This window comes from Pelodiscus sinensis, chromosome 16 (genome assembly GCF_049634645.1).
Source record: "Pelodiscus sinensis isolate JC-2024 chromosome 16, ASM4963464v1, whole genome shotgun sequence".
NCBI lineage: Eukaryota > Metazoa > Chordata > Testudines > Trionychidae > Pelodiscus > Pelodiscus sinensis.
Window position 1 is genome coordinate 1,841,227 of NC_134726.1, and position 275,243 is coordinate 2,116,469.

Genomic DNA, 275,243 nt, shown 5'->3' on the forward strand with positions numbered 1-275,243 from the left:
GCGTTGTGCCAGTCACAGGGCACCAGCCACAGAATTGCACTGGGAACAATTCAGCCTTTCTTCTTCCATGGAGTTTAAAAGCAATGGCCTTTGGGGCTGCAGGAGAGCTCGGCTCCACACCCCCGTCTGTTGGGAGGTCACATCGCGGCGGAGTCCAAAGAGATGGTTCAGGTTCAACCCACTGCGTGCCTGGAAGAAGATGGCTCGTGTGTTAACACAGCATCTTTGGCAGGCAGAGTTCTTTTTCACCTCCAGGGCAGCCTGGCTGCGAGCAGTTCCCGTGTGTTGAGTGGGAGCAAGGCCTGCGTATCACACTACAGACAGCGCAGGGAGGGAGAAGTCAGGATTCCCAGCTTCTCTTCCCAGTTCTGAAAACTGACTTGCTGTGAGCAAGCCTCTTGCTGTCTCTGAGCCTGCTGGGGCTGTCCCAAGACACACAGTCACACCGCTTACCGGACATGCAGGAGCCAGGGGAGCAGACTGATCAAATACCTAAAGGCGAATAAGAACTCAGCCCCCCAGAACGTAACACAAGGAGTGGCTTAACCCCAGGGCAGGCAGTCCATCCGTTCTGTTTCCCTGACAGGAATTGGGAAGTTCTAGAAAATGTCCTCGTACCCAACAGGCATTTCCTGGCTCCATGTCACAGGCCCTGTGGCCTCGAGGTTCTGGAGGAGTCACACACCTGTCTCGGCGAGCACAGACACAGTTTTGCTCTATGGTTTTGGACAGCCAAGGCTTGTGCCTGGCAGGTGGCGCCACCCGACTTTCATGGCTTTGGACCTAGTCCCATGTGCATTTCCTAGATTATACCGTGGTCTTTTTTTAAAACTCATAAATGTCAGCAGCCTCCAGGTGCACTTCCCAGGCTTGTGCAACCGTTGTCTGCCAAGGAATGCTCTTGAACACAACTGCCATACAAAAACACAACTTGGTTGTAAGTAGAGTTCTGCCCCCTAGTGCCCCGTGAGAAAATCCCTTCCAATGATAAGTTTCATCCAGACAGCAAAGGTGGCCTTGCACCATCACTTCTCCTGCTAGGCTACTTATCCTCCAGCCCCCTTTACCTGAAACCTCCATCTAGCTCTTGGCATCAGACATCTATGACCAGAGCTCTGCTAAACAAAAAGCCCCATTCAGAAACAATCTCTAACTCCTTTCAGCCAAAACTTCGTCGGGGGTAATTGTAGTTTGCTCCCAAACCAGAATTTGAGAAGGTCTCACAATTCCCACTTAAGGCCTTGGTCAGCCAGCAAACCCACTGGAAACCGCACGTCAGCAAACTACAGTCCAAGAAGCAGCTGTGTCAAAGTGGGACCTTCTTGCTGCAGCCGTCCATCCCAAGTGTGTGCACAGTCTTATTCACTGACTGTGCTGGCTACCGGGCATGCGAACGACTTCTCATTCCTGTTGGCGCTGCAGAGTCTGCCCAGGGAAGAGGCAGCAAGCGGGGGTCCAGCTGGGCACGTGCATCACCAGAAGAATGGCCAGCAGAGTTCTGGTTGCTCCTGTCTTTAGTGGGACTGATGCACAAAGCAGGAAGAAGCCAGCGTGGCTCTCAGGGTGAGGGAGCAGGGCTAGCTGCTAGCAATACACTTGTTATACCTGCAGGAGGAGCAGACTTGCTGTGGGCCCCCACAATGGTGATCAATATGGAGCCCCCCCAAACAGTGTTGCCATGTCATGTGATTTATTGTGACTCTCATGATATTTTGTGGTTCTCTTAAAGACCCAGTTCCTGAAGTCACGGGCTGATGTGAGAATCTGACCTCTCCCTGTACACACACGTACACACACACACACACACACACACACTTTGAAGGCTCAGGCACGCACACACACACACACACACACACACACTTTGAAGGCGCAGGCACGCACACACACACACACACACACACACACACTTTGAAGGCTCAGGCACGCACACACACACACACACACACACACACACACACACACTTTGAAGGCTCAGGCACAAGAAGGCAAAGAAAAGGACTCTCACATTTATCAGTTTTACAACTCTCATGGTTTTTCAGCCTGCCCTGATGTTTAGCTAGGCCTGACTCATGGTTTGTGAATGTGCACAGTGGGCCAGACTGAACAGCCAACATGAGTCACTCTTTGGATTAGCACCATGCTTCACCACATGCCCCACCACAATAACAAACACATTTCTAATAAAAACTCAGCAGCAAACTGCTCTCCAGAGCAACTGGGCTGCGAGGTGAAACCCGGCCCCCTCAGGCCTCAAACCCACCTTCCCAGCCCAGGTGGCATGGCTCCTTCCCCACTCTGGCACAATAAATGCAGAAGTGGAGGCCAGCAATAGTACCCCAAAATCTTATCTACCAGGCTTTGTATAAAACTTCCCCCCAAAATCTTAACCTAGACTTTGGGGATAAAAAAAACTCTGCTGCCACCACTCAAGTATTGATAAGAAAATCAGGGGAGAGATCCCTTGGGAAATCTCACCCCCAGAGTACAAACCAGGACACAACCATTACCCAATACCAGGTTAATAAAAAGGAAAGAGAAAGAACTTTTATTATCACCACACTATTCCTGTTGCAAGCATAATGACTAGATGGAAAAGTAAAAAAGAAATACTCATGGGCTACGTCTACACTGCAGGCTTCTTGCGCAAGAACTGTTTTGCGCAAGAGTTCTTGTGCAAAAGGTCTTCCACAAGAGCACGTTCACACTGCCATGTGCTTTTGCACAAGAGCATCCATGGCCGTGTGGATGCTCTCTTGCGCAAGAAAGCTCTGATGGCCATTTTAGCTATAGGGCTTTCTTGTGCAAGAAATTCATGTTACCTGTCTACACTGCCTTCTTGTGGAAGAGCTCTTGCGCAAGAGGGCTTATTCCTCGTGGGCAGAGGAATAACTCTTCCGGAAGAAGCCCTGTTTTCCAACGCTGGCCTGTAAATTTACTTGCGCAACAACGCACATGCAGTGTAGACGCTCTGCAAATTTTTGCACAAGAACAGCTGTGTAGACGTAGCCATGGAGAAACTCCACCATGGGCCTAGAACTTAGTTACAAAGGGAAGCCAAAACATTTTTTAAAAGTGCACAGACATCAGATCCCATTTCCCAAACCATAAAACAGTAAAACCTAATGGACTGATCTAAACGTTACCCTACTCACAGAGGAGTGAAGAGTTGCTTCTTGGAGAGAGAGAGAGAGAGAGAGAGAGAGAGAGAGAGAGAGAGAGAGAGAGAGATGTCTGTCTCCCTCAGTAGCTGGAGGGAACCGCCCAGGGAAAAAGGAGGGAAAAAAACAAAAATTCTTTGTCCCAGTTTGAAAGTCCTACCTACATTCCTATTGGCTGCCTGCCACCTGGTTTAGGTAAGGGACATAGTTAACCCTTAGTCCCCAGGATGCTGGCTAACCCTCATGATCATGACACCAGGAAACAGCGCTCTTGAGAAAAGAGGTAGCTGATAGCTGGCTCAACTTCATGAGGCACAGAGATCAAGGGAGCTACAAATGCCCGGTTTTGGCAACAAAAACCTTCCACCTCCACTAGGGACTTTTGTCTCGTCTCCCTGCCCCTTACCAGAGTGTACTAAAGCAGGGGTTTTCCTGAGTTTACTGAACTCCAGCATGTATCCCGCAATGTCCGGTTCGCCAGTCTGGCCAGAGCTTTGAACTCTGCTGCTCTGCACAAGTAAACAGATGTGCCCCTCCCAGCTCCAAACCCTGGGAACTTTAAAATCCATTTCCTGGTGTCTGATTCCTTCTGCAGTGCTCCTCCTGGCGCCTTCCCCAAGACACAGAGGTGCTGTTGGGCCAGACTGGCAGCCCTGCACAGGGCTGGCAGAGCCACTGCTGATCCCAGGAGCTGCTACCACTTCTGAGGCCACTTTCAGTCCCAGGCAGGGCTGCCGGCTCCCCCACGCGGAGGCCTGGCAGGGCTGGAGCAGCCAGGGCTGCTCCCCAGGTATTGATTAAGTTACCTGGTAAGCATCACCTGTTAATGTGATGGTTACACATTCGCATCCCTACTCACTAGCACTTGGCACTCAGTGCTCTTCAGCCAGGTGAGCAGGAAAAGGCCTGGGAACTTCTCATTGTTCGTTTCCCGCTGGAGCAGCATGGAGAGCTCCCAGCGCGTGGGGCATGGCTAGGGTCACATGCCCCCCGCATGCAGCGGGCAGGAGACAGTGCATCCAATTGCTGGGGCCAGGGGGAGTTTGCTGAAATCTAGGCCAAGATGGCACCGGGCCTGGTGGACACAGGCAATGCCAGGGCCATGCCGTGCTGCCCTGCGGAGACCAAGCCTCTCAGATCTGTGGACGGAGCACAGGGCAAGGCAAGTTGTGAGCTGCAGACGCGCCCCCAGAACAAGGGTCCCCCCGGGCCCCACTAGGGACGCTGAAATGACCGGTCAGTGGGTCCCCGCAGAAAGTGGCAGAGGCAGCAGCACATGGGGGAGCTGCGTGTAACCCCGGCTAACTGGCTAACTCTTGACACTTCCACACTCGCAGTCCCGGCCCAGGACGGGATAGCTCCCCCAGCGACCACGGCCGGGGGCTAAGCTGAGCCCCGACACCCCCGGCCGGCTGACCCGCCCCAGCACATCACATGCTCAGCGTCCCGAGAACGAAAATCACCCTAACTAGGGAGCGCTGACCCGGCCTCGCCAATCCGGAGTCACTCCCCTACGTGCCTCATGTAGACGTGCCGGGGGCGGAGCCTTAGGCCCTGGCCCCGCCCGGCGGAGCGGCCCCGCGCAGCCGGGAAGGCGGGGCTGGCGGCGGCGGCAGTTTGCAGGAAGCCGAGTGTCCCGGCCCGCAGCATGCTGCCCGCCGGCCGGGCCTGCAGGTAGGGGCGAGCGCACCCCGTAGCCTGGTCCCGCTGCCGGCCCGGGGCAGCTGCGCGGGGAGGAGCTGGCCGGGGGTGCCCCGGGAGCGGTACAACAGGGTGGAGGTAGGGGGCTGGTAGGCGGGGGGGAGCTGGCCGGGGGTGCCCCGGGAGCGGTACAACGGGGTGGAGGTAGGGGGCTGGTAGGCAGGGGAGCTGGCCGGGGGTGCCCCGGGAGCAGTACAACGGGGTGGAGGTAGGGGGCTGGTAGGCGGGGGGGGGAGCTGGCCGGGGGTGCCCCGGGAGCGGTACAACAGGGTGGAGGTAGGGGGCTGGTAGGCGGGGGGGAGCTGGCCGGGGGTGCCCCGGGAGCAGTACAACGGGGTGGAGGTAGGGGGCTGGTAGGCGGGGGGGGAGCTGGCCAGGGGTGCCCCGGGAGCAGTACAACGGGGTGGAGGTAGGGGGCTGGTAGGCGGGGGGGGAGCTGGCCAGGGGTGCCCCGGGAGCAGTACAACGGGGTGGAGGTAGGGGGCTGGTAGGCGGGGGGGAGCTGGCCGGGGGTGCCCCGGGAGCAGTACAACGGGGTGGAGGTAGGGGGCTGGTAGGCAGGGGAGATGGCCAGTGGTGCCCCGGGAGCGGTACAACGGGATGGAGGTAGGGGGCTGGTAGGCAGGGGAGCTGGCCGGGGGTGCCCCGGGAGCAGTACAACGGGGTGGAGGTAGGGGGCTGGTAGGCAGGGGAGCTGGCCGGGGGTGCCCCGGGAGCGGTACAACAGGGTGGAGGTAGGGGGCTGGTAGGCGGGGGGGAGCTGGCCGGGGGTGCCCCGGGAGCAGTACAACGGGGTGGAGGTAGGGGGCTGGTAGGCAGGGGAGATGGCCGGGGGTGCCCCGGGAGCAGTACAACGGGGTGGAGGTAGGGGGCTGGTAGGCAGGGGAGCTGGCCGGGGGTGCCCCGGGAGCGGTACAACAGGGTGGAGGTAGGGGGCTGGTAGGCGGGGGGGAGCTGGCCGGGGGTGCCCCGGGAGCAGTACAACGGGGTGGAGGTAGGGGGCTGGTAGGCAGGGGAGCTGGCCGGGGGTGCCCCGGGAGCAGTACAACGGGGTGGAGGTAGGGGGCTGGTAGGCAGGGGAGCTGGCCGGGGGTGCCCCGGGAGCAGTACAACGGGGTGGAGGTAGGGGGCTGGTAGGCGGGGGGGGGAGCTGGCCGGGGGTGCCCCGGGAGCGGTACAACGGGGTGGAGGTAGGGGCTGGTAGGCAGGAGCAGCTGGCCGAGTCCCCAAGGGAGAGCGATGTGGAGGTGAACTGGGACTTGTTCCAGGGCTGGGCTAGTGTAGATTGGATCAGGCTGGGGAGGTATTGCAGCTGCCAAGGAAGGGGACCTGTACCCCCAAGTGGGGCTGGGGAGAGGAAGGGGCCCTTGATCACGGCACTTCTTGCTTTACTGCCTGGCAGGTGCTTGCAGGGGAGGCTCACGCCCGCTCCCCCCACACTGGAAGGCTCATGGCAAAGGCCTTGCTCTGGTCTCCCTCCTCGGGGGTGCTGTCCCCAAGTGCTTCAATCCACGAGCCAGGCCTCAAAATGTGACTTGGACGGTTGGGGGGGCTTCTGCTTTCCACGGCTGCCCTCGGTCACGTTCACATTCCTCTGTGCACGCCGGGGATTAGAGGCTGCTGGAGGAGGAAAGCCAAGTCCACTCCAGGGCCTCCCCAGAGAAGAGGGTGGCTAGGGCGGAGGGGCTGTATTCTGCATATGGTGCTGGGGAGTCCTTTGTACCCAAAGAAGTAACCAGTCGGGCATGCTGGCGGAGCCTAATGCTGCAGCCCTTCCTCCCCCCTGCCTACCAGCCCTGCCTACCACCAGTTTCCCTCCGTGGAACAACAGGGAGTGGAGTGGAGAAGGGCTGCCTGACAGAAGCCTTAGAGGCAGTGTGCCTAGTGGTTACAGCAGTCACAAGGGTTGTGAGCCAGGACTCCTAGATTTTATTCCTGCTCTTTGCAGGGCCCTGAGGGATTCAGTGAGGTGCCAGAGTTCACCCACTACCTGGGAGGTTGAATTCATACTCCTAGGCTGTGTCTAGACGACGGAGTTTTGTCAGAAAAACAGCCATTTTTCCCAACAAAACTTGAGTTACGTCCACACTGCAAGTGCGTTTTTTGACAGCAAATCGAAAGAACAGAGGCTTTTTGGACAATTGTAATCCTCCTTCCACGAGGAAGAAGCCATCTGGCGGAAGAGCTCTTTCACAAAAAGGCGTGTGTGGATGGGGAGAAGGAGTTCTTTGAGAAGAGGGAAAAGCACAGGTGCCCTGCGGGCCGCTCCGTCCGTAGCAATCACTGCTTACACGTGAGAGCGCGCCCAGGCAGTCTGGCCGCTATCTTTTGAAAAAGCGCATGGCTTTTCCAATGCGCCTTAGCGGTGTGGATATGCTCTTGCACAAGATGTTTTTTTGGAAGATCTCTTCCGAAAAAAGCTGCTTGTGCAAGGAGCCTGCAGTCTAGACATAGCCTTACAGTCCTCTGTGAGGAGCAAAGCACTGGTGTTGCAGTTACAGCAATTGGTGTTTGTGTTCAAGCCACCGAAAGAGCTGCCCGTCCATGGTTTCCCTGGGTGCCATCGCTGGGGTGGCTGCAGAGGGGTGAAAATCTAGCCCTGTTGGTATGGCAGTGTGCAAGCACAGAGGCAACTGAGCTTGTGCAGCAAAAGGAAAACTGGACTCGTTTCCTTTCCAGGCTGGTTTCCGTGCTCAGTCAGGCCCTGGAAGACTGTGCTGAGCAAAAGAAGATGCTAGAGGACAATCTAACCCTGTGCCGGGCCCTCCTTGGAGACTGGTGAGTGGTCAGTGGGTGGCAAAAGCCGTCTGAAATCCGCTAAAGACACCTGCGTGGCTGACCGGGTGGGAGGGAGCACAGCCAGCCGCTAAAACTCCGGAGCCGGGGTTTATCCCCAGCTCTGCCACTGACTTTGCAGTAACCCCGTAGAGACCAGAGCCACAGACTAGCTGGCAGACAGTAGCTGGGAGGTAACCAATTGGGCAGCAGAGATAAACTGCAAATCCTGTACCAGGCCTGTTTTGCATCTTCAAAGTAGACACATCTGTGTGGCCTGTTCCCCTCTGCCATGCTTGCAGGAGCAGTGTTGGGATCTGTGTTGCATGCTCCTCACTGGGAGGGGGCAAATGGTTTTCACCCCTTCCCTGGGTGAGAGGGGGCACACCATGAGCTCGGGGACAGCTCAGCTGCTACTGAAACCTGGCTTGGAGGGTCAGCTAGATGTGGAGCCCAAGCTGCTTTTCGGCGTCTCGGACAGCCTCCATCCCCCAGTGTCCATCCCTCAGAGCTTCTGCTGTCGTGTTTCACCAGTACAGAGCCTCTGTGGCCTCATGCTAATAGCTCTCCAGGTGCCCATGTGGGGGGGAGGGAAGTGGGCGCAAACCTACTTCTTTCCTTCGTGCCTGCCCTTCGGCGTCCAGCAGGGCGAGCGGGTGCAAGGCTTGTGCGCAGAAAGCCGGTGCCCTTGGGTCTGCCCTTCGGCGTCCGGCAGGGCGAGCGGGTGCAAGGCTTGTGCGTAGAAAGCCGGAGCCCTTGGGTCTGCCCTTCGGCGTCCGGCAGGGCGAGCGGGTGCAAGGCTTGTGCGCAGAAAGCCGGTGCCCTTGGGTCTGCCCTTCGGCGTCCGGCAGGGCGAGCGGGTGCAAGGCTTGTGCATAGAAAGCCGGTGCCCTTGGGTCTGCCCTTCGGCGTCCAGCAGGGCGAGCGGGTGCAAGGCTTGTGCGCAGAAAGCCGGTGCCCTTGGGTCTGCCCTTTGGCGTCCGGCAGGGCGAGTGGGTGCAAGGCTTGTGCGCAGAAAGCCGGTGCCCTTGGGTCTGCCCTTTGGCGTCCGGCAGGGCGAGCGGGTGCAAGGCTTGTGCGTAGAAAGCCGGTGCCCTTGGGTCTGCCCTTTGGCGTCCAGCAGGGCGAGCGGGTGCAAGGCTTGTGCGCAGAAAGCCGGAGCCCTTGGGTCTGCCCTTTGGCGTCCGGCAGGGCGAGCGGGTGCAAGGCTTGTGCGCAGAAAGCCGGTGCCCTTGGGTCTGCCCTTTGGCGTCCGGCAGGGCGAGCGGGTGCAAGGCTTGTGCGCAGAAAGCCGGTGCCCTTGGGTCTGCCCTTTGGCGTCCGGCAGGGCGAGCGGGTGCAAGGCTTGTGCGCAGAAAGCCGAAGCCCTTGGGTCTGCCCTTTGGCGTCCGGCAGGGCGAGCGGGTGCAAGGCTTGTGCGCAGAAAGCCGGTGCCCTTGGGTCTGCCCTTTGGCGTCCGGCAGGGCGAGCGGGTGCAAGGCTTGTGCGCAGAAAGCCGGTGCCCTTGGGTCTGCCCTTTGGCATCTGGCAGGGCGAGCGGGTGCAAGGCTTGTGCGCAGAAAGCCGGTGCCCTTGGGTCTGCCCTTTGGCGTCCGGCAGGGCGAGTGGGTGCAAGGCTTGTGCGCAGAAAGCCGGTGCCCTTGGGTCTGCCCTTTGGCATCTGGCAGGGCGAGCGGGTGCAAGGCTTGTGCGCAGAAAGCCGGTGCCCTTGGGTCTGCCCTTTGGCGTCCGGCAGGGCGAGCGGGTGCAAGGCTTGTGCGCAGAAAGCCGGTGCCCTTGGGTCTGCCCTTTGGCGTCCGGCAGGGCGAGTGGGTGCAAGGCTTGTGCGCAGAAAGCCGGTGCCCTTGGGTCTGCCCTTTGGCGTCCGGCAGGGCGAGCGGGTGCAAGGCTTGTGCGCAGAAAGCCGGAGCCCTTGGGTCTGCCCTTCGGCGTCCGGCAGGGCGAGTGGGTGCAAGGCTTGTGCGCAGAAAGCCGGTGCCCTTGGGTCTGCCCTTTGGCGTCCGGCAGGGCGAGCGGGTGCAAGGCTTGTGCGCAGAAAGCCGGTGCCCTTGGGTCTGCCCTTTGGCGTCCGGCAGGGCGAGCGGGTGCAAGGCTTGTGCGCAGAAAGCCGGTGCCCTTGGGTCTGCCCTTTGGCGTCCGGCAGGGCGAGCGGGTGCAAGGCTTGTGCGTAGAAAGCCGGTGCCCTTGGGTCTGCCCTTTGGCGTCCGGCAGGGCGAGCGGGTGCAAGACTTGTGCGCAGAAAGCCGGTGCCCTTGGGTCTGCCCTTTGGCGTCCGGCAGGGCGAGCGGGTGCAAGACTTGTGCGCAGAAAGCCGGTGCCCTTGGGTCTGCCCTTTGGCGTCCGGCAGGGCGAGCGGGTGCAAGGCTTGTGCGCAGAAAGCCGGAGCCCTTGGGTCTGCCCTTCGGCGTCCGGCAGGGCGAGCGGGTGCAAGGCTTGTGCGCAGAAAGCCGGTGCCCTTGGGTCTGCCCTTTGGCGTCCGGCAGGGCGAGCGGGTGCAAGGCTTGTGCGCAGAAAGCCGGTGCCCTTGGGTCTGCCCTTTGGCGTCTGGCAGGGCGAGCGGGTGCAAGGCTTGTGCGCAGAAAGCTGGTGCGCCTGGTCTGCTCTTTCACAAGCTGCTTTTTTTTATTCAAAAAAATCCCCGGGATCCAGTGCTGCTTCCTGGCGCTGTGATTTCCCGTGGCTGGGCCCCACAGCCATGCGCTCCTCAGGCAGCCAACCAGAAACGCCTTTGAGTTGCTCCAGTTCTGCGCAGTCCCTGCGCCGGGGCTGGGCTTGTCTGGTTCCATGCCTGTGCTTTTTGTGCTGCTGAAGTGGTTGGCGGGCCTTGCTGGCCTGGATGAAGCGTTAGGCAGACCTCTGCCTCCCAGTTCATGGCCTGCGTCTTCCCCACTCCCAGCTCTCCAGTGACAGCTGCCTTCCTGTGGGGGGGCAGAGAAGGGAGGGATTGACAAATGGGGTGTGCGTGTGCTGGGCTGTCGGGTGCCCCCTGAAATTGTGCTGGCCAGGCCCTGCTCCAGGGCCAGGGGACTGGGACGAGGTAGCGCTGTTCACTGTGGCTGTGAGAGTACTGTGATATCCTGCCTGTGTTCTGGTTTCCTCTCCCCAGGAAGGTGCAAGCTCCTGAGAATCCAGCGCCAGAGGGAGGCCCAAAGAACGCCCAAGGTGAGCCTTTCCTTCTTGCCATCTCTGTGCTGTGGCCTTGCTTGGTCCGGCCGGGGCAGACCTCACCTGCTTCCCAAGAATCCCCTCTCCCCTGCTAACGGGGCCCAATTCTCTTCTGAGCCTCACTGCCCTCCGTGGATTCCCGCCGGAGTCTCGCAGAACCTAGCCACAGGCTGAGCGGGAGGGTGGGTCACTGTGGAGAGAAGGAAGTCAGGAGACCCTGATGCGGCTGAGTCCAGGGAGAGCTACATTGCACAGGCAGAGACTGGAGCAGGGGCCTGAAAAGTCCCTTTGCTTCCTTGCTAGAGGCGAGGAATCCAGAGGAGCGAGCCAGTGTGGGAGGAAGGGGCTTGGGCAGTATGGCTTCCTCATGCACCGTCTGCTTTGCAGAGCATGAGCCCTCACCCAAGGAGCTCGAGGAGCTGGAGCTGCTGAACAGAGCCCTGGAGAAAGCGTTAAGAGTCCGGAAAAGCACCCTGCAAAGTCCCACAGAGGGCGTAGCTACTGCAAAAGGGGAAACGTTGGCAGTAAAGAAACCTGCCACCAGCACTGCTACCACGCCGCAGCCACCCTTGTCTAAAGAGAGTGGCCCTATGCCTGTCCCGGTGGCACCTGTGTGCAAGAAGGCTGCCTCCTCCAAAAAACCTTCGGCTCATATGCTGAGAGCTCCCTACAGGACTGACCCTGTGAGAGCACCAAGCAGCCGGAGCTCCAGGGCTCCCAAGGCGGCTGGGAAGAACTCCGCTAAAGGGGCTGCCCCCCACCACGTGAGGAAGACGGTATCAGCTGCCAGCGTGCGTCAGTCCGAGTGCTGTGCTGCCGCAAAGCTGTCTGGCGCGCCCAGACCCCCCCGGCCCCAGCAGCAGAGCGCTGCGTCCTTCGACGGCTCTGCTAATGGCCAGAACTTGGGAGCTGCCATCCAGCAGGGAGCTGATCCAGAGAATGATTGTCCTGGTTCCCCGGCAGAGACTCCAGTGGCACAGAGCCGTACGGCAGGAGAGGTCCCCGCAAGAAGCGCCATGGCCCGCACCTTTACCCTCCAGGAAAAGGGGTACGTTCGGGCAGCAGGCACCGGGAATGTGTGTGGTCAAACTCCGGCTCTCTTATCGACCCCTGCAGGGATGAGCTATTTCCCAGCAGTCACCGGGGCCTAGTTCTTTGTCTTTACTGCCTTTGTAGAATCCTAGAGCGCTAGAACCGAAAGAGACCTCGAGAGGTCATCGAGTCCAGTCCCCTGCCTTCACTGTGTCCTTGGTAATTATCGAGGAGGTCCCAACGTTTGGATGCTTAGAACGAGGCGTGGCAGGGGTCTGGGTTTGTAATTTGGATGGCTAATACCATCTCAAGCAGGATTTTTCCTACGTTGCCTAGCTGTACATTTCTGTTCCAGCTGGAAGCATTTTCCCATGGATTTGTGTCTATGGTGGAATTACCAGTATTGACATTTACTGATAAACAGCTAACCCATCCAAGCCTACCTATAACTTAACCAAACTGAATAAAAATAACTTATTGGAAAGATGTTTCTTAGCCCAGCTGTGACTATTTTGCAAAGTTTTTGCTTAGTAAAATTCCCTTGGATAAAACCTGTTTTATTTTAGAACCTCTCTTTTGTGACTGTTTTGAAAGCTTTTTTTTTTTTTTTTTTTTACTCCCCGCTCTCCCCCCAATGGCTGCTCACTTAGCACAGCTGACCTAGATTAAATCCCAATGATGACTGATTCTGTTGATGCATTGCAAAAACATATGGCTAATAAAGAGCACCCTGACCTGTCCAGAGGTGTTTCTCCTTGGAATATGTTAGTGACCCCTACACCTGGGGAGAGTCTACCTGGATTTAACATCATTTGCCCATTGATTTCCCTAGAGTTGGGTTTGGCATAAGTAAAAATTGAATTTAGTTGATGTTTAAGCTTTTCAAAAGTGCTTAAGTCCCATTGGAAGTCAGGTCACCTAGATGCTTTGGAAAACGTTGGCCAGTTAGAACACTGTCAAATAGCAGGTTGTCGTCACAACCAAATCAGAGCCCTGGTTTAATACAGTGATGCTCAGACTGAGGTTTGGGAGCTGCCGTTGGCTCTTTAATATGTCTCCTGCGGCTCTTCCCAGCATCTAATATTAAACACTGTGTGACTGTTCACTAATCCAAGTTAAGTCAGGGTGCTTTTACTAGGTTATCACCTAAGATTTGGTCAGTCATTTGCCTGTGATAGAGATATATGTATAAAAATAGTAAACGAAGCAATGAAGTCCCATGATTTTGGCTGTTTTAGGTAATGCTGATCGTAAGAACAGCCAGGCTGGGTCAGACAAAGGTCCATCTAGACCAGTGTCCTGTCTGCTGACAGCAGCCAATGCTGGGTGCCCCAGAGGGAGTGAACAAAACCGCTAATTATCAAGTGATCCATCCCCAGCTTCTTGCAGAGGCCAGACGCACCATCCCTGCTACTAGCCATCCATGGACCTAGCCATGAATGTATCCATTGTTCTTTGAACCCTGTCGTAGTCTTGGCCTTCACGGCATCCTCTGTCCACAGGGTGACTGCGTGTTGGGTGGGAAAATACTTCCCCCTTGTTTGTTTTTAAACCTGCTACCTAGTAATTTCATTTTGTGACCCCCCTAATTCTTGTGTTATGAGGAGAAAATAATACTATCTTCCCCACTTCCCCACACCAGTCATGGTTTCCTAGATCTGTCTTATCCCCCCCTTAGTGATCTCTTTTCCGTGCTGAAAAGTCCCAGTCTTACTCAGCTGTCCTTTTGGGGCAGCCATTCCGTACCCCTCATCGTTTGTATTGCCCTTTTCTGAAACTTTTCCAATTCCGATATCTTCTTTTAGATACAGTGACCACATCTGCGCGCAGTGTTCAATGCCTCTGTACAATGGGTTCATACAGAGGCAATGTCACGGTGGGGCGGGGGGGGGGGGGGAGAGTCTATTTCTTAACGATTCCCAAAATTCTGTTGTTGTTTTTTCTGGACTGTCACTGCACACTGAGTGGCTGCTTTCTCAGAGAGCTATTCACAATGACTCCAGGATCTCTTTAGTAATGGGTTCAGCTAAATTAGACCCTGCCGGTTTGTATGAATAGTTGTGGTTAGATTTTGCCATGTGCATTATTTCGCATTTATCAACATTGCATGTCATTGGCCATTTTGTTGCCCAGTCTCTCCCCCCTCCCCCCGCCCGTCGTCCCCTCGGCAGCGTGCCGGGTTCTCTGATCCTGGAACGTGTGTGGTCCATGTTGCTGGACCAGGGAGTCCCAGTTGACAGAGGTGCAACCTGTACTGAAGTTAGGCTCCCGGCTTGTAATTGCAGGGATTGTTTCTGGAGCAGTTAATTTGGCTTCTGAGCCCCAGAGGTGTGAGGATTGCTGCGGTAACACACGCCTGTACTGTTCCCGGGGCAGGGCCGCTCACACGGGACTGACGCCAGCTGGAAATGCGGAGTTGGGATTGCTGCTGCTGCCATAGCTTAGCTGCCCCTGTCTGCATGGAGGCCAGAGATAAGCCTGTTCACAGGGGACTGCAGTGTGCATAAGGAGACCTGATCACTGTTGCTGGGGGAACCAGAATTGGAATATGCCGATTAATGTAAATCTTCGTTACTGTGACACTGCAGCGCCTGCTGGGTGCGCGAGAGCTCAGAGAGCTGTAAACAGGCAGCCCAGGTTTTGCGAAGTAACTTGAGAGAGAAATTCAGCTCCCCATGAGGCAGGGGAGACACCGCGCCCCCATTTTCCTTCCACTTCCTGAGGTGTCCCTGAGGCTGCCTTGGAGCGGTGCCTTGGGGGCAGCTGGGATGCTGGTGGTTAGTGAGAGATTTCCCTGAGTCCATCCTGCATCAACCTGCCGTGGCCATCCCTTGAGCTGGGGCAGCCTTCCTCCTGCAGCTGCGGGTAAATGCGGCTTCCCCCCCTGTGCTCCCGCATGTGGGATGGGATCGCCCAGGGTTTGGACACACGCACAGAGCCTCTCCCCGTCAGCTGGCCACCCCGCCCCCCGACTCAGGGCCACAGACGGTCGTGGCTCGTCTTAGGCTGCTCAGTGCCCACTAGGGGCCCTCCTGGTCCCGTTCTGCCAGGCTCGCTGGAGGTGAGCGATGGGTCAAGTCGGGGTAGGCTGGTGCTGGCCAGCACGGTGTTGGGTTGATGCGTGGGGGGGCTCAGTCTCCAGCACTCAGCGCTACCCCATTGCAAATAGAGCATGGTTGCTGAGAACTGGGGGGCTGCTCCTTGGCACCTGTTACTCATGGCTCTCTTCTGTGCAGGTCTGTGCTGAGGCTCCCGCTTGCCTATCGGAAAGCCTACTCCAGGAATGGCAGGTAAAGCCATTGCGGCCGGCCTGCGCGGTGGTGGAGGGAGGGGCTGGGCTCTGCAGCGTTGGGGGGCATTGGCAGGACTGTGCGCAAAGCTGGGGGCTGCGAGTCAGACCCGAGGGACCATGGCAGAGCTGTGCCCAGGAGCTGGCACTGGCCTGCCTGTGGAATTCTAGCCACCGCCCCGGCCAAGGGCGCTAATGCTCACAAAATTCACCCCGACGTTTAAAAAATAAGAATTCCCGAAGAGCCCTGCGCTGTAGCCTGTGGAGACCTTTGCAGTGGCGCAAACGGGTTTGCAAATGCTCTGTGGTCGAAATTAGAGACCATCCCCAGCCAGACCAAGGGCGGATTTTCCACGTCCCGAACAGTGTGGCTGGGAGATCTCACCCAGTGGGCTCCGTTAACCGGTGGAACAGTCCAGGCTCAGCAGAAATCGGACTGGAAGCAGCAGAGTCCTGTCCCCTGTGAATCTATCATGCTCCATCTGAAAACTAGTGAGGCTGTTCCAGAACATCCCTCTGCGGGCGGCAGAACCCTTGTTATTTCCAGTCAGAATTCAGGGCCGGAGGACACGTGTCTGGTCCGGACACTGCGCCTCGTGAGAGATCTGTGCAGCGTCCCAAACAATTTCTCCTCTTCTCGGGAACTGGCACCTTCCAGATCTGTGGTGGGCAGCCTGTGGCTCGCGGCCTCTCTTGTGCCCTGGGCCCCCACGCTTCCTACATTCCCCGCCTCCCAACTCTGTCCCAGCACTTCCAGAGCCTGCAGATCCCTTGATTTCCTCCCTCCCTGCTCTTCCCCGAGCTGCAAATCAGCTGCTCGCGGCTGCTGGGCTCTGGGAGGGAGGGGAGAGATGGGCGGAGGGTGAATCGGCAGACCTGGGGTGCTCCAGAAGTGCAGGGCTCTGGTGTCCCAGCGCACGAGGTGAGGGGGAAGAGAGCCGCAGGTGGAACCCCAGGGGCCGCAGGCTGAATGGAAGAGCCCTCTTCCTGGCTCGGAAATCTTCCCTCTGAGGAGCTGGCGGCCCCAGGCGCTGGAATACTGTGGCGCAGGCGGGAAGCCGTGTTGCCTGTGGATCTGACTTTCCCTGTCTTGGCTTGGCAGGCTATGGGAGAAGTGTCATCTCAGCCAGAGTAGCCCCACCGCAGCTGCTGCGCAGAATGGCTTCCTAGAGCGAGTGCAGGCAACTGTATCCTTTCTGGCCTCTGCTGCCCCTCTCAGCTGGTGGCCTGCAGCCGGATGGGCAACCTCTGCCACACATTGGAGAGGCCCCCAGGAGCTGTGGCTGTGGCAGTCTCACCCGGGGATGCAAAATCCCATTTTATTGGTTAATGCTACATTTAACTGGTTAACCGATTAAAAGCCAGGAGGGCAGAGGGGACCACTCCTGCCAGGGGGCGGGCGGGGGGCTCTGACAGCCCTGCACAGGGGTCCGGCAGGGATGGAGCAGCCCTCTGTCTGCAGCATCACCCGCTAAGGGCGATGCTTACTGGGTGTCCACTACGGAGAAGTTCCACTCCAGCAGCACGTGGGGCTGGGAGTGCAGACAGACCGAGCCTATTTGTAAACAGCCAGTTTTCTCTCCCTCGTCGCCTCCAGGCTCTGCAGTGTCAGCTTCTGTGCTGCTTGCCCTGCGTGGCTGTCCGGGGTCCTTAGGACCCCAGCGCAGGGGGGAGGGTGGGGACCAGAGGAAGGGATTTAAAGGAAACCTCCTTAAGCTGCTGTAAGTTTTGTTCCTCTACACCAGCTCTGAGCCCTGCAGAGCTAGAAGAGGAGGTGACGGTCCTGCGCGATGCCCACTCTCTCCTGAGCCAGTCCCTGGAAGCTGAGAGCACAGGTAAGAAGTGCATGAACAGCAGCTCATGGTACTTCCCTGCCCGCCTGTGTCTTGCCAGGTGTACTCACCGCTGTGGGGTGATGGCCGGGCAGCTGACAGGTGCCTCTAGAGCAGGGCAGGGATCTGTTGCTGGCTGGCCTGGGGCGGGGAAGCGAATCGTGGATCACTGAATCGTGATATTTCTGCGGAACCTCCTGCCTCTGGGCCCACTCGCTTTTCCCGCTGCTTTTCCTCCAGGCCACTCGGCGTGGGAGCGGGAGTACGAATGTCTCCTGACCTTGGAAGGCCTGCAAGATGCAGCAGCCCAGTGCCTGCACAAGCTGCAGCTGCTGCGCACAGGTGAGGCCGAGATCTGCTGTGATGGGCAAGTGTCTAAACCGCCTGCCCTGCTGGAGCGAGTGCGCGGTGCTGGGGATTAGCCTGAGCCCCGTGGCGGTAAGAACGTTTCCAAGATGCAGCTGAGAGAGGGGAACTTATGGGGGGCGGTGTTAATGTTGCCAGTGGTTAAAGAGACTAGTCTAGCATTATGTATATGAGTTTGTTGCCATAAACTTGTGCATAATTCATGGCCAGGTCACAGTAAAAAGAGAATTTTGCGCTACAAAACTCGTCCTGCTGCAATGTGATCAGAAACCTCATTTATTAACACAAGCAGCCTTGCTTTTTAAGTTAGGCGAAGAGGAAGCTACATACCAAATGTGTGGGCCTGGCTCTTACCGTTGGGGCGCTCTTGAACAGACCGACGCACAGACGGACGCACCCTAAAATATTGACACATGGGCTAGTCCACGGAACCCTAAATTTGCCCAAAGTTCTGGAAGAGCGAGGGGAGCTTGCTGATTCTATTTGCACCTTCCCACCCCGACAGCTGCAGCCACCCAGATGGCTCTGCAGCCCGCAGCCTGTGGTTCTGGTGCGGGGCCCTCCCCTGCAGGCTGCATGCTGCTGCGAGGACGGAGGTGTGGGCAGATGGGCGTCCTAGCAAGGCCTCTCCTTTTCTACTCCACTGGCCGGGAGCTGAGGGACATGGCTGCCTTGAAACTGCGGGTAGCAATGCTGCGCCAGAAAATCAACATCCAGAAGGTAACTGGACAGAAAAAATGTGGGGTGGAGGGGCCAGCCGCAGAGTCAGTTCTAGCCTCGCTGGTCCCCAAGCCATGGGCTTTACTCTCCCACCCGTGTCCTGCCGCCCTCTCTCCTGTTTCCTGTTATCCTGGAGGTGCTGAGAGCAGTTCCCATAGGCGCCACGGGGGGGCAGCACAGCGCCAGGATTGGCATGGTCACACCAGCGCTAGCTTTGGTCGGGCAGCACCAGCAAACTTTTCAGGGGCTGCCCCAGCCCTCGTTCCCATGCCGGGGGGGCTGCCCCTCAGCAGCTGCTGTGTGTAGGGGTGTCCTGGGAGCCCACTAGGGCTGGAGGAGCATAACTGTTGACGTGGTTTTTAACCAATAAGCATCAGCATATTGGTGTCTGTTACGATTGGGAGCTGGCTTCCGCCCCGTGCTCCTGGCTCGGGATGAGTCTGCCGCGCAGGCACGTCTGGCTCCCTGGCCAGCGTGAGCTGGCTCCAGGTGTGCTCCGGCTCCTGGCTGGTAGCCCTGCTCCCTTATACCGCAGGGCCTGCCGCGGGGGTCCAGCTGACGGCTTAGACGGAACGGCTACGCGGCTGTTTCCCTGTCTGTGGCTCCGGGAGCCAGTCAAGTTTGAAATGAGTCTAGGGTGGGAAGCAGCTTCTGGGAGGCGCACGGACGCTGCCAGTTATGTTCCCTCCCCTGCCTCCCACCTGCTGTTTGCATGGCCTTGTCCGTGCCCTTTCCAGCGGCTCCAATGTTCCCAGCTGCCCCCCTGCTGCGGTGAGACAGAGGGGCAGGACTGGCCAGTACATTGTGGGGGTGTGGCAAGGGAGGAGGGCTGTGTGTTCCAGGCCCTAGCAGGTGTTGGGGGCAGCGGGAGCCGTGGGTTCCTGTCCAGCCCCTCTCCAAGGAACAGAGAATAGACACTTGGATAATGTTAAATCTGACCGAGGAACCTGCCCGTCAGCAGTGTGGCTGTCACCCCCCTTCCTTCCTGCCTGGAGTTTGCTGCACCAGATGGCCATGGGGCAGCCCTGGAACATACTCTGCCCTTCACTTGCTGCTCTGTTGTTGCTTCCACACAGGTCTCAAGAGCCGAGCTCCTCTCCATTCTGGAATCCCGGCGCCCAGGGGAACCGCCCCCCTCCCTTCTGTACCGTGCCGTGTACACCCAGCTCTGTGAAGGAGGTGAGCGGTTCCCTGTGCTGATGAGCGACGAGCTGCCGGAGTGACCCTGCACCCAGGCTGCCGGCCGGCTCCACCCGTATAGAAATCAACTTTTGTGATAACTTTTCCGTGGCCCCCTTGTCAAACCAAACCATTAAATGTCATGCTGGTTTGTAACTCCATTCCTCTGACGCCATCCCGTCCTCATCAGGGAGCTGAGGGCGCTGAAGCACCACACCATGGGCAAAGCCTTCCCAGGGCCTTCCTATGAACAGTGAACCTTTTGCCTAGCTCACCTGCAGCTGGGACCCTGGCTGAGCCACAGGGGTGCTTGGGTGGAAGTGTCCGGGCGCTGCTGAGATGGGTCACTAGATGGTGCTCTCACCCCCTGCCCCAGTCCTGGATGATGCTGGAGGAGCTGTCTCTTGGAGACCTACCGACCTATGGCTCTTGTTCTAGGATCGGCAGTTTTAACTCCTGGTGCCCAGGGCAAGTTCCAGCATGGGCATTGCAGTCAGCCTCCCTAGCTCCCCTGCATTTAGAATTGGGTACTGCGGTGGTTTCCGTTTCTGTCTCTAAACGTGGGGGGGGGGGGGGCTGCTGTGCTCGGAGTCAGTGCAACTCTCTAGAGAAGGGCGACACCTCCCCGGCTGTGAACGCTCTGTGATCCCACTGGACGAAAGGAGCTCGCATGTACAGTGTAGCACTGTCCTCACTTCCCAGACGGCCGTCCGGGCACACCCCAGCAGAATGCTCTCGTTGCTGTAGGGTGTCTTGCACTCCGAGAAGAATGACTGACTGCAGTGTCTTCTCTAGCACTGAAGAACTGTAGCAAAAATGAGCATATGGCGAATCAGTGGTTCTTAATACTGCTGTACCCATTGCTAGGCTACTCAAAGTTCACTCAAAATTAGGGTTGTTGATTAATTGCAGGTAAGTTTCTTGCAATTAATCCCATTTTAATTGCACTGTTAATCGACAGAATGCCAGTCGACACGTATGAAATGTTATAGGGTATTTTTCTGCATATATTGATTTCAGTTACCACACTATAGCGGGTATGTTGCTCACTATATTTTGATTGCAAATATTTGTACTGGGTGAACATAACAGTGTTTTCAGTTCACCTCATACAAGCACCATAGTGCAATTACTCTATCATGAAAGTGCAACTTACAAATTTCAATTATTTCTTGCTACGTCGCTGCACTCAAAACCAAAATGATGTCGAACTTTAGAGCCTACAAGCCCACGCTGTCCTATTTATTAGGCTAGTCACTGAGACAAACAAGTCTGTTGACATTTATGGGAGAAAATGCAGCCTGCTTGTTTACAGTGTCACCTGGAAGTGAGAACAGGCATTCGCATGGGACTCTTGTAGCTGGCGTTACAAGGCATTTACATGTCTGATATGCTAAACATTCATCTGTCCTTTCCTACTTCGGCCACATTCCAGGGGATGTGTTTCCATGCTGATGATGCTCATCAAAAAAGCGTGTTGAATATGTGACTGAACTGCGTGGAGAATTGTCTGTTTCCTACTGTTCTACCCGCATTCTGCCATCTCTGTCCTGTTGTAATGGCGTTGGATGATGACTCAGCACACGTGATTTAAGAACACCTTTGCTGCAGATTTGACAAAATGCCAAGAAGGTACCAATGGGAGATCCCTGAAGCTAGCTATAGCACTCAACCTTAGGGCCACCACAAAAAAAGAAAATCAACCATCTGCTGGCAGCCTCTGACTCAGATGATGAAAGCGAGTATGTATGGTTTGCATTGATTGGGATCATCATACAGCAGAACCCGTCAGTATGGACGCATGTCCTCGGGAATAGTGGCTGAAGCGTGAAGGGACGTATGAAAATTTTTTAGCGCATCCAGCACCTAAGTATCTTGCGATGCCAGCTATGCCAGCGCCACGTGAAGACTTGCTCTCACTGTCGCAGGGGCAGAACAAGAAGTGTGCAGCCTTGTATTTCAGATCTTACTGAAATGCATGCTCGCGGTCTACAATTTCTTTTAAAAGAAAGTTAACGTGGTTAAAAGATCACTGCACAGACAGATCTGAATAACATTCTTGGGTCCGTTTCAGAGCACAGCTGTTGAGCTGCTGATTCGTAACCATCCTTCCAGAGTCCCTTCAGTAGGCTAGAGTGCAGTAGGCAGGCCGGGGGTGGAGTCTGTTGAAATGTTTTCAGGAGAATTTGCAGAGATAATCCAGGCCGCCCTCGGAGACCAACTTCTGAGTTCAATTTCCCTTGATGAAGTGTAAACAGAGTGGGGTGGAAAGGTCCAGACTGAAAACTTCCTTACCAGTTCTCGAGCAGATTGATAGCCTCTTCGTAGCAGCAGAGACCTTCCCCCATGAAGGATAGGCACTGTATGTTGGTGCTTGGAAGTAAATCCCTATGCCCTAAGCACCCACTAGCCAATTGCGTTGATTAGAACAGGACCTGTAATTCAAGCCCTGCAAAGCTGCAGGTATGTGTAGCTGTGGATGTCAATGGGGAGAGCTGTGGATAATTTTTGTGGATGCGGATACAAATGTTGTAGCCGCACAGGGCTCTACATGTAACCAGTGAAATGGGTCATACATTGCCTTCTACAAACTGCAAAGAGATATAAAGCCCATGTGGCCCTGCAAGTTTTATCTCAATGTTCCTATTCCCTTTTGCTCTCTGAACCAACAGCCTGTAGCAATGAAACATTCCACGCGCACGGAACGCTAGCATCTACAAGCTAGCTCCATCACACTGTTAATCGTAACAAGATCCAGGTAAAGACCGGGGTGGGCAAAATACAGTCCATGGGTTTGATCCAGCCCTCCGCGCCTTAAGATCCAGCCTGTGCTTGCTGGGACCCTCAGTGCTGCAGCCTCCGACTGCTCAAAGCAGCTGGCTGCTGGGACACAGTACTTCAAGGATTGGGGTGGGGGTCGTACACAAAGTCTCCCCCCCCCCCCCGCCCCAGCATGTGGCACAGAGAGAGGCACGTGGCCCCAGCAGCTGGCTACTTTGAGTGGCCTGGGGCTATGGTGGGTAGGGAGCCTGCCTGGAGGGCTGCTGGCTGGAAGATGCCTAGGTAAGCGCCTCCCAGCCAGAGCCTTAATCTGCCCCTCCAGACCCTCCCCCAGCTCACCACCCAACCCACCTGCACCCCCTCTCCTGTTCTGCCCCGCATTACAACACCCTTCCTATATCCCTCCCCTAGGCCAGAATCCTCTCCAACACCCCTCAGACCCTACATCCCAATTCGCTGCCCCTGGCCAATGCTGATGTTCCCTCTAATCTTTTCCAGCCATGTGCAGAATAATTTTTTCTAGTGCACAGAGGCCTGTGTGAGTGCGCACCACCAACAGAAACAAAAATCTACCTGAGGGCCCTCTGCTAATTAGCTGGGAGCTATTTGAATCTCTCCTGTGTGGCCGCACGAGCACAGTTTACAGAGGACACTAGTCACAATCCCTTTCGTCAACCAAATTCCCTCTCAGACCCCATATCCTCTCCTGCACCCCACTACCCTACCCCAAGCGCCCTTCTGCACCCTCTCCTGCCCCAGGCCCTCAAACCTTGTCCCAACCGCCGTCCTTCATAGAAAAGTGCCACTCTTGAGCACTTACCAACATCCTGAAGTGGTTCCTCATCAAGACGAATTGCTCACCCCTGCAAGAGACAGACAAATACAGTTGGTATTGATTCTTAACCCCCTGCCAACACAGCTCTGCATTTCAAGGGCTTTACTTTATCTAATGCAGCTTTGCTAACTGTTTTCAAGGCATGACCCTGTTCCCATTTCAGTACTTCTGTGGGATTTCCTGAATGGTGGATTTGGAGTCACTTAGCCTGCTGGCTCCCCGGTGTCACATATTGTGTCCGTTTGTTTCAGGGTCCTGGCCTGTCCTGTCTGGTGGGTTTCTGAAAACAGAGCCGGTGGCCACGGAGGCCTTAGCCCAGCAGCTCCAGCCCCCTTGTTTGGCCGGGTCTCGTAGGGGCGCTAGCCAGTCTCCAAAGACTCCTGTCCCCCTTAGGCCCTTGTACCTGTGGCTCGAAGGGCTAGCTCCCTCGGGGTTGAAGTATCAGTGATGCCAGCCATCAAAGGCCTGGCAATCAGCTCTTTGGTGCTGCTCAGATGTTAGCAGCCTGATGTCTTGGTAACTTGATGGATGCAGCCTTTGAAAAGGCAGCGCTCGTTTCCCCTAAGGCCCAGGCCTTGTGCACGGGACTGGCCAGGGCGGAGACTTGGGCCCTGATCCTCAAAGCCAGTAAGGGCTCTAACTTGGTGAAATCAGTCACGGGTCTGGGCCAAGTCGCCTGCCCGCAGAGCACGTCTGCGCAATGCTGCTATGACTCAGGCTGAGCCTTTTAGCTGAAAAGACAAAAGCCTCCGGGAAGCTCAGCTTCCGTGGTGAGCATCCTCCAGATCTGTTCAATGCGGGGGGGTTCGTTATTTTGGTACAGGGGTGGGCCGGTGGCCCCGTGCTCTGCACTTGGCTTTTAATAGAAGGAAAGACGTAAGGAAATGCAAGTGGGAGCCTTGCAAGTCTTTACCACACAATGTTCCCTTCTCTGCCTTTGTCTAATTAGCTCCAGTTGCCTTTTTCAGATGCTCCAAGCGGCGCAGCATCCAGCCCCTTCCCTGCGGCTCCTCCACAGCCCAACATTGATTCTTTGCCCACCCGACGCCCCTTTCAAGGATCTCCAGGCGCTGTCCCCGCCTCTGCTACCAGGCACTGCGTATTTCGCGGATGGAAGAACGGGGCCTGGAGCAATTCAAGTGTTGCAGCAAGTCCGTGGATGAGCAGAGAGAGCCCCAATTGCCTGAGTCCCAGTGACACACTCCAACCGCTAGACCGTACTCCTGTGTGCCCAGGAGCTCTTCCTGCTGGGACCCACTCCAGGGCAGAGTGCTCAGCCTGATGGCTGTTTCCTGGGTGAAGCTCTGCCCCAGGGCAGGGACCCTGGGCTAGGCACAGCTGGCGGAGCACTGTCTAGATGAAGGTTTCTAACCACCCGGGAGGGAGGTTCTGGAATGGGCTCAAGGGGAGCAGCGGAAGCAACACAAGGGAAGGAAAAAGTTGTTAAAAAATGTAACGGCGTAACTGCTGAAAACCAGCGGCCAGCCATACCGCAGGCTCTGCAGTAGGGCGTCTCAATAAGCTTTATGCGGCAGAGCCCGCAGCGGGGCCTCCTGGACCGCCGGCGATCCTGGCATTGAGGAGTCTTGCGCTTTCTGGCTCCTGCCTGTGCCTTGAGCATCAGTGTGATGCGGTGCGCAGGCGAGGCCTGGAGGGACAGCAGCAGCTGGAGTGGGTGTCCGAAAGGGCAAGCAGGGGTCAGGACTGAGAGCATCCCCTTAGGAATGGCTGGCCTGCCGGGGAGGGCAGGCCCTGAGGGGTGAGCTCCTGGGGACAGATAGGGTGAGGCAATAGCTGAGCTGTTTCACTAGTGTTAAAATACAACAGGTTACCCGGAAGCGGATGGAGTAAACAAGCTTCTGTATCACAGCTAGACCTTCTGCCTCAGCTCCCCCTCGGGACCGGGCAGCTACGCCCTTTTACCTCAGCATGTGGATACTCTTGACCGTTACATCACCCGCTCAGCCCTCGTCTGGTCATGTGAACACCCATCTAATGCATAATCAGAGCCATGTGATGGATAGAATTCTGCCCACCCCCGTTTACTGTTTCCAGCTTTGTAGTTGTTTTTTTCACATCACAATGCTCCTTGAATTGGCAGCCTACAAGAGGAAAAGGAGCTGTGGCCCTGTGTGTGAATTGCAGGGTGACTGGGAATGGGGAGGGGGCCAGCAGGACAGCATGGTTAGCACAGAGATCATTCATAAAAAGTTATAGCCTGGCTACAGCTGTAGCGTATCTACCCTGAGCAAGCAGAAAAGGAGGAATCAAAGTGAGTCTATACAGTAATTACTCGTTTAACATGTGCACATTTAACACGTTTTCACAATAGTACGATTTTTTTAAGGGAACGTTTTCTGAATAACACGACCATCCCTCAAATAACACAAAAATAATCATGTGGCGGACTACTTTGCGCGGCGGTCTAAGTTGGTGAAAACAATGTTACGCATGAGCGGATAAATACATGTGTCCCAGCGCTCCTCCACTCACTCGCGTGTTTATCTTTGTGTTTTAACAATCCGCGGCGATTTGTGTTGCTAGTTTTCTTGTGTTGCTAGATATCTAATGTTGACGTTGACAACCCAGCACCAACAAAAAATTGGACTTTGCCACCACCACCTGAAACGCAACCCCCACCTTTTTCATTATTTTAATGGGAAAATTGACCCCGCATAGCAGGTTTCTGCTGCCATGACTGGTTTTCGCAGTTAATATCCCAGTCAAACACTGATGGTTACTGGTCATAGCTTGAAAGCACATTCCAGAAGGGTGGTGCCAGAACACCTTGTTAAGAAGCACCTTGGTGCCCACAGATACCAGAGATACTGACCCAGGGTCCAACGCTGACAGCATGATGGAGAGATGTTTTGATCCACTGGGTGCAAGGTGATGGGCGGTATCTGGGTAAGTCAGAGGATGGCGCCCTGATAATCAGGCCCTATCACACCGCCCTTACGAGAGCTATCCCTCAGTGGGATGCCTTGACTGAGCAGTCTGCCCGTGTGAACGGTACATGGTGGGGCCCCGGGAGGTACCATGCCCATTCCACAGATCATCTGAAGGGCTGTCCGGGACGGCTACGCAGCACAGTACAAGCGTTTCCAAAGCAGCGCTAATGTGAGGGGCAAAGCTGCTTTTTGAATGGATGGAGATCCCATTTTGTCCACTAACATTTAAAAATAATGCCCCTCCCGTGAGTCACGCCAGTTCACTCCGCACATCACTTGGTATTTCCGACTAAAGCAGCAGCAGCACACTAATTGCATGCTCCCAGTGGATGACGCTGGTTCTGTCGATGCCCTCGCCCTCTAATGGATGCAGATGTGGCTCTGTCTGCAAAATGCTGCCGATTAGCTTTGTCATTTGCATTCTCATTCCATTGTGAGTTTGTAACACTGAAAATAAAATGAGCAGTTGCCACTTGCCCCATTCTTTCTCTGTTATTTTCATTGAGTGTTTGGTGACTGGTAGGCTCTGATATTGGGTTGCCAGACAACCAGAAAAAAAGACGTGATAGAAATGTAGCCGTGTTAGTCTGGGGTAGCTGAAGCAAAATGCAGGGCAATGTAGCACTTTAAAGACTAACAAGATGGTTTATTAGATGATGAGCTTTCGTGGGCCAGACCCACTTCCTCAGATCAAAAAACCTGATCTGAGGAAGTGGGTCTGGCCCACGAAAGCTCATCATCTAATAAACCATCTTGTTAGTCTTTAAAGTGCTACATTGTCCTGCATTTTGCTTCAGAAAAAAAGACAAGAGCATTTCTTAAGGGAATGAGTGGACAGCTTCTAACATAGCCTGGCCGTGGCATTAGAAATATACAACAGGGTCTAATTTAGCCTGGGGAAGACAGACAGGATGACCTAACAGTTCTTTTCCAATTCCTGGGAGTGCAGGAAAGTGGCCATGGCCTTTCCCTATAATGAATGAATCCATTACTTCAAAGGCCATCACTACGTCTGGAGTCAGGCAGCCTCGCCCAGTGCATGGCAGTCTGGCCCTGGTTGCTCTCCTGATTTCCTTCCTTCTGTGAGGTGCCAAGTCCGTGCTGCCGACACGCAGCACTGAGATGCTCTGAGAGAGCCACGCCTGGAGTGTGAGGCCACAGCTGAAAATAGCAAAAGGATGTCACCTAGCAACTTGTCACCATCTCCGAAGCCTTTGTCGGAGGGCCTAAAGGTGACACAGCTGCTAGTTCACATCCACACTTCCTGCTGCTGCTGTCTGATTAGGGTGATTTTTCCTTCCCCTTTTCTAAATCATAGACATTAGACATGGAAAAGGCCTGTTCAGTCGTCCAAGTGCCTCCCACCAAAGACAAGCCCAGGGCCATGCCTAGCAGTCCGTTCTTCTCTGCTTTCTCCAGCTTGACATGGTGTAAGCACTAAGCTACCCAGGTGCGGGCTCAGGTTAATAACCCGAACAGAAGGCAGCTGATTAGAAAAAGTAGCCTCTTTTGCTCCTCTTAGGAGGTTATTCCGCTGTCTCTAAGCAGTCGCCCAGTCAGAACATTTTTCCTGATATTCACGCTACATTCTCCTGTGCTTGCTTGGACCTACACAACTGCTGTTTCCTCATGGGCTGTGTCTACACTGGCCACTTATTCCGGAAAATCAGCCGCTTTTCCGGAATAACTCGCCAGCTGTCTACACTGGCCGCTTGCTTTTCCGGAAAAGCACTGACGATCTACTGTAAAATTATCAGTGCTTTTCCGGAAAAACTATGCTGCTCCCGTTTGGGCAAAAGTCCTTTTCCGGAAAACTGTTCCGGAAAAGGGCCAGTGTAGACAGCCCAGATTTCTTTTCCGCAAAAAAGCCCCGATCGCGAAAATGACGATTGGGGCTTTTTTGCGGAAAAGCGCGTCTACATTGGCACGGACGTTTTTCCGGAAAAAGTGCTTTTCCGGAAAAGCATCCTACCAATGTAGATGCGCTTTTTCCGGAAATACTTATAACGGAAAACTGTTCCGTTTTAAGCATTTCCGGAAAAGGGTGCCAGTGTAGACGTAGCCATGGTGTTTTCAGTCTTCAGCTACACAGACAGTTGTGCTGTAGCATTTCAGTGGGTTTTGCCGACTGGCCGGCAGACAGGGAGGAAAAGCAGCACAGCCCGCCCTGTGATACCACGTTAAAAACTCTACAATGTTTCACGGGGGAGTCCTAGTGCATCCCAGCTTTGGAGCAGGGAGTTAACAGTGGGTGGGCGGGCAGGTGGGTGGCCCAGTTGTCAGGTAAGTGTCTTGCCATTGCTGTGAAAATCGGTTCTTCTCTAGCCAGCTGTAAGCCAGCTTGCACTCCCCTTTGATCAAACTACCCCTCCCCCATAGGACTGGCTCATTCACACCCCTGTGGTGCTATCACTCCAGTGACTGAAACGGAGCCACCTCTAAGTCACACCCGTGTAAATGAGATGAGCCTCAGGCCTTCGTTTCTGACTGCTGGAATACCGAATGGTGCCAGTAAAACGTGGCTGCGCATGGCAATCAAAGGGGCTGCAGTGGTTTTTGTTCTGCTCGAGGGCACTGGGTGTCCTCTCTGTCCTGAGGGCATGGGAAGAGCTGCCACCCATCCCCGTGGCAGCCGGGTCAGGGGGTGGGGAAGGGCAGCGAACGTATCTCAGCTGCTGCGGTGTGAGTCACAGCCCCAGCTGCACTCTTCTCTCCGTGGGAAGCGGGAGGGGGCCCAGGAGCACATCAGCCTATTTCGGCTGCTAAAATGACAGCTCTGGGTTGCTGCAAGAGGGGGGCATGGAGGAAGTGGGCGGAGGGCCCACGTGGGGCAAGCCCCCACAGCCCATTTCCTGCTGCCTCCTTGGTGTGTCCTGAGGCTTCATGAATGGTTATAAAGTACATGGCCACCCTTGCATGGCAGGTGTCATAGGCACACAGGTATTACTCCTGGGGGAATTCTACGCCACTGCGTGTGTGCAGAATTCATGTCCCGGGCAGATTTCTCAGCTTCCCTGCAGAGAAATGGCTTTGCCAGAGAAGCAAAGGGAAGGGCACACCATTTCCTAGCTGTGCAGACACATCGTTTCAGGCATGTGGAGCAGCCAGCAATGGGGTAGATCCCTGTAGGGCTGGGGCAACCCAGCCAATGACTCCTACCCTGAGCTGGAATCAGTGGCCAGTCCCCACTGGGCTGGAGGCAAGAGAGAATAAGACTTCCTTTTTTCCTGCAAGGAGTGGTTGGGACTGTCAGACCCCCACCCCAGAAACCTCCCCCAGCAGTAGGAAGCTCAGCACCCTCCCCTGCTTCCCCATGGGCCCTCAGCTGTGGGGGCAGGGTCACTGCTATGACGCGCAGCAGTCGGGACCCAGCACAAGTGGAGACTGCTTGAGTCCCCCTCACCCTGGGCTCCCGCTGTGTCTCTGCCTCTTAAAAGTAGTACAAGCCCCTCGAGAGCTCCCCCCACCCCAGTTATCAACTAATCAAGTAGTCGATAGAAGTTCCATTGACTACTCCATTAGCTGATTAATCGAAATGTAACTTCCCTACCCCGACCTGCAGCCAGATTGTCCCACTTCCACAGTGAGTCATGCACAGCCTCCCCCTCATACAGATAGCGCTGCTGTGCCCAGGGAAACTGAGGCACACACAGAGTTACTCCAGAACAGCACAGGACAGTAGAATCACATACAGCACAACAAAGCAACCAGTGAATGCAAAACCAGAGTGAACACGGGACTACAAGAGTGGACAAAATCCCCACTATGTCACACCCTGGTGTGCTTCTGGGGCAGGCCCAGGCCTGGTGCTGTCAGGGCTGGGTGCCGCCTCACTGCTGAGGCTGCAGGGTGATCTCCCACCTTCATGCAGCCAGCAGCCTGTGCTGTCCCCTGCCAGGCTAGAGCCTTGGCGTGCGTTTATTGACCCATAAAAGGTGCAGGATTTTGCAGAATGCTAAGGCCTGGCGTGCAGGATTGGTCATTCGTTGGTGTGTGAGCAGGGTATTATGCAGGTGGGAGAAGTGTGTGTTTCTCTCATTCCCTGCTGCTCCTAGGAACAGGTCTAGAACTGCAAAAAGAGGGAAAGAAAGTCTGTTTCCCTGGGACAGGCTCGGGCGCAGGGGCGGCCGCAGCCCATTGCAGAGAGGAAGATATTCCAGAGAGAAACCGTGTCCTGTGCTCCTGCCAGGACTAAGCTAAAATCGGTTACCTGGCTTGGTTTTAAGCCTGATTTGCCAGCATCATGTCAGCTGGCGCTATTACTCACAAGGTCTTCAACCCCACAGACCTTCCCTCTGGGACACAGAGCTCAAGTCGTTGACCTTGTTAGGGGTATTGGACAAACCTAGGTGTGCTGGCAGATCCCTCGGCACACACAGAAGGACCCGATCCCCTTAGGATCAAACCCATGGAGCTTTAGCTCACATCAGCGTTACCCCCTTACCTGGAGGAGTCAGAACAGCCTTGGGGCATCCCAGGGAGACTCTGCCTTCCACCTAGCCAAGCTGTGGTTCTGGCAGCCGCTTTCCTAGGAGTCTGTGCAATTCTCTTCATAAGTGCAGGGGCTGGTCCATGGCCCACTCGATAAACCTTAAGCCCTGCAAGAATTTCCCTGGCAAGTTGGACTCCCTGCCGCAGTGGCACCCGTTGGAGGCGAGCCCAGCCCCTGTGTGCTGAGGAGCTCAGCTAGCACAGCTGCAGAATGGAGGGTGCAGAGCTGAACCTCTCTCAGCTGCCCAGCGGCAGGCGTCTGTCTGTTGCTGGCACCACAGATGCCCAGGAGTCCCTGAGCGTGTGGATGCAAAGACCTGTCCTTGACCAGGCACCTCCTCGTCTGTGAGCCGGCCGTGCTGCATCCAGCAGAACACAATGTGTCAACAGTGGGACACTGCTGCATAAAAACACAGGATCGCGCCGGCGCCAAGGACTGCCAGGCCACAGCGTGATTCTAGGCGGCGTTCATGGGATTGCTGTGAGTGAGACACGAGAAGTCATTCTTCCCTCTGCTCTGCGCTGAGTAGGCCCCAATTGAAGTGTTGTGTCCAGTTCTGGGTGCCACGTTTCAGGAAAGATGAAACAAAAATGATGCAAGGTCTAGAGAACAGGAGCTAGGAGGGAGGCTGAAGGAACTGGGCTTGTTTAGTTTGGAAAGGAGAAGACTGAGAGGGGACGTGAGAGCAGTTTTCAAGTATCTAAAAGGGTCTCATGGGGAGGAGGGAGGAAAGTTGTTCCCCTTGGCCTCTGAGGACAGGACAAGAAGCAATGGGCTTAAACTGCAGCAAGGGAGGTTGAGGTTGGACACTAGGAAAAAGTTCCTACCTGTCAGGGGGGTTAAACACTGGAATAAATGCCCAGGGAGGTTGTGGAATCTCCATCCCTGGAGATATTTCAGAGCAGGTTGGACACACACCTGTCAGGGACGGTCTGGATGGTGCTTGGTCCTGCCATGGGGGCAGGGGACTGGACTCAATGGCCTCTAGAGGCCCTTCCAGTCCTAGTGTCCTAGGATTCTATGAAATGTCTCCATGGATCCAGCAGGGGGCGCTCTCCCCCAGTTAGTGCTGTAGAGTGGAATGGGTGGGTGGGTGGCTGGAGAGGATGCGGGGGCGGGGAGGGGGGGGGAGCACAGCTGGCAGCGGCAGCTGCTGCTGCTGCAACATACATCACAGACCTTCCTTCTTTTTGGTTCAAATTCACCAGTTAAATGGAGGGGGCTTGTAGTGGGGACTAGCTGTAGTGCAAAGTGACGGAGTGGGAGGGATTTCTTGCAGCATGCTGCCCGCTCGCTCTGTGCTTGCCCTCACAGGGCCCGGTGAAACCCAGCCATTTCAGTGGGTGTTGGATCAGGCCCATAGAGCGAAAGGGATCCGTCCTCTTAACACGGTGGGGGCATCCCAGCTGCTTGCTTGCTTCTCACACAGTGCTGGGGCAGGTCGCGTGGGTAGGAGTCGGTACACAGCACCCAGCCCCTCTTCAGCTCCATCTCCCTGCAGTGCGCCTCATGCATTTCCAGCTGGGCGTCTGTCCAGGGACATGGCGCGCCTGCGATTTCCCTCCCCTGGCTTGAATGGCCCCACTTAGGCCAGGATGTTTCCCCTCTGTGGCGTCATGAACACTGATGGTTTTAGCAGGGCTGCTCCTGGCCCTGTGTCCCTCTGCAGACTGAGCCGAAGGGGGTTTCATATTCAGCAAGCAATCACCGTCAGGGCGTTCTACACCCAGAGCTCGCCCTGGCACTGGTACCCAGCCCCACAGAGACCTGAGCAGAGCACCGGAACCGCAGTGAGCCGGGCCAGGGATCAGCCAGCACAGCGCACAGGCCCTTGCCAGGCAGCGAGAGAGCAGGAGAGGGACTAGCTGCTGCTGCTGCTGGAAGGCGCCTGCCTGGCAGACTGTGGCTTTGTTTATTTGCTGAGCAGCTACATTGGGCAGGGCGGGGGTAGTGCAAGCTCCCCCCACACCGCCCCATCTGCGTGGTCCAACTAGGGAGGGAGACCCTATTTTCCCAAAGGGAACATGAATGACACCGCATCCCCCCCCACACCAGGCCAGCCCGAGTCCCCCCTGCAGCCCACCCAAGGCCCCCTTGCTGACCTGCTGTCAGGGGCCAGCTGAGGTCTTCATCTCCTGCCCCTGCAGGCAGGCCCACTGACAGGGGGCAAAGAGGCCAGCTGCCCTGGGGCTCTCAGCTGCTACCACTGGCAGCAACCCGTGCCCTGGGCCCTTTAAATTGCCGCTGGAGTGCTAGATGGTGTGCTCCAGGCAGCTCTTAGGGCTGGAGAAGGGGCATGGTGCACTCCAAGTGGTGCAGCAGGGCTGGCTGCCCCCGGCTCCCCCTCTTCTGTCCCACCCCTTCCAGGAGCAGGGAGCCAAGGGCCCCCTTGCCCAGAGACACACAGAGGCTGTCAGTTCCCTGTCCACCCACACGGTGCGCAGTCACCCTGCTCCACAATGACCTGGGACAGCCTCGCTTGGGAGCTCGCACTCCAGACCCAGACTATTCTGTCTCTCTGCACATGGGCAGTGGTCACGGGGGGATGTCGACAGCTGTCCACTAGAACTGGGCTGGGAACAATCAACTCATTTCACCGGGGCCCCAAGCAGCTCCCCTCTCACAGCTGCTGGTCACTGCCAGCCTGGGCCAGAGCCAGCGCGATGCCCTGCTCTGGATCCCATTACGCAGGGACACACAGTCCCTGCCAGAGAGGAAATATCGCCCAGGCCGCTGCGGTTACTCTGTCCTGGCTTGGAAAAGGGCCACGGGGGAGCCTTACGCAGCAGGGGGTTAAAACTCCACAGCTGTTAACAAAGTAGCCGGTGGTCCCTTACGCCATCACAGGATGTTTATGAGGTTGCTATAATAAAACCACCTGATCACAATGTGTCCTGCCAACCCGGAGACTTCAAAAGGCACAAAGAAAGTCAGAGGGTTGGATCCAAAATAATGAATGGGCTCATTTTGCCTCCTGGTTTGCAGTTTGAAGCTTTTCTCTGCAATCCCGAGGGCTAGAAATGTACAATTAAAAAGAACAAAAACTGAGAGTCCCACAAGCTGGGGCGTTAAAGAAACATCCCACGTCCTGAGACTCATGGTCGAGTTGTAAGAGCTGGCAAGATCCACACCAGTCAGTCTGTTTGGTGGCTGAACGTAGAGGGGGTGCAAGATCCCTGGTTCCTTGGATGGGACTGGAGAAACCCTCCACTATACAAGGGCCAGGTTCATCCCAACCAGGAACAGAGCCCAATTCGATCCATTGCATGTCTCCAACGTCTGGTGCCTTAAGTCTCTGCTGCGCCCTTGGCTCACTGTGCTGTCAGTGCGACTGGAAGAGGTGGGGCTTGGGAAGAAGGGGCGGGGCTGGAGAAGCCAGCACGCTCCGCCTCCCAGAATACACCCCAGCGCCTCCCAAGCCCTCAGAGATGCAGTGCTCCGGTGGCAATCTAAAGGGCCGGGGCTTCAGCCGCCACCACTGCTGCAGTAGCAACGGTGGCAACTAGGAGCCCCAGACCTCTTTGAATCGCCAGACCCTAGGACCACTGCCCCCTCCCTGACAGCAGGCCTGCACAGACATGTGGCATGGGCAGGTTTTCATGGGCTTGGTACAAGGCACATCCTAGTCACAAAGGCCTGCTCCAACACACAGGGACCAAGTGTAATTTTTTCAGGCCCCTCCCACACTCATGCTACACTTTGTAGCCTGGCCTCCAGCCCTGGTAACGTTTACCCTGCCCCCCCCTTCCCACGGGGGCTCTGCCACCACTTAGGGACCCTGAGCCATCCAATTAAAAGGCTGCCAGAATTTGTTAACTTGGACAAGGTATTTTCCCCTAGCCTGTGTCTCAGAAATAGCAAAATCAGCTTGGTTAACATTTCCCAGAAAATGTCAATCGAAGGCAGGTGTCTGGTGAGGAAAATTGCAGCTCAAATAGCTGAAGGTTGGCAAACTTCTAAACAATTTAAAATGGTATTATAATGGGAAGTGTCAGGCAGCTTTAATTATTGGCAGGGCTACCAGCCCTCCCTATTGAAAACATGCATCGACTTATCTGTTTTGCTGCCTTTTTCTTCACTGGACAACCAAGAGAATGAACCCCAAACAGTCCTTTCGGTTCCAGAGAGACTCCACCCCGTACGTGTGATTGCTCCAGCAGGATTCACTTCAGGAGTCCCAGCAGAGTCTCCACACCAGGGTTCCAGCCTGCACAGATCTGGCTGCTGCTTGTTCGTACGGCACAAACCTACTGGAGTTAGATCCAGGGACGATTCCCTACTGAGTTTCAGCATGTGACCATGAGGTGAGCTCCTTTTTGGGGCTAATAATGGCCATCCAAGTTTAGCTCAACATCCCCTGCCCCTGGGGACGCTTACAAAGAGACTCACCTAGAAGTAAATTCTTCCAGTAGCTCCTTTGCTTTGAGGGAGTCCAAGGAGCCTTTGTAACTCTGTAGAGGACAACAGGAGAGAGGGTTTATTTGCCTTGCTTGTTACAAAGTTGTGGAATTGCAGGTACAAAGAATAGGGCCAGTCTGAGCTTGGAGCAGTCCCTGTCCCAGACAGGAAGCTCTGCTTTGCAATTAAACACCAAAGCCCCACCGATCCTGGGCGCTGGGGGCGCTTTACATGAAAGCACAGAGGCTCTGTAACAGACAAGAGAACTCCAGCCTGTCTCTGCTGACGAGTGCTTTGCAGTGGCCTTTACACCCATGCTGAGCGGGTGTTCGGTGCCACCGTTCGGATGGGAGAGGGGGCTTCTGCCATTTTACGCAGAGGGAAATGATGAGGGTGCTGGCTGCAAAGGGCCAAGCCCCGAGAGCCCTGCCCCTGCGTGCCCAGCACTCGCTGCAAACCTTGGGTGGGTTCTCAGGACAGGCCGTTGTCTCTGATTGTTCCAACGCCCTGCACACAGGGCTGGATTGACACACAGGCTAAGTTAGCTACATGTCAGGGCCTCAGATTATGAGTGGCAAAAAACAATCACTAGTTTTTGGTTGCCCCCTCGTCTGCATACCTGCACAGGCGACCATGGAAACCTGTAGGCTACGTATACACTGGCACCCTTTTCCGGAAATGCTTAAAACGAAACAGTTTTCCGTTATAAGTATTTCCGGAAAAAGCGCGTCTACATTGGCAGTAGCACTTTTTCCGGAAAAGCATCCGTGCCAATGTAGACGTGCTTTTCCGCAAAAAAGCCCCGACTGTCATTTTCACGATCGGGGCTTTTTTGCGGAAAAGAAACCTGTGCTGTCCGCACTGGCCCTTTTCCGGAATAGTTTTCCGGAAAAGGACTTTTGCCCAAACGGGAGCAGCATAGTTTTTCCGGAAAAGCACTGATGATTTTACAGTAGATCATCAGTGCTTTTCCGGAAATTCAAGGGGCCAGTGTAGACAGCTGGCAAGTTATTCCGGAAAAGCGGCTGATTTTCCGGAATAAGTGGCCAGTGTAGACACAGCCATAGTGTTTCCAGTTTCACTGTTGGCTCTGCTAGAATGACACGCGCTTGGGCAGTGCGCTGGGGTCTCTTAAACATGACATGGCTTGACGGCCCTGAATCGGCCCTGCCCCGCAGGAACCTGCTCAGAGGGGATCCAAGCTCTTACAGCAGCTCCACAGTTCCTGGTGCAGTGACCTGGGCCCGCAGTATCCCGGCCAGAGGAGCTGTGCTCCGCTTTAAGCGACCTTTCCTCCTCTGGATCCTGGAGTGCTCTGGCCAGGGGACGTCGGGGGCCAGGAAGGAATGGGAAGCCAGTGCGTCTGTGGCTGGGAAGGCAGGCCAGGACGGGAGCGCTCTGCCCAGTCACTCAGCTGTCTGCAGTGTGGTTGCTCCCAGGGGACCAGACTAACAGTCCCTTAGCGCATGCACCTGGCTCTGTAGCAAATACGAGCACACGGAAGATCCCAGTTCCAGCCCCCTCGCTCCCAGCTGTGGCTCCCTTGCCTCGCAGGTCCCACCTCCTGGCCTCGCTCTGCTGCGTGGCTGTTGGGGCAGGACGGCTCAGTGGCTCCGAAATGAACTCATGCCCTTTGCCTCTGGGCCTGGCTCCAGTGCCAGGGACACCACAGTGATCACTCCGGGCGCCATATGGAGTCAGGCAGGGAAGAGGCTAAATCCCTTGCAGGGGAGCAAAGCAGAGGCCCTGCCCTAGGCAGTAGGAGCAGCTTGGCCTGCCAGCTCAGAAGAGGCAGAGCAGATAATGGAGCCAAGATCCCACGTCCTAGGCTAGTGCACTAACCACTGCACCATCCTTCCTCCCCCAGCATGCCTTCCCACTTCTCCTGGTTCCCCCTCTGCCTCCCTCCCCTTCTCTAACCCCGTCCTTTCGTCGCCTCCAGCTCCAGCCCCCATGGCTCTGTTCGCTCTCCCCTTGCGCGACCTCCCACTCCCTCTGACGCGGGCTCCTGACTGGAGCTGAGCCCGTGAACTGTGCAGAAGTTCTGAGCTGGAGCCTGAACGAAACTCCCACCTTGCGCCTGTCTCTCCGTCGGCTCCTTCCCGGGACACCAGGCGCCAGAGCAAGCGGGTGCTTAGGAGAGAGCGGGAGGTAAGCCCGCTGGAGGGAAGGGAAATGGCCAGCGAGTGAGGACAGCTTCGGGCAGCGCTCCTCAGAACGAGGGCAAGAGGCCTTGTGTGCAGAGACGATCCCAGCCTGGTGAGAGCCGCGAAGCACTGGAAACACGGCAGGAATGCAGAAGGGTCTCCGGAAAGGAACTCCGTCCTTGGCTCCCGGTGCCGCTGCCCGGTGCCAAGCTGCGTACAAAGGTTTCTGCTTGTTGTGTCTCTCCACCGCTCTGTGTCACGCTCCACCAGTCTCCCGCCCTCCCTCCCGTCTTCTCTTCCACGTGTCCCTCCCCCCCCCCGCTCTCACCCCCTTCTCCGCAGCCCTTCTCCTGGCACCCCTCACATACTGCGCGTTCCCCAGCCCCACATGCAGCGCCTGTTGCCGGCAGGTTGGGGCCCAGTGCCCTCACGCTGTCAGGGAGCTGGGATCCTTGGTGTGCGGGTTGCACTGAAAGGAATAGCCTTTTACTCAAGAAAGGGAGACTCGGAGCATCAGTCCAGAGACGCTGCGGGCGGATGTGTGGCAAGTTGCCAGTGTGTTGCTCTGCAGGGGCACCTCGCTGCTGCCCTGGCACCCTGATTTCCCCACCTGCAGCTCGGCCAGGGTGCCCGAACCCTGACCCATAGCCCCCCACGCTGCGGGCTGGATCCCACCCCTCCCAGCTCGGCCAGGGCGCCCAAACCCTGATCCACAGCCCCCCCACGCTGCAGGCTGGATCCTACTCCTCCCAGCTCGGCCAGGGCACCTGAACCCTGACCCACAGCCCCCCATGCTGCGGGCTGGATCCCTCCCGGCTCGGCCAGGGCACCCGTACCCTGACCCACAGCCCCCCACGCTGCAGGCTGGATCTCACCCCTCCCAGCTCGGCCAGGGCGCCCGAACCCTGACCCATAGCCCCCCACACTGTGGGATGGATCCCACCCCTCCCAGCTCGGCCAGGGCGCCCGAACCCTGACCCACAGCCCCCTACGCTGCAGGCTGGATCCCACCCCTCCCAGCTCGGCCAGGGCGCCCGAACCCTGACCCACAGCCCCCCACGCTGCAGGCTGGATCCCACCCCTCCCGGCTCGGCCAGGGCGCCCGAACCCTGACCCACAGCCCCCCACGCTGCGGGCTGGATCCCACCACTCCCGGCTCGGCCGGGGTGCTCCAAACCATCCCCACTGATTCGTTTGTATTGTGGGAGCAGCCGGGAGTGCCAGCCAGAGCCTGAGGCGCAAGGTGCTGCACGTGCCCAGGCCAGGCTGTGAGATGGACGAGCTCCGCCCTGAATCCCTGGCGCCTGGTCCCACATCAGCCTACCTGGAGGTGCAGCGTGGGAGAGCACAGCTTTTGCTACTGCAGCACGGGGGTGGGGACTGCTGGCCGGGGCAGGAGGGAAAGGGAGAAGGGGGCACTAGCCCCAACCCAGGCGGTTTCAACCTTTTTTTCTCATGCCCCAGTTGATGAAAATTGTTGATGCTGCAACTCAGCAGAATGTGTCTGGAGTGCAGGCTCCGGGGTGGGCTGAGGAGGAGCTTTGGGGGCAGGAGGGGGCTCTGGCTTTGGGTGGGGCAGGTCTGGGGCAGGAGGGGCTGGCCTTGAGTGGTTCCCGGTCAGCGGTGCAGCGGGGGGGGCTAAGGCAGCCCCCTGCCTGTCCTGGCACCACAGACTGTGCTGCCCCCAGAAGCAGCCGGCAGCAGGTGGGCCGGAGGCTCCCTCGCAGGGCCCAGCAAACGATGCCCTAGAGCCCTCCCAGCCGAGGCTCGGGGCAAACCCCCAGCCAGAGCCCCTGAAACAGTTAACGGGCTCGGAGCCTGCCCAGGCTCCCTCCCACTGGCATGATCTCACCTCTCCCGTCTGCCAATCCCCGCGCAGCGCTCCAGCCAAAGAGCCCAGCTCCCGGCAGAAAGCAGAGGCAGGCAGCGCGCCTGCTAGCTGGGGCCCTGGGAGAGCTGGTCCTGAGCACAGACAAAGGCAGTGTGCAGGACCTGCCTGTCTCCTTTCAGGGACAGAGCAGCCCAGCGGTGGGTGGCGCAGGGTCCTCCTGCGCCCGGCTCCCCTCCCTGCTTCCCTCCGGAATTGTGTCTGCTTTCTGCTCTGCCTGCCGCTATGATGGGCTGCAAGTCCAACTCGCTCACTTGTCTGCAAGGAGGGAAGCCAGTGCTGCCTCTGAGCCCGGCCACGGACTCCACAGCCACGCTCAACAAGCTGGCTCTGGCCACGGGTGGTGCGGAGAAATCCTGGTACCGCTGCATCTTCCCCTTCGGCATCGTCTCCCTGGTCATCGGCGTGGCCGCCACGTGCATCACCTTCGGCATCAATGGGCCACAGATGGACATCGCCAAGGCGGTCTCAGTGGCCACCCTGATGTTCGGGGTGGGGCTGCTGGTGGCCGCCTACATCTGCTGGCGCGCTAAGCGGGAGAGGCAGCGGCAGCGGCAGCGAGAGGAGCCGCTCTCCTTAGAGCAGGGCGCCCTATGAGCGGTCCTGGCGTGGTGCGCATGCACCACCCCCACTGGTAGACCCAGGCTGGTGACAACTCCCCTCTTCCCGTGCCCCGTGGCAGAGGAGGGGGCTCTGTGGGCCACACCAGCCCGTGCGAGCCTGGCTCCAGCCTGCCAGTACTTGCTGATGGAACGGAGCCAGGGCCTGGTCCGGACCACGGAGGGTCACAAGCAGGGAGGTGCTGCTGGCGGCCCGGCAGGCTTGGATACCCCAAGGAGCTGTCCAGACAAGCTGCTTTCAAAAAGCAATACTCTCAGGGAGCGCGGCTGGGACTGGCTTTAAAGGGCACCAGAGATCCCGGAGCGACCCGTCTCCGCGTCCACACCCGGCACATCCAAGAGCAGCTTCGTCTCGCCCGGAGACCACGGAGTGGCACTGGAGAGCTGGCACGGCAAGGGAACAAGGGACCTGTGTCTCTGGGGGGGGCAGAAAAAGACTGGAAATGCTTGGATTGGCCTGCCCCTCACTCCAAGAGCCCTGCCAGTGCCCACACCGGGGATTTTCTGAAGGAAGATGCACAGCGTGGGGAGGTCCTGGGAAGCTTTCGGGACCAGCGGCCTCCATGTCAGTGTTTCGTGGAGACGGGGCGGAGCAGTGTGCTGGGGGACAGTGAACCCCAAAGGGCTGACCGGAGAGGGAGACCTCTGATGCGGGCGGGAGGGGGAGAAGCACGAAAGTGGCAGGGAGCATGGCTTAGCGTGGAGAGAAGGAGCCGGTGCCTGCCTGGCCGACCCTCCTTGAGCAGCATGGCTGGGCACAGCGAGCAGGAAGGGCAGGGCAGGGACGTGCCCTCCCTCAGATGCGCAGCACAGCCGGAGAAGATCCAGGTCGGCCTGCCCTTCGCTGCAGAGTGGGGCCTGCCAGGGTCAGCGTGTCTGTGCTTCACGCCGGACGTCTCCCTGGGCCGCTGCCTGAGCCATGGCTGATCACTGCAGCTCGTAGGGATCGCAGGCCACCCGGCAGGGAGGGGAGGCCCCGGGGAGGCAGCAGCAGGGAAGCTGAGGGGCCCCGGAGGAAGGGGCAGTGCGAAGATGTTGAGGCAGATGGCAGGGGCAGGAGTGTGAGCTTGCAGGGCCAGTGATTCCCGGGTGCAGCGTGGCTGGATTGGCGCTGGCGCTGCAGTCGAAGGGGGAGGATATTTTACAAACCTTTGTGAATGAAGGAGTATGAGACCCAAGTCCAACCTGTAGCCTCCGTTCTATGAATAAATCCCTTTAGTCCAAGAGGGGTGGCTCTTCCCTCCCCGTCGCCCTTGTGGGAAGCACCTTCCGACCCACACCCGGAGCCTCGTCTTTCCCCGTGGCCCGCTGGGAGCTCTGGGGCAGGCTCTGGCCAGCCTGCAACAAGGCAGGCCCCAGGAACAGCTGCCCGTCTGCCTCCCATCACCACAGGGGTCCCCATCCTACACCAGCCCCAGGACAAGCGCTTGCAAACAGCCCCGCCAGGCGCCTTCCCTAAGAGATATGCCAGGAGCTCCGGAAAGCAGCCGCTTTCCCTGGCTCTGCAGCAGCTGGACCCTTTCCCCACACTCAACAAAAACAGAAATATCCAACACACAGGGACAGGAGCCTTGAAAGGGGGCAGGCGGGGCTAAGAAGTGATGGGCAGGGGGACCCAGGGTGCCTGCCGGTGCCCTCTCCTTTCTACACCCCTTCCTAGCAAAGCTGCAGCCAAGTTATGTCCCTTGTTATCTGCCCACGGAGGCTGATGATGGGCAATAGTGCAGGCTCCAGAGGAGGAGGGGGGAGAGCCTCCCCTCCGCCCCACCCCATACATCTGTTTTGCAAAAGCAGAGCAAGAGGAGGCGCGTTTCAGAAAGTGTGTTGTGTGTGGGGAGGAGGAGGAGGGATGGGAGTGCTGGGTTAACCCCTTCTAGCTCGGCGTCTCCAGCAGCTCCAGAGAAGAGGCTCTTGTAATTAACAGCACCTCTGCTTCCTCGCTGTAATCCAATAGCCCCAAGGGCCACGGGAAATCCCCAGCACTTCCTGGGCTGGATGCGTGACCCCCACCTGCTCTCTGCGCTAGTGCCACATCTTGCGCCCAGCGTCGGAGGGCGTGTGGGTGGGGGGTTCCAGTGTGGGCCCGTTACCAGAGCTATGAAGTTGGGCACAAAATGCTCCCAGCGCTGCCAGGAGGTGGGTTCCATGTCAGCCCCATGCCTAAGGGCGGCCTCACACCCGTGGGAAAGGAGAGGAGGCGGCAGGGCAATTCAAGCTGGGGAAGGGAGCAGGCAGCATGGCTCAGCATTCCTACCAGGTACTGGGCCTGCCCCAGGCACCTGCAAGAGTGAACAGTGACAGGCTAAGTGCAGCCATTCACTGAACGTTGACCGCGGCGGGGCCAGCCAGAGCCTGCTGCCCTCATGAATTTACCTAGCACGCCCTGCTCCCACCCCACACAGGGTCCCGGGAAATCCTAGATCACATAACTGCAGTACTCCCCTTCCCCCCAACCTAACCCAGCTGGGACTATGTTAAAATAGAGCCCCCATCCAGCCAGGGGTTCTTTGGACCCACACGAACCCAGGCGGGAAACCGAGAGCCTGGCTGTGCAGGACGGAGGGTACATCAGCTGTGTGCTGACCCTGGCTGCCTGTTCCAGGAGCACCACTGAGAACTCTTGCAGGCCTACCCCCTGCACATGAATTCCTGGGCATGGAGGATGGGGCACCAGCCTTAAAGGACCTCTGATCCCACCGGGACACTGTTTCAGAGCAGCCACTGCCATTATTAACCCAGGCAGGTCAGTGAAGTCAGTCACTCATGCTGAGGCAGAAGTTGACCTCCGCTGCTTAGATTCAATTCTACCCCTGTATCGAGCCTTTTCTGGGACGCTAATAAACTGTGAAGCGCAATCCCAGGGAAGTGCAGTCCCAGCTACAAGCTCACTGTTGTTTTACTAATTTTGCCTGCTCTGTGGTGGTCAGGCTATTAGCGTTGCTTGCACGTTCATCCGCTCTTGCCCTATATCCCCCTCCAAGCCACTCTATTATGGCACCCCCATTCTTATGTGGCCGTCCAGGGGAAATCCGGGCTGGGCTGATTCTGCCAGGCATTTCAAATGGCCATGAATCTGAGCTCTCTTTAGGCAAGCCAGCCTCTGGCCTGTCGGGCCGCAGAGGAGCCTTCTGAGCATGACCCAGGGCGTGCGTACTGAGTCTGAGACACTTGCTGTTCACTCAGCAGCCTCCAGACCGCCAGGCGAATGGCAGCGGTGCGTGTGTTTTGCTGCTGAGGTTTCAGCAGAAAGGTGGGCCGCTCTCAGGAGCTGGGAGGAGCCTGAGTTTGTTTACCACGCTGGCCGTTGTGCAGCATGGCCGCCAGAGGAGCAGATGAACTCGCAAGCATCTAACGATCCCTTTTGCCTGACATGCCCTTGGGAATTTGAGAGAGAGACGAGGTATGGAGGCCTTGGGGACGAACTATTTCTGAACAGAACAGGCCTCTAGCGTTCTGGGTGGTCACTGGTGAATCGCTAGCCTTGGTCTTTTGTACGGCCCGCCCTTTCTGATTGGCTCCCTAGCGCGCTCACTCCTCTCCTTTCCCCGCGGGCAGAGACTGGTTCGGAAGGTTGACAACAGGGGCTCATTTGCCTGCTGAAGTGGAACCGTTCTTGGAAAGAGTGTGAGCTGGGCCCAAAGAGCCCCGCTGGAATTTCAGTCCAAAAGATCAACGTTTCCCCTCCTCTCCCCACAGCAGCCTTGCTCTCGAGGAGCCTAGTGGCTCTTCCGCAGACTGAATGCCAGGCTGGACGAGGCAGCTCTGAGACGCTCTCCCCCTTTGGGGTATTGATTGAGTTCCTGGCCACAGCACTGTGTGTGTTGAGCACGGAAGCCTTAGCAGGGGCTAGCAGAGAAGCAGGAAATGTAAGGGCCATGGGGCCAGCCCTGGGTATGAGCAGGATGTGAGGGGCCATGTTCCCCACATCCTCCGGGTATCTCAGTGCCTGGCCTGTTGACACCTGTTTTTTAGGAGCACCCCCCCTCCCCCCGTGGGAATGGGGGAAGGGTAGAGCCAGCTGGTTCCCTGTTCGACTGGTGAAGAGCTCCATCCTCACTGCACACGCGTGCCCTCCCCAACCCACAGTCACACCACAAAGGGGTGGGTGGCCCGGCTCTAGGACTGACTGCTCCTCTTTGCACAGGGCCTCCCATGCCTGCCTGGGCAGTTTTCATGAGGGATGTAAGCGAGCAGTTGACTAGTCAACTAACCAGCAAGCCTAGGCTTATCGCTTAGTTGAGTCAACCACTTGCATTTTCCTCCTTCGCTGCCTCTGTATCAGAGGCAGCAATGGCGGGGGAGGAGGCTTAAAAGCTGGCTCCCCCAGCACATCTCCACAGTGCTGCCTGCCCTCACCCCTGCGTGTTGCTGCCTCTATCAGAGGCAGCAGCATAGGGATGGGTCAGTGGAGGATGCTGCCAGGAAGCCTCTGCCCGTGGTGGACCCAGGCTCGCTGTGGGCAGAGGCTGCTCCGGCCAGGCAGGCAGCCCAGCTCAGTCCTGGCTTGCGCCAGGTGCGGGACCCACCCCCCTGCGGCTCTGCCATTTCAATGTACTAAGAGCCAGGCGGGTGGGCAGCCCAGCTCTTCCTCCATTTAAAATGCAGGGCTGCAGTGGGGGGAGGTCCAGCCTGAGTCAGCTGCCTTCCCCTAGCAACTACTGAGTAGCCAATAAATCACCTCATTAGTCAATTCATTGCATTTTAACATCCCTGCGTCCCCAGGAACCCCCTCCCTCTCCCGCTGCCTGGGCTGCACACGCACACGCACACGCACACGCACACCTGCCCTCTCTGCCAGGCGTGCTGGGGCCGACTGGCCAGGACCGAGCAGTTCTCTCCATGGAGCATGTGTGGATGTGGGGAGGGCTCGGGGGGGCACGGTAGCCCTGGTACTGCCTTGGTCAGCAGGCCTGTGTCCCATCCCCGTCCCGCCCCGCCCCGCAGGAGTGAGGAACATGCCCCTAGAGACAGTGGGGCCTGCCGGGTAAGAGCCAGAATTAACCCCTTCTAGTCCAGACACAATGCACAACCCCCCTTTAATAGTACAGGAATCACACTCTGCTAACCCTGTCCCCCTGCTTGATCATTCTGTCCACCCCCCACCTTTCCCCGGGGCTGGAAGGGAAGCAAGTGATTTGCTCCCAGGGAGCAGGGGGTGCCCATCTCCCCCTGTCTGGCATGGGTGTGTGCTCTCGTTTGGGGTGCCGGGCAGCCAGCCCCAGCACCCTGCCAGAGAGGGCTGGCCCAGGGGTTAGGGTGCAAACCTTGGGCTTGGGGAGCCAGCTTTCAAGCTCCTGCTTTGTCACAGGCAGGTCATGCAGGCTGGTGGTGCCCTAGCTCCCAGGTGTCCGGGATACCATGCTGAGGCTGCCAGGGGTTGGGGTATGCCTGCAAGGCAGGGCAGACGGGTACCTTCACTGAGTGGGATTCTCTCTCGGCCCTCTGCCAAGAGCGGAGTGTGTGATCCAATCTCCAGTGAGCGCAGGAGGGGGCGGATTAGCGGAGCAGTGACACCACCTGACAGCAGCCAATTTAATATCTCGGCAGCTGCACCAGGCGCTTTGTTGCGTTTTCCCTGACTTGGAGGCAGGCTCCACTGCTCACACGTTATGGGAGGGTTGGTATTTCGTGGCTCCTACAGCCGTGCTCTTGTCCTTTTCGGCAGAGAAAGACACAAGTGCATATTACAGAGACACACTGACACCCTATTTCCTGCCCGCTACTAGTGACTCTGACCTGCTGAGCCAGACCGGGCCTTGCTGGGGAGTGCAGCAGCTGTTCTTCCCCTGAACACTACAGGGGCCGGCCAGGGCAGTTCATAACTACAAGAAGCCAGGGCAGTTCATAACTGCAGAGGATGAAGTATGGTCTCAGGGTGAGGCACTGTGGTGTAGTGGTTATAGCATAACAAGGGCGCTCAGGATGCCAGGTTCTGCCACGCACGAGCCACTTAATCTCTCAGTGGGCTGTTGTGTTCCCGGCAGATGCTGGCTAGCAGGAACACGCTGGAAGCCTGCTTTGTAACACTGCTTGCTTTCTTAGACTGCAGACGGATAAGCGCACAAGAGCCCCAAGCCAGAGAGAGAAAACAGGCTGCTCCTAAAACAGAGGAGATCAGCCCGCCCACCCACCCTTTTCTGGACGGGCTGCAACCTGAGTGCTTCGAGGCTCATTTCTCATGCTCCCCTCCCGAGCCCCCGCACCTGCAAGCAGCACCAGGAAGCCCCCTGAGGATGTAAAGAGGGTGACCACAGGTTTTCAACATGACATGCTCCCTAGATAAATAACACCACCCTCCCTCGCAAGAGGGGCTGTGACGCTTGAGGCAGCACTAGTAGGGTGCAGTGCACTGAGAAGGGCTCGCCCACCTCCAAGTAAAGGGCACTATCAAACCCCAAAGGGCCAATTTAGACCCCCCAGAAAAATCTTTAGCACCTCTCCTAGTTTACAAGACCTGCAGCCGAGGGCCCCCAGGCATCCCTCTGTGTTTGGCCCTGCTCGTCACAACTCCCTCTCTTGGAGAGCGAGGGGTTTGCTTCGGGCCAGCCTGCTGAGCACCTCTCCTGGGAATGGCAAATACTGTCAGCTCCAGGAGGGGGGCAGTGTCTGCCCCTTTCTGTGGGAATGTGTGGTGCTGGGCAGCACAGGCCCACGTGCACACTGTGTTGCACAGTCACGCCCCTTCACATCACAGCTTCGTGGCCAAGTGTCGGTCTGAAGGACACTGAAAACCAGCTGGCAGCCAGTAGTGGGGAGAGCACCCAAGCGGAAGGGGAATGTGGGTCCCTGTAGCCAGACACGAACCCCATCTTGTCCGTCCCCCCCCCCAGAGAGCAAGAGAAAGGCAATCAGCCTTTGATGCCCTGGGAACGCAGGTGTGGTGCCTGTCCCTGACTCTACCATAAACAGAAACCAGACAGTAAATGGGCTAGCTGACGACTGGGAGGCCTCCCGTCGCCCTGATGGCTACTATCAGTAATTGACACTCCTGCACTGTCTCAGGAGAGGAATCTTCGCCCATCACATACCAGAGGTGCCCATTGTCTGCATTTTCCCAGGTGTGAATTATGCTTTGCACCCTTTGTGGGAAACTTGGCATTCAAAGGGGTATAAAGAGGGGTTTAGTAGCCCACCCCCTTTGAGCTCCAATCACCTATACCTGCTGGCGGGTATCGATTGTCTCCCGAGGTCCGTGGGACGCCCAACCTCGCCCTACTTCTTCCCGAGGGATTGAGAGAAAGACGCTGGCCACGCCAAGTCTGGAACGCAGGGGTGAGAATTGTACAATTGTGCAATGTGTTTTCTTTATGTGTACACTTTAATTGTCACTCTGTTGTAAGTTTAGTTACTTTATTATAGTTTTCTTAAGTCAAGCTGCTTCGTTTCTATTGTAAACTGCCTTTGGTAAGGTGATTTAGCTATAAACTTTGGGAATAAGTGGGGTGCCCTCATTCACTTATAAATATATATATATATACTGAACCAAGTTTCTTTATTTCTTTTCTCTTCCTTTCTCCTATAAATAAGCCAGTGCATGTCAAGCTTCTGACTTGAACCCGTGCTGCTGTACCCGAACCGAACACAAACAAAAGAACTTCAGCCGGTCAAAAGGGACAGGTATAGGAAGAGCTTGGGCGTTTTGGATCGTGTCACTTCCAGGGGACAGATCCGTTGGGGCACCTCTCAGCCTCCCCAGGCTGCCCGCTGCGAAGGGATTTCTGTATCCTAGCAGCTAAAATCTGAGCTCTTTCTATAAACTCGGGGCGTCTGAGAGCCTGTTGGCTGCCCTCTGCGACGGAACCCCGGTCCTAGCAGTAAAGTCACAGACGTTAAACTATTTTTCGGGGCACCCTCCAGCCTCCTAGGCTGCCCACTGCAATGAGACTTTGCGTCTCAGCAGTTGAAGACTTGGGTGTAACACACACGCACACACTGCCCTGACCATTTCGGCTGACAGTCCCACAGTTTGCTGGGTCGGGAACAGGCCCGGCTTCCTCCTGTCCTGTTCAACTTCAAACAGCCACCGCCAAAGTAGCAACAATTTAAGAAGATAAGAACAGCCAAGCTGGGTCAGACCAAAGGTCCATCCAGCCCAGGGTCCTGTCTGCTCACAGTGGCCAGTGCCTGGTGCCTCTGAGGGGATGAACAGAACAGGGACTTTTCACTTGATCCACCCCATCACCCATTCCCATTCCCAAACAGAGGCTAAGGACACCATGTCCACCCATCCTGGCTAATAGCCACTGATGGACCTAACCTCCATGAATGCACCGAGTTCTTTTTTTTAACCTTTTTATAGTCTTGGCTTTAACATTATCCTCTGGCAAGGAGTTCCACAGGTTGACTGTGCTCTGTTGCTGCCTATTAATTTCATTGGGTGACCCCTAGTTCTTGTGTTATGAGAAGGAGTAAATAACACTTCCTTATTTACTTTCTCTACACCAGTCATTTTATAGGCCTGTCATATTCCCCCCAGAGCCATCTCTTTTCCAAACTACAAAATCCCAGTCTTTCAAATCTCTCCTCATACAGCAGCTGTTTCAAACCCCTGATCATTTTTGTTGCCCTTTTTTGAACATTTTCCAATTCCAAGATATATTTTCTGAGCTGAGGCAACCACAGCTGTACGCAATATTCAAGATGTGGGCGTCCCATGGATTTGTATAGAGGCAATGTGACATTTCCTGTCTTATTATGTATCCCCCTTCTTGCTGATTCCCAACAATCTGTTGGCTGCTGTTGCATATTGAGTGGATGTTTTCAGATAACTATTCACAATGACGCCAAGTACTGTCCTCCAGTCATCAGGGACAGAAGCTGATTTAAATGAGAGGTTACAAACCACAGTTTGTAGTTCTACAAAGTGGCGGGACTCCAGCTCTTTGGCTTCCTATGCTGCCAGGGCTGGGGCACAAACAGCAGCTTTGCCTCTTGATCCTTAGACACACTGGAGCTGGCAATTCTCCTTTGCACATTTTAAAAATACTTTTTTGCTGCATCTCTGCACTTCCAGGAATAGGCTGGGACTGAGAATGCCACAACTCCCTGAGTGAGGGTGTTCTCCCGACAGGAAGCAGCGATTAGCACAAACCGCTGACTTGGGAGATCTCTGTTACACCTTCAGGAGCTACATTTTAGTGTAGACACGTAGGGTGCGTCTGTACAGCACCCTTACCTTGAAATAAGCTACGGAATTATGCAAACTGCACAGCTTATTTTGAGGTCATTTTGAAATAGCTTATTTCAAAATTTGGTGCAAATTTCAAAATAAAGCACTATTCTGACAAGTCCCTTAACCCTCCTGGAACAAGGGTCACAGGGGTGCCAGAATAGCGTACCCATTATTTTGAAATAACAGGTGCATTTAAAGATGCAGAATTGCTATTTCAGGATAATTCCAGTGTCCCAAATAGTCCCACTGTCTAGACATAGCCTTACAGAGTTAGGTCGATGTAACCTGCTTTACTTCAACCTAACGGTAGCATAGTAGTCCAGGACTTGCTGCTTTCAATACTTTTACATATTCGGTTTCCACTTACACAGACCACTTCAGTTATTTTTGGTAGAACACAGAATGATTATATCAGTTACATAACAGCCCCCTTGTCCCAGCCGTGGCGTCTGCCACATCGCAAGCCCCATTTTCACGGTGAAAAAACAACAGAATGCTGAGAGAAAAGGACTTGAGAGTGGTCTACAATGTTCCTGCTAATCTCTTCTATCCATGTGCAGATGTTTTCCATCTGTGTGAGGAAAAAACTGTATGTGCACCGGGGCATGTGCGAATAAAACCTAGCTGTGGGCGCTCTGCTAATCAGCTGGTTGGCATGTGAATCTCTCCCGAGCAGCCACAGAAACGCCCAGCTTACAGGGAACACTGGTGCTCGGGGATGGAGAGGTTTGCATCGCTGAAGCTCTGACAAGTGTTCTAAAAAGGGCCCATGGGGCAATTCCTGTGTGGCTAAGACAAGTGGATTGTCTAGTCCGGTATCCCAATGCCAAGAGTGGCCTCTATCAGGTGCAGCAGAGGAAGGGGAAAGAGACCCCCTAACGGGCAATTATGGAATAACCAAAATCTGTACACCCCTCCAGTTAGCTCACCTGAAGGATGGCATGGCTCCACAACGGACGTTGCCCAGGCCCAGCGACGGGCCGCCGCTGCTCTCACAGTGACGGAAAGGGGTTTTCCATCACCATAGTCAATCCGCCCCTGAGTGGCGGCAGCTAGGTGGATGGAAGAATTCTTCTGTTGGCCTAGCCGTGTCTATTCTGGGGCTTAAATTGGCTCAGCTTCATTGCTCAGTGGGTGTGAAATTTTCACATCCCTGAGCTTTGTCAGCCAAGGTTTTAGATATAGGCAAGGCCTTGCTTTTACAAAGGTGCGTCTATAGTACAGCAGCAGATCTAGAACCGCTGTAATGCTGCGGGGTAGATGCTTCCTCTTTTGATGGAAGGGATTTTTCTGTTGAGTTAATCCACCTCTCCAAGAGGTGGTAGCTTGGTTGGCCAGCTACATCCATTGACTGTCCGGAGTGATCTAGCAAGATCACTCTAAAGTTGTAGGTGAGGAGTAGGCCACAGACTGTTAGCCTTAAGCAAAGATCGGTCCCAATCACCTCTGACCATCTCACAAAACTTTGGGAATGTTCTGACTCCAGCTCCAAATTCCATGACTCAAGACTGGCTGTAGTTGGGAGTAAGCGGCTGTTCTATTGCTGAAGCAACAAAATACAATACAATGGAAAGCAAAACCTTTTTGGAATATTTTCTGCTGATGACTCGACTCGCCTGTGAGGCAGAGCAGAGACACAGCATTCCCGCAGTGGAGTTCTGCTCCCACAGCACCTCGCACAGAACTTGTCACAGGTGCAAGGTCTGGGCTGGGATTCTGAGAAAGGGCAGAAAAGCAAAGGGCGTGTGTTAGAATGGAGTTGTCAGCTGCATGCTGGGGCAGCTTGAGTTGTGGTATGTAAAAGATTGCTCAGGTTAAATCTCACGTAGCCCCAAGACATGGGCCCTTCAGGTAGACATCTTGCATCTTGCCTTCGGTGGTGCCCGGACATTCTCCTGCTCTATAATCTCAGCCCGTGTCCTCCCCGTACAATGTTGGTCTTCCCAAGCCTGGTCCCAACCACCTAGCTGGGGAGAACAGCTGCTGACATTTTTCATCCCACAGCTGGCTAAGATAAGGCCTTTGTAATTAACATAATTCCTTGGTTACCCAGTCAGGGCTGGGGTGCAATCCCTGAGCGTAGCGCGAAAGTCTGCACTCCGCTCTCTGACCCTGCAGACTCTTTCTTGGAGAGGACATCTGAGAGCCGGTGCTGGGGCGGGGACCACAGAAGATACCCTGGGTGTTCCTACACAGAGCATTGTCCGACACCTGCTCTCCCCTGTTGGAACAATGGGTAAGTGCAGCTGCAGGCTTAGCAAGTGGCATTAGCTCCCAGCAGGAGTCCAGCAGAGCCTTCTGGCAGGGAAAGGGTTATTCCAGACTCCTGTTGCTCTGAGTACAAATGGAGCTTGCAGATGGACGGGTAGTAACAGTGTCTGGCTGGCAGCTGCACTTCCTGTCTGCCCAGTGAAGGCATAATGTGCTTAATAACAGCTCCAGGCATGTGGCGTTGAGCTGACTTCATGCCTGTTTGCAGTGTTGTTTATTTCCCTATTTCTTTGTGAACAACAGCAGCAAGTTCCCCTCATTTCTGCGTTTCCTTACTTCATCTGCCACGTCCAGGGCTGCCTCCAAACCATTGCTGAGAAACTCCCCTGGCCTTTGCGCCATGAGTTACACAGCTGGCTCCAGCCTTCTAGCAGCAGCAGGCCCCTCACAGACTCACGTTGGTAAACATCTCACCGTCCACAAAGACACCCCACCATTGCATGCCCGGTCACCCTCTCCTAGGCTGTGTCTAGACCACATGCCTCTGTCGGCAGAGGCATGTAGATTAGACACATAGGCAAAGGCTTCATTTAAATTTACATGGCTGCCGTCTTCTCTTTTCCAAACTAAACAAGCCCAGTTCCTTCAGTCTTCCCTCCTAGCTCATGTTTTCTAGACCCATTAATGTTTTTTTTTAATTTTTTGCTCTTCTCTGGACTTTCTCCAATTTCTCCACATCTTTCCTGAAACACTATGCCCAGAACTGGACACAATACTCCAAATGAGGCCTAATCAGCACAGAGCAGAGCGGAAGAATGACTTCTTGTGTCTTGTTCACAACACTCCTGTTAATGCAGCCCAGAATCATGTTTGCTTTTTTTTTGCAAGTGTCACCCTGTTGACGCATATTTAGCTCGTGGTCCACTCTGATGCACAGATCCCTTTCTGCAGGACTCCTTCTTAGATAGTCACTTCCCATTCTGTGTGCGTGAAACGAATTGTTCCTTCCTAAGTGGAGCACTTTGCATTTGTCCTTATTGAACTTCATCTTATTTACCTCAGACCATTTTTCCAGTTTGTCCAAATAAGTTTGAATTCTGACCCTCTCCTCCAAAGCACTTGCAACCCCTCCCAGCTTGGTATCATCTGCAAACTTATCAGTGTACTCTGTGTGCCATCATTTAAATCGCTGATGAAGATACTGAACAGAACTGATCCTAAAACAGACCCCTCCTGAACCCCACCTGTTATGCCTTCCAGCATGACTGTGAACCATTGATAATTACCCTCTGAGAAAGGTTACCCACCTCACAGTAGCCCCATCTAAGTTGTATTTCCCTAGTTTGTTAATGAGGTCATGAGACACTGTATCAAATTGTTTACTAAAGTCTAAATATACCAGATTTACCATTGCCTCCTTATCCAGGCTTGTTATCCTAGCACAGAAAGCTGTCAGGTTGATTTGACATGATTTGTTCTCTACTAATCCATGCTGTTACTTATCACCTTATTTTTATTATCTTCCAGATGTTTGCAAATGTATTCCTTAATTATCTGCTCCATTATCTTTCCTGATACAAAAGCTACGCTGAGTAGGCTGTAATTCCCTGGGTCATACTTATTTCCCAGTGTATACACAGGCACTAGATTTGCCCTTTTCTAGGCTTCTGGAATCTCTGTTGTATCCCATGACTTTCAAAGATGACAGATGACGGCTTCCCCTTACACCATTTATTCCACACCTGGATGGAAAAGATTAAAAATTGGTCATCAGGTCCAAGGGGGGCATCTTGTCATTTCTTGGCACCTCTAAGTCTCTTCCTCCTCCCTCGGCTATCCGGGTCTGTGGATGGCTTTCACACTTGGCTCTTCCTATGCACCCATTCCTCCCTCACACGCACTAGAATGACACAGCTTCTTTCTAGCACGTGGCTACTGTCACATTCTGCGCATCACACGCGTTTCCACACAGCAAAGGGTCGCTGCAGAAACTGGCTCACAATAAAAGAAATAAACCTAAGGGCAAAAGTGTGACCATAATGGATCTTTTGGTCTTTTTGCGCTTTAGCACTGGGTAAAGCCCAGAAAGCTCAGCTGAGGCAACCAAAATGATGAGGGGCTGGAGCACATGACCTACGAGGAGAGACTAAGGGATTTGGGTTTGTTCAGTCTGCAGAAGCGAAGAGTGAGGGGGGATTTGGTAGTAGCCTTCAACTTCCTGAAGGGAGGTTCCAAAGAGGATGGAGAAAGGCTGTTCTCAGTGGTGGCGGATGGCAGATCTAAGAGCAGGTTGGTCTCAAGTTACAGTGGGGGAGGTCTAGGTTGGAAATTAGGAAAAACTATTTCCCTAGGAGGGTGGTGACGCACTGGAATGGGTTACAAACATCTGCTCGTCCCTTGAGCAGCCCCGCACACACAAGGAAACCAGCTGCCATTTCCAGCGGATCCGACACAGCTGACACCCAGCGCACACTCGCCACACAGCGTAGACCAGACAGCCGACGGGGTGGGGTGCTGAGCAGCTTCAGGAATGCAAGCAGGCCGTGCTGGCCACTGGGTTAAATGATGCAGGGGGAAAAGTGAGCAGCCTGCCTGTTGTGTTACGTGCACATGTCCAGGCCCCTGGTTAAATAAATAACCAAAGAGCAGTGTTTTCTCCTGCAGAGCGTCTGTCTGTCTGTCTTGTAATAATGGCAAATGAGGCCCTGGCCCACGGATTGTTCCAGCTGTCAGGGCTCCATCCCAACCAAGGCAGCTCCCCGGAGAGCACCAGGTCCGGGGCGGGGTGGGGGGAGCCCGGTGTGCCCCGTACCCGCAAGCTACGCGCGTGCGGCTGCTTGGGAGATTCCTTTGCCACCCAGCTGAGTTGCAGAGCGCCAGCAGGCAGGTTTTGTTTCTCTCAGTGGTGCACAGCCACATGTGTGGGGGACACGTGTAGCTGTGTGCCTTGCCCTGGGAAAGCCTGCCTTGGAAAGGGTAGAAAATCGGAAGTCCCTCGGCCAGCAAGGCTGGAAATCTCCTCCTCCCAGCGTGCCTCAGAAGGGTGGGGGCTTCCAGGAACAGCACTGAACTCTTCTATAAACACAGAAAGCAGCTTCCAGGCAGCTCACTTAGCGCTCAGCACCCTGCCTTTCCTGTGGGACGGAGCCGTCTGAGCCCCCGGGAAGCGGTGACCCCAGCCCCATGGCTCAGCTTCTCTTGCTCCTGGCCTGGGGTGTGCTGACAACTCTGACAGGTAAGGGACTGATCGCCCTCCCACACAGCCGCTAGTGTGGCTGCTGGCATCCACCACACTGTATGCGTGTGTCTACTAGTGTGCGTGTGTCTGTGTGTCCCGACATGTCCGCTGTGTGTGTGTACACAGCCTGTGTGACTACAGTATGTGTGTGTGTGCCTCCACCGGTCACTTGTGTGTGTGTTTCAACAGTCTGTGTCTGCGTTTGTCCACTGTGTCTCTGTGTATGCGTGTGTGCTAAAAGTTTCCAGACACACAAACCATATTCCACTCTTGTGAATCCTGTTGCTATGCTGCCCTTGCCCTCCCCCAGAGTCACTCGGGGCCCACGCTGGCAGCAGAGAGTGGGATCAGGGCCCGTGTGTGAGGCTGGTGAAGGGCGGGATCTCCAGGGGCTGAGCTCCTCCCTTCCTGTGTGTTTCGCATGCTGCTTTGCCATGCACATGCCCTAGAGACTCAACGTGACGGGCGGGTTTCAGGGGCCGTGCAGGGCTCGTTCGAGGTGCACGTCTCGCCGGAAGCCCCCGTGGTGGAGCACGGAGGGTCCGTCTGGATAAACTGCAGCCACACGTGCGAAGATCCTGCTGCCCCGGGGGGCCTGGAGACCTCGCTCGCCAAAGCCAGCTCAAAACATGGACCCAGCTGGGTGGCCTTTCACCTCGTCAATATCCAGGAATGGGCATCGGCCCCTGTGTGCCACTTCGTGTGCCGAGGAGATTCGAGGCGTGCAACCGCAGCCCTCTCTGCTTACCGTAAGTGCCCCGGGCTCCCAGCTCTTGCCCCACTGAGACCTTCTGGCTGCCCTCAATGGGGCACTGACACCATCTGGCCCTGGGCAGAGGACTGGCTGCTTTAGGGAGCAGGAAATGGGGCACGGGCCTTTCCCCGCAAGGGACGCTGGCTCCGACCCACTGAGCCAGGCGGCGCCTGCGTGGAGCTGCCCTCTGGCAGCGGTTGGGTGGGACGAGTTGCTGGGCCTCACTGGAGGCAGCCATCCACGTCCAGACCTCCTGCCCATTAGCACTCCTGCCAGCCGGGCGGCAAGTCTGCGCGTGGCTCTGGCCGCCAGTGGGTCCCCTCCGGGGCAGGACTCTGCTCGTGGGGAGCTTCCCTGGGGCTCCGCCTGCCTGGGGTGCAGCGATGCACGTTCCAGCACCTTTCCGCAGCCCCCGGGTCATAAGGGAACCAATTAACCCACCTTTGGGTCCTTCCTCCTCTGCCTCCAGGGGCGCCAGAGCAGGTGGTGCTGGAGCCGCTCCCAGTGATGGAGGTGGGCCGGGCCTATAACCTAACGTGCTGGGTTCTGAGCGTGGCTCCCGTCAAACACCTCACCGTGACCCTCTGCCAGGGGGGCTGGACCCTGCACACGGAGACCTTCCAGCACCACACCGGGGCCGAACCCAGCAACATCACGGTGACCCAAGAGATAACCCCTCTGCGATGGGACCATGGGCAGCAGGTCAGCTGCCACGCGGACCTGGACCTGACACTGCATGGGCCGCTTATCCAAAAGAGCAGCTCTGCCATGGAGCTCCAGGTGTATGGTGAGTCCCTGCATGGTCCGGGCACCAGCCCCCGCTACTGGTGCCAGACACTGCTCAGCTGAGCGCCAGACACCGCTCCAGACAGGTACAGACACCGCTCCGGCCGGGTACAGACACCGCTCCGGCCGGGTACCAGACACCGCTCCAGACAGGTACAGACACCACTCCGGCCAGGTACAGACACCGCTCTGGCCGGGTACCAGACACCGCTCCGGCCGGGTACCAGACACCGCTCCAGACAGGTACAGACACCGCTCTGGCCGGGTACCAGACACCGCTCTGGCCGGGTACCAGACACCGCTCTGGCCGGGTACGGACACCGCTCTGGCCGGGTACGGACACCGCTCCGGCCGGGTACGGACACCGCTCCGGCCGGGTACCAGACACCGCTCCGGCCGGGTACCAGACACCGCTCCGGCCGGGTACAGACACCGCTCCGGCCGGGTACAGACACCGCTCCGGCCGGGTACCAGACACCGCTCCGGCCGGGTACCAGACACCGCTCCGGGCACCAGATACCACAAACTGGACACCAGACACCGCTCCAGCCGGGTACCAGACACTGCTCCGGCCGGGTACCAAACACTGCTCCGGGCACCAGATACCACAAACTGGACACCAGACACCGCTCCAGCCGGGTACCAGACACCGCTCCGGGCACCAGATACCACAAACTGGACACCAGACACCGCTCCAGCCGGGTACCAGACACTGCTCCGGCCGGGTACCAAACACTGCTCCGGCTGGGTACCAGACATCGCTCAGCTGGGCACCAGACACTGCTAGGCCGGGCACCAGACACCACTCAGGCCGGGCACCAGACACTGTTCTGGGTGCTGGCAGCTCAGCAGAGTCATGGCAGTTGCCAGCACTGCCCAAGCGCCAGGCTCCCATTGGCTTTTTCTGACTCCCCAGATGCATGCACCCCTGCCCACCAAGGGGGCGTTCAATGCTCCCCTGCCAGGGTGGATTCCCTGCTGTCCTGAGCCCACTGCTGGTCCCAGCTTGCGGTCTGAGATATCTGCTCCTCTATAGGGTTTTTAGCGACTAGTCCCCAGTAAACATAAGTTTATCAGGTTGCTGACTGGAGTATCGACTCCTCACTTTCGCAGAGCCCTAGGGTGGCTCCCGGAGCTAGCTTGAGCTGGGACTGCTCAGTCCCATCTCGAGCTGGCTCCTGGAGCTACCTTGCTGTGGCTCTGCAGAGCAGCACTTAGCGACTAATCGTAGTCCATACAAATTGTGGCAACTGCACGATTATCCAGATAACCACATTTTAACGTCCTTACTCCCCGGGGGTTGAGAAAACCAGGCTCACCCCTCGTGCAGACTGAGGTGTCTCCTACTCTTTGCACTACTTGCTAGTCCCAGCCAGCACCACCAGGCCCAGCTACCCATCCCCTGCCATTGGGGCTGGTGTCTCATACCCAGTGCACGCCAGGGCAGGGTTCCCAGCTTTATAAAGGGCTGCCCGCCAGCACCCAGGCCCTGCCTCGAGGGGGACGTACGGTCACATTCCCAAAGGGATGGGCTTATGGGTGCCATTTATGGGGGGTTGAGGGGGGCAGTAGTCCCTCCTCCTGAGTTTGCATCCCTGGATTTCACACTCGAGCTCTGCTTAAAGCTGCATGCCCTGACTCCAGAGGCAGTTCTGAAATGCAACAGTGTGAGCTGCTTGCAGCTTTGCCTTTGTGGCAGGGAGTTTATCATCAAAAGAGGAAGACAGATGATTAAGAATAGCAAAAAAACGATCATTCAAGTAATTAAGAGACTGTTAGATCATCATGAAAACATCGCCAGGTACTTAAAAGCATGGGGAGGGGGGGAAGAGAAGAAGTAGCAAGGAGTGTTCTGCTGGGATTTGAATTTGGACTAGTACTGTTAAACTGTTAAAAATGTTCTTGAAAAGGGGGTAAATAGTGAGATGACAAAATTTGCAGATGATACAAAATTACTCAAAGCTGACTGCAAAGAGTTACAAAGGGAGCTCACAAAACCAGGTGACTGGGCAACACAAAGGCAGATGGAAGTCAGTGTTGATAAGTGCAAAGTAATGCGCATGGAAAAATATAAGCCCAACTATAGATGCAAAAATGATAGGGTCTAAAATAGCTGTTACTGCTCAAGAAAGAGATCTTGGAATCCTTGTGAATAGTTCCCTGAAAACATCTGCTCAACGTGAAGAGGCAGTCTTTAAATACAAACAACCCCCCTTCCCCCCCACAAAAAAAAACTTAACAGAATATTGGGAATCATTAGGAAAGGAATAGAGAATAAGACAAAAAATACCTTATTGCCTCCATATAAAGTCATGGTATGCCCACATCTTGAATACTAGTGTAGGCAGATCTGGTCACCCATTCTAAAAAAAATCTACTGGATTTGGAACAGGTACAGAAAGGGCAACAGAAATGATCAGGGGTGAGGAACAGCTTCCATATGAGAAGAGATTAAAAAGACTGGGACTTTCCACGTGGAAAAGAAATGACTAAAGGATGGGGGAAATGTGAGAGGTCTAGAACATCATGAACGGTGTGGGAACATAGACTATGAACTGTTATTTACTCCTTCACTATCATAACATAAGAAGCTGACCCAATGAAATGTATAGGAAGCAGTTTTAAAACAAACACAATTATTTTTTCACAATTAACCTATGGAACTCTTTGCTGGGAGATGATGGAAAGGCCCAAAGTGTAATAGGGTTCCACTAAGAACAAAATAAGTTCAAGGAGCACAGCTCCATCTACTAGTCAGAATGGGCAGGGGTGGGGTCTCGACCTTCTGTTTGCCAGAAACTGGGAATGGGCGACAGGGGAGGGATCATAAGATGTTTGTCTCTTCTGTTGATGCCTTTCTGAGGCACCTGGCACTGGCCACTGTGGGCAGACAGGACACTGGGCTAGATGGACCTTAGGTCTCACCCAGCCTGGCTGCTCTGATCTTACACAGAGCTCAAATGTATCTGCCCCTGCTGTAACCCACTAGCCCTTTCCAGAGCTGAGAGCGAGCCCCGAGTCCTGACGGTCGGTCTCTCTCTCTCGCTCTGCACTTGGGAAGAAAGTAAGCCCGTATGACAACATGAAGGCTAACCAGTGTCCCTGAAGTGTCAGAGCACCTTAGCGTTGGAGCAAAGAGGGGATCCTATTCATGGGAATTCGATACAGAGCTCCTGTCAGTTACCTGCTAAGTTATCTCCAAACACAAACCTACAATCTTCCTGTGCCTCAGTAGCCCTGGAAAGAGGCAATCTGTGTGTGCGGGGGGAGGGGGGTGAATGGAATCGGTCCCCCACATTTGCTGCTTGGCTTGTACTGAGCACGCTCAGTAAGACGGTGGATGCCACTGTCCTCATCTGCCTCCTGCCCTCCCCCATGCTCTCATTCTCTCCCCACCCCATCAGGGCATGCACAGGTCGCCCCCCATACAAATCGGCAATGGCGCCCCTGGCTGGGCACAGGAACAAGGGCCAAGCGTAGGGCCTGACCCAGGATGGGACACTCCCCTCTGCTCACCTGTCAGAGGGAAGGGGGATTGTCGGACCCCCCAGCAGCATCACTGGGGAACTAGGCCTCCCACGGTGGCAGGCTGCTGCTTGCCCTTCAGGAGGATGGCTACTTCCCCCTCTGCAGTCTTTCCCACTCCGTGCCCCTTCCCCTCAGGGCCTGGCCTGGCCAGGGGGAGCAGGGCAGCATGCACTCAGGACGGGCCTTTGGTGACAGCAGCCATGTCTGGAGGAACCAGGCGCTAGATGGGGCGTGGATGGGGCTGCAGAGGTTGAAGGTGGGTGCGGTTTGGGGATGGAGAGGCAGTTAGACAGGGGATGGGCAGGTCACTAGAGGAGCGCCGAGGGGCAGGGAGATACCCCATGGGTCTGCAGGACTAGGAAGTGGGGACAACAGGGGATTAGACACACAGGTTTGGAATTAAATCTGGAGCAAAAGGCATCCCAGCCCCTGTTGCGGCCACATCCCTGGACTTCCTCACTGGACCCAAGTGGCTCCCTGTGCTTCTGCCCCCGATGCTTCTTCTCACCCACAGGCCCCCCAAGATCCGAGCTCCCCCTACATGGAGGTGGGTGGGCAGCAAGATGACCGCCCACTGTGGGGCAGCTGGGCCAACCCCGCCAGAGAGCTTGGTTCAACCTGCCTTAGGGGGACAGGCTGCACCCCACCGTCAACCATGGCCGGTCTGAGGGGCCTTAGCCCCATGATACAGTTGTCTGCTGTGTGTCTGAGTCCTGCGCAAGCGTGTATGTAGAAGTGTGCAGTGTTACTCGGTGCCCATGCTGGCAGCAGAGAGTGGAATTGGGACCCATGTGTGAGGCTGGTGAAAGGGCCTCCTGGCCCCGCCAGGGAAAAGAGGTCTCCAGGAGCTGAGCTCATCCCTTGCTGCGTGTCTCACATGCTGCTTTGCCGTGCACATGCCCTGGACACGCAGCGTGACGGGCGGGTTGGGCCGTTTCAGGGGCCGTGCAGGGCTCGTTCGAGGTGCACGTCTCGCCGGAAGCCCCCTTGGTGGAGCACGGAGGGTCCGTCTGGATAAACTGCAGCCACACGTGCGAAAATCCTGCTGCCCCGGGGGGCCTGGAGACCTCACTCGCCAAAGCCAGCTCAAAACATGGACCCAGCTGGGTGGCCTTTCACCTCGTCAATATCCAGGAATGGGCATCGGCCCCTGTGTGCCACTTCGTGTGCCGAGGAGATTCGAGGCGTGCAACCGCAGCCCTCTCTGCTTACCGTAAGTGCCCCGGGCTCCCAGCTCTTGCCCCACTGAGACCTTCTGGCTGCCCTCAATGGGGCACTGACACCATCTGGCCCTGGGCAGAGGACTGGCTGCTTTAGGGAGCAGGAAATGGGGCACGGGCCTTTCCCCGCAAGGGACGCTGGCTCCGACCCACTGAGCCAGGCGGCGCCTGCGTGGAGCTGCCCTCTGGCAGCGGTTGGGTGGGACGAGTTGCTGGGCCTCACTGGAGGCAGCCATCCACGTCCAGACCTCCTGCCCATTAGCACTCCTGCCAGCCGGGCGGCAAGTCTGCGCGTGGCTCTGGCCGCCAGTGGGTCCCCTCCGGGGCAGGACTCTGCTCGTGGGGAGCTTCCCTGGGGCTCCGCCTGCCTGGGGTGCAGCGATGCACGTTCCAGCACCTTTCCGCAGCCCCCGGGTCATAAGGGAACCAATTAACCCACCTTTGGGTCCTTCCTCCTCTGCCTCCAGGGGCGCCAGAGCAGGTGGTGCTGGAGCCGCTCCCAGTGATGGAGGTGGGCCGGGCCTATAACCTAACGTGCTGGGTTCTGAGCGTGGCTCCCGTCAAACACCTCACCGTGACCCTCCGCCAGGGGGGCTGGACCCTGCACACGGAGACCTTCCAGCACCACACCGGGGCCGAACCCAGCAACATCACGGTGACCCAAGAGATAACCCCTCTGCGATGGGACCATGGGCAGCAGGTCAGCTGCCACGCGGACCTGGACCTGACACTGCATGGGCCGCTTATCCAAAAGAGCAGCTCTGCCATGGAGCTCCAGGTGTATGGTGAGTCCCTGCATGGTCCGGGCACCAGCCCCCGCTACTGGTGCCAGACACTGCTCAGCTGAGCGCCAGACACCGCTCCAGACAGGTACAGACACCGCTCCGGCCAGGTACAGACACCGCTCCAGCCGGGTACAGACACCGCTCCGGCCGGGTACAGACACCGCTCCGGCCGGGTACCAGGCACCGCTCTGGCCGGGTACCAGACACCGCTCCGGCCGGGTACCAGACACCGCTCCGGCCAGGTACAGACACCGCTCCGGCCGGGTACAGACACCGCTCCGGCCGGGTACAGACACCGCTCCGGCCGGGTACAGACACCGCTCCGGCCGGGTACCAGGCACCGCTCCGGCCGGGTACCAGGCACCGCTCCGGCCGGGTACAGACACCGCTCCGGCCGGGTACCAGACACCGCTCCGGCCGGGTACCAGGCACCGCTCCGGCCGGGTACCAGGCACCGCTCCGGCCGGGTACCAGGCACCGCTCCGGCCGGGTACAGACACCGCTCCGGCCGGGTACAGACACCGCTCCGGCCGGGTACCAGACACCGCTCCGGCCGGGTACAGACACCGCTCCGGCCGGGTACCAGACACCGCTCCGGCCGGGTACAGACACCGCTCCGGCCGGGTACAGACACCGCTTCGGCTGGGTACAGACACCGCTCCGGCCGGGTACCAGACACCGCTCCGGCCGGGTACCAGACACCGCTCCGGCCGGGTACCAGACACCACTCCGGCCACCAGATACCACAAACTGGACACCAGACACCGTTCCGGCCGGGTACCAGACACTGCTCAGCTGGGCACCAGACACCGCTCCAGGCGCCAGATACCACTAAGCCGGGCACCAGACACCGCTCCAGCCGGGCACCAGACACCGCTCCGGCCGGGTACCAGACACCGCTCCGGGCACCAGACACTGCTCAGCTGGGCACCAGACACTGCTCAGCTGGGCACCAGATACCACTAAGCTGGGCACCAGACACCACTCCAGCCGGGCACCAGACACCGCTCCAGCCGGGCACCAGACACCGCTCAGCTGGGCACCAGACACTGTTCTGGGTGCCGGCAGCTCAGCAGAATCATGGCAGTTGCCAGCCTCGTCCAAGCGCCAGGCCCCCATCGGCTTTGTCTGACTGCAAATCCCTGCACCCCTGCCGACATTCACCCACGAAGGGGGCATCCAGTGCTCCCCAGCCAGGGCGGATTCCCTGCTGTCCTGAGAAAAGGCAAAGGGTAGCTGGTGCGGTGCTGTGTCTTGAAACTGGCTAGCTGGGGCACTTGGTTGCCGGTGGAGGGGCAGGGTGCTCCCAGCCCGGCTCCCTGGGCTCCCTACACGCTGCTGTGCTAGAAACAGACAGCCTAGCAGGTTAGAAGGATTTGGAGGGGGAGCATCTGGCTCTGCCCCAGCCAGTAGCCTCCTGCCCCTCTGCCACCATTGCGGGGGGAGGTCTGCAGCCACACTTACCCTAGTCACTGAGTGTTTGGGTTTTTTTGTTGACTGGGGAGCGAGGGCACAGTTCATAGCCTGCTCTCACTCCTGGCTGCAAGGGGAGGGCTGAGGAGGAAGGACACGGGCTGTGATCTTTGCCACCGTCCCGAGCCAGCAAACATTTAAAAAAACACTCAGTGATCAGGGGAAGTGCGGCTGCAGTCCCCCGCGAAATGTTGCCCCTGTCCCCCAGCACTTACGCCACCCTCTGTCCTGAGCCCTGGTTCAGCCTGCCCTTTGGAGGACAGGCTGCACCCCACCCTTAGCCCCATTTTACAGATGGGGAAGCTGAGGCCTTCTCGTGACGTTATGCGGTCTTGGCTCAGGCCAGGGTCACACTGGGTGCCATGGCACAGGCAGGGCTTAGCCCCAGGGCTCCCAGTCCAAGGCTGCTCCCTTGCACACAGGGCTCCGTGCTGCCCTAGTGTTAGCTGATGCTGCGGGGATGGGGGTCCTTTGCGCAGCCCTGGGACAGGCAAGAGATGGGGCTGCACAGCACAGGGCAGTGTAACCAACTCCCAACCTCACTTTCAGATGGGCCCAGGATGGACGACTCCAGCTGCCCCAGGAACCGGACCTGGGAGGTGGGGACGGAGCAAACCTTCTCCTGCGTGGCGCTGGGGAACCCCCCGCCGGCCGTGGTGTGCGCGAAGGATGGGGTGCCCTTCCGCACAGGGGTGCAATGGCGGGTCAGGAGCGAGGACGCCGGAACCTACCACTGCAAAGCCTCCAACGCGCACGGCACAGCCAGCCGGGAGGTGACCGTCCAGGTGAAGGGTAAGTGGCCTTTACTGTAGCTTCCAGCAAGCAACCTAGGGGGTGGGTCTGCAGAAACACCAAAGAGATTTAGGAGCTAAAGTGGATGGAATTCAAGTAAAAGCCCATTCGATTTTAATGGGATTTAGGAGCTCAAATGCCCCCAAACACCGCTGAGACCCCGTACAGGATCCCGGGCTGCCATTCCCTACCTGGCCCAGTGTCCCGTCTGGCCATTCCATCCATGCGGCAGATGTCTGCAGGCTGAGCCGGGGACCTAGCAACACTCTTGCCCTAGACTGAGCAGGGCTGGGTCCAGTGTCCTGCAGCCTGGCTGGTTTCTGGGTTAGCTCAGTCCCATATTAATGATGTGCAATATGGCAGAATCAAAGGACATCAGGGGCCTGTCATGCCAGGCACTGCACAGACCCTGACTGAGACCAGGGCCCCATCGTGCCAGGGGCTACCCAGGCCCCCCACCAAGACCAGGGTCCCAGTCTCCTGCCATCACTCCAGATGTACCCCAAGATCAGAGCACCTGCATGACTCTCCTTCGTCCCTTTGGTCATTTATCTCCTTAGGTTTTGGCTCCTCTTATTCGTCTCCTTTCCCGTGTGGTTATATCTCCGATTCCTAGTATCCTCAGCCCAGCCAGGATGGCCTCCCAGGCTGGCTCCTATTACCTTTCACCCTTCCCCCCTGTTCTGAGCCCAGCCATCCAGCCAGGGCAGAGAACAGGAGAAACCAGCACTGGAGCCCAGTAGGAAATGGATCAATCAGAGCCCTTTAATGGAGAGATCCAAGCCCCACGAGGCACAGAAAATTGGAAAAGTCCCCAGGGTCCCTGCCATGTTTGGGGAACCCCCTCCCCCAACCCCAAGCAGTGAGTCAGACTCATCCTTCAGCAGCTGGAAGGAGCAGCTCAGTGCTGACCCAGCCCTGCTGGCACCCCAGCATCCAGCCAGACAATGCCAAATGCCCATTAGGAACTGGGCAAATAACAGCACAAGCTGCAAGGCCAGGTCCACCCGGCGTGGCTCCTGCTGGCCACTGCACTACAACTCAGGAGCTGCGATGGGGGCTTCACCCATCAGGGAAACTGTCCACCCACATTAATCCAGGAGCTAAAATCACATGGCACCAAGTACAGGTCAGCTCCTGAGGAGGAGGCTGCAAAGCTCCCAGGGGCCTGATCCAACTGGTGCAAATAACGAATGTAAATACAGGTAGTCCCCGACTTACGTGGATCCGACTTACGTCGGATCCGCAGTTACGAACGGGGCTGCCCCAGAGTACACGGACTGTGGGACCTCGCGGTCCTGCCGCCCGTGTACTCTGGGGCTTTGCTCTGCGTCTCCCTGGTCTGCAGACCAGGAAGACGCAGAGCAAAGCCGCGGAGGGGCTCGGGCAGCGAGGCACCCCAGGCGCGCCTGGACTGCCCCGCCGCCGCCGGCTTCCCTGCGCTTTGCAAAGCCGCAGGGGGGCTCGGGCAGCGAGGCACCCCAGGCGCGCCTGGACTGCCCCGCCGGCTTCCCCGCACTTTGCAAAGCGGCGGGGGAGGGGGGGGACGGGGACGGGGGGGGGCGGGCGGCTCGGGCAGCGAGGCACCTCAGGCGCGCCTGGACTGCCCCGCCGCCGGCTTTCCCGCGCTTTGCAAAGCCGAGGGGGGGGGCTCGGGCAGCGGGGCACCCCAGGCGCGCCTGGGCTGCTCCGCTGCCGGCGTCCTCAGAGGCGCTCCCCATCTCCCTGGTCTGCTGCTCTCCAGCAGACCAGGGAGACGGGGAGCAAAGCCGCGGAGGACCCAGGCGGCGGGACCGCGGTGCATCTCGGTGCATCTCGGTCCGCCGCCCGAGTCTTCCTGGTCTGCTGGGGTGGGGGGGGCGCAGCTAGTACGCCCCCCCCCCAGCAGACTAGGCTTTTCTCCGGACGCCTGTGGCAGAGCAGCTGGGGTGCTGCCAGTTGGTCCCGCAGCGCAGCTCTGGACGCTACTGGTGCAACCCAGCAGCACCCCAGCTGCTCTGGTCCTGATTCAGCCGCTGCTGGTCATTTTCAGCAGTGGCTGAATCAGGACACCTGGGGCAGAGCAGATGGGGTGCTGCTGGGTTGCTCCAGTAGTGCCGAGGAGCGGCGCTACTGGAGCAACCCAGCAGCACCCCAGCTGCTCTGCCCCAGGCGGCCCCAAGTCAGCTTCTGCTGAAACTGACCAGCGCTGACTACAAGAAGCCTGAGGCAGAGTTTCTCTGCCCCAGGCTTCCTGGAATCAGCTGCTGATCAGTTTCAGCAGCAGCTGACTTGGGGACGCTTGGGGTTCTTAAGTTGATTCTGTATGTAAGTCAGAACTGGCGGTCAGTTTCAGCAGCAGCTGAATATGGATGCCAGTTCCGACTTACATACAGATTCAACTTAAGAACAAACCTACAGTCCCTATCTTGTACGTAACCCGGGGACTGCCTGTACTCTGAATATGACCCACCAGCTCTCCGTGGGGTTACTGGTGGGATCAAGTGGCCACCAAGTCATATCCCCTGCAAGACTTGGGAACCCAGAGGGGCCCAGAACAGCAAGGGTGTCATATTTGGGGGTGCTAGCCCTCCCGTCAATTTTGCACTGAGGCCTACTCACCCTAGCTCCAGACAGAGCTCAGAACTGCAACACAGAAGGCCTGAGTGGTTCCTTGTGATGAATTCGGAAGCTGGGAGCAGCACAGCTTAGGGGACAGGGAATTTATTTATACACAAAGGCAGGATGATTAAGATAACAAAAGGCTTGTCATTAAAGTAAATTAAGGATCATTAGATGATCCTGAAGCATTGCCCGGCACCCCAGTCAGAAGATAGGAAATAAAACCCTAGAAATAAATGGTGAGCCTGGGGAGAAGTAAATAGCGGTGTCCCCAGGGGTCTGTACGGGGACCAGAGCCGTTCAACACGGTCATAAATAATCTGGACAAAAGGGTAAACAGTGAGCTGGGAAAATGTGCAGAGGATACAAACTGTACTTGAGATAGTTAAGTCCAAAGCTGACTGCAAAGAGTTTCAAAGGGATTTCACAAAACTGGGTGACTGGGCATCACAATGGCAGAGGAATGCAAGGTAATGCATGCACATGGAAAAATATAACCCCAAATATACATATCAAATGAATGGGTCTAAATTAGCTGAACCCATCAATAAAGAGACGTAGGAGTCACTGTGGACAGTTGTCTGAAAACACCCGCTCCGTGTCTACTGGCAATCAAAAAAGCTGACAATGTTTGGACTTATTAGAAAAGGGATAGATAAGAACACAGAAAATACCACATTGCCTCTATATAAATCCATGCCACGCGCACATAGCGAATATTGTGCGCAGATTTGGTCAACCCATATCAACAAAGATATATTGGATTGGGAAAAGGGACAGAGAAGGGCAGCAGAAATTACTAGGAGTGTGAGGAGAGATTAAAAAGACTGGGACTTTTCAGTTTGGAAAAGAGAGGAGTAAGGGAGGGGACGTGCCAAGGTTTATAAAATCAGGAATGAGGTGGAAAAAATTGAATAAGGAAATGTTAGTTACTCCTTCAAATAAAACAAGAACTAGGAATCACTCAATGAAATTAAAAGGCAGCAGATTTAGAGCGAACAAAACAAAGTGTTTCTTCACAGTCCACATGTGGAACTCCCTGCCACAGGATGTTGTGAAGGCCAAAACTATAACAGGGTTCAAAAGTTCAAAAAGACATTTTCTCTCAATGGCTATTAGCCAGTATGGGCAGGGATCCAATACCATGCTCTGCATGTCCCTCACCTCTGTTTGCCAGAAGGTAGGAGTGGGTGAGGGGAAGAATCACTCAATAATTGCTGTGTTCACTCCCTCTGAAGCACTTGGCACTGGCCACTATCAGCAGACAGGATACTGGGCTAGATGGACCTTTTGTCTGACCCAGTCTGGCCAGTCTTATGTTCTTATATTCTGATGTTCTTGAGTTTCATTCTCTTAATCAGAGATAGAGATGCACAGATGTGGCTCCACACCCAGGTAATGATAATTCACACTGGGTTTGATAATAAACAAAAATGTCTTTATAAAAGTATAAAAGTAGGATTTAAGAGATTGCAGGTGAAAACAGACAGATCAAAGTGAGTTACTAAGTCCAAATAAACAAAACTTGCCAATTAAGCCTAATGCACTAACAGAGTTTGTTACAAATATATTTCTCACCTCTCTGCTTATTTCAGATAAATTCCTTTAAGTCAGAGCTAAGTTCTCGTCTGGCCTGGATCTAATGGCTCCTTGAATATTCTCTTGGCATGAGGAGGCTGTGTTCAAAAACCAAGTTGAAGATGACATTGATTGCTTCCCATTCCTTAAAAGGAATTTCCCAAGGGCAGGAACCCTTTGTTTTCTCTCCCCATCCTCATGGAAAAACAGCTACTTTCTGTTTCTTTTTCTTTCACTTCATGCATCTGACAAAGTAAGTTGCAACTCATGAAAGCTTATACCATAATAAAATGGTTAGTCTTTAAGGTGCAACTGGACTCCTTGTTTTTGCTGATGTGGTCTAACCTGGCTACCTCTCTGAAACTAGATTCAAAATGGATTTTAGCTCCACGTAGCATGGTCCCATGTCTTTGCAGGACCAACCACAGTTTGGGTTTACAGGAAAAACGAAGCCATTCACAGATTGTTATCTTCAGCACCGGGCCATTAAGCCCCTAAGTACCACTAATGGTTCCCAATATAAATTCTAGAATAATAAGCAGGTTTACACTTCATATTTCTAACTTCACATACAAGAGCAATACATGGCCATAAATGGAATAGACACATTCAGGGGATCACAGGCTCTTGAACAATAAGTTACTCGACCTTCTGTGCATAAAGCATATTCCAATTTTGCACATTCCTATTCAAAACCATATTTCTGTACAAAATAAAGGAGTGACACCGTTTCAAAGCAGGAGCAGATGGGGACCAGCAGCTGGGCCAGCGGGCACTGGCAGTGCATCCTTGCAACAGGCATGTGTGGCTTCCTCCTCACTGTCCTCTTCCTGCTGTGCCCAGTCACTCTATCCCCATCCCATTGCTCCCCCAAATTGCCCCCCTGTGGCAGGGTGCCTCCTGCTCCAGGCGCTGTACAGAGAAAAGTGCCTGGTTAGATCATTCAGCTCACCAGCACCCTGGCTGTCAGGCTCCTTCCTTCCCCTGCTGCCTCAGGCTGGGCCGGCACCCAGGGAGAGCTCAAGCCTTCTGGCCCAGAGCACTGGCCTGGAGGAGCAAAGTCCTGCATGTGCCAAAGCCCCACACAGCACTGGTCTGGGGAAGCTTCTCCACCCCCCACAATTCCCCGTAAGCTGGGTGCTTGTGTAGCTGCTCAGGAAAGAATCAGATGCCACCCAGCTGATTAGCAGAGAGCCTGCAGCTAGGTTTTCTGTTTCTATTGGTGGTGCACATTCACACAGCCTTTGGTGCACATACAATTTTATTCCACCCACGGAGGGAACATTGATGGGGAGGAGGCAATTTCCATTTCCATTTGTGCCCCAAATGTGCAGGTCCCCAGACAAGGGAGCTTAGCACCCTCTTCACATACTGCCCTCCTCCCAAAAGTCCTGCCCCCGGGCAGTGTGGGGCTGCTGTGTCCCTTGAGCACCACTTGGAACAATTTAGCACAGTCCTCCTGTTCTGTATTTCCTCACAATTATCAACATTGGTAGCCATATTTCAGCTCTCCCGGCATTTAATAACACCTAGCTGGGGCTGGATCACAAATGAAGCTGATCACACTGAGCAAAATACCACTTCATCTGCTGAACATCTAACGCATCCAGCAAAGCAAGAGCAAACTGTGTTTACACAGCCACACCCAGGGTTTCTCTCCCATTCCAGCTGGCTGTCAGGGACGCATTCCTTCAGCGCCTGCTTACGTCAGTACAACCGTATCCCCAGTGTGGAATAAGAGTGTCCACACAGGGAGTTAGTGTGCGGCGGCTATTCAGCCATTGCTCTTCTAGGTGGTTTTTCCATGTAGACTGTCCCTAAAATATTGATTAATACCTTGACATTTGAATGTAAAATGCTGGAGCCCATTAAGTCATGGTTTTCCCCTCTGGAGGGACTCCTGGAAATTGTGATTTTTCAGGCAATTGTGCAGGTTCCCTGAAAGACTGTAAATGATTGTGTTATGCAATCCTTGACACTGGATACGGCAATAGGTTTTTGTTGGACCGCTGGGCAGCCAGAGTGTGTGTTTCTGCTCCTAGCCCCGTCTGGAACATTTACAGCTGTTCCTACACTCTGTGTTACAGGGCTGATCTACACGTAACATTTATTGTGGGCAGGGGTGTGAAAAATCTACATGTGTGACTAATGCAGGTGTGACGCCCTACCCCCATTGTGTCAATGGCAGAATGTTTCCTCTCATCTAGCTACTGACATCTGGGGAGATGGTGTTGCTACTCCGTGGAAACCCCCACTTGCTGGTATAAACTGTGCTACATATGACGTTATGCTGCACGGGTTTCCCTAAAGCAGACCTTCCCTTAGTTAGACTTCATGTAGAATCAGAGACTCCTAGGGCAGGCAGAGACCTCAGGACTCACCAAGTCTAGCCCCCTGCCCAAAGCAGAACCAACCTCAACTCAACCATCCCAGCCAGGGCTTGGTCAGGCCGGAACTTGAAAATCTCCCTAGGGACCCCATCCCAGTGCTTCCTCATCTTCCTAGGGAAATAGTTTTTCCTAATATCCAACCTAGACCTCCCGCCCTGGAACTTGAGCCCATTGCTCTTTGTTCTGCCATCCGCCCCCACTGAGAACAGCCTCTCTCCAGCCTCTTGGGAAACCCCCTGCAGGAAGTTGAAGGCTGCTCTCAAATCCCCCCTCACTCTTCTCTTCTGCAGACTAAACAGACCCAAATCCCTCAGTCTCTCCTCAGAAGTCATGAGCCCCAGTCCCTGAATAATTCTGGTTGCCTTCCGCTGGACTCTCTCCAATGCACCCATGTCCTTCCTGTAGTGGGGGGGCCCAGAACTGGATGCAACACTCCAGATGTGACCTCACCCATGCTGAATAGAGGGGGATAATCACTCCCCTAGAGCTGCTGGCAGTGCTACTAATGCACATCATTACAGATTTAAAAGAACTAATACATAAAGCCAGAACACTGACTCCCGTTTAAAAAGATGTAATCCAGCATCCAGTGCTCTCTGGGATCGAAACTCCTTTAAAAACCCAAATGAGCCCCAGCTACATTATTACCACACCTATGAAAGCAGTTATTATAGTAACAGCTGCAGCATGCAAAGACAGCAAACACTGTTCCCAGCACTGGGTACCTCCTGGCAGCCATCGCTCAGTGTGCACACAAGGGAAGAAAGAAAAAGGCAAGCTGATGCATTTAGCAATCTGCCAGGTGAAATGCACCAAAATGACCAAGGCGGGGTCATTTTTATGCTTAGATGAGGGCATCACAAGAGGGGTAAGTCAAAAGAATCAGCCATTTTTGAAAACAGAGAGCAAGATGGGCAGCAGGCTTTTGTTCAGACTGAAGTGGAATTTACTAACAATGTGAAGGACTGTTGAGAGCAGGAGCAAAATTATGAACATGGAATGAGATCAAGGCTGCGTGACACTTGGCAAACAGAACGCAAGTGCTTTCCAGAGTCTACTTACAGAACTATGTCTTTTATTTTCCATTGTCTGTAATCTCTTCTCAGAAATTGAAAAAGGGGAAGAAGGAGGACCTGAGGAATTATAGATCAGTCAGCCTAACTTTGATACCTGGAAACATACCGGAACAACTTCTGGAAACAATCAGTTGGGAAGCACCGAGAAGAGAACAGGGCTATGAGGAATAGCAAACGGACTTGTGAAGAGCAAGTCATGCCAAACCAACCTAAGGGTATGTCTACACTACCCCGCTAGTTCGAACTAGCGGGGTAATGTAGGCATACCGCAATTGCAAATGAAGCCCGGGATTTGAATTTCCCGGGCTTCATTTGCATAAGCGGGGCGCCGCCATTTTTAAATCCCTGCTCGTTCGAACCCCGTGCCGCGCGGCTACACGTGGCACGAACTAGGCTTCCTAGTTCGAACTACCGTTACTCCTCGTGGAATGAGGAGTAACGGTAGTTCGAACTAGGAAGCCTAGTTTGAACTACGTAGTTCGTGCCGCGTGTAGCCACGCGGCACGGGGTTCGAACGAGCGGGGATTTAAAAATGGCGGCGCCCCGCTTATGCAAATGAAGCCCAGGAAATTCAAATCCCGGACTTCATTTGCAATTGCGGTATGCCTACATTACCCCGCTAGTTTGAACTAGCGGGGTAGTGTAGACATACCCTAATTTCCTTCTTTGACAGGGTTACTGGCCTAGTGGGCAAGGGAAGCAGTAAGGCAAGTTAGACTTTTCACACAGCTTCACATGACATTCTCGTACACAAACTAGGGAACTGTGGTCCAGGTGACATTCCTGTACTGTGGGTGAGCCCAGCCAGATCCACTTGTGAATAGTCAATTACTTGCAGGGAGCGATGAGGAGGCAGTTTATTAGCTAAATGGACCTCTGGGCTTTACTACAGGGCAGAGAGAGGTCAGGCTGGCAACTGGACCCTTGTGCAAGGCCTGGAACAAGGGCCTAAGGAGGAAAAGCGATTCCAGGGAAACCAGCCTGGCCCCAGTGCTCTACGCCAGAGGGGAGAAAGACTCACAAGAGTGGCCCAGGAGGGTCTGAAGAGAAGCCCCAAAGAGCAGAAGAATATTGTTGAGACTTTTTAGTTTGGACTTCTTGGTTTCTGACATGGCTGGAGGACTCAGATACTTATCCAGAACTGAAGGGTGCATGGAGAGCTGAGGAGACTCTCAACAGGGAAGGAAACTGAGGCAGGGATTATCAGTCACACCACGCTCAGCCAGCAGGGACTGCTGCAGGACGGCTGTACCCTGCAACAACCACATTTTTTTTAATGGCATGGATAATGGAGTGGAGAGTATACTTATAACATTAGCAAATGGCTCCCAGCTGGGAGGGGCTGCTAGTACTTTGAATTCTAATCCTAGACTCCAGAATGACCTTGACAAATTGGAGAACTGGTGTGAATCAACAAGAAAGACAAATGCAAAGTGCTGTGCTCAGAAAAATCCAACCCCCAGCTACAAGATGGGGACTCCCTGGCTAGGGGTTACTACTGAGGAGGAGGACCTGGGAATTATGGTATATCACAGATTGAATTGGACCCAACAGTTTGTTGCAGTTTCAAAAACTGCAGCTATAATTCTGGGCTGTAGTGACAGGCAAGTGGTGTTTAAGAAATGGGAGGAGATTGTCCTGTCCTGCTATGCACTGGGGATGCTTCAAATGGAGCACTGAGCCCACTTCAGGAAAGATGGGGACAAACTGAAGAGAGTCCGGAGGAGAGTGAAGAAAACGATAAACAGTTAAGAAAACCTGACATATGGGGAAAGGTGGGAAAAGTGGGAGTGTTTTGTCTTGAGAAAAGAAGACTGAGACCAGACCTGATAATCTTCAACTCTACTGAAGCTCATTACAAACAGACTGTGATCAATTGTTCTCCATGGCCACTCAAGGTAGAGCAAGAAACATTGGGCTTTATCTGCAGCCAGGCAGAGGTAGGTTAGCTATGAGGAAAAGCTCTCTCACCAGCAGAGGCATGAAGCTCTGGATGAGGCTTCCAGGGAGTCTATAGATTCTATATACCTAGACTTTAGTAAGGCATTTGATACGGTCTCGCATGATATTCTTATTGATAAACTAGGCAAATATAACTTAGATAGGGCCACGATAAGGTGGGTGCATAATTGGCTGGATAACCGTAGTCAGAGAGTTGTTGTTAACGGTTCTAAATCCTGCTGGAAAGGGATAACAAGTGGAGTTCCTCAAGGGTCTGTTTTGGGACCCGTACTGTTCAATATCTTCATCAATGATGTAGATATTGGGATAGAGAGTACTCTTATTAAGTTTGCAGATGATACCAAACTGGGTGGGGTTGCGACTTCTTTGGAGGATAGGGACATAATTCAAAATGACCTTAGCAAGTTAGAGAAATGGTCAGAGGTAAACAGGATGAGGTTTAATAAAGAGAAATGCAAAGTGCTCCACTTAGGAAGGAACAATCAGTTCCATACATACAAGATGGGAAGCGACTGTCTAGGAAGGAGCATGGCGGAAAGGGATCTAGGGGTCATAGTGGACCACAAGTTGAATATGAGTCAACAGTGTGATGCTGTTGCAAAAAAAGCAAATATGATTCTAGGTTGTATCAACAGGTGTGTTGTAAGCAAAACTCGTGAAGTCATTCTGCCGCTCTATTCTGCACTAGTTAGGCCTCAGCTGGAGTACTGTGTCCAGTTCTGGGCGCCACATTTCAAGAAAGATGTGGAGAAATTGGAAAGGGTACAGAGAAGAGCGACAAGAATGATTAAAGGTCTAGAGAACATGACCTATGAAGCCAGGCTTCATGAACTGGGCTTGTTTAGTTTGGAAAAAAGAAGATTAAGGGGGGACATGATAGCGGTTTTCAAATATCTAAAAGGGTGTCACAAGGAGGAAGGCGAAAATTTGTTCCTCTTGGTTTCTGAGGACAGGACAAGGAGTAATGGGCTTAAAGTGCAGCAGGGGAGGTTTAGATTGGACATTAGGAAAAAATTCCTAACTGTCAGGGTGGTCAAATATTGGAATAAATTGCCAAGGGAGGTGGTGGAATCTCCCTCTCTGGAGATATTTAAGAACAGGTTAGATAGACATCTGTCAGGGATGGTGTAGACGGAGCTTGGTCCTGCCTTGAGGGCGGGGGGCTGGACTCGATGACCTCTCGAGGTCCCTTCCAGTCCTATTATTCTATGATTCTATGATTCTATGATTCTATGGGATCCCAGTCACTGGAGGTTTTTAAGAACGAACACCTGTTAGGAATGATCTAGTTTTACTTGCTCCTCCCTCAGCACAGGGGAGCTGCACTCTGACTTTTCAAGTTGGTTGATTGACTGCCTTTTCTGTTCACTTCTCGTTGACTGTTTAGACTGTGTTTCTCTCTGGAAGGCTGCCACATTGTCTGTCCATCGGCCATGCTCTGTGAGCCTGCTTCTCAGAAATACTGAGCATTCCAAATTCCCATTAACTGGGATTGGTGGGCACCCTGCAGAACTGGAAATCAGGCCCCAAGTGTTTATGCTGTGCCAACTGCTGCAGCATCTTGCATTGGGGTTAGCATGAGTATCTTGCTGGACATTTGCATGGCTTCCCACTGCCATTTGTTTGTCTGTGTCACAGTGAGGATGATGCAGCATTTCAAGTTTTCTCTCCTGAGAGTATTCCCAGGCACTCCCAGCTGCTTAGTAGGCATTTTGCAGGAGTCATTTGGACTATTAGGTTTCTTCCATGGATCCCATTGAATGAGTTGTCTGTTCCGGTTATTCCATTACACAGAGTTGTTAATTTTACCCTTGACAGACTTCTTCCGGCAGTCATGTTGAGGAAATGGATTATTAACCACAGAGGGAATTTTCAGGATTCACCTCAATTAACTTTGTTGCCTGCCTTGCAGATACTTTTTTGTTGCCTGGTTTTACTCAGGATTTAGTTTTGCCGTGTGCACCTTCTATTTTTGTTGGGCTTAAAAAATAATGGGCTGGTAAATCAAATGTTTTGTCTATGTCAATCAAAGATTTCCATCACTGGTGCAGTAAAGTGCCCCGGTGCAGTAAAGCTCTTCAACACAATTTTTTTAAGCACAACATACGCATGTGCTTAAGTGTTTCTTTGCTGAATACACATCAGTTTAAGCCTTTGCTTAACTTAACCACATTTATAAGTGTTTTCCTGAATCAAGGCCTAAGTGGATTAATTCAGTAGCCTTCCATGTTTGAGGGCCTGTTTCAAATTCTGGTTTGGCTACAAGTGTAATAAATAGAGCTGTTTGAGAAAAGCAGACCAGGCATTTCCTGAACAAAGGTGTTCCGGTGGTGGTTGGCTCTTGCTCCTTGGTCTTCTCTACCCAGGCCGGGGCCAGCAATCCAGCCTTTTGTCTTCCAACCACAATAAGGCCACATGGTTCTTCCCTTTGCCAGAGAACTGCAGCGCCTACCTTGCTGTGGCGGGGACAGAACACAGCCTTTTCAGCTGCTGGTTCTGCACAAAGGAGAAGCCCACAGGCTGAACGGGCTCTGAGCTGCTTTAATTTAACAGCACTCGAAGGGCATCAATTCCTGTCACGGGCCATTCTGCCTGCGGAGCAATCAGCCAGCAACTCCCATGATGCTTTCAGTGATGTATGTGCCCTTGTGGGGCTGGCTAGTGCTAGCCTGGTGAATGATGTCCCTCCCCCTGTGCTGGGGAAATTTCCCAGCAAACAGGCAGGGGGGTTATTATACAGTCTGTCATGCCAGAGAGAAGCAGGAGCTGAGTCACCGCCAGGTACAGCCAGTGGCTGTGAGTCACCAGCCTAACCTCGCTCATCAACAAAATCTTGTGCTTTCCCCTCCATTGCCAACGTGGCTTCTGTGGCGGGGTGGGCAATCATTTTGGATGGGGGAAATACTATGCTGCTCCCATTCGGGCAAAAGTCCTTTTGCACAAAAGCTTTTGCACAAAAGGGCCAGTGTCGATAGCTCAGATTTGTTTTGCGCAAAATAGCCCCGATCGCAAAAATGGTGATCAGGGCTTTTTTGCGCAAAAGCGCGTCTAGATTGGCACGGACGCTTTTCCACAAAAAGTGCTTTTGCGGAAAAGCGTCCATGCCAATCTAGACGCTCTTTTCCACAAATGCTTTTAACGGAAAACTTTTCCATTAAAAGCATTTGCGGAAAAGCATGCCAGTCTAGACGTAGCCTTGGGGCGTACCTATTCTATAGATCCCTTATGCCTCTTCAGTTCTGTTCCTGCCAGTCTGCACATCTCAGCCATGACATGCGTACCCACGTGTACTCTTCACTATGCCTTATTACCCGGGGTGAACCTGCTTGGGATGTGGATCCATTGCGACCCACTAGCATTTGCTCCAAGATGCTTCAGAGACATTTAGCCAGTGACCCACACACCAGCTAGGAGATACTGTAAATAACTCCTGGACTATAGAGTGTATTGGAGGGGTGGCGTAGCCACCTGGAGCCAATACCTTCATGCAGCACTTTGAAAATCACCACCACCATACCTTGCTCTTCCATCATTTTTTTCCTGTTGAGCCCCTTTGCAAAGCACGTCATGCTCCCTACCATCAGTCCCATGTTCCATTAAGGGAAACTGAGGCCTGAGAGGGGAAGAGTCTAGCCCACGGTCACTCAGTGGACTAGAACATTAATATCAAGTGAAATGTCCTAAAACAAACCAGAAAGGGATCTGAGGGCTCAAAGGATGGCTGGTGGGACACAGACCCTTCTTTGTAGACTGCTGGGGTCACCACTAGCTATTAACCAGTCATGCCAGCCTTTGTGAAGTGAATTTGCTCTCACATCATTTCCTCAGTTACCATCACCTGTGTTGTAGCGGATTCATCTTCTTGGTTTTTTTTCCACAAACAGAACCCAAAATAGCTCATTGGTTTTTATTTGTATTGTGGTGGAAACTAAAGGTAGCCGTCAGATTGGAACTTGTTGTGCTAGACACTGCACAAACAGTGTAAGAGCCTGTTCTTGTCTTGGAGAGCTTGCGATCCAAACAGACTAGGCAGATAGAGGAAGAGGAGACAAGGATGCCATTTACAAGTAGAAACAACACAAAACTCTGCCCAAGACTTCTCCCCATGGTTGACTGTTCCCAGAGTTCCTCTCAAAAGGCTGCTCATCCCACTCTCTAGATTTGTGGTGTCCAACACACTAGCCACTAGCCAGATGTGGCTATTTGGCTGGGTGAGTGTGGCTAGATCACTACAGCAGCTATCATAGCAACTGTTTCAGAACTGGTTGGATACCACTGCTCTAGATCCCCTGTCTCTCTGGAAAGCCTCCCACCTCCCTCATGGCCAGATGGGCAGCGAGCCAGCTGCAGTAATGAGTCAGTGCAACACACTTCTAACAGGATCCTTGTCTGCCAACAGAGCAGGGGCTTCAGGCAAACACTGCCAGCCTGTTATATCACAGTACTAGCAACAACTGTGTTTCAGCTGTTTTATCTAACCTTGGCATGGGTTCCTTTACCAGCTAGAAGAGGGCTTTTCTTTCGTTAGCCTAACCTTCTAGATAATCTGGCATCATCTGATAACCGGTGGTCAGGGATGGCATGTTAGCTGTCTCAACAGCCTTAGCGCTCCTCAGTTCCCTGGAGGCTTCCCTCTCTGTTTCTACCTTTGCTCTTTCGTTGGCCATTTCCCAGTCCTCGTTGCCTTCTGGTACAATTACCAGGCTGTGGGGTCTGAAACCTGCCCCGTCCCACTCTCTGAGACCCCCTTGCCTTACTCAGCGCAAAGGCTAGTCACTTGGGAGCGCAGATGGATGGGAGCATGTTGCTATGCTCAAAGGCACATGACCAACTTGAAATGCTGCCCGAATCAAATCATGTAGAAGCTGTTTCAGACCCAACAACTGCCCCTGCCAAGCGGTTTTAGTTTTACAGTCCTGTTCTCTGAAATGGGTTTCTTCTCTCTTCTGTATGCTTGAAGCCCCAGACAAGGAAGCAGTGGAACTGACCAGATGCAAAGTGCTGTCAAGTGCACACAGTAAACAAGCTGAAAGCACGGGAAAGGCGTTCTTCTGATCAAAGGCTGCTGGATCATGCCACGCTAGCACAGATCATTGATATTTATATTCATTTATATAGCACACATCACTGTAGCACAATCTGCTCCTGCCTCCCAGGCAAGAGCCAGCCTTGTCCATAAAACAGTCAAGTTACAGGTTACAGTATGATGTTTGCATACATTTGCAGGGTACGCAGAGCTTACGAGAGCTCTTGGTTCAGGGCCCAGTAAAAAGCCTGTTGGTGTTTCAATTTCTTTCAGTTCCAGGTGAGTACATGTAGGGGGGTTTAGTCTGTTCATTTGCTCCAGAGTTCCCTGACATGCAGGACTGCTAATTAGATTTGAGCAGGATTTTACTGAGTCGGTAGAAACAGTGCAATGGACTTTGGTAAAGGGAGGAGCTCTGTGGATTCTGTGATAGAACGGTGGAAATCAGCAGGCACTATCTCCTACATTTAGAAATGCAGATTTCTTGCTAAATATTCTATAATTATTTTAGAAGGGTTTCTTATGCATTATTCAAAGAGCACTTAAAATCTCCTAGGCACTTTATTTACAAATAAAACAGACTCAGACCCTACTCTGGAGAGCATAGAATCCACCAGATGTGATGAAGAGAGTGAAAGCAACAAACAGTAAGGGAGAAATACTGGGAAGGGAGAAAGGTTTACAGCAGGCATGTCCAAAGTCCGGCCCGCGGGCCAATTGCGGCCCGTGTTCCGGTTTAATACGGCCCCCCAGGTAATTTGCCAATATCTATCTTTTATGGCCCCCAACGAATCCATATGTATTGAGATGAATACATTGTAAAATCTCAGTTAATGTCAGTTGGTCTAAATCAGTTATAAATATATTTGGACACAACATGTATACTTGGTGTTATGTTCCTGTTCATATTTTTTTAACTTAAAAGTTGACAGACAACCTTTATTACCAATAATATGTAATGAACTTTACAATGTTCCTGACATATATTTCAGCTTCCTGGATTTTTTTTCATCTGGCCTTCAGATATGAAAGGCAGAGTGATTTAACACCTGTTTAGATTTGTCATCCATGTGACGAAATGAAAAGTATGCCGTTTGCAATAAACTTTGCATAAAATAGTTAATTTGCATTTAATTGTAATGGTTCAAAGAATGTCAGGCAAAATGGTCGGCCCTCACGCATGTTCACTTCATCAAATCTGGCCCTCTTTGAAAAAAGTTTGGACACCTCTGGTTTACAGGATACAATGTTGCTCAGTTACTTAGGTATGTTCTAGGGTCTTTTTGTGGTTCTGACTATAGGGAAAGCCTGTCTGTGTATGCACACACATGCATAGCATATGGTATATTGTTAGCATTGTGATATTCCGGGGACCCTCACACCACTGTCTGTAAGTGCTGGGTGAAAGTCCTTGCACTGAAGAACTTAAAATCTAAATAGACAAGACAGACTCAGGGTAGGATGAGGGGGTAGAACAAACTGGCAGAGTGACCAATGTGATGACCAATTGTACATTTCTCTGTTTTTTAAATGAAGCATTTCATAGGAAGACAACAAATGTCACCTAATCTTTTATTGCTTTTCACTTGGAAATTTAACTCCAAAGCCCGTTGGGGCATTCATCCTCTTAGCTCCTTGGACAAAATCCTAAACTCCCTCCTCAGCTGTTATCCAGGCAAAACTTCAGTACAGACTGATTAAAGCCTTCAGGACTTGACTTCCACACCCTTTCAGATCCACTCCTATTTCCTTATGCTGAATATGGGACACCTTGGACAATCACTCGTATGTAAGCGAGTTCTACGGCAGTCCATCAGCACTATGCAGGACAAAAATGTTCAAACTAACATCAAGTCCACTGACCTCCCGTTAAAAAGAAATACTGTGTAGCTGGAGTCTTTTTGTTTATCTTCTTAGCTTAAGATTTGCATGGGGAGAGGTGATAAGCAGTGTGGGTGCTTGTGTTTCATCTGTGTGGCCCATGGGCAGGGGGACAGAATCAATTCAGTGAAATCCAGTGTTCTAATAGTGGTAAAGGGGCACAGGCTGGGGATAAAGGGGTTGGGGAGCTCATGGGTGCAGGAGCGGTGGGAGCAAGGCTGGGTGGGAGTGAGACTGGGTGCCAACCTGAGTGGGTGCAGGGTCATGCTCCTTGTGTTAGTATTTTTGTTAGGAACTGGTGGGCGCAACAGGGGCACGTCCCAACAAGCACACATGATGTCGATATCGGTACACAATACAAAACTGCCTCCGCTACGGACCGGAAATCTTAGAGGAGCACAGCTGAGCACTGGAGCACTTCCACCGAGCAAGCCGGCAGTCATATTTCCCCATGACCATCCGGCCAGGAGCATATGCTGTGTAGGAGACAGTGTTTTTCTGCCGTGCCTAGGGTTGGTGTGGGGGAAAGCAAGTGTAGAGAGAACGGCCATCCATTTCAGTGGGAGGGAGGACAGCTCCACAGGCGGCCTGGTATCTAGTGGAATGGAATTCCGCAGCCCTGCTCTAGCTGCCAGAGATACTGAATTCCAAGCACCTGCGAATCTCCCTCTCCCCAGGGAGCATCAACCCCAGACTAATGAGGCATAGGGCTTTAATCAGACGCTGTATTGGAGGGCCTGGAGCAATATGGCAGTAAAGGGACTGTACCATCCAGAACGTATTCATGGGCAGCTGATAGTGCAGCACGCTGTAGGAACAATCCTGCAGCAGGGTTTAGCCACTGGGCTCCAGGCAGCTGTTGACAGCTTCTACTGGAACCCCCACTGCCCCACCCTGCATACTGGGCCTGCTCCCACTGGCACCAACCAGAGCTGAAACACTGCACAGGACCTGCTGTGAAACATCTGCCAGACAGAGCAGGGGACAGTCTGGCTCATGGGGAGTGAAGCCCTATGGATCAGCCCTCTGTGGGAAGCCAACCAGTATCTGGAATGAAGCAGGGTCAGTCCCAGAGATACTTCTCACTTGCCATTCTGAAGGCAATAGCAGCTGGAGGCCAGAAGTTTCCAACAGGCCTTCTTCTTATCCTCCTTCGCGAGGCCCAGAGACCTGCAGCTCTTAAACTGGTCATGAGTCAGTGCTGCTTAAGCCCCCCTGAAGTGGCTCAGAACCCTTATGGAAGTGTATGGCTGTGGGTTCTACCTTGGGATGTGTGCTGCTGAAGGAAGAACACCCAAGAAAACTGTTACCTTGCAGTCTCTGTTTCCTCTGGGGACCCCATTTTGGTGGATTGTGCAGGCTATAGAACCCCCCACTCCAAATTTTGCACTGAGGCCTACTCACCCTAGCTCCAGACAGAGCTCAGAACTGCAACACAGAAGGCCGGAGTGGTTCCTTGTGATGAATTCGGAAGCTGGGAGCAGCACAGCTTAGGGGACAGGGAATTTATTTATACACAAAGGCAGGATGATTAAGATAACAAAAGGCTTGTCATTAAAGTAAATTAAGGATCATTAGATGATCCTGAAGCATTGCCCGGCACCCCAGTCAGAAGATAGGAAATAAAACCCTAGAAATAAATGGTGAGCCTGGGGAGAAGTAAATAGCGGTGTCCCCAGGGGTCTGTACGGGGACCAGAGCCGTTCAATACGGTCATAAATAATCTGGAAAAAAGGGTAAACAGTGAGCTGGGAAAATGTGCAGAGGATACAAACTGTACTCGAGATAGTTAAGTCCAAAGCTGACTGCAAAGAGTTTCAAAGGGATTTCACAAAACTGGGTGACTGGGCATCACAATGGCAGAGGAATGCAAGGTAATGCATGCACATGGAAAAATATAACCCCAAATATACATACCAAATGAATGGGTCTAAATTAGCTGAACCTATCAATAAAGAGACGTAGGAGTCACTGTGGACAGTTGTCTGAAAACACCCGCTCTGTGTCTACTGGCAATCAAAAAAGCTGACAATGTTGGGACTTATTAGAAAAGGGATAGATAAGAACACAGAAAATACCACATTGCCTCTATATAAATCCATGCCACACGCACATAGTGAATACTGTGCGCAGATTTGGTCAACCCATCTCAACAAAGATATATTGGATTGGGAAAAGGGACAGAGAAGGGCAGCAGAAATTACTAGGAGTGTGAACATATTCCATGTGAGGAGAGATTAAAAAGAGTGGGACTTTTCAGTTTGGAAAAGAGAAGAGTAAGGGAGGGGACGTGCCAGAGAGTCTATAAAACCAGGAATGAGGTGAAAAAAAATTGAATAAGGAAATGTTAGTTTCTCCTTCAAATAACACAAGAACTGGGAATCACTCAATGAAATTAAAAGGCAGCAGATTTAGAGCGAACAAAACAAAGTGTTTCTTCATAGCCCACCTGTGGAACGCCCTGCCACATGATGCTGTGAAGGCCAAAACTATAACACGGTTCAAAAGTTCAATGGCTATTAGCCAGCATGGGCAGGGATCCAGCACCATATTCTGCATGTCCCTCACCATGTTTTCCAGAAGTTGGGAATGGGTGAGGGGATGAATCACTCAATGATTGCCTGTTCTGTTAATTCCTTTCGAAGCATCTGGCATTGGCCACTGTTGGAAGATAGGATTCTGGATTAGATGGACCTTTGGTCTGACCCAGTATGGCTGCTCTGATGTTCTTACACAGAACCTAGATGTATCTGTAACCCAGTAGACCCCACTCCTCTCCCAGAGCTGAGAGCGTGCCCAGGAGTTCTGGGAGTCTCCCTCTCTCTGCGGAGTTAGCAACAAAGTAAGAATAAATACTGAAGTTGTAAACCGAAGTATCTTTTCAGTGACTTACCACAAGATGTCAGAACACGTTATTAGAGCTGAGTGGGTTCAATATTTATTTGTCTTTCTTTTTTATAGGATTTAGATACAAGGTTCCTGTCAGCTGACTGCTAAATTATCTGCCAGAAAACTGGAATTTAAAGTGCCTAATTAGCTGGAATCATGGTTAAAGTTGCCCCCTCTGCTCCAACCAACATCTGAAATGGCCCCCCTGCTCTTCCTCCAACTACATACGTCAATTGCAGCCCAGTTATCTTAGGAAGCAAGATCAGTTCCTGTGAACTGGTCAGAGGCTGTAACCAGAGACTTGCTGACGAAAGTACAGGCTCTACTCAGTGAAATCCTATTACACTTGGTTCAGAAGCTGTCCTCCCTTGGCATGCAATGAGTAGAGCAAGGATCTTGCACTTCTGCTAATACCCACAGACTAATGTCATTCTGTAACTTTTAAACAGCCTTTGGTCTCCTAACACCGGCCTGCTTAGCACCATTACTGCCTCACAGACACCTGGACTGTTCTGGAAGGGTTGGCTCTTCCTAGCTGGGCTCAGGGGAATGCTGGCTTGATTCCTCAGCTCTGAGGCCACAGGTTCCCCCTCTTAGGCCTTTGAAATGCAGGCGACAAGAGGGTTTGAAAGGAGAGCAGGCAAGAGAGGAAAAATTCAGATGGGAAGTGTGCAGGAGGGCAAATGGCCTTTGACATTTCTGTTGGAAATACTGTGTTCCTCAGTTCCTGTCATAAAGGAGTTGTCACGTTGCAGTGCACTGTTAAACAGCTTTGCTTCTGTGTGTCACCCCAGAGGTGACTGCATTTCACTAATGGATGAAGTCATTCTGTAAAGCATATATGTTTGCAAAATGCTTGAGGATCCTTTTAGAAAACAGTGCTTGTGCGATTAACACTATTAGCTGCTGGCTGTGACATTTTAAGGCTAACTAATGGTGAAGAAAACCATCTTAATTTTAATAAAACATGTCACCGGCTATTCCAATCTCCTATTTGAATTATTTTTAATAAAAATATATGAAGTCTGGGGGTTTTCCTTATTATAAATCGGGCTGTCAAGCAATTAAAGAAATTAATGGTGAATAATCACATGATTAATCATGCTATTAAACAACAGAATATAACTTATTTAAATATTGTGGCTGTTTTCTACATTTTCAAATATATTGATTTCTATTACAACACAGAATAGAAAATGTATAGTGCTCAGTTTTAATTTTGATTACAAATTTTTGCACTGCAAAATCAAAACAATAGTATTTTTCGATTCATCTCAAGCAAGTATTGTAGTGAAATCTCTTTATCATGAAAGTCGAACTCACAAATGTAGAATTATGTACAAAATGCCTGCATTCAAAGATAAAACAATAGCAAACTTAAAAACCTACAGGTTCACTGAGTCTTACTTCCCGTTCAGCCAATTGCTCAGACAAATAACAAGTTTGGTTACAATTTCCAGGAGATAATGCCTCCCCCTTTTTGTTTACTGTCACCTGAAAGAGAGAGCAGGCATTCATATGCTGTAGCTGGTGTCGCAAGATATGTACATGCTGGATATGCCAAAGATTATTCATCTGTCCCTTCATGCTTCAACCACCATTCCAGAGGACATGCGTCCATGCTGGTGAGGGGTTCTGCTTGATAATCATAGAATCATAGAATACTAGGACTGGAAGGGACCTCGAGAGGTCATCGAGTCCAGTCTCCTGCCCTCATGGCAGGACAGTGCATAACGACCCAATGCACTGTGAACTTCATCATCTGAATCAGAGGCCACCAGCAGAGGGTATTTTTGGTTTTTGGGTTGTTGGGGTTTTTTTTGGTGGTTCAGATTCTATAATTTCCACATCAGAGTTTCCCTCTTCTAAGACACCTGAAAGCATACTCCACACCTTAGATTCTTGGGTGGAATGCTGTAACTTTTTTTAGAAATCTCACATTGGTGCCTTCTTTGTGTTTTGTCTACCTTGTTGTGAAAGTGTTAAAAAGAAAGTGTGCTAAAGACGGCTATAACATGAAATATATGCCAAAATGCAGATAAAACAGAGCTGAAGACAGACAATTCTTCCCCCTGCCCCGAGTTCAGTCACAAATTTAATTAATGCATTTTTTAATGAGCATTGTCAGCATGGAAGCATGTCCTCTGGAGTGGTAGTTGAAGCAGGAAGGGGCATGAATATTTAGCACAGTGGTTCTCAAACTGTGGGTCATGACTCCAAAGTACGTCATGACCCCATTTTAATGGAGTCTCCAGGGCTGGCTGGCTTTGACTTGCTAGGATCCAGAACTGAAGTCAAAACACGAGCCCCACTGCCTGGGCCTGAAACTAAAGCCCAAGTACTTTAGCCGTAGGCAATGTAACTCAGGTTACAGGCATCAGACTAGGGCCCCTGGGCTTTGGGGTAGTCATGGGCAGACAAAGGCTTCAGGCTCCCCTCCTGGGTTAATATTTTTCTTGTTGATATTTTTCTTCAGGCTCCCCTCCTGGGTCGCAGTGCAATGAAGTGTTTGAGACTCCCTCATTTAGCACATCTAACATGTCAATATCTTGCAGTGCCAGCTACAGAAGTGTATGTGAATGCCTGTTCTCACTTTCAGGTGACATTGTAAATAAGAAGCAGGCTGCATTATCTCCCATAAATATAAACAGACTTGTTTGTCTTAGCGATTGGCTGAAAAATAAATAGGACTGAGTGGACCTGTCTCTCTATAAATATAAAGAAGTTTTTCCTGCCAAACGACAGAATGTTCCTGCTAGGCGACAGAATGATGTCATCAGTGTCATCAGTCTCTCTTAGCGAAGTGAAAGCATCGGGGGCGGAGGGGGAGCAGAGGACACAGCCCCCTAGTAGGGTCTAAAGTTTGACATTGTTTTGGTTTTAGTACAGTTATGTGACAAAAAATTACATTTGTAACTTGCAGTTTCATGATAATGAGATTGTACTACAGTACTTGTATGAGGTGACCTGAAAGATACCATTTCTTTTATCATTTTACACACAAATATTTGTAATAAAAATATTATAAAATGAGCACTGCACACTTCGTATTCCGTTTTGAAATAGAAATCAATACATTTGAAACCAAGAAAAGCATCCAAACTATTTAATAAATTTCAGTTGGTAACCTATTGTTTAACAGTGCAATTAACCATGATTAATTTTTAATTGTGATCAATTTGAATTAATTGTATAAGTTAACTGCAATTAATCAATACCTCTAATTATAAAGTATTTTCACCATTCATCAGGGACACATCTTTGCTTCCCAGAATAGGGAATGCTTTATTAATCTCCTCTCAATGTGTGGATTTACCCATGGGGTATTGTCTGCATTAATACTTATGTCTGAAGGCTAAGGGATGATCCCCTCTTATAGTCTACTTAATTTCTCACTGCAGACAGAAATTCCTCACTTTTCTCATGAATAGTTGGGGCACCTCCTTTCCTGAATTGTGCACCATGATCTGGAAAAGAGCACCCTTCCATCCACCTGCTCTGGGTGACTAGACACGAGTTCTGAGAAGTCCAGATGAAAGGCTAACATCTCTGAGTCTCAAGACACCAATCATCCTAGAGTTCTGCAGATGAGAATGTCTGCTCAGTGCCATAGTGACTGACCACAGGACAAATCTTCCACCTTCCATTTACCAGTTGGAGAGAAGGCATGGTTTTGTGAGAAACATGCTGGCTTTGGCTTCAGATCTGTGTTCAGTTCTCAAATCTGCAGTAGGTTCCATGACATGGGGCAAGTCCCTTTGGCCCAGGTCCCTAGAGATTTGTAGGTGGCCAGCACCCTTTGATTTCAGTGGTATTAGACACCTAAATACCTTTGAGGCTCTTACTGCTTCTGTTTCCAATCTGCAAAGTCTGCCTTGGTGTGCTTAGAATGTAAGCTCTTCAGTGCGCCTGTTTCTTGATGCACATCTGCACAGAGCCTAGCACAGTTAGGCCTGATTTCCATCAGAGTATGTCTATGTCCTGTGAATGGTCAGCAGACTCAGGACAATACGGCTCAGACTGCAGGCTTGTAAAATTGCAAAGAAGGTGTTTGAGTTCGAACTGGAATTGGAGCACTGATCCAGGCAATAGCCCACGCCAAACATCCACTGCAAGCTCAGCTGACTCTGGCCAGCGACAGCCAGTACGTGGGTCTTGTACTTCAGTGTGGTTACATCCTAGGCATTACCGCACAAACACTTACTAACAACTGTTCCTATAGTCCTGGGCTAATAGGAAATGAAAGTCATTGCCTCTGGGTGGAATGATCTCCGCCAATTCCTAGTGGACATGTGTCCATGTCACAACGGGCATTAGTTGGTGGCCACAGCAGATAGTCATGGAGAAGGCACCATCTTCTCCCCTTCCCAAAGAGGTGGCCCCCCTAGGTTTGGATGAGTCCTGTTGGTGATGAGTGGTACAAGCCAAGCTTGCAGCTTCATTAAATTTACTTGCAACTTTTGAGATTTTGCAACACAAGAAGTAGAGGAAAAATAAGAGTAGGAGAGAGGAAGCTAAAAAGAGCTGCTAAAACCCTTTCCCTGGCTCCTTTGATCATAATCATCTCAGCCTCTTACAGGGATGGAATAAAGGAAAGCAGAGCAGCTGTGCATTTCTCCGCTTCAATTTTGTCTCACTGCACTTCCTGGAAAAGCTAGCATTCAGTTAATGTATATTATCAAAATCCCAAATCCTTTGTGTGGTATCATTTGTAATCTTCTGTAAGCTACTTACCAGACAATTTGGGTGAGAGGAGACCAGGAGGTAAAAGAAGGGCATTGTTGGCATCCCCCCATAATTAGATCCTTTGCTGTCAGACTGGCTCCTTCAACAGATCACTGTGTGAATCATCAAAGGAGAGGGATTTATGAAGAACTGGGGGCAGGTCTCAGATATAGCAATTATTACCAGTGCAGCAGGGCGCATTCACAGCTACTCAGTGATTCTTTTCCTTTTTCTGAAGGTTGTTTCTTTGTGCCACAGAATCTAAGGCTATATTCAAATACAGAAATTAACTCTAGCTCCTAATGATTTGCAATTCACTCCCTCCCCCCCCCCAAAAAAGCCCCAAACCAAACTGAATATAAACTGATATTATAATAATAAATACCTAGATCTCTAGTACTTTTCATCTTCAATTATATATATGTTCAGCTACAGGGAATCTAGGACAGTAGCCCTGAGATGCACTGAACTGCACCTAGTTCAACCAACTGGTGTTAACACTGGAGCCTACTGATGGCAGTAAAATGGCAATGGTGATTCCACTACTCATCGAAGCCACCAGAAAGGACAAAGGCAATCATATCATGAAGACCTCTGTATTCTGCTGTGAGTGGCAGCTGAGCCTCACTTGGGACTAGCGAAGCACAGTGGGCCCAGGGGTGCATTCAAGCTCTAGCAAAGGAGAGCCAAGCCAACAAGACCCAGCAGAAGCTTTAAGATGATATTTACAACAGCTGCACAATTTTATTTTGACATGTCAAGTGAACAGAGAGTGGTTTGTGGGTGGCTACCATGGCTCCTTCTCCCCTCCATTGTGCCCCTGCTTAGAACAAATGTGCAGTGAATGGAACAGACTAACGCAGCAGTTCCCAAAATGTGGATCAGGCCCCAAAGTGGGTCATGACCCTGTTTTATTGGGGTCACTTGGGCTGGTGTTAGACTTGCTAGGGCTCAAGTGCCAAAGTCCAATGCAACCGCCTAAGGCTAAAGCCAAAGCCCAATGGTTTCAGTCTTCGATGGTGAGGCTCAAGTTACAGGTTTCCCCCCCCCACCACGCCCATCTGGTGCTGAAGTCCTTGGGCTTCGGCCCCTTCAGGGGCTCAGGCAGGCTCATGCTTCGGTCCCCTCATTTTTGTTGTCATAAAGGGATGCATTGACTCTGGACAAAAGAATATCCATTGTACTCCAACCTTATCTTCCTCATGTCTGAGCCACTGAATCTTGCACAGCTGATTCAGAGAATGCTGTCAAGCCTGCAAATGCTAGTGTGATGTTAGCTTCTTGCAGTCTGCTGTTCGGTAGCGTGCCGTATACATGGCTTGGGGTAGCAGCAGAAAAACTCTGTAGTGAGAATTGTTGGCTCCCAGGGAACCAGGACACAAGCACATCAGTGCCAAACACATTATCTATCATTTACCCCCTAGGTGTAACTGAGTTCTCCCCCCTGCTTAACCCTGGCAGCACAGATTTAGAACAGGTTACGAGCTAGATCTTGGGCTTTGCAACTGGGGTGGCCCAATCAAATAGTTTCACTGGTGCACCACATTTGGTTGGCCCATGTGTCTTTGTGCCAAATCTCAGAAACTAAACAGGCTTGGCTTATCCTTGATAGAAGACCTCTAAGGAAACACAGGCGCAGCATGCAATCATCGTTTGTGACTTGTTAGCTGGCATTCTTCTCTCTGAATCAGAACCAAGTCAATTCCCCAGCTGGCTAGTTGAGGGCACTGTGCCGGGGAGAGACCATTTTTCTGATGACAAAACACAAAACCGAAGTTCTGAGTGCTTGGGGTTATGTTAAGGTCCCATAGTACTTTCCACGAGGAGACTGTTAATCCCAGGGATCTGGCTAGATTTCAATCTGCATGGTTACATTCTGCCTACGTAGATTGTCCCAACAGTTTCGATTGGATACAGCAGGGGTTCTCAGGGTTTTCTATAGCATGCACACATCTCACTAGAGAGACTCTCTCATGGACAACTCTCTTTTCATTTGTGATTGTGCACACCCTCTCCCACGCCCTTTATCATCTCAGGCCACCCACTGATGACTACACCAATTATTTATAGAATAAAGCTTTCTGATTAGTCCATGGATTCTAGCCTCTTTGAATGCACTCACTGTTTTTCCTGTTTTGATAAAAGTTAAGCACATTGCCCATCCACTCCAGCTGCCCGTCCTCCCCACTCTCATTCTCTCAGCTGCAGACATGGAAGGGAGCCAGTACCATGTGGCCCGTCAGCTGTTAGAGGATCGCTGGTGGTCCATGGACCAGACAAACTGTGGGATATGGGATTCCTTTTGATTTCCTGCCCTGCAGTGGTACAGATGCAGGGTACAGATCCACCAACTGCAATTGACGTGCCAGGGAGAGTGAACTCAAGCTACACTTTGCACAGCTTTTACAGATCTTCCCACACAATGTGATATCACTTGAGTTTAGCAAAGCTTTTGATACGGTCTCCCACAGTATTCTTGCCAATAATTTAAAGAAGTATGGCTTGGATGAACTGACTACAAGGTGGATACAAAACTGGCTAGATTGCCACGTTCAACGGGTAGTGATTGATGGTTTGATGGCTAGTTGGCGGCTGGTATCAAGCACAGTACCCCAGGGGTCGGTCCTGGGGCAGGTTTTGTACAACAGCTTAATTAATGATCTAGTTGAGGGGATGGATTGCACCCTCAGCAAGCTTGCAGATGACACTAAACTAGGGGCAGAGGTAGATATGCTGGAGGGTAGGGATAGGATTTAGAGAGACCTACACAAATTGGAGGACTGGGCCAAAAGAAATATGATGAGGTTCAACAATGACAAGTGCAGAATCCTGCACTCGGGATGGAAGAATCTCAAGCACAGCTACAGGCTAAATGGCAGTTCTGCAGAAAAGGCCCTGGGGATTACAGCGAATGAGAAGCTGGATATGAGTTCACAATGTGTCCTTGTAGCCAAGAAGGCTAACAGCATATTGGGCTGCATTAGTAGGAGCACATCTGGAATACTGTATCCAGTTTTGGGGCCCCTAGTAGAGAAAGAATGTGGACAAATTGAAGAGAGTCCAGCAGAGGCAACGAAAATGGTTAGAGGGTTGGGGCACATGACTTATTAGAAGAAGCTGAAGGAACTGGATTTAGTCTGGGTTCCAAAGAGGATGGAGGGAGGCTGTTCTCAGTAGTGGCAGACGGCAGAACAAGGAGCAATGGTCTCAAGTTGCCGTTGGGGAGGTCTAGGTTGGCAATTAGGAAAAACTATTTCCCTTGCAGGGTGAGGAAGTACTGGGATGGGTTCCCTAGGAAGGCGGTAGAGTGTCCAGCCCTAGCGGTTTTTCGGCCTGACTTGACAAAACCCTGGTTGGGATGATTCAGTTAGGGTTGGTCCTGCGTTGGACAGGGGGTTGCACTAGATGACTCCCGAGGACTCTTCCAACCCTAATCTTCTAGGATTCTGTGAAATGTTGTGGGAAAGTGACCTTGACATGAGATAGAAACATTTCTATGTGCGGCCTAGCTCAAGAGAATCCATCTTTAGTGTATACAGACAACACATTATTAAAATCATCACTAGTTCTATCTGCATGGTGATGAGGGCTAATTGCTTATGGTAAAGGTTCTTTGCTAGGAATGAAGCTGTGTGGTCTCCAAAGAAGACAAGGAAAGACAGAGTTAACTACACAAGTGTTCAGGATCATGGGCAGGAAGAAGTCCGTGTTCAACTTCTGAGCACTCATCTTCACTGCAAAGATAACTCAAGTGTGTCCATAAAGAGCCCTGTTACCTAGAACGTGGAGGTGCTTGGCTGGCCCAAGTGAGTGCACCTCCAGCTAGTAACACAGCTCTGTAGTGTGGACACAGCCAAGTGCCACTCGAGGGGTACTAGTCTTCTAATGCCTTGCCACAATTCTTCCCATGTGTCCAGAAAAAACATACAGATTCCCAGACTCCCTGGGAGAGTTCATAGGGCAACTACATTTTTAGCAGCACTAAGAGCCATGGCTATGCCCCCAGATAACCTTAGTGAGGCACACAAGTGAGTGCGGTGTCAATGTGCCCACAGCCATTCAAGCGTTATTTTGCAATACTGTCGCAGTCAAGCAAGAAAAGCTAACTCAAGAGACAACTCTTAAGGCGAGAGCATTCAAGCTAGCTCTGCAATGAAGGCAGCTATGGCTGGTGGGCGCCTTGTGGCACAGAATGATCTAAGCAGGATATCCCACTTACAAAATGGAAAAAATTATGACAGGAACTGGGGCACCATCACATGCTGAAACAGAGCACAGGGATTACACATCCCCAGACTAAACTGTCTTCCTGTGGATAAGTGCATGTACAGGGGTGTTCCAATTCCACATAGGTCTATGCTCAACTGTCTGCATGTGTGTGCTTGCCTATACTGACATTGGGTGCGGAGAGGGCCAAAAATGATGTGCTTGAAAAGCACTTCTCCCTCTCAGCCACGATGTCACAGGAAAAGGAAGCTAATCTACATACTTTGTAGTTCTCTAACACCTTCCATCCAAGGATCTCATCATGTTATAAACCCTTTGTTGACCTGATACACAACTGATCCATGGAACTTACTGCCACAACATATCCAGACCAAGAGCTTAATAGCCTTTTTAAAAGGACTAGACATATATACAGTTGAGACCATCCACAGTTACATTAGAGAACTGAACATAAAAGAAGGGGCATAAACCCTCCTGCTTCATATAGACAGAGATTAGGAAGTAAATTCCCTTCTATGTGGGTTATTCCATCATCATCTACTAAAGGTTTTTGGTTTGTTTGTTTTTTGTTTGGTTGTGGGTACTTTGTACTTCCTGAAATAGCAGACACTGGCCACAGCTGGAGACAGGGTACCTCACGGGTCTGATTCACTATGGCAATTCCTCTTAATGACCCGGACAGCTACGCTCTCCTGCCGCACTCCGCCTGAGGAGAATAATTTGCCCGAAGTCACATAGTCAGAAAGAACCCAGGTCTCTCAAGTTCCAGTCTGTGTTTTAGCCCATTCTTCCTCTCAGGTGCTGCTGGTATTTACAGCACTGCTGGTACCGGCCCGATCCCTGGCTCTGCTTCAGGCTGCAGAACTGAATGCCTCTTTCCAAGGCAATCTGTGACAATACCATACTGCTTGCAATGCAAACAGGTGTCCTCAGGAACGAGTATGAACTGAGTAATAAAGCACTGAAACGCAAATCCATTAACAAATTTGTCAAAGAACAGCTGAAGGAGGAAGGAAAGGCGTGGCCTGCTTGCTTTAGACCAGTGTTTCCCAATTTAATTTGGTCGAGGAACCCTTTTCAGCTTTTCAGAATTTCAAAGAACCCCTAGGTTTGCCAAGCAAAAAAAAAAAAAAAAAAAAAAAAAAGCATGAAAATCACATTCCTTCCCCAAGACCCCCCCACCCCCCTTCCTTGAGGCATCATCTGCTCTGTTCCCCTCCTCTCCATCACTTGCTATCCCCAGCCCTTATACACTCTCACTAGGTTGAGACAGGAGGTGAGGGGTGGGAATGAGGGATTTGGATGTGGGAAGGGGTGAGAAGTACAAGCTCTGGGAGGGAATTTGGATGCAGGAGAAGGGGATGTTGGCTCGGGGAGGGGGCTCCAGGCTCGGGAGTGTTGGGTTCAGGTGGAAGGTTGGGGTGCTGAGCAAGCCATGGGCTTGTTGATGTGAGGGTGCTGGAGTTTGGGCTGGATATGTGAGGCACTCAGGGCAAGAAGGTTGTGAGTATGACGGGCTCAGGACACAGATTTGCCAGGTGGATGGTGCAGGAGTGTTGCAGCAGAAGACGGAGGATGGGGGGATGCAGGAGTTTGGGGATGTAAGAGGCCCAGGACAAGGGGTTCCAGTGTATGACCGGCTCAGATTTGGGGTCAGGTGGCGCAGGAGTGTTATCATGCTGCAGTGAGATTGGGGTTTGGCCCCAATTGGGGGCTTGTTGGCCAGGCTTCATTTTTAACTAAAATATTATGTCAAACTCAAAAAGTTTTAGCATTGTCTTTATGAGAGGGGTGAGGAACCTGTTTTGAGTCAAGGGTCACTGACCCACAGAAAAGTCTGTTGTGGCCACACAAGTGAGATGCAAAAAAAACCCAACAACCCTCCAAAGACCCCCAAGCCTCACTAATGTGGTCCCAAATGTACTGGTGGGAGCAGGGGACCGAGTTCTCATGTATGAAATCAGGGCTTCTTGTGCAAGAACTATGATGCTCCTGCTCAGGAATAAGCCCTTTTGTGCAACTGTTCTTGCGCAAGAGGGCAGTGTAGACAGGCAACATGAATTTCTTGCGCAAGAAAGCCCTATGGTTAAAATGGTCATCGGCACTTTCTCGGGCAAGAGAGCGTCCACACTGCCATAGATGCTCTTGTGCAAAAGCACAGCTCGCACATGGCAGTGTGGACGTATTCTTGCACAAGAACTCTTGCACAAGATGTTTTTGCGCAAGAAACCACCAGTGTAGACATAGCCTAAGAGTTTCCTCGCATGAGCAAAATGAATTGTGTTGTGCACCAGTACTGAGTTCATGTGGCTTGTTTGGATGTGCCACTGTGGCACCCAAGTTATTAATAAATATTTGTAAACCTTTACCTTTTCTCTCTGCTGCCATGTCTCCACCCCTTGTGCCATCAGCTCCCCTAGTGCCTGCTGCCTCCCAACTCCTCACCCTCCTCTGCTGTCCTGACTCCTGCCCTTCTCACAGCCCTCAGCCCTCCTGCGACCTGCCCCCCTCCACCAGCCCTTCTCTCCCCCCTGTGCCCACTTCTCCAGTAGCCCCACTCTGATCATGTGAGCTACCCCTCCTCATCCCCTCTTCTAACACCTCCCTCTACACACCTGCCCTGCCTCTCTCCTCTGGTGCTGGTCCCTCTCCTGCAGGTGTCTGCCCTTCTGCTTCACCCCCAGAAACCCCTGGAGGTTGCACCTTCTCTTACACCTGCACCCTCCTGTTGCCTCCCCCTTCCCTCACTGCCCCTACCTCCTTTGCCCTCTTTTTCCCTGATGCCCACCCCCTCACCACCCTCTGCCCCCATTCCCCTCATGCCCCTGTGCCCTCACACATGACTTGCTCCATCCCAGCCTCCCTCATGCCCACCCCTTCTTTCAAGCCTTCTCCCAGCACCTCCTGTCCCCTCTCTAGCCCCCAATGCCTTTACCCTCTCCCCTCCCAGCATCACTCTGTCCCCCTCCCGCTGACACCTCCCCTCCTGCCTTTTTCCTCATTGTCTGCACTTGGCCCCCTGGCATTTGTCTCTCCTCTACCCTGTCCTTTTGGTGCCTTCCTCTCCCCTCCCCCTCCGCACAAGCCCCTTCCTTTCCCAGCCCTTCCCCTTCCCCTACCTTCTGCCTTCCACTTCGTGGGGCCAGAGTCTGCACTCCGTCCCCAGACTCCAAACACGCAACTCAGCCATACGGCGCAACGCAGCACCCAGCAGTTTTAAAATCCCGTGCCGTGACATTACATCACACCCGGGCATCTCCCCGCCTATCAGTTTGACCATGCCGTGCAGGGCAGCAGCAGCCAGCAAGGAGAAGCTCAGTGAAGGTTGCGCACGACGGGGACGGGGACGGGCACGGGCACGGGGACAGGGGAGAGATGCTCTGGGACCGGGGTGGGAGGACGCGTGGGGGGGGGGGGCCGGGGCCTGCTCCAGTTCCAAATATTGGTGGAGCATGGGCACCATGAGCCCATCCAACTCGCTGCCCATGCCTCTGCTGGCTAGCTGGCTCTCTCTCTTTCAGAGGGGGTGTGCCAGCTCCTCGCGGAACCCCTAGTTTTGCTTCGTGGAACCCCAGGGTTCCCCGGAGCACCAATTGGGAAACACTGCTTTAGACAATCAGGCTCTGTGATCAGTATGAAGACACAGTAGGGATGTCACTGCAAATAGAGATCTTTAACACTCCTGCCCCACCCCCATCAAATCAAATTTCTGACACTTCTTCAGGAAAATGTGACAGTGCTCTGGAAAGCAAAGGGTTAAAGATGCATGCAAAGCAAGCACCTGGGAAGGATGCTGAGGGGGAAGTCAGGCACCAAACAGTAGCATTCCCGACAAGCTGGCAAGTGAAAATTACTAAGCATCAGAAGAAGTGAAATTAAAGCAATTATTGTGTTCTCCGTGTGTATACACCCTGCACAGCTCATAAAGGCTAATGGAGTGTGGTGCAGGGCCTTGACGGATAGGAAATTGCTAGTTAATCACTAAGGAATGGGTAATTTCCTAAGCCAGCCATCAGCTAACGACTTTAACATGCTCTTCTGAACACGGTTTATATCAGCTGCAGTGATGGAGGATCTGCTTAGTAAAGCTAAGCTGGTTAATGAAGTCACTGTTTCCACTCCCAGTTTCACTGGGTCAGTGGCCAGAACAGTAGAAAGCAAGACAAACAGCAAGGGTGCAGCTCACACGAGGCCTCGTGCGGCACTGTTTTACATGTGTGCTTTGTATTGTGCTGACGGGCAAGGTGGGCCCGGTAACAGCTTTTACTGGTCAGACAGCCACTGATGAGAAAGCCTCAGGTTGGGGAAAGGCATGCCCAGCACCACAGCAAAATGCATCAAGAGTGTTGAGCATAAGTAGTTAGTACATGTTGTCAGGGGCCCCATAATGCTGCGTGGCCTGGTAACACCTCTGTAGTCACGGGACACAAAAAGGGGGTTAGTGGACTACAGACTGTTGTAATAAACCATAAATCTGAACCCACTGCACCCTGACCCTCTGTCACCAGCCAAATTTGGTCCAGTAAAAGATATTACCTCTCCCACCTTGTGTCTCTGATATTTTGAACTGGCATTTTGCAGCACCGGGCAGATGGCCTGCTAGTGGCTACACACTGTAGCTCAGAGCAGTGATTTTCTAACTTCTTTTCTCATGATCCAGTTGAAGAAAAATTGTTGATGCCCACAACTCAACATAATTTGACTGAAGTCTGAGCCTTGGGAGGGGGCTAATGAGAGCTTTGGGCTGTAGGAGGGGGCTCCAGCTTTGGGGGAAGAGGAGGTCAGAGCAAAAGCAGGAGGGCTTATCTAGTTGCTCGCAGTCAGCAGTGCAGCGTGTGCGCTAAAGCAGGCTGCCTGCCTATCTTGTCACCGCAGTCCAAGAGCAGCAGGTTCCCAGCCAATGGGAATGGAGAGCTAGTGCTCCAGGCAAGGGCAGTGTGCGGAGCCCTATTCACTCTTCCACCCCCTCCCCACTAGGAGCCAGGCCTGCTGCTGGCCACTGCTGGGTGCGGTGCCAGGATGGGCAGGTAGCTGCCATAGCACCTTCCCTGACCACCCTGTAGCAACAAGACCCAGTGCCTGACATTCCACACCCAGCACCGGGTCGCAACTCCTAGTTTGAAAACCATTGGCTTAGAGCAGTGTTTCCCAAATGGTGTTCTGGGGAACCCTGGGGTTCCGCGAAGTAAAAATAAGAGTTCCGCAAGAAAATTCCATTACAATAACGTTATTATTAAAATAATTATAATAATAATAATAAATATTAAGCATTTATGAATTTTATTGAAACCAATTTTCATTTGTGTTGATCTTATGACCTTGTTTAGCATTTGTTTATTATTATCCTTACTTATTTGTGGTCTACTTTTTCAGCTCCATATATATAAGACTGCTATTAGGGGTTCCACAAAATTCTTTTGAGTTTGAAAGGGTTCTGTAGCCAAATAAAATTGGGAAACACTGGCTTAGAGCATGGGGGCATTCCCTCATGAGGGATCACCTGACACTTCCTAGAATTTTCAGGGGAATCCAGGTTTATGTTAATTCATTCTTTGTTTTTCCACAGAGATTCACATCTGGAGTCCTGAGACTTGCCCTGAGAAACTCATTCAATTTAGGGCAGTGTTTCTCAAAGAGGTCCACAAAACCACTTTGAGAAACACGCTAACTGGCCGTGTGGGTTTGTTTACTTACCAGCACCACGGCCACAGACCCTTGTGGCTCTTATTGGCTCTGGCTTGCCGTTTGCAGCCAAGGTGAGCCGCTGAAAGGGGGTGGGGGTGGGCTGGACTGTCACTTCCCATGGCTCCAAAGGCAAACGGGAGTCAAAGGGTGCCACGAGGCTCTGTGGATGCGGCGCCAGTAAGTAAACAAACTGGTGCAGCCAGTTAGTATGTTTCTCAAAGTGGTTTCGTGGGCCACTTTGAGAAACACTGATTTGGGGGCTCTCTCCTCATTGCCCCACCAGGGCCCTGTAGCCAAGGTGAGCACTCAAAAGGATTGCTGAGCCACTGAAGGAGTATTTTTGGCTGAAAGCCTTGTACATTGACCTATGGCTGCCCTGACCCTTTCAGTTGTATTTCCTCTGGATCTGCTTTCAGCAGCAGACTTTAAATGTAATCAGGAAACCTCTCTCATTTGGGGACGTTTAGCCTAGAGCCCTGCAGCAGATCTGGAATCCTAGGGTCTTGCAGAACCCACTCCCAGAATAGCAGGAGAGGGTAAAATATATTTTGTTGCAGGCAGGATTGGGTGTGAACACCCAGACTCTGATAACTTGGGGGAACACTCTCTGTGGTACGCTTGACATATACAGAATGTCAGCAATGGAAAGCAAGTTTTTGTTTTCTTTTTAAATAAAGGGTTTAATATTTAAATGTAAGCAAGGAATGGAAAGAGATTTCGTGTGTATTATAACAGGAGTTCAACTATTTTTCTGTTGTTCTAGCAATATCTGTTTTATCCTTATAGTGGTAAATTTATGTCTGAATTCCATTTATATATGTAACATATTAACTGACTTTTGTTCATTTAGTTTTTAGTAGTATGGGAAAGTCTGTCTCTCTTGCAAGATTTAAGGTTTCTGGGGGCGGGCAGATAAAAATGCAAGAAACACTGCAGAAACGGATGGGAATGGGGTATTGTGGGGCAGGATGGGAGCAAGATTTAAAAAAAAAAAAAAATAGTCCCGCACAGGGCTCTAGTTTGGCCTAAAGCACACCAAATTGAAAATGTGCAGCTAGCAAGTGACTGCCCAGAGAACAGCAGAATAAAGAACGGAAGAGGAACACTCTGTGAACTGTAGCTCCTCTGAATATGAGAGTCAGATGAGAAGTGCTAGGCTTTCAAATGCTGCCAAGAGTTGCCAAAAGCCAGAGAATCTGAGATGAAAAGGGAGAGGGGAGCCACTTATTTAACCTCTTCATTGCCATTTTCTGGTATAGCTTCTATGCTGAGTGAGGCCAAATAAGACAGCTTGGGGGTGGGGACGGGGGGTCAGAGCCTGAAATGTACATTCACTTGAAACAGCACCAGCAAAGCAGTTAATACAACAAACACCCTGCTTTCCAAAGTAACAGTCTCACCTCAGGAGAGATTTGTCTGGCAGAACATGGGGAGGGCAGGTGCTTTAATAAGGGTCCCGGAAAAAATGGCGTTTCACTTCAGAGTTTGTAAATGGCTCTGAACACTCCGCTGTTTGTGGGCTATTGTGGTTCTGTACAGCCACACTCACCTGGGAGTCTCTACACCTGCACAGTCTCCTCCTTCATTTCTAGAAGCAAACCCGTTTGGCAAAAAGCTGGGCTGGATGAGCAAACTCACCCTTCTAGCTCTGTGCCAGCATGGCCTGCACTTACAGCACAATAGGTTTCATTCAACGCTAACATTTCCCTTCATGACAGAGGGCTGCCAGCAGCCAGAGCCACTAAAAGCTCTAGTTATTTGGAGGGAAAAACAGCACCTCTAATGCTTAAAGCAGCAGCAGTCAGATTTCCTGGGTCTAGTCACTTACTCTGCCTGTAGCTCAGTGGCTCTGACTCCTGCCAAAGCTCCCTGACCGCACTGCCATGTTCCCCCACATTATGACAGTACTTCAAGCCAGGGGCGGGTTAAGCCCTCACTGGGCCCTAGACTAATTTACATTTCTCGTGGTCTGATGCTGCAGGGAGAGCCCGGATGGGCGTAGGGGGTGGGGCTGGTGAATTAGCCAACCCTTCACTCTCTCTGTAGTGGTAGCTTCCACAAGGCTGGGCCTGGTTTCTTGCCCCCGTGGCATAGCAACCTGATGCACAGAATTCTGGTGCCACTCAGGTCTGACCCAGCACACCAGGTTCCAATGCCCAGAGAAGGGAACTGGTCCCTGCAGAATAGGCGTGGTCGCTCTGCAGCCTCTCTGGCCTTCCCGCCTTCTGCACTGGACTGGAATTAGGGTTGTGTACCAAGTAAAGAAATTAATACTTTTTTTTTTTTTCAAACAAGATTTTAGAAATCTTCTCTGCTACAGTACAATCCTAGCTGTTACTGACGCTGCTGTTCCTCTTAGTAATAATATGTATTCAGAGGCAGGCTTGATGGAACTAAATTGAGACAAAGAAAATGCCGCTCATCATTGAGACTGCACAAGAAAGGCAGAAATTTCCAATGCTGCAATTAACCAAAACCAGAGAAAATGACTGAACCTGCTCTACAAAGCCACTTTGAAAGCCTCCTGCCTTGTGAATTCAAACAGGAGCCGCAATGCCTGCACCTTAACCAGAGCTGATCAGAAAGTAGGGGCTTCCTCTCAGAAAATTTGAAAACATTGAAGTTTTTTACCAAAACTGACCCAAAAAAATTTCAGCTGAAAACAAAAAGGTAGAGTTTATTTTTAAATAGACATCAACACAAATTTTTCTTTTGTCTTACCGAAAAATGTATTTTCCACTGAGAAAACAGTTTAAAATGAAAGGTTTTAACCAGCCCTGCTTCCTTTGACTACTAAAATGATAAGTGCCCATTCTGATTATTTTTTTAATTGCGTGTAGACATGGAACTACCTGAAGGGAGATTCCAAAGGGGATGGAGCCAGGTCCTTCTCAGTGGAGGCAGATGACAGAACAAGAAGGTCTCAAGTTACAGTGGGGGAAGTCTAGGTTGGATATTAGGAAAAACTATTTCATGAGGAGGGTGGTGAAGCACTGGAATGGGTTGCCTAGGGAGGTGGTGGAATCTCCATCCTTATAAGTTTTTTAAAGCCCAGTTAGGATGATTTAAATGAGATTGGTCCTGCTTTGAGCACGGAGTTGGACTAAATGACCTTCTCAGGTCTCTTCCCAACTAATCTTCTATGAATCTGCTATTCTATGCTGAGAACTGTATATTTTATGTAAATCATTGCATGTTTGTGGGAGAGAAGGAACAAAACTGGAGTGTTTCCTTTCTCATGAGGAGGGCCTAAACAATTTTAAATTTTAATAGCTGCTTCTTTTTGCTTTAAAAAATCATGTCTTGTCTGAATTCATCTCTTGTCTCAAAAGGCTGTATAACTGGCCAACTGGTGAAATTCCAACATCATAAAAGTCTGAGGCCCTGGTACAGTTAAAGTCACCATGAGAAGGTGGCTGAATGGGAGCCAGAGGCATGTGGGAAACTCCAAAAAGGAAATCCATAGGGCAGCTGGTCAGGGAAAAGCAGGGAGCTGCCAAAAGGGGTCCAGAAGGAGCTGAGAGGAGAGGAGGAAAGGAGACTGGTCAGGGTGAGATCAGGAGAGTGACTTAATTGAAGGAGAGGAAGGAAGAACTTGGCCCAGACTAAGACTGGCTAGAGTTTGTGTTTTGGATTTGGCTTCCCTGGAACATTGGGCTTAACTAGAGAGCTGAACCACTGCAGCAAGTCATCTCTATAGTTGGCTGAAGATTGTTTTGGGAAAACTGAGGCAGCAGAGTGCTGCAATGCTGAGTCTTGCAGTGAGTGGATGCCATGAGAAGATGAGTCCTGTACCAGTGTTTTTGGAAGCTGTAATGCTCACAGGGTTCAAGTGTTATTAAACCGAATCAGATTTAGAGGAGGTGGTGGTAAAACACCTAAATGCTGGCCACACAATAGCTGACACAAAAGCTATCACAGATGGAGCTTCACTTTTTGGGAATTAAGGATCCAGAAAGTCTTAGAATCATAGAACTGGAAGGGACCCCAAGAGGTCAGCAAGTCCAGTCTCCTACCCTCATTGCAGGACCAAGCACTATCTAGATCATCCCTGATAGACGTCTATCCAACCTGCTCTTAAATATCTCCAGGGATGGAGGTTCCACAAGCTCCCTAAGCAATTTATTCCAGTGTTTAGTCACTCTGACAGGTAGGAAATTTTTCCTAATGTCCAGCCTAAACCTCCCTTGCTGCAATTTAAGCCCATTGCTTCTTGTCCTGTCCTCAGAGGCCAAGGAGAACAATTTTTCTCCCTTCTGACAACCTTTTAGATACCTGAAGTCCGCTATCCTGTCCCCTCTCAGTCTTCTCCTTTCCAAACTAAACAAGCCCAATTCTTTCAATCTTCCCTCACAGCTCATGTTTTCTAGACCTTTAATTATTTTTGTTGCTCTTCTTTGGTCCTTCTCCAATTTCCCCATATCTTTCTTGACATGTGGTGCCCAGAACAGGACACAATACTCCAACCGAGGCCTAATCAGCATAGAGTAGAAGAATGACTTCTTGTGTCTTGCTCACAACACTCCTATTAATGCATCTCAGAATCATGTTTGCTTTTTTTGCAACAGTGTCACACTGCTGACTCATATTTACCTCCCTAGATCCCTTTCTGCAGTACTCCTTCTTAGATAGTCGCTTCCCATTCTGTATGTGTGATACTGATTGTTCCTTCCTAAATGGAGCACTTTGCATTTGTCCTTATTAAACTTCATCCTATTTACCTAAGAGCATTTCTCCAGTTCCTTTTGAATTATGACCCTGTTCTCCAAAGTACTTGTAATCCCTCCCAGCTTGGTATGACCTGTAATGTAGCCCCAGCCTTACACAGAATCACCAAAAATCTTTGCTTTGTTTTTTTTCTTTTCATTTTGTTCTAGTTGTCAATTTAACTCCACTGGCCATGGAACTTTTAGGACAAAGGCTACCTTCATTACAACTTCAACTCCCTGCATTTACAGTGTGAAAGTTCACATTAAATATGGCTCAAGAAATCCTCCAACAAAACTTGAAAAGGTGAAACTTCATAAATCCTTAGTTTAAGGCCAATAAGAACCATTAAATCAGCTAGTCTGATCTCCTGTGTAACACAGGCTTTTACATTTCACTGTTATTCCTGTATTGAGCCCAGTTGGACATTTTTGATATTTCTGCTTTAAAACAATAAAAGCATAAAACACCCACCTTTTCTTTAAGTCCCTCAACACTTCGTTGTGGATCACAAAGATGGAAAAGAGTCATAAGCTCAATGTTGTTACAGTTCCTTTTGCGGTCATGTTGTACAATCTCAGATTGTTTATAATGATTCAGGTAACCTGATTAATATCAAGGCTCACCTGCCAAGGGTTGGGACTGGTTGCTTAAACTCTAGACATGTAGTTGGTTTCTAGCAGTTTCTGGTTATTGCTGAAATCCTCTGATGAATCTTCTCAAATCAGGCTGGGAGAGCACTACAAACCAAATTACTGCAGCATTTCACAGCAGAACCAAAGCTTTGCACACAGAAGTTTATTGCTCAAATGACCTTGCTCAGGCTCAGTAACACTGACCTCCACCTAATCTCTCACTCTGGTCAGGAGCTGGACGGGGGAAGCAGAAGTGAGTTGATATTGTACTCATGCATTATTCACAAGCTGAGAACAATCACAAATGTCAGGTAACTTACTCAGCAATAAAATACTGAACAAAGCCCACACTATCGTTAGGCATCAGAGTGAACAACTGGTAAAATCAATAACCTCAGTTCCCACCTCTTTTCTAGAACCATTGTTTCAGGCTATCCGGCTGTAGGGTTGGTGAGACAGCACTGTATTGAACCGCAGTAAGAAGCTCTTCTCTACCAGAAGGGCTAGAGATTTCATCCTTTTTTTTTTCTCTTTAAATGAGAAAGTAACTTCAGTAAGAACTGCTGAGCTGGTCAAAGAAGCAGAGTTGGTCTGGAGAGCTGCCAAGTGTTAGCACAACCCATCAGTGACTCCTGTCCCCATAATATTTAGAGTGCATGCTCCTCAAAGGTATTCTTCTTGCTCTGTGAAGCACCTTGCACATTTTGGTGCTCCCAAAGTGATGTTTCCCTATGTATCAAGCAGGGTTAATACCAACACCCAGCTGTGCCCAGATATTAGCATTCTCTAGAGAATATAAATACTGTCAAGCACAAATGTATGTGTACGGGAGTCTCTCAGCTCTCCTGTGTCCTCATGTCTCTCTGTACTGAGACAACTCCCTTCCCTGTTGTCTCCTTGGGGCCTTCCACATTCCAGCATATGCAGAATTCCATTGCCCATCTCCAGACATGTAAAGCATTATCAGAAGTCCTACCGGCAAACAGTTCCACTGACTTCCATTTACTTCCTGATCCAGGTCAAAATATCTAAAAAAGAGAAAGCAATAAAATTAATAAAATCCATCAAAAAAGGCATAATGCAAAACCCACTAATCCTAATTAAAAAAAGATGATAAAACCTTAAAAGCAAATACATCCTGCCATAACTAAAACATCAGTCCAAACCAATAAACCCCCACTTTCTGCCCATAATCAATCCACAGACCTTAAACTAGTAAATATAACATCAATTGGTGGAATGGTATGTGTGTGCCTGTCTAGCTGTCTATGTAAGCACATGCTAACTACTTTGCCACTGTATTCTCAATAAATGCAGGGTATTGCCTTTTCCCCCTATAAAAATCACATGTGCATCTTATAAGCATAACAAGCTTAGCCCCTGGCTTGCATCATCCCCACCCTCTCTCTTCCTCTTCTGCTTTCAACTCCCACCACTAATCCAGGACCCAGTGTCTTGAAGATTAGTTAAGTGTCTTCTCCCACCATTTCAAATTCTAGTGAAAACACATTTTTCTCCCTCATCTGTGGTTCCTAAATTACATAGGCATCTCATATTAAAAGATCAACAATTCACCAACTTGGCAAGGTGACTATTAATAACAGTACTGCTCATATTTGGAGGAAAAAATAATAGTGGAAATCTGTTGGAAATCTGAAATGTGTACACACTTGTCATTCTGACTGCCCTCCCTCTTAAGACAGCATGCACCTTAATTGCATGAAATGAAAACAATTCTACATGCAGCGTAAATGACTGAGTGGGTATGCTTAATCAATCATGGAGCATTTAGGAGCAGAGGAGTATCTATTTAAATAATTGGGAACCCTCTAGTAGTGCTCAGATTTGTAGTTAGTAAACATGACTGTTTTTGGACCCAGCTGGGCTCATGCATTTTTTCACGTTCTTGTTGTGTAAACACCAAAAGAGACAACAAATAAAAATGTGATGGATTAATCATTCCAAACTGGACTTTAACTACAATTGGACTGTTAATACCTTTATTCCTATAAGCCACTGTCATGGGGCTTCAAGGCCATTCTGAGCTCAAAGGACTTGTAGCAACTGGGGATTGCTCTGTGAACAGGTACCAAATACTTTCACTGTGAAGTATTTCTTCCCACATCCCTAGCGGGGGGACCAGTGGTTATGCAGCTTTGACCCTGTTTGGTAGGTAAGGAAGGAGATGATCTTCCAGAATCCTTTGGAGGGGAAAATTAGGGAATCTGTCATTCTTGTGATGGAGGTGGGAAGTGAAGATGCAGACAAAGGTCATGCTTTTTACCCATGCTGTTCCCCCCTCAAAAATGAAGGCATCCAAGTGGCAACAAGGCCTTATGTGCTCTGACTCCAGTGAGGAGACCCTGTCCTGACCAGAGCACTGCCCATCAGTGTTCCACAGGACAAATGGTTGCTAATGGGAGCAAACACAACTTTACGGTTCACTTTGCTCTGAAGGGTGGAACCATTGAGCCATTCAGTGCTGTCAGCTTCCTATTAATGAGAGCCCATTACAACGCTCCTTTTCTGGCAAAAGGGCCTCAAGGACAGGCCACCTAACGGAGCAAAGCAGCCAGGAACACACTGTTTATAAAAGGTAGCATGTTTGTCTATAAATGAAAGGTTTCGCCGTGCCTGCCTTCAAGGTTACCCATAAAGCCTACTGGGCTGAGAACCTTTGGCTTTTCTCTCTGACAGCTGTTGCTTCTCTGACATATAAAGAACTGCTCTGTCTGCACTGGGTAATTATTTCCCCAATTAGGACTTGGTTGGTTCTATTCCAGGCTTTTTCCACCCATGCAAGTGTACTTTGTGTGTGTGTGTGTAATAGATTGCTGCTCTTTAATTACTTATTTATATTGTGCTTATTTTAGCAGGGGTTTGAAGTGAATCAGCTATTCTACGGAGGAGAATTACTCCATTTCCTGTTTTTTCAGCAGATGTTAACACAGGTGGCCTTTGTTGCAAGTGGGCTTAACGTTAATGAAAAGTGCCCTGCTGGTAGACAGGTGACTGAGGTCCTGCATTCACCCACAGGATAAGAGCAGCACAGATACTGCCAGCTTGTTCAGTGAGCTTCAAACTCTGACCTGGAGGGAGCCCCTCAAGGGGGGCAGAGGAGTTCAGTCTTCTTAACTCATGACCACCTTGGATGGAGTGTGATGATGGTTTTGTTAACATGTGCAGGGTCGTTCCTAAAGGGGTGGGGGCCTAGAGCAACCCCCACCCCAGTGCCCCACCTCTGCTCTGCTCCCCCTCCTTTCCCCATGTCCCACCCCCACTCCACCTCTTCCTGGCCCCATTGCCCTAAGCCCCCTTCCCTGAACAATGCAAGCTGGGGTTATCTGGGGTGCCTGGAACAGCTCGCTCTGCTCCCCCACCCCTCTTCCAGTCCACTGCACTCTGCCTCACTGCGGGTTGCTCCATTTGCTGCTCCTGTTCAAAGGCTGAGTGAGGCGGCTGCCATGGAGTCCCACAAAGTGTGGTGCCTGGGGCAGCCACCCCAAACCAGTCTATAGAGAGGAGAGCTCAGGTGATGTGCCCACTGGGACTGGATTGAAATTACAAACTGATTTCAAATAGGTCACCAAATAGCCATGTGATGCCATGAGCAACCTTGCATGGATTCAAGTCAATAATCTACTATTGGTTTTAAAAGTTGAAAGTCCCCGCTCCCACCCCAATTTTGAGAAAATGAATCAGTTGCAGTGCCCATTAGCCCCACCATGCGTTGTTAAAGGCTCACCCATGCCACTATTCATCCCTCCACTGGATAGTCCAATATTTCTCAAACCAGGGGTCCTGACCCTAAAAGGGATCACAAGCCAATGGGAGGGGGGTCATGGAATTGTCAGCATTACTTCTGTACTGCCTTCAGAGCTGAGAGGCTGGAGAGCAGAGAGTGCTGGCCAGGCTCACAGTTCAAAGACAGCACCACAGCTAGTAGCAGCACAGAAGGAAAAGCAGCAATGACACACTTATTTCTACTGCCTTCAGTGCTGGGTGCCTGGACAGCAGTCACCGCTCTCCGGCCACCCAGCTCTCTGAAGCTGAAGCAGAGAACTGTGGTGCTGGCCGGGCACCAAGCTCTGAAAGCAGTGTGGCCACCAACAGCAGCACAGAAGAGAGCATTGCAACGTATAGGGGGCGGGGATCATAACAACCTTACATATTTTCAAAGAGGATCCTAACAGAAAAAGCTTGGGAATCTGAGAGACAAAAAGCCTTATTCTGTGTCCCTTACTCTCCCTGAATAGTACATATTCATGTTAAGTGTTCTCACTAAAGTCAATGAAATTACTTACATCCATATGAAACATGACCAATAGTGCAGAACTGGGCCCTTTGGATTAGCTCCTCAAATTATTTAGACTCCTAATTTCCATTAAAATCAGTGGGAGTTAAGTGCCTTTGAGGCTCTGAGCTTTTGTCTTTAAAATCTAAGTGCTCCTTGCCATTGGTCACAACTGGCACTAAAATCTCTCCAAATGTAGGGGAAAACAACAGAATTCTGCAATCACTTGTGGGTCTGATGCCACCCAGTGGTAATTTGATGCACTGATTTCATACTAAAACCAGATATAACTTGGAAAGGGAAGGCGCACATTTCAATCACGCAGCCATGCCATTCCCTTCTACCCTCACCTGCTATTACTCTCAGCATCCTCAGTGTCATTAACAAAGTCCACACCTGAACTATTTATTCCCTACACAAGATGTATTCTAAGCAGCTACTGAAAATCAGACTCAATCACATTGTGGTTTAATGAAAAACTTAAAAAACAACTAATACTTCCAGTGGTCCCCAACGTGGTGCCTGCGGGCGCCATGGCACCCACCGGGGCATCTATGTGTGCCCACCTAGTGACCAGGGCCGGCCCGAGCCATTCTTGTGCTCCGGGCACCCGGCACATGTGCGGCCCCCCTGCCCCGGGCGTGTGGTGCATACATGGTGCTGCCCCCGGGCGCCCGGCAGTCCCAAAAGGTTGGGGACCACTGACTTGGACTATTTGTTGTTTTTTAAGTTTTTCCTGTGTGATGTAGTGTTAGTACCTTGCTGGTTGCTAGGCTTGGGGTATGGGTGACCCCCACTGGCTGCTGTCTGTACCACGGCCCAGCCAAGTAGCTGATGGGACAGGAAGGTAACCTGTTCTACCAGTTACCCCCCAGGGAGAGGAAAAAAGGAAGGTGGATGCCGCCCCTGGCTGGGGGGCAGGGCTGGAAGGGACGGTAGTTAGTTTTCTGTCTGGGAAGCAGGAGAGAAGGAGCTAGGGAGGGGGCTGGGATTGTAGGGCCCAGCCACCCCCCATCTCAAGAGGGGGGCACTGAGGCCTCTTAGCCCCAGTTCCTGTAACCAGATGACATCTGTGCTGTGCTGTATCCTGGAGAAGCAATAAACTCCCTCTGTTCTACTGGCTGGTGGAGTCTGTTCATGCCATTACAGGGGTGCAGGAGACGGGAAACCCCAACACACCGTCACATCCTGTTACAGACTAACTCTGCTACCCCTCTGAAGATTGCGGTTTAATGTTATTCATAACATAGGGAAGCAGCCACTGGGAACTGTATTGAGATCATCCAACTCAGGGCTCACCAACTAGTAGATCAGGATCTATCAGTAGATCTTAGAGCCTCTGACGGGGGATCCTGACGGGTTTGCCCGCACTTCAGCTGCTCCTCCCCACGCTGCTGCACATCTCTTGCCCTTTGCCTTGGAGCTGCCTCCTGCTTTCTGTGCAGGGCAGAGAGAGGAGGGGGTGCTGGTGTCAAGGTGTCCCCTCCCACTCTGTATCCTTTCTCCAAAAGCAGACAGGGGGCACAGCAGGACTTGGGATGGAGTTTGGTAGCTGCTTTATGGAGTGGGCCAGGGCAGGGGTGAGCCTGCCACCTTAGCCCCACTGCACCACCAACCAGGAGCCACCTGAGGTAAGCATTGCCCAGCTGGAGCCCACATCCCAAACTCCTACGCCAGTCACAAATCCCTTCCTGCGCCCCAAAACCCTGTTCCAGCCCTGAGCATCCTTGCATCTAATTGCCCTCCCAGAGCCTAGAACCTCCTACATCCCAACTCTCTGCCCCAACAGCAGCTCAGAGCTCCTCTCACACTCCAGATCCCTTAATCCAAGACCATAGCCTACACCTCAACCCTCTGCCCCAGCCTGATGAAAATGAGTGAGGATGGACAAGAGAAAGAGGATGGAGTGGGCAGGGCCTCAGAGAAGGAGTGGGAGGGAGGTGGGGCAAGGGTATTTATACTTGAGGTAGATCTTGGATTGAACTTAAATTCAAAAAGTGATTCCGTGCTTAAAAAGGTGAGAGACCACTGATCTAGTAGAGGAGGTTTGTGATGGATTCCCCCATGCTTTATGAAATGGACTCATGGACACGAATATACATAACTCAAAGGTGGTTTGAGCGAATTATTTCAATGCAGGGCTCGACAAATAATACAATCTACTTGCCCATGGTGAGTAGATTGCAACCCGGAAGAGCTTAATGCTGTTACCATAACAGATATGTATCCCATGCCCAGAACTGATGACATGCTAGACATGCTAAGCCAGGCCAAGTACCTTAGCACTTTTGATTTAACCAAGGGATACTGGCAAATTCCTCTGGAGGGGGAACCACAACAGAAATCTGCCTTCAGCACTGACTCAGGGCTCTATGAGTTCACAGTGTTACCTTTTGGCTTGGTAAATGCTGGGACAACTTTCCAGAGACTGGTCAACAAGGTGTTGAGTGGTTTGCACAGCTTTGCAAGGGCTTATACAGATGACACTGCTGTGTTCAGCAACACCTGGGAGGACAACAAGGAGCACCTACTCCTGACTTAAAGAGGCAGGTCTGACCATAAAACCCTCCAAGTGTAAGATAGGGGCAGCCAAGGTCCCTTATCTAGGACATTGGGGGGGGGGCGAAGAAATGTCACCTGACCCAATTAAGGTGGAAGCCATCGTTAACTGGCTAGTACCTCAGAGTAAGAAACGGATCCAATTCTTCATAGGCATGGTGAATTATTACAGGCAGTTTGTGGGCGGGTTCAGCGACATCATAGCCCCCATCACGGACCTGTGCAAGAAGCATCAACCTACTAAGGTGGTTTGGTCAGAGGCCTGCCAGAAGGGCTTTGATGAGGTGAAAGTGCTCCTGTCAGCAAAGCCTGTACTAGCCAGCCCTGATTTTGATAAGACATTTGAATTGTGCACTGATGCATCTGACAGTGGCTTGGGGGCAGTGCTTATGCAGACAGGGAAGGATAACAAGAAGCACCCTGTTGCCTTTCTAAGTAAAAGCTGTCCCCTACTGAACAAAACTACTCCGTCATAGAAGAAGAGTGTCACGCCATAGTGTGGGCGGTCAAACAGTTGAGACCCTACCTCTTCAACAGGAGATTTAGAATTTTTACAGACCATTCACCACTGATATGGCTGAACAGAACCAGGAGCACAACCTCGAAACTGCTGCGTTGGAGTCTGATTCTACAGGAGTTTGACATGGAGATCGTGCACATAAAAGGCAAGGAAAACACGGTGGCAGACGCCCTGTCCAGGAAAGGGGATGTAGGAGACACTACCTCTGCACTGAACACTGTCCAACCCTCCAGCAGTAGTTTCATGGGAAGGTGTGACGGATTCCCCCATGCTTTATGAAATGGACTCATGGACACGAATATATATAACTCAAAAGTGGTGTGAGCAAATTATTTCATGCAACCCATCGATCTTCATGTCAAGATCTGCTGGTTCTGTTTATCTTACTCTGTTGTATGTATCATTTGTGTGTGTAAAATTAGACACAGGGAGTGAGGAATAATTTGTGAATTTCCAATGTGTGAATGGGAGACATGGAGGGTGTTACCTGCAACTTCTAGATGAGCCACTGTTAAACACTCTTTTGTCCTTAAGTCTGAGCAGTGGTTGGTAGGGAGTGGCATCAATTCCTTAACAAAAGGGACAGGAAAGTAGAGGACTGGGTCTTTTGGCTGGGCTGTACCTGGAGGAAGGATCCTGAGACCCCAGGGTGGGGAAGACAGCCCTGGTTTAGAGTGGCAGGTGGAAAAGTTTGCACTGAGGTTTCAGTGGAGAATTAGCCAAGCTGTTTTGTTTCTTTTGATTTGTAACCTACTTTGCTCTGCCTCCTCTCTCTTATTACTACTTAAATCCTACTGCTTCAACTTAATAAAACCATTTTTATTTTCTATCAAACCGAGTGTAAGCGACTGTTACCTGGGGGGGGCAACCAGTGTGCACATCCCCCCTTTCATTGCTAAAGGGGGCTTACCTAATTCTTTGGGGTTTGATCCCATCTGGGGAGTGCTCTCTGAGGAGGCTGGGCCCTAAACTGCACTCTCCTTGGATCTGAAGTGGTTCAGTGTCTGTACTGCTTTTCCATAGGGGCAGGGAGCTCAGCTCAGGGCCTTGGCTAGGGGAGACCAGAGGAACTGGCCCAGCAGGACTGGGCAGTGAGGAGCCCCAGAGAGCAGGAAGGCGAGTGGCAGTGGCCGTGTCAGCACCCCGGGAGGCACCCCCGAGGGGTCGTCTGTGACGGCACCCCGTCACAAGGTTACTTTCTGTAGTTTCTTCATGATGTGTGGCCCCTAACTGGATTCTAAATATGAGTGTGCATGGCACCAGGTGCCAGAACTGTTCATAGGAGAGACCGTTGGCCCGCACATGCATTGTGCACCAGCTGTATGGTGCATGTGAAGCTTTAGGAGGCAACATAGGTTGATGCTGCGCCAGTTCCCCTCTTATGAGTTAGTAGAGGAGTTGGTGGCTAAGGGGAAGGAGGTCAGGATTAGAATTCAGAGAAGGATCACATATCTCAATCTCCAGTTACAGCATGCAGCCTCCTCTTCAGAGGTACCAGTTAGATAGTGTGGAGGGGCTCTAACCCTCCCCTCCTCCCAAGTATGAACCCCTGAATTTCAAACTTGACGTCTGCTTAAAGTGCATGCCCTGACCCCCGACAAAGCTCTTAACTGAAGCAGAGCTTGTGCTGCTCCCAGTTTTGCCTTGAGGGGTAGGGAGTTTATTTATAAATAGAGGGAGTCAGAGTAATTAAGATAACAAAAGGCTTGTCATTACATTAATTGAAGGATCACTAGATGATCATGAAAACATTTTCAGGCACTCCACTTAAAAGATAGGAAACAAAGGGTAGGAATAAATCGTGAGGATGGAGGGAATTAACTAGGTAACCCGTTCCAGTGCTTCTTCACCCTCTAGGGAAACTTTTTCCTAATATCCAACCTAGACCTCCCCCACTGTAACTTGAGACCACACTGCTCCTCGTTCTGCTATCCACCACCACTGAGAACAGCCTCTCTCTATCCTCTTTGGAACCCCCCTTTAGGAAGTTGAAGGCTGCTGTCAAATCCCCCCTCACTCTTCTCTTCTGCAGACTAAACAAACCTAAATCCCTCCACCTCTCCTCCTAGGCCTCCTAATCGTTTTGGTCACCCTCTGCTGGATTCTCCAATGCATCCACATCCTTTCTATAGTGTGGGCCCAGAACTGGACACAATACTCCAGATGCGGCCTCACCAGAGCCAAATAAAGGGGAATAATGACATCTCTGGATCTGCTGGCAATGCTCCTCTTAATGCAACCTAATATGCCATTAGCCTTCTTGGCTACAAGGGTGCCCTGTTGACTCATATCCAGCTCCTCATCCACTGTAACCCCCAGGTCCTTTTCTGCTGAACTATTACTTAGCCATTCAGTCCCCAGCCTGTAACAATGTTTGAGATTCTTCCTCCATCCCAACTGCAGGACTCTGCACTTGTCCTTGTTCAACCTCATGAGATTTCTTTTGGCCCAATCCTCTAACCTGTTCAGGTCACTCTGTACCCTATCCCTGCCCTCCAACATATCTACCTCTCCCCCCAGCTCAGTGTCATCTGCGAACTTGCTGAGGGTGCAATCCATCCCCTCAGCCAGGTCATTCATAAAGATGTTGAACAAAACCGGTCCTAGAACAGATCCTCAGGGCACCCGGCTAGTGTTAACTGGTTAAACTGGGGGCTGCTCCTGCCCGCACTGGTTAACGCTTTGCATCCCTGCCAGCACAGCTGTGACCTGCTTGGTGCAGGAGCGTAGGGTCATGCGGGGCATGGGTGGAGGGTTGAGACTCCTAGCCTGAAAGACTGACAGGGAATGCGGGAGTCCCGGCCCACAGGGGTCTGGAGACGCGGGGGGGGGGGGGGGAGGAAGGGGCGGGAGACCCCGGGAGTGGGGGAGGCGCGGGAGACCCCGGCGGGCTGAGGCGGGAGGCCCCGGGAGGGGGAGGGGCGGGAGGCCCCGGCGGGCTGAGGCGGGAGGCTCCGGGGGGGGAGGGGCGGGAGACCCCGGGAGTGGGGGAAGGGCGGGAGACCCCGGCGGGCTGAGGCGGGAGGCCCCGGGGGGGAGGGGCGGGAGACCCCGGCGGGCTGAGGCGGGAGGCCCCGGGGGGGAGGGGCGGGAGGCCCCGGCGGGCTGAGGCGGGAGGCCCCGGGGGGGGAGGGGCGCGGGAGACCCCGGGAGTGGGGGAAGGGCGGGAGACCCCGGCGGGCTGAGGCGGGAGGCCCCGGGAGGGGGAGGGGCGGGAGACCCCGGCGGGCTGAGGCGGGAGGCCCCGGGAGTGGGGGAGGGGCGGGAGACTCCGGCGGGCTGAGGCGGGAGGCCCCGGGAGGGGGAGGGGCGGGAGACCCCGGCGGGCTGAGGGGGGAGGGGCGGGAGACTCCCTGCCTGGCACTAGGCGCCGCCTCCCCACGCCGGCCGGCGAGGTAGAAGTTCCGGTGTCCCTGAGCACGTGCCCACTCCCAGCGAGCCCTTCGCGCCAACTGCCCCAATTCGAATCCGCATCCTGAGCGCCCAATGACGGGGCGGGGAGCGGGCGCGAGGTCCCGCCCTGTCCGCAGGCCGGCCAATGACAGCGCCAATTGAGTTTGAAAAAAAGTGCGCGCGGCTGGTGGGCGGAGCCTCCCGTGGAGTCCGGAGTCCGACGCGCTCGGGGCGTGGCGCAGCCTGAGGGGGTGGATCCTCGCGCTCTCCGCGACGCGCGCTGGGCTGGGGGCGTGGCCGTGGAGCTGGGGCCCGCCCCTCGTGCCCGGCGCCGGGCTCATTCCGAGCGGGCTGGCGGCGGGCGCGGCTCGGCTCCCTGGGGACGCGCAGCGCGAGCCCGGCGGCAGCATGAAAGCGGGCGGTGAGCGTCCCCGCGCCCGGCGGGCTGGGCTCTCTGGGGGCCACCCTGCGGGGGGGTCCTGCAGGGATGGGGGGGGCCACTGCGCGGGGGGGGTCCTGCAGGGATGGGGGGGGGCCACTGCGCGGGGGGGGGTCCTGCAGGGATTGGGGGGGCCACCGTGCGGGGGGGTCCTGCAGGGATTGGGGGGCCACCGTGCGGGGGGGGTCCTGCAGGGATTGGGGGGCCACCGTGCGGGGGGGGGTCCTGCAGGGATTGGGGGGCCACCGTGCAGGGGGGGGGTCCTGCAGGGATTGGGGGGCCACCGTGCGGGGGGGGTCCTGCAGGGATTGGGGGGCCACCGTGCGGGGGGGGGTCCTGCAGGGATGGGGGGCCACCGTGCGGGGGGGGTCCTGCAGGGATGGGGGGGCCACCGTGCGGGGGGGTCCTGCAGGGATCGGGGGGGCCACCGTGCGGGGGGGTCCTGCAGGGATCGGGGGGGCCACCGTGCGGGGGGGGGGTCCTGCAGGGATTGGGGGGGGCCACCGTGCGGGGGGGGTCCTGCAGGGATTGGGGGGGCCACCGTGCGGGGGGGGGCCAGCAGGGATTGGGGGGGTCACCGTGCGGGGGGGGTCCTGCAGGGATTGGGGGGGGTCACCGTGCGGGGGGCTCCAGCAGGGAGTGGGTTGCCAGCCCGTGGTTAGGGGGCTCTTGCCCTGGCAAACTCCAGATGCCTCATGTGGGGCTGGGGGGGGGGGGGGGGTTAAGCCCAGCAGGGTGGATGCTCTGCTGTCTGTTTTCTGGGGTGTCCTTGGGATGGGTGCTGCATGTTTCTCTGAGCCTCGGACCCTGCATTCTCAGATTTGAGACATGAGGGCTAAGTAGTGTCTGAAATACCCTTCCCAGCATCTGATGGGCTAATCCCCTCACCTCCATGTCCCCAGATGGTCTCTGGCACCTCCTTATTGTCCTTTTTACTTCTCCCCTGTGCTCATAAAAGAGTGTGTTTTAGATTTTATTTTTAAATTCCAAAGAGAGGGAGCCCCACTGGTTTAGGCGGGTGGATTTAAAAATCAACCGAGCCTATAGTGGGACAGGACGCTGCCTGCAGGGGGAGGGGACTCACTCATGGTTCCTGCATGGGCACCCAGGACTTGAGAAAAGAGCTGCTAGTCTTATCTTGGTCACTTTGGGTTTCTCATCAACCCAGAGAGTTTCACAAGATAACCTTACTTTATAATTTATGAAATGAAGGTGTGGCTGCAAGATTTGCAGGGAACAGATGAGATTTTGCTTCAAAAGACAGGGTGTTTGAATGAAATGTAAATTACTGAAATATACACATTGCAAAATTCCCCATCAACAGCAGAGACTTGAATAAAAATACTTTAAAAGTTTAATTCAGAATTAGAGGGATTTTTGACATTTCAGGCTGGTCACAAGATTGAAAGTCAGACTCAAGTATTGCAGTTCCCTGTTTTTTTCAATATAAGTCTCATTTTATCTTTGCCATGATAACATCTACAATTGAAATATGACCTCTAAGCAACCCTCCATTCTCTCATGTCCAAAGATAATTCAAATTTAATATAATAATATACAAACTGCAATATTAATTCCTAATTTAATATGGCTGCCTCTGGCTGAGGGAAGCAGCTAATTGGCACACTTATGGAGGGAAAAAGGAGAATGTATGACCAAAAGCCTAGGAGCAAGCTCCCCTAATTTTACACAAGTGCTAAGGATTCCTATGTCCAGAGCAGACAAAACTTGCTTTTTTATCATCTGAGCATAGTGAACTGCTTGCAGATCATCTAATGAATTACTTTTTTGCCAAAAACTATAAATGGGTTTACCAAGTAGATTTTGTTGCAGGCAGATTTATTTTAAGAGGAAAGGGTTTTTTATTACACTTTCTGCATTAATTGGACAGAAATATTAGAATACTTCACCCAAGTTGAATGTTTTCTGATTCTTGCTATGGGGTACATAACACTAGAAGATCTGCTTCTTAAATACACTATCTTTGCTTGCTAAATGTATTTTGGAATGCTTTTGTTGTTTAGTCAGTACCTGAATTTAAAATATTAGAAATGCAGCTTGTATACACAATGTAGATATGTTAATAGTGTATGAGGCCATTTTAAAGTTAACTCACTGTAATATAACTTCTGGGCTACTAGAGCTATATTGTCCACCATCTAGTCTTGCTTGATTCAATTTCCTGGACTGTGGGTCAGTTTCAGTTCTGAATACAGGCTTAATTGGCATGCCAGTCTAGAGATGAATTCCTTCTTACATTGCAGTAGTTCTCTTGCTGAAATTGGGGGGAGGGGGGGAGATACCTATGAGAATAATTTAGTGATTTGTGCATATCAGAATTGCCCTTTAAATTACATTAATATAGCCTTTTATTACCAGGAGGAGAATGGATGTTTAGTTAGAATAGTTATCCTGGAAACTCCAAAGTATTAATAGGATACATACTCAGTTTGTTAGTCTGGGGTAGCTGAAGCAAAATGCAGGACAATGTAGCACTTTAAAGACTAACAAAGACGGTTTATTAGATGATGAGCTTTCGTGGGCCAGACCCATTTCCTCAGATCAAAAATCTGATCTGAGGAAGTGGGTCTGGCCCACGAAAGCTCATCATCTAATAAACCATCTTGTTAGTCTTTAAAGTGCTACATTGTCCTGCATTTTACTCAGTTTGGATATTTTAGGTGGCCCGTTGCTTTTTCCCCCCCTAGGCAGATACCTATTCATTTGCATTAGGAAATACCCAGGTCTAGGGACTGTATTACTCAGTCTTACGGAGTGTCTCTCTACCTGGAGAAATGTTGCTAGCCCTTGCTAGATAGAGGGGTACTTCTGGTGACCATTCCTGCAGCTTCACCATGTTCTCTCTCCTTTCCAGACTGATGCAACACAGTGGTATCTAAACTAGGATATAAGCTAGAACAGCACTAGCTCATTGGTTTTCCATATACTGGCTTATTAGAAAGGAAGGGTAAAAGCAAAAATAGTAGAGCACATCAGAAAAGATGTGATGATACATTTCAAAGACACGCTTTTGAATATTATTTTGGTTCTTACATTTCTCCATCTACACAGTTGGATGAAAGATGGAGAGACACTTCCATGAAAAGAATGTTTTGGGGCCATTGCCATGAAGTGCATCACGTTGTTCTATTGTTAACTTAGCTAGTGTTAATATGTTTAATTACAAACAGGGCTCGACAAATAGTGTAATCTACTCGCCCATGGCGACGGGAAGAGCCGGTGCGGAGCAATCTGCGCATGCACAGGGTGCAGAACTGCGCGGCTGGCAAGCGGTGCTTGCTGCCGCTTGGCGAGCCCTGATTATAAATAATCAAGTCCTTGCAGCTGCTTGGCTTATTTTATTGCTTTAATCCATGTATGCTTTATTATGGTTTAGTACACTTGTTATATTACCTCTCTAACTTTTATTATTCTGTAAAGTTACACTTATTTGAAAACATATTTAATACCATCAGTTGGAAATTGATAGAACAAGAGATAATGAAATCATTAAGTCCGGCATGTGGAATATCACTGAGGTCCCTAGTGGGACCCGTATTTTTCACGATTCGTTTAGAAGAAAACTGAGCTAATTAGAGTTCCCAGGTAAATTATCATTGAAAAAGACCTACAAATTGGGTTTGAAAAATACGCCTGATATTGCCAAGCAGGAAATGTTCATGTTAAGAAGAACAGCCCTCCTCCATCAATTTGCAGAAAAGTGAGAGGTTATATGTGTTTCTAGCTTTTAGGGTGGCAAAGATAATTTTCCAAATGTGACCCAGAGCTGAGTTAACAGACTAGGGATGTAATAGTATAGTCAATTAACCGATAAGCAAAAGTTTATAAGTTAATGCTATAGACTACACGCATTCTTTCCCTCCTCCCCCAGCCAGTAAAATCAGCTCCTAATACATTGCAATGTAAGCCCAGGGTTAGTAGAACTCAAGTTAGCAGACCCTAGGTTTGTTAGGAGTATTAGGGAGCCAGATGAGCCGGCAGCCTGGCTCAGTTCTGGCTTGAGCTGGGTCCATGAGCTCAAACACCACCCTGGATAGGGGTTGCTGCCATACTGCACTGCTGCCTCTGTAACAGAGGCAGCAGCACAGGCCAACAGGCAGCTGGTCCGCGAGGAGAGCTAGTTTTTAAACTGGCTACCGTAGCAGACCAACTCCCGTCTGGCACCCTGCGCAGCAGCGCAGAGTAGCAGGAGGTTCCTCGGGAGTGAGGCCGCAGCGTACTGGCTGCCGGCCCCACCCCTGGGGACTATAGACTAGTTGACTAACCAATAAGAATTCCTGAGGTTAATCAGCTATTCAATTAACAGATATTTGACATCCCTAAAACAGACTGCCCCATCATTTGCTTTGGCTGCTGCTCTGAGCAGCAGCAGAATGAAACTGGCAAGTCTCTGGTCCCTGCTGCTCTTCAGAGTGGGCATCAGTGAAATTGATAAGATTCATGTCGTTTTAACTCCGCTGCTGCTTGGCAAAGCTCTGAGTAGAGCCAGGGCAGGTGCTGGAGGTGTTTGCTAGGGAGGAAAAGAAAAAGAAAGTTGTGTGATAAAAGATCTTTCATGTAATGTCAGGGCTTAAGGGGTGAGAGATCCCTTTCCCTTCTAGCAGGTCACATTTCTGGCACCTCCTGTTCAGACTGATGCAAAAAACAGAGCTCCTGAGCAGAATCCAGAGTCAGCATTTCTCCAGAAATCCAAAACCTGGCACTTCCCAGCAAATGGGAGCAGGACTGGGCTTCTCACCAGAGTATTGTCCTAAACACTCTAGTGAGCCCTTCATCTCTATCCTTAGCTTTGGTCTCTGCCTCTAGTTTACTCCTTGGGCTAGCAGGTGTGGGGTGAACTTCAGTCACTTATCTAAATATCACGGAACCAATGGAGGAAGGGTGTGAATCTCTGAAGATGGTAGTTCAAGGAGCAGTGACAGGTGGCTGTGGAATCAGGGTGACCTGGGTGATGCTTACCAGTAACCTGTTAACTGTGGTGCAGCAGGCTGGGGGGCGGGGAATGGAGGCTGCTCGGGCCAGGCACAACGCAGCAGGCCAGCTAATCAGTTAAGCATAATGTAACCACTGAACATTGTAAATGGGATTTTACATCCCGTCCATGAGAGGGATAGGTTAGACATGAGGAACATATTGACAGGAAAAAAAAATTAAGGCAACTGGTCACACCACTGATGATACTTCCACATATTAAATACTGCATGAATGGGAATTGCATGTAAAGGAAGTTTGCACAGTGGAGAATGCTGGTCTGAATGGCCCAAGGGATCTCTTCTGGCCCTGTTTGCTTGAGTTAGTGATCCCCTTCTATATGTGACTGTGCAATGGATTTTTCCATTTCACTGAAGAAAACATAGCTTGTGGTGCAGTAGAGCAATCTCAGTAACATCAGTCAGTTTCATGTTAATGGGGACTAGTACTCATTACAGCTGCTGTCTTTTGTCCTGAAATTTCTGCTTGATTGTGCTCTTTCATTAACTGAGATGCTTGGGTGTTTTGTTTCTCTAGTAATCCACTGTAGATGTTCCAGATGCTTTTCTTTCCCTTCAAAGCGAAGGATAAGAAAACGGCCTCGAGTTCTGACATTGCTGAGTCTCCCTGAAGATGTTCTGTTTCATGTTCTGAAAGGTCTTCCTGCTGAGGATATCCTCTCCATTCGAGCTGTGAGTCTGCTAAGCCACTTCATGCCGTAATGGGATGGGGCTTACCTCTGCCAGTGTGAAGCTCTGGCTCCCAGTGGCAGGACTGGACATGGGGAAGGCTGCATCCTCAAGGCAGAGTAAATCTAATTAACGTTTTCAGGAGGGAGCTATCTTGCCAAATCATTCTGACCAAAAAGTCTGGTTCAGTTAAGCATGCATATCTCATTTTCCAAAATTGACTTTTTTCTCTGTCTGAATCTTAATGTAAATAAAGCACAGTCAACCCATGGAGCTCGTTGCCAGAGGATGTTGTGAAGGTCAGGTCTTTAACCGGGTTCAAAAAAAGAGCTAGATAAATTCATGGAGAAGTCCATCAATGCCTACACCCAGGGTGGGCAGGACTAGGGTCCCTAACTTCTGTTTGTCAGAAGCTCAATGGGCAACAGGTGATGGATCACTTGATGATTGCCTGTTCTGTTTGTTCTCTCTGGGGCACCTGGCGTTGGCCACTTTCAGAAAATTCTGGGATAGGTGGACCTTTGGTGTGACCCAGTATGACCATTCTTATTTTCTTAGGTAGAACTATAGTTGTACAAAAATCTACTTTTGCCATGTTAACATGGCCCTAAGAGTAGACCAAAATAATAATTTTCAGTAGAACCCTGTGCATTGTAGTAATGTACTTTTGTTTTTTCCCCTAGGTGCATTCACATCTTAAGTACCTTGTAGATAATCATGCTAGTGTTTGGGCATGTGCAAGTTTTCAAGAAATATGGCCTTCTCCAAACAATCTGAAGATGTTTGAAAGGTAACAAACAGGAATCAAGGCATGGTCTATGCCAGGGCTACTCAACACAAGGCCCGCAGTTCGGTTTATGCAGGGTTCAACAAGCGGCCCATGGGTAGGATCCTTTGAACATGGCCCATGGGTAGGATCCTTTGAACGTGGCCTCCACTGGGAACACGTCTTCCAGGTGGGGTGAGCACTGAAAGACGTAAGCGGGTGGGCTGGCTGGAACAGATGGGTACAAGGTGTCGGTGTTTCTAGCCCTCAAAGAGGTGGTGTCAGGAGTGCTGGGGCATTGTGAGAAGTGCTTTGTATTCATGCCCATCAGTGTGAAAGAAGCTATTTGCATAGATTTGCATGTACATGCAACCACACTTACGTTGTGGCCCTCAGCATGTGCTGTGAGTATCATCGTGGCCCCTGGGGCTTCCAAAGTTGAGTAGCCCTGGTCTATGCATTAGGGGTTTTCAAAGGCGCAGAGAAAAATTAGGTAGCCAGTTCCCACTGACATTCAAAGACAACTGGACACCTAACTTCCTTTTCTGCCTTTGAAAATCTCCCCGTTAATGTGATTACAAGCACTTAGTTTCTTGTCTACGCTTCATGTTGAAATTGTCTTGTTAACTGGAACAGGGGCCATAGTTGTATCTGCAGTGTAAATGGAATCTATCTACAAAGTGCTCTGCAGTCCTCTGATGGAATGTAGTGCATCAGCTGAAAGTATTGCTACTTTTCCCTGATAATTGTTTCCCTATAAACTTGTAGGCCAGAAACCTGGACCAAAAGACTGCAAAATTGTGTTTTAAAAGCTTTAAGACTAATACTTAGACTCATTCCATAGTTTAACTTTAAAAAATCTAAAGTTGCAAGCAAAAATTGTATTTTGAAAAAGTGAAGACACTATTTGAAAAAAGTATGTATGGACAAAGGCAGATCATAAGAGCTGAATCTGTCTAGTGACTGTGTAACCGTCCTGTGTGTCAGAGGTGCAAGTTCTGAATTTTTCCAATGCGTTCTGGAGCTGTGGCCACCTAGTAGAAATAGGAAGGTCTCTTGCTACACTGAAATCTTCACGATTCAGATGCCCCCAGACTAAATCTGAGTAACCTTTTTGTACTCTTGCTTAGGGCCGCTGAAAGGGGTAACTTTGAAGCTGCGGTGAAGCTGAGCGTAGCATACCTGTACAACGAAGGCTGTAAGTGTCAAAGCAAGTCCTAGCAATGGCAGAGGGAAAAGCCATGAATGATCTACTTCTGTTTAAAAGAACAAAAGTTGTATAGTAAAGACAAATCAGAAAGCTTGGATTCTTTTTATTGGCTGCGAGTCAAATCTTTATACCTAGTACTTTGGGTGTTTGGATTATTTTGTGCACATGTAAGACAGACAGATTACATCTCCCCTCCTCCCCCACTTCTGAATATGTGGCCAGGTCTTCTGTACCATTGTGCTTGCTCTGTGAGAGCTGCCAACAGCACTGCAAGCATTTCCCTGGCCACTGAAATGCTGGGGCTGGAATGCCACTATCGCTGACCCTTCTGAAAACACCCTAGGCTGAGAGCTACACAGCACTGTGGGCTGACTATGACACAATTCTGCTAATGACTTTTGGTCATGTCATTTTGCCTATCAAAAGTATCACAATGAATGAATAGTAAGAGAGATGTAGCCGTGTTAGTCTGGTCCAGCTGAAACAAAAGGCAGGACTATGCAGCACTTTAAAGACTAACAAGATGGTTTATTAGATGATGAGCTTTCATGGGCCAGACCCACTTCCTCAGATCAAATTGTGGAAGAAAATTGGCATGACCTTCTATACCAATGAATGAAGGGGAAGCCCTGTTCCATCCTTCTGCCACCTGTTACCATTTGCATGAAACCATCCTGCTGACTGTTGTGCTGTAGCTCTATTACATTCCAGGCAGATCTTCTGGATTCGTTTCTGTTCCCTCTTTAAAGCATCTGTTTCACTTATTCAGTGTCCATCTCCGATGAGGGTCGCGCAGAAGTGAATGGGTTAAAGGCATCTCATTTCTTCAGCCTGACAGAACGTCTGAATGTCTGCGCAGCCCCGTTTATCTGGCTCTTTATTCGTCCCCCGTGGTCTGTGAGTGGAAGCTGTTGTAAAGCTGTGGTCTACGAGAGCCTCAAAGCAGAGTGTCAGTTGCAGAAAGTAAGTGGTGCTCTTTCTGTCTGTGGCAGTAGGGCAGGACAGCACATCAGAATTACATCTCCATTTTTCTCAAGAATATCTTGCTCTCATGCCACTTTTCCCACTGCTGAAAATGAAAGTTAATCCAGAGCAAAATCAGTGTGCAAGAGAGGCACTGCTTGGTAGCTGTCCAAGGATTGTGCCATGATTGCCCTTGCGGGTTAATTTCCATCTCAAAATTGATGGAACAGTGAAGGTGGGAGCAGAGAATGTCAGTTCATGAAAGGCCAAGAGCAGACACAGCTCTAGCCTTGGGACTGTTTTGGAGAAGTCTCTCACTTTTTGGTTCTCTTTAATAATGTATACTTCTAAAACTCTCTTTTAGGCCCAGAAAGGATCTATTCTGCACTGCTTGGCTAAGGTTTTAAGTCTCTTTGAGGTGGGTAATGTTCCTGCTGTTGGGTTTGGGAATTTGGGAGTTTCAATTTTACAATACAAACGTCCTCTGACTTTTCAAATGCTCAATGTGTTATGTTATTACCTTCATCTGAGATTGAATCAAGTGTCCTTGGTTCCCCCCGGTGTGAAAGATTTTTACTTTTTCCTTTATAGTGGCAGAAGGGCCCGAAAAGTCTGTGCAGGCCCTTTACTATTTAAAGGGAAAGTGATTTGAAATCTAAGTTAAGTTTCGGTGTGGGTCAAATCCCGGGCCATGTTTTCTGCTGCATTAAACTTGTGCAGCTCTGTTGACATCAGCTGAAAGTAGATGTAACTACTAGGCCTGCTTGTTGGGCTTACAGTATGGGACATCTGATAGTGTCCTTTTGAGATGTCACGCTGCGTTCCAAAGGAAGAGGCATACTGGCTGCTCGGAGTCCTAAATTGCTTTTGATTACCTGCGGAAAGCTGCAAAAGACGGTGCCTGCAGTGGTCCCGGAAACCATCTTGAATATTTTGGAGGAGGCTCCCGATGATAAAAGATTCTGGACTGTAGCTTTTAATCTGAAGACTTTCTATACCTCTTGGGGGCTCATGTGCCCTTCTGACTGGGAATGTACCATAAAAAGGTTAAACATTATTTATTTTTCAGGATGAAGAAAAAAGGAAAGAAGCCCTTGAAATGTTTGAAGAGTCTTCAAAGCAGGGTTGCTTAAACAGCTCCTACCTCCTCTGGGAAAGCAACAGAAGAGCTGCTGTGAGTACATTTGACTCTGAAAACAATCTTTTCACCTCTAATACAGTGGCACCAGGAGTAGAGCTCTGTGAAGAGTACTGTGTATGTCTGAGACACCAGCTGTCTAAACAGCCCAGGTGGATTAATGGCGAGAGGCAGTAGTATCTGCTTTTTACAGACTGGGAAGATAAATGCAGAGATTCAGTGACTTGTCCACATCACGCTGGAAGTCTGTGGTCCAACTGAGACTTGAACTCTGATCTCTTTAGTCCCTGTTCAATTCCTTAAGCCCAGGATTATCCTTCACAGAAAGAGGCTGATGGTGTGAGGCTTTTCCTACAAAGGACAGAAGAGCAGAAGTGATCCCTTTGGCTAGGAGGTGTACTCCAACCTTCACAGATACTGTACCAAATGGGTCTCTGCCCTAGACAAAAGGGGCAAAGCCTTAATGCTGTTTATATTCCTTTTCTCTAGATGTCCGATCCTGGTAGATATCTTCAGAGCCTCAGGAAACTAAGGGACTATGCAGCAAAGGGTTGCTGGGAAGCCCAGGTAAGACTTTGACTAATGACACTAAGATGTTGGTTTTTTGCATGCCCTCTCCATGCTGGCATAGAAAGGCACGAGCACTTAAACGTGGATCAAGTGGCTGGCCATTAAGAATGGAAGCTAAAGCGCCTCTCAGAAAATACTTAAATGTACTCTGCAAAGTAACCTTCAGAAAATAACTGCACTTGCACAAAAACTTGAGCAAGGGCTCATCTTTAGTCTGAAGAGCCTGTCCCAAAATCCAGCACACGTGTTGTGTGCAACGTAACACCTGTTTGTTCTCAGTGTCTCTGGAGTGGGCCCCATAAGCTAGGCTTCACTGTATTTAGAATGGGAAAAAGTCATGGGTTCTCTCTCACTTTCAGTTCAGGTTGTTTCTCTGTCCAAATGGGAAATAGCTCACTTGCTATTTACATTTCCCCTCTTGTCTGCCTGCTGTAGGTATCTTTAGCCAAAGTCTGTGGGAATGGAAACCAGCTAGGATTAGAAGCAAAAGCCTCCAATGAGTTGGTGTCTCAGCTCTTCCAGGCCTCCCTCCCAGTCAGAAAGCAAAGCATCTTCACTGTGCAGAAGGGAATGAACGAAACAATGAGGTAAAGACAAGCTGAGCAGTCAGGTCTCTGATACAGAAATGTGGATGACATGGCAGGAAAGGCTGCTGCTGTTTCCTTGGGCTAGTTTTAGTTCTGTCTGGGAAGAGATGCAACCTGCCAGATCATTACGCTCTTTGCGGACTTCTCCATTAGTTCTGAGATGCAAGCAGTGAAGTGCAATGGCGAAGTTTGTACTTTGTGAATGTTGCTAATTACACTGTGCTCCTGGTTAGAACCAGCATGGAATGGATTCTTACTTTGATACGTTCATATTTTAAGGCATCTCTTACCTGCAGTTTGCATTAATTTGCCAGTTTGCCTAAATACCTACCATGGTCCATCAGCCCCACAGTTTGAGTCAAGTGTCTGCCCTTTTAACTAGATGCAACAGGACACTTTACTGAAGTCCTGTTTTGATGTTCAATATTTTGTTGGCTAATAACTTTTGAAAGGATAAAAGTCTTACGTGCAGAGAATCTCTGATGTCACAGCTGTTGTGTAGCACCTCTGGATGGCTACTGTGACTATCTCCTATCTAGGTACATCCTGATCGACTGGCTGGTAGAAGTGGCCACCATGAAGGATTTCTCCAGTCTCTGTCTTCATATGACAGTGGGGTGTGTTGATCGGTACCTGAAGTTGAGACCTGTATCCCGGGCCAGGCTCCAGCTTTTGGGAATCGCATGCATGGTCATTTGTACACGGTTAGTATTTGATGCATCAATGGTGATGCAAACCTAGCCTGTAGCTATCACATTCTGCTTTCTCTACTGCACTAGTAACAGCTAAAACTAGCCTTCTTTGTCCCTTTACAGGACAACTGCTCTCTTCAGTGTAAAGCTTCTTAATGTTTCCAAATGTAACATAATGATGCTGCTGCCACCCAGGCACTTATTTACATATGGCACATGACAGCCCCTTTAAAGAACTATCGTCTTAAAGTAGCTTAGCATGAGAAATCCTACTAGGAACAGGTCAGCACTATCCTTGGGATCAGCCCCTTTGCCATAAGCCACTCAGAAAAGCAGGTGTGCACCTACGTGTGTATTCAAGCTGTTTGGAAAACAAGACTTTGTGGCAGAGAAGAAGCATCGTGTTCCTGGCCTACTGTGTTATGTGGGATTGATTCCAGTACTTCTGCTGTTTCCAAGGCTCCAGGGTTTAAAAAGAGATGCTGCCAAACAGGAGACTGAATTCCAGGCACAAGGAATAGGTCTGGTTCTGCAGCCTTTCCATGGAAATTATACCTGTGAAAATGGCTCTAGGATTTGGCCTTCTAATCAGTGCTATGCTAAAGAAGCCGGATGAAGTGAAAGGTGGCATTGACAGGGCATTGTCTTCTGGAAACACTTGACGTTCTCCTAACCTGCACTAACTTCCCTGTCTTGCTTGTGCAGGTGTCTCTGGGACACCTGGCACGGGCCACTGTGGGCAGACACTGAGCTAGGTGGACCGTGATCTTGAGCCAGTCTGGCCATTGTATGTTCTCCATTGCAAAGGATAGCTGTGGCTGTTTGCATGCAACCTGAGCTCAGCGTGTGTGGCTCTGCCTTGGCCCCAATGCTAACGCTCTTCTAATATTGCAGTTTCATTAGCAAAGAGATCTTGACAATACGGGAAGCTGTGTGGCTAACGGACAACACATACAAATATGAAGATCTAGTCCGGATGATGGGGGAGATCATCTCTGCCCTGGAAGGCAAGATAAGGGTAAGTTTGGAAAAGCAGGAGGGTGGGGGTGGGATGCTAAGTCATGGAGAGTCTGGGGAGATGTGGAGCCTCCTTCTGCTTCTCTGTAGACTGCATGTTGTTTTGGGTGTTCCTGGCTTCTTCAGTCAGCACCCTTCCCTGCTGCGACAGGTGACCGGGCTCTTTGAGTAAGCATGTCTGAGGATCGTTGTAAATAATTCTGTACCTGCAAGCACGTGATGCGATTGCACTGTAGGGAAGTCAGGTGTAACCCCCTTGGAACCAAGTCCAGAGATCTTATGTATGCCTGCAATAGCATCTGGGAAACATCTTGATACCACTGGGGTAGTAAAAAGCCATCTTTTATAAGGAGCCTCGGTGGAAAGGGGTCACATGGGAACAATTGCATTCTAAGTGCAGTGCGTTGTGGAATTTTGTCATTGTTCTCCTTTATGCATTAGATACCTACTATTGTGGATTACAAAGAAGTGCTGCTGAACATAGTGCCCTTGGAGAGAAGAACTCTTCACCTGTACAGCTTTATCTGCGAGCTCTCGCTATTGAACACCGGTCTCTGCGTATATTCCCCTGCCCATCTGGCTGCTGCAGCACTGCTACTGGCTAAGATACTGCACCGGCAAGGTAAGGAACAGGCATAACTGGGCCTGCAGGTTCCACAGGGTAGCATGTTCATCCTGCTGTTCCTCTAGATAGCAGTTTGTGCCAGCCTGCCTCCAGTCACGTTAGAGATAAGACAGTTGAGAAGGATGGGGTGGGTTTGGCCCTTTTCCCCAGTAATTGCTGTGTCAAGCTCAAGCCTTGCTATGAGATGTGGGTTGAAGAAATGCCTGAAGAATTTTCTTTAGTAATTCTATGGACTGGATTACACTGCACGGAATCTCTCCGGTTCTGCCACCTGCAGCTGTTGGAGCCCCACAATTGATTCTGAGTTTTAAATGGATTATCTGCAGGCAGGATCTGCCTGATTTCTGCAGTACAGAGCTCTAGGTGCTAATGTGTGTATTCCCTTCTCCAGCACATCCTTGGACCAGCCAGCTGTCCGAATGCACTGGATTCTCTCTTGAAGACCTGATACCCGGTGTGCTGAGCCTATACCAAAAATGGTATAACCTTCAGAACCTTGCTGAGTAGCGCTCAGTGCAGGGAGTGTTACAGACCAGCAGCAAAGTCTTGATAATGACGCTTTGCTATTTCATTAGTGTCTCAGAACTGAGGCAGTAGCATTGGTGAGAGTACACCTCACTCCCCCCGACATGGGAGAGGTTGGAGAGCTAGTACATAGCTCTGAACAGTGGCTCTAGGGAGTGTGCATCTCATTACTACTATCCTCAGCCTGCCCAGTGTCCTGAGTCACAAGGCTGGGATTTGCTTATTGGCAAACTACAGGAAGATCCCCAGCAGGGCTGGAAGCTCCTCTGTCTGACAGTATCTCAGTGCCCAGATCCCGCGCCCTGCTGAAAACATGACAAAGTGGCAAGGAGAAGAAGGGGGAGGGGGATGTCTCGGAAGCTGAGCTAGTCCTGTTACTCCGCCTCCCTGATGAACTGCTGTTGGCCTGTTACCTCAGAACTGAGAGGAAACGTTCTCCGGAGCCGTGAAGGGAGGGTTTAGGTCAGAGGGTTCTTTCTATCAACTTTGTTTCCTGACGTGCCTTGTAAGGCCTGTGCTGTGATTTTCTGTCTTCCCAGTTTCCATGATGATGTCCCAAAGGATTATAGGCAGGTGGTGTTGACGGCTGTGAGACAACGATTTGAAGATGAGCGCTATGAAGAAATTGGCAGGGAGAAGGTGAGGAGTAGCTTTATTGTTCTGTTCTCCATTCTTAAGCAGAGCAACCAGTGTAGTAGAGATCCAATGCCCTGAAAAGTAACAAGTGCAATTCAGTCCCCCAGGGAAGGTGAAAAATGCAGTGGTGTTGGCATTACTCACACTTGGGAGCGAGCTGGACTATCCATGCCAAGGAGACCTACTGATCCTAGAGAAGCTTTGGGCGTTTGGTGCTGGGAGGGCTGCTGGTGTCTGACTAGGCTCTCTTGTTTTCTAGGTGATGAGTCACAGCCAGCTGTGTTCATTGTTAGGTGTGAAACAGGAGGACCCAGAGCCAAGTCCCTTACACACAAGTCCCGAGGAAATTCAGACTTTCCTTAGCTCTCCCTCTGGAAAGAGAACTAAAAGGCAAGTCAAACTAAGCTCTGTTCTACATGTGGGCTCTCCTGTGTTTGCAGCCACTTCCCTTCTTCTGAGCTGCCATTCAGTCCTTCACTTCATCACCTTTACTCTGCTTGGCCTCTTCCTCTGGGTGGCTGGAAGGGAAAGTTTGGGTTTCATGTCAGCGAGTTTCACTGTGGCCAAACCAAATGACCAGTTGTATCTTTAGCATTTGCTGGAAGAGTTGCGAGTGCCAAACGCGTGAAGACTGGCCTGTTCCCTGATTCAGGATGACTTCTTCCATGTGTGCGCTGAGTGAGTAACCTCTGAGTTTCCCTGCAACAGGAGGAGGGAAGACAGCATTCAGGAAGACAGGGGCAGCTTCGTGACTACACCCACAGCTGAGCTATCTACGCAGGAGGAGAGCCTTCTGGACAACTTCCTGGACTGGAGCTTGGACACCTGCTCTGGTTATGAAGGAGATCAGGAAAGCGAAGGGGAGAGAGAAGGAGATGGTAAGTTGTGTACTTTTTTCTTGGATTGCACTCAAGAGAAACCAAGCGCTCTTCTCGGCAGCCTCCCAAAGTCCGGTTCCTCTTGCTGGACAGGTGCAAACGCTTTCACGAGGACACAGTTGCTGAAGGAAGGTCCCTTTTCTGGTGTAACAGGGTGATTCTTCCCCCCAGTCTGTAACTGCCAAATGTTTGAGAGGCCAACATCTCTTCCCACTTGCTTTGCTGCAAAACGTTTCCCTGCAAGACTTGGAGGGCTCTTGCTCTGTGGCAGCAGCCGCTGGAGTGTAGAAAATGCAGCCAGCATTTCTGAGCATTGTCTGTGCTGCTGCTGCTTCCAGATAGCACTGGGCACTTGGAGCCACATGCTGAGTGAAGGGGAGTCCTCAGGACTGCATGTAGAGGGGTTGTGCTGCCCCCCTAATCCAGGAAAAGCTCTCTAAGGAATCTGGCTGTAGCCAGCCATGCAGTGGAGCCCGGCCACCCAGGAAAGATTAAATGCTGCCCAGCAGCTTAGTAGAGCGCCAGCAGGTGATGCACATCCACACAAGCACATAATAAAATTTATTCCACACATGGATAGGAAAATAGAGGGAACACTGGTCAGAACTAGAGACTCTCCTGTTTTAGTGCTGTGACTGCAAGCTTTTTATACCATGTCCCCACTGCGTGCAACAGTTAGAACATAACATACCTGTGGATGAGAAGTCCCCACTTCGCACAAGGGAGAGTCAGAGCATGTGACTTTCTCTGAAGCCCCAGAGGGAGTTAATCACCCAGGATTTAGAACTGGAGTTCCTGCCTCTGACTCCTCTGCTGCTCAGGTAGATGCAAATCACTCTTCTGTGTCCTCTTCTAGTGACCGCTGCCAGTGGAGTCCTGGACGTAACTGTGGTCTACCTGGATCCAGCTGAGCACTGCTGTCAGGATTCCAGTGATGAAGACAGCCTTGCTTCAGAACAGCCGGGCCAAGATAGACCAGCACGGGTTGCATCTCTGCAGTCAGATGCAGATAAACAGTGGCTCGCTGCTCCTGGCCAGAAAGAACCCCCACTAGAAGCCAGCTCCGGCTACTCCTCTGTCCACAGTGCCAGTCCTACTTCCTCGGTCGATGGCAGCTTTGGAGCACCGCTCAAAACTACCTCAGTGCTGTCTCTGGGGAGTGCTGTGAACAAGGGCCCACCCCTGCCTCCCTACTTGAAATCACAGTTACAGTCTGTCTGGCCCAGGGCTGCTATTGGCAGGGCGGAGAGAAGGCAAGTCAAACGGAAAAACGTGGCTGAGCACAGTGAAGAGGAGAGAATGAACTTGGGCTTCTTGAGCCTCTGATTTCATGCTGTTTGCTGTCTGTGCAGATGGCTCTTGGAACCAGTATTGTGGCGTAGTGTTGCAGGGAAGGTAGTGAATAAATCAGTCTCCCTAGCAGCCTCCTGCAAGGTGCCCATACCCATCCTGCTCTTCAAGCTCCATTGCCTGCTCCTGAGGCTTAGTGCTGACCCATCTTGGTTTTTGGCAGCTGCTTTTTTAAAATATTCCCCACAGCCTTGATCCTATGCAAATTGACACCTTCTCCTTCTCCACCCCAGTGCTGAGCATGTGGAAAGAAAACCTAGAACCGCTGGGTGCTCCCTAAAGCCATCTTGATTGTACAGGGCACTGCCTAGTGGAAGCTGACTTCTGCATGGGAAGAGGAAAGAATAAAACTGCTGCTATGACCTGTTCTTCCCCAGCCACTCGTAATGGAGGAGACGCTCCGGCAGGACGCAGCCATGTGGTGGAACTATCCCTGCTGCAGCCTTCCCTTTGTTCCTTCTCTCTGGAGGCTCCCAGCTGCTGCCAGGTGTTGGCTTGCTCCCCACCAGTGCCCCTCCCACTCTCTGGACATTAACTACACTGCCCTAGGGCATGTTCTGGAGCCAAGCAAAGGGTGGTGAAAGTAAAAGGAGATACTTGAGCTTTTAAACACCCCTTCTCTGGGGCAGACTCTGGGCTGCTGCTGTCCCTTAGTCCTACACTGTTGTAGCTCCAGTCAACTGAATTACTTTACATCAATGTCAGTCAAGCCCTCCCTAGAGCTGCGTGTTTTTCCTCAGTGAAGAACACCCCATCTGTGCCCTACCACTCTCCTGCCTGGTGCCTTTTGTTACAGCACCACTGGTGCAGGCTGCAAGAACTGTTAGGTGCTGTCTTTATTGCACAACAGATTTTCTTTGTGCTGCCAATGGAGCCAATGGGCAGGTTTGAATTTCCTTTGAACACTAGATCAGAGGCAGTAATGTGACAAGAACAAAGAAACCTGCATGAAGCCCTATCCTAGCCACTCCCCATGGCATCCCAGACAGCAAGGGGGAGCTGGTGCTTTCTCCACACTACTGGACAAAGGATTCCACATCTCATGCAAGCTGTATGAGAAGAGCAAAAGCCCCAGGAATCTGAGGGCCTCGAGGCTATTGGACCCAACAAGTGAGTTGCTCCAAGAGGGACAGCGGCGCTAGTGCAGGGTTGAGAGATGCCATGGTACAAGACTTCTGGCAGCTGCATGTCCTGCTCCAGACTGGATAACACTGGACCTGTGCTCTCTGCTTACCTTCCTGGGATTAGAAAGGGTGGTGGCAGAGATGATGCCCATTCACAGTGTAGTGACTTTTGTATAAAACAGCCCTTTTGTACTTGTTGCTATGTTTGTTATTTAAAAAAACACAGGAGGGGGCGGAACAGTGATTGTCTCTAAGAAGCTGACTAAAGAGGTTGCGATGGGAGAACGCATCTAACTGGGACCTGCTGCAAGTTCCACAAGGGCAAAATTACTTACTCAGCATCTGGCAGCAGCCTTCGGGCTGAGGCTGGTAGTTACAGCTGATCAGTGATCTGACCCACTGTTATTACAAAACAGACCTTAGCAGCTGCAACCAGCAAGGGCCTTTAGTGTGAGCCTTTATGGACTGAAAAGCAGCAGCTGATCAAGCACACTGCCACCGTCACAGATAGGAGCTGAGCTGCCTCCTGGCCCTGTAACTCAACACGTGAATTTTCTGCCTGAGCTCAAGGCAATTTTTTTTTTAAGATGAGGTGGTTTTGATCTCAAGTGTAAGGAATAGTGGGTGTCTAGCCACTCCAGGGAGCCAGCCTGCATGTTCAAAGGTAAACCTCCTCGCTTCCTTCTCTCCAAGTGTGGAGACACATTTCCTGTGCTTCAGGGGGTAGCTGAGTTAGTCTGTACAGGGTAAACCAACAACAAGTGGGCTGGTAGCACAAGATGGCGAGGGGACCATGCAGTGGCACAGCCCCAGCATCAGCTGACTGGTGTGTTGGATGGCCAGAACCAACAATAACCTGATTGTTGGGTCCAGGCAGCTAACACTGCAGTCATCTGAAGTGGATGTTTCCTCTAGTCTGGCTCCTGCCCATTTGCCCCCTGTAACAACGTAGACTACAGGTGCAGGGGCCAGACAGCAAACTCCCATTCTGGCTCTCAGCTCCATCGTCCACAAGAGCATCCCAGCCTTGGATGAACGTCACCTGGAGCAGCAGTTGAAGAGTGAGGGGGCTTGAGTAGCAGGGCCTCCCTGTGCTGCAGAATCTTTACTAAGCTCACGGGCTGGAAGGGAGAAGGTCTCACTGCTGGTGCTTTGTCTTAGACAAGCAACTGCAATTTCCTTCCAATCAGTTTTGGGGGGAGACACCCATCTAGTGGCTAGAGCGCAAGAACCCCCCCTTCTAGTTCCAGGCCGGCCCCTGCTTCCGAGCTCAGCCAAGTTCCTTCACACACAGGCCTGCTCCCTCCTCAGGAACCCTGCCTTCCCGGGGAAAGGCCAAGTCGGATTAGTAAAATAGCGGCTCCAGGCCCCAGATCAGCTTAGGAACAGCCTGGGCTCTGTCCAAGGAGTTTATTACAAAACAAACAGTGTTTACTAGGCAGGAGTCACATTCACAGTCCCTGATTCTTTCCCCTTCCCAGGCTGTATCCCCGCGGCACTGCTGGGTAGTTCCAAACCAGGTTAATGGTCACAGTAGCATTGGCTCAAGTGTCAGCTTTCTAAAAATCACTGTAAAAGCTCTAAAAACAATCCCCCACTTGGAGTTCTGGAACAGAGGTGTCAGGACAGCAGGAGCTGGCTGCCCCCACGCAGGGCCCTTCCCACACGTCAAACGTCTTGAGATCTGAAAAGCCACAAAGAAGAAAATCAATCGGGGGCTGGAGCACAGATTTGGGTGGACTTGACCAGCTGCCTGCTCTCTAGGGAGCCCACATCCCCTGCCCACCTTAGATCCCAAGCTGATGGACACTCGAGACACCTAAGGGCAGAAGACAGGCTGGTCCTACTCACATGGGCTGAGACTAGGCCTGGGAGCCTCTGAACGTGGCATGTTGTCCAAGCTCAGCAAAACTAGAGCTACCTGTGCTTCTGGGGAGGGGCTGGAGTGCCTGCTGCTAGGTGTCCCTGAGCAGAGCTCTGGGCACCTGCTTTGATAGATGAGCATGACATGAAGCTGAGCAGCTCTCTACCCCACAGTGGGGCATACTCATTCCTCCTGCCCTCCACCCAGCAAGGACTGACTAGACCGGCTGTCAGAGGCAGAGCCAGTCAGCACTACAGAACAGGCCACGCATTGAGCTTGCTCCAGCCTTTAGGAACAGCCAGCCAACCAGCTCCCCTTATACAGAGCAGGGCCCCATGGACCTCTTACCCCTGTCAGAGCTGCTGCGTTCCCGGTAATGACAGATGGGAGGAGTTCGGGAGAGGCCTAGGGCCAGCCAGGCTGAGCCACCCCTCTTCCTGATGAAACCCTACTCCCTCAACCCCCAAGGAAGTTCTCCATGGGACCCAGCAGCCAGTCTCAGCACTACTGGAGGGAAGCTAGGAGGCAGGGCTGAGGAATGGAAAGTGAGCCCCCCAGCGCTCAAAGGGGTAACACCTGCCCCAGAGGGACAAGGCTGTGGCCAGTATCCCTGGGAGGGGGATGACTGCTGCCCACGCGCCTTACCTAAGGCACCACCTTGAGATCCACTGAGTCATAAGCGGAAGCTCCCCTCATCTCCAGCGGCTTCCCCAAGAGCTGTCGCAGCGCCTCGTAGTCTGGCCTCTCCTCAAAGGCCAAGGCCATTGCTCTCTGCAGGTAGCTCGACAGGGCATCTGCAAAGCCGCAGACGCCAGAGGAAAGGCCGGGTGCTCCCCCCGCACACACCGAGTTCCCAGAAGACACCCCCCCCACGGAGCAGATGGAGGAACGCAGGCCCTGCGAGGGAAGCACCTGCCCCTGCCACCCAACGAGTCACCAGCAGCACCAGGACTAGAACTCACGTCACGTCTCCCAGTTCCCGCCCCTCACTGACCATTGGCCCTCATCCCACTGCAGCGAGGCTGGGCATCCGCCCTCCCCCACTTGCATGCCGAGTACACGGGTCCCCCTTCCAGCATCATGCAGCGCAGTGAGAGAAACTGGCTCGTGGGGGGGCCTGAGAGCTGGCATGCGTCACCCCACGCAGAGAGCAAGGGTCTTTCTGCAGCTCCCCCAGCCTCACTGGGCAGGACCTGCAAGGGCAGCTCTTGTGATCAGAGGGGTTAATTCAGGGGCAGGCCAGCACTGCAGCAAATGGCTGTGGTGAGACGGTCACCAGCCAAGCCTGCTTGGGGAGAGGCCAGTTCCTAGCCTCCCACACCGCGACCCACGGGGACGCCGGGAAAAGTCCGTACCTGGCACTGGGTTTCGGCTGGAGCACGCCCGCAGGAGCCCGGCCACGTCTGCGCTGTACCTGCAGTGTTCAGCGCACACACAATGCCGTTCAACACGAGACGGGACCGCGCGCCCGAGACGGCAACAGCGGAAAGCGGACACGGGCTCAGCTCGCACCCTGCAGCCCGCTGCCCACACAGGGAGGCCGGGGGATCCTGCTCCGTGGAGGCAGCGCTTAGATTTCACACACTCCAGGGGCCCCCGTACAGGGCTCACCTCTCCTTCTGCTCCATGGCCCTGTGCACATCAGCCGGCGCGTCAGTCCAGGGCAGGGAGCCACACAGCCACTTCACCATGCAGTAGCCCAGAGACTGCAGGTCACTCCGGCGAGATGGCCCTGATGGGAGAGGAACCGCAGAGCTTGGGAGGCCTGGCCTAGATCTGAGCGCCCAACGGGGCCGGGCTGCACAGCTGGGAACACGTCCTAGCAGAGCGGCCAAGCGCTTAGGATTCCTGGGATCTCGGCCCAGCTCAGCCCCCAGTTCACTGCAACCCGGGAAGCACCTCTGGGATCCTCAGCTCCCCTGGGAGTGGTCCCCACTCGTGCCCCCAAGGAGCAGCAGGAGCTGACAGCGGTGGCCCTTGGTCCCCCGACTCGCCTCGCAATTCTGCCTGAGGAGATAAAGGGTGGGACGGACCGACCAGCCACGTCTCCGGTTCCCTCCCCGCCACGTGGGCCAGGCCAGATCCCGAGGGTCCCCTTCTGGGATGAGCAGGTTGAGCATTTCATCTCCAGAAGCGTCTCCTGGAGATGGCCATGAGCCCACAACTGGGCCTGAGCGAGCAAGGAGTGCACCGTTACACTTTACAGGTACCCACTAGACCACGGCCCCGCATGGGACAGAGCGGCTGCCTGGCAGGAGGGAGCAGGCTGGCCAGAGAGGAAACGGTTCCTGGCTGCAAGCTTATGGAGAACAGGGAGGGAGAGGAGACGGGCAGAGGGCAGGCTGGGAGAGGAGCCATCACAGCCTCACTAGGGGCTGCGCTCTCACCCGCTCCTCGGTGCCCATCCAGGCTGATGAACTCGATGGTGCCCTCGTGAGGAGTCCTGCTGCCTTCGCGCTGAGCCACGTGCTTTCCCGCAGGGCAGTACCGGAATGCCAAGCAGTAGCCCACCAGGGTGACCTAGGAGACACGGAAATCTCCCGCTGGGCAGTGCACAAGGGGGGGGAGGTAACCCTGGGAGCCCCTCACCGCCCAATGGCCCCTCCCCAGTTGAGGCGATCCTCCCTCCTCCAAGAGTTCCAGGGGCCCAAAGCCTTTCCAAGACCGCGGGGGGCCCTGCGCCACCCCTCCCGAGAGCGCTCTGGCCAGGGCTCGGCCTCTTGCTGCTCCTGCCGGCCTCACTCCTACCTCTGCGAGGTCGGCTGGGTTCACGTAGATGTTCTCGGCCGTGACGTTCCCGTGCACGTACTCATTCTCGTGGAGGTACTCCAGGGCGTCTAGCTAGGGGCAGAACGGGAGACGTCAGCCCTTCGGCATCCCCACTTAGCACCGAGCCAGAGCATCGTCCCAGGCTCATCCAGTCCCTGGGGGCTGGGCATTCATTGGCCGCTAGCCCCATGCCCTAGTGCAACGTTATCCTACTGAGAGATCAGAGACGTGACCTGCTCAGTCTGCTGTACCGAGCTTCAGAGGTCGCTCGCGCCCATTGACTTGCATGGGTTTGCGGGTGCTGAGTGCTCCAGAAAGTCTGGTTCTGAGCAAGTCACCCTCGTACGTTGCTCGCTCTTTGGTGCGAGGGTGTCAACAGAACGCAAGTGATGCTGTTTGCCAAAGGCCATGCACAGGAATCAGCCACGGCCCAGTTCCAGGGTTGGGACCAAACCTTGCGAGGACCAGAGAGAATCCAGCTGTGAACCCCCCCTCCCTCCCCTCAGGGAGGTGCCTGCCACATACCACCCTGATGGCGATCTGGAAGACTGGTTTCTCGGTCAGTATGTTTGCACCATCGTCCAGGATCGACTGAAGGCTTCGCCCCAGCGCAGGGAACACCAGAAACCTGGGAGGGGAGAGAACATCACATGGCACTTGGTCAGCACCTGTCACAGGAGCGTCTCAAAGCTTCTTTGGGTAGCTCAGGTACCGGTCTGGAGCTGAACTGGTTTCCCTTTCTCTCTAGTTTAGCAGCGGCCCGGCTTCCCTCTGACAGCAGAGCCCGTTTGGGGAGGGGAGAGGGAGACGCTGGCAGGTCAGCATTCCCACGGGCGTGTCTGCCAGGGCCCTTTGGGTTACCACGTTCCCGTCCCCAGAGCCAGGCGAGGGGAAGCAGGAGGAGGGAGGGCTCTCCGGGCACAGGGAGGGTTCCAAGCCAAGCTGCACGCACAGGAGCGGAAGAAGGGGCTGGAGAGAACAGCAGGCAGTGGTAGCAAGGTCATCAGAGTAGCACTGGAATGCAGGAGGAGCAGTGCAGGAAGGGGACTTTATCTGCAGCATTTTGGAGGCTAACTGGGAGGTGAGACCAGGCTCACAGTACTCGGCTGAGGGGCCACTGCAGATACCGGGTCAGTGGCGGGGGGGGGTCAGAAACGGGCGCTGTTGAGAGGGAGATGCAAGAGCCTGGCGGGGAGGGGGGAGGCCGGGGCAGGCGGGAACGCCCCAGCTGCCCCCTGCAACCCCCCCGTACCTGTAGTTACTCCCATGGAGTCCAAATCCAATGCAATTTGGGATCCCCAGCAAGGGAACTGAGTGCATCTTCTTCCACTTCTCCACTAGAAGGACACAGGGTTACCAGATGGTTTAACCAAAAATACCAAACACCCTCCTCCCCCACCCAAAAAACACACCAGGAAAAAAATTCTATTGAAAAAAAAACAAAAAACAAAAAAGGGACCTGACAGCAGTTAAGCAAAAAAAAAAAATTCAAAATCAGCACGGCCCCTTTAAGAGGCGGCTTTTTTGCTGGTGGCCACTTTGTTTTTCTGCCAGCCACAAGACAAGCCCCTGCAGAACCAGGTAAGCGGGGGAGGGGGGGAGAGAAGTGTCCAGGGGCTGGGCCCAGTTTTAAGTGGGTTGCCAGGTGTCCAGTATTTTCGCCTCCTGGCAGGGAAAACAATCAGAAAGTACCGGACATTTCAGGCGTTCAGTATTTTCTGCATTTTTTACTGGACAGGAGGCAAAAATACCAGACTGTCCGGGTCAATACCAGACACCTGGCAACCCTAGGAGGACCGGACAGACGGGCGTGGCTTTGCCATGCTCCTGGCCAAGGGATTCTGCCAGCCAGGAGGGCACCCAGCCAGCACCTGGTGCAGGAGCCGCCTTTCCTCCCCCCAGAGACAGACCCGCCGCGCTGGGCCCCGGCTCATCCTGCTGCCTGAGCTGCCCCCATAAAGGCCACAGGAGCAGCCCCCAGCTGAGACATAGAAAGCTCCGTGGGGATCAGTGGCAGGCAGCAGGGGTGGCAGGATGGGGGAGGGGTATGAGGCTGCCAGGGACAGGGGAGAGGTGCGGGATGCTGCCACCCAAGGTACTGAGAGAAGGGGAAGGCACAGACCCCTGTGACCCATATACAATGGTGGTGGGATTGACCCGGATCCCTACTCCTGCTGCCCAGGCCCTAGACTTAACCCCGACCAGCCTGCCCCAGGCTCAGCTGGGCAGGACATGGCCGCTGGACTGCGGGAGGTTCGGGGGAGTTAACACGCAGTGGGGGAGGCAGACCGCCGGCCCTCGTGCGGAGCTGCAAGGGAAGGTGCTGCCCGACGGCCTGAGCTCTCCCGCTGCTGGGCAGTCGGTTCCAGCGCACCCAGCACTCAGCACTGAGGCCAGCCCATGAGCTGAGCCACCCAAGCCTGGGGGCCTTTGCAGTGTGGCTGTGGATGTGCAGGGCGGGCCTGCAGCAGGGCACTCACCTGTGACTCTCTTCGCCGCTCGCTGCAGGAAGATCTGCTCATTGTACAGCCTGCCATCCTTGGCGTCCTGCAGGGCGGGAGGAGCGAGAAGCTGCACTCCCACCCCCAGCCCTGCCCTGCGCCAGAACCGCCCCACGGCCGCTCGCGGGGAGAACCCCTGCCCTGGGCTCCCAGCGCTGCCCTGCACCCCCAGCACTGCCCTGCGCCAGAACCGCCCTCACGGCCGCTCGCGGGAAGAACCCCTGCCCTGGGCTCCCAGCGCTGCCCTGCACCCCCAGCACTGCCCTGCGCCAGAACCGCCCTCACGGCCGCTCGCGGGAAGAACCCCTGCCCTGGGCTCCCACCGCTGCCCTGCGCCAGAACCGCCCCCACGGCCACTCGCGGGGAGAACCCCTGCCCTGGGCTCTCAGGGCTGCCCTGTGCCAGAACCGCCCCCACGGCCGCTCGCGGGGAGAACCCCTGCCCTGGGCTCTCAGGGCTGCGCCGAGGCAGCCAAGAAGCGGGAAGGCGCCCAGGTCAGTGGCAGAGCGAAGATGTGGCTGGTGGGAGAGCCGGGATTGCTCTACAACCCCTTCAGCACAGAGCCAGAGGCGTCCTGGCAACCTGCTAGGTCCACGCATTCCCTGTGGCACCACGTGTCTGGCTGACCCTTGCCGGAGGGGCTGCCCAGTGAGGTTTTCTCGGCACCGGGTAACTGGCTCTTCCTAAAGCCCCGCTGCCGTGTATTGCCAATGGCACTCTCCAATCCCGACAGCCGAGATCAGTGACTGGGGCGCCACTCTGGCCCATGCTGTCCACAGCCAGAGAGCCAGACTCCAGCCGCCGAGTACTTATGGCTGGGACCGACGCCAGCTCTGGGGAGCCCGGCTGGGCTGGCAGTGCCGCGGGGCTGACACAGGGCAAGCGGTTATAAAGTCAAACTCATTCTGGCAACCCAGAGAGGTGCCCGCTGCAGGACAGCTCAACGCTAGCACTACGGTCACTAGTCTGGAAACAAGCTACATTTATAAACAAAGGACCCTCCATTACAACCAGGAAACCAAGCGGCCTGCAGAGTGTAAGGGAGGGCAGGACTTAGCCTGGTAATCTAAAGGCGGACACGCTGGGGTAGCTCTTTTAAACCCTCAGATCCGTTTGCTCACTCCTATCTATCAAGGGCCTCCTGATCCAGCTTCCATGGAAGTCTAAGCGAGCCCCCCATGGGAGCTGTATGGGGCTTTTAACCAATGCAACGGATTCCTGCACTTCTCTAGCAAACCTGCAACAACCAAGCCAATGATGCTAGTGACCCTGTGAAACCGGATGGAGACTAAGGCTCGACAGCCATTCCGATCAGCTGAGCTACACGCTCCCACTCCTGTCGCCTTGGTACAGCAGTGCTGGGAAGGCAGACCACAGGGCGCCGGACATGGAACAGGCCAGGACTCACAAGCTTGAGAGAGTAGCTTTGCTTTTGAGGGCAGGCTCCAGACGCTGACTGTGCTGTGGAAGGATGGAACAAACGAGGTTACAGGTAGTAGTGCAGGAGCAGCTTGTTTCTCGGCTACCCTCTGCCCCCCTCACCTCGGGATGGTGACAATACCGCCCAGGGAGGCCTCTGCACACGGCTGCAGGACAATTCCCACCTTGCGTCAGAGTTACAGGACTCTGCTCACTCTCTCCGGGCACTGCTGCGACAGCAAACCCGGGAGCTCCTCGGCGCGACTGAAGCGTCAAGGGACTCGGCTCCTTACACGTGGGATGTAAATTAAATGGGGCACGTGCCAGGGACCTCCGACAACATCCAGCTGGAGAAAAGGGTACGATCCCAAGCCAGCGACAGCTGCGGGGGGCGCGTGTTGAGACTGGAGATGGAGCAGCGGCTTTGAACCCTGCAGCGCTCTCCCGTGCCCGTAAGCGGAGTCCGAGCGAGCTGTGGCACCCCCGAAGCTCGGAACCCACTGTTCCCCCTGCTGCGGGAGGTGGGGGAAGACGGAGGGTAACACTAACAGCCAAACCCTGCGGGGTTAAACGCCTCCTCCACACACAGGGTGGGCAGAATGTTGGGCGCGCTCCCAGCAGGGCACCTCTTTGGCAGTCCTGCTGCAGGCAGGGCAGAGGATGCTGAGAGTACCAGGGCGCTGCCCATCCAGGAGGCTGCTGAGCTGAAGGGGTGAGAGGAGGCAGGATCAGGGTGGGGAAGGGCAGCTCTGTCCCTTGTTTGCCTAAGCTGCAGATTCACCTGACTGCAAACTGCGAAGTGTCAGCAAGAGGCTTCCATTCCAATCTCTTCCAGGAATCAGCCCCCTCCACCTCCCCGGCAGGCTGAGCTTCCAGCACGCCCCAACAAGAGGCAAAGGGAGGAAGACGCTTCTACTCCCCCCCGTTCCCTGAGCGCAGCCCAGCCTGCGTTGGCACAGCACCTTCATACATCAGCCCGCACGTGCTCTGGTGCAGAAGTGTCCCCAGTCTCCACTGCTTGCTGCTCTGGTCGGTCAGGATCGTGCCCTCTGGGAGAGGCACCACGGAGATGGACTTGAGGCGCCGGGGACTGAGCTTGGCTTTGGAGAGGAGACAAAAGCAAGGCTCTGAGCAGGGCAAGGCACCAGAGGCAGAGTGCAGCTGCTCTCCAGCGCAGCGCAGGCTCCAGCCCGGAACCCCAGCCTGACAGCTCCCATCTCGTTGCCCTGCTCCCCCGGTGAGGCCCTGCGATTCAGGGACTCTCCTTCCAGCAGCAGCCAGCCAAATAGCTCTGCTAGCCCAGACCGCGCTGCAGCTCGGCCAGGAGGGGCCGGGAAGGAACCGGTTGGCAAGATGACTGAACAAGCCACCTCCGCAGCGCTCCAGTGCTTCCCTGAGCACCCTGAAGTATCTATCTGCCCCCAACCCCACGAGCACAGCAGTGCTGAGACCCCCAGCTCTCACCCTTGGATGCCACCGTGATCCTCGGGGGAGCAGCCTGTGGGCTGCAAGCCTCCGCCTTGGCCGAGGTGGAAGCTGGTTCTCTCTCAGGAAATGGCCAGGCCTCTGGTTTTCTCGCTGCCAGAGATGTCTCATCCTGCTTCGAGGCTGCACGATTGAAGAAACAAACTCTCCCAACGCTGTCCACGTTACTGCAGAATTGTCAGTCGCAACACACCCCCAACACCTTCCATCCACGGGGCTCAAAGCCCTTTTCGGTGAAATTCTCACTCTCGCACCCTTCCCCCACACGGAACAGGTCAGTGCTCTTAGCCCCATTTCACAGATGGAGAAACTGAGGCACTTAGTGAGACAGTCACATAGCAATCCCGAGGCAAAGCTGGTTCAGAAACTAGGAATCCTGGGACAGATTGCATTCACTCCCCTCTCTACCACACTGCTGTCAAAGGCAACAATGTGCACACCCTAAGGCCGGCAGGAGGACCCATGCAGACAAACTGGTCCTTGGCATGCCAGTGCTCCACAGCTGCTTGTCACCAGGGAGCTTGGGCTAATCTGGACCCTATCCAAAGAGGCTGCTGTCGAGCCCAGTCCTACTTACCCTTCAGAGCTTCAAGAGAGGCATCTGGGGTGAGTTGCATCGGCTCCTCCTCATCTTCCTTCGGCAGCCTGCTCCCGCACACCGGGCAGAAATGAAATGCCGTCTCTACCTTCTGGCCACACTGCGGGCAAAAGTTGACCATTCTGCAACCAAAGCAGGGCGGGGAGGGAAAGGTGTCAGAGCTGGGGCAAGAAGCCAACTCTGCATCGGTTTCTCTGGAGCAAGGGGTTTGCTAAGGAGACGCCCCTTCACAGCCCCCAGAGCCGACATTAACTCCACTCAGCTGCAAAGATGAAATGATTAAGGGAGGCCAGACAGTGGCGCGGTGGCAGAGAGAGGATGGAAACCCAAAGTCCCCATTCCAGGCACTCGCTGTGGCTGCCAGGGAGTGTCCAAACTAGCACTTGGGAAGCATCTGCCTTTATCAGTGTCGCTATTAACCACTTCAACTGCACCATGAGGCAGGAGTGCTCATGCAGCTGCGTTCCCTAGGGCCTAGCGTGCACCCTGCCTCTCCCTCCTCCTCTAGCCTCCTGGCTGTGCCAAAGTGGTCCGACAGCCTCCCAAACCTAGCAAGTCAGCTGCTCACTGACTCTTCCCTTCCCCATTGCCGGGTGGGAACGCTGGGATGGGGACTGCTGGGAAGTCTGGCAGCTGTGGGGAGTCGGAGGGAGCTCTGGGTTGTGGGCCCAGCCTCCCACCTGATATCTAGTCAGCTCTGGACCATCCATCACCCAGAGCCACCAGCTGCCCAGGCCCTGCCCAGCGCTCTCACGGCCCCAGGCTCCTACCTAGACCTGCAGCCCCAACACCTCCCACAGCTCCCATCACCCTGGGGTGCCCCGTCCCACATCACCCGCAGGGACCGACCTGCCGCCCCCTTTCCCAGGGCACCCCACCTCGGCCCTGCCCCAAACACCAGACTGGCCCCCCCGTCCGCCCGCGCGGCCTCCTGCCCCAGCCTGGCGGCTCCTCCCGTGCCCCAAGGCACCCCCACCACGGCTCCCCGGAACCCCCCCGCCACGGCACCCCTCCTCCCGCCACGGCACCCCGACACCCCCCTCCCCGGAACCCCCCCCCGCCACGGCACCCCTCCTCCCGCCACGGCACCCCGACACCCCCCTCCCCGGAACCCCCCCCGCCACGGCACCCCTCCTCCCGCCACGGCACCCCAACACCCCCCTCCCCGGAACCCCCCCCGCCACGGCACCCCTCCTCCCGCCACGGCACCCCGCCACCCCCCTCCCCGGAACCCCCCCCGCCACGGCACCCCTCCTCCCGCCACGGCACCCCGCCACCCCCCTCCCCGGAACCCCCCCCCGCCACGGCACCCCTCCTCCCGCCACGGCACCCCGACACCCCCCTCCCCGGAACCCCCCCCGCCACGGCACCCCTCCTCCCGCCACGGCACCCCAACACCCCCCTCCCCGGAACCTCCCCCGCCACGGCACCCCTCCTCCCGCCACGGCACCCCGACACCCCCCTCCCCGGAACCCCCCCCGCCACGGCACCCCTCCTCCCGCCACGGCACCCCAACACCCCCCTCCCCGGAACCCCCCCCGCCACGGCACCCCGCCACCCCCCTCCCCGGAACCCCCCCGCCACGGCACCCCGCCACCCCCCTCCCCGGAACCCCCCCGCCACGGGACCCCCCGAGCCCCGCGCGGCCTGGCCCGGCTCTTACCCGCGCGCAGGCCGCTTCCGGGCCGGGCAGCTCCCCTCCCCCGGGCCCCGGGCACTGGGCGGCCCGGGCCTGCGAACGCCCTGCGGGGCCGCCTCCGCCGGGACCGCCCGCTCGGCCCGCGGCCTGCCCCGTCCGCGCCCGCCCATGGCCGCCAGCCCGCCCGGCTCGGCCCCGCCCCCTCCGCTCCAGCCCCGCCCCGCCCGGCTCGGCCCCGCCCCCTCCGCTCCGGCCCCGCCCCGCCCGGTTCGGCCCCGCCCCCTCCGCTCCGGCCCCGCCCCGCCCTGCTAGGCCCCGCCCCCTCCGCTCCAGCCCCGCCCCGCCCGGCTCGGCCCCGCCCCCACAGTTTCGGCCCAGCCCCGCCGCGCTCCAGCCCCGCGCCAGTCTCTACCCGACCCGTCCGAGAACTGACCAGGGCCGGCGGGGGAAGGGGCACCTGCGCCCCGGGGGAGGGGCCGCCCAGGGGACGGGATGGGGGGGGGGAGGGCTGGCAAAACACCCGGCGGGAGGGGCAACCTTCCCTCTCATTTTTTTCCATCTGTGTGGAATACATTTTGTTCTGTGCACTGAGGCGTGTGCAGATGTGTCCCACTGGCAGAAACATGCTGCCAGTGCGGGCAGTTGTGGGTGCTCTGCTAATTAGCTGGGCAGCATTTTAATTTCTGCTGGCTAGCTGCCAAGCACTCAGTTTCCAAGGAACACAGAGCAGAGATGCGTGTGCCCTGGCTGCACTCTACCGGTGGGCCCAAGCAAGGTGCTGAGGGGAAAGGAAGGCATGAGGACGCTGAAAGCTATCCCGCATCTTCAGAGCAAGCCTGTTATTTTGGGCTCACTATTCCGATGTCCCTGTAAAGCTCATTCTGCGAGGAGTAAGGGACGTTTTGGAATAGCGCTTTATTTCCAAATTTGGCGCTGTGTAGACAGTGCCAAATAACAAAATAAGCTATTTCAAAATGGCATCAAAATAAGATAAGCAATTTGCATAGCTCAAATTGTGTCTCTTATTTCGAGTTACGGTGCTGGGTAGACGCACCCTTAGTGACTTGCAAGGTGCCATTCTTAGGGGAAAAACCTTCAAAAACAAACTGTAGAGCGAAACTGCTGAGCTGGAATTTGTATGCAAAGTTGAGACCATCAGAATGGGTCTGAGTAGAGACATGGAATGGCTGTCTCATAGAACAGATCGTTTCCCCTTCTCATCACTGCTGGACACCAGCCACATCCCCCCGGGTTTAATTAGCACTGGTGTCTCTCCCAGCTCTGCCTCCCTGCTTTCTTTTTCTTCAAGCGTCTGAGGAAGTGAGTGTATCTCACAAACGCTTACGCCCTAATACCCGTGTTAGTCTTTAAGGCTACATCTACACTACGAGTTTTCTTGGCAAAAAAAATGCTAATGAGGGACTCATTTGCATGAGTCGTGATCTCATTTGCATATTTTCTGCCAATCCGTTTTTGCACTGGGGTTTTTGCGCAAAAAAAAGCAGTGTGGACGTTTTCTTTTTCCCCAAAAAAACCTTTTCCCGCAAGATCCTTATGCCCCAAGAAAGGAGGTTTACCGATCTGGTGGTGCCATCGGGCAGAAAGGCGCCATTTTAATAGTACTGCACAGAGCCCCAGAAATCCTAGGGAGAGCCCTGCTCCTTCCTGCCTGGCCCTGACCCTCTGGGCCAGCTGCTCAGCTGAGCCAGAAGTGTGCTTGGTGCGTCTGGCACCGTTCCTGGAGAGATTGGGGGCGGGGGGAGGGCTGCCTTTGCATCTCCTAGGGTTGGGAGTTAACGAGAGCAGCCCATGCCCAGCTGCAGTGGGGCCCTGGGACCAGCCAACAGCCTGTGGAGCCAGCTGGCCACCGCCTCCCTCCTGCCTTGACGTGGGACCCCAGTGCCGGGATGTGCCCGGAGGGGTGGCATTGGCGCTCCTGTTAGTCCCAAAGGCCCCTTCCCTGGGAGAAAACCTGGCTGGTTTCTGGCGGCGACGCGGCCCGTTTCCGATACCCTCCCTCTGTTACAAGAAGGCCTCACACAGCCGGGACGTGCAGGGGTAAAGCCGCGCGGGAGCCGCCAGCCAGGCTGGGGCGTAGGGATCCTGTCGGTGAAGCGGCTTTGTCGCCCCTGCGCTTTTCATGTCAAATAATCACAGGGTAACTCCGCCCCGGCCAATCAGATCTCAGAGTCCATCCACGCCAGTTGATAAAAACTGCCACTGACCCGGGAGGTTGCCTAGTGACCCCTCAGAACCTGGGCTCTTCTGCAGTAGCCCCTGGGCAGGCCTTGCACAGGCAGACCCGGGGAGCGGTTCCCGGCGCGGCCGGATCCGAGCCGGCTGACTCGTGGGGCTGGGGGAACCAGCAAAGCCATGGACCGGGTCGGGACAGCCCCACCGCTGCGGGCCAAGCATCTCTTGGGCTTCACGCTGTCGGAAGGGAGGAGTCACCCCGGCCTGGGGTTCCCAGCAGGAAGGGGCCACCGACAGCCTAGGACAAGAAACGGAAAGGATGATCCGCCAGAGGCGCAGGGGCGCCAGCCGTCAGCTTAACCAAGTTGTTGGACATGGCATTGCACGACAAGCCTTGGAAGTAATGCACAGCCGCTTCCCAGAGCACAAGCCCTGCGCTACGATACCTGAGCACGTGCGTAGCCTTCAGCTGCCTGCCTGCGCTTCCCCTCTAGCCAGACCTGGGATTTGGCCCTGATTTTTGGCTTTGGGAAACGCCCCTATTTCTCCTGGCCATGTCGCAGGGGTGTGAGACTGGACGCTGCTGTCCGGGCTCCTGTCCACAGGGCCTGTGGTATCTGCCAGTGCCAACCCAGCTGACATCACACTTTTCCGAACTTGTAACAGTAGTCTCCCCAGGAACCGAAATTAGGGGGGGTTCGAACTTACAAGGTGGGGGTGTCAGGACCGATGACGGTGACACCATGAGGGTCAAGGTGGGTTGTATGGCACCATAGGTCACAAAGCTGGGGAGGTGTTGGGGAAATTCGGGGGATATATACCCCCATGGGGGGGGGGTGCAGGGAAATCCCTGCTTGTAAACAAGCAACAACAAAACCAACCGAATGAATTCTGTCATTTTTTGTGAATTCCTGGGGTGCTTCTCAGGGCCCCGGGAGTGTTGAGGATGCACAGGAGACAGGCGTGGCAGGGGAGGGAAACCATTTTCCCTTTCAATCGTTGCTGTCACAGCCCTCGCAGCATGACTGGCCCCTTGAAGGAGCAGGGCCCGGCGCACAGGTGAGGGGCATCCTGCCACCCACTCTGCTTCGGGGAAGGCAGCTGGGCTGGATGAGGAGGGCCCCAAAGGCGGGAGAGGCAGGAGCCGCAGCGGAAGAGCGCTGGAGGCGGCATGGCTGGGAGCTGAGGGTGACGAGTTCTGAGCAAGGCTGCAGGGAGATTTGTGCAGAACCCCCTGGCGAATGGGGGTGGGGGAGCTCTGCTGGGGTGGAGGGGAAGGTGTGGAGAGAGGGACCGCAGGAGACGACTCCTGGGAGAGCAGCTCCTGGCTCTCAGGCGGGCAGGCCTGGGGAGGGGCCCCGGAACGGGCTAGACAGAGATTGATGACTCCTGGGTGGGTGGCTTGGAACGGGGCTGACGAACTGCTGCGTTTCACTTTGGGGCTCGGGGAGGAAGCCTTTCGCCTGGAGGGATCGTGGACCGTGGCATGGGATAGGGATCAATCCGGTTTCAGGTTACCAGAGAGAGACTATTCCTTTGCACAGGCAGCTAGAGGCGCTAGAGGGAGGTTGGGCCTTTGGTGCGGAGGCCAGCCATGGGAGGGCGCCTGTGATGGGTGATTTCCTGGGAGAGACCTTTCTGAGAGGGGATTTGCTTTACCATCTCACGAGTCCTGCGGAAGTTACTTGGCAGAGTACTTACAGCCAGAGCCAGCTCCCCCTGGAGGAGTGTTGTCACTGGCCCCAAAGGACACAGAATTGGACACCAGCCGCTTAGAAGGACGGTGTCTTGGGGCCCAACCCATTGGACGCAATCCGCGGAAGAGCAGACGGAGAGATGAGCCATTAACTCATCTGTACCCTCCCGGGATCTCCTGGATGTCTGATCAGCTGAAGTTCCCTCAGTCTCCTCTGCACTCGCTTGCCGGATGCAGATGCTGGCTACGCTTGGCAAAAGAACTCCTAATGTGGCCAGACTTTTCCCGGCACTCAGAGAGGAGCCCGCGCCCTGGCACAAGCCTCAAGGGGAGGCTGTGTCTTCCCTTCGGAGGTACTAACCGCTGCAAGGCTGAAAGCACCTAGAACTAGCACTGGCCTTGGGAACCTTCTGTCCCTGGGTTGCTATTTGAAATCTAGCCCGGGCTTCGTGCCAGCTCCAAGCTGCTTTGGTCTGGCTGAAGTGAGTTGTGGGCTCCCAGGGCAAGGTGGGTGCAGAGCTCTAGGACCCGATACGAGCAAGGCGCTTCCCTTGCTCTAGCAGTGCCGTAGTCTCGGGGACAGACGCTGACCCTGGAATATTACCTGTGCAATCAGCACCACCCTGCCAGCCCCTGTGGGAGCGGAGGTTGGGGACACGCCGTTCTGGAGGACGGGTCAGGGGTTGCAATGTGGGGCTGCCCATAATTCCCTTCCCACCCACCCCCCTGGAAGACCCAGCAGAAGGTTAATGTGACCTGAGGCTTCATTACTTCTGTTGCCCTGTGCAACAGGAAGACCTGCCGGGGACCCTGGCATTCTGCAGGTGCTCCAGGAACTGCTGAGATCTTAAGGGACCAAGGGCTTTGGAGGCAGAACTGCTGCAAACCCTGCTCGTCCACCCTGATGGGATGAATCCCACCAGGGCAGCCATAGCTTGGCTTTCAGCTCCTCCGCCACCGGTCTTTGTTACCGCCAGTGCCCACTCCCAGCAATACCAATGGGACTGGGAGTCACTGGTCAGGCCCCGTTAGCCCTTCCCAGGGATACTCTCTCTAGTTTCCCAGGGGATCCCTGGTGATCTTCCTCGCCAAAGGGAGAGGTTACCCGCTGCGGCTCTGGGATCGAGGGGAAGTGCGTTTGGAACCCAAATGTCCCTAAGATGGCTGGCTGCCTGCTGGGCTTGGGTCTCTGAGCGCCTGGCAGAAGCAAGATGCTCTGGGACTTGGCTGATCTCACAGGTGGGCTTTCTTGTACTTGGATGCTCTCGTGTTTGGGCAGCGCGAGGTGGACAGGCTGCAGTGGGGGCTGTGAGGAGTGAGCAGAAGGGGAGAGGACCTGCCCAGAATGGCTGGTATCTAAATCAAGCAAATCGGTATTTACCACCATGATCGCACTCAAAGGCATTTCAAATCAGCAGCCAGCGCTCCAGCCGCCCAGTCCCTGGCTATGCAAAATTCAGGCCGACCCCCTGTAAAGGGCTCAGCCTCTCTCCAGTGCCTCTTCCGGCCAAGGAACTGTGTCCACAAGCTCCCACTCCAGTGACTGGTCCTGGGAGTGGAGGGTTTCCTAGGTGCCCTTCTTGTTTGCCTATGACCAGGTTTCTTTCCTGCCCCCTTCAGTAGCTCCTGGGGGGCCCCAGGCCCATGCACTCCTCTGGGTCCCAGGGACCCTGTAACTAGCAGTCAGCTGCTAAATGTCAGTCCTTACTGTCCGCTGCTCTCAGCCGACGGTCAGGGCAGTGTGTGTGTGTGTGTTTCTGAGAAAAGGTTTAATGTCTGTGTCTTTACTGCTAGGACCGGGATCCTGTCGCAGAGGGTGGCCAGCAGACCAACAGACACCCTGTTATATAGGAAGAGCTTATTACACCTTAGATTTTAGCTGCTAGAACACAGGGGTTCCTTCGCAGCGGGCAGCCTAGGAAAGGCTGAAAAGGTGCCCCAACGGATCTTGTCACCTGGGCGTGACACAGATCCAAACGCCCAAGCTCTCCCTATGTCTGTCCCTTTATGACCGGCTGAAGTTCTTTTAAATTGTGCTTGGTTCTATTACAGCAACTGGAGGAGTAAGGTTAAAGCTTAAACAGTTACAGGTTTATTAAAAGACTTATAAAAGCATATGGTTACAATGGCTATTGCTCTCTTTCTTAAATGCTAGCAAATATAAATATAGATTTTAAAAATGGTTACAGGAAAAAGGTAAAGATAGAAAATAGAAATAATGGCACTAAGTGACAGCTTAATCTTTAAAGAGCTCTAACACTATGTATATATATACTTAAGCAAAGGACCACATCCAGGTACAATTTTTACCCCTTTCTGTGCCTCTCGACTCCAGCGTGTCAGGCCAGGGCCGGTCTCTCAATTCCTAGGAAAGACGAATACGAGGTGGGCGTCCCCTGGGAACCTTGGGAGATCAAACACCTAACCCGACCAGCAGATAGATGGTAGATTGACACTCGGAGAAAATGTGCTGCTGGACCCATCTATATACCCCTGGGGGCCCGTATCTTCTTTCTTATCTAAGATGCCGAATTGTACTGGTCCGTTTTGTGGCGCCAGTTCTTACAAGCAAGTTTCAAGTTAATTTACACTTGCAAGAGAGATAACTAAATTGTGAGCACTAGACATTTTTTTTACGGGGCGAGAGATTCCTCCCCCCGCGGATGGATGTGTGTTCGTATCAATATGGGTTTGAGTCAAGGGCACTCCTTGGCAGCCTCTTGGTCAGCAATTGGCGTGTCTCTGTTTACAGCCATTCATGGTCACAGCAGCTTGGGCCTTCTGTTCTGTGTGCCCTGTATGCTCCAGGCAAGCAAAAATGGATGTTACAGGGGGGTTCCTGTCTGGCTACAGCTGCTCGTCGCTCCCGAGGCTCTGCAACGTCCTTGCCCTCATTCAGGGCTTCATCTCAGAGTCCGCGCCATGCCCTGTCCTGGGGTCTGCAATTCACCCTGCACTGCGCCGTCCAAGGCACCGCCGCCTTCCCAGTCCATCAGTCTCTGGTCTGCCTGGCTTGAGCTCCAGCAAGAAACTGCCAAGCCCTGGCCCAGCAGCATCTTTATACCAGCTTGCTGGTCCCTGATTGGCTGCAGCGGAAGCAGACACTCCAGCGTGCCAGAAGGACTTCTCCTCGGCTCTTTTCCCTGGGGCAGGGAGTGGCAAGACCACAAGCCTCCAGCAGGGGGCCTCGGGCCTAGTCCACCCCATGACACCCCCAAAGCTCAAAGAGAGCGGGGATGGAAGCAGGGGATGCTGCAAAGCAATGAGGAGTTGAGCACTCGCCTCCCACTCCCAGTGCACTTGTCTTTTCTACTGCGTAGTAATGCAGCTCTTAGCCACTGTGTCTGTTCTCCAGCTCAGGTTTGCTGGAGGACCAGGGAGCTGCCCCTCCAGTTCTTGTTCTTCTTATGGTGAAACCTGGCAGGAACAGCCAATCTCTCTTCCACCCTTGCTGCAAGCAAGGTCCATTCCGCTAGGTCAGGGCTGTGCAGAGCAAGTCTCCTGCCTACACAGGGGTGACACTGAGCTATATTAGCTCACCCCTCTGTTAGTGATCCCCAAATGTTGCCAACTTGTTAGAGTGCTTAATTCTGGGCTGGGTCAGGGATGCGATCCCTGACACACAGCGCGTGCTCTGCTAACCGTCATCTGCTCCTGGAGCAGGGTCATTATGGTGAAATTGTGCCCCCTTCTGGGGTCTGCCTCCTTCCTCTCCTCTCAAGGGCTGCGGGCTATGCAGCACACAGCGGCAGAGTGAAACTTCCAACAGTCAAGTCAGCTCCATTCTGCAGTCATGGAAATGTAGAAGCTGGAGGTGGAGCTGACCTGTCCCATGACCTAGTCCATCCCTGGGGTTCATGTTCTGCTCCAGACTGTACCATAAAACTATGGTACGCCCGCATCTTGAATACTGTGTACAGATGTGGTCTCCTCACCTCAAAAAAGATATTTTGGCCTTGGAAAGGGTTCAGAAAAGGGCAACTAAAATGATCAGGGGGTTGGAACGGGTCCCATATGAGAGAGGTTAAAGAGACTGGGACTTTTCAGTTTAGAAAAGAGAAGACTGAGGGGGGATATGATAGAGGTCTATAAAATCATGAGTGGTGTGGAGAGGGCTGATAAAGAAAAGTTATTTATTAGTTCCCATAATAGAAGAACTAGAGGACACCAAATGAAATTAATGGGTAGCAGGTTTAAAACCAATAAAAGAAAGTTCTTCTTCACCCAGCGTGTAGTCAACCTGTGGAACTCCTTGCCAGAGGAGGCTGTGAAAGCTAGGACTATAACAGAGTTTAAAGAGAAGCTAGATAATTACATGGAGGTTAGGTCCATAAAAGGCTATTAGCCAGGGGATAGAATTGGTGTCCCTGGCCTCAGTTTGTCAGAGGCTGGAGAGGGATGGCAGGAGACAAATCGCTTGATCATTGTCTTTGGTCCACCCTCTCTGGGGCACTTGGTGCTGGCCACTGTCGGCAGACAGGATACTGGGCTAGATGGACCTTTGGTCTGACCCAGTACGGCCGTTCTTATGTTGTTATGTTACTGCGCACTGAAGCACCAGCCATATGGGAAACAACAAGAAGAGTAGGTGAAAGGTTTCCTCGTGCAGGACAATTATGTAGGAGGCAGGAAGGGGAGAAGAGATGCCACCATGCAGGAGACAGTGCATGTGAGAGCCTGTAGTCCACAGCCTTTTCTGCATCCACAAGCGGCATGAAACCTTGCACAGCTGTCTCCTAGGCTTCAGCCGTTCAGCTGGCAGTCAGCTGTGAATGTGACAGTCTCCAAATCAGAGTTGGAATTTCCATCCCCCTGCAGAGCAACACAGACACTGAACCAGCTCAGTTCTGGGAGGATAGTTATAAGGCTTCAGCACCCAGGAACACAGTCCCACCCCCATAGACAGGCTCAGTTAATCCCACTTAAACACAACCCACCCCAGCTGTTGGAATCCATGTCCCCTGCCTAGTGAGTGCCATTTAGTTGAAGGCGCATCCCTCCTTTGGGGTAGGCCAGGTACATTTCTGCTGCCCTCAGTTCACACAACAAGGATGACAACCCTTTATTATTCCTGCCCCAATAACAAGGAGACTGGGATCCAAGACCAGCCAAAAGTGGTCATCTTGGTGAGCAATCCCATCATGCTGAGCACCTAGGCAGGGTGGGTGTGCCCATACAAATGAGATCAGCTCCTGACTGTCCACTTCCACAACTTACCACTAGATGTCAGGGGAGAGCTCATTCAGAATCTGCCGACATGCATGCCCCTGTCCAGGGCAGCTATCCTGACCTAATCCCTTGTGTAGAGGGCTTCTCCCGGTGACAGCCACACAGGGAAGTGGACAGGAGCATCTCCACTGAGTGCTACACGGTGCACCTGCACCAGCTGGCAGAAGATGGCACATTCTCAGCTTTGTGCTCTGCAGAGTCCCAGCTGGTTTTGTTCAGCTCTAAGTGCCTTGTTCCGGGGTGGGGACGCTCCAGGAGGAAAGGGGCTGCCCTTTGCAGATCCCCAGCTGGGTCTGTATCTCTGATCACCCAGTTCCAGGGTGATGACCTCGGAGTGCAATGCCTGGTGCTGATCCTCACTGGGTTTGCGCATCTCTGAGCCCATTGCTCCCTGGGAGGTGACACAGCCAGGTGGCTTTGTGCTAAGGCTGTCACGGTTCTTGGTTCCTCTTCCAGGAGGAGAGGCAGCAGTGGGCGTTGCAGCAGGCTAGTAGGAAGAGGGGAGAGCAGCAGAGATGCGGCTGCATGGCATTGTTCAGGACTGGATCCTGAGGCTGGCTTATCCCACAGGGCTTTGTCTACATGGGGATACGGTGCCAGTGCAAGCTCAGGTGTGAATCTAAACTGCTGTCACGTGATACGACTCCACATGTGGACACACTTTCTCCGGCATTCGTGTGGCTTCTTCCGGTTTAGCTCATGGTGCTTTGGAAAAAGTTTAAACCAAACCGAAAGCCACTGATATTCTGTAATAAACACATCCTCTTGCAGATTGATACTGGTAAAACGTTCCCATGTGGACAAGCCCTTAGAGGCCAGTGGCTTTCCATGGGCCTTCAATGCCAATCTGACCCCTTAAGAAGGCTGAGCCCCAGGGTATCTGAAAGGCTGCAAGACCTTTGTGAGCTAGAGCACTGTGGAGGGTTAAAATGCTTCAGTGGCAGTGTTGTCAATTCTGGTGGGCTGTATTCCTGGCAGTTTCATCACATGACATCATCTTTAATGAAAGATTCATCTTTAATTCTTGGCGACTCCCCGCCAATCCTTGTGGGTTGTCATCCCTACTGAACAGGCACTGTAGCCAAGCGGGGTTCGGGGTATTGCGTGGCACCCAGAGCACAGGGCGCTTTTATAATCTAGAGAATGAATCCAAGAAGGCAAGTGGGAACAGTTCTTTTGGTAAAAAGGAGCTGTTATCCTCCCCGCTTTCTCCACTTACTGTACTGTTGCCGTCTTCACGTAAAGCTTTTCTTCCGTGCTTGCCAGATATTCTGCCACTGATCTCCTGTACACAGCACGTACAAGCAATAGGTTCAGGGTACCCTGGAATAATCATTGCACATTCTTGTTGCAGCAGGAGACACACAATTACTTTCTAGCAAACACCATCAGGAGGTAGTGATAGAAATGTAGCTGTGTTTACCTCCCCCCCCATCGCCCTTCTGTTCTGAAATTTGATTTGTTTTTTTCATATGTGTTCATTTTTTTAATTGTATCCTTCGGTATATATGGTTGTGACAATTTTCTTCCACTATTTGATCTGAGGAAGTGGGTCTGGCCCACGAAAGCTCATCACCTAATAAACCATCTTGTTAGTCTTTAAATTGATACACAGTCCTGTTTTTTGCATCAGGAGGTAGTCATCAGAAAAGGATTCTTATACTAAGAGGCTGTTGCTCTAATGTCAGACAACAGGCGAGAGGGTCCCCTACGGTAGCTTCAGCACAGCTGTTACAATGAACCCTTACTGCACCGTACCCGTGTTGAATAAAACCAAACCCTCCAGCACCTCTGTGCCAGTGCTTCCCGGAGCTTCCCCTCGCTGTGTAAGAGCCGCCCTTGCAGAGCGACTGGAGGCCATGTGCGCTAGTAGTGCTGAGAAAAATGAAGAACTTCTTCCTTTGGCATCTGCATGTTTCAAGCAGGGTCTCAGCATCATCTTCCACTGAGAAAGCGTCACCCCGTCTCCGTTACGGCATCTCTTCTTTTTGATGCTGTGGGAGTTTGTGCGTGGGCTCCGGCAGCTGGGTGCAAATTCCTTTTAAGACACAAATGATCATTTTAAAACTAAAATCTCTTCATGGAAAAATCTCTTGAAAGCTCAAATCAGTCTCAGAGCTGGGCTGAGGCAGCAGTGCTTCCCACCTAGTTTGTTAGGGAGTGGCCATAGATACGTTCTTGTAATCCTTCCTCATAGGAATGACCCCACAGCCTGAGGGCAGCGAGTGGACGTAATGCAGACTCGTGGCCCATGTACATACTATGAGAGTCACCCAAGTGCAGCACCCAAAACAGAAGCTCTCAGGTCCGCGGTCCAAGCAATAAGCTGTTGTTTCTAGCGCAGGCAGATCTGAGAGACGTGAGCCATCCTAGGACCTGAGGGAAGGTGTGGGACCTAGATCTAGGTGGCAGATTCGTGCCCCTGAAATCAAAGGAGTGCAGAAGTCTAATGGCACAGACAGAAGGGCAGGGGCAGGGCCTGAGTTGAGTTTTTAGCAGAGATCAAGGGCAGGGAGGTGGGAGTTGTTAGACCCATGACAAGACGATGAATCGATTCATGTTCAAGAAGAAATTGAGTCTTCTCAGCTGTGGCTCTTTAGGGGGCTCCCTCCCCCAGGGAGAGTATTGTACTGGCCAAGGGGAATTCAGAGCTTAGAGACTCCAGGATGGCACTTAAGAAAGACACACCAAGACCCTCTCGCACTGGAGCTGATATAGCCACAGCTTCTTTGCAGGAAAATCTCCCTGTGGTAAAGAGGCGAGTCGCAGAGTCGAGCTGAGGGGTTTGCTGGGAGAATCTTTGGGCTTGAACTACCCCAACGGCATTATGCCGCCATCAAGTGGAGCACAGGGCTGAACCAGAGCCCCATGGTTTATCCAGCGTCTATTCTATCCTTTGACTCCTGGCCAAACTGGGCCCCCATTGACACTCTGGGCAACCCCTGGATTGGTCTTGGCTGCATATACAGTTTCCAAAGTGCAGTAAAAAAGCAGCCATCTTCTATCAAATGAACCCAGCTCACTCGCTCTCCCTCAAGGCTTGTGTCCTCCATCCCCACCCCACTGAATTTTTAAGTAGCCAGGTCATATTTTTCCTCCAGTCTTTAAAGCCCCCTTATCCAGTAGGATGTCAGCTCTCCTTTTCACCCTGGTTTTCTCCTGTTCCTTTCCTCTCCTGCACTCGTCTCCTTCCCCCATGTTGGCTGAGGGAGGCAGGATGCCAGTGGGCAGTGGAATGGGCAGCATGGTAGAATGGGCAGTGCGTAGTCACTGCAGAGTCCAGTGTGATTCATTGCAGGAGGGCTCTGACAGAAGAGTCTGGAGAACCCTGGGTCTGGACGTACCAGCCCTGTTTGTAGAACCCTCCCACTTTCGACTTGCAGCCACTTTAAGGAACTGTCCCTTGATACTTGTTCTGCCAGCCAAATTGCTTTCCTCCTCTGCACCCTCGTGAGCTCTCCGAAGGGTAACTGATACAACCCTGCCCCGGCCAGTCTCAGCGCTGCTTCTGGCTGTCCTTGCCCTGAGGCGTGAACCTTGGGGCGGGACAGAGCACCCCCACGCCCTCGTGCACATGCACAAGACCAGCCAGGATGGGGCTGGAACGGCCCTGGTGCACAAGCCTAGGGCCAGGCAGCGTGAATGGCACAGCTGAGCTGACTGGCAGGTGTCTGCATGGGGCAGGGCAGCAGGGCTCCAGTGGGTAAAAGAGGAAAATTCCCTCTCCAAGAACTGACATCTACTGGGACAGGGCAAAACTGCTCTGAAAACAAAGTTGAGCCCATGGCTCTCACGGCAGCCACCCGACCGCTGCCGGGCTGGCTAAAGGCCTGCAGCGTGCACCACTCACTGCTTGCTGGAGCCTTCGCTCTGCCCAGGGCCCTGCAGGGTGCAGTTCGCATGGACTTTAGCTTCGTTCAGCCCTCCCAAAATCCAGCTTGCCCAGTGCTGCCCTGGGGGAAGAGAAGGCTCCCGGGTCTCTGAGCCGGGCGAACCCAGTGGCTCTGCCAGGGCTGGAGGGGCCATGGGGATGGGGGCTGTGTCAGGACCCAGGGGCTCTGCCAGGGCTGGAGGGGCCATGGGGATGGGGGCTGTCAGGACCCAGGGGCTCTGCCAGGGCTGGAGGGGCCATGGGGATGGGGGGCTGTGTCAGGACCCAGGGGCTCTGCCAGGGCTGGAGGGGCCATGGGGATGGGGGGCTGTGTCAGGACCCAGGGGCTCTGCCAGGGCTGGAGGGGCCATGGGGATGGGGGCTGTGTCAGGACCCAGGGGCTCTGCCAGGGCTGGAGGGGCCATGGGGATGGGGGCTGTGTCAGGACCCAGGGGCTCTGCCAGGGCTGGAGGGGCCATGGGGATGGGGGCTGTGTCAGGACCCAGGGGCTCTGCCAGGGCTGGAGGGGCCATGGGGATGGGGGCTGTGTCAGGACCCAGGGGCTCTGCCAGGGCTGGAGGGGCCATGGGGATGGGGGCTGTCAGGACCCAGGGGCTCTGCCAGGGCTGGAGGGGCCATGGGGATGGGGGCTGTCAGGACCCAGGGGCTCTGCCAGGGCTGGAGGGGCCATGGGGATGGGGGCTGTCAGGACCCAGGGGCTCTGCCAGGGCTGGAGGGGCCATGGGGATGGGGGCTGTGTCAGGACCCAGGGGCTCTGCCAGGGCTGGAGGGGCCATGGGGATGGGGGCTGTGTCAGGACCCAGGGGCTCTGCCAGGGCTGGAGGGGCCATGGGGATGGGGGCTGTGTCAGGACCCAGGGGCTCTGCCAGGGCTGGAGGGGCCATGGGGATGGGGGCTGTGTCAGGACCCAGGGGCTCTGCCAGGGCTGGAGGGGCCATGGGGATGGGGGGCTGTCAGGACCCAGGGGCTCTGCCAGGGCTGGAGGGGCCATGGGGATGGGGGGCTGTGTCAGGACCCAGGGGCTCTGCCAGGGCTGGAGGGGCCATGGGGATGGGGGGCTGTCAGGACCCAGGGGCTCTGCCAGGGCTGGAGGGGCCATGGGGATGGGGGGCTGTGTCAGGACCCAGGGGCTCTGCCAGGGCTGGAGGGGCCATGGGGATGGGGGCTGTGTCAGGACCCAGGGGCTCTGCCAGGGCTGGAGGGGCCATGGGGATGGGGGCTGTGTCAGGACCCAGGGGCTCTGCCAGGGCTGGAGGGGCCATGGGGATGGGGGGCTGTGTCAGGACCCAGGGGCTCTGCCAGGGCTGGAGGGGCCATGGGGATGGGGGGCTGTGTCAGGACCCAGGGGCTCTGCCAGGGCTGGAGGGGCCATGGGGATGGGGGCTGTGTCAGGACCCAGGGGCTCTGCCAGGGCTGGAGGGGCCATGGGGATGGGGGCTGTCAGGACCCAGGGGCTCTGCCAGGGCTGGAGGGGCCATGGGGATGGGGGCTGTGTCAGGACCCAGGGGCTCTGCCAGGGCTGGAGGTGCCATGGGGATGGGGGCTGTGTCAGGACCCAGGGGCTCTGCCAGGGCTGGAGGGGCCATGGGGATGGGGGGCTGTGTCAGGACCCAGGGGCTCTGCCAGGGCTGGAGGGGCCATGGGGATGGGGGGCTGTGTCAGGACCCAGGGGCTCTGCCAGGGCTGGAGGGGCCATGGGGATGGGGGGCTGTGTCAGGACCCAGGGGCTCTGCCAGGGCTGGAGGGGCCATGGGGATGGGGGGCTGTGTCAGGACCCAGGGGCTCTGCCAGGGCTGGAGGGGCCATGGGGATGGGGGGCTGTGTCAGGACCCAGGGGCTCTGCCAGGGCTGGAGGGGCCATGGGGATGGGGGCTGTGTCAGGACCCAGGGGCTCTGCCAGGGCTGGAGGGGCCATGGGGATGGGGGGCTGTGTCAGGACCCAGGGGCTCTGCCAGGGCTGGAGGGGCCATGGGGATGGGGGGCTGTGTCAGGACCCAGGGGCTCTGCCAGGGCTGGAGGGGCCATGGGGATGGGGGGCTGTGTCAGGACCCAGGGGCTCTGCCAGGGTTGGAGGGGCCATGGGGATGGGGGGCTGTGTCAGGACCCAGGGGCTCTGCCAGGGCTGGAGGGGCCATGGGGATGGGGGCTGTGTCAGGACCCAGGGGCTCTGCCAGGGCTGGAGGGGCCATGGGGATGGGGGGCTGTGTCAGGACCCAGGGGCTCTGCCAGGGCTGGAGGGGCCATGGGGATGGGGGCTGTGTCAGGACCCAGGGGCTCTGCCAGGGCTGGAGGGGCCATGGGGATGGGGGCTGTGTCAGGACCCAGGGGCTCTGCCAGGGCTGGAGGGGCCATGGGGATGGGGGCTGTGTCAGGACCCAGGGGCTCTGCCAGGGCTGGAGGGGCCATGGGGATGGGGGCTGTGTCAGGACCCAGGGGCTCTGCCAGGGCTGGAGGGGCCATGGGGATGGGGGCTGTGTCAGGACCCAGGGGCTCTGCCAGGGCTGGAGGGGCCATGGGGATGGGGGCTGTGTCAGGACCCAGGGGCTCTGCCAGGGCTGGAGGGGCCATGGGGATGGGGGGCTGTGTCAGGACCCAGGGGCTCTGCCAGGGCTGGAGGTGCCATGGGGATGGGGGCTGTGTCAGGACCCAGGGGCTCTGCCAGGGCTGGAGGTGCCATGGGGATGGGGGGCTGTGTCAGGACCCAGGGGCTCTGCCAGGGCTGGAGGGGCCATGGGGATGGGGGCTGTGTCAGGACCCAGGGGCTCTGCCAGGGCTGGAGGGGCCATGGGGATGGGGGCTGTGTCAGGACCCAGGGGCTCTGCCAGGGCTGGAGGTGCCATGGGGATGGGGGCTGTGTCAGGACCCAGGGGCTCTGCCAGGGCTGGAGGGGCCATGGGGATGGGGGCTGTGTCAGGACCCAGGGGCTCTGCCAGGGCTGGAGGGGCCATGGGGATGGGGGGCTGTGTCAGGACCCAGGGGCTCTGCCAGGGCTGGAGGGGCCATGGGGATGGGGGGCTGTGTCAGGACCCAGGGGCTCTGCCAGGGCTGGAGGGGCCATGGGGATGGGGGGCTGTGTCAGGACCCAGGGGCTCTGCCAGGGCTGGAGGGGCCATGGGGATGGGGGGCTGTGTCAGGACCCAGGGGCTCTGCCAGGGCTGGAGGGGCCATGGGGATGGGGGGCTGTGTCAGGACCCAGGGGCTCTGCCAGGGCTGGAGGGGCCATGGGGATGGGGGGCTGTGTCAGGACCCAGGGGCTCTGCCAGGGCTGGAGGGGCCATGGGGATGGGGGGCTGTGTCAGGACCCAGGGGCTCTGCCAGGGCTGGAGGGGCCATGGGGATGGGGGCTGTGTCAGGACCCAGGGGCTCTGCCAGGGCTGGAGGGGCCATGGGGATGGGGGCTGTCAGGACCCAGGGGCTCTGCCAGGGCTGGAGGGGCCATGGGGATGGGGGCTGTGTCAGGACCCAGGGGCTCTGCCAGGGCTGGAGGGGCCATGGGGATGGGGGCTGTGTCAGGACCCAGGGGCTCTGCCAGGGCTGGAGGGGCCATGGGGATGGGGGCTGTGTCAGGACCCAGGGGCTCTGCCAGGGCTGGAGGGGCCATGGGGATGGGGGGCTGTGTCAGGACCCAGGGGCTCTGCCAGGGCTGGAGGGGCCATGGGGATGGGGGCTGTGTCAGGACCCAGGGGCTCTGCCAGGGCTGGAGGGGCCATGGGGATGGGGGGCTGTGTCAGGACCCAGGGGCTCTGCCAGGGCTGGAGGGGCCATGGGGATGGGGGCTGTGTCAGGACCCAGGGGCTCTGCCAGGGCTGGAGGGGCCATGGGGATGGGGGGCTGTCAGGACCCAGGGGCTCTGCCAGGGCTGGAGGGGCCATGGGGATGGGGGGCTGTGTCAGGACCCAGGGGCTCTGCCAGGGCTGGAGGGGCCATGGGGATGGGGGCTGTGTCAGGACCCAGGGGCTCTGCCAGGGCTGGAGGGGCCATGGGGATGGGGGGCTGTCAGGACCCAGGGGCTCTGCCAGGGCTGGAGGGGCCATGGGGATGGGGGCTGTCAGGACCCAGGGGCTCTGCCAGGGCTGGAGGGGCCATGGGGATGGGGGCTGTGTCAGGACCCAGGGGCTCTGCCAGGGCTGGAGGGGCCATGGGGATGGGGGGCTGTGTCAGGACCCAGGGGCTCTGCCAGGGCTGGAGGGGCCATGGGGATGGGGGGCTGTGTCAGGACCCAGTGGCTCTGCCAGGGCTGGAGGGGCCATGGGGATGGGGGGCTGTGTCAGGACCCAGGGGCTCTGCCAGGGCTGGAGGGGCCATGGGGATGGGGGGCTGTGTCAGGACCCAGGGGCTCTGCCAGGGTTGGAGGGGCCATGGGGATGGGGGGCTGTGTCAGGACCCAGGGGCTCTGCCAGGGCTGGAGGGGCCATGGGGATGGGGGCTGTGTCAGGACCCAGGGGCTCTGCCAGGGCTGGAGGGGCCATGGGGATGGGGGCTGTGTCAGGACCCAGGGGCTCTGCCAGGGCTGGAGGGGCCATGGGGATGGGGGCTGTGTCAGGACCCAGGGGCTCTGCCAGGGCTGGAGGGGCCATGGGGATGGGGGCTGTGTCAGGACCCAGGGGCTCTGCCAGGGCTGGAGGTGCCATGGGGATGGGGGCTGTGTCAGGACCCAGGGGCTCTGCCAGGGCTGGAGGGGCCATGGGGATGGGGGCTGTGTCAGGACCCAGGGGCTCTGCCAGGGCTGGAGGGGCCATGGGGATGGGGGCTGTGTCAGGACCCAGGGGCTCTGCCAGGGCTGGAGGTGCCATGGGGATGGGGGGCTGTGTCAGGACCCAGGGGCTCTGCCAGGGCTGGAGGGGCCATGGGGATGGGGGGCTGTGTCAGGACCCAGGGGCTCTGCCAGGGCTGGAGGGGCCATGGGGATGGGGGGCTGTGTCAGGACCCAGGGGCTCTGCCAGGGCTGGAGGGGCCATGGGGATGGGGGGCTGTCAGGACCCAGGGGCTCTGCCAGGGCTGGAGGGGCCATGGGGATGGGGGCTGTGTCAGGACCCAGGGGCTCTGCCAGGGCTGGAGGGGCCATGGGGATGGGGGGCTGTCAGGACCCAGGGGCTCTGCCAGGGCTGGAGGGGCCATGGGGATGGGGGCTGTGTCAGGACCCAGGGGCTCTGCCAGGGCTGGAGGGGCCATGGGGATGGGGGCTGTGTCAGGACCCAGGGGCTCTGCCAGGGCTGGAGGGGCCATGGGGATGGGGGCTGTGTCAGGACCCAGGGGCTCTGCCAGGGTTGGAGGGGCCATGGGGATGGGGGCTGTGTCAGGACCCAGGGGCTCTGCCAGGGCTGGAGGGGCCATGGGGATGGGGGCTGTCAGGACCCAGGGGCTCTGCCAGGGCTGGAGGGGCCATGGGGATGGGGGGCTGTGTCAGGACCCAGGGGCTCTGCCAGGGCTGGAGGGGCCATGGGGATGGGGGCTGTGTCAGGACCCAGGGGCTCTGCCAGGGCTGGAGGGGCCATGGGGATGGGGGCTGTGTCAGGACCCAGGGGCTCTGCCAGGGCTGGAGGGGCCATGGGGATGGGGGCTGTGTCAGGACCCAGGGGCTCTGCCAGGGCTGGAGGGGCCATGGGGATGGGGGGCTGTGTCAGGACCCAGGGGCTCTGCCAGGGCTGGAGGGGCCATGGGGATGGGGGCTGTGTCAGGACCCAGGGGCTCTGCCAGGGCTGGAGGGGCCATGGGGATGGGGGGCTGTGTCAGGACCCAGGGGCTCTGCCAGGGCTGGAGGGGCCATGGGGATGGGGGGCTGTGTCAGGACCCAGGGGCTCTGCCAGGGCTGGAGGGGCCATGGGGATGGGGGTTGTGTCAGGACCCAGGGGCTCTGCCAGGGCTGGAGGGGCCATGGGGATGGGGGCTGTCAGGACCCAGGGGCTCTGCCAGGGCTGGAGGGGCCATGGGGATGGGGGGCTGTGTCAGGACCCAGGGGCTCTGCCAGGGCTGGAGGGGCCATGGGGATGGGGGGCTGTGTCAGGACCCAGGGGCTCTGCCAGGGCTGGAGGGGCCATGGGGATGGGGGTTGTGTCAGGACCCAGGGGCTCTGCCAGGGCTGGAGGGGCCATGGGGATGGGGGGCTGTGTCAGGACCCAGGGGCTCTGCCAGGGCTGGAGGGGCCATGGGGATGGGGGCTGTGTCAGGACCCAGGGGCTCTGCCAGGGCTGGAGGGGCCATGGGGATGGGGGCTGTGTCAGGACCCAGGGGCTCTGCCCCCACTGCTGTGTCCGGGGAGCCGGGAGTCCCTGCGGCCCGCGGGCCGCTCGGACACCGGCCCGGCCCGCGGGCCGCAGGGGGCGGGGCCAGGCCGGGGAGTCGGGATCACGGCAGGGGGCGCTCGACCCCCTCGCAGCGCCACCTCCCCTGGTCACGTGACGAGATCGGGTCACGTGAGGCGGCGCCGGGATCAGCTGGCCGCCGAGCAGCCTCCCCCGCAGCCGGCGCAGGGCCCGGGCAGAGCCGGGATGGCAGCGGGGCGGCGCTGAGCGGGGCCGGTAAGAGCCCCCCCCCCCCCCGAGAGAATCCCGGACCCCCCCCCCGCCCCGACAGATTCCCGGCCCCCCCCCGCCCGCCCCAGAGATTCCCGGACCCCCCCCCCAGAGATTCCTGGGCCCCTCCCAGCCCCGAGAGATTCCCGGCCCCCCCCCGAGAGATTCCCGGCCCCCCGCCCCGAGAGATTCCCGGCCCCCCCCCCGCCCCGAGAGATCCCCGGCCCCCCCCCCGCCCCGAGAGAATCCCCGGCCCCCCCAGAGATTCCCGGCCCCCCCCCAGAGCCCCCGAGAGATTCCCGGGCCCCCTCCCGGCCCTCGAGAGATTCCCGGCCCCCCCGAGCGATTCCCGAGCCCCCCCGCAGCGCCCGGAGAGATTCCCCGGCCCCCCTCGGTCCCCCAGAGCCCCCGAGAGATTCCCGGGCACCCCCCAGAGCCCCCGAGAGATTCCTGCCCCCCCAGGATCCCCCCCACAGCCCGCAAGAGATTCCTGGGCCCCCCCGGCTCCCCCCGCTGTGCCCCGAGAGATTCCTGGGCCCCCCCAGGACCCCCCGGCCCCCGCCCCACTCACTGGGGGGCCCTGCCACACCCCAAGAGATTCCCGGCCCCTCCCAAGGGTCCCCCACAGCCCCCGAGAGAGTCCCACCCCCCAGAGTCCCTCCTGGGTCCCCGCCCCGCTCGCTGGGGGGCCCCCCGCACCCCGAGAGATTCCCGGGGCCCCTTCCCCGGCCCCCCCAGCTGCTGCTGGATTCCTGGGGCCCCTTCCACAGCCCCCCCCCAGCCGCCGTGGGATTCCCGGGGCCCCTTCCACGCCCCCCCCCCCCCGAGGCCCTCCACAACCCCTGCGGGATTCCCGGGCCCCTTCCCAGACTCCCCCAGGGACCCCTCCCCACCAGCCCCCGGGGGACTCTCCCCACCCTCAACAGCTCTTGCGGGATTTCCGTGCTCCCCCCCCCCTTCCACCGGGGACTCTCCCACAGCCCCTGCGAGATTCTTGGGGTCCCCTTCCATCATCCCCAGGGCGGGGGGGGGGGGGGGGGGAGACTCCCAGGTCCTCTTCCATCAGCCCCTGCTCCTGTATTGCCGCCTCCTCTCCTCCCCCCCCCAGCTCTGGGAACTTACCCTCCTCCCCTGGGGGGCCTGGCTTCCATCTCACACCTCCCCCCAACTACTCCCAGTGTCACCCCAGGGAGACTTCGCTCCTCCGGCCCCAAGATCCTTTGCCTCACCCCTTTTCCCAGCCTCAGACCCCTTCCCCTTTTCCTCTGAGACTCCTGCCTACCCCCATGCCTGCCCCCAAACCCCACCCCCGCCCCCGAGGGGAGAAGCCCTGAGTCTGAGGTGCTCTGCCCCGTCCTGCTCCCCCCTCAGCAGCAGGGCCCTTCCAGCTCTCCCACGCTGCCTTGGCCCAGAGGAGGGGCCTATGCTCGGAGAGCAGCTGAATGCAGGCTCCAGTCAGGACCTGAAGGGAGGGACTTGCGCCTGCAGGTGCACGGCCTACTTTGTGGCTGCAGTCACCTGGAGCGGAGGCCCCCTTGGCTAGTGGGGCGTGCAGAGCCCCAGTGGGGGCTGGGTGGGCGCTTTGGAGAGCAACACGAAGCTTGTGGTGGGTGACGGTCGTGGCTGGGGAGCGGGGGGCAGGGCGTGGGTTCATGCCGGTGGGTCCTCGCGCTCTGTGCCGGGCGCTGCGGTGGCAGTGGGTTCATGCCGGTGAGTCCTGGCGCTCTGTGCCGGGCGCAGTGGTGGCAGTGGGCCCTGGCGCTCTGTGCCGGGCGCAGTGGTGGCAGTGGGCCCTGGCGCTCTGTGCCGGGCGCAGTGGTGGCAGTGGGCCCTGGCGCTCTGTGCCGGGCGCGGTGGTGGCAGTGGGCCCTGGCGCTCTGTGCCGGGCGCGGTGGTGGCAGTGGGTCCTGGCGCTCTGTGCCGGGCGCGGTGGTGGCAGTGGGTCCTGGCGCTCTGTGCCGGGCGCCGTGGTGGCAGTGGGCCCTGGCGCTCTGTGCCGGGCGCCGTGGTGGCAGTGGGCCCTGGCGCTCTGTGCCGGGCGCGGTGGTGGCAGTGGGCCCTGGCGCTCTGTGCCGGGCGCGGTGGTGGCAGTGGGCCCTGGCGCTCTGTGCCGGGCGCGGTGGTGGCAGTGGGCCCTGGCGCTCTGTGCCGGGCGCGGTGGTGGCAGTGGGCCCTGGCGCTCTGTGCCGGGCGCGGTGGTGGCAGTGGGCCCTGGCGCTCTGTGCCGGGCGCGGTGGTGGCAGTGGGTTCATGCCGGTGGGCCCTCGCGCTCTGTGCCGGGCGCGGTGGTGGCAGTGGGTTCATGCCAGTGGGTCCTGGCGCTCTGTGCTGGGCGCGGTGGTGGCAGTGGGTTCATGCCGGTGGGTCCTCGCGCTCTGTGCCGGGCGCGGTGGTGGCAGTGGGCCCTCGCGCTCTGTGCCGGGCGCGGCGGTGGCAGTGGGCCCTGGCGCTCTGTGCCGGGCGCAGCGGTGGCAGTGGGCCCTAGCGCTCTGTGCCGGGCGCAGCGGTGGCAGTGGGCCCTGGCGCTCTGTGCCGGGCGCAGTGGTGGCAGTGGGCCCTCGCGCTCTGTGCCGGGCGCAGTGGTGGCAGTGGGTCCTCGCGCTCTGTGCCGGGCGCAGTGGTGGCAGTGGGTCCTCGCGCTCTGTGCCGGGCGCGGTGGTGGCAGTGGGTCCTCGCGCTCTGTGCCGGGCGCAGCGGTGGCAGTGGGTCCTCGCGCTCTGTGCCGGGCGCGGCGGTGGCAGTGGGCCCTCGCGCTCTGTGCCGGGCGCGGCGGTGGCAGTGGGCCCTGGCGCTCTGTGCCGGGCGCGGCGGTGGCAGTGGGCCCTGGCGCTCTGTGCCGGGCGCGGCGGTGGCAGTGGGCCCTGGCGCTCTGTGCCGGGCGCAGCGGTGGCAGTGGGCCATGGCGCTCTGTGCCGGGCGCAGTGGTGGCAGTGGGCCCTGGCGCTCTGTGCCGGGCGCAGTGGTGGCAGTGGGCCCTGGCGCTCTGTGCCGGGCGCAGTGGTGGCAGTGGGCCCTGGCGCTCTCTGCCGGGCGCAGTGGTGGCAGTGGGTCCTGGCGCTCTGTGCCGGGCGCAGTGGTGGCAGTGGGCCCTCGCGCTCTGTGCCGGGCGCAGTGGTGGCAGTGGGTCCTGGCGCTCTGTGCCGGGCGCAGTGGTGGCAGTGGGTCCTGGCGCTCTGTGCCGGGCGCAGCGGTGGCAGTGGGCCCTCGCGCTCTGTGCCAGGCGCAGCGGTGGCAGTGGGCCCTCGCGCTCTGTGCCGGGCGCAGCGGTGGCAGTGGGCCCTCGCGCTCTGTGCCGGGCGCAGCGGTGGCAGTGGGCCCTGGCGCTCTGTGCCGGGCGCAGCGGTGGCAGTGGGTCCTCGCGCTCTGTGCCGGGCGCGGTGGTGGCAGTGGGTTCATGCCGGTGGGTCCTCGCGCTCTGTGCCGGGCGCAGCGGTGGCAGTGGGCCCTCGCGCTCTGTGCCGGGCACAGTGGTGGCAGTGGGCCCTCGCGCTCTGTGCCGGGCGCAGCGGTGGCAGTGGGTTCATGCCGGTGGGTCCTCGCGCTTTGTGCCGGGCGCAGTGGTGGCAGTGGGCCCTGGCGCTCTGTGCCGGGCGCAGCGGTGGCAGAGGGCCCTCCCGCTCTGTGCCGGGCGCAGCGGTGGCAGTGGGCCCTCGCGCTCTGTGCCAGGAACAGTGGTGGCAGTGGGCCCTCGCGCTCTGTGCCGGGCGCAGTGGTGGCAGTGGGCCCTGGCGCTCTGTGCCGGGCGCAGCAGTGGCAGTGGGCCCTGGCGCTCTGTGCCGGGCGCAGCGGTGGCAGTGGGCCCTGGCGCTCTGTGCCGGGCGCAGCGGTGGCAGTGGGCCCTCGCGCTCTGTGCCGGGCGCAGCAGTGGCAGTGGGCCCTCGCGCTCTGTGCCGGGCGCAGCAGTGGCAGTGGGCCCTCGCGCTCTGTGCCGGGCGCAGCGGTGGCAGTGGGCCCTCGCGCTCTGTGCCGGGCGCGGTGGTGGCAGTGGGCCCTCGCGCTCTGTGCCGGGCGCAGTGGTGGCAGAGGGCCCTCGCGCTCTGTGCCGGGCGCGGCGGTGGCAGTGGGTCCTGGCGCTCTGTGCCGGGCGCGGTGGTGGCAGTGGGTCCTCGCGCTCTGTGCCGGGCGCGGTGGTGGCAGTGGGTCCTCGCGCTCTGTGCCGGGCGCAGTGGTGGCAGAGGGCCCTCGCGCTCTGTGCCGGGCGCGGTGGTGGCAGTGGGTCCTCGCGCTCTGTGCCGGGCGCGGTGGTGGCAGTGGGTCCTCGCGCTCTGTGCCGGGCGCGGTGGTGGCAGTGGGTCCTGGCGCTCTGTGCCGGGCGCGGTGGTGGCAGTGGGTTCATGCCGGTGGGTCCTGGTGCTCTGTGCCGGGCGCGGTGGTGGCAGTGGGTTCATGCCGGTGGGTCCTGGCGCTCTGTGCCGGGCGCGGTGGTGGCAGTGGGCCCTCGCGCTCTGTGCCGGGCGCGGTGGTGGCAGTGGGCCCTCGCGCTCTGTGCCGGGCGCGGTGGTGGCAGTGGGCCCTCGTGCTCTGTGCCGGGCGCAGCGGTGGCAGTGGGTCCTCGCGCTCTGTGCCGGGGCGCGGTGGTGGCAGTGGGCCCTCGTGCTCTGTGCCGGGCGCGGTGGTGGCAGTGGGCCCTCGCGCTCTGTGCCGGGCGCGGCGGTGGCAGTGGGCCCTCGCGCTCTGTGCCGGGCGCGGTGGTGGCAGTGGGTCCTCGCGCTCTGTGCCGGGCGCGGCTGGTGGCAGTGGGCCCTGGCGCTCTGTGCCGGGCGCGGCGGTGGCAGTGGGCCCTCGCGCTCTGTGCCGGGCGCAGTGGTGGCAGTGGGCCCTCGCGCTCTGTGCCGGGCGCAGTGGTGGCAGTGGGCCCTCGCGCTCTGTGCCGGGCGCAGTGGTGGCAGTGGGTCCTCGCGCTCTGTGCCGGGCGCGGTGGTGGCAGTGGGTCCTCGCGCTCTGTGCCGGGCGCGGTGGTGGCAGTGGGTCCTCGCGCTCTGTGCCGGGCGCGGTGGTGGCAGTGGGTCCTCGCGCTCTGTGCCGGGCGCGGTGGTGGCAGTGGGTCCTCGCGCTCTGTGCCGGGCGCGGTGGTGGCAGTGGGTCCTCGCGCTCTGTGCCGGGCGCGGTGGTGGCAGTGGGTCCTCGCGCTCTGTGCCGGGCGCGGTGGTGGCAGTGGGTCCTCGCGCTCTGTGCCGGGCGCGGTGGTGGCAGTGGGTCCTCGCGCTCTGTGCCGGGCGCGGCGGTGGCAGTGGGCCCTGGCGCTCTGTGCCGGGCGCAGCGGTGGCAGTGGGTCCTCGCGCTCTGTGCCGGGCGCAGCGGTGGCAGTGGGTCCTGGCGCTCTGTGCCGGGCGCAGTGGTGGCAGTGGGTCCTGGCGCTCTGTGCCGGGCGCAGTGGTGGCAGTGGGCCCTGGCGCTCTGTGCCGGGCGCAGTGGTGGCAGTGGGCCCTCGCGTTCTGTGCCGGGCGCAGTGGTGGCAGTGGGTCCTGGCGCTCTGTGCCGGGCGCAGTGGTGGCAGTGGGCCCTCGCGCTCTGTGCCGGGCGCAGTGGTGGCAGTGGGTCCTGGCGCTCTGTGCCGGGCGCAGTGGTGGCAGTGGGCCCTGGCGCTCTGTGCCGGGCGCAGCGGTGGCAGTGGGCCATGGCGCTCTGTGCCGGGCGCAGTGGTGGCAGTGGGTCCTGGCGCTCTGTGCCGGGCGCAGTGGTGGCAGTGGGCCCTCGCGCTCTGTGCCGGGCGCAGTGGTGGCAGTGGGTCCTGGCGCTCTGTGCCGGGCGCAGTGGTGGCAGTGGGTCCTGGCGCTCTGTGCCGGGCGCAGCGGTGGCAGTGGGCCCTCGCGCTCTGTGCCGGGCGCAGCGGTGGCAGTGGGCCCTCGCGCTCTGTGCCGGGCGCAGCGGTGGCAGTGGGCCCTCGCGCTCTGTGCCGGGCGCAGCGGTGGCAGTGGGCCCTCGCGCTCTGTGCCGGGCGCAGCGGTGGCAGTGGGCCCTGGCGCTCTGTGCCGGGCGCAGCGGTGGCAGTGGGCCCTGGCGCTCTGTGCCGGGCGCAGCGGTGGCAGTGGGTCCTCGCGCTCTGTGCCGGGCGCGGTGGTGGCAGTGGGTTCATGCCGGTGGGTCCTCGCGCTCTGTGCCGGGCGCAGCGGTGGCAGTGGGCCCTCGCGCTCTGTGCCGGGCACAGTGGTGGCAGTGGGCCCTCGCGCTCTGTGCCGGGCGCAGCGGTGGCAGTGGGTTCATGCCGGTGGGTCCTCGCGCTCTGTGCCGGGCGCAGTGGTGGCAGTGGGCCCTGGCGCTCTGTGCCGGGCGCAGCGGTGGCAGAGGGCCCTCCCGCTCTGTGCCGGGCGCAGCGGTGGCAGTGGGCCCTCGCGCTCTGTGCCAGGAACAGTGGTGGCAGTGGGCCCTCGCGCTCTGTGCCGGGCGCAGTGGTGGCAGTGGGCCCTCGCGCTCTGTGCCGGGCGCAGCAGTGGCAGTGGGCCCTGGCGCTCTGTGCCGGGCGCAGCGGTGGCAGTGGGCCCTGGCGCTCTGTGCCGGGCGCAGCGGTGGCAGTGGGCCCTGGCGCTCTGTGCCGGGCGCAGCGGTGGCAGTGGGCCCTCGCGCTCTGTGCCGGGCGCAGCAGTGGCAGTGGGCCCTCGCGCTCTGTGCCGGGCGCAGCAGTGGCAGTGGGCCCTCGCGCTCTGTGCCGGGCGCAGAGGTGGCAGAGGGCCCTCGCGCTCTGTGCCGGGCGCGGTGGTGGCAGTGGGCCCTCGCGCTCTGTGCCGGGCGCAGTGGTGGCAGAGGGCCCTCGCGCTCTGTGCCGGGCGCGGCGGTGGCAGTGGGTCCTGGCGCTCTGTGCCGGGCGCGGTGGTGGCAGTGGGTCCTCGCGCTCTGTGCCGGGCGCGGTGGTGGCAGTGGGTCCTCGCGCTCTGTGCCGGGCGCGGTGGTGGCAGTGGGTTCATGCCGGTGGGTCCTCGCGCTCTGTGCCGGGCGCAGCGGTGGCAGTGGGCCCTCGCGCTCTGTGCCGGGCACAGTGGTGGCAGTGGGCCCTCGCGCTCTGTGCCGGGCGCAGCGGTGGCAGTGGGTTCATGCCGGTGGGTCCTCGCGCTCTGTGCCGGGCGCAGTGGTGGCAGTGGGCCCTGGCGCTCTGTGCCGGGCGCAGCGGTGGCAGAGGGCCCTCCCGCTCTGTGCCGGGCGCAGCGGTGGCAGTGGGCCCTCGCGCTCTGTGCCAGGAACAGTGGTGGCAGTGGGCCCTCGCGCTCTGTGCCGGGCGCAGTGGTGGCAGTGGGCCCTCGCGCTCTGAGCCGGGCGCGGTGGTGGCAGTGGGCCCTCGCGCTCTGAGCCGGGCGCGGTGGTGGCAGTGGGCCCTCGCGCTCTGTGCCGGGCGCGGTGGTGGCAGTGGGTTCATGCCGGTGGGTCCTGGCGCTCTGTGCCGGGCGCGGTGGTGGCAGTGGGTCCTGGCGCTCTGAGCCGGGCGCGGTGGTGGCAGTGGGCCCTCGCGCTCTGTGCCGGGCGCGGTGGTGGCAGTGGGCCCTCGCGCTCTGTGCCGGGCGCGGTGGTGGCAGTGGGCCCTCGCGCTCTGTGCCGGGCGCAGCGGTGGCAGTGGGCCCTCGCGCTCTGTGCCGGGCGCGGCGGTGGCAGTGGGCCCTCGCGCTCTGTGCCGGGCGCGGCGGTGGCAGTGGGTCCTCGCGCTCTGTGCCGGGCGCGGCGGTGGCAGTGGGCCCTCGCGCTCTGTGCCGGGCGCAGCGGTGGCAGTGGGCCCTGGCGCTCTGTGCTGGGCGCAGAGGTGGCAGTGGGTCCTCGCGCTCTGTGCCGGGCGCGGTGGTGGCAGTGGGTCCTCGCGCTCTGTGCCGGGCGCGGTGGTGGCAGTGGGTCCTCGCGCTCTGTGCCGGGCGCGGTGGTGGCAGTGGGTCCTCGCGCTCTGTGCCGGGCGCGGTGGTGGCAGTGGGTCCTCGCGCTCTGTGCCGGGCACGGTGGTGGCAGTGGGTCCTCGCGCTCTGTGCCGGGCGCGGTGGTGGCAGTGGGCCCTGGCGCTCTGTGCCGGGCGCGGTGGTGGCAGTGGGCCCTGGCGCTCTGTGCCGGGCGCAGCGGTGGCAGTGGGCCCTGGCGCTCTGTGCCGGGCGCAGCGGTGGCAGTGGGTCCTCGCGCTCTGTGCCGGGCGCAGCGGTGGCAGTGGGTCCTCGCGCTCTGTGCCGGGCGCAGCGGTGGCAGTGGGTCCTGGCGCTCTGTGCCGGGCGCAGCGGTGGCAGTGGGTCCTGGCGCTCTGTGCCGGGCGCAGCGGTGGCAGTGGGCCCTGGCGCTCTGTGCCGGGCGCAGTGGTGGCAGTGGGCCCTCGCGTTCTGTGCCGGGCGCAGTGGTGGCAGTGGGTCCTGGCGCTCTGTGCCGGGCGCAGTGGTGGCAGTGGGCCCTCGCGCTCTGTGCCGGGCGCAGTGGTGGCAGTGGGTCCTGGCGCTCTGTGCCGGGCGCAGTGGTGGCAGTGGGTCCTGGCGCTCTGTGCCGGGCGCAGCGGTGGCAGTGGGCCCTCGCGCTCTGTGCCGGGCGCAGCGGTGGCAGTGGGCCCTCGCGCTCTGTGCCGGGCGCAGCGGTGGCAGTGGGCCCTCGCGCTCTGTGCCGGGCGCAGCGGTGGCAGTGGGCCCTCGCGCTCTGTGCCGGGCGCAGCGGTGGCAGTGGGCCCTCGCGCTCTGTGCCGGGCGCAGCGGTGGCAGTGGGCCCTGGCGCTCTGTGCCGGGCGCAGCGGTGGCAGTGGGCCCTGGCGCTCTGTGCCGGGCGCAGCGGTGGCAGTGGGTCCTCGCGCTCTGTGCCGGGCGCGGTGGTGGCAGTGGGTTCATGCCGGTGGGTCCTCGCGCTCTGTGCCGGGCGCAGCGGTGGCAGTGGGCCCTCGCGCTCTGTGCCGGGCACAGTGGTGGCAGTGGGCCCTCGCGCTCTGTGCCGGGCGCAGCGGTGGCAGTGGGTTCATGCCGGTGGGTCCTCGCGCTCTGTGCCGGGCGCAGCGGTGGCAGTGGGTCCTCGCGCTCTGTGCCGGGCGCAGCGGTGGCAGTGGGCCCTGGCGCTCTGTGCCGGGCGCAGTGGTGGCAGTGGGCCCTCGCGTTCTGTGCCGGGCGCAGTGGTGGCAGTGGGTCCTGGCGCTCTGTGCCGGGCGCGGTGGTGGCAGTGGGTTCATGCCGGTGGGTCCTCGCGCTCTGTGCCGGGCGCAGCGGTGGCAGTGGGCCCTGGCGCTCTGTGCCGGGCGCAGTGGTGGCAGTGGGCCCTCGCGTTCTGTGCCGGGCGCAGTGGTGGCAGTGGGTCCTGGCGCTCTGTGCCGGGCGCAGTGGTGGCAGTGGGTCCTCGCGCTCTGTGCCGGGCGCGGTGGTGGCAGTGGGTCCTCGCGCTCTGTGCCGGGCGCGGTGGTGGCAGTGGGTCCTCGCGCTCTGTGCCGGGCGCGGTGGTGGCAGTGGGTCCTGGCGCTCTGTGCCGGGCGCGGTGGTGGCAGTGGGTTCATGCCGGTGGGTCCTGGTGCTCTGTGCCGGGCGCGGTGGTGGCAGTGGGTTCATGCCGGTGGGTCCTGGCGCTCTGTGCCGGGTGCGGTGGTGGCAGTGGGCCCTCGCGCTCTGTGCCGGGCGCGGTGGTGGCAGTGGGCCCTCGCGCTCTGTGCCGGGCGCAGCGGTGGCAGTGGGTCCTCGCGCTCTGTGCCGGGCGCAGCGGTGGCAGTGGGTCCTCGCGCTCTGTGCCGGGCGTGGCGGTGGCAGTGGGTCCTGGCGCTCTGTGCCGGGCGCGGTGGTGGCAGTGGGTCCTCGCGCTCTGTGCCGGGCGCAGCGGTGGCAGTGGGTCCTCGCGCTCTGTGCCGGGCGTGGCGGTGGCAGTGGGTCCTGGCGCTCTGTGCCGGGCGCGGCGGTGGCAGTGGGCCCTGGCGCTCTGTGCCGGGCGCAGCGGTGGCAGTGGGCCCTCGCGCTCTGTGCCGGGCGTGGCGGTGGCAGTGGGTCCTGGCGCTCTGTGCCGGGCGCGGCGGTGGCAGTGCCGCTCACTGCGCAGGGCTCGCTCTGCAGCGATGGTCTCTACGCGCTCGCGCAGCGGGGAACAGCCCGTTGTGCTTTTGTGTGCGGCCCGCAAGACATTTCCTTTGCTGCTGCCCAGGCGCAGGGTCACTAGATTCTGCTAGTTCCTTCCATGCAGGTTTTTTTTCCTACTGGTGTTGCTTGAGTGACAGGTGTGTGAAGCCAGGGCCCGTGGGGGGGTGGGTGCTGACTGCCCCCCGCGCTGACTGGGAAAGCCAGGCACCCCCTCTGCACCTGGTGAGAGTGCTGCGAGGGTCCATACCCCCCCCCCCCCGGCACGTTCTAGGCATGTGGGGGGGTTTTGCGCTTATCTCAGGCGACTGTCTTGGTTATGACAATCGTATGGCCCACTCAGCTGGAGAGCCGCTCCCTGGCCACGGTTGCCCATTGGCTGCTAGGGGGCAGTCCTCTTTTCATGGCCCCTTTGGTCCCTGGAGGTCTCTTGTATGTTGGACGCCAGATTGATATCTGAGTGGCCTCCAGAGCAGCTCTCGGGGGTGGGGGTGACTTGACCATGGATTGCCCCCTGCTGTGCCCTGTGTCTGCCCTCCTGCCGCAGCAAGCTCGCTGGGAACAGCCTGGGTAGGCAGGGGGCAGAGAGAAGAATCTGAGCGTGGGACTGGGTGGGTGAGGGGGTCTCTAAGCCAGGATGGCCAGGCTGCTTTCTCCCTTTCTTGACTCTCCACCAGTCCTCCTCATTGTCCTGCTACAAACACCAGGATTTAGTGTTAGCAGTGGGGACAAGGTTTTGTGACTGACAGAATAGCTGTCCAATGGGGTGCCTGCCCGTGTCTGACTTTCCAGCTTTCGGCTCTGAACAGGAAGTGATGAGCGGCCTGAAAAAGACCCAAGGGAGTTGGTTGCTGTGGCTTTGTCCTTCTCTTCGAAGCACACTTCAGTGAGCCCAGCGCAGTAGAGGGGGCAGCTGAGCCCGCGATGGAGTTGGGATTCCCTGGTGCTCTGTGCAAGGGGAGAGGGGCTTTCTGGTTCCCCGTTCCAGCCGCTGGCCTCCGACCCCATTAGCAGTGGCCTGCCCTTGATTTCCCTTGTGGGAAGCTGGTTGGGGCTGAACGCTGGGGCTGTGGAGGCTGGAAGACGCGCTGTTGTTGTAAGCCTCCGGCATGGGCGGCTTGGGCGGGACCGCAGCATTCCTGTCCTGTGTGTGGTAAGGAGCTTGTGATGACAACACGGTTCTTGCCAAAGCAGAGTGGACGTGCAGCTTTTCCTTCACTCCTTGGTGCTTAGAGGAGGGTCTGGCGCTGGCGTGGCAAGAAGTGCGCAGGGCTACGTTTGGCTCGGTCCCAGCTGGGAACCATCCCTCGTGATGCACGAGGGGGGAAGGCGAGAGGGAACGTGATGTGTCGGGAACAGAGGCCGTCACCTGAACAGAGTGGGTACAAAGACATGCTAGCCCTTGGGAGAGTCTTGAAATGGCATTCTCAGGTCCTGGCCTCGTGACACCATCAGAGCGGCCAGACCAAAGGTCCGGTTCCCTGCCTTCCGACAGTGGCCAGTGCCTGGTGCTGCAATGGGAAGGCACAGAACAGCACTGATCAAGCGATCCACTTCCAGCATCTGGCGGGTAGAGGCCTAAGGACAGCAAAAGCGTGCGTCTGCATCCCTAACCCTTGTGGCAAACAGCCCCTGAGGGACCTATCCTGCATGTGCAGATCTGGTTCTTTTTTGAACCCTTTCGTGCTTTGGGCCTGGCAGTGAGTTGCACAGGCTGGGTGTTGTATGAAGAAATATTTCCTTTTGGTTTATACTTGCTGCCTATTAATTTCACGGGGGACGCCCTGGTTCTAATGTGGTGGGAAGGGCTAAATAACACTTGTTCACTTTTCTACACCATTCATGATCTTCTGGACCTCTCTCATATCCCCCTTAGGTGTCTCTCTTTCAAGTTCACAAGCCCCAGTGTTTTTACTCTCTCCTCATAGGGAAGCTGTTCCAGCCTCCTGATAGCTTTTGTTGTCCTTCTCCGCACCTTTTCTGATTTACCTGTTTTTGAGATAGGGTGACCAGCGCTGCATGCAGTGTTCAAGGTGTGGGCGGACCATGACTTTCACAGGCTTCTTGGGACTTAACCATCTGGAGTAATCTTGCAAACTTTGTCACCTCACATTTTATCCCTTTTCTCCAGATCATCTCAGACTGTTGAACAACACAGCTGCCAGTCCCAGTACGTAGGGGACTCTGCTACCTCTCTCCTGTCTGAAAACCAACCATTTATTCCTACCCTTTGTTTCTTGTCTCTTAACTGGTTACCAATCCATGAGAGGCCCTTCCCTCTGATCCCATGACAGCTCACTTTGCTTGAGAGCTTTTCCCTGGAGCTAACCCCACTGCAGCTCTGCCTTTAAAAGAGCTGGCTTTGCATTTTAAATGTATTAAAAGGTTAAAGCTGGGGGGGTCCAGCATGAGACAGGAATCAGCTATCCCGGCTTGTGTGAGTCCATACCCCGCTGCGCTTCTGCTTTTTAAATGTATTAAGAGCCTACCGGCAGGATCCTAATACATTTAAAAAGCAGAGGTGCAGCATCTGGGACTGGGTATGAGCCAGGAATCAGCTGGTTCCCAGCTCACGCCTGGTTCCTGCTACTCCCCTGCCGAAACGGTGCTGGGGGGAACCAGCTTTTAAGCTGGCTCCCCTCAGCACTGGCTCCTGCTTTCCCCTCTCGCTGCCTCCCTGTGACAGAGGCAGCCATGGGGAAGGGAGCGACTAGTTGAGGGACTAGCCGACTATCTGATAAGCTTATGCTTATCAGTCAACTAGTCACTTACATCCCTAGTCCTGCTGCTAGCCATGAAACAGTAGAGCCGTCAAGCAATTAAAAAAAAATATTAATTATTATTTTAATTTACTGTTATATAATAATAGAATGCCATTTATTCTAATATTTGTGGATATTTTCTGCCTTTTCAAATAAGGATTGGAGCTGAGGCTTTGTGCAATTAATGTGTTAAATTATGCATTAATTTTGGTTTCCGTTAATTGACGGTAATATCAGTCTATTCCAAACCCCCCTCTAACACCTCGTCTGGGATAGTTCCTCAGATGTGTCACCAGGAAGGAATGGCTCAGGTGTGGGGATCTTCCTCATAGCTAAGAATTCATTTAACTTCTCTGCAGAGGCCTTGTCTTTTTTGAATGCTCCATTAATATGTCGCGCGTCCAGGGGCAGGATTCCTGCTTCTAATGTACTTACAATTGTTTTGCTGTTAGTTTTGTGTCCTTTGCTAGTTGTCCTTCGAATTCCTTTTTGGCCTGCCTGATTATACTTTTACACTTGTCTTGCCAGAGTTTTAGCTCATTTGCATTTTCCTTGATAGAATTTGACTTCCAGTTTCTAAAGGATCTCCCTCTTAGTCTGTATAGCCACGGTGGTGGCTTGTAGTCCTCTTCCTATTGCTTATCATTTGAGTTATGCATTTAATCTGTGTGTCTGTTATGGGATTTTTTCATACTTTTCCTGCAGCTTGCAGGCATTTCACTCCTGTGATTGTTCCTTTCAGTTTCTGCTTAACTAGCTGCCTCCATTTTGTGTAGCCCCCTTTCGGCAGGTAAATGCTGCCTCGGTGGACCGGGTTGGTGTTTTCCACCCCCACATCCACGGACATGACATTTAAGTTACATGACGGCTGTTGTTACCGAGTGGTTCAGCTCTATTTACCGCTTGGCCCACATCCTCTGCCCCACTCAGGACCAAATCAGGGATTGCTTCTCCCCCGTGGACTCTAGTGCTAGCTGCTGCACGGAGCAGCTGTTCAAATGGGCCCCAGGTGTCCTACCAGCAAGACAGCCTGGTCTGGCTGAATGACCATGCGACTGGGAATCAGGGGACTTCTGGCTCTGAATTTCAGCTCTTGCCACTGATTTGCTACGTGGCCCTGGGATGCTGCTTGCCTTCTCTGTCTCCTTTTCCTGGGATCATACTAGCCTGCCAGGAAGCTCGGGGTCCGCAGCCCTTGATGGCTCTGGAAGCGCAGGGTGCTGTGCAAGTCACACCCCGGGTTCCGTACCCAGTCACCCCCTGTAAGTGCCAACGCCAGGCGTGGGCACAGGGGTCCCGTGTCTGTGAGCGCAGGTGGCCCAGCGTTTCGGGCCCTGGATTTTCTCCCCGCTGAAAGATCAAAGGAGCAGACGCTGGCGCCGGGGCTTGAAGAGGCTGCTGGAATGGCCGGTGTTCCCACAGCGAGAGAGGCATTGTGGTGGGAGTGCCTCTCGCAGGGGACTGAAGTGGGCTTTTGAGAGACGAGCGTGCGGGCCAGAGTGTTTGATCCGGGCAGGGTGCGTGGAGCTTAGGCCCATCGTCGCTGGCACCGCCTGGGCCAGGAGCTCATTCCTGCCCGCGGCCTTGTCCCTCGGCGCAGGTTTCATTCCGTGCTGGCTGATCCAGGGTTCCCAGCCAGCACGGAATGAAGAGGGTCCCCGTCTCCCAGGGTACTCTTCCGGCACCGGCAGAGGCAGTGGAGTGGATGTGGGTTTGTCCCCCGGCTCTTGCGAAGATCAGCACGTGGGCGGAAGGGCGTGTGACCGAGCACTGGGCTGCAGTGTGTGTAGCTCCGCTTGTCTGGGGAGAATTCCTTCCTCTCTGCCCCGGGATTGGTTGGGAGGTGCTTGCGCAACAACCCTGATAGGCAGCTTTGGCGGGCGGGCCGGGCGCTGTGCCAGCCTTGCTGCGGAAGTGTGTGCTTTGCCTTGCCAAAAGTGGCTGCTGGGTTGAGGCGTCTGCGGAGGGGCCTGATTTTCCGAGGCGCTCAGCCCGTGGGACTCAGGCTGCAGGTGGAACGAGAGGCGCTCCGCGTTTCTACCTCGCAGGGCCCAACACGTCTCCAGCGGGGCTCCCAAAATCGGTGGCCGCTCTTTGCCTTAGCTCGTCTGTGCCGGGGTGTCTCCAAGTTCATGCCCGCGGAAGCGCGACCGAGCCGAGTTAGCGCTGTCGTGTCACGGTGCCGTGGGAAGGAGCGACCCCGAGGCGGCATCAAGGGACTTCCTCGGCTTGGCATCGCTACATAGTAGTGCTCTTGCGTATCGCCTCTCCTAGCACTGACCGGTTACTGGCCGCTGGCTGTGATGTCCCCCAAGCACTCCGCAGCGCCGTGGGTTGGCTAGGCCGTGTTTACAGAGAGCTGGCCCCTGCTAATCGCTTTGCAGCGAAGGCGGGGCCTGAAACGGGAAGTCCCTGGCTCATGGGTTAACCGTCTGAATGTGTAGACTAGCTCATCCCGAGCAATAGGACGGCAGCGGTTCACGAGGGGTAGCCCCTGGCAGGCCACCGCTGCCGTATTGCCCGGCACCTCCCCGGGTATGGGTGCCTCCGGCTCCCGTCGGCCGTGGATCGCCATTCCTGGCCAATGGGAGCTGCGGGAAATGGCACAGACTGGGACGCCGCTCCCCACAGCTCCCATTGGCCGGGAACAGCAGCCTGCGGCCGCCAGGAGCTGCGATCGCCCAGCCCTGCAGAGGCACAAGAAGTACTGCAGTGGCGGCGGCCCAGCAGGGGCTACCCCGGCGAACCATGGCTGGCCCATGGGCCGGTTATTGCCTGCCGCTGGTCTAAAGAGACCAGGCTGCCGTGGGCCAGATGGTTGTGTCACCGCTGGAGAAACGAGGGACTTGAGGTTTAGTCTCCGGAGTCCCAGGCTGCCTTGTGCCTTAACCGCAAGCCCATCCAACGCACACACCAGAAACTGCCGGTAATTGCTCCCAGACGGCGTCACAGCTGGTGGCATGTAACCACTAGGAGCGCTGCTCAGGGGCGTGTTGCCACACCACAGCACCACCTCAAACACACGGCCGTGCAGGGTCCTGGCTTGCGCTCGCCCCGTTTCCAGTCCACCCAGCGGATTGCTCTTGCCTCTTAAGTCATTCTTCGTTTGCAATTCCTGGGCAGATCACACTCCTCTTCTTTTGACTTGCCCTGCTGCCTCATTTCGGCTCTGGGAGAGGCGAGCTGCCTGAGGTCTGACCTGGAACCCTGCAGCGGATCGGCCCTGTCTGGAGCAGGGCGTTGTACGCGGTGCCGCTCTGAACCCGGCAAAGCCAGAGCGTTCTGCGTGGAGAAGCCCCACGCCGCTCTGTGTAGCGCGCTGACCTCGTCTTTGTGCAGAAAAACAAAGCCACGTGGCGAGTGTAAAATCCGAGCTCCGAGGAGGCTGCTTTGGCTCGCTCATGCTGGCGAGTTTGCGATGTGCCACAGGCCGGGCCCCGGGGGGGTTGCACCTCGCCACCTTTAATGAAGTGTTTATTCGTGCCATTGCTCTCCGGTGCCGCGGCAGAGCCCTTTGTTTGCACGGCCGTGCCGGTTCTCTGCCAGGGCTGCCTGGCGCAGAGCGCTCGGAACGGGAGGCTGCTCACGGAACCATTGAAGGGGAACATGGTGGCAAGTGACTGGGCTCCGGGCTGTCTAGTGGGGATTGGTTCTGGGGGCTTCACGCTGTGGGCAACCTGAAAGGGCCGGATCGTCGTCAGACAGGAGGCCTGACCGCTTCTGGAAGCCCAGTCTCTTCCAGGCGCCTCCGTGGGACCTGAGGTCACGAGGCACTCGGGAAGTCTCGGAGCGTCTGTGCTCAGGACTGACAGGAGGCGGCCCCTCCCTGCTGGGTTTGGGGAGGAAAAGGGAGATCTGGGGGTTAAAGCCTGGCCTTCCACCCTGCCCCTCCTCGCCAGGGCCCAGGGGTTCGCTGCCGCCAGCGCTGGCTTGTCTCGCGGCCGGGTGCCCACGTGCCATGGGGCGCAAGGCGGTGCCCGGCAGACAGCTGTCTGCTGTAGTCCTGCAGGTCGGCTTCGAAGTGCTGATAAGGGAAGCTGCCTTTTCCAGTCCTGGTTTCTATGGAAACAGGAAGGGAGTGCTTTAAAATCACTCAGTTCTCGGAGCACATGGCCTATCCTCGGGGCTGAGCCGGCGGCTGGACGTGGTCGCGGCCCCCGGAAGCGGCGCGGCAGCAGAAGGGCACTAGCAGAAGCAGGCCGCTGTGTTTCAACGCTGAGTCGCCTCTGTCTCTGAGCAGGGCTGGACAAGATGGCCGCCAGAACCCTGGTGTCAGTCCAGGCGGCTCGGGCAAGTGGGACGGTGGGGAAGGCGAGGAAAGTTGCCAGGACAGATGCAGCATCTGTGATGCACCTTCTGTCTGTTCGAGCAGCGCCGCGAGGGTTCCCTGGAGAAGTGTCTCCGCCTCTCCATGCCCGAGGGCTGTACTCGGGAGTGCGTGTTGGAGAATGTCTGTTTGATCTGTCCCCATGAATTGGGTGGAGTTATGTCGAGGGTGGATTTGGCCTCGTGGACTTAGCTCAGGGTGCGCAAATACGGGCCCACGGGCCGGATCCGGTGCACTAGGGTTAGCCAGGTGCTGGCGATTTGCATCTCCCATTGGCTGCAGATTGCCGTTCCTGGCCAATGGGAGCTGCAGGAAGCGGTGTCCTGGTCCGTGCTGTTTCCCGGGGCTCCCATTGGCTGGGAATGCCGCTCTGCGGCCAATGGGAGTTGCGACCGCTGGTACCCGTGGAGGTGCAGGGAAACGTAGCAGCAGCGGCCTGCCAGGGCTCACCCAGACGAGCTGTCGTCCTTTCATTGCCCACCCCCACTTAGGAGAGTCTCTGCCCTGCACGCAGAGCGTATCTCTGGGCTCCAAGGGCAGCGCCCAGCGCCCTTGCTGAAGCAGCTGGGTTCTCTCCCTTTGGCTGTTCTGTTTGCAGCGGTTTGGATACCCGCCTCCTCCTGCGGAGCTCAGCGCTGAGGTCGGGGCGGGCAGCGTTCCCCGCCGGTCACTGGGCCCTGCCGCACGGAAGCTGCAAAGCAGTTGTGTTCACTGGCCAGTTCCACCCCATCCTGCAGCGCTCCTCTGGTGCCTGGGCACGGCGAAGGCCTGCCGTGGCCCCGCTGCAGGGACGAGGCTCCTGGCGACGCTGACTGAGGGACCTCAGGAGCGGATTTCAGCTGAGCCAGCTTTAGTTAATTAAAGCCACAGGTGTCATGGCTTCTGTAGTGCCGCCCCGAAGCCCGAGCAGCGCTCGGTGTTCACTGTGGGGCATCCGGGAGGAGTTTCCTCTGGTGCAGATGGTTCTCTGGGCTACAGAACCCGAAAACACTGCTATGGTGTCAGTCATGTGCTGCCGTTCAGGTTTGACTCCTCACTTCCACTTTCTCCTGTCCCTGGGGGCTCAGACAAGTCCGACATCAGCATGGCAGCCAGACGTCTGGCTCAGCTCTCGCGGGGGGGGATTCCCGACTTCTCTTTTGAGACTCGGGAGGGATTCGTGGGTTTCATTGGCCTCTGTGTCATCTGCTGGCTTCACGTGACCTTGCTTTCACTCAGCCGTTGCTTGCTGGCTTCCTTGGAAACGGAGGCCACAGTTTCATTAACAGTTTGAGCGCCCTGGTTGGAGCAGAACATTGGGGCCAGGAGAACTGTCAGGGATAAGGAATTCCTGCCAGGCGTGCAGCTTTAATTCCTACCGTCCTCTCCCTTGCTCTTGTTGTGAACTCTGACCTACAGTGCTCGGCACAGTTGAGGCTGGCAAGCAAAAATCCTCTGATCTCCTGGCCCTGCACCACTTCACGTGTCGAAGTGGCTGTCGAGTCGAGTCCCTCTGGCCAATTGAAATGGATATTCTTGCTTCTGCAGCTCGGGGCCTTTGTCTGCTGGTGCTGCTCTGGGTGGCTGTGCCGAGAGCTCTGGTTCCTCCTATTGGTTTAGCGTGTCCAAGCCTCACTTAATCTGATTTGTCTTCACTGTAACATGCCCCTGCAGGCCCGAGGCTGAGGCCTGTGGCTGTGCAGGGCACATACAGTTCCAGTCTAGATGACTGAGGTCCGTCGGGCTTGCAGTCTAGATCTGAGCATGCACAGAAGCCTGGTGCTGCTGCTGGGTCCCTCTTCTTTTCACGCTGGTCATGGATAGTCTGGTGGAGCTGGAGAGTTTCTGCTGTAGGGCCATTCACTTGTATGATTCTGTGAAGATACAACTGGAAGGGGCCTCGGGAGCCATCAAGTCCAGTCCCTGCCCTCAGGCAGGCCCAAGCACTGTGTAGATCGTGCCTGAAAGAGGTCTGTCTAACCTGCTCTTAAAACCTAGGGAATGGAGATTCTACAACCTCCCCGGGCAATTTGTTCCAGTGCTTAACCCCCCTGACAGGCAGGAAGTTTTTCCTTGTGTCCAACCTAAACCTCCCTTGCTGCAATTTAAGCCCATTGCTTCTTGGCCTGTCATCAGGCATTAAGGGGTTAATATTTTTTCTCCCTCCTTCTTGTAATACCTGTTTAGGTATTTGAAAGCTGCAATCAGTCTTCTCTTTTCTAAAGTAAACAAGCCCAATTCTTTCAGTCTATAAAGGATATGACCTTCAGTCATTTTTGTTGCTCTTCTCTGGACCTTCTCCAATTTCTCTAAGTCTTTCCTGAAATGCGGTGCCCAGAACTGGACACAATACTCCAGCTGGAGCCTAATCAGCACAGAGTAGAGCAGAAAAATGACTTCTCGTGTCTTGCTCACAACACTCCTGTTCATGCAGCCCAGAATCATATTTGCTTTTTTTTTTTTTTTTTTTGCAGTGTCACACTGACTCCTATTTAGCTTGTGATCCACTGTGACCCCTAGATCCCTTTCTGCAGGACTCCTTCCTAGACAATTGCTTCCTGTTCTGTGTGTGACACATGGATTGTTCCTTCCTAAGGGGAGCACTTTGCATTTGTCCTTATTAAACTTCATCCTGTTTGCCTCAGCCCATTTCTCCAGTTTGTCCAGATCAGTTTGAATTATGGCCCTGTTCTCCAAAGCACTTGCAACCCCTCCCGGCTTGGTTGCATCTGCAAACCAGTCGTCAGACTGATCCCTGTGGAAGCCCCCTTGTTACGCTCTTCCAGCATGACTGTGGACCGCTAACGGCTCTCTGGGAACGGTTGTCCAGAGAGGTATGCACCCACCCTAGAGGACCCCATCTAGGTTGAGTGTCCCTAGGTTATTGATAGGGTTGTGCGAGACGCTCTCGAATGCCTTACGTTGATTTCCTGAGCTCCTGGAGCACTCCTGGCTGCCTGCCTGTGGGTGGGGCGTGTCCCCGCCGTGCCGCGAGTGGGAGTAGTGATTCCACCGCGTGAGGCAAGCAGGGGGCTGGCAGCCTTGTTCCGGAGGCCGGGCGCTGTCATTTGCTTCCCGCTTAGCGGGGTCTGCATGTCCGTGTAGAGGCAGCCCCGGTGGGGGAGGGGGCAGCCTCTCCGTCCCGGGGAAGGCTCTGCTGATGGGCCAGTTCTTCACGGCAGGGCTGCGGGGTGGAGCCTGGTGCTTGCCGTAGTTCGGTGAATGTGACACCCGTGTCTCGAATGGCGGGAGGCATGACGGTCCGTGTGCCCAGAGGGTGCCCAAGCTTAGTGCCAGGGCCTGGGCAGTAGGATCTCTCCCAGCTGGGTACGGCATTTCTTCCGGGGGGCTGCAGGCTGGTCACGTATAGTAGAGGCCAGTTTGCACCAGGGCTGTTGCTGCTGCGTGGGGCGCACGCCAGTGTGTGCACAAGCCTGGGGAGGCTGTGTCTGTCGAGCAGCCCCTCTGCAGAGCTGGGGGGTGGTCGTCGTCATGCAGTTGTTCCAGCAGAGCATCCTGTGGCGAGAGCGCAGGCCCCGAGGCAGCGCCTGTCGGCAGCGTGGCTCAGGCAAGGCGATTCGCTAACCCGAAATCGCACGTCGATTGGCCTGTTCCTCTTTGGTGCCCGGAGCTCTCTGGAGTTGGAGGCCGTGCCGGGTTCATCCCCAGAACCCGTCTCTTGGAGAGAAATTCTGGCTTGTGACACAAGGGTGCGGGCGCGGGTGTGTAGTCAAACAACGGAAGCAGGACCTAGTGCAGCAGCACACGGCCCGCAGGGTCCCTGGTGCGGGAGGACGGGCACAGCCGCTGTGCAGGGTTTTACAAGGAGCCCCTGACGTCCCCCAGGGCAGTCTGGACTAGTGAGGCGCTGGCACCCGCAGGGCCCTTCATGCTGCTGTTGCCTCCTGTGACAGGGCGCTTGCCCTGCACTGGCCCTTTAAGGGAAAAACCCCAGCCTGGGGCTAGGAGCAAGGCCCCAGCTGAGGCAGTTGTAGCTGAGGAGGGCCCAGCGGGGAGCTCTCTAGGGGAGAGCAGAGAGCGCCTGGCTGCTAGGGAAGCAGGAGGCTCCCTGGCGCTAGAGCAGTGCTGGGAGGCAAGGCAGGGCTGGGGGAGCTCTAGCCAGGGAGGCTCTCAGGCTGCATGGCCTGAGGAGGAGAGCAGGGTGCTCTGGGAAAGAGAGGACCCTGGGGCGTTCGCAGGGGGCTCGGACACTGGTGCGGGCTCCGCCGGAGGGCGGTGTCTGGAAGAGGAGAAACGGGGCGACACCGCCGAGAGAGAGGCATCCAGGACAGCCGGCCCCGTGACCCCTCCCCTGCGGTCCTGAGCTGCTCCCAATCCACCACGGGTGTGTGAGTGGCTCCCAGCTACTTCTGGGCCAACCTGCCAGTCACGGCGAAGTACAAGGAAAAATAAAGAGAAAATGCAGCTACTGCCTCATGTAGCAAATGGTTCCATTCTAAACCTTCGGAGTTCTAATCCCCCCAGCCCTCAGCACTGCCCAGAACGCGCGGCATCATGCTCCGGTGGCAATGTAAAGGGTCCAGGGAGTAGCCTGGAGACCCAGGCCCGGGGACAACTGCCCCCTCTGCGCCCCTTTGAATCCTCCAGGCAGGCCTGTTCTCAGCAGTATTACTGGCCCAGCTAGGTAGGCAGGACCCCTTCTTCTGTGCAATGGCTGCATCGTTTGTCCTCTCCCCCCGCCCCCGGTGCGGTGAATCGATGGAAGCGAGGAAGAGGATGTTTCCCCTTTCTTCCCCTAGTCCTCTCTCCCTATATGCCCAGCATCGCTAGCTGGGGATCGGAAGCAGAACATCTGTGTGTGCGCGAGCCCTGGGCTGTCTCTTTGCTGAAGTGCAGATCTTTATTATTAGAATTATTAAGAAAGGGATAGAAAATAAGACCCAGAATATCTTACTGCCCCTGTATAAAACTATGGTACGTCCACATCTTGAAGACTGTGTACAGATGTGGTCTCACGTCAAAAAAGATATTTTGGCCTTGGAAAGGGTTTAGAGAAGGGCAACTAAAATGATGAGGGGTTTGGAACAGGTCCCATATGAGGAGAGGTTAAAGCAACTGGGACTTTTCAGTTTAGAAAAGAAGAGACTGAGGGGGGATATGATAGAGGTCTATAAAATCATGAGTGGTGTGGAGAGGGTGAATAAAGAAAAGTTATTTATTAGTTCCCATAATAGAAGAACTAGAGGACCCCAAATGAAATTAATGGGTAGCAGGTTTAAAACTAATAAAAGACAGTGCTTCTTCACACAGCGGGTAGTCAACCTGTGGAACTCCTTGCCAGAGGAGGCTGGGAAGGCTAGGACTATAACAGAGTTTAAAGAGAAGCTAGATAATTTCATGGAGGTTAGGTCCATAAAAGGCTATTAGCCAGGGGATAAAATGGTGTCCTTGGCCTCAGTTTGTCAGAGGCTGGAGAGGGATGGCAGGAGACAAATCGCTCAATCATTGTCTTCGGTCCACCCTCTCTGGGGCACCTGGTGCAGGCCACTGTCGGCAGACAGGATGCTGGGCTAGATGGACCTTTGGTCTGACCCAGTACGGCCGTTCTTATGTTCTTATGTCACTCTTACTGCCTTTCGTGCCAAAGAACTGCCACTTAGCAGGTGCTGGCCCATTGTTGCCTCAGTCAGGGGTACACAAAGCCTGATTGCTGTTAGTGGTGGACGAACTGGCCTGGCCACTCCCCAGGCTTGGAACATGGACACCGGACAAGAGAGCCTTAAACTTGACATGGTGTTGCTACACAAGTGATACCAGGACAATAATGATCAGCAAATTATGACTTTTCAAGTGCTGCCACCCAAGGCTTTGTACAAAGATCTGTGTGGGAGGGGCTCAGTGTCTCAGCCCTGTGAAACTTATTGTCGGCGGGGGGGTTTGCTCAGAGAAGGGTGACCGTACTTTGTTTCCTGGCATAAGATGATTGCCGGAAAGTCAGACAGGAAGTGACTTTCGCCCCCTGTGCTCTCCCAATGCTGCATTTCAAGCTTTGCCTTCCTCTGGAGCATGAAGTCCTTGTGCTGCTGTGGATAGAATACGGGGGGGAGGGGGGGGGGTGCGGCAAACCTAGCGTCTCCGTGCAGCAGCCTGGGGAACCCTGGATACAGGTGACCTGGGAGTCCGAGGCCACAACAGGCCCTGAGACAGAACTTCCCTCCCTGGTGGCTTGAGGGGAGTTACAGGAGTGGATGGGAGGGAAGCAGCTGTCCCTTGGTCCATCCCAGGACACTGAGGAGGATGCATCTGGGCCCAGATCCTACCCGTGATCAGCTTCCACCTGACCCTGCCCTGCCCTGCTCCTGTCCCCCCAGAAGGAGCCGGGCACAAAGGCAGCCTTGTTTGGAAGCCGGTGCAGGGGCTGTGCCAGCTGCTGGCCTAGCCCTGGCTAAACAGCCAGAGATCAAAGCTCCTAGCTGTGCGCCCCCCCCCACCCTTGGAACATACTTAAGCTGTTTGCACAAGAGGCGGAGACACTTTTGGGGGCTAAGCACCACTCCAGTCCTCGGCGTGTCCTGTGCCAGCGCCGGGTGCTTGGGCAGTGGGCGGGGCGTGGAAAATTCCTTTGTTTGCCTGAAGCTTTGAGGCGAGTCTGATGTTTCAGCTCAAAGTGCAGAAAGACCTGCTGGGGGCGGGGGGGGGGGGGGGGGATGTTCCCTGTTCCAGAGGGGCAATACAAGCACCTGGCCATGCCGGGCGTAAAATCACAGCTCCTCTCTCACTCGGCTGGAGGGTTTCCCTCCGCAAATGGGGAAGTGGTTGGAATGAAGAGTAGAGAGAGAATCTTGCAAGACTAGTTGAAGGGCTGAGCTGCAATCCAAGTACTGATCTTGCTCCCACACTCCTCCCTTCTGCTTTCCGGAGCTCCTCACTTTGTTCTTGTCCACACCTGTAATGGCAACATGTAATGACATCTGCTTGATGCAATGCTAAGGTTGCAAAACCTAAAGCTCCACTGTCTGGAAATTCCACAAGCTGAAGGGACACCCACTTGAGAGCGCCTCCGTTCCAGCGCAATGGGTGAAAAGTACCCTGGCTTCCCGTTTTGAGTTGCACAAGCTCTCGGTCCTGTTATAACAAATCTCTTTGTTGTGTGACAAATCGGAGGGGGTTGTGTTAATTTGTACCTGCAAAAAGCAGCGAGGAGGCTTGTGGCACTTCAAAGACAAACCCATTAATTTGGGCATCAGCATTCGTGGGTCAAAACCCCTTGGTCAGACACACGGAGTGAAATGCCACCGATGACGTGGTCTTCGCTCACGAACGCTGCTGCCCGGATAACTCTCTTCAGCTTTGAGGTGCCACGGGCCGCCGCCTCAGTTTTGATGTCTCTTGTCCCCTGTTCCTATTGGCTAGCCACAAGTTGCTAAACACACAACATAGACTTCTTACCCCTCATCCATTCCGTTCCAGGGAATCGTAGGATTTGCCTGAAACAATAGCGGGGAAAGCACTTTGAAGGGAGGTTTTGTGGTGGGTTTTCTGATGACGTTGTCCCTTTATGGCTTTCTTTGCTATTTTAGTTCAGTCTCCCTCAGGGTCACTCGCCTGGTACCCACCACTGCCTTACCATAATCTTCCCTGGAGTGGTGTTTGTGTGGGATGCCTCGCCTATAAGGACATGCTCTGCATTCCTGGGACGTGCAGTGTGGTACAGGGTGTATTCAGCATCTTCCATAATTATCCACAATTAGATCTTGTTTTGGAGAGTCTTGTTTGGAGACTTTTAAATGGCGACCTCTCTTTGGTGCATGCGATTACTAGATGAGATGTAATTGTAGGTCACTCAGATGTCTAAGTCTCTGATAGCACCAGCTAAGATGTCTTCAGATCTGAATCATGCTATGGTTTGACCTTCCTCTGGACTCTTTCATTTTGGTTACTGTTATAAACAGTGTCCATGTTTCTTTTTAAAGGGCAGAGCACCTGCAGCCCGGAATGGCTTTAGCTCAGCGGGATCAGAAGTTGCTCAACCCTGCAAACAGGCCGCTAGCGTTTACAACAGATGCCTTTGTTAGGCGTATAAATCCCAATAAGCATAGTTTCTGTAATGATTTGCTTGTGCAAGTTGTCACAAGGGGAAGATCCGGTTAAGGCCAAGCTACGGATCAGGCTCATCAAAACATGCCATTAGAGCCCTGGGCAGACACCGAATATGTATCCGCGTCCGCCCGTGATCCCCAAACAGGGACGTTCCTGCGGTAGCCGCAGATGTGCAGGGCGCTGCTCGACATTCCACCCCACACCTTGGTTGTGGAGCGTGGCCGAGTGAGCGCTGCAGGTTTTTCCTACTCTTCTAGTCTTGGGAAGAGGAGGTGGGCGGGGGGGGGGGGAGAGAGGGTTTCTCTCCTTTTTCTGGTTGCTTGCTCTGTGCTCTGGACAGTTCTGTCGGGTCAGTTTCACCGGTGGCTCTGGGTCCCGCTGTGAGCTCAGGGCTCTCTGTTTATCTGTCTGTGTGAGCCTGCTGCTGCCTCCGCGCGTCCCCGGCAAACACGCTGCTGTTGTGTCTGTTTCCAGGTGACCTGGCTCCGTGGGCGGCTAACAGCTTACCCCACCTGGGCACTTTCAAATGTTCCGGGCTGTTCCCGGCCATTCTCCCCCACCCCGGACGCCAGGCGCCTTCGTGCCTCCCTTCCCGATCCCGGCCATGCACGTGCTGCTCCCGAAGCCCTGCGGAGGCACCAGAGTTGTCCTCTGCCGCCGGCAGCGCCTGGTTGACTCGCTGGGGCTCTGCGTGGGCGCCGCGACTGGCTCAGTGACTTCAGCAGGCGAGAACAGCTGTGGCCAACCCGCGGCTCGCGTGCTGCACACGGCTCTTGCCCCCCAAAAGTGCGGCTTGTGAAGCCGCTCCTGCCACCCTCCCTCCCTTCTCCCACTGCCCTCGCTGGCTCCCCTCCCCTGGCTGCCCTGTGCTTACCAGGTCGGAGCTGCGGAGGTTTAAAAATGGTGCCCAAGATGGTGGCCCTCTTAAAGGGGCAGCCTCCTTTTTTAGAAAAAAAAATAAAAGTTTTTGTTTTTGTTTTTGCTCGACAGTTCTGTTCTGGGAGGCTTTTATTTTTTTATTTTTTGGCTTGACAATTCTGGTGCGGCTCTTCGCATTTTTTCCACCGCTGTTTTGGCTCTCTTTGTTAAACGGGTTGGCCACGCCTGGGCTAGAACTTAGCCCTGCGGTGGGGGGGAGAGGCTGCTGTAATGGAACGTGCCTGGTGCTCCAAGGGTACGCGGCGTGGTGCGGGCACAGGCCTTTCCAGCACCCCCTCTGCACACCACCTCACTTCTTGTGTCTCAGTGGCGCTGCCTGGCCTGGCTGCAGACTACAAGCCCTTCTGGAAAGGGCCCGGCAGTTTGCCGCCCGTCAGATGGCGCTTTGCCCCTGGAAAGGGCTTTGCGCTCCAGTTAGCGAGAGTTTGCCGTCACCTGAGTGTGCACAAGGCCCTGCAGTGGAAGCCCACGGGCCTCGGGCACGTACGTCCCCTTGGAGAGCCCCGAGCTGTCACAGTAGGTGCCCCGGGCAGCTAGCTCCCCTGGGAGCCGGCTTGGAAGCAGGCTCCCTGCGCGGACCAGCTCCTGCCCACTGACTTGTGCCGCTGTCTGTGATACGGGGGCAGCAGGCGGCTCCCGGGGAGCGGGACCGGGGACCGCGTGTAGCCGTTGGGGTGACAGGTTTGAAGCACAGTTGCGGGCTAGAGGGAGGGACGTTCTCCCTTCTGCTGCTCCGTGTGTTGCCCAGATCCCACGTCTGGGGCGCCTCGGGTCACGCCGAGAACTAGACACAGGCAGCTCAGACAGAATCCCGCGTACGATCTCGTCCAGCGGCGGCTTCCTGGGTTTGTCTGGTCCATTTCTCTCACTGCTGCCTGCTCTTTTCTCCTAGAGTCCAGGCCAGAGGCGACGCTCCCCTTCCAGCTGAAGGATGGTCGTGCTAAGGCAGTTCGGGCTGCTTCTCTGGAAGAACTACATTTTGCAGGTACGTGCACGCTGGGCTCTCTCTGCGGAGGAGAACAGCTGGTCCCAGGGCGGCGGTTAGGAGAACCGTGGCATTAGCCGTTCGTGCATGCTGCCTCAAATGGAGTCACTTCAAGTCCCGTCTGGTACGTCTTCAGCCCCAGTGACTGTTGGGCAGGCCGCTGTCGGGGAGGACGGCGCGGGGTCGGAGCTGTCTGGGTGTGTGCATGTGGGGGCTGGTGGGTTAGTTTTTGTCATGCCCCTTTGCCCCCCGTTTACCCATTCTGGTCAGTTTCGGGCCTGCCTGTTGCTGTTTGGGTTCTTTGCAATCTGCTCCCAGTACAGTCTGGGGGGCACCCGATTGTTCGGCTCTACGAAGCTCCGCGGTGAGACGGGACAGCCGGGCGCCGGCTTATCCCACTCGGCCTTGGGATTTGACGTTAGTTTCCAGCACTCAGGTGCTGATCAGGCAGCGCTGTTGTAATGCTTCCTGTCTAGGTGGGGGCTCCCTGCATCCGCCCGCACCCAGCTGTCCTCCACATCTGCTCTGCCCCTGAACACTGCGTGGTTCTGGGCAGGCCAGGGCGCTTGTCAGAAGCTGCTGACCAAGCTCAGCGTGGGGGGAGGGTTGTGTTGCCCCTTGTGCTTGCTCCCCATGCCTGCCCCCCGGCAACCCTGCTGCGTGTGGGCATGAAGGAAGCAGCGGTAGGCAGGGAGGGCTAGGTTTGCTAGGGGAAGGGGTGATTCCTACAGCACCATGCAGTCCACTTGCCATGTGTGGAACCGGCGTGTGGGAGCCTGAATTCCCTTCCCAGTGCTAAATCCGTCCCCTTCCAGCCAGTCTAACCCGTTTTCCCTCCTTTCTCCTGCAGAAGCGACAGATTCTGGTAACGCTCATAGAAATCTGCCTGCCGCTGCTGTTTGCCGCCATCCTCATTGCGCTCCGCCACCGAGTGCACTCGATCAGCCACCCCAATGCCACCATCTACCCCAGCCAGTCTGTGGACGAACTGCCGTGGTTCTTCCACCGCTGGCATCCCCGTCCCTGGGAGCTGGCTTACGTCCCGTCCAACAGCACGGCCGTGAGGCGCATCGCCGAGGTGGTGGAAAAGGCCCTGCATGTCAATATCAAAGGTTAGAATGGGCGGGCGTCGGTTAAATACAGAGACCGGTCTGTAGGTGTGTGCGGGCGCCTGGCGTCTGGCCGTGTCCAGAAAAGCACGTGAGCGTGTTCTTTGACTCCACCGAGTGCTGTGTGGGTAGGCGAGCCGACTGTCCAAATGCTCTTAAAGCCAGGCTGTGGGCAGATCAGCTGGGGGAACGGAGCTGACTTTCAGTTCATCATTGCTAGGGTCCAGAGTTCACCATCTGGGGCAGTGACAGCCCGGTGCTGGCTTGGTCTCCAGAGCCAAGCCTTGCAGTGCCGCAGTGAGAGCTGCCCGCTCACAGATCAGCCTTCTGTCTGGAAAGGTTTCACCGGCTGCCCCGAGGTCGGAGAAACGAGCAACCTCCTGCATGCGGCTTGTTGGGCTGCGCGCTTGTGGGCACTGTGGCTGCCCTGTGAGCGGGAGGACCAGGGGAAAGTGTTTCTGTTGGCCAAGGCTGATCCAGCTACATGGGAATGTGTGGGGGAGCGTAGTGGGACATTCCGTTGTGTCGTGGCCACGCTGAGGCTAACCGAAATGCTCTGGGCTTCCCGGAAGGTCTCGCTGGGCTCCTTTGGAATGTGTCTGCGACAAAACGCCTGGGAAGCTTCATTTCGCGGCACTTTTCTTTTCACTCCGCTTGGGAAAGCACATCCATGCTGGCCGTGCCCAAAGGCCGGACGCCCCCGTCCCCCTGCTCCAGTGATCTGCACCCGTGGCCTCTCACCCCACGCTAGCGAGAAGCTCTAGAACTGAGCTGGGGTTCTGCAGCCAGAGGACTGGTCGGGGGACTCGAGGCTGGGTCCCCAGGTTGCTGCTTAACTCACTTTTCGTATTGGGGCGGGTTCCCAGTTGGCAGCTGCCCTTGAGCAGCGTAAGCTTGGTGGGACTGGGCCCAGCCCTTCCACCTTAGCCGGGATGTCGTTTGCTGCGGGTCTGAGTTAGTTTAACGCCAGTGAAAGGTGCCAGACGGGGCCTGGCGAGTGACGGACTCTGGGTCGCTACCCGCTTGGCAGCAGCAAGGCCAGGTTCCGCCCTCCCTGCCCTGCTGAGCCGTGCGGGAGGGAACCCTGGTAGCCCAGAAGACCTGGCCCCATATACATTTGCACTGTGCCGGGAGGGGGTTGGCAAGCCAGCTCTGGGGAGGCTGCTGACTAGGGATGTAACAGGTTACCTGATAGGCATCCCCCTTACCGGATGATGTGACCAGTAACTGGCTAACCGGTGCCCGGCCGCCCCCCTCCCCCCCACACCATGAACATGATGTTTAACCAGTTAACGTTTTAAACAGGACTCGACAGCCCCAGTTCTGTCGTTATTGGCTGGGGCCGAGTGGGCAGCGCCGTTTGGGGGAGGCTTGTACAGGCCTTTCCTGAGAACTAGCCCCCCAAAGGGCAGGGGGCTCCGTCTCCTGTGGCAGCAGAACTGAGCCCCTTGGTACCAGCAGCTGGCGCGGGGGGGCTGGGGCGTCAGGCTGCCGTCCAGTGGGAATGGCGCCGGTGTCACTGAGCAGAGCTCTGCCGGAATTGGGCTGCCAGGCCCTGCTCCGTGCTTCCCAGGCAGCCCGCAGGACTGACCCCCAGCCCGTGGCCCAGGGCCCTCCCCTCGTGGCCGAGTGCCCCCCTTGTGGCTCACCGCAGGGTTCCCTCCTCCGCAGCTCACGGCTTCCCCTCGGAGAGGGCGTTTGAGGACTACATGAAGTTTGATAACCGCTCGGGGAACGTGCTGGCTGCCCTGGTTTTCAAGCACCACTTCAATCAGAGCCAGGACCCCCTGCCGCTGCAGGTAAGTGCCTCCTGGCCACGGCCCTCCCCGGCCAAGGGCAGGCCCCTGGAGTGCGGGTCGACCACCCCAGAGTGTGAGGGGGAGGACGGCCCAGTTACGGTGTTGCTGCACCACGCGTGGCCGTGGTTACCGAGAACACTGTGAGCCCAGCACTTCCACGGGGTAGCGGAGAGCACCTCCGCCCCCTTACAGCCGGGGGGCCCCGAAGTACCGGGTACCTGTGTGAAAGAGAGCAGCTCCCCGGCACAGCGCCCCCCCCAGGCCACCTGTGGGATGGGTGACGTGTCCCTTTGCCTGGCCAGGCCAGAGACCACATCAGTCCAGGGCTGCGTCGGGGGGCAGGGTCCTTCCCCTGGTGTGTTCACACCCTGATTCTCTGCTGCTTCCTCCACCCCTCACTGTAGGTTAATTACCAGCTGCGCTTCAAATACAGCCCTCGGAACGCCCCCCGGAGCGAGCAGACCGGCCTGAACCCCAACCTGGACCGCGACTGGCACACCAGCTACCTCTTCCCGCTCTTCCAGCTGCCGGGCCCCAGAGAGGCCAAGTTCCCTGACGGGGGGACGCCGGGTGAGTGGGACTTCTCGGGGCTTGTGGATGCCAAGGGCCCGTTGTGACCCCCCCCCCCCCCCCCCAGCTGAGCTGCATCGCGCGGCCAGGCCCCCGCCCCCAAACAGCTCCCGGGGCGGAGCATTCAGAGAAACGTCCCAGCCTCAGTTGGAACCGGCCGGAGCCGAGACCCCCTGGCCCAGACTTGCCCTCTGCTACCGCGGCCCAGCCTGTTCCCCGCCACCGGCTCGTGTCGCGGCTTTTGCTGCCCCCCTGAGCGCCTGGGGCCAGATGTCCGTGCCCCAGAGAGCTGCTGGTCAGGTCCCCCCGAGCCGTGTTGCTGCCTGGACTCGGGGAGCCAGTGCAGGGGCAGAGCTTCCCTGAGCAGCCTTCCCCTGGCCCCCCACCAAGCAGAGCATGCATGCTGCAGGCGGCCAGGGGCTTGCCTGATCCGGCCCGTGAGCCTTGGCGCCCCCCCTGCCGTGGGCCGGATCTGGCCGTAGCTTCCCCATCCCTCGTTAGGATCGGCAGAAGTAAAATCTCAGACAACCAGCTGCTGCGCTGGGGGGGGATCGTAAGCCACGGGAGCCTCTAACGGCCTCGTCACAAGGCCTGTCCCTGAGACTCTCCTGCAGCCCCGCCACACTCAGACCTGCTGTTACCTCCTCCCGCCATGACTTCACAGGGCAGCCAAGCAAAACTGAGACAAGGAACCAGGGCCTCGTTGGCCTGTGGAACTCAGTGCCACAAGGTGCTTCTAGTGACAGTAGGGCGCTGGGTTGGGACCCAGGAGACACGGCTTCTGTTCCGGGTTCTGCCACTGCCCCGGGCTCGATTGTTCCTCTTCCCTTCCCGCTGCTTGTCTGGTTGGAGTGTCAATCCCTCAGGGCGGGTTTGGTTGGTCCTCTGAGCACAACGTGGCCCAGTGAGGCCCCATCCCCGTGGGGCCTGACATGATGCAAGTGACGCGAAAGTAAAAAGGCCCGAGGCCAAGAACTCGGCAGGGTTTAAAACCGACTGGACTTTTGTATGAAGAGTAACGGGCCATAAACGGCCAGGCCTCCGGGCGTAAAGCAAGCACCTACCGGAGGGGGTGGAAGGCCTGTCCCCTCCATTGCAGGGGATCTCTGAGCTGTGTCGCGCAGACGGGCTGCTGGGCTAGACGGACCGCGAGGCTGATGCGGGATGGCGCGTTCCCCGGAGAATAGGCTGCGAATTACCCCCAGACTCCAGCTGGCTGTGTCTGGTGGGCCGTGAGTGCGGCGGCCGGAGTCGGTGAACAGCCCCACAGAGCTCCAGTCGGTTCCTAAGCTCTTCGGGATTTCGCGAGCTGCTCTAGCAATAGGCAGTGCACACCGCCGGGATTAGGGAGCCCAGCGTGCACGGCCATGCATTCAGCTCTGCGGGGGGAGCGTTGTCTAGTGGTCAGCGCTTAGGACTGGAAATAGAGTGCAGAATCCCAGCTGTGCCACTGATTCACTGTATGACCTTGGGTGAGTCACACTGCTGCCTCGCCTCAGTTTCCCCATAGCATTATCTGCAGTTCTGTGACGGCTAGAGGCCCCCGCTGAGGCCCAGCCCAGTTGTGCTGAACAGCGCAGGCATGTCCTGTCTGTACAGCGTCTAGCGCTGCCGGGTCCTGCCCCACAGCCGAGTTCCCGCTCGTTATGCTCACACACGTTGGCCTCTCGCCGCAGCTGGTGCTGTGTCCTGCAGTGCCTCACGCCTCGGCACGGGCTTTCTCCCGCAGGGTACCTCCGGGAGGGGTTCCTGGCCGTGCAGCATGCTGTGGACATAGCCATCATGCAGTACCACGCCAACGCCTCGGCCGCCGGCCTGCTGGAGGGGGTGACGGTGGCCGTGCGGCGCTTCCCCTACCCGCCCTACGTCAACGACCTCTTCCTCCTGGCCATCCAGAACCAGCTGCCCCTGCTGCTCATGCTCAGCTTCACTTACACCTCGCTCAACATCGTCCGCGCCGTGGTGCACGAGAAGGAGAAGAAGCTGAAGGTAATGGCCGTGCCGGTGGCTTCCTGGCAGGCTGAGCCAGGGCCCTCCGGTCTGGGGGGTCAGATGGGGTTCGAGAGGCCTGGCCCTGTGCCTGGAGGAAGCGGGTGTGTCCGTGCCGGCAGAGAGGAGAACTCCGGGGCAATGAGGCTGCCTGGCGAGACCTGAACATGCCACGTGGGCCAGAGTCTGGTGGCACAAGGGAGACGGGGGCTGGGGGAACCCATGGCCCAGAATAGCCCTGGAGGGAGGCCGGTGAGTGGCTGGAGTCTGGCCTTGCTTCAGGCTGGGTGCTGTCCTTGGCAGGAATTCGCCCCAGGCGTCGGCACACGCCTAGGTCCCTGCAGGCAGGGCTTCGCTTACCCACCCCGGCACGCTGCCGGATCCCACCTGAAGAGCAGAGCGCAGAAGGGGGCCGGGGGCTAATTCCAGAAGGGGAGGTCTCGGCTCTGTCTGTCTGGTGCCTGCAGCGGGGAGCTGGGGGGGCAGGGGAGCTGCATGGGGGTGGCTGGGGAACGGGGCTGTCTGTGTCAGGGCACGACGCCTTGTTTCACCCCTAGAGATGGGGGTCCGGCTAGCGCGTGGGGTTGCTGATGTGAGGGCCCTGGTGCCCGTTCCGCAGGGGGAGGGGCTTTTCCTGGGTCAGACCAGAGCATCGCGATGGTCCCTAAGTGGGTCCGGGCACCCTGCTCTCTCGCCGGCGCCACCCCCAGGCCATCTGGCGCCACTGGCGATCCCTGTTCGGAGGCTGTGCCCACCGCACCCTGCGTCCCACGCGGGGCCTGGCCCCTCGGCCGCCTCTTCCTGCCCCGCGCCCCCAACGGCAGGGCCGTGGGTAACGGACAGCTTGCGTTGGCCTCCCGCAGGAGTACATGCGCATGATGGGCCTCAGCAACTGGCTGCACTGGAGTGCCTGGTTCCTCATGTTCTTCCTCTTCCTCCTGGTCTCCATCTTCTTCGTCACCGTGCTCTTCTGTGTCAAGGTGAGTCCTGGCACCAGCGGCGGGGGGACTTGCTTTCCCGCCATCCGCTGGGGGTGTCTTACACACTCATGGGCCTCCCGAGTTGTATTTCCCACCGCTCCCGGCTCCCGAGAACCTTTCTGCTCATGCCCCAAGCCAGGGTAAGTCCGCAGTGGGTGGCAGGGGCCTGCCCCTTCTCAGGGCGAGGAACCTGGACGGTCACTTCGCTCCTCCAGGCAGGGCCTTTGCCGCCCTGGGTTTGGCTTCCCCCCGCAGAGCCCACAGCTCACTTGGCACGGAGCTTCGGCGCTTCATCTGTGGAACTTCTCGCCGCAAGGTGTCGTGGAGGCCAGGCGCTGCAGGGCTCCGGAGAGGGGTGTCCTCAGGGCAGCAGGGACATCTGGTTGCTAACGGAGTCGGCTGCCCTGGCTTTTCCAAGGGCTCTAAGCCTCCTGTTGAGGGTTGTGTCTGTGTGGCCTCTCCGTTGGGAGGAGCCGTTCCTCCTGGGCAGACGTCCCAGAACCGCGGCCGACGGCTTTCCTGTGCCGTGCTGGGCCGGAGGGACTGTGGGTTGGGCCCTCTGGTGAGGACCTGAGGAGGCCCTGGCGTGTGGGGGCGCAAAGGCCGCTCTGCTGTAGAGTCTGGTCGGCGCCAGGATCATCCCGCCCGTAGCTCCGGCAGCTCTTGGGTCTCGTCCCCTGTTCTGTGCTGCCCTCTGCCCCAGCCTAGCTGCTGTGCGAGCTCATGGCCCGAATGTTGTTCGTAGGTGAGCCAGCAGGGGGCGGTGCTCACCAACAGTGACCCAACCCTGGTCTTCACCTTCCTGGCCATCTTCTCCATCTCCTCCATCTCCTTCAGCTTCATGGTCAGCACCTTCTTCTCCCGAGGTGAGCCCCCGGTAACCTTTGACATCCGCGGGGCAATGGCCCCTTCTCCACCCCCTTGCGGATCCGCCTGCCGGCCCGGCTCAGCCAGAGTCTGAGCGGCCTCGGAGCAGTCAGCACAGCCGCTAGCCAGGATGCAGCCGGTTGCGCCGCGGAAGACGGGGCGTCGAAGAGGCGCTGCGGGATCCATGCCCCTTAGCGGTGGGGCTGTGCGAGGAGGGAGAGGCCCAGCCTGGCTTCGGACCCCACAGACCTTGCAGGGCCCTCGAGCACAGGGCGACAGGCAGCTGGTCTGCGAGGGGAGCTGGTGTTTAAATTGGCCCCCCTTGGGTCAGCTCCTGCCTGGCATCCCACGCTGCTGCCTCTGATGGGGAGGCAGCAGCGTGGAGGGGCAGCGGCTCCTCGGGGGCGGGGCCAGAGCGCACTGGCTGCCAGCCCCGCCCCAGGGGCTACAGAATAGTCGACTAACCGGTAAACGTTCAGGAGGCGGGGGGCTGCTCCAGCCCCACGGGGCCCGTCGTGAGCAGGCCCCCCCCAGTTAACTAACTCAGCGGGGTTTCCACCCCGGGTGGTGGGCGTCTGGGAAGGGCTGGGAGCACGTCCCGTTGCCGGTGGCTGTGTGGGGCTTGCGGACACGTCCCGGGCAGTCTGCGTGGGGGCTGGGGAGGGGCTGTCGGGGCACGTCCCCGCTCGGCTGTGTTCTGCGCTGCGTGCACGGGAAGCGTGCCCCTCCCCCCCTGCACCTTTGCACGAGGGCCGGCGCACGCCACGAGGCCTCTCCGTAGCGGCTGCGCGGCGTGGGGCGCTCTGGGGGAGGCTCTGGCGTAGTCCCAGCTCAGCTACGGACCTGCAGTGGCCTGGGGCCAGTCATTCAGTTGGCCGCCGCCTGGCGCTCGGGGCCCTGGGCCACGCCTGTCCGTGCGGGTCTCCCCGTGCTGCTGAAAAGGGCTTTTCTTTCTCTGCACCTGCAGCGAACGTGGCCGCTGCGGCCGGGGGCTTCCTTTACTTCTTCTCCTACATCCCCTACTTCTTCATCTCGCCGCGCTACGACCTCATGTCCCACAGCCAGAAGCTGGCGTCCTGCCTCGTCTCCAACGTCGCCATGGCCATGGGGGCGCAGCTCCTAGGCATGTTCGAAGGGAAAGGTGAGTGGCGGGACGCCCAGGAACACGAGTCCCTTGAGCACGTGCCCGTGAATTGCTCCTGGGCTGGGGGCGAGGCGCTGCGATCGGGCCCCGTCGCCCCTGCTCCCGTGCCACTGAAGGCCCAAGTGAGAGGAGACCCTTGCGCAGCCAGGGCTGGGGGCTGCCCTTCGGCGGGCGTCTCCCGGCACGTGCTTATCGGCTCTGAGGGTCTGGATAGCGCCCGCTTCTCCGGGGAGCTGCCCGTGGCCGGAGGGAAGCACCTCCCCGCCAGGCTGGCACAGCAGGGATTGGTGGGTGGGCACAGACTGTGTTCGCCGCCGCTCGGGGCCGCGCTGGACAGAGCGTTACGCAGGGCGGTTGGACTCCTCGTGCGAGTCATCCGCGGGGAGGGCAGGGCGGGTGTTTAGCCAGGTCATAGGCCTGCGCTGAGCCGGGGGTCTCAGACTCACAACCCCCGTGGGGTTCCCCACCCGCCGTCCGAGAGCCACGGGGCTAAACCTGTTCATGGTGGTTAGCTGCCAGAGGTGATTTCTGTTGCCCCTCCGCCTCCAGTGTGCACACGCTGGGGACAAGAGACACGCAGGGCGCGCGCAGGGGGGAGGGCGGGGGGGACCCAGCAGAGGGCCGGGTGAGGGCGGAAGGGGGGGACCCGGCGGGGGGAAGGGGGCGGGGGGGACCCGGCAGAGGGCCGGGCGAGGGGGGGAAGGGGGGGACCCGGCAGAGGGCCGGGGGGGACCCAGCAGAGGGCCGGGGAAGGGGGGGACCCGGCAGAGGGCGGGGGGAAGGGGGGGACCCGGCAGAGGGCCGGGGGCGGGAGGGGTGGAGGGGACCCGGCGAGGGGGGAAGGGGGGGACCCGGCGGGGGGAAGGGGGCGGGAGGGACCCGGCAGAGGGCCGGGCGAGGGGGGAAGGGGGGGACCTGGCAGAGGGCCAGGCGCGGGGGGGCGGAGGGGACCTGGCAGAGGGCCAGGCGCGGGGGGGCGGAGGGGACCTGTGTTGGCAGGGAATGCATATTGGGATTCCTCCTTCTGCAGTCCTGGAGACGGAGCCCCCGTGCCTGTTCCCCAGCCTGCTGGCTGGCGGGCGCAGACTCTCTCGTGTGCGTTGCAGGGACCGGCGTGCAGTGGCGGGACCTCACGAAGCCAGTCAGCGTGGACGATAACTTCACCTTTGCGCAGGTGCTGGGCATGCTGCTGCTGGACTCGGTGCTCTATGGCCTAGTGGCCTGGTACGTGGAGGCCGTCTTCCCCGGGGAGTACGGCGTGCCGCAGCCCTGGTACTTCTTCCTGACGGTGAGCGCCGCTGCCGTGCCCGGGCTTCCATCCGCGCGGGGGGGCCTCTGGTCGTGCCCAGGACACTTCTCCCAGTGGGGCTCGAATGGGCATTGGCTGCCCTGTGCCAGGCAGGGGCTCCGTGATGGAGAGATGCGAGCAGGGAACACGTACTGGGGAGCAGCCCCACTGGCCGGCAGGGGAGCCAGGCCTCCCCGGGCGTGCGGCGATGGGGCAGGCACGCTCTGGCTGGCTCTTCAGCCCCCGGGGCAGGGTGAAGTGTCGGCACCAGCCCCTCTCCGGGGCCCGGGGTCCTTGCGGTGCTGGTGCGAACGCACTGTGGGGTCTCCGGCTAGAGGCAGAGCCGCCCGTGCACCGGGCAAGCAGTCGCCCTGCCCCTGAGTGCAGATGCACGAGCCTGCCTCCTTGGGAGCTGGCGCCTGTTGGCGGAGCAGGGACGTAGCGCACCTCCCGGGCTTGTTCTGCAGGGTCAGAGGTGCCCCTGGGAGAACAGGGGTGGGGGGGGAGAGGATCAGTGTCCCAGGGACCCGATCCTGGGAGGCGCTGGACCCCCTCGGCTCCTGCTGTGCTGGGAGCATGCCGTTTGAGCGGGGCGGGGCCGGTCTGGGGCGTGCCCAGTGGGCGTGGCGTTAGGAAGGGCCGGTCTCTGCCGGCGCGCCGCACGGCTCTGCGCGTGGGCCTCTTGCTGCGAGCGGGGTGGGCAAGTCCCGTCTGGACGCGGTTGGCAGGAGCGCGGTGCCCGGCAGCTGGCTCACCCCCGTGTCTCTCCTGTTAGCCCTCGTACTGGTGCGGGACGCCCCAAACCGCCCTGGGGAAGGAGAAGGAGGAGGAGGAGGACCCGGAGAAGGCCCTGAAGAGCCAGTACATCGAGGAAGAGCCTGCTGATCTGGTCTCAGGGATCAAAATAAAGCACCTCTCCAAGGTGAGGCAGCCCCTGCCCCCCTGTGCTGCCCCGCCCCAGAATCCCCCGGGTCCCTCCAGCCATAGGACGGTTGGGGCGGTTGCCACTGGGCCCCCCACAACGCAGGGCCTGGAGCGGCCGCCCCAATTCCCCCTAGGGCCGGTACGACTCTGGGCACCCCTCCTAGGGCTGCTGTGAACCAGCTCCGGTGCTGGGAAGGCGTCTGCCTGCAGGCGGTGACGTGGGCGCCGGAGAATTCGGGGAGCCCTGTCCTGCCCCGGGGCTCGGACCTCTCACGGGTTCAAAGCTGCCTACGTGTAGCTGGCGATTGCTGTGTGGATGCACTGGGGGGGGTCTCTTGTACCGGGTCATTTCAGCGTGGGGGGGGGGAGATACGAAGGGGGGTGAACTAGGGATGGAAGCGACTAGTTGACCACCCAGTAGCCTAGCCCAGGCTTATCGGGTAGTTGAGTCCCTACTCAATTGCCATCCCCCCGCTGCCTCTGTATGGGGGGCAGCAAGTCGGGGAGCAGGAGCCGGTGCCCCCCAGAGGCGCGGTGGGAAACGGCGCGAGGGGAAGCAGTCCCTGCTCGGGTTGGGCCCGCCGGCCGCGCTTGCCCTTTGAAACGTAGCGAGAGCTGCGGGTGGCTCTTGTACGTCTCAAAGGCGGAGGCGCAGCGGGCTAGCGAGCGCCCCTCCCCCCATTCGACTAATCGCGTAGCCGGCGGAGTTTCCAGCGACTGCTCGTGTTGCTGAGTCATCGAAATGGGTCACCCCGGGCTGAGCACGTGTCCTTCTCATCCCCGCTGCTCCCGCAGGTGTTCAAAGTGGGGAACAAGACCAGGGAGGCCGTGAGGGACTTGACCCTGAACATGTACGAGGGGCAGATCACAGTGCTGCTGGGACACAACGGTGCCGGGAAGACGACCACCCTGTCCATGCTCACAGGTACGAGCCCCCGGGCCATCCAGGGGCAGGCGCGAGGTAGCACAGCGTGGTGGCTCGGGGGCGGGTCTTGCTTTGCTGCGTATGAAGCCAGAACCAGCTGCCGAGGAGCCTGGTGTCCGCACCCCACCGCAGTCTGCTCTTCTCTGGCCCATCCGCCAGCTCCGCAGCTGCCACGGGGCCAAAGGAAGTCTTGTCAGCACGGTCTCCCTCGTACCAGCTTCATTCACTTCGTTCCACATCGGTCCTCCCTGTGCTCGTCCAACGCATCCTCGGTCACCAACAGACGTCAATAGGAAGCAGGTTTGAAGCATTTCTTTACACGGTGCCCCGTCAACCTGTGGAACTCCTCGCCAGAGGATGTTGTGAAGACCAAGACTATAACAGAGTTCAAAGAAGAACTAGCTAAATTCATGGAGGTTCGGTCCATCAATGGCTACTGGCCAGGATGGGCAGGGAGGGTGTCCCTAGCCTCTGTGGTCAGAGGCTGGGAATGGGCGACAGGGGAGGGATCACTGGATGATTCCCTGTTCTGTTCCCTCCCTCTGGGGCACCCGGCATTGCCCACTGTGGGCGACAGGACCCTGGGCTGGATGGGCCGTTGGTCTGACCCAGCCTGGCCGCTCTGTCTCGCTCTGCCCCGAGGACTTTGCGCTCTGGTGTAGCTCCGTGTGCGGGATCCGGCTCTGTGTGCGGCGTGTCTGAGCCAGGCCGTCGTCCGCGCGGCCCCGCTGTCGCCTCGTTCTTTCCTGTCGCAGCAATTGTACTTTTCTACCGCCTCCAGCTGTCCTCATTCCCATCAGCCGCTTCCTCTGCCCTGTCCCTTGTCCCTCCCCGCGCCCCGCTCCAGCAGAGCAGCTCGCGAGTGGTGTGGCTGGTTTTCTGGCTCGTCAGAATGGCGGTCGCCTTCCCTACGGTGCCGTTTTTGGAGTCCAGTTCCTTGTGGATCCGCTTCACAGCTCCCGTCCCGTCCTGCTCCGCCGTGGCACGCCGGAGTCCCCACGCCCTCTCGGGCTTGTCTCTGACTCCGAGCTTTGCCTTTTCCTCTCGTCTTCCCATTGCCGCTGAACTTGGGTCCGGATCTTCTGCTTGCCCCGGTCCGTTACTCCCTGCCCTTCCCTTTGGTCCGTGTGGGCAGGGCCAGGGCTGCCTTCATCTGAGATCCTCCCACGTAACGAGGCTCCTCCCGTGTGCCCCTCAGTCCTACAGCCCTTGCGGCTCCCCAGTGCCACGTGGGACAGACCCGCACCCTCCTTTCGCTCCTGTGCTCCGCCTGCCCTGCTCCGTCGGCCCCTGGCCAGCGCTGGCTGGAGAGCTTTGCTCCTGGCTTGCTTGTCGAGCCGCCCGCCCGCCCCCTGCTGCTCTGCCATCAGAGGCCTGTTGGAAAGAGACAGGTGTTCTGGGCACCTCGCCGGTGCTGCCCTGGTGCCTCTTGTCCTGTTCCTTTGCCCACGCTGCTTCCCCTGCCTCCTCGTTTCCTGGGTGACGCCCGGCGGGGCGCTTGGACGGGAAGGGCTCTTGTCGCCTCACAGCGCCCTGCGTTGTCACGGCTCCTTCCGCCGCCTCGTGGGGCCTGGCCCACGGACCAGGGACGCCTGGGAACCTCGGCCGGGGTGGCTGGCCCTCCCCGTGGCGCCCAGCAGCGTGCAGAGCAGAGGACGCGCTGGCCAGGCTGGTACCTGCCTCCTGCGTGGCCAGTTGTCGTGCGGCTCCATAGGTTCTAGACCAAGGCAGACCTCGCTGTTGATGGTCCAGGCTCCCTACACCAGTCTGGGCTGCACCCCAGGGCAGTGCAAGCCCTGCCAGCTGTGCGAAGGGCGGGGGGATCCCCCAGGGCCCCGGCGGGTCTTTGCCTGAAGCACGTTGACCTGGGGCGAGGGGGGGACCCCGGGGAGTGGGAGCCGGGGCCCTGGCGTCTCCCAGCTCTGCCCCATGGCCGTGTGTTCCCCCCCCAGGGCTGTACCCGCCCACCAGCGGCCAGGCCTACGTCAACGGCTACGAGATCGCCCGGGACATGGTGCTGATCCGCAGGAGCCTGGGCCTGTGTCCCCAGCACGACGTGCTCTTCGACAACATGACGGTGGCGGAGCATCTGCACTTCTACTCTGGGGTGAGCTGCAGGGAGGGGGCCCGTCTGTCTGCAGAAGTCCTGGCAGCCCAGGGGGTTGGGCTGGGCCCCGCAGCCGCCGTCAGCGAGGCTGGGCCCTGTCACTGCCCCACACCCGGCACTGGCGGCTTGTCCTTTGCAATACCGCCTCCCCTGTGCGGTTCTGTCGGCGCGGGGCTGGCTGCAGGCCGGCGTGCGGCCCCTGGGGTCAGGCACGGCCCCTGCGGAAGCCCGGGCTCCCGTTTGAACAGCGTATTCCTTCCGGTTTCGCTTGCTCCTGTAGCCTGGTTTGGCGAATGCGGAGTGAGCCCGGTTCAAGCTGGGCCCTGCTCTGGTTTGACAGAGCATGGTCGGTGCTGTGGGTGCCGCCGGGCAGCCGGGGCCTGTTCCGTTAGCGGGTGCGGCAGAGCGCTGGAGAGGACCGGCGGGCAGTGCGGGCGGGGCCTGTTCCGTTAGCGGGTGCCGGAGAGCGCTGGAGAGGCCCGGCGGGCAGTGCGGGCGGGGCCTGTTCCGTTAGCGGGTGCCGGAGAGCGATGGAGAGGACCGGCGGGCGGTGCGGGCGGGGCCTGTTCCGTTAGCGGGTGCGGGAGAGCGATGGAGAGGCCCGGCGGGCGGTGCAGGCGGGGCCTGTTCTGTTAGCGGGTGCCGGAGAGCGATGGAGAGGCCCGGCGGGCAGTGCGGGCGGGGCCTGTTCCGTTAGCGGGTGCGGCAGAGCGCTGGAGAGGCCCGGCGGGCGGTGCGGGCGGGGCCTGTTCCGTTAGCGGGTGCGGCAGAGTGCTGGAGAGGCCCGGCGGGCGGTGCGGGCGGGGCCTGTTCCGTTAGCGGGTGCCGGAGAGCGCTGGAGAGGCCCGGCGGGCGGTGCGGGCGGGGCCTGTTCCGTTAGTGGGTGCGGCAGAGTGCTGGAGAGGCCGGGCGGGCGGTGCGGGCGGGGCCTGTTCCGTTAGTGGGTGCGGCAGAGTGCTGGAGAGGCCCGGCAGGCGGTGCGGGCGGGGCCTGTTCCGTTAGCGGGTGCGGGAGAGCGATGGAGAGGACCGGCGGGCGGTGCGGGCGGGGCCTGTTCCGTTAGCGGGTGCGGCAGAGCGATGGAGAGGCCCGGCGGGCGGTGCGGGCGGGGCCTGTTCCGTTAGCGGGTGCGGGAGAGCGATGGAGAGGCCCGGCGGGCGGTGCGGGCGGGGCCTGTTCTGTTAGCGGCTGCGGGAGAGCGATGGAGAGGACCGGCGGGCGGGGCCTGTTCCGTTAGCGGGTGCCGGAGAGCGATGGAGAGGCCCGGCGGGCGGTGCGGGCGGGGCCTGTTCCGTTAGCGGGTGCCGGAGAGCGATGGAGAGGCCCGGCGGGCGGTGCGGGCGGGGCTTGTTCCGTTAGCGGGTGCGGCAGAGCGCTGGAGAGGCCCGGTGGGCAGTGCGGGCGTGCGCAGAATCTCAGCTCTGAGTCCGTTCTCTTCTCTCCTTGGTCTCTGGGGCAGCCTGAGCCGGGCCCAGCCCACTGGGCCACAGCGGGGGTCTCCTTATGGCCGGGGCTTCGCCCAGGCGCTCAGCCGCATCGGGGCCTTTCCACAGAGCCGCGGGTCTGAGAGCGGGGCAGTCCTGGCTCCGAGAGTGGCCTCCGCAGGGACCTCGTGCCGTCCCGTTTCCCGGGGCTGGGCGCAGAGCTGCAAGCCGCCCCGTTCAGGCAGAGCCGCCCTGTGCTGGGGTTCGAGTGCAAAACCGGTGGCTGTTGGAACCGTGGGCCCACGAACCAGCTCAGCAGCTAGGCGCTGCGGGCTGACCGCGTGGAGCCTGCACTGCAGTAGGGATGTGGGTAACCTTCAACCGGCTACCCACCCAATGAGATCTCACCGTTCCAGCCTGTGGGGCCCCCGGCCTCCGTGCTGGGGGGGGCTGGAGCGGCCCTCGGCTCCCGACAGGCTGGTTAACTGCTTACCCGTAGACATCCCTGCTGCAGCGCAGCCAGCCAGCTGTGCCCTGGGAGCAGCACCGGCTACCAGCAGCCGGCTTACAAGCTGGCTCCTGGCGCACTGGCTCCCTGCTGCCGGCCCCGCTCCCGGCGAGCTGGCTGCCGCCCCATGAGCTCTGATGCAGAGCCCGCAGTGCGGAGCGGCAGCTGGCTCCCCGGAAGCGGGCTGGGAGCCGGCGTGTGACCGTAATGGAACCGGATTGGCTGCTGCTCATCGGTTAACCCTCCGAACGGCTACGCTCTGACATCCCTGGCTTGGCCTTCGCCATAAGCCTCTTGGCCAGACAAGCTAAGCGAAGGCACCGAGGTTTCTCTGGCTGGGGCCCTGGGATTTAACCGGGGAGGGTCTGATCCCAGCACCGGGGGGAGCCCTGCGGGAGGGATTCACCGGGAAGCGTGGGGGGAGGGAGCACGGGGCGGGCCTTCCGCTGGGAGCAGCGTGAGCAGGGCCCCGTGCGAAGGGGCTGCCCGGGTGTCCCAGCCCCTTTCTCGAGCGTTAACCCTCCCCCCTCGCCGCCAGCTGAAGGGCTACCCCCCGCTGAAGTGCCCGGAGGAGATCGCCCGCATCGTGAGGCTGCTGCGGCTGGAGGAGAAGTGCGGCGCTCGGTCCAAGGCGCTGTCCGGGGGTATGAAGCGCAAGCTGTCCATCGGCATCGCGCTCATCGGCGACTCCAAGGCAAGCGGCTCCCGCGCTGGCGAGTGAGGGAGCTCCCCTGGCAGGGAGGCCGGTCCCGAGCTGCGCCCGCTCTGCCAGCAGGGGGCGCACTGGTGGTCTCGGGCACAGGGAGGCTGTGTCGTTCAGTGGCTACAGCAAAGGGCTTTTGGGGACAGGGCTGTGGCAAACAGCTGCTGCCGCCCCGGCCTGCTGAGTCGCGGTGGTTAGAACAGCGGGTGCTGGGGCCCAGGACCCCCAGAACGGGAGGCGGGAGGCCAGGCTGCCTTGCCTGGACCAGTTACCGGGCGGGTTCTGGCAGCCTCCCTTGCCCACTGAGGCAGGCGAGTGTGGCTGTTGGTCCCTCCGCTGTGCTGACTTCATGCTGGCACTGAACTGGGCTCGGCCCAGGCCCGCTGGCCCCCTGCCTGCCCCAGAGCCAGAGGCGTGTAGGACTGGACAGGCCTCGGGAGGGCACCAAGGCGGGGCCTAGGAAACCGAGACCTCTCGGGGGGTGTCTGTCCAGCCGCAGTGCCCTGGATCCCGCAGCCTCCCGGGGAGGCCTGCGCCAAAGCTTAGCCCCCCTTAGGCGAGGAAGCGTTTCCCTGTGCCGGCCCTGCAGCTCCCTGCCGGCGGGTTAAGCCCGGCACCTCTCTGTGGCTGTGGGGACTAAGGGGTCACTGGCCTCCTCTGGGCAGGCCGAGTCCTGTCCCGCTCCGCTCAACGAGCCCAGTTTGTGTAACCCTCCCTCCCAGGGCAGGTTTGGGCCCCTCTTTTCGCTCCGTTGCCCTCCTCTGGGCCTCTCCCGCGGAGACCTCCGCAGCGCCAGTGGAACGGGGCAGCTCCTTCCGCAGCCTGCCCTGCGGCGCTTGTGTTCGTGCCGCCCAGAGGGCTACTGGCCGGTCTCTCATCGCTGGCTTGTGCCGATTCGTGACCCGCTGTAACCCCCCTTCCCTCTGCCGCTTCCCCGCGGTTAGTGGGGCGCTGCCTTTCCCTTTCCTCCTGCAATAACTTGCTCTTGTCTGTCCTGAATTTCACCCTGTTGATCTCAGAGCGGGTCTCTCACTGCCCCGGTGGCCTTTGAATTGAATGCGGGCCTCCGAGTGCTTGCAGCCCCTCCCCGCGTGGAGTCATTGCAGGTTTGACAGGCAGCCTCTCCACTCCGGTATCCAAGTCATAGTGAAATGTCGACTAGCCCCAGACCTGGCACTGCCCCCTGCAGGACCCCACTGCATCCGCCCTCCCCGATTGACAGGCCTGTTGAGAGCTGGGCTTCGAGTGCCGTCGGTCAGCCCCTCGTGCTCACGGCTCGTCGCACTTGCCTCTCGCCCGCCTGTCTCTGGGGCCTGTGTGACGGCTCCCGGCCACCAGGCCAGTCATCTCCTCAGACGCGGAAACTCGCTGGCTCGGCTCGGCTTGCGCTGGGCTCGTCCTCACAGCCCCGCTGGCCTCCAGGATCACGCGCACGGTTCCGAGGTGGCTTCAGCCGGTTCCGTCGGTGCCCTGCGATGAATTTCATCAGGCCCTGCGGACATGCAGACACCTAACGCGTGCGAAGGTCCCTTGCCTGGCTTGGCCCGCGGTCCCTCCCACTCGTGTTAATATCAACTGTGTGGAGCATCTGGACTGAAGCAAAACGGGCGTTAACCCCTCGTCCTCCTTGTGGCTGTCTGTTAGCACCCCTTCCCGGGAGCAGGGGCCTGCACTTTCCTGCCTCTTCCTCTCTTTGACGAGGCCCGTCCCTTGCTCGAGGTAGCTTGTTTTGTGCCAGGCTGTTGCGGTCTGGCCCTGACATGCTGGTGCTGCTCTTCTGCCCTCTAGCAATTCCCCTCGCTCCACTTTCTGTAGGGTTCCTTTCTGATCGCCACAGAGCGCCTGGCACGGCCCGGCCGGCCTCCGACTCGGCTTCCTTCTTGCACCAGGGCAGCTGCCCTGGACTCTTATCCCTGAGACTTCCCTCCCGTGGGCCTGGCCTGCCCGCTCCCGGTCGCCGTCTGTGTTCTGCTGATTCTCTGCCCTTTCCTGAGATCGTGAATTGCTTTCCCCCGAATGGCCTCCCCCCTCCAGAGTCGTAGCCCTGCTGCTCAGAGCCGAGGCTCGCGTGGCTGTCTGCCTGGCCCGATCTCTGCCGTGCTCACCGACAAGCCTTAGGTCCGGGGGTTCCAGTGCCCTGTTGCTACCAGGGCGTGGGCTCTGGGCAGGTCTGTTACTCCTGGGACTGCCTCCCCCACCTCCTCTCCCTGCTTTGCTGCTCCAGGTAGACCCTTGCTGTGACGTCACCCCTCTTCGTTACCCCTTTATCCCAGTGGGCTGCCTCTGCCCTCCCCCGCCCTCGGGACAAGCACCTGGGTTCTTGATGCATAAGGCCAACACCTCCTCCCTTCGTACCTACCTGTGCCAGCCTGCGCCCTCCACCTCCCTGCTGCCCATTAAGTCCCAATGTAGCCCGTGTGCGAGACCAGCCAGCTCCTCCTGCCTGCTCCCCGTGCTCCCTGCTGGGTTGAGTCCCTGTCCCACGGCCCGTCCACGCGTGTGCACTGTCCGTCTGGTGGCGGCTGATGGTCCCGTCCCTGCACGCAGGTGGTGATGCTGGACGAGCCGACGTCGGGGATGGACCCAGCCTCCCGCAGGGCCACCTGGGACCTGCTCCAGCAGCAGCGGAGCAGCCGAACCATCCTGCTGACCACCCACTTCATGGACGAGGCGGACCTGCTGGGCGACCGCATCGCCATCATGGCGCAGGGCGAGCTGCAGTGCTGCGGCTCCTCGCTCTTCCTCAAGCACAAATACGGTACGGCCGGGAACACCACGCCCCCGCGCCCAGGGGAGGGACCGCCAGGCCGCGTGGCGGTGCCTTGTGGCTCGCCCCGCCCCCCACGTGCCCAGGGGAGGGACCGCCAGGCCTCGTGGCGGCGCCTTGTGGCTCGCCCCGCCCCCCACGCGCCCAGGGGAGGGAACGCCAGGCCTCGTGGCGGCGCCTTGTGGCTCCCCCCGCCCCCCACGCATCGAGGGGAGGGACCGCCAGGCCTCGTGGCGGTGCCTTGTGGCTCCCCCCGCCCCCCACGTGCCCAGGGGAGGGAACGCCAGGCCTCGTGGTGGTGCCTTGTGGCTCCCCTGCCCCCCACGCGCCCAGGGGAGGGACCGCCAGGCCTCGTGGCGGTGCCTTGTGGCTCCCCTGCCCCCCACGCGCCCAGGGGAGGGACCGCCAGGCCTCGTGGCGGTGCCTTGTGGCTCCCCTGCCCCCCACGCGCCCAGGGGAGGGACCGCCAGGCCTCGTGGCGGTGCCTTGTGGCTCCCCTGCCCCCCACGCGCCCAGGGGAGGGAACGCCAGGCCTCGTGGCGGTGCCTTGTGGCTCGCCCCGCCCCCCACGCGCCCAGGGGAGGGAACGCCAGGCCTCGTGGCGGCGCCTTCCGGCTCGCCCAGCCCCCCCCACACGTGGGGGGGAGAACGCCAGGCCTCGTGGTGGTGCCTTGTGGCCTGCCCCACCCTCGCACACTGTGTGGGAGGGAACACCAGGTTAGCTTACATTTGTCCCGGCTCCCCCTCCCCCTCCCCGGCGTGGGCCTGGCTGCTGCCTCCGGTGTGGCAGACGAGCTCCCGGGCGGAACCCACGTGGCCCTGCTCCCCCCTTCGCCAGGTCCCAACAGACTCGCTCGGATTGGCCCAGCTGCCTGTCAGCCTGATGGCAGGTATGGGGGGGCGGGGAGCTGGGCCCAGTCCCCTGCGAGCGGGGCCCGGGCAGGGTGGGTGCTGCGGTGGGTGCTGTCGTGCTGGGGGCTACGTCCGCCCCGGAGCGCTGTGTCTGGGGAGGAGGAATCCAAGGGTGGAAGGCGGTGGGGCAAACAAGGAAACCCAAGGCCCTCGCGTAGCCTTGTTTACTCCCTCACTCCCCACGCCGAGACCGTGGGTCAGGCCAGGCAGGGTCGGTCCCTGGAGGGCTGTTAGCCAAGGACAGGACCCCACGTGTCCCAAACCCTCTGACTGCTGGCGCTGAGCCTGGCGGATGGGCTGGGTCGGTCGCGGATTGTCCTGTTCCCTTTGCTCCCTCTGAGGCGCCAGTCTGGGCTGGCCCGGGTGCTCGTTCCCAGACTGCGGGCCCCCCGAGGCTGGGAGGGTTTCCGCTCCTGCGGCACCCTCTGGATCAGCGCTGGTCCCAGGGTCACACCCCGCCGAGGGGCGCAGCGAGAGCCTCCGGGCGCTGTTGTGGGGCCCGCGGTGGGTGGCACAGGTCCGTGTCATGCCGCACGAGGCCTGGTCGGCTCCCGCAGCCAGAGCCTAGGTCTGCCCGGGGTGGAGTTCCCTTTGTGACCGGTCGTCTCCTCCAGGGGCCGGCTACCACATGGTGATGGTGAAGGAGCCGCACTGTAACCTTGGGGAGATCTCCCGGCTCGTTTGTCAGTACGTGCCCAATGCCACCCTGGAGAGCAACGCGGGGGCAGAGCTGTCCTTCATCCTGCCCACGGAGAGCACGCACAGGTAACCGCCGCCGCGGGGCCCTCCAGCGGGCGCGGTGCCTTCGCTGCCGCTGGTTACATGGCTGTGTCGTGCCCCAGGTTCGAGGCGCTGTTCACGGAGCTGGAGCAGAAGCGAGAGGAGCTGGGGATCGCTAGCTATGGTGCCTCTGTCACCACGATGGAGGAGGTCTTCCTCAGGTGGGTACCGTGCCAGGAGCCGCGGGAACGCCAGCAGGGGTGGCTCCGAATGCCACCTGTCCACACCGTTGGGTGCAGTGCGGTGACGTGATCCGTGAACTGGCTCCGGCCAGCGCTCCGGGGTCCAGCTCTGCGGCAGGGCTGTGAGACGCGTCGGGAGGCGCATGTGTAAGCCCTGCGCTGAGAACAGGGCGCCCTCAGCACCTCTCAGGGAATCACTGAACCTCCCAGGCGTTCTCGCGTCAGACACGGCTGATCACTGGCATTTAATGCTAGCGCGGGCCAGCGTTCCCTGGAAGCTGAGCACTTGGGTGGGCACCAAGGAGTGATTCAGGTGCCGCCCAGCTGATTGGCAGAGCGCGCACAGCTGGCTGCAGGTGTTTATACAGGTGGTGCACATCCACCCATGCCTTGTTGCACAGAACACAATTTATTCCACACACGACTGGAAAATATTAGCAGGACATTAGCCCTGTCTCCTGTCATTCGTAGTCTGAGATAGCCCAGAAGGGAGTTGGCTGATTGCCAGCCATTACGCCCGCGTGATTGCACCCGATTTGATACATTTTTTCACCTGCTATGAGTCATCCACAGTGTTTGACGCCCCCAGCCCTCAGATCCACTGCGCAGAGCTCTGGCAGGGGCACTGGTGGCCAGGCCAAGCCAAGCTGCAGTTTAGGACCCTGGAGAGTTGGAGCGGGAGGCTCTCAGGGGTGTGCTTGCCCAAAGCTGGCTTCTGTCTTTTGAGATTTCAACAAAAATCCAGCAGCGTTAGCCAGAGTCCCTGGGTGCCCTGAAAGCCTCCGGCCCACCGCTCCACAGACCCCCTCCCGCTGGCTGCGAGGGAAACTCCAGATACCCCAGGCCGGCTTGGCGGCACGGGGGCCTGTGTGGCAGAGCCTGGCTCCGTCCGCGCTCGTCCAGGACTTTCCTTTGCTTTAATGGAGCATCGTGGACCCGAGTCCCCAGCGCGACACCGCAGCCGCTCTGTTTCTCTTTCAGGGTCGGCAAGCTGGTGGACTCCAGCATGGACATCCAGGCCATCCAGCTCCCGGCACTGCAGTACCAGCACGAGCGGCGCTCCAACGACTGGGCCGTGGACGACTCCAGCAGCCTGAGCGGCATGACGGACATGACGGACGACAGCGGGGCGCTGATCACGGAGGATTGCTCCAGCATCAAACTGAACACGGGGGTGAGGTTCGGGCGGGCGCGGGGCCTGCCGGGGCACGGTGGGATATCAGGAGGGAATCGAGTCAGCCAGAACCCCCGGTTCTAAGCCCTCCTCTGACCCTGGATCCCTGCGGCTTCTGAGTGGCAGAGCCCAGTCTCGGCTCAGTCATCGGAGCTGTCTGGGTCTCGCTTCCAAATGCCCCGCTGGCTTGGCCAGCCCGAGTTGCTCTGCCAGGGAGGGGGAGAATCCCGCCGTCGCGAAGTCCCTGCCCCAAGTGGGCAGCACGAGAATCCCGTCTCATGCTGATCTTGCGGCTCTGAATCCGTCTGGCACTCGAAGGGCAGATCTCGCTGGCTGCCGTCCTGCGCGCGATGGTTTTGGGCAGCAGGGGGGCGTCCTGGGAGAGACCAGCCAGGGGAGGTGATGTCTGTAATTGGACCAGCCTCGGCCGGGGGAAGAACGAGGAGTCCTGGGCCCCACGTGGCTACCCGCACCCCAGGGCCGCGTCCACGGGTGTCTCAGTGGAAGGATGCAGATGGCCATGGGGCGATGAGTGGACATGATCCAGGCGGCTGCAGCGCTCCCTGCTTGCAGCCAGCGTGGCCAAGCTCCCGGGGCTGGGTGGCTGTTTCGCCGCGGTCGGAAGGGAGGGGGTCGGACCGAAAGGAGCTGGCTCTTGGGGGCAGGGTGTGGTGCGGCGCTCAGATGGTGCAGGGCTCAAGCGGCCAGGGCCGGTTCGTTAGCTGGCGGGAGCCCCGGGATGGGCGGGGGCGGGGGCGGGGGCGGGACGGATTCTAGCAGGAGTGTCTCGCCGGGATGCTGGGACCGCATTCAGCCCCCTCCCCTCTCCCCTGCCAGTTCTACCTGTGCTGCCAGCAGTTCTACGCCATGTTCATGAAGAGGGCCGTGTACAGCTGGCGCAACTGGAAGATGGTGGCAGCGCAGTTCCTGGTGCCGCTGATTTTCACCACCCTCGCGCTGGTCGTGGCCAAGACCTTCCCCGGGCCGCGAGATTCCGCGCTGCTGAGGCTGACGCTGGACCCGTACGGCCGGACTGTCGTGCCCTTCTCGGCCGCCGAGGCCTCGGGGCTCCCCCCGCGGCTGGCGGAGCAGTACGCCCTGCTGCTGGAGGCGCAGCGCCAGACGCCCTTGGAGGTGCTCGGTAGGTGGGCCGGGCGCGGGGCCTCAGAGGCCAAGCCGTGTGCCGAAGGGCTGCTGGTGTCCTGCTCCAGAGGCAGCCGGTAGCTGGGCCAGCAGACGCCGGGGAGGTCGGGTTCCAGCCGTGCGGGGGCAGAAAGGCCTGGGTAATGCAGTGCGCGGGCTGGCTCCCATCCCGTGGGACCCTGCTGGGAGCAGGTATGGCAGAGCTCCGCTCTAGCTGCTGAATTTCCACCTGCCTTTCGACCGGGGCCCCTCTGGGCACTTCTGGCAGCCAACAAAAAAGCTCACAGCTTGGTCCTGGGCTCGGCATTCGCTGCCCCTGTGTTTGCACTGGGCAGGGGCAGCGTTCTAGTGCTCCTGAAGCATCGCCAGGGCTGCATAGAGCTTGCTCCGTTTCCCCTCCTCGTCTCCCGGGCAGCCGGTGCCGGCTTGGGGCGAGCCTCTGCAGGCCGTGGCACACGATGTTGGCAGATCCGCATCTCCTGCTTTAGACTAGAATGGGGGCTCTGCTCAGTGGGGCTTTGCCAGGCTCTGCGGGCTGCTTCCTGCCTTGCAAAGTGTCCCCGCTTGCAGAAGGCTGGGCTGACCGCGAGGGTCCCGCGCGTCTCCAGGAGGGAATCTGGATTGACGGGAACGCATGAGGCTCTCCCCAACAGGCTCTTTGAATAACGCTTCCCCGGATGCATTGGGTTTGGCCCTCGTGTCCCTCTGACGCACTGGTGCTGTTGGTAGATTTGCTGTTCTGTCTTTGGTGTTTTAAATAACAGCCACTGCAGACCATCCCTCTGGCATGGCCCTCTCTTGGCTCAGCTCGGCGGGAGGGATTCGTCCGTGCTGTGCTCCGTTAAAGAGAGTTTCGCTTTCATACTGAGCAAGGAGTCTATAACTGATCCTGTCAAGGCTGTTCCCTTGATCTGGAGAAAGGGGTAAACACGGAGGTGGCAAAGTCTGCAGACGACACTAAACTGCTCAAGGGAGTTAAGACCAAAGCAGACTGTGAAGAACTTCAAAAAGATCTCAGCAAACTGAGTGATTGGGCAAGAAAATGGCAAATGAAATGTAATGTGGATAAATGTAAAGTAATGCACATTGGGAAAAATAACCCCGACTAGACGTATAATATGATGGGGGCTAATTTAGCTGCAACTAATCAAGAAAGAGATCTTGGAGTCATCACGGATAGTTCTCTGAAGATGTCCACGCAGTGTGCAGCGGCAGTCAAAAAAGCAAACAGGATGTTAGGAATCATTAAAAAAGGGATAGAAAATAAGACTGAGAATATCTTATTGCCCTTATATAAATCCATGGTACACCCACATCTGGAATACTGCATACAGATGTGGTGGTCCCATCTCAAAAAAGATATACTGGCATTAGAAAAGGTTCAGAGAAGGGCAACTGAAATGATGAGGGGTTTGGAACGGGTCCCATATGAGGAGAGATTAAAGAGACTGGGACTTTTCAGCTTAGAAAAGAGGAGACTAAGGGGGGATATAATAGAGGTCTATAAAATCATGAGTGGTGTGGAGAAAGTGAATAAGGAAAAGTTATTTACTTGTTCCCATAATATAAGAACTAGGGGCCACCAAATGAAATTAATGGGTAGCAGGTTTAAAAAAAAGAAAAGGAAGTTCTTCTTCACGCAGCACATAGTCAATCTGTGGAACTCCTTGCCTGAGGGGGTTGTGAAGGCTAGGACTGTAACAGGGTTTAAAAGAAGACAGAACTACGTAGGACTTTAAAGACTAACAAGATGGTTTATTAGGTGATGAGCTTTCGTGGGCCAGACCCACTTCCTCAGATCAGTTTGTGGAAGAAAATTGGCCCGACCATATATACCAAAGTGATACAATCAAGAAAAGTGAACACACATAAAATTGGCCAAAGAATCAATGCACATAAAACAGACATCAGGCTCTCTCACAGAGAGAAAGCGGTTGCTTGCCATTTCAACCAGACTGACCGTTCTCTCAATGACTTTAAAACATGCATATTGCTTCAGAGAGATTTTAACTCCAGACTTCAAAGAGAAGCTTCAGAATTGTCATTCATGCTTACATTTGACACTTTATGTATGGGTCTCAACAAAGATGCTAATTATCTCACCCATTACAAAGATCGCTTCTCCAATTATCACCCCCTAATGTCATTACCTTGCAGACACTAACCTTCCCCCCGTACCACCACTCTATTCTAAAATTTGATTTGTCAATTTTATGTGTTCACTTTTTTTGATCGTATCACTTTGGTATACAGTAAAATTCCAATAGTCCGGCATCCAATAGTCCGGCACTCCTGATAGTCCGGCATCAAAATGGCAAGAGCCTAGTGAGTGAGCTTCGGCAAAAAATGAGTCGCAAGGTAACGGCAGCAGTAGCTGAACTGAGTAAAAAGGGTAAAAAAGGCTTAAAAAAACTAAAACATTACAGTATACTGTATACAGTATGTACAGGAAAAAGAGTTAAGAACACTTTATATACAGTATATAATGTATACAGTGTGTGTGTGTGTGTGTATGTGTGTGTATATATATATATATATATATATATATATATATATATATATATAAATAACCAACTTATAGTACCCCCTGATAGTCCGGCATATCTGATAATCCGGCACCACCTAAATCCCATAGGTTCCGGATTATCGGAAGTCTACTATATATGGTCACGCCAATTTTCTTCCACAAATTGATCTGAGAAAGTGAGTCTGGCCCACGAAAGCTCATCACGTAATAAACCATCTTGTTTGTCTTTAAAGTGCTGCATAGTCCAGTCTTTTGTTTTAGCTAGACCAGACTAACACGGCTGCATCTCGATCAGGGTTTAAAAGAGAACTAGATACATTCATGGAGGTTAAGTCCATAAATGGCTATTAGCCATTCTGGGTAAGGAACGGTGTCCCCAGCCTCTGTGTGTCAGAGGGTGGAGATGGATGGCAGGAGGGAGATCGCTTGATCATTACCTGTTCGATTCGCTCCCTCTGGGGCACCTGGCATTGGCCACTGTGGGCAGACAGGACACTGGGCTAGAAGGACCTTTGGTCTGACCCAGTCTGGCCGTTCTGCATTCGTCAGGCCAGAGTGGGGAACATAAGAAGTGAGGGCCCGCAAGAGCATGCCAAAGCCTTGCCTGTACAGGCCCTGGTACAAAGCTTCCCCCCAAAACCCTAATACCCAGAGTCTGGGGACTCCTCTGCCACCACTCAAGTAATTCCAAGAAAACCAGGGAGGAGATCACTTGGGAAATCCCCTTCCTAAGGTAAAACTCTCCCTGACCCCAACCTCTGTTTTACTTGGAGTTGGGAAAAACCGAGGGAATTCAGGCAACAATGGACTCTGCCCTTGTCACTAGGCGCGGATCCTAAGGACACAACAACCAACCAATCCCGGTTCATTAGAAAAGAAAACAACCCTTTCTTATCAAGACAAAACTCCAGTTGCGGGCATAGTCGAGTGGCTAGATGGAAAGAGCCACCAATTGATAGAGATACTCAGGGAAGCCCCCTGGGCTAAAACTTAGTTAAGAAGAAAAAAGAAAAACACAATGAACAGCTCAGACATTATTTCCAAATTCCCAAACAGGGAAAACAACAAATCCTGACGGACTAGCTACATTTTTCCCTACTTACGCATTGTAAGCAGTCCGTTCTCGGAGAGAGAAGTGTGTCCCATCTCCCTCAGTCTTGGAAGAAACTGCTCTGCCTCTCAGACAAAGAACAGAGAGAAAAACCCCTCTTCCAGTTTGAAATTCCTATCTGCATTGTTATTGGTTGACCACCTGATACCTGGCTAGGCACAGGAGACATTAGTTAACCCCTTAGTCACCGGGTGCTAGTCAGCACTCTTGGTTATGACAGATCCTGATAACAGTTGCCTGCTGTATGTCTCCTGTCCAACCCCGGGGCTTTAGCTAGCAGGTGTAAAGCAAACACAAGGAAGTTTTTCTTCACACAGCACACAGTCAACCTGTGGAACTCCTTGCCAGAGGATGTTGTGAAGATCAGGATGTAACAGGGTTCAAAAAAGAGCTAGAGAAATTCCTGGAGGTTAGATCCATCAATGGCTACTAGCCAGGATGGGCAGGGATGGTGTCCCTGGCCTCTGTTTGTCAGAAGCTGCGAATGGGTGATGGGACCGGGATTGCTGGATGATTCCCTGTTCTGTTTACTCCCTCTGGGGCACCCGGCATTGGCCGCTGGGCGAGATGGACTTTGGGTCTGACCCAGCCTGGCCGTTCTGACGTGTTCTCTGCAGCACGTTCTGGCTTTGCCTAGAATAAAATTGAATTAAAAAACCCACCCAAAGAGCCCTAAGACCCACCCGCTTGGGTAGCTTGTGACTTCTTTCAGGGAGGAGCATGCTGAGCTGTACCCCTCGTTCCCCCAAGGGCCTTTGGCTGTTGGGTTTTCGTGCCCGGCCCTGCTTTGCGTTGGGTGGGGACTGGCCGGTCCGTTTGTAATGGTGAGGTGGGTGTGATTGCACAGGCGACCTGGACGAGTACCTGATCGCCCGCGCGGCGGCCGAGGGCGGAGCCTTCAACGAACGCTACGTCGCGGCAGCGTCCTTCGAGACACGGTGGAACCGCACGCTGGTCACGGCACTGTTCAACAACCAGGCATACCACGCCGCCGCCGCCGCCCTCATGCTGGCAGACAACGCCCTCTTCCGGCTGCTGGCCGGGCCCAATGCGTCCATCACGGTCACCAACTACCCGCAGCCCCGGAACATCACGGAGACGGCGAAGGACCAGCTCATGGAGTACGCCAGCCTCCTTCCTCGCTTTCGTGACGGGGCCAGGGGCTCGGATCCGGGCTGGAGCGAGAGGCCTCGTTCCCTGCGCTTCGGTGGAGTGGCGCTAACTGGCGCAGGGGGAGGGACGTGTCGGGCGGGAGCTGGGGTCCCTTTCTGTCCCGTGGGCTAGGGAATTGCGGCCTGGCTCTGCCCGAGGCCATAGAACTCGACTAGCCAGAAGTGGCGTCACGCAGGCTGTGCCCTCCGAGGGGCTCGGGCCCAGCATTCCAGCTGCGCTCCATGGGGCTGCTGAACCCTCGGGAAGGCAGGCTGGAGGGGTCCCAAGGCAGGGAGCTGGCAGTGGAGACGCCCATGGGGTCTGTGCCGGGGCTCCCAAGGGAGGGGGTGGGTGAGCACTATGTTACGAGCGTCTGCGCGTTTGGGTTTATTTCCCTTGGGCCTTGGGCAGGGACTTGGCCCCCTGGGGCGGGCAGGGGCTGCATGGCCGGGCCCAGTCCTGGGCAGCGCAGAGAGCCTGAGGTTCCCATGGGAGTCGCAGGGCTCGGCACGCCCAGGAGCCCGGAAGCTGCCTGTCCGCTCTAGCAGCCGGCGCGCTGGGCCCAGCTGCCAGAAGGCCGGGGAGGGGCCGGGGAGGGGGTGGGGACCCCGCTGTGGCTCTGGTGGGGTTCCCCAGCTAACCGGGAGCCTGCTGTCCCCTAGGGGCCAGACGGGGTTTGCCATCGCCATCAACTTGCTCTATGGGATGGCCTCCCTGTCCAGCACCTTCGCGCTCCTGCTGGTCAGCGAGCGAGCCCTCAAGGCCAAGCACGTGCAGTTTGTCAGCGGGGTCTACGTGGCCAACTTCTGGCTCTCGGCCCTGGTGTGGGACCTCATCAACTTCCTCGTTCCCTGCGCGCTGATGCTGGTGAGTCGCCCCGAGGCGGGACCCGGGGAGCCCCTCGTGTCTACGGCCCCCCATCCTCGGGGCCCGTCTCCAAGCACCCACGCTGGCCACGTGCTGGCGCAGCCAGGCCAGTTGGGCTGCACCTGGCGTGGCCCCTGGAGCCCCTGCACAGGCTTGTCTGAACTAGTGACGGGACCTGGCCCAGCCCAGCCTGCCTCTGGCCTTGGCCGAGTCCCTGGCCTGGCCTGTCGCTCGGGTCTCGTCTGTACGCTGGGGACAGAGGTTCCCTGCCCCGCCGGGGCTGACACCTCGGATGCGCACGTGGTGCCCAGTGCTGCAGCCTTGGGAGGGGGCCTCCCCGCTGGGTCCATCACTGCCTCGGGTACCGCAAAGGACCCAAGGAAAATGGTGTCTCTGGCCTGCAGAAATCCCGCAGGAAGGAGGCGGGGGGTGGCCATGCCGGGCGGGGGCTCCCGGAGGTGGCTGGCTCTGCCCAGGCCCTGGCGGGCGCGTGAAGAGCCGGCTGCTGTTCAGCTGGGGGCTGCGTTCGCCGGGGTCCAGGCTGGCTCGCGCCTCGTCTCCATTCTCCTCTGGTGGCCTCTCGCAGGTGATATTCCAGGCCTTCGACGTGAAGGCTTTCACCCAGGACAGCCACCTCGTCGACGTGATGCTCATCTTCCTGCTGTACGGCTGGGCCATCATCCCCCTCATGTACCTGCTCAGCTTCTTCTTCTCCGTGGCAGCCACGGCCTACACGCGCCTCACCATCTTCAACATCTTCTCGGGCACGGCCACCTTCCTCGCCGTCACCATCATGAGCATCCCAGGTGAGGGCCCTGCCCCGCCCCAGAGCCTCCCCGCCCCCCGCGTGCAAGTCGGTTTCCCTCTGTCCGCCGTGCCCAGTGCTGGCAGGGAGAGTCTGCGGATTCCTTCCTTCTGCCTTGCACCGAAGGGCCGATTCCTTTTCCCTCCCCGAGCTGGGATCAGCCAGCTGGCTCCACCCGGCCGCTGCCCAGCTGAGCTCGTCTCTTGCAGAGCTGGGCCTCCTGGACCTCTCCAGGACCCTGGATAAAATCTTCCTGGTCTTGCCCAACTACTGCCTGGGCCAGTGCATCAGCGACTTCTACCAGAACTACGAGTTCATTCAGTTCTGCACCTCCTCCGTGGAAGCCATCATCATCTGCAAAGCCTTCAGTGAGTGTCCGAGGGCTCCGGCCCACGTGCGCACCGCGCCTGCTGCCCCATGGCGGGCTCTCCTGGGCAGACCCCTGGGGACCGTGTCCAGGGGCCTGGCACTTGGCTTGCTGGAGGGCTGGGCTGGGCTGGGCTGGGCTGGGCCAGGCTCGGAAAAGCTCAGCGGGGGGCCAGGAGAGAGGAGAAATCGGCTGGAAGCTTGGCCCGGGTCAGTCTGCACAGAGGAAGATTCCAGAGGTCTCTGCCTGGGACGGGCCGCCTGCCTCGCCCCAAGCTGTGAGGGGGCTAGTCGGGGGGGGGGAGACAAGTGGGGGGCACGGGCGAGTTGTGTGGGGAAGCCGCAGCGTTCGCTCAGAGAACATAAACGGGCGAACCCCCCCCAAGAGCGGAACCCACCTCTGATTTCCCCTCCAGATATCAGTTACCAGACGAATTACTTCTCGTGGGAGACTCCGGGGATCGGACAGTATCTGACCTCCCTGGCTGCCCAGGGCACCGCCTTCCTCCTCCTCCTCTTCTTCATCGAAACCAACCTCCTCTGGAGGCTGAGGACCGTTGTCTGCGGCGTCTGCCGGCGGCGGAAATGGGTGAGCTGCTGAGCCAGGTGCCAGGGAAGTGATGCTGGCGGAAATGAGAATCCGGCCCCTTGGCTGTTGAGGGGAGGTGGGCCCCCCGCACGTGGCTCGGCTCCGGTCCGATTGTCCCCAAGGGCTCGGGGTGGAGGGACGTGCGCTTTGCAGGGGGCCGGCGTACGGCGAGTTCCCAGCGTGCGGCGCGACGCGTCGGAATCTCGGGGAGCGTGCGGCCGGCGAGAGGTGGAGCCGTTGTCGGGGCCCGAAAGGAGCAGCTCTGGGCTGGAGTCCTGTTGTTTCGCTGCCTAAGAGCCGGCGTACTCCGGGGCCCCTCTCTGTCCCCAGGCACTGCTGCTGAACAGGACGCCAGTGCTGCCGGAGGACCGGGACGTGGCGGACGAGAGGAAGAAGGTTTTGGAGTCCCCGCCAGAGCTGCTGTCCTCCCTGAGCAGCCCCCTGGTCATCAAGGAGCTCACCAAGGTGAGCTGGAGACCAGGCACCGCGCAGGGCACGGCCGCGCTGCAGAGGCTCCCAGCTGGAAGGACACAGCCGGCTCGGGGGCGGCAGGGCTGGGTTTCAAGGGCGCGGGACCTTTGCCCAGTCTCTGGACTATGCGTTTACATAGCAGCCAAATCAGGGGTTGCTCCCACGCCACCCACGTGGTCCCTTTGCCCCGGAGAGTGGCAGCGGGACCATGCCTGCTGGCCACGCGGGAGTGTCGGGGCAGCCGCTAGTCCGTGCTGACGGGGCAGGAGGTGGGGTCTCGTTCTGTGCTCCCAGCCCTGGGGCCGATCAGGCCTTGGATTTGATTTGTCTCGAGGCTGCTGTCCTGGGCGGCCCGGTCTGGGAACAGCGGCAGCAGCCCGGGCTCTCCATGACCAGCGCTTGCTCCCTGCGCGCTCCCAGGTGTACGACACCCAAGAGTCCCTGCTGGCTGTGGATAGGATTTCCCTGGCGGTCAGCAAAGGCGAGTGCTTCGGCCTGCTGGGCTTCAACGGCGCCGGCAAGACCACCACCTTCAAAATGCTGACGGGGGACGAGAGCATCACCTCGGGCGACGCCTACGTGGACGGCCACAGCCTCCTGGCCAACATCAAAAAGGTACCGAGGCTGGGCCCTGCTGCACCCGCGGCGGCGCCCGAGGGCAGTGGCTGGGAGCCGTCTTGCTGTGCGCCCTGCATTCGATTCGCAAAGCACCCCACGATGGCATGGGCGGGCAGTGAGCCGCTGCTGGCCATGGGCCGGTGGTGAGGAGCCGCTGCTGGCCGTGGGCCAGCGGTTAGTGGGTGAGCTGCTGCTGCTGGCCACAGGCGGGCGGGGGGTGAGCTGCTGCTGGCCGCGGGCGGGCGGGGGGTGAGCTGCTGCTGGCCGCGGGCGGGCGGGGGTGAGCTGCTGCTGGCCGCGGGCGGGCGGGGGTGAGCTGCTGCTGGCCGCGGGCGGGCGGGGGTGAGCTGCTGCTGGCCACGGGCGGGCGGGGGTGAGCTGCTGCTGGCCGCGGGCGGGCGGGGGGGAGCCGCTGCTGGCCGCGGGCGGGCGGGGGGTGAGCCGCTGCTGGCCGCGGGCGGGCGGGGGGGGCGAGCCGCTGCTGGCCGCGGGCGGGCGGGCGGGGGGGGCGAGCCGCTGCTGGCCACAGGCGGGCGGGGGGTGAGCCGCTGCTGGCCGCGGGCGGGCGGGCGGGGGGGGGGCGAGCCGCTGCTGGCCGCGGGCGGGCGGGCGGGGGGTGAGCTGCTGCTGGCCGCGGGCGGGCGGGGGTGAGCTGCTGCTGGCCGCGGGCGGGCGGGGGTGAGCTGCTGCTGGCCGCGGGCGGGCGGGGGTGAGCTGCTGCTGGCCACGGGCGGGCGGGGGTGAGCTGCTGCTGGCCGCGGGCGGGCGGGGGGGAGCCGCTGCTGGCCGCGGGCGGGCGGGGGGTGAGCCGCTGCTGGCCGCGGGCGGGCGGGGGGGGCGAGCCGCTGCTGGCCGCGGGCGGGCGGGCGGGGGGGGCGAGCCGCTGCTGGCCACAGGCGGGCGGGGGGTGAGCCGCTGCTGGCCGCGGGCGGGCGGGCGGGGGGGGGGGCGAGCCGCTGCTGGCCGCGGGCGGGCGGGCGGGGGGGGGGGCGAGCCGCTGCTGGCCGCGGGCGGGCGGGCGGGGGGGGCGAGCCGCTGCTGGCCGCGGGGGGGGGGGGGGCGAGCCGCTGCTGGCCGCGGGCAGGCGGGGGGCGAGCCGCTGCTGGCCGCGGGCGGGCGGGCGGGGGGGGGGTGAGCCGCTGCTGGCCACGGGCGGGCGGGCGGGGGGGCGAGCCGCTGCTGGCCGCGGGCGGGCGGGCGGGGGGGGCGAGCCGCTGCTGGCCGCGGGGGGCGGGCGGGGGGCGAGCCGCTGCTGGCCGCGGGCAGGGAGGGTTGGAGGCAGGCCCGGGGCAGGGGCTGCGCGCAGGCTGGCGGAATGGCGATTCCCGGGCTGCGTTGGTGCCCGCTCCAGTGTGAAATCCGGTGGCCTGGCAGGGATAAGCCGAGGGAATTGACCGGCTGGTCAGAGCCCCCGCCCAGTGCTCCGAGTGGGGGTGTCCTGCCCGGCAGCGTGCGGCGAGCCGCCCCAAAGGCAAGTGGATCAGGGCTTGTCTCGGCGCAGCAGCCGCCCCTGCCGTGGCGCTCTCCTAGCAGCGGCTTAGAAGGCCTGTTAGCCGGCAGCCCCTTTCCTGGGGGGGCCAGTCAGTCTGTTCGGGGCCCTCGTGGCCTGACTCTACCCCCGGTGCAATTAACGTAAAACGGTTGGAAGCGGAGGGAGTGTCCGTCGTGAGAACAAGGCTCCCCCTGCTGGTGAGCCCCTCCCAGGCCGGCTCCTGGCTCATGTTCTGGGCTTGTCTCGGCTCCCAGGTCCAGCAGCGGATTGGCTACTGCCCGCAGTTTGATGCCCTGTTGGATCACATGACGGGCCGGGAGACGCTGAGCATGTACGCCCGGCTCCGGGGCATCCCCGAGCGCTACATTGGCAGCTGCGTGGAGAACATGCTGCGGGGGCTGCTCCTGGAGCCCCACGCCGACAAGCTAGTGAGGTCCTACAGGTGAGAGCAGACCCGGGCGGGACTGGCCACTGTGGGAGCGTGGCCTAGTGGTTACAGCTCTGGGCTGGGGATCGGAAGACCTGAGATCTAGGCCCAGGCTGGCCGAGAAGTTTTGGCCAGCCTCCCTCTCCCTGCCCAGCTTTCCCTCTGACCCATGGAGACACTTTCCCTGCCCGGGAGGGGCTGGGGGGGGCAGCACAGTTTGGCAGAGGCACTGGTGCTGGGGTGTGCAAACCTATTACACCTGGGGGGGGGTTGATGAGATGCCAGATGTCCCTCCTGGGACTCCCCTCCCCCCCGCACAGCGGGGCATCCCTGCCCGGTCTCAAGGCTGCCTGTCTCATCCCCCCTCGCAGCGGCGGCAACAAGCGGAAGCTGAGTGCGGGCGTGGCCCTGATCGGCGGGCCGCCTGTGATCTTCATGGACGAGCCCTCCACCGGCATGGACCCCGTGGCCCGGCGCTTGCTCTGGGACGCCGTGACCAGGGCGCGGGAGTGCGGGAAATCCATCATCATCACCTCCCACAGGTGGCGCCCCCGTCCCGGCTGGGCCTGGGGGGAGGACGCAGGGCAAAGGGGGGGAGGGGCGGGCTGGCCGGGAGGTTCCCTGCCGTGGTCCCGGAGCACAGGCCCCCCAGTTCCCATTGCAGGTCTGCTCGGCCCCGGGCCTGGCTCCTGGCCTGCCCGGCGGGGGCGGGGAGGGGGAGCTGGCGGCCCACCTCCCACGCGGGTAAAGAGGGTCCCGGGTCCGGGCCCAGCTGCTGCCTCCTGCCCACGGCCCCTGTCCCCGCAGCATGGAGGAGTGCGAGGCCTTGTGCACCAGGCTGGCCATCATGGTGAACGGGCAGTTCAAGTGTCTGGGCAGCCCCCAGCACCTGAAGAGCAAGTTTGGCAGCGGCTACACCCTGCTGGCGAAAACGCGGGCGGAGGAGGAGGGCGACGTGCAGGTCTTCAAGGCCTTCGTGGAGAAGACGTTCCCAGGTACGGCCGTGGCCAGGGGACGTGGCCCCCTTTGCCTGCAGGCTCCTGCTGCCGCCCCGGGCGCTAACCTCTGCTTGTCTCCCCAGGCAGCGTCCTCAAGCACGAGCACCAAGGCATGGTCCATTATCACCTGACCAGCAAGAACCTCAGCTGGGCACAGGTGAGGGCAGGCCCAGGGCAGAGCCGAGGGGCGGGAGCGCAGCAGGGAGTGCATGGACCTTTGGGGGCGGTTCCTGCCTTGCCAGGCCACGCGCTCGGCCACGGCCACGCCACTTACTGGGTGCGCTTAATGGGCCGCTGCGCACTCCACATCCAGCCACTAGACCGAACTGACCGTAACTTTCGCTTCTCTCCCACCATCACTGCCCGTTGCCGGGATGCTGAGCTTTGTCCCACAGTGGATGGGCCACGGGAGGGGCCCTGTCTCAGCAGGGCTTGAACTCTCTCTGGCAGCGTTAGGGGTGGCACCCACCCACCTCAGTGCTGGGACTGGCACGTGGTACCCTCAGCTGTACAAAGGATGCAGTGGAAGTCTCCGCTAGTGCTGGGCCGTGTCAGTGGCTGGGCCGTGGGTGCACGCGGCGGCTGTACCGCTCCCCCGGGCAGCGCTGGGCCGTGTGTCAGTGGCTGGGCCGTGAGTGCGCTTGGCGGCTGTAACGCTCCCCCAGGCAGCGCTGGGCCGTGTGTCAGTGGCTGGGCCGTGAGTGCACTTGGCGGCTGTACCGCTCCCCCGGGCAGCGCTGGGCCGTGTGTCAGGCTGGGCCGTGGGTGCACTTGGCAGTTGTACCGCTCCCCAGGGCAGCGCTGAGCCGTGTGTCAGTGGCTGGGCCGTGAGTGAGCTTGGCGGCTGTACCGCTCCCCCGGGCAGCGCTGGGCCGTGTGTCTGGCTGGGCCGTGGGTGCACGCGGCGGCTGTACCGTTCCCCCAGGCAGCGCTGGGCCGTGTGTCAGTGGCTGGGCCGTGAGTGCGCTTGGCGGCTGTACCGCTCCCCTGGGCAGCGCTGGGCCGTGTGTCAGTGGCTGGGCCGTGAGTGCGCTTGGCGGCTGTACCGCTCCCCCGGGCAGCGCTGGGCCGTGTGTCAGTGCCTGGGCTGTGAGTGCGCTTGGCGGCTGTACTGCTCCCCCGGGCAGCGCTGGGCCGTGTGTCAGTGGCTAGGCCGTGGGTGCGCTTGGCGGCTGTACCGCTCCCCCGGGCAGCGCTGGGCCGTGTGTCTGGCTGGGCCGTGGGTGCACGCGGCAGCTGTACCGCTCCCTCAGGCAGCGCTGGGCCGTGTGTCAGTGGCTGGGCCGTGAGTGCGCTTGGCGGCTGTACCGCTCCCCCGGGCAGTGCTGGGCCGTGTGTCTGGCTGGGCCGTGGGTGCACGCGGCAGCTGTACCGCTCCCTCAGGCAGCGCTGAGCCGTGTGTCAGTGGCTGGGCAATGAGTGCGCTTGGCGGCTGTACCGCTCCCCCGGGCAGCGCTGGGCCGTGTGTCAGTGGCTGGGCCGTGAGTGCGCTTGGCGGCTGTACCGCTCCCCCGGGCAGCGCTGGGCCGTGTGTCAGTGGCTGGTCCTGGGTGCGCTTGGCGGCTGTACCGCTCCCCCGGGCAGCGCTGGGCCGTGTGTCAGTGGCTGGTCCTGGGTGCGCTTGGCGGCTGTACCGCTCCCCCGGGCAGCGCTGGGCCGTGTGTCAGTGGCTGGTCCTGGGTGCGCTTGGCGGCTGTACCGCTCCCCCGGGCAGTGCTGGGCCGTGTGTTTGGCTGGGCTGTGGGTACACGCGGCGGCTGTACCGCTCCCCCGGGCAGCGCTTGGCCGTGTGTCAGTGGCTGGGCATGAGCACGCTTGGTGGCTGTACCGCTCCCCCGGGCAGCGCTGGGCCGTGTGTCAGTGGCTGAGCCGTGAGTGCGCTTGGCGGCTGTACCGCTCCCCCGGGCAGCGCTGGGCCGTGTGTCAGTGGCTGGTCCTGGGTGCGCTTGGCGGCTGTACCGCTCCCCCGGGCAGCGCTGGGCCGTGTGTCAGTGGCTGGGCCGTGGGTGCGCTTGGCGGCTGTACCGCTCCCCCGGGCAGTGCTGGGCCGTGTGTTTGGCTGGGCTGTGGGTACACGCGGCGGCTGTACCGCTCCCCCAGGCAGCGCTTGGCCGTGTGTCAGTGGCTGGGCGTGAGCGCGCTTGGCGGCTGTACCGCTCCCCCGGGCAGCGCTGGGCCGTGTGTCAGTGGCTGGGCCGTGAGTGCGCTTGGCGGCTGTACCGCTCCCCCGGGCAGCGCTGGGCCGTGTGTCAGTGGCTGGGCCGTGAGTGCGCTTGGAGGCTGTACCGCTCCCCCGGGCAGCGCTGGGCCGTGTGTCTGGCTGGGCCGTGGGTACACGCGGTGGCTGTACCACTCCCCCGGGCAGCGCTGGGCCGTGTGTCAGTGGCTGGGCCGTGAGTGCGCTTGGCGGCTGTAACGCTCCCCCGAGCAGCGCGGGGCCGTGTGTCAGTGGCTGGGCCGTGAGTGCGCTTGGCGGCTGTACCGCTCCCCCGGGCGGCGCTGGGCCGTGTGTCAGTGGCTGGGCCGTGGGTGCGCTTGGCGGCTGTACCGCTCCCCTGGACAGCGCTGGGCCGTGTGTCTGGCTGGGCCGTGGGTACACGCGGCGGCTGTACCGCTCCCCCGGGCAGCGCTGGGCCGTGTGTCAGTGGCTGGGCCGTGAGTGCGCTTGGCGGCTGTACCGCTCCCCCGGGCGGCGCTGGGCCGTGTGTCAGTGGCTGGGCCGTGGGTGCGCTTGGCGGCTGTACCGCTCCCCTGGACAGCGCTGGGCCGTGTGTCTGGCTGGGCCGTGGGTACACGCGGCGGCTGTACCGCTCCCCCGGGCAGCGCTGGACCGTGTGTCAGTGGCTGGGCGTGAGCGCGCTTGGCGGCTGTACCGCTCCCCCGGGCAGCGCTGGGCCGTGTGTCAGTGGCTGGGCCGTGAGTGCGCTTGGCGGCTGTACCGCTCCCCCGGGCAGCGCTGGGCCGTGTGTCAGTGGCTGGGCCGTGAGTGCGCTTGGCGGCTGTACCGCTCCCCCGGGCAGCGCTGGGCCGTGTGTCAGTGGCTGGGCCGTGAGTGCGCTTGGCGGCTGTACCGCTCCCCCGGGCAGCGCTTGGCCGTGTGTCAGTGGCTGGGCCGTGGGTGCGCTTGGCGGCTGTACCGCTCCCCCGGGCAGCGCTGGGCCGTGTGTCAGTGGCTGGGCCGTGAGTGCGCTTGGCGGCTGTACCGCTCCCCCGGGCAGCGCTGGGCCGTGTGTCAGTGGCTGGGCCGTGGGTGCGCTTGGCGGCTGTACCGCTCCCCTGGACAGCGCTGGGCCGTGTGTCTGGCTGGGCCGTGGGTACACGCGGCGGCTGTACCGCTCCCCCGGGCAGCGCTGGGCCGTGTGTCAGTGGCTGGGCCGTGAGTGCGCTTGGCGGCTGTACCGCTCCCCCGGGCGGCGCTGGGCCGTGTGTCAGTGGCTGGGCCGTGGGTGCGCTTGGCGGCTGTACCGCTCCCCTGGACAGCGCTGGGCCGTGTGTCTGGCTGGGCCGTGGGTACACGCGGCGGCTGTACCGCTCCCCCGGGCAGCGCTGGACCGTGTGTCAGTGGCTGGGCGTGAGCGCGCTTGGCGGCTGTACCGCTCCCCCGGGCAGCGCTGGGCCGTGTGTCAGTGGCTGGGCCGTGAGTGCGCTTGGCGGCTGTACCGCTCCCCCGGGCAGCGCTGGGCCGTGTGTCAGTGGCTGGGCCGTGAGTGCGCTTGGCGGCTGTACCGCTCCCCCGGGCAGCGCTGGGCCGTGTGTCAGTGGCTGGGCCGTGAGTGCGCTTGGCGGCTGTACCGCTCCCCCGGGCAGCGCTGGGCCGTGTGTCAGTGGCTGGGCCGTGAGTGCGCTTGGCGGCTGTACCGCTCCCCCGGGCAGCGCTGGGCCGTGTGTCAGTGGCTGGTCCTGGGTGCGCTTGGCGGCTGTACCGCTCCCCCGGGCAGCGCTGGGCCGTGTGTCATGGCATCCCCAGCTTGTTGTTTGTGCCTCCCTCAGGTCTTCGGGGCGCTGGAGAGGGCCAAGGAGAAGTTCCGCGTGGAGGATTACTCCGTCAGCCAGATCTCCCTGGAGCAGGTCTTCATGAGCTTCACCCGCTTCCAGCACTGCGCGGAGGAGCGCGGGAAGTGAGCGGAGCCGGCTGCTGGGACTCAGCTGCCGCCGAGGCCCCGCGGCGCGAGACAGTAATTCAAACGATGGCGTGTGTCGTCAGTACGGTGTCGGTGTCGGGACGGGGGCTGTCTGCTCCTCGCGCTGGGATCGCACGGGGCGTGTGGCCAGGGTGCGCCGGACACAGCCCACGGAGACACTTACCACCGGCTGCCTTGCGGGGACACCTCTGAATGCACCTGCCTCTCGCCCCGGCGCTGATCCAGCCAAGAAGGGAAGGGGGCACCGTGGACTCCAGAGCCACTGAGCCGTCTCCTGTGCACCACGCCAGGCCCACGGCTTGCTGCTGCGCTCCATCGAGGGGGGATCCGTGCATGGAAAGATCTGTGTTACCAATCGCTGCCTGCGCGGGTGCCAGAGGCCGTCACTCCTCGGGGTCCCCCCTTTCCACAGACTCGGCAAAAGGCCACCAGCCCGATCGGCGTTTGCAGTTGCCGGCAGAGCCTGCAGGATCGGGCCGGCTGCTTCATTCCGGGCTAGCTGCAGCACCCGCCAGTTCGCGTCCCGGCTGAGATGGGGGGCTCTCCCGCCGCGGCTCCAGAGGGCCCCTCACTCCTGTGCCACGTCCCTGCACAGGCCCAAGACCCCGGCTCGGGCCCTGCATGGGACGCGTGTTCTGTCGGGCTCGCTGGGGTCTAAGGGGACTCGCATGTAGCTTAGAGCCAGCTCCTCGCGGGATTGGCTGGGGACGCTCCTCCGGGTGCTGAGACGCAAATGGCCCATGGACGCTCCCAGCCTGCAAACAAACCTTCCGTCCATTCCTGCGGGGCCAGCGCTGCTGAGAGGAAGAGCTGGGCCCTGCCTCGCGCTGAGCCTGGCCCGGTGCCCCCGGCGAGAGCCGCGCTCCGTGTGGGGCGGGCGCAGCTCTCGGACACGACCGTCCTCGTCACAGACCGTCCCGCCTGGCCCAAGGTTGCTGCGGGGCTGCACGTGTGTCCTTCTCGGCCGGCTTTTCGGAAGTGGGGAAGCCAGCGTTCCGAAGTCCTGGAATAAACGCCAGCCGTGCCTGCACTAGGAGCACAGCTCGCGGCGCACGAGCACCTGGGCTCCAGAGCAGCAGCCGGGTGGGCTGTGGGGAGAGCCCTGGGCACTGCGCCGCAGGCAGCTTTCTCCTGCAGAGCTGCCCCAAGGGCTGGGTCTGGCCCCTGGGTGTTGGCCACAGTGAGACGCTGCTGGGCGTGGCTGGGGAGAGCCCTCCCCGGGGCAGTGGGATCCCATCCCCGCCCGTCTGCCAATGCACACGCCCCACATGCAGGCCGCCGATCCCAGCAAGGGCTCCCTGCCACCCCGCTCCCCCCGGGCACCCCTCAGCACTGAGCCCTGCCTATGCTGCCAGCTAGTTCACCAAAGCCCCCGAGGCCCGGGACGTGCCCGCGGAAGGGGCAATGCGGCCTCTGCCCGAAGGGCTGCCTGGCACCCGCAGACCCCTGTGCTTCCCGCCGCCAGCCCGGCGCGCTCCTCCGTGCAATGCGAGGCGGGGCTCTGTCTCCCATTGCTGCCGGGAGAGGAGGCGCCTGTAACCCAGCAGCAGTCCGGGCGCCACGCTGGGCCTGGCCTGGAGCTGCTCTGGGTCACGTGCTCCAGTTGCTGGGAGCAGCGGGGAACCAAGCCCCCGTCCCAGCCTGTGGGTCATTCGGGCCTCTCGGCTTTGTGCCTGCTGCCAAGGGCCAGCCCCGGCCTGCTCCTGACCGGCCCAGGGGACCGAGGGCTCGGATCCCCGGGCTGGGGCCTGCCACACGCGGTGACGTGTTACTCCCACGGGGTGCCCAGCCCCTGCCCAGCTTGGCGTGACCCAAGTGCCGCTAGCAGAGCGCGGTTGCGGGGCGGTGCTCCCAGGAAGCGGGCAGCCTTCTGATCCCAGTATGCTGCAGTTGCCCCCCCTTGGCCTGCCCTGGGCTCCTCTGTGACCACATGGCCTCAGAGGGGCACCATTGCGCTCCCTGGCATGGTCAGCGCAGGCGGCTCGCATCCCCCCCGTCCTCCCCCCGCCCGAACCCGCTCCTGTGGCGGGCGAGAGGTGCTGCAGCCGCGGGGAGGCCGTGGGAGCAGCTGGCGATACGTTCAGGGTGTCTCGGTGCTTTCTCCTGGTCTGATTCCCCCGTGGGTGACTAGCTCCCGTCCATGAGCCTGCTCCGGGGTCCGCGCCGAGCGGGTCATTGCACAGCCCCTGTGAGCCAAGGCGGGCCGGGGGCAGCTTGCGTTGGAGCGGGCGTGTCGCTGGGGTCTGAATTGGGTTTTCCTGTAACCAGCCTCTTCCCTAACCCATTACTCCCTGGTGCTGTGCTGAGAACTGCGGCCGCCCTGAGTCGCATTAACAACCTGCAGTGTCCCAGGGCCGCTACGGCGGGGGGTTCAGCCAGGGCCTTGGGGCCAGCTGCCCTGCAGTTGTACCTCTGTGACGCAGGAAGGGCCCACTCCTGCGCTCCGCCGGGCCCACGGGAAAGCGAGTGGAAGCGGCTGGGCCCAGGAAGAAATGGCCGGCCAGCTGGCTGCTGGTGGGGGCGAAGGAGCCCCTGGGCCGGGCTGTGGCTCTGAGCCACGTCAGTTGAAGTGGTCCCAGAGAATTACCCCAGAGCTGACACGCAGTGATACTGCTGTGCCGAGGGCCCCAAGCCAGGCCTGGGCAAAATACAGCCCCCAGGCCGGCTCTCCCTTCCCACGCCGCTGGGTGTGACCCTGGGCACAGTGCGAGCCTCAGGCTGCCTGCCCTGCCCTGCCCCGCCCCGCCCCGCCCCACGTGCCACTCAGAGAAGCTGGCTGCCAACCTGGTTTTCCTGTGAACAGCTGCAAGCTTGGGGGGGGGGGGGAGGAGAGGTCCCACCCCCAGCACAATCTTGCTGCTCCCATTGGCTGGAAACACCAGTGGGCGCTTCCTGTTTTGAAGACCAGGCACCATGCAGCGTACCCTCCCCCCTCGGGCTCGCAGCTGTTCAGATGCACGTGGCCCCGCGGCTGCTGCTCTGAGCCGCCAGGAATCACCCAGGAACGTGTCTCCTTGCCAGGGCCTGCCTCTGGCACCCCCACCCCACAACCCCAAACCCTGTGTCCACCCTCCTGCACACAAACTCCCTCCCACTCTGCACCCAGGCTCCTGCCCCTGCCACCAGCCCCCCCCCCCCCCCCCCCCCCGCTCCCAAATGCCTTACCCCAACATCCCTTCTGCACCCGCCAAACCTCCATACTATCAGGGAAGGGAGTGGCTTTGCCCCTTACCAGCTGCCCCCTCCTGCCCAAAGCTGTGGCTTACTGAGCGTGTGCATCCATCCACCATGGCCCCGGGGCTGCTTTTACTCAACCCTGGCCCCGCTGGAGTAAGCATCTTTGGTCTCCCACCACCCTGCTCCCAGAACAGCCCGTGGGCCCCTGGGGAGCGGAGCTGGGCTGAGGGGCTGTTCTGGGCTCTGCTCGGCGGCTGGGCCGTGGTAGCCGCGTGGAGGGGACGCGCAGGCCGGGAGGAGCCCTGGCCAGAGGCAGCGACAATGCGGCTCATGTAGGAGGGACGTTTCCTGCCAGTGGCGCCTGTTGGCTCGGAGGGCACCAGGCCCGGTGCCCCTTGCGTGGGGCGCCAGCGCAGGGCTCGGGGGGGCTGCCTTGCCCCCGGCCGCATTCGAAAGCCTGCGTTTGCCATGGCCCCCAGCCCAAGCAGAGCAGCAGCGGGGAATCTGGCCCCAGTGCTGTCACCTGTGGGACGGCCTGTGCCAGGCCTGGCTTCGGGGGCTGGGGGCTGCGTTCCCAGCGGGCCCCTGCCTGGTCGGCTGCTCATGACTTCGGCTTTGCAGCCACATGGCCCTGCTTGGCCAGAGCCTGCTCTTGATTGGCTGGGAGTTTAACCCCCCCGCCCATCGCAGCAGGAAACCTCCCCCCCACCCCTGGGACTATTTGTAAGGTGGGGGGGCTGGGCTGTGTCCCCCCACCCCCAGCTGGGTCCAGGGAAGTCAGGTGCAAAACCTGGGCATGCTGCAGCACCCTCTGCACCCCAGCTTCCCGGGCCTGCACCCCCGGCAGCTCTGGCCTTCAGAGCTCCAGGAACTGGAGTCTCCCTTCAGACCGGTTCAGCAACGGGCTGGTGCAATCAACATCGCTGTCCTTGGCAGGGACGCCGGCCTGCAACCCTGGTGCCTGCTTCGGGCTACATCCCAGACGCAGCCTGCCTGGAAGGGAAGGGAAGGGGTCACTCCCGTTAGCTCAGCTCCCTCCAGCCGGGGTGGCAGGGAACCGGAGCTCAAGCCTCCTTTTGGGTCACCTGCTGGCCTGGGGGAGGGGTTCCTGGTAAAGGTGCTGCACTTTAAATTCAATATTTACAGAAACTACTGTCACCACCTTTTCCTTACGAATCCGGCCAGCAGCCAGGTGTGTGCTACGGCCAGCCCGGCCTGCCCCACTTGCTGGGGGGAGGCGGTAGCCTCCAACTACAGGGGAGGGAGGGGCAAATTTAGGAGCAGCTAGGGGAACCGTCTCTAAGATAAACACTAATCTGTGCTCCGTTTGCGCGAGTCTGGCCGCCAGGACTCCTGCCGTGAGCGCAAGGCCCACTGCCCGGCGGAGGTAGCTTCCTCCTCCCCTGGCTTCAAGCAAGGCCAGGCCGTGGTGGTGCCCGGAACGGGAAAGTGCCCCGTTTGCTGCATTCCTCGTTCTGGCTGGGGACTGCGGGGGCAGATGAACCTGGATCTGCCCCAGCTGGGGCTGCAGTGCCCACGGAGAGGCGCTTCTCACCTGGCCCCAAGTTACTGCAGTCAGGGCTGGGAGTCCTCTCTCCCTGGGGCAGCCTGCGCCCGACCCCCCCTCCCAGAGCACTGATTTCGATGCAGTAAGCCCCTTACCAATCAGTCACTGCAGGAAGGACCTGAGCCAGGCTGGGCCCGTCTAGTAGGAACTAAACCCTTCCCCTGGGCCGCTCCAAACGACCTTGGGAAGCGGTTTCTGCCAGAGTGAAATTGGGCTGGAGCCGGTCACGGCCTGATTAAGGGTTTTGGGGGCTCGTGCTGCTGCCATTCCTGGGACAGGGTGCCCCCCCCACTCTGAACTGCCTTCGAAAGCCAGGCGCGATGGCCCAGCGCCACTGGCGAGGGGATTCCCTGGGGGTGCCAGGCCCAGCAGCCGGCTGGCACAACCGGAGTCGGCTGGGGGGTTGGAGTGGAGGGGCGTGTGCTGTGTTTGTGTCAGTGCTTGGCAGGATCCGCCCTGGGCCGGTGCCCTGGTTTCTCCTGCTTCGTTCTTAGCGCGCCTGATTCTGCAGAGACTGGGCTGCTGCTCCGTGTGCGCGGCCCCGTGCTGGATCTGCTCCCAGGGCACAGGGTTACCGTGGCCTGGGGCCCTGGCCTGTCTGGAAAAGGGGATCCCACACTGGGAACTAAGCCCACGTGTCCGTTTCCTGCCTGGCGCGCTCAGCCGTTCTTGTGCTCTGGGTCTGTGGTTGTGGGCTGCCCAGCGAGCGGCCGTGGGGGAGGGAGAGGCCGGCCCTGGGCCACTGGGAGGGCTTGTGGCTTTTGGACAGCTGTGTACGCGGGGGGAGGGGCTGTGTGCGTGGTGGGCAGCTGCAATGGTGAAGTGTGTCCTTCGAAATAAACTGGATTTTCCTACCCGGGCCTCCGCCCGTTACTTGTCTGGGGGCCCTGCAAGCGACTGGCCAGGCGGCGGGCTGCCCCCCTGCTGCGCGCCAGCTCTGCAGCTCCCATGGGCCAGGAACCGCAGGCTGGGGGAGAAGGGGGCCTTGCAGGACCAGCCTCTTTTTGTGCTTTGAACCCTGCTCCCCCCACTGGGAATCGGGGGGCACCAGCTGCAAAGGGGGAGGCCTCAGGCACCCCCATATCCTGACCCGGTAGCCCCCTCCCATTCCCCCCAGAACCAGCAGCTTTGTGGAAGGTCGGGGCTGTCGCCCAGCTCGGGCTGCCCGCAAAGCCCCCAGGCAGAGCCAGCTCCCCCCACGGGCAGTTTCAGCTCTTTATTGCAGCAAGGTCCTGGCCACGGCGAGCCGGGGAGTCACGCCCCTCCCCCCGCCGCAGGGGCTCGCCCGGCCCCCAGAGTTCACGTGGCTGAGCGCTGGCACTTAAGGGGTCCCAGGCGGGCCGGGGAGCTGCCGTCCTGCCCTGTGTAGGCAGGGGGCCGTGGGCGACGTGGCGGAGCCGTGGTCCATTTCCGGGGCGGCCCCTCGGCTGCGCTTGTTCTAGGCCCCGTTTCTTTCGCTTCGTTTTCTCCGGCCCCGCGGCTGGCGTGTTCATGAGCCGTTTTCAATTGCGGCGAGAAACTGCTGCGCCCACCACTCCTCCAGGTCGATCGGCACGAAATCTGCACGAGGAGAGGGAGACTGGCCCAGACTGCGCGAGACGGGAGCCTGGCAGCGCTCACGGGGATGGCTGGGTGTTCCCCCACCCACACGGGGGGACATTGGACTGCAGGCAAAAGGCTCCGCCCTCCCCCCACTGCCTGCTTGAGTGGAGGGGGGAAGAATTTCCATGCCCAGCAGCCACCTGGAGCCACGTGGCCAGGCTGCCACGTGTGGTATTTTGGCAGGAGAGGAGCATCTCCCGGGGAGCTCTGTGCCCCAAGGCTGCTGCCAAGAGAACCCCGGCCTTCCCCAGGGACAGCTGGGGCTCGTGAGTGAGCAGGCCAGGAGCAGTCACACATGGCTGGTGACTCAGAAGGGGGCGCTCTTCCCAGAGCCAGAACTGGCCCAGGCCCCTGGCACTCCCAGGTGCTCAGCTGGAAGAGGTGCTGTGCTTCAGCAGAGCCACAGAAGGGAGCCCCGGGTGACTGGCCCCAGGGCCCTTCTCTCCAGGACAGGAGACAGGCTCTGGGGTAACAACGTGCTGCCCCTGACTATGGGTCCCGTGTTCTGGGACTCCCACCGAGGCTGGGGCTGCTGCTGTCAGCGTGCTAGCTGGGGTCCTGCTGCCTCGCCCTAGGAAAGGGCCAGCGCTGCACTGGTCCCCAGGAAGGCAGCCCGGCCCATCGTCCAGCGCCGCCGCCCACCGAGGTGAGCAGGGCCCCTGCAGGGGGCGCCAGGACACTCACTTGTCAGTGTGGGGCTGGGAGTTTTCTCGGCGTACTGCACCGGGCCACGCCCACTCTCCCCGGGCCGGCTGCCCTCCAGCTCCTGTTCCACCTGCTGCCAGGCTAGGAGGAGAGCGCAGGGGTCAGCAGGGGCCGGCCCTCTGGCTAGTCCAGTGCCAGCTGTTGTACACTCCATCCCCCCGCGCTCCCCGCTTTCCCAGCCCCCGCCCACCTCTGCCCAGGGCCAGAAGGTGCAGCTGCAGTGGCATGTTGCAGTTAAGCCCCCGGCAGCCTGTGAGAGCCCTGCCGCCCGAGAGCGCCCAGGCTCGGCACCAGGAGGGGAGACACCCCTGGGCTGCGCTGGCCCCGCACCACAGAGACGCACGCCAGAGGGACCCGCTCACTGGCCCTGGGATGGGGCAACAGAGCCCTGGCCCCCCACGCCCAACTCCTGGGTAACGCAGGCCCGAGAGCCGCCGGGCCTGGAACCTTCGGTGCTGGAGCCCTCCCCGCCACCTACACCTTGCTCCCGATTCCTGGCTCCGCTTGGCTCTTTGCTGGGCTGAGGAGCCAGGACGAGTCCCCATTCCTCACTGTGATCATCACTCAGCTCAGCGCAGGAGACTCGCAGCCCCGGCTCGACAGGACAGGGCCCTGGCCCTTTCCCCCTCCCATGGCGCATCTCTGACCCCGCCAAGCCATCAGCCTCCTGCCTCGGCTGCAGGTCCCAGGGCTGGGCGCAGGCTCCCGGCGGTGCCCCCAGAGGTAGCATCCCCTCTGCACCCACGCGAGTCCCTGTCCACGCCCCCCTGGAGGGCATTAGCCTACGAGCCGCAGCGTCGTGGGCAGCTGATTCTCTGCCAGGACCCCAAGCCCCACCCGGAGACGCTGCTCCAGGACATTGGGATCCACGCCCCCTGGCGTGGCACAGAGTGGCTGTTTGCCAGAGGATGAGAGCAGGGCCAGGTCACAGAACAGGATCCTTACCCCGGGGAAGCACCTCCAGCACCGGACACCTGTGTCCCCCCCACTCCATTATAACCCCTGGCACCGTGACACCCCGTGAGTTTTGGGATTACAAGGGGTGCCCCTCTTTCTGTGAACTAGCCAGACCTGCCTGTCAGTGTTCCTTGCAAGCTGGGTGCTTCTGCAGCCGCCCAGCTGATGAGCAGAGCGCCCACAGGCAGGCTTGTCTCTCCTGGGGGTGCACATTGGCACATGCCTCAGTGCATATAGAAAAGTGTATTCTGTACATACGTAGAAAAGCTTAGCGGGACCATTGCAGCCTATGGGGGCCTCTCACCTTCGTAGACAAAGCGGACGTTCTCCTCGTGGGCCAGTGTGTAGCTCTCCTCGTGGGCTGCCGTGGGCTGGGCCGTCACTGGGGGCTTCTTGCCATTCACTCTGTTAAACACGAGTTTGGGAGTCGGGCTGCGGAAACAGAGATCAGATAAGGTCAGAGCCCAAAGGGCAGAGCTCTCTGCAGCCAGCGCCAGCCAGCGGGCGTGATGAGCGGAAGTGGATCTTGTAGCTGAGACTGGGAGTCCGGGCAGCTGGTCTAAAGCCAGGGTCTCAAACTCGATTGATCTTGGTCCCATCCTCACATCCTCCTAGTGGGCCAGCGGGCACCCCCTCTGGCAGGGCTCTGTGGGGGTGTCTCCATGTGCTTCCCCCCATATGTCCACCAGCCCCACCTGCCAGCCCATGCATCCCCCTCCACGTGTCCCCCAGCCACGCCTGCCAGCCCATGCGTCCCCCCCATGTGTCCCCAGCCCTGCCTGCTGCCGCCAGTTGATTTAACTCTAGGGCTGCGAATGGGTTAACTGGCAGCCCCAGGGCCAGGCCCCCTGCACTGTGGGTGGAGGGGGACGTAACCAGTTAAGTGTAATGTTTAATCAGTGAATTGATTAAATGGGATCGTACATCCCTGTGTAACACTCCCCCAGCGCGGCCCTGGTGCAACCACCAGTAGCACCGTGGGGCTAGAGCAGCTTCCGGCTGTTCGTTCTGCACCATCAACGTGTCCCTGTGGCCGGGGGAGGCGTGTCCCTAAGACAGTGCAGCACGGCCCCCGGGCCCTGTGGCCGCCCATGGCTGGGATCCCCCCCCACCCCCCCACGTCAGAGCCCCTGCCCCTCGCTTGTTGGAGCAGCAGCAGCAGGCGTGGGGCACTGGGCGTCACCAGCCTGCAGAGGGAGCCCAGGGGCAAAGTGTCACATCTGTGGGTGCCACTGAAACATTCTCCTCCCTGGGCGGGTTAGGAAAGCCCAGGCCAGCCGTGGCTCCCTGCGCCGTGGCTGCAGACACAGCCCCCCCCCCTCGGGGGGGAGAACGGAGGCGTTGTACTCGGAGGCCGACTCTGCACTAACACGTTAGACCCAGCTGCATCGCCAGGGTGCGTGACCCGCCCCCACGCAGACAGACCGAGGCGGCCGAAAGAATTCTCCAGCACCGGGGGAGCCCTGGCCCTCCGCGTGCGCTCCCAAGGAGGTGAGCATTTGACGCGGGCGGGGCTGGAGGAAAGGGTGCCGGAGGGACCCCCGGGAAAGCCCCGATTTGAGTGACTTACAGCTCTGCCAACCCACAAGCGGATTAGGCAGAAACGTCCCATGCTGAGCCTGCCGGAGGCTGGTGCTTTGGGGGAGAAATCAGCCCCATTAGTTCTCATGGGTCCAGGGAAAAGTTAAAAACTCACGGCCTTTTCTTTGAAGGGGCTTCGCTGGGCCCACAGCCTCGGGGAGCCATGGTGCCCTGGCGGAGAGAGGAAGCCGTGTGATTTCAGTGCAGCTCTGGGGTGGGCACAGACTGGGGCAAAAGGGCTGGGCCGGGAGAGAGGGGCTAGATATGGGGGGGCAGGGGCAGAAAGGAAACAGGAATTGGGAGGGGGGCTGGTTGGACACTGAGGTGGGGGGAGGGGCAAGAGTATGAGGACACAGCTCTTACGAGGGCCTGGAGTGCGGGGCAGAACTGGGCCAAGGAAGCAGGCTGTGGGGAGAACCCGGAGCTTGGAGGAGAAGCCGAGGGAGGGGTGAGCTGCAGATCCGACCAGGAACCGAGATGGGGAGACTAGGAGGTGCCGGGCAAGGAGTCTGGGGGGGGGGCACTGTGGACGAGGAGGCATACTGGGGGAATGGGCAGAAGAGCCTGAGCCCCCCAAAGTCCCCTCCAAAGCCTGGAGTAAAATCCATGCTGAGTCTCAATTCCTAGGCTAGGAGCCAAGTTCTGTGACGCCCCCAGCAAAGTGCCCTGTACCATACTGCTTTAGTGCTGCACTCATGGAGCGGATAACAACCTCCCACTGCCATCGGTAACCTCATTGGCCTCAGATCATTCTAGACTCGCCAAGCCTGCGGATCTAGTGGCTTGATGCCCCTTGATGGGATTTCTGGGGACAGATCAGTTTGACTTTTGTAAAAACCAATGGAGTTACATGCAGACACGCTCTGTTACAAGAGCATAAAGGCTGCTGTGTCATGCAGTCAGAAGACAGGACACACCAGAATTGCCCAAGCAACTTTAATTGGGCCCTTTTGTGTGTCTGCATTACGGTACAGTCTTGCATTACATGGTCACATGCTACTTTTCCACATCGGGCAGGCCTGGAAAAGGGAGGGCTAAGTTTGGGCAACGGGTCTGAATCTGGAGTAGATGCATCAGTGCAAACCTCACTTCACACACATGCACCACCTGTGCAAGAAGGGACTAAGCCAGCTGAGACACTAGAATTCACTGGTTAATTTGATGGAAACCCCCAACTCCCAAAAACCCCTCATTTTGCAAAATTTTCCGACAGGAAAGTAACAATATTTCATTTCATTTCAGGCCTGGTCAACTCAGACAAACATTTCTGTGTTGAACAGAATCAAAGTTTTTCAAGTCTATGTAACATTAATGTATTATCCTCTTGAGCTACCGTAGTGTCTCATGGGAAATGTAGTTTGGATGCCTCATGCTACCATTCTTCTCTACTGAGCGGTATCTCTGCCTGGACTACGTCTCCCAGGAGACATTGCGCCAGTCCCTCTTCTTAAACCAATGCAGGAGGGCCCCCATGAGTCATCTCCCACAGTGCCCTGGGGTCAGGTGTAGGCCAGCTGGGGATCACAGCCCCAAAGACCGAACAGCTCACAAGGCATTTGAGCAAACTGAAGCATTTCAATTTGGGACGGTGAAAACAGAAACATTTAAGTGAAACCTTTTCAAAATTCCCTTTTCTGCCAAAAATCTCCATGTTTCAGTTTTCATCCTGATTGGCGACAAAACCAAAATTTGAAGTAGGATGGGGCGGACATTCCAACTTCAGCCAGCTCTCAGAGCCCCTTCTGAATCTAGAAACTCCACCGTCCTCGGGACCTGAGCTAGTGATGTGAAGGCTTGGACCTGCCCTGCCACCGCCTCAGACCGTGCTGGAGATACTCTCTGACCAAGCCTCACAAACGACGGCTAGTCTGGTCTTGGCATCACCATCTGCCCCGGCAGCCACGCCCCTGCCTGGATGGAACTGCAGTGCAATAGCCACCCACGCCACGCGATCCAGTGACAGGGCCTGCCGCACGCCCAAGGGACGTTCTATTCTGAAGAACATTCCTCGCCGAGTGACCGGTCCGGCCCGGGTGGTAAATAAGTGACTTGCCATTTGAAAGGCAGTAAAAGTTTAACGAGTAGATTGTCAGCGTTGTTCACATGTTAAACTAAGGGGGGACGGAGCGTGGCCTTTTCTTGCTTGTTCCTGGGGATGAAGAAAAATGGCCAGAAAGATGTGCTGGGACTATCAGAGGTTTCCCCTCCCCGCCATCTGCATGAATTTCACATTAGACACCAAGGTCTTGTCTGCCATGGCAGATTCCAGCGCTAGCTCGAGATGTACTAGGATTGTGATGCTGAAAGCAGCAAAGACATGAAAACTGATTAACAGAGAGGGAAAGGCTACGGAAAGCTGCTTCTTTTAACTCGTAGTAGCACCTCCAGCCCTTCAGTTAAGAACTTCCCATCCACAGTATGGTCCCAACCGAGGAGTCCTCCAGCAAAATCAAGAGACTGACATTCCTGATGTTTCTCAATAACCACCAAGATCAAACCTTTCCAACCCTCCTCTGTATGCCCTCAAAAGCCCACCAGAGAGGTGTAGAGACAGGTCATCTCGACGGGAGAATCCTGTGGCTTGGAGTCACGACGAAGTCTGCTCCTAACAAGGAACAGCCTTTCATGGCTAATGACAGCTGTGGTTTGTTTAACAGGCTCTAAGGGAAATGAGGTTTTAAGTGGTTAAATCCAAGAATCATCTACTTCCACCGCAGCCGCATGAACAAAGCGCAAAGCTGTTTCCTTGGCCAGAAGACAGTGCTAATAAATATTAACAACAAGCACCCTGCAGAGCTATGGGAAGGTTTGCATCCCTCTCTGCAGCCATTCAGCGAGAACAGGGGCGGTTTGTGTGTCCTGGTCAAAAGGTGTATGTTAAGAAGGTGCCTGGGAGCTGAATTCACCAGGTGCAGCTCAGTGCCGTGCTCGGAAGTGCCAAGGGCAATTACAGACCCTTCCGCAGATTCCAGTGGAGGCTGGATTAGACACATGGCCAGTCCTCCAGTGAAGTCAGCCCCCATGGCTGGCAGCAGCACTGGGGTACGCTCCACCTGGAAAGAGGTGCAGGGCAGCCAACCTGTCATTGTAATCAGTGGGCTGGACAGCGGCAGGAACTCGCCCAATCGTCGCCCAGCTCGCTTGCCTGCTGCGCTTCCATTGGTTACAATGCTTTAAGGGAACCGCATTACACGGTCTGCAGAAGCAGTCGTGGCAGTGCCCAAAGCGGGAGGTTTTCTAGGCAGGATGGGGGCTTTCTAGGTAGGACAGCCCTCTAGATCCAATTACGCCCACCACCCACATGATGGAAGAACAGATACAAACCAGCGCTGGTGGCAGCCTGGCTCTGACTCACACACCCCCATCGCCTTCCCTCGCGCTACTGTCTCATGCAGGCCGTGACCACGGTGGGGTTACGCCACTGAACGGGAGGAAGTTCCCGCTAGATTGGTGGCGCTCCAGTGGGGCCTGCGCACGTCTTGCACATGGCCATGGACTCCCTCCCAGCAAGGAGCCTGCACTGGTGCTTCAGACCCGCAGCCCCTCCGCCCCCCAAGGTCAGAGCACCAGTGCCAGCTTCCTGCTGCGAGGGGGCAGACCCGGCTTGCGGAGGCAGGAAATGGCTCCGCAGGAAACTGCTTGCCCAGCGGCTTTCCCCGCTGCTCCCACTGGCCAGAACCCTGCTGTTTATAAACGGGAAAACGGACGATTTCAGTCGTTCACTGTTTGACAAACAGCATGTGACCGTGTAATTAAAGGCCAGTCTAGTAATGCCGAGTTAAGGCTGCGTGTACACCAGCCGTGTGGCAACTTCCCGCGCTCAGCCGCAAAGGGCTGTCTTAGTGCGTTTTGCTGCATGGACTTTTGAGTGATCGGAGGGGGGAGTCCCTGCTGGAAGGGCCTGGGAAGAAGGGGCTCGGGGGAGGGGTCCGACCGGTGACAGGGAGGCCACGCAGCAAACAGGCTGGGAAGCTCTAAACAAACTTTCATCCCAGCTGTAGGCACCATTTCCTGCTGGTCATTTCCTGCCTGGTAGGGTTCGGGGTAGAGCCCTACCCCTCTACTGCTACCCCCAGCTCAGTTTTTGCAGAAATGAATGTGGAGACACATTTTGTATCCAGAACCCTCCAGTCTGCAGCTGTCCACGGGTCCACGCAGATGTTAGAGCTGGTCCGCCACTTGCTTTTGGGGATACAGATGTTGTATCCAGGCAGGGCTCTAGACACGTGCAGCGTGGCATACATGAATGCACATGAGTGAGCCAGCAGGGGGCGCAAAGCAGCCCTGCCAGCCCAGCTGACATCCACGGAGCTGCACGTGGCTCTAGCCAGGTGGATCTGATGACATGGTGAGGGCGGGATTCCACTTTGCCCTTCGCTATGCTCCTGGAGTGGACAGCGGGCAGGTCAGGACGTGGGCAGGGACCGTGGCTTCAGCCCTCCGGCCCCTGCACCAGATCCAGCCTGGCTTTCTAGCTATGGGGTCTTAGTGCCACAGGCTGCTCTGATCTCCCCCCCCCTTCTCCCACCGGGCTGGGAAACGCAACCCTTCCTACTGCAGGCAGGGGCCTGGGTGGGCCAGGGGCTGTCCTAGCGCCCCTCCAATACCCCTGCCTTGGCTACTGCACGTCCGAGGGCTGGAGGCCTCCTTATCAGCAGGCCCACCGCCGGGTGCAATTCCTTAGTGTCAGGCTGTGCTATCTGGGAAAGAACAGGCCGGGGGGGGGAACCTGAGCCTGTAGTGGCTCATCTGAACCAGGCCACAAACAGTATTTGTTCCTCCCACACACACACACTGGAGAGCACAGAAGTTTGGGAAGAGCCCCCCCCGCAGCCTGGGATTGAGCCCTGGGTGACACTAGCCCCAGGTAAGTCAATGGGAGCTCTGCCGGGGGGGGGGGGGGGGGGGGGCGCGGGCCTTTCGCAAGGTCACAGCCACTTCGTTCCCGTGAATTGCCCTGGGTGGTGCACCGCAAAGGCCACGCTGCTGCCCCCCCGAGCGGAGCCGGCCCCACAGCTCCCGCCCTGTGCGCGCTGGCTCTGCCACTGATCTCCTGGGGCCAAGATCCCAGGCTCGCGCGGACACAGAAACACGGGGCTGTTCAGGGCCCTGACTGCCCACCTCCAGGCCCCAATAGCCCCGTGGGGGTTTGGCGCGGCAGGGGCCAGACGTTTGGGGCCCATGGCTCCTTCCCCGGGCCAGGGCAGCAGGAGACACTGGGTTCAGCAGATGCCCCCTGAGCAGCTGGCTCACCTTCGGGCATCCCTGCCTGTACTTTGGCACACCCTGCCCCTCCCGCCCCGGGGAGCGCGTGCGCCTGTACACTGGGGCAAAGGCTAATTCTGGGCGGTGGTGGGGGTGGGGGCCTCTGGCTGCCAGTGTGCCTGATGTGGCTGCAGAGCCATCCCGCCGCCCCAGGCCCTATGCTTTGGGGGCCCTGCAGCAGTGGCCTCAGCCAGCCTGTGGCCTAGAGACCAGGGCATTAGGGAGTCCTGGTGCAGTGGTAGCAGCAGGGGTCACCCCAAACAGGGCAGGAGCCGGAGCAACCTGCTCCCCACACCCGCTGTGCTGCCCTCTCCAGCCTGCGTTGGCAGGGAGCAGGGCACCCCACCCCCTGCATGGTAAGGGGGGAGGGGCAGGTCTTGGGGAGCGGCGTGGGGGAGGGTCTGCAGCAGGGGAAGGAGAAGTTTGCCCCCCAATGGCCCAGGCATGGGAGGTTTGCCCCAGCCCTGTGTCCCTCTCCCCTAGAATGGCCCTGGCTGGCTGGCACCCCTTGGCCCATCAGGTCCTCCCCCCCCCAGCTCAGTCCCTCTCCTCCAGGCCCCCCAGCTCTATGCAGTCACCCCAAATACTCTAACTCGCCCCCAGATCCGTGCACTGCCCCCCACGTGCTACAGGCCCTGTCCCCCCCCCCAGATCCGTGCACTGCCCCCCACGTGCTACAGGCCCTGTCCCCCCCCCAGATCCGTGCACTGCCCCCCACGTGCTCCAGGCCCCTGCCCCGCCCCCCAGCTCCGTGCACTGCCCCTCCCCCACCCCATGTGCTCCATGACCCCTGCCCCACCCCCCGGCTCCAGCACCCGGCCCCGGCTCCCTGTCCTGCCTGGGTCCCTCTGCCCGCCCGGCGAGGCAGCGATCGGGTCCGGGGTTGAGTCTCCTGTTGGCCTCCACCCCCTTCCCCGCCCCTCCGCCTGCTCCCGAGCCATGTGGCAAGGACAAGCCGGGTAACCTCTGCCCAAGGTCACCCCTCCCCCGCCGCCGGGTCCCCGGGCTGGAGCCGGAGCCGGGCGCGCGGGGGGCCCGGTGCCCCGGCCCACGACCGCTCACCTCGAGGGGGACCAGGCGCTGGGCGGCGGCTGCCGGCCCTTCAGCTCCGCCGCCTTGTTCTCCACCTGCTGCGTGGGACCTGCGGGCACAGAGCGGGTCAGGCTGCGGCGCCCCCTCTCCCCGGCGCCCCGCAGCCGCCAGGGCGCGCAGCCGAGCCGGGGGCCCCAGGCGCAGAGCCGGGGGGCGCGGGCCCCGCAGGGCAAGAACCGGGGCGCAGCCCCCCGCCCGAGAAGCAGCCGGCCCCACCTGTCCGCCTCTGCGTGGCGAGCTTGCTAGGTCCCTTGGCGAGCGTGTACATCATGCGCCCGCGGCTCCAGCTGCGCCTGGCAGGGCTGCAGCCCGGCCCCGACCGACCGACCGACCGGCCCCGCCGCCTGTTGCAAAACTCCGCGAGCCGCCCGCGCCTCTGGCTGGGGGCAGCGGCGCCTCCCCGCTCCGGGCCCCGGGAGCAGCGGCGCGGCTGCAACACGCCCCCCGAGCCTCTTAAAGGCGCAGACGGCGCCTCCGCCTCCTGCCCGGCCCGCAGCGCCGCGGGCTCCCGGGGCGGGGAGTCGGGCCGCCCGCCCCCTGCTCCCTCGGCGTGTGCCGGGCCAGGAAGGCAGGTAACCGCTACGATCTCGGCTCGGCCCCGTGGGGCAGGACCACAGCGCCCGGCCGGGCCTGGGGAGACACGGCAAGCGCCCGGCAGCGACAGCCAGCTGGAGCGAGCCGGCCTGTGGCGACCCCCGGGCCAGAGCAGCCCCTGCCCGGGAAGCCTCCCCCGCTAGGGAGGGGTTAACCCCTTAACCTTGTAGCTCCCTAGGCGGGAAATTGGTCAACAATAGCCGCCGGCACAGAAACCTGCCACCCCCAAGGTGTCTGCAAGGCAGGCCCAGGCCCAGGCTGGACCGCTGGGGATGTGCCCTGGATGTGGGCCGGGAGGTCCCTTGTCAGGGCTGGCCACAAAGTGTCCTCGGGTCAGCGCCTGCAGGTTGTGACGTGCCGGGGGCTTGTCTCTGACCCAGCGCCTTGGTGTGTTGCAAGTTGCACAGGTCAGTTGGGGGCTGGGATCAGCCCTGTGCCCCCCAGCCCCCACCCCAAAACCAGCGGCTGCTTTTGATAGGACGTGTCTGTGCTGCGTGCCAGGGCCCGAGCGGTTCAGCGGGGAGGACACAGGATTTCCCCAAGGAGAATCCAGGTGCCCCCCTCCCCCCCGCGAGGATTCCAATCAGGACAGCTGCCCACCCCGGTGGTCCCCTTCCCGTTTCCCTGCAGTTCTTTTGGCGTCGTCCAGCCCGCTGCACTAATCCAGCCGCAGGAGCCAACACGTGCTCGCAAGGCCCCACTGTCAGCAGAGTGGCCTCTCAGCCCCCCAAGGGTTAAACAGCCGGTTCCTCGGGGCTCCGTAAGTCTCTCCTGGGACGGAGAAAGGGCAGCACCAGGACAGGTGCCCAGCAGTGCAGGTTACACACAGGACACCTCACTCCCGTTTCTGGAGGGGTCTCCTGGAATAGGGATGCAAGCGACCAGTCGACGGTGCAATCAGCAAAGGGTTATCTGACAGTCGAGACTCTGGTCGACTAGGCCAGGGCTACTCAACACGTGGTGCGGTTTGGGTTTACGTGGGGCTCAACACGCGGCCTGCGGGTGGGATCCTTTGAACATGGCCTCCACTGGGAACACGCTCCACAACGAGACGTCTCACAGGTGGGCCGAGCATCGAAAGACACCCGGGGACGAGCTGGCTGGGACAGACGGGTATGGGGTGTCGGCGTTTCTAGCCCCCAGAGAGGAGGTGCCGGGAGCGCCGAGGCATTGTGGGTACACAGGGCTCCCCGAAAGAGCACGTTTGCTCTTCCGCAAGAAAAAGCTGAAGAGCAAACGCGTTTCCTGGACATGCTCTTTCGGGGAGCCCCATGGACCTCGTGCTACAAGAAATGAGGGCTCTCCGAAAGAGGAGGCCTTTCCGTCTGACAGGGCCAAATGGCAGAAAAGCCTCTTCTGGAAAAGCAATCCGAAAAAGCCACACAATTGTGGAGTGCAATTTGCGTAGCTTTTTCTGAAAAAAGGCCAGTGGTCACCAAGCAGTTGATCAGGATCTACCAGTAGATCTTGGAGCCTCTGACGGGGGATCCTGACGGGTTTGGCCAAGAGGCTGTCAAGTGCCAGCTCTTCAGCTGCTCCTCCCCACGCTGCTGCACATCTCCTGCCCTTTGCCGTGGAGCTGTGCCCCCACTCTCCCTCCTGCTGCCTGGGCAGGGCAGGGAAAGCAGAGGAGGGGGGCAGATGTCAGGATGCCCCATCTTCCACCCTATAGTCTATCTCCACAGAAAAGGTGGGGACACAACAGGGCTTGGAATGGGGGGAGTTTTCTGGCTGCTTTTGAGAGTGGTGCAGGGCCAAGGCAGGGGTGATCCTGCCCCATTCCCATTGCTCCACCACCCAGGAGCCACCTGAGGTGAGCAGTGTCTATCTGGAGCCTGCTCCAAACCCATGCCCCAGTCATGAACCCCCCTCCTGCACCCCAAATGCCTGCCTGAGCCCCCAGACCCAAATTCCTTTATGGAGCTTGTACCCTGAACACTCCCCCCTCTGACACCCCAACTCCCTGCCCCAGGCTCAGCTCAGAGCCCCCCTCACACTCCAAATCCCTTAGCCCAAGACCAGAGCCTCAACCCTCTGCCCCTTCCTGATGAAAGGGAGGGAGAATGTGGAAGGGAGGACCGAGTGAGCAGGGTCAGGACCTTGGAGAAGGGGCGGGAAGGAAGTGGGGCCGGGGTATTCGGTTTGAGGTAGATCTTACATTGCACTGAAATTGAAAAAGTGATCTTGTGCTTAAAAAGGTAGGAGACCCCTGGTGTAGACCTAGCCAAAAAGGCAGCAAGGAGGGAGAAAAGGAGGAGAGGCCGGGGGGAGCCAGCTTAAAAGCCTGCTGGGGCTCTTGTGCATTTCAAAGGCGGAAAGCGGAAGTTCTTATCGACTAATCAAATCGTTTATGGAAACCCCATTGAAGATTTGATTAGTTAATTAATCAAAATTTAACATCCCTACCCTGGAATGGGAGACCGTCTCTGCTGGGTTGGCCAGATGTTTGAGAGACAGAATGTAAATAGGGGACAGTCACAAAAAATCCAGCCCCCAGCGGGTTTATGTATGTGCATGTTTATCTATTTCTTTCTGCCGTTTTTCTGCATTCATCTAAAATGTCAGCTCTCAGTAATAAACCTTATGTGGGGCCGTGCACGATACAGCCCACAGGGTGCCTCCACGTGAGGGGTGCAGGGGAGCACAAGACCCCGAACACAAATATATTCTGGGAGGCAGCACATGTACTGCAAGCCCCCCGCATCCCGTGGAGAGCCACTGGGCTTCCCCCAACGCTCATGGGAAGAACAAAGGGATCAGCGGGTCCCCATGGCACCCTACTTCTGGGCTGTGTGACACTGGGAAGGGGCCACGTTCGGATCAGGTCACAGCCAAGCCAACGTACCATCTGGGGTCAACCCACTGCAGAGCCCAGGGCCTCTTCCATGGTATTTGCAGGGAAGGGTCGCAGGTTTCTGGCCCGCCTGGAGACGGCCGTCATTCACTGGCCCACGGCACAGGCACGCAGGAGGTGAAAGCAGCCTGTGTCCACACACAGAGCGTTTCCTGCCCTCAGCCAGCCGGCTTAGAAAAGGCAGTCGGTTTGCATGCACTGCACAGTTAACCTGGGGGAGTTGCTTCCTTTTCCAGGCCAAGGGCCTAGTGGAAAAGTGCATGGTAAACACCAGGTTCCTTCCAGCTCCCAGCTGAGCGAAATAATCCAAAGAAGGACTTTACCATTCTGTGTTTACACAGCAGGATTCTGCTGCTAGCGCCTGCAGGAAGACTAGAAACCACCAGTGAAATTCAGTCCAAGCTGGAGTAACAACTAGCAGAGCCAGTATTAGTGCTCCAAACTCCTGAGAGGAGGCAGAGATTAGCAGCCATAATACCCTACTCTTCCCTTTTTAAAGGTGAGCCGAATCCTTATTTTAGATATGGGGAAACTAAGGCATAGTGAGTTGCCCAAGGTCACACAGTGGAATCAGTGGCAGAGCTGGGAAACAGTTCTCCTAAACTCCCACACTCCTTGTTCTAAGCACTAGATGATGTCTCCCCTGTCCCACTGCTGGAAAAGGCTCCCAAGGGCACACAAGGTCCCCACACGCCCCAGGCCAGACCCAGTCAAAAGGCTGTTTCCAGTTCAGCCTTGACCAGACAATGAGGCCTGCCCTTGCCTCGCAGGACATCCAGCTTTAGGCATGACCTGGCCTAGCCACTGCTCCTGAGAAGGGGTGGTGGTGTGTGGAACAAAGTGGCCCACATCCCTAGCCAGGCTGGGCGGGCCAAAGGGGAAGCCACGTCCTCTCTCAGCTAGCCAGCATCACGGACAGCACACGAGTACGTGCTCCGGCCTTGGTCTCCCACGAGACCTTGTGTGGGAGGTGTAGTGGGAGATGCTGGGAGGCACAGTGGGAGGTGCTGGGAGGCGCAGCTGGAGGCACAGTGGGAGGTGCTGGGAGGCGCAGCTGGAGGCACAGTGGGAGATGTTGGGAGGCACAGCTGGACGCACAGTGGGAGATGTTGGGAGGCACAGTGGGAGATGCTGGGAGGCACAGCTGGAGGCACAGTGGGAGATGTTGGGAGGCACAGCTGGACACACAGTGGGAGATGTTGGGAGGCACAGTGGGAGGTGCTGGGAGGCGCAGCTGGGGGCACAGTGGGAGATGTTGGGAGGCACAGTGGGAGATGCTGGGAGGCACAGCTGGAGGCACAGTGGGAGATGTTGGGAGGCACAGCTGGACGCACAGTGGGAGATGTTGGGAGGCACAGTGGGAGGTGCTGGGAGGCGCAGCTGGGGGCACAGTGGGAGGTGCTGGGAGGCACAGCTGGATGCACAGCGGGAGGTGCTGGGAGGCACAGCTGGAGGCACAGTGGGAGATGTTGGGAGGCACAGCTGGAGGCACAGTGGGAGATGTTGGGAGGCACAGCTGGACGCACAGTGGGAGATGTTGGGAGGCACAGTGGGAGGTGCTGGGAGGCGCAGCTGGGGGCACAGTGGGAGGTGCTGGGAGGCACAGCTGGATGCACAGTGGGAGGTGCTGGGAGGCGTAGCTGGATGCACAGTGGGAGATGTTGGGAGGCGTAGCTGGATGCACAGTGGGAGATGTTGGGAGGCGTAGCTGGATGCACAGTGGGAGATGTTGGGAGGCACAGCTGGATGCACAGTGGGAGGTGCTGGGAGGCGTAGCTGGATGCACAGTGGGAGATGTTGGGAGGCACAGCTGGATGCACAGTGGGAGGTGCTGGGAGGCACAGCTGGAGGCACAGTGGGAGGTGCTGGGAGGCGCAGCTGGAGGCACAGTGGGAGATGTTGGGAGGCACAGCTGGACGCACAGTGGGAGATGTTGGGAGGCACAGCTGGAGGCACAGTGGGAGATGCTGGGAGGCACAGCTGGATGCACAGTGGGAGATGCTGGGAGGCGTAGCTGGATGCACAGTGGGAGATGTTGGGAGGCACAGCTGGACGCACAGTGGGAGATGTTGGGAGGCACAGCTGGATGCACAGTGGGAGATGTTGGGAGGCACAGCTGGAGGCACAGTGGGAGATGCTGGGAGGCACAGCTGGATGCACAGTGGGAGATGCTGGGAGGCGTAGCTGGATGCACAGTGGGAGATGTTGGGAGGCACAGCTGGAGGCACAGTGGGAGGTGCTGGGAGGCGTAGCTGGATGCACAGTGGGAGATGTTGGGAGGCACAGCTGGACGCACAGTGGGAGATGTTGGGAGGCACAGCTGGAGGCACAGTGGGAGGTGCTGGGAGGCACAGCTGGAGGCACAGTGGGAGGTGCTGGGAGGCGCAGCTGGAGGCACAGTGGGAGATGTTGGGAGGCACAGCTGGACGCACAGTGGGAGATGTTGGGAGGCACAGCTGGAGGCACAGTGGGAGATGCTGGGAGGCACAGCTGGATGCACAGTGGGAGATGCTGGGAGGCGTAGCTGGATGCACAGTGGGAGATGTTGGGAGGCACAGCTGGAGGCACAGTGGGAGGTGCTGGGAGGCGCAGCTGGAGGCACAGTGGGAGGTGCTGGGAGGCGCAGCTGGAGGCACAGTGGGAGGTGCTGGGAGGCACAGCTGGAGGCACAGTGGGAGGTGCTCGGAGGCGCAGCTGGGGGCACAGTGGGAGGTGCTCGGAGGCGCAGCTGGGGGCACAGTGGGAGGTGCTGGGAGGCGCAGCTGGAAGCACAGTGGGAGGTGCTGGGAGGCGCAGCTGGAGGCACAGTGGGAGATGCTGGGAGGCGTAGCTGGATGCACAGTGGGAGGTGCTGGGAGGCGCAGCTGGAGGCACAGTGGGAGATGCTGGGAGGCGTAGCTGGATGCACAGTGGGAGGTGCTGGGAGGCGCAGCTGGAGGCACAGTGGGAGATGCTGGGAGGCGCAGCTGGAGGCACAGTGGGAGGTGCTGGGAGGCACAGCTGGAGGCACAGTGGGAGATGCTGGGAGGCGTAGCTGGATGCACAGTGGGAGGTGCTGGGAGGCGCAGCTGGAGGCACAGTGGGAGATGCTGGGAGGCGCAGCTGGAGGCACAGTGGGAGGTGCTGGGAGGCACAGCTGGAGGCACAGTGGGAGATGCTGGGAGGCGCAGCTGGAGGCACAGTGGGAGATGCTGGGAGGCGCAGCTGGAGGCACAGTGGGAGGTGCTGGGAGGCACAGCTGGAGGCACAGTGGGAAATGCTGGGAGGCGCAGCTGGAGGCACAGTGGGAGATGCTGGGAGGCGCAGCTGGACGCACAGTGGGAGGTGCTGGGAGGCACAGCTGGAGGCACAGTGGGAGATGCTGGGAGGCACAGCTGGATGCACAGTGGGAGGGGCTGGGAGGCACAGCTGGAGGCACAGTGGGAGATGCTGGGAGGCACAGCTGGATGCACAGTGGGAGGTGCTGGGAGGCACAGCTGGAGGCACAGTGGGAGATGCTGGGAGGCGTAGCTGGAGGCACAGTGGGAGGTGCTGGGAGGCGTAGCTGGAGGCACAGTGGGAGGTGCTGGGAGGCACAGCTGGAGGCAGAGTGGGAGGGATTGGGAGGCACAGCTGGACGCACAGTGGGAGATGCTGGGAGGCACAGCTGGACGCACAGTGGGAGATGCTGGGAGGCACAGCTGGACGCACAGTGGGAGGGGCTGGGAGGCACAGCTGGAGGCACAGTGGGAGGGGCTGGGAGGCACAGCTGGACGCACAGTGGGAGGTGCTGGGAGACACAGCTGGACGCACAGTGGGAGGTGCTGGGAGGCACAGCTGGACGCACAGTGGGAGGTGCTGGGAGGCACAGCTGGGGGCACAGTGGGAGGTGCAGCAGGAAGTGCTGGGAGGCGCAGTGGGAGGTGCTGGGAGGAACAGCTGGGGGCACAGTGGGAGGTGCTGGGAGGCACAGCTGGAGGCACAGTGGGAGGTGCTGGGAGGCACAGCTGGAGGCACAGTGGGAGGTGCTGGGAGGCACAGCTGGAGGCACAGTGGGAGGTGCTGGGAGACACATCTGGATGCACAGTGGGAGGTGCTGGGAGGCACAGCTGGGGGCACAGTGGGAGGTGCTGGGAGGCACAGCTGGGGGCACAGTGGGAGGTGCTGGGAGGCACAGCTGGGGGCACAGTGGGAGGTGCAGCAGGAAGTGCTGGGAGGCGCAGTGGGAGGTGCTGGGAGATGCGGGGAGGCACAGCTGGGGGCACAGTGGGAGGTGCTGGGAGGCGCAGTGGGAGGTGCTGGGGGCACAGTGGGAGGTGCTGGGAGGCACAGCTGGAGGCACAGTGGGAGGTGCTGGCAGGCACAGCTGGAGGCACAGTGGGAGGTGCTGGGAGGCACAGCTGGGGGCACAGTGGGAGGGGCTGGGAGGCACAGCTGGAGGCACAGTGGGAGGGGCTGGGAGGCACAGCTGGGGGCACAGTGGGAGGCGCAGTGGGAGGTGCTGGGAGGCACAGCTGGGGGCACAGTGGGAGGCGCAGTGGGAGGTGCTGGGAGGTGCTGGGAGGCGCAGTGGGAGGCGCAGGGAGGTGCTGGGAGATGCGGGGAGGCACACCGGGAGGGGTGTTTCCCTGGGCCCGGTGGAGCTCACAGCCTGCGTGACATGCAGCCATGGAGCCCTCTGGCCCCCCCGTCCTGCCCCTGCGTGCGGCCGTGGCCAGAAGGACAGGAGCCGGGCGAAGGACCCTCGGAGTCTCTCAGGCTCGGGGCATGGGATGTGGTGCGCGGGGTGTCTGGCGCCAGCGAGGCGCTGTAAGCCTGCAGGCACTGCTGGGGAGGAGCCAGGTCTCTGGCGTACAGCAGCTGGCGTCTTTTGAACTGAGCCGCTCTGGCTAATGCCCCCAGGCTGGGCAGGCAGGACACACTCGCGCATTGACCTGGGAGAGGGGGGGTCCGCTCCCTGCTGCTGGGCCACTCGGGGCAAGTCTCCTGGGCCCAGACCCCCAAAGGGAGTTAGGTGCTAAAACCAAAGGGAGTTAGGTGCCTAAATACGGCTAAGGGTCTGAGTGTTCACCTCTCCGCGCCTCACTGCCCACCAGGGCCCTGGGGTGCCGCCCGGCTGACACCCGCTGACGAGTGGGAGACGAGCAGATCCCACAGCAAAGGGGCCATGTGAGTGTGTAGCTACGGACAAGCTGGGCCCTCTGGGTAGGGGCTGGGGTTGGGCAAAAGCTCCATGCAGTGGGCTGTTTGGCTTGGGGGGCGGGAGGGGGGCAGTTGTCACCCGCCTTGCTAGCAATGGGCCCAGAGGCGCCTCCCCAGCACCCCACGAGCGAGGGGCAGCAGCCGTGGTCTGGGTGTGCAGACCGAGCGTTATGAAGGACCAGCCCGGCCGGAGCAGGCTCCGTGAGGCTCCATGTGCTCTCGAGCCAGAGGCCAGGCCGCTGGGGGCTGCAGACCCTCCCCTCCAGAAACGCAGCAGGAGCCGGGCTGGGTGGATCTAGAACTGAGCTGGCGAGGGGGGAGTGGCCCCCGCCTGTAGTAAGTTGAGGGTCAGGACCATGGAGTCAGCAGGCCCGAAGAGAGTGAAAACAGCAACAGGCCTGCAATCTAGTGAGCACCACTTGGGCTCAGCAACACAGGAGCCAAGAAAGAGGCCCCCTGATCACTGTGTGACTGTACGTTAGGTGGAGCAGGGACGCCCCAAGTCCAGACTGTGAGCCGACGGAGTAACGGCACATCCTGAGGAATAGCCTGGTACGAGGACGCCCTAGGAGTTAGGCACATGCCGACCGAGGTTCAGGACCGGCGGAACTGACAGGATGACGAACAGAAGGTGAGCACCCCCTTGCACAAGGCGAGGGGTGGTAACGAGGCAACAGAGGGTGGCAACCTGGTACGTAAAGAAGTGACGTCAGTTGTTTGTACCTGTCTATAAAAGGACACGGCAGAGGGTGCTCTCCGGCCGACCTGGGGGGGGGGCGCACGGTGCCTGACCGGCAGGTGTCATCGCCTAGACTTACAGAACGCACAGTACTTAACTCTGACTGACTGCTGTTAATATCTGATCTAGGCAACAGGCCGGCCCGGTGTTGGTCCCTTGTCAACGTGCCATAGTGCCCAGTGGTGTAACGTTGTACTGCTCTCTGTTACCGACTGGTAGAGCTTCGCATGTGACAATAAACCTGCTCGACTGATTTCAAACCTGGCCTGCATCTGCCGTTTCCGGGCTCTCTCGGAGATCTCGTGTTGACCCAAGTGCAGGGGTCTAACAGTCTCGGTAAAGGGAGCTCCGATTGTTACGCACGCAGCCGAGAGTTTATCACCGACGGAGTAGAGGTCCTGTTAGGAGCGCGCCAGGACGACCCCGACCAGACAACACTGACACTGACAGTTCAGACAGTTCAGACCCCCGAAGGTACCGAGGTACAGAACGCCGAGGTACGACACTCAGGGCCGGCCCGAGCCATTTTGGCGTCCTGGGCCCGGGCGCGTGCGCCACCCCTGGGCGCATGGCACATACACGGGCCCGCCCTGGGACATGGGCCCACCCCCAGGAGCACGGGCCTGACCCCGGGATACACGGCGTATGCGCTGCCCAGCCTGATCCAGCCACCGCTGCTGGCGCTCAGCGCCTGGCTGTGCAGGGCCCCGCGGCCGTGGGGGGAAGGGCGCTGCTGGCCGGCGCCGCGGGGATGAGGGCAGGACGGTGCTGCGGGAGCCGGGTGCGCAGCGCCTGATGGCAGCTATAAGGGACGCCGTGCACCCCTTACAGCTGCCATCAGGCGCCCCCATCAGTTGGCACCCCAGGCAGCTGCCTGGCTCGCCCAGCCCATAGTCTGGCCCTGACAACACTGGTGACCCCGACCGCTGATCTGGTAAGAAGGCGAACGATCCTGTTTATCTGTTTGCAGTCTAACAACTAAAATGGCAGAAAATCACGAGTTAGGGAACTCCCATCTACATTCCCTGACAACCTCGGTAGGTTCTGATGAACTATGGACCCGTTGGATTGCTAAAAAAGGAGGCCATAGGAGTTTAAAAAAGAGTATGAAGAAACACGGACCGGTATATGTACAGCCAGGGCAGAAACTGAAGCGCTGAAGAATAGTAATAGCAGTAAAAGGCCTGGGATTTTGCAACTTATGCCTATGGCAGTGAGATGGTTTAACCAGCATGCTGCACTGCTGGCCTCCCAGGTTATAGAGCTAACCAGGGCACAGGCAACAGAACCTTGGCAGGGCCAGGCTCTGCTGGCAGGGCAACAGGCCGTCCGAACACATGATCTGCTTGAGCAGGGAAAGCAGGAGAAGGAGAGATTGGAACAAGCTCTAGAAAACCTGCAAAAGGAGACGTGCCGTCCCTGGCCGCGAAACAGCAGCTTTTAGACACTGTGGTGCCTGAAGCTATGGGCCAGAAATGGAAACAGGTAGCACTGGCTACATTGAGAGATGGATCATGGGACAGTTGGAATGGATGTTGTACCCAGGATCATTCTCCGCTGGTCCATGGGCGAGGGCTTCTGAGGAGAAGCAGGATTTGGAAAAACCTCTGCCAGAACCTAGAACAGTCCCTGTAAAGGTGGGGAGCACAGCAGAGGAAGAGGAGGAAGAATCGGAGGAAATGTCCCCTGTAAATAAGACGTTGAGGGAAGCAGAGGATGCCACTCAAAAGATGGAGGAAGCTCTGAAACATCCATGGTCAGAAATGGAAAAAGAAAGAAGGGGAAATATAGACCCTAAATCCACGGAGAATAAATCAGGTGCATCTGGAGCCAGTGCATTAACAGCCAGGCTCAACCCTTTCGAAAGCAATGAGCTGACGGCCTTAGCAGGCGCTGTCGGTTCCCCCCATCTCAGAACTTTACCGAATTTCTGGCGTGGTTGCATAAATGTTCACAGTTATTGAAAGCAGGACCCATTGCTAGTGCAGACACTGTTGGGACCGCTGAATTCGCTTGCTGCCCGTTTTGATGATGGTGTTGCACTAATGATTAGGCGGGTAGCTCAAAAGCATTTTAAATGGTCTGGACCTATAGCTACCCTGAAAGGCTTTGCCAGGCTGCCAGGAGAGGCTCCAGCCCGAATCCAAAGCTTCCTTAGGGCAAGGACTGGGGAAGAGAAGCATTGAAAGGAGTCGTGTGGGATCCATTACACCAGGTGCAGTGGGGTGGACGAATGCCTGGTGTGAGGACGGAGGCAGACACGTACCATGGAGTGAGTGGACTGAACAGGTGGGAACAGCGTGAAGCGTAATGAGGGTACCCCAGTGCGTGAACGGCGCACGCAGTTAGGATGGTGGAAAACTGAGGGACCAGGATACTCCCCCCGTGGCCGTGGCGGGTGGGAGAGGTAGAGGAATGCCGTGGGCTGATGGCTGACGCAGACGGTGCCCGTGGTCTGGGTGTGCAGACTGAGCGTTATGAAGGACCAGCCCGGCCGGAGCAGGCTCCGTGAGGCTCCATGTGCTCTCGAGCCAGAGGCCAGGCCACTGGGGGCTGCAGACCCTCCCCTCCAGAAACGCAGCAGGAGCCAGGCTGGGTGGATGCTAGAACTGAGCTGGCGAGGGGGGAGTGGCCCGTGCCCACTTCCTCTGCGGCCCTGATGCTGTGTGCTCTGCCTCTCTGCTGCTCCAGGCTCGCCCTGCCTTGTGCTGGGACGGGAGCTGAGCACGCGGCATGTTCCCGGGACGGGAGGTGTCTGCTCCCCCAGGGCAGGCCCCAACACGCCGTCCCGTGAAAAGCATCGCTGCTGACTCTCCCGCCTAGGGGCACAAGCCTGCTGCCAGCCAGCAGGAACCCAGGCCTTGGCAGGAGTGTGCAAGCAGCTGTGGGGCCCAGAGTCTCACATTAGGGACTGTGGGCTCCAGGTGCCGATGGCACCATCCCCGGCCAGTGTGCTCAGGCTGAAGCTCCTGGCTCCCTAGGCTGGCTGTGCCCTCTCCCCGGAATTAGCCCTCGGGCTTGTCTTCACTTTCCGCGTGTCCCGGTGTGTACAGCGCCCAGCACGGCCACATCCTGGGCCGGCACGAATCTCATTCCTATGAGGGCCACCTGCTGCCATCTTCCCTTTGCTGCGCTCCTGGCTGCCCGCGCTCCCCGGGGACCTCACGCCTCTTGCTGCGAAAAGCTCTGAGAACGGAAACGCGTTGCACCAAATCCACTTTGAAAAATGATTATTTGCACAGGGGCTGGGACCGCTCCAAGGTCCGCACTCCCCCGCCCTGGCCTATTTGCACAAGCAGCTGTTGTGAGCTCTCCCGTGCCTGGCCACAGGGGACCCGTGTTTGCGGAGGAAGCTCACAAGGGAGTCAGGAGGCTTCTGTTTGTCTAGGAGCTGCAGCTTTGCATCCTGCAGGCCGGGCTGGTGTCTCGTGTCTGCCCTGGGGCCCTGGCACCACACGGCTCAACCGAGGTTCCACGGAGCTTTGTGGGGCCTGTTCATTGCTGTGTAATTCCACTGGCCTCTGTGCAGGGCTCCTGGCCCTGTGTCTGTAGGAAAGGCCCAGTCCTGCACCTGGGGACAGATGGTTTGTCATTGGCCGTCCTGCGCGGTGCCAGGGTTACATTTACAGCAGCTCCCACGCTGTGCTGGGTGCTTTGCAGATGGGAACAATGGATCCCTGCAGCTGGGAATGGGGGATCTCTGCAGGCGGGAATGGGGGATTCCTGCAGGCGGGAGTGGGGGATTCCTGCAGATGGGAAAATGGGGGATCCCTGCAGCTGGGAATGAGGGATCTCTGCAAAGGGAAATGGGGGATCCCTGTAGGCAAGAATGGGGGATTCCTGCAGGCGGGAATGGGGGATCCCTGCAGCTGGGAATGAGGGATCTCTGCAGGCGGGAACAGGGGATCCCTGCAGTGGGGAATGGGGGATCTCTGCAGGCGGGAACAGGGGATCCCTGCAGGCGGGAATGGGGGATCCCTGCAGGCGGGAATGGGGGATCTCTGCAGAGGGAAATGGGGGATCCCTGCAGGCGGGAATGGGGGATCCCTGCAGGCGGGAATGGGGGATCCCTGCAGGCGGGAATGGGGGATCTCTGCAGAGGGAAATGGGGGATCCCTGCAGGCGGGAACGGGGGATCCCTGCAGAGGGGAACGGGGGATCCCTACAGACAGAAAAGTGGATCCTTGCAGCTGCGAATGGGGGACCCCTGCAGATGGAACCGTGGATCCCTGTGGACAGGAAAGGTGGAGCCCTGCAGAAGTGAACAGGGGATCCCTGCCCCCGTGTGAAGACAGGCAGCTGGAGCTCAGGAAAACAAAGCAGCACAACAGCAATATGTAGAGTCAAGTCAGTGAGATTTCTGCAGGCAGCAAGCATGGCAGAAAGGTTCCCACGCAGCCAGCCCCAGAGGCCTGGCAGAAGAGCCCCAGCGGCAAGGCCAGGCAAGGAGAGGATGGTTGTGTAAGAGACTGACAAGATCAGGCACAGAGATAAGCTGCAATAATAATGTGCAATGTTTCTATAATAGCCTGGAGCTGACCCGGGGACAGCCACCCTGCAGACAGGATCAGCAGCCATGTGGCTCCCCAGCTGATAACTGGCTGGCGGGAGACTGCGGGGCCAGCGGGTGGAGCCCACGCAGGGCCTCAGGCAGGGGAGCGATTTGCTCACACCAAGGGCTGGGAGGGGTGGCTGCTGGGCATGGCTGGCAGAGCAGAGACCAGCCTGGAGGGCCCGGAAGAAGGGAGCAGAGAAGCAGGTTGTATCCAGTTGCACAACACAAGGGTCTTTTCCCAGCACGTTTGACGCTCGCTGGTGCCGTCGCTGCTGACAGGCCTGGCTGCATGTGATTTGACACGGCTGGAGACGTGAGTTACATGCTGCTGGCACAGCATGTAGGGTCAGTAACAGCCATCAGGGGATCCCCCTCCCCCCTGAACCCATCCCATCCACAGCCCCACCATCTCCCGCCGGCTCAGACAATGCAAAGTGCCTGGCCCGTGTCCAGTGGTGGGAACTGTCCCCTCTGGGCCATGGCACAGGTAGAAGGAGTGACAGAGTTGGGGGGGTTGATCCAATGACCCCCCTTCCTCCAGGGCTGCAGTTCCCCAGGACACCCCAAACACAGACCTCAGCAGAATGTGAGCCGAGCGATGTCTCTACCGATCCATGCAGAGTTCCTGCACTTCCAATTCCCGACCAGAGGACACGGCTGGGGGAGCTGACAGAGGGCAGGGGGCCCCCGTTTCTCTGGCCATGGCATGCCACCTCTACTCCTGCGCCACTTCAGCCTGGCGGCCCTGCCTTCGAAGCTGGGCCAGCAGCCACCCAGCTCCAGGGCCCAGGAGACCTCACAGGCATTTGTTTGTATTTCCACAGTCTGCCTGGATGGAGATTGGAGGAGCAAAGCCGAGGTCGTGTCGGGCGCGCCCGGGACTTGGCACCGCTCCCCAAACACACAAGGCCCCCACCCACTGAGCCATTTGCCTGGGCCCGACAGGGCTAGGGGTAGCAAGCAGGGCAGTTGTCCAGGGCCCCATGGGCAGCGGGGCCCCCTGAAGTTACATTGCTCAGTCTTGGGCTTCAGCCCCTGGTGGTGGGGCTGACACTTCAGCTTCTGCCCTGGGCCCCAGGCTCAGACAGGGATCTGACTCCTGCCAGGCACCTCGCTGCACAGGGCTAACAACGGCCCTCGGCCCAACAATATCATCATCAAAGCTGTGGTCAGATCCAGGCCCCGCAGGCTCGTCTGGCCACTCCAAGGCAGCCAGCGGGGGGGGGGGGGGAGGAGCCCCCCCGACATTTTCTGCTTGGCCACATGCTGAGGTCTGCCCCCGGCAGGATTTCCACGGGCTTCAGTGGGTTTGCCATTGGTCTCTTCCTGCATGGCGGGGCAGGCAGGCAAGCAAAACTCCAGCCAGGAGCCCCTTTCCCAGGCTACGCCCAGGACGCACCCTCCACAGTGGGGCCCGATGCCTTCTGAGCGGGCAGTTCATTATGCCGGGCAGTTCAAACGCGTGTTGCATGTTTTCCAGCCCCTCCCCCCCCAAAGCTCTCGCCTGCCAGGGCCACGCTTGTGTGGGTCAGCCAAGATAGCTAACGGCAGAGTGAGCAGCAGGGAGCGTTCTGGGGGGACAAGGCGCCCTTCCCAGAATGCATCCTCCTGCCCTGCCTGCGGCAAAGGAAGAGTGAGGTTAGCAGTGTTTGCAGCTACTCCCATCCCCCGTCTCGCCCTCTCCGCACGCACTGCGCTGTATCAAGGGCATGGCATTGGTGGGCCCCGGCGCTGGCCAGCATCAAGGGCCTTGCAAGGTTGTTTCCATTACACTTTGGATGAGCAAGTGATGCCTGGAGCAGGGACAGCCCTGGTGGAATGGCGTCTGTGGCCACAGGAAGTCCATACAGTCAGTTTCCCTAACGCAGGCAGTTTCTTTGCCCAGAAATCTCCCGGTCTCACCCTCCCGCGAGCCCTGTGCCCAAGAAGCCCTCTGCTTCCTCCCCGGGTGGCACGCACAGCCGCTTCTCCTGGCTTTCAGCGTCTAGTGCACACAGCCTGCAACCCCATCAGCCCTTAGTGCCGGGGCGGCTGCCACCAAAGCCAGCACTTCCCTTCACCAGAATAGTAGCGATGAGGCACATGAAATCGATGTGAAATGGGCCTTTCCCCTTTGGCACCTGCTTTGGGGAACAGGGGTCACTGGAGCTACTGTGATGCTTTAACGAAAGCCCAGGGACTCAGCTGCAGAGAGCTGCCAGGCGTGGCCAGAGGCAGTGAGAGTCTGGCCCTGGCCAGGGGAGCTGGGCGGCCCTTTTCCCTCTGGTGGCTGGGCCAGGGTGGGTGAGCGGCTGCGGAGATGGGCAGGACTGCTCCGGTGTCTCTCCCTTCGCGGGAGAGCGCTGGTGCTAAACCAGCTGGTCCTGTCCATGCTCAGGCACCGGCTCAACACCCTGCGCCCGGCCCCGGAGGCCCTGGCCAAGCTCCAGAGGGCAGCTTTGGAGTTCTTTTGGCCAGGACTGCACTGGGTCTCTGCAGGGGTCTTGTCCCTCCCCCTGGAGGAGGGGGGCCAGGGCCTGGTCTGCGTGCGCAGCCAGGTCCGGACCTTCCGCCTCCAGGCCCTGCAGACTCCTCTTCAGTGCAGGTAGTCCGGCATGGGGCACCGTGGCGCGCGCCTTCCTCCGCCGCCTCCGATACGACCGGCAGCTCTTTTTTATCCACCCGAGGGGCCTTCCGCGAGACCTCTCAGAGCTGCCGGAATTCTACCAGGACCTCCTCCAGACCTGGAAGCTCTTCTCGGCGACCAGGTCTGTTGTGGCCTCCAAGGGAGCAGACCTCCTCGCGGAGCCCCTGCTCCACAATCCAGCCTTGTGCGTGCAGGTGGCGGAGTCTCCCTCGGGGCGCCGGAGGCTGATCCTGGCAGAAACCACCATGGTCGGAGACCTCCTGGACTACGACAGGCGGGACTGGGTGGATCCCCGAGCGCTCACTCGGCGCATGGGGCTCTCCACCCCCCGAACCCCCCTGTGCCTACTCCAGGAGGTGAAGGCGGCTTTGCCGCGGCCCGCTCTCGACTTCCTGCAGCGGTCTCTGCGAGAAGGTACGCCCCGCCCCTCCCTTCCTGCAAAGCCTCCGGCCCTTATTATCGGGCCCCTGTTCCGCGGGCCCCCCCGGCCTCCCCACCCCTGGACTCCCAGCCGGCTGCAAAAATTGCAGCCGGTCTGTTTTCAAGCCGCGCCAAGACAACATCTGTACACGCTCGTGCTCCACACCCTGCTTTTCCCCACCCTCGCGTCCCGCCCCGATTCCAAGTGGCGGGACTACCTTAGGCCTATAGAGGGTGGGGAACCCCGATGGGCCAGCGTCTATTCCCACCTAATTCCGCGGCCCGTCGGGGACATCAGTTGGCGGCTCCTTCACGGGGCCGTGAGCACGGGCGTGTACTTGGCGCGGTTTATCCCAATCCCGGACACCTGCCCCTTTTGCGGCGTGAGGGAGAACCTGGCGCACGCCTACCTCGAATGCGCCAGGGTGCAGCCCCTATTCCGGCTCCTCCAGAACCTCTTACTGAGGTTCTGGCTGCACTTTTCCCCTCACCTTTTTATTTACGCACACCCCATCCGTGGCCCCACAGAGTCGCGAGACCTCGTCACCCTCCTCCTGGCTCTAGCAAAGGTCGCCATCTAGAACCCCAGGAGTGAGATGCTGGACGAGGGGTTCTCTGCGACTGTGGGGCCTATTTCCGCTCCTCCCTTACGTCACGAATCCGGGCAGAGTTCCTCCGGGCGGCATCCACTGGCTCCATCCACAGCTCTGAGGAGCAGTGGGCGCTGGCCGGGGTTCTCTGCTCGGTGTCCCCATCCGGCTCCCTAGTTATGAACCTTTGGCCCACACTCCTTGCCCCTTTAGTCATTATTTGTCCCAAGTAATTAATTGAACCAAGGGTCCAGTCGTCCCTCCCGCAAGGCTGGGGGAGGGGCTTTTAGACACTCTCCCGTGACTTCAAATAGGCCCTCTGGTGGCTGCTCTGCTCTGCGACAGGGACCCGAGCTCAGTGAGGCGGGGTGGCGCGGCGTAGGCCAGCAGGTGGCGCTGCTGCGCAGCGAGATGGACTCCCCTGGTGTGCAATGCATCCATTGCGCCGCTGGTGTAGTGGTATCATGCAAGATTCCCATTCTTGCGACCCGGGTTCGATTCCCGGGCGGCGCAGGCACAGTACTTGTATGAGGAAAGATTTCTTTAATCCAGCAGGGCGGAAAATCTATGGGACTCCGTGGTTAGGACTCGCACAAATTCCGGCCAAAAATAAAATTCAGGGCGTTAACAAACAGTACAGGTAATTAACGAGTGGACCCCCCCCCCCCCTGGGGTGGTGAACTCACAAGATTGTGATTCCCAATGGGGCAGTCATTTTGCTACTGTGCTTGTGTATCTAGAACATGCGGGCTGTGCGATGGCAGCGCTGGGATGGGCCCAGGGTCCCTGTCGCAGAGCACATGCCCTGGCTTTGTGTGTGTCACTTTAGTACAAATGGCAGAAAAAACTAGACCCCCGCACATGGGCAACGGCGAACGAAATGCCTGGTGGGCCACACACAGACCCCTGGTGGGCCCAGGCTGCGTTACATCAATCCCCCTTCTCTATAAGAGGTAAGGTCTCGCCTCCTGCAGGAACCAGTGAGCACGCTTGGCTGATTCTGGGATGCGACAAGCCAGCCTGGTTGGTCATGATGCGCCCTGCTTCTAATCTATGAAGTAGGAAGAAGCCGGCAGGTGGCGCTGCAGCGCAGCGAGATGGGCTGCTCCGAGGCGCACGGCCAGAAGCCGCGCCGCTGGTGTAGTGGTATCATGCAAGATTCCCATTCTTGCGACCCGGGTTCGATTCCCGGGCGGCGCACGGGTGTTTTTTTCCCCTTCTCTCCAAAGCCCTGGGCGCCTAGAATCCCGCGCGCTGGCTGCACCCCAGGGCCCCCCTTTAACCTGCGCCCCTCTCAGCCCCCGTTTATTCACCTGCTCCCGGCCCCCGCCCCGTGTTACTCCAGCAGGGGGTGCAAGGGGGCGGGGGTGTCGGTCCCTCCCTGCTCCCCGGGGCCCGATGCCCTTTGCCTTTGGGGGGTTGTCATTCCAAGCAAGGCCGGGAGGCTCCCCCTGCAGACCCGGAGTGGGCGGGACAGTGCCCCCCCCACAGGGACATTTGCATTAAAACTCCCCGCCCCCCCTTAGTCCCCCTCCTCTTCCCGCGAGAAATGGGCCGCGGTCACTTTAAGGCGCGGGGCGGGGGCCGGCCTGGTGCATGCTGGGATTCGTAGTCCCAGCCGGCGGGCCCGGTGTCCCGGCGTGCCCCGCGCGCACGATGGCGGCGGCGGAGCGGAACAAGGAGCCCATCCTGCGGGTGCTGCGCGACTACGCGAGCCCCGGCCCGGCCCCGCTGCGGCTGCTGGAGGTGGCGTCGGGCGCGGGGCAGCACGCGGTGCACTGCGCACGCGCGCTGCCCAACCTGCGCTGGCAGCCCTCGGACGTGGAGCCCGCCTGCCTGGAGAGGTGGGCGGGGCCCGGGGCGTGCGGGGGCGGAGCCCCGGGGGTGGGGGCGGGGCCCGGGGTGTGCGGGGGTGGAGCCCCGGGGGTGGGGGCGGGGCCCGGGGTGTGCGGGGGTGGAGCCCCGGGGGTGGGGGCGGGGTTTGTGAGCATGCGGGGGCGGAGCCCCGGGGGTGGGGGCGGGGTTTGTGAGCATGCGGGGGTGGAGCCCCGAGGGTGGGGTTTGTGAGCATGCGGGGGCGGAGCCCCGAGGGTGGGGGCGGGGTTTGTGAGCATGCGGGGGCGGGGCCCCGGGGGTGGGGGCGGGGTTTGTGAGCATGCGGGGGAGGGGCCTGGGGTGTGCGGGGGTGGAGCCCCGGGGGTGGGGGCGGGGTTTGTGAGCATGCGGGGGCGGAGCCCCGGGGGTGGGGGCGGGTTTGTGAGCATGCGGAGGCGGAGCCCCGGGGGTGGGGGCGGGGCCCGGGGTGTGCGGGGGTGGAGCCCCGGGGGTGGGGGCGGGGTTTGTGAGCATGCGGGGGCGGAGCCCCAGGGTGTGCGCGGTGGAACCTGTGGGTGGGGTGTGGTGGGGCTCTGTAGGCAGGGGGCTGGCGTGGGGGGGGGCTTGGCTTTGGGCTCGCTTTGTGCCCCCCCCCCCCCCCGGATAAGGTGAGCCCGGGCATCTGGGGAAGGCTGCTCACGTGGGGACTGTGTGGGTTTGTGCCTAGAGCCAGCTCCCCCCCCCCCACGGGGTTACTGGAGTGGGCCCCCCGTCAGCCGCGTTTTGCACAGGAACGACCCCGTTAGCGGGGGCTGTTGCTCCATCCCAGCCCCAACTTCATGGGTCAGCCCGGCTCTGACTATGGCAGAGCAGTGCCGCCCAGTGGTCAGAACACAGGGCTGGGAGCCCGGGGGGGGCTCCTGGATCTGCAGCCCAGGCAAGGCCCTGGGGTAAAAAGCTTCCAAAGCCACCCTGAGTTCCGCCTGCCTGTGTTCAGGTGCCTTGCTGGGCTCCCCAAACCTTGGGCGCTTCCATCAGCTTTTTCTCAGCCTTGTCCCCGTTTTCCCAGCCGTGCGACGGGCGTCTGCTCTCCGGCGTGCGGGCACGAGCCTCCTGGCGTGCAGCAGCAGATTAAAAAGCCAAGTGCCCTCATCACCCTTCCCCACCCTCTGTGCTCTGCTCAGTGGTGCGGGGGTTGGTGGAAACGGGCCTCCAGGCTGCATAGAAATCTGGTTGGCAACCACGTAGGGCCACTGCCTGGTTTGGGGCAGTGTGGTCTAATGGGCGGAACACTGGACTGTCCCTGCCCCAACACAGCCAGGGGCTGGAGGAGGCTCAGACTGGTGAAGGGAAAGGGAGCGGCTGGGGCTGTGGGAAGGGATTCCACGCTGGGGAAGGGGATCCAGCTCAAGTAGCTGCCGCATGACTCAGAGGTGAGGGTGGGATTTCCATTTGCTGAAGCACCCAGGTTTGGCCCTACTTTGCTCCCTGTCTCCGGCCCTGGTACAGCCCCCCCCCCCCGTCATAGCTGGGGCCAGCTGACCCCCTTTGCAGCCCCCGGTGCGCGATTGGATGGGGCGTGCGTGCAGCGTTCAGCACTGCGGGGCCGGCGCTCAGTCACTGTGCGCTAGTGCAGACGGCAGGCCTGGGTACAGCGCCCCCTGCTGGCTCTGTGGCCGGGGGCCAGCATTGTGCTGCACTGGGGTCCGGTGTGCCCGTCAAGCAGGTGCTCTCCTCCCCCTCCCGCCCCCCAGCATCTCTGCACTGATCGCAGCGCAGAACGTGACGAATGTGAAGCCGCCGATTTTCCTGGACTCGTCCCAGAGCTGGGAGACGTGGGGCGGCGAGAGGCCCAACTCCCTGGACCTCATGGTCAACATCAACATGATGCACGTCACTGAGATGCGGTGCACCGAGGTGAGGCCCTTCCTCCCCTGCCCGGGGCCGGGGCTCTGGGAGCTCTTTGCACCCTGTGGGCTGGGCCGCCGGTCTCTGCCCCTGCCTGAGCCGGAGCCTGGGGGAGCCCAGGTCCTGAAGCGCTGGGTGCACCTAGTGGATGCTTGTTCCCCGAGTGTAACCCTGATATCGGGCCTCCTAAGGCACCTCCTGTCCTGGATCCCGGAGCACGTTACAGACACAGACGAGCTCAGCGTCTCCGCCCCCTGCTCTATTCCCAGGAAACTGAGTCATGTGGCATCTGAAGTGACCGGCCTGGGTCCGCGCGCCTGGCCCGGGCTTTTATCTCCAAGCCCATCCAAGATGGAGCTGGGCTCTTTCCCATCGGTGGGCCCCGGGGTTTGCTCACAGCGCCCCCCCCCTTCATGCAGGGTCCCAGGGTAGAGGGTGAGTGAGTGGACGGGAGCTGGTTCCAGATCCCTGCCCTCCAGGGCCCGGTTCCTGGGGCCCGCCTGGGGCCCCGTCCCTTATGGAGTTTGTTTCCCCAGGGCTTATTCGAAGGAGCAGGGACGCTGCTGAAACCCCAGGCTGTTCTGATCACCTATGGGGTAAGCGATGGTCCCTGGCCGGGCTCAGGCCCACTGCCCTGGGGGGGTGAGAGCCGTGCCCCTCTGCCCCCAGGCTGAGAAGGGGGGTGTCTGGGGAGGGGCTAGGCTGGCTGTTAGCTGGGTGCACACACTAAGAGGTGCAGCTAGAGCCCGCTAGGACCCCGAACGCCTGGCCCTGAGCGTGTGCTGAGCCCCGGGCAGCTCTTGGGGCCCTTTCTGGGCCAGATACCCTGGGCGGGTGGCCCTGGTCAGTTTCTGCTCTCTGGTTTGTGCACTCGATGGTTCCTGTAGGGTCCACGCGCACGGCCCACGCGGGTCCCACGCTCCCCCCTGCTTAGCACATGGCCTCCATCCCCCAGCTCAGGAACTCGTCCTCATGCTGCGTCAGCCTCCCCCGGCAGGGGCACACCCGGGCGCATCCTCCCCCCGGCCCGTTACGGATGTGTCTGCCGGCCTGGGTGGCTCAGGGTCCGGCTCTGCCCGCAGATCACGGTGCTCTCGCTCCCCGCAGCATTCTGGGGCAAGTGGAGCCCTGGGGAATCGCGCCCTGTTGGGGTGGGTGGGCGCCAGGCCACGTTGGGTTGAGTCCCTTCGCCCTGCCCCCGCAGCCCTACGCCATCAACGGCCGGATCAGCCCGCAGAGCAACGTGGACTTTGACTGCTTCCTGAGGCAGAGGTAGGGGAGCCTGGCGTGGGGGCAGGAGAGGGGGCCCTGGGCTCTCGCGGCCCAGTTGTTTGGGAAAAGGGGCCAGTGCAGGTCACCCCCGTCTGGGGGGCCGCAGCGTTCCCCCTGCGTGGGAATGGGGAGTGGGAGGAGCTAGGCAACACGCCCTCCCTAGGGGCCCGGAGCAGAGACCCCCCGCGGGGCACCCGGCCAGGCACCTGCAGATCCCCCCAGCCCGCTCGGCCCCCGGCAGTGGCAGAGGGGCTCAGGACCATTTGCCCCTTGGCTGGCAGTTTGAGACCCAGCCTGGCTTGGAACGTGCAGGCCGGTGCTGGGGCCGCGGTGGAGTCCTGCCTGCCGGGGCGGTATGGCTCAGCAGGGAGCCCATGGGCCGTGCCGACCGAGCGGGCTGGGGTCGGCTTGTCTGCATTGGCTCGGCCGCACCTGATGCTTGAGGCGGGGGCTCCCAGTCCAGGGCCTTAGACCCAGCCCTTCCGCTGTCTGTGGTGCAGCCGGGTCTCCTCCCCCTTGGGTAAGGCTGCTGCCTTGGGGAGCCCCCAGGACCCCACGTCACAGGGCCTTGTGGCTGCCCCAGGACTGGGTTATCCTCCTGCCTTTGTCTCGGGCTGACGGCATTACCCACAATGCCCCTCCCTGGACTCAGCCGCCACGCCCACAGCTGGCGTGTCCCGCGGGCGAAGGCCCAGGCAGGCTCTCTGAGGGTGGCAGCCATGGGGCTGGGTCCCTGGGCCGGCCGCTGCCCCAGCCCTTGGCGTGTGGAAGGGGCTGCCCCTGGACTCCAGCCGCCGCCAGCGGCCACAGTGACACGCTTGCTCTGTCTCCGGCAGGAACCCGGCCTGGGGCCTGCGGGACACGGTTGTGCTGCAGCAGCTGGCCCAGGCCAATGGGCTGCGTCTGGAGAGGATGGTGGGTACCGGCGGGCGCCCCGCGCTGGAGGCCCATGAACTGAGAGGGCACATGCCTGAGCAGGGCCCACCTACGGGGGGATAGTGCTAGAAGGGTGGGATGGTTCCCCTCCCCAGCAGAGCACCCCCTGCCAGAGCTGGGGAGACCTGTCCCTGCTTCCCAGCTTGGCCTGAGGGGGCAATTCTAACACGGGAGCACTGGGAACAGGGCTGGCTCCTGGGGCGGGATGAGAACCCCCGGCCAGGCACTGGTGAGTGCAGAGGGTCCCCCAGCCAGCCCCTCGCGTCACAGCTGTGCAGGGGCAGCACCGAGCCCGTCCAGCCTCTTAGGGCCCTGCCATGGAAGGGAGCGTTTGGGGCCCAGGCCTCTCCCTCCCCAGGAGCAGACTGGTTGGTGTGGCGGCTGTGGGGCTGCCCCGCCGCAGTGCTTTTGGGGGCGTGGCAGAGATCTGCTGTGATTGAGCACGGGAGAGGCTAGAGCGCTCCCCTGCGTCCAGTGCACCCGCATTGTTCCCTGCAGCGCCTCCTGCTGGAGAGACTGGTGCAGTTGGGCGCCCCCCCGCATTCCCTGCAGCGCCTCCTGATGGAGAGACTGGTGCAGTTGGGCGCCCCCCCCCCCCGCATTCCCTGCAGCGCCTCCTGCTGGAGCGACTGGTGCAGTTGGGTGCGCCCCCCCGCATTCCCTGCAGCGCCTCCTGCTGGAGCGACTGGTGCAGTTGGGTGCGCCCCCTGCATTCCCTGCAGCGCCTCCTGCTGGAGCGACTGGTGCAGTTGGGCGCGCCCCCTGCATTCCCTGCAGCGCCTCCCGCTGGAGCGACTGGTGCACTTGGGCGCCCCCCCCCTGCATTCCCTGCAGCGCCTCCTGCTGGAGAGACTGGTGCACTTGGGCGCCCCCCCCCTGCATTCCCTGTAGCGCCTCCTGCTGGAGCAACTGGTGCAGTTGGGCGCCCCCCCGCATTCCCTGCAGCGCCTCCTGCTGGAGCGACTGGTGCACTTGGGCGCCCCCCCCCTGCATTCCCTGCAGCGCCTCCTGCTGGAGCGACTGGTGCACTTGGGCGCCCCCCCCCCGCATTCCCTGCAGCGCCTCCTGCTGGAGGGGTTGGAGACTTTCTGTTTCCCCCTCCCTTAGCCGGGCCATCAGTTCTGATTCCAAGCCCCCCAAGCACTGGTGGCCTTGGGCGCCCCAGGGCTTGTATGCAGCAAGCGGGAGCCTGGCTTCCTGGCAAGCGGGTCTCTTGGAGCTGCCGCGGAGCCCTAACCCAGCTTTGTGCCCCTAGGTGGACATGCCTGCGAACAACAAGTGTCTCATTTTCCGCAAGCAGTGACCCGGGGGGCCCGCTCGGGGCCAGCCGCCTGCTGCATCGGGCTCCATGGCCCGTCAGTGACGCCCTGCCGGAGACGCGCCGCTGGGAGGGGTGCAGCTGCCATCGTGTGGTGTCATCGTGTGCCTGTCGCTCGTCTTCCCGCCCCCAAAGCCTCCGGAAGCAGGGTCGCTCGTGTGCTTGTGGGCACTGCATGCTGCCACCTCCCTGCACGCCCCCACCCAGCCTGTGCTCACGGCCCCCGGGGACGGATAAGCCCCCGAGGGGGGGCACAGCTGGGGTCACCTCTCCCCTGGGGATGTAGCCCTGCAGTGCGGCGGCGTCTGGCTACCCTGGGGGGACGATTCCCCCCTCCCGTGGGCTGGGCCCCATGTAGTCAGACTGCTGCAGCTCTCCCTCGGGCCCTGCTCCCCCCATGGGCTCCCTGAGCCGCACAGTGGTTTCCATCCCCTGCCCCAGTGACCCAGCCGGAGCACGTGGCCTCTGCCACGGCAGCAGTTTCTGTGGGGCCGAGCCGTGGCTAGCCTGGTCCCGCCGTACCAGCCGTGGGGGGGGCTGGACGAACCCGCTCTGGGCCTGGCCCCCCCTTCGCCTGCCAGCGGCTCGGCAGCAACCCCAGGCTGCCAGGGGGCAGTGTGACCAGAGCCCGCACGCCGGGGGGGGGGTCCGAGGTGCCCAGGTGATTTAGGGGCACGGGTCCCACCACGGCAGGGAATTGGGCTCTGGAATCACCGGCTCTCGCTCCCCTACCCAAGTCCAGCAGGGCAGCCGGACGCTGCGGGGTGGGCGCCCTCTAGTGGCCTGAGGGGGTACTGCAGGGCTGTGGGTTGGGGGACCGGCTGCCCTGGAGCATGTGGGCCCTGGCCCAATAAAGATCGTGTTTGCCTGGTGTCCGCCTCAGCTCGCTGGTGTCCTGCAGCCCTGGGCTGCCACGGGGCTCGGGTGGGGGCAAGTCTGACCGGTAAGGGGGCTGGGTGCACCGGGAGGGGCGAGAGGGCTTGGGTACTGGAGGGGGGCACGTTGAGGTCTCCCAATGGGGCCAGAAATGAAGGGCTTGGGGGGGGGGCGGGGGGAGCGCCAGGCTGTGGTCAGGGCAGCGCTTACCACGGCCCCATGGTGCGTGCAGGCACCGCCCTCCCCGCTCCTATTGGCTGTGTCTCCTGGCGCTCAGGACAGGGGGGTGGAAGCTTAGCTCCCCCGCCCCCCCCCCCGCCAGTAGCTTTAATGTAGAACCCGGCCCCTGTGTGCAGGGGGGGCCCTGTCCCAGGGCAAGTGTCCCAGCCAACCAGCCTGGCCCCCCATCCAGCACCTGGCTCAAGGCCCTGCGGGTGCTGCCTAGGCTCAGCAGTGGGAGTGACGGCTGCTCCCCCATCCCCACCTGCCTAGCTGTGCTGCTGGCAGGGAGATTTGCCTTCGGCTGTAGCTCTGGCTGGAGAGAGGCTGCCACAGCCACGGGGGTGATGGAGGCCACATGGCCCAGGACCGAGAGCATGAGCAACTTTGTCACAGCCCCGTGCCTCAGTTTCCCCAGCTGTAAAAGGGCTAATGCTACAGCCTCCTTGGCAAAGGGCCTTGAGTGTGATGGCCGGAGGCTGCAGCAGCACCAGGCTCCCAGTCTGGCAGCCGCTGCCTGGGACCAGCAGGCGGCTCTGTGCCCAAGGGATGTTGCTGGCTATTTGGGCCGTGGCTTTCCTGCCAAGCCCCCTGAAGGGACGCCGGCCAGAGCCTGGTCTCATCTCCCTCTGGTCGCTCTGCAGCGGGCTGCTGCCCACCGAGATAGCAGGGCCCCCGGGCAGCATTCAGCTCCCATGCTGGCCCTGAGCCGTGCCAGCCCGAGGCAGCCTCATGCAGCTGCTGCACCCACCCCCCCGTGCCGCGGGGTGGCTCTTGGAGAAGCGGGGGCATCATGCTTTTATTGGCATAGTCTGGCCTCGCCAGGGCACACAGGGCACCGCTCCATTACAGTTAGACAACGGCCAGGCTGCTGGGTAGAACCAGGCCTGGCCCCGGCCCCCCTGGGCATTAGACCAGCCTCCGTTGCACCATGAGATGCCCACCCGTGGCCATGGGGAGCTGGCAGAAGCGTCTCCGCTCTGACCTCAAGGGGGAGGATCTGGGGAGCGGGCGGCAGCCCCAGGCCTGGCCCCGGGGGGGGGCTGGTAGCCACGCCTGGCTGGGGAGGACTCTGACCCCCACCCCAAACCCCTGAGGCTGCCCCCAGCCAGGGCAGCCTGCACCTCAGTCCTGGAACCTGTTGAGAAGCTCGCAGGTTTTCTTCTCCAGCAGCTCGTAGATCTTCTTCACCCGCTTGTCGCTGGCGGCCCGGACGTAGCTGTTGGGGTCCAGCATGGCCATGCCGTCGTGCACCTCCCCCATGATGATGAGGGGCCCCTCCTCCGCCGTCATGTTGGGGCAAGGGCAGCTCCAGTCCATGGCGCTCAGGGTGACCTCCAGGTACTTGATGTTGAAGAACTTGAGGCCCATCTTCTCGTCCTTGAGGATGTCCTCCAGGGCGAAGCGGGCGATGCCCGAGTCCTGCTCCTCCACGAGCTCCATGAGCCGGCCCACGATGGCGAAGTCGCTGCGGCACAGGCTCAACACCATCTTGCTCTTGAGCCGGCAGGCCTTGCACGGCAGGGACTTGGGGAAGGGGCAGGCGTCCTCGCAGGCCCCCCGGCTCTCGAAGTTGTTCTCGTTGCCCTCGCAGCCGCCGTAGACGAAGGAGTGGCACTGCTTCAGGAGGGGGTTGTAGGCCCAGCGGGCCTCCCAGCTCTTGCAGGGCCCCTGCACCACGGGCAGGGTGCAGGTGTTGACGGCGCTGCTGACGCAGGCCGCCCGGCAGGCCGCGTAGGTCTCAAAGTGGTTCTGGTTGGCGCCACAGCCGCCGTAGCGGAAGGTGGCGCAGGAGCCCTTCTTGGGGTCGAAATGCCAGCGCACCTGCTGGGCCTCGCACTCCCGCGCGTCCGGCTCCTTCAGGCACTCGCCGACCGGGAGCGGCTGGGCGCCGGGGGCCCGGGGCTCCCCGCCGGAGGGGCCCCGCTTGATGACGGAGAGGGGGAAGTCGGCCCGGAGGAGGCCGGCGGCGTTCCTGGCGGTGCAGGTGTAGATGCCGGCGTCCTCGGGCTGGGCGCTGTAGATGACCAGCTGGCCGATGTTGGTGACCACCACGTTGCCGTACATCTGGTCGGGCCGCAGGATGAAGTTCTCCTGGTGGTCGCTCTGCTTCTCCCAGGTGATGTCGGGCCGGGGCCGCCCGCTCACGTCGCAGTGGAAGCTGACGGTGCCGCCCACGGCGACCGACTGGTGGAAGGGGTTGCTGTAGAGGGCGGGGGGGATGGGCACCTCGGCGGTGGCCCCGGGCGTGGGGGGAGCCGTGGTCTCGGGCGGCACCGGGCTGGTGTTGGGCCAGGTGAAGACGTACTTGCAGGGCACCACGCTGAGGCTGATGCCCCGGATGCAGGCCTCGGCGTCCATGTAGCACTTGTTGTAGTAGGTGAGCCCGTCGGAGGCGCAGGTGAAGTTGGGCTCCTTCTCGCACCGGTCCTTGCACTTGCAGACGGGCTGCCCGTCCCAGATGTCGCAGTCCGAGCCCTGCTGGGTGCACACGAAGCTCTCGCACGAGGCCTCCTGCGCCAGCGCCAGGGACGAGACGCTGCCGTCGGCGTAGCGGGCGGCCACGCAGCTCCGCAGGCCGCAGACGTTGGTGCAGCACTTCTCAAAGCCTTCGCAGTCCTGCAGGAGAGCAAGCCGCAGCAGGTTACAGCCAGCCCTGCCAGGACAGCCCCGGTGCCCCCGCCCTGGATCGGCCGCCTGCCAACCTCTCCCACCCACCACCGGGCTGCAGCCACCTCCGGGGCAGCTGTGTAACCGCACACAGCAACAGCGCGCAGCCAAGACACCACTGCGGGAGCGAGGCATGGGAGTTCGGTCTGCGGCAGGGCTCCAGCCCCAGGCCGGCAGTTCAGGGGCCCCCTGGAAGAGCCGGGTGCTGACGGGGCAGGCAGGGCTGTTGCAGAGAGAGGCTAGTCCCCGTGTGCATCGGGTGTCGCTGACCCTGCAGGCCAGCCGTGCGTTGTAGGCAACCCGCCAAAGGGACTGGCCCTGACCGAGAGCGCAGAAGAGGAGGGCTTGAAACGAACGGACACACTGGATGCGACCTCAGATATGAAATTCAATAATTACTAACTGAACGGCGCGAGCCGTCCTGTTGCAGCTCTACACACACACACACACACACACACACACTGTTGCAGCTCTACACACACACACACACACACACACTCACTGTTGCAGCTCTACACACACACACACACACACACTGTTGCAGCTCTACACACACACACACACACTCACTGTTGCAGCTCTACACACACACACACACTCACTGTTGCAGCTCTACACACACACACACACTCACTCTGAGTTGGAGTGGAAAGCAGACTCCACGCTCTGCAGACCAGCAGGCCAGTGGCAGGCCCCATGTTCGTTAAGGGGGCTGGGTGTGTCCCCACAGCTTTGGCTGTGCCAACGTGGCTGTCAAAGGCAGGGAAATGAGCTTTGTTGTGCGTTCGTCACTTACTGTCTTTATCCCAGCCCAGGGCAGCAGTGCCCAGGTCGTAGCTGCGTTCCCGTCCTGCAGTCGCTCGCTAAGTGCCTGGTGAAATTCCCGGGTCGGAGAATGGCGCCGTTCACACCCATGGCCGAGTGCCCAGGCCGGGTAAAATGTCCCCCCGTGTGTTACCGGTTTTGAGGTCTGGCCTGTTGCAGCGACTGCCCGGGTTGGCCACTGTCCGTGGACGAGCTGGCACAGGTCCCATTAGCGGCCGTGCAGTTGTATGAGCCTCTGCTGTGGTGGCTGATGCGGGTAGGGCCTGGGATGGTGTTACCTGTATAGAGGGGTTGGCAACGGGGCTTGTGGCAGGGGTAGGTCCCGGGCTGAGTGCGCCTGGGGTGTGGCTGCAGGTTGGGGGGTGTCTGGGGCCGAGGCCTCCGTGGCCTGCGCGGGGGAGGGCTCGTGTTCCAGGACAGGCTGTGGGGTGTCCGAGAGGCGCTGGGGGGGCTGTAGGTGACTAGTGGTAGGAAACGCACCGTGGTAACCCCCCCCTCAGCTCCGCCTCTGCCCCGCATGGCTGGCGAGGAGGTAACGCACCGCCCAGAGGCGACCCCGGCGGGTCGGG

At 58.1% G+C, this 275,243-nt stretch overlaps 8 protein-coding genes, 2 long non-coding RNA genes and 2 other non-coding genes across 18 annotated transcripts in view; 7 read left to right on the forward strand and 5 right to left on the reverse strand.

Moving 5' to 3' along the window:
* The first annotated feature begins 4,674 nt into the window (after positions 1–4,674).
* TEDC2 (tubulin epsilon and delta complex 2) lies at positions 4,675–24,541 on the forward strand. Of its 5 annotated transcripts, none has more exons than XM_075899026.1 (11): positions 4,675–4,832; positions 7,539–7,637; positions 10,741–10,796; positions 11,187–11,847; positions 15,068–15,121; positions 16,223–16,307; positions 16,847–16,955; positions 17,193–17,294; positions 17,824–18,038; positions 19,115–19,217; positions 23,802–24,541. In XM_075899026.1, exons 1-11 carry the CDS (start codon positions 4,807–4,809, stop codon positions 24,113–24,115), a joined length of 1,824 nt encoding a protein of 607 aa, XP_075755141.1. In that variant the 5' UTR covers positions 4,675–4,806; the 3' UTR covers positions 24,116–24,541. The 5 variants fall into 5 exon arrangements, with proteins under 5 accessions (XP_075755141.1, XP_075755143.1, XP_075755142.1 ...); XM_075899028.1 differs by having other exon boundaries at positions 23,783–23,996; XM_075899027.1 differs by lacking the exon at positions 23,802–24,541 and adding an exon at positions 23,085–23,517.
* Positions 19,523–103,956, reverse strand: LOC112544256 (uncharacterized). Its single transcript, XR_012896079.1, has 4 exons — positions 103,877–103,956; positions 102,510–103,698; positions 22,819–22,861; positions 19,523–20,022 (listed from the first exon to the last, which is right to left on the reverse strand). It is a non-coding gene; the product is annotated as an uncharacterized LOC112544256 (long non-coding RNA).
* LOC142818561 (uncharacterized) lies at positions 34,253–37,061 on the reverse strand. The gene is made up of 2 exons (XR_012896078.1): positions 36,748–37,061; positions 34,253–34,727 (listed from the first exon to the last, which is right to left on the reverse strand). It is a non-coding gene; the product is annotated as an uncharacterized LOC142818561 (long non-coding RNA).
* LOC102457841 (intercellular adhesion molecule 5-like) lies at positions 53,737–67,779 on the forward strand. The gene is made up of 7 exons (XM_075899025.1): positions 53,737–53,947; positions 54,427–54,699; positions 55,174–55,491; positions 59,959–60,231; positions 60,706–61,023; positions 63,046–63,288; positions 67,485–67,779. The coding sequence occupies exons 1-7, from the start codon at positions 53,896–53,898 to the stop codon at positions 67,496–67,498; spliced, it is 1,491 nt and encodes a 496-aa protein (XP_075755140.1). The 5' UTR covers positions 53,737–53,895; the 3' UTR covers positions 67,499–67,779.
* Positions 103,957–113,702: 9,746 nt separating the features above from the next.
* CCNF (cyclin F) lies at positions 113,703–131,835 on the forward strand. Its single transcript, XM_075899032.1, has 17 exons — positions 113,703–113,857; positions 119,405–119,559; positions 120,240–120,346; positions 121,453–121,520; positions 122,302–122,495; positions 122,860–122,913; positions 123,565–123,669; positions 124,123–124,200; positions 124,639–124,790; positions 125,330–125,494; positions 126,377–126,500; positions 126,941–127,121; positions 127,516–127,603; positions 128,189–128,288; positions 128,545–128,675; positions 128,994–129,163; positions 130,020–131,835. The coding sequence occupies exons 1-17, from the start codon at positions 113,845–113,847 to the stop codon at positions 130,487–130,489; spliced, it is 2,355 nt and encodes a 784-aa protein (XP_075755147.1). The 5' UTR covers positions 113,703–113,844; the 3' UTR covers positions 130,490–131,835.
* Positions 116,538–144,113, reverse strand: VRK3 (VRK serine/threonine kinase 3). Of its 2 annotated transcripts, XM_075899033.1 has the most exons (14): positions 143,937–144,112; positions 142,253–142,395; positions 141,655–141,798; positions 141,153–141,290; positions 140,180–140,232; positions 138,751–138,817; positions 137,523–137,607; positions 136,796–136,898; positions 136,250–136,342; positions 135,889–136,021; positions 135,113–135,233; positions 134,857–134,915; positions 134,147–134,295; positions 133,033–133,321 (listed from the first exon to the last, which is right to left on the reverse strand). In XM_075899033.1, exons 1-13 carry the CDS (start codon positions 144,080–144,082, stop codon positions 134,147–134,149), a joined length of 1,434 nt encoding a protein of 477 aa, XP_075755148.1. In that variant the 5' UTR covers positions 144,083–144,112; the 3' UTR covers positions 133,033–133,321. The 2 variants fall into 2 exon arrangements, with proteins under 2 accessions (XP_075755149.1, XP_075755148.1); XM_075899034.1 differs by lacking the exons at positions 133,033–133,321; positions 134,147–134,295; positions 134,857–134,915 and adding an exon at positions 116,538–118,406 and having other exon boundaries at positions 143,937–144,113.
* A 19,188-nt stretch (positions 144,114–163,301) lies between these two features.
* On the forward strand, positions 163,302–234,933 carry ABCA3 (ATP binding cassette subfamily A member 3). Its single transcript, XM_075899035.1, has 31 exons — positions 163,302–163,440; positions 190,378–190,470; positions 191,321–191,582; positions 193,251–193,378; positions 193,783–193,948; positions 195,678–195,937; positions 196,801–196,917; positions 197,663–197,783; positions 198,752–198,925; positions 200,035–200,216; positions 200,992–201,138; positions 201,936–202,065; positions 204,018–204,172; positions 206,643–206,798; positions 209,355–209,565; positions 211,101–211,251; positions 211,329–211,427; positions 212,430–212,622; positions 213,460–213,763; positions 218,251–218,524; positions 219,218–219,422; positions 220,009–220,228; positions 220,437–220,595; positions 221,010–221,182; positions 221,513–221,647; positions 222,074–222,268; positions 224,018–224,205; positions 224,562–224,732; positions 224,998–225,185; positions 225,272–225,345; positions 229,179–234,933. Exons 2-31 carry the CDS (start codon positions 190,417–190,419, stop codon positions 229,308–229,310), a joined length of 5,124 nt encoding a protein of 1,707 aa, XP_075755150.1. The 5' UTR covers positions 163,302–163,440; positions 190,378–190,416; the 3' UTR covers positions 229,311–234,933.
* A 342-nt stretch (positions 234,934–235,275) lies between these two features.
* Positions 235,276–245,740, reverse strand: MCRIP2 (MAPK regulated corepressor interacting protein 2). The gene is made up of 5 exons (XM_075899036.1): positions 245,493–245,740; positions 245,247–245,325; positions 237,643–237,770; positions 236,361–236,462; positions 235,276–235,634 (listed from the first exon to the last, which is right to left on the reverse strand). Exons 1-5 carry the CDS (start codon positions 245,545–245,547, stop codon positions 235,564–235,566), a joined length of 435 nt encoding a protein of 144 aa, XP_075755151.1. The 5' UTR covers positions 245,548–245,740; the 3' UTR covers positions 235,276–235,563.
* A 17,537-nt stretch (positions 245,741–263,277) lies between these two features.
* On the forward strand, positions 263,278–263,348 carry TRNAG-CCC (transfer RNA glycine (anticodon CCC)). The gene has a single exon. It is a non-coding gene; the product is annotated as a tRNA-Gly (tRNA).
* Positions 263,349–263,964: 616 nt separating this feature from the next.
* Positions 263,965–264,035, forward strand: TRNAG-CCC (transfer RNA glycine (anticodon CCC)). The gene has a single exon. It is a non-coding gene; the product is annotated as a tRNA-Gly (tRNA).
* Positions 264,036–264,446: 411 nt separating this feature from the next.
* Positions 264,447–270,955, forward strand: METTL26 (methyltransferase like 26). Of its 2 annotated transcripts, XM_075899039.1 has the most exons (6): positions 264,447–264,679; positions 266,405–266,567; positions 267,095–267,154; positions 267,763–267,830; positions 268,667–268,745; positions 270,022–270,209. In XM_075899039.1, the coding sequence occupies exons 1-6, from the start codon at positions 264,492–264,494 to the stop codon at positions 270,067–270,069; spliced, it is 606 nt and encodes a 201-aa protein (XP_075755154.1). In that variant the 5' UTR covers positions 264,447–264,491; the 3' UTR covers positions 270,070–270,209. The 2 variants fall into 2 exon arrangements, with proteins under 2 accessions (XP_075755154.1, XP_075755153.1); XM_075899038.1 differs by lacking the exon at positions 267,763–267,830 and having other exon boundaries at positions 270,022–270,955.
* Positions 270,956–271,943: 988 nt separating this feature from the next.
* WFIKKN1 (WAP, follistatin/kazal, immunoglobulin, kunitz and netrin domain containing 1) overlaps positions 271,944–275,243 on the reverse strand; it is a 6,872-nt gene continuing 3,572 nt past the window's right edge. Inside the window, exon 2 of the mRNA XM_075899037.1 lies at positions 271,944–273,798. Within this exon, the coding sequence (XP_075755152.1) occupies positions 272,305–273,798 (1,494 nt within the window). The 3' untranslated portion in view covers positions 271,944–272,304. The remainder of the gene's footprint in view (positions 273,799–275,243) is intronic.

Excerpts from the sequence above, each read along its gene's own strand:
- TEDC2 (XM_075899026.1), top strand. The coding sequence starts at position 4,807 with ATGCTGCCCGCCGGCCGGGCCTGCAG. Across the intron at positions 15,122-16,222 it reads GCCTACTCCAGGAATGGCAG|GCTATGGGAGAAGTGTCATC; the intron begins GTAAAGCCATTG and ends TTGGCTTGGCAG. Across the intron at positions 19,218-23,801 it reads CACCCAGCTCTGTGAAGGAG|ATGCTCCAAGCGGCGCAGCA; the intron begins GTGAGCGGTTCC and ends TGCCTTTTTCAG.
- LOC102457841 (XM_075899025.1), top strand. The coding sequence starts at position 53,896 with ATGGCTCAGCTTCTCTTGCTCCTGGCCTGGGGTGTGCTGACAACTCTG. Across the intron at positions 55,492-59,958 it reads CATGGAGCTCCAGGTGTATG|GGGCCGTGCAGGGCTCGTTC; the intron begins GTGAGTCCCTGC and ends GGGCCGTTTCAG. Across the intron at positions 60,232-60,705 it reads CGCAGCCCTCTCTGCTTACC|GGGCGCCAGAGCAGGTGGTG; the intron begins GTAAGTGCCCCG and ends CTCTGCCTCCAG.
- CCNF (XM_075899032.1), top strand. Across the intron at positions 120,347-121,452 it reads AATCTGAAGATGTTTGAAAG|GGCCGCTGAAAGGGGTAACT; the intron begins GTAACAAACAGG and ends ACTCTTGCTTAG. Across the intron at positions 123,670-124,122 it reads AAAGCAACAGAAGAGCTGCT|ATGTCCGATCCTGGTAGATA; the intron begins GTGAGTACATTT and ends CCTTTTCTCTAG.
- VRK3 (XM_075899033.1), bottom strand. The coding sequence starts at position 144,082 with ATGGGCGGGCGCGGACGGGGCAGGCCGCGGGCCGAGCGGGCGGTCCCG. Across the intron at positions 137,608-138,750 it reads AGCGGCGAAGAGAGTCACAG|TGGAGAAGTGGAAGAAGATG; the intron begins GTGAGTGCCCTG and ends GTGTCCTTCTAG. Across the intron at positions 136,343-136,795 it reads TCCAGATCGCCATCAGGGTG|CTAGACGCCCTGGAGTACCT; the intron begins GTATGTGGCAGG and ends TTCTGCCCCTAG.
- ABCA3 (XM_075899035.1), top strand. The coding sequence starts at position 190,417 with ATGGTCGTGCTAAGGCAGTTCGGGCTGCTTCTCTGGAAGAACTACATT. Across the intron at positions 201,139-201,935 it reads AAATAAAGCACCTCTCCAAG|GTGTTCAAAGTGGGGAACAA; the intron begins GTGAGGCAGCCC and ends CTGCTCCCGCAG. Across the intron at positions 224,733-224,997 it reads ATCATCATCACCTCCCACAG|CATGGAGGAGTGCGAGGCCT; the intron begins GTGGCGCCCCCG and ends CTGTCCCCGCAG.
- MCRIP2 (XM_075899036.1), bottom strand. The coding sequence starts at position 245,547 with ATGATGTACACGCTCGCCAAGGGACCTAGCAAGCTCGCCACGCAGAGG. Across the intron at positions 245,326-245,492 it reads CGCCACGCAGAGGCGGACAG|GTCCCACGCAGCAGGTGGAG; the intron begins GTGGGGCCGGCT and ends CTGTGCCCGCAG. Across the intron at positions 237,771-245,246 it reads AGCGCCTGGTCCCCCTCGAG|CCCGACTCCCAAACTCGTGT; the intron begins GTGAGCGGTCGT and ends CTGTTTCCGCAG.
- METTL26 (XM_075899038.1), top strand. The coding sequence starts at position 264,492 with ATGGCGGCGGCGGAGCGGAACAAGGAGCCCATCCTGCGGGTGCTGCGC. Across the intron at positions 266,568-267,094 it reads CTGAGATGCGGTGCACCGAG|GGCTTATTCGAAGGAGCAGG; the intron begins GTGAGGCCCTTC and ends TTGTTTCCCCAG. Across the intron at positions 268,746-270,021 it reads GGCTGCGTCTGGAGAGGATG|GTGGACATGCCTGCGAACAA; the intron begins GTGGGTACCGGC and ends TTGTGCCCCTAG.